Source organism: Hemibagrus wyckioides, linkage group LG09 (genome assembly GCF_019097595.1).
Source record: "Hemibagrus wyckioides isolate EC202008001 linkage group LG09, SWU_Hwy_1.0, whole genome shotgun sequence".
Classification (NCBI taxonomy): Eukaryota; Metazoa; Chordata; class Actinopteri; order Siluriformes; family Bagridae; genus Hemibagrus; species Hemibagrus wyckioides.
The window spans coordinates 14,246,175-14,449,806 of record NC_080718.1 but is presented as its reverse complement, the minus strand read 5'-3'; the positions used below and the strand labels follow the sequence as shown (position 1 = coordinate 14,449,806).

Below are 203,632 nucleotides of genomic sequence, written 5' to 3'. Positions count from 1 at the left end.
ATATGTAATGACAACAAAAAACAGTCAGTTGTTATTTTAAGACACGAAGGTCAGGTGTTCTGGAATAGTTCTTGCAAGAACAGTATTGTCAAGTGCATTTACAAAACCCATCAAGCACCATGATGAAACTGGCTCACATGAAGACCATCCCAGTAAAGCAAGACCAAAACTTACCTCTGCTGCAGAGGAGAAGTTCATTTAGAGTTACCAGCCTCAGAAATCACCAATTAACAGCACCTCAGATTAGAGCCGTTATGAAGGCTTTACAGAGCATCAGTAGCAGACATATCTCAATATCAACTGTTCAAAGGACATTATTGTGTATTTCGGCCGCCTTCAGCATTGTTTTACAATGTAGAAAGAAATAAACATCAGGAAAGACCATGGAATTAGGAGATGTGTCCAAACTTTTGACTGGTAGTGTATATTTACTTCACAACTAGTGATGGGCATGTATTAAGGATTTGGGGATCATCCTGATGGTGGACCTTATTAAGGATGAGAAGCATAGAATGATTACATTTTCCTGCTGTGGATGAGAATTACCCATGGTGGCAAGTTGGATCAAGGATGGAAAAAAAAATTAGCATATCAATCAATAAAGATTCAAGATTTTATTTATTTATTTATTTATTTATTTATTTATTCATTCATTCATTTATTTATTTATGGTCACGTGAATAGTGCATGACTTTCAGTGAAATGAAAACCTGGCCACTCAGAATGAATAGAAATGATATGAAAATGAAAAATGAAAAGAAATAATATGTTACATGTAGTAGCAGTGTAACATGATGTGCAATTATATTACATGTGGTAACAGTACAGAATGGGAAATTATATTAAACATAAACATACATAGATACATGGTGTAACAATCAACATTCAGATACTCCTGTCTATTTGGACTACCAATTACTCTGAGTCTTAATACTATGTGAGATGAGGATTGCTTAAACTCACATAGCACATTCAGTAATACAACTTTCAGGTTACATTCAGCCAATACTGAAATAATCTTTGGTGTAGCATTCCTAGTTTAACCGCTGGGTTGCTAATGTCAACAGATGTCTCACAGATGAGATTAATTTAAGTCAGCCTGGATAAAGGTGTCTGCCAAATGCCATAATTGTAAACACAAACTTGGGAACATGGTAGCTTAGAGGTTAAGGTGTTGGACTGGAGTTTGGACAAATTGCAGGTCCACTAAGCTTCCTTCTGGGGGGCCCTTGAGTAAGGCCCCTAACCCTCAATTGTATAAAAATTCAATTAAAAAAAATATAAGTCGCTCTGGATAAGGGTGCCCGTCAAACGCTGTAAGATGACGAAATTCTTTTTATGGGCAGTGTGTGATCACTCAAATTTTCAGATGGCATTTTTGATCAAGACATTTGTGATGTTCCCTCAGAAAAGCTTCTTTTAAAGCCCACTAGTGGAGATTCATGCCACAGATTGTGCTGGACTCTTCTGATAACTGACTCTCAATCATAAAAGCTTCACCTGGCTTGTCACTTGTTGTTTGGACTGTTCATACAGCAATCAGTGCATAGACCCTACCACTGTAGTGGCTCTCAGGCAACTCACGCATTTTCGGAACCCCCGTGGGTGCTAAAGTTGACCTAAAGGGAAGGAATCGATATTTCAATTGATATAACTCCATTTATGTGGAAGCGAAGGGAATTATCTGTGCTCCACAGTGGATTTGTGTATGTAATGTTTGTTCACCATTTGCATTACATATCGTAAGCATACCATATGGATTAGGAGTCATTTTAAGAAGATTGCTTGTCATTGGTACACTGAGGAGGAGCTATGAGCACTCCATTGATTTGGGCCTCAAGTTCAGAGAAAGAAATGCAGCCCTTGATAGCACTTCAGGAAAAGTCTTCCTCGAACTCCGTACATCATTGTTGCATTCCGACTGACAGCTTCTGCATTTGACTCATGCAATCTGCAAGCTCCTCTAGTAATGGCACTCCCTCTATCTCCTCTATATGACTAACCAGCCTAGCCTTTTACCTGTTTTTTACCACTGCTGAAGGAGCTTGCCTTTTATTTCCCAGCAGACACTAAAGCCATATCTGCTTCTTGCTTGACTCTTTGCTCCTCCAGCACAGAGCCAGAGGTGATGAAGAGATGTCAGACATCACTGACAGCATTGTGCTGCAAATAGGACAAGGCTCTCCAAGTGCCTGTCTCGGATGTTTAGGTCCCAGACAATTTGATCATGTCAATCATCCAAATCCTTCAGAGAGCAAGGCACGCATGCCTGAAGGCAGGGAAGGTTTACAAGGTATAAGAATTCATAGAAGTCATATGTTTATTGACTTAAAAATTCAGTTGTGATGAGATTAGTAATTATGGAGCAGAATTTAACAAAAGCACTAAAGAGATTACCAATTATTATACTACTATACGTCTGCAACTTCTCTGAATCCACTTCTAAAACAAATAATAAAACAAAAATAGAAAAGAGTCATGAGCATGGTGTTGGAAACCCATGTGGGGTCATGTGAACCAGGAAAGTAGCAAACAGAATCCACTGATTCCAAAGTAAAGCTTCCTTTTACAAGGGGAAAAAAAATAGTTAACTGACAGTCTGGACCAAAAGCAAGTAGAACTTTTAGGGTTTTTTTTCTGGTAAATTTCTGACAAATCCTTCTGACAAATACCCAGCATAACCACAGAGGGGAGACAAAGCTGTGAGGTTAATTTGCACAAATTCTGTACGCAAATGATGTAATCAGTGAAATGAAATCAGGATTTTAAAAATGGTTAAATAAGACGTACATTCTATATAAAAAGTCTGTTAAAATGACAGGTAAAATAAATCAAATCTTGTAAGATCTTTTTCCCACCTTTAATATGATATAGCAAACAAATAAATTCCAGTAAAAACAGATTTTCAAAAGAGAAAGAGAAAGGATTAAACAACTTACTATATTTTTTTATAATGGGGCATGTGACATGCTTTTTATGACTGTCCTTGATATGAAAATAGAGTCAGATAGAAATATTCTGAAAACAGAATTAACACACACAAAACATCCATCCATCCACCCATCCATCCATCCATCCATTGTCTATACCGGCTTATTCCTAATTAGGGTCACGGAGGTCTTCTGGAGCCTATCCCAGCACACATAGGGCGAAAGGCAGGGACAGGACCCTGGACAGGTCACCAGTCCATCGCAGGGCCACACAAAACATATCGGACAATATGGTGAAGAACTGCAAAAAAAATTAATAAAATATAAACTAATAGAAATGGCAGTATCTGAATACATTGATTAAATTTGTATATAGTACATATGTGGTATGAATGGAATGAATATGAATATAGAATGTTATATATTGTTAAAGTGCAAAAAATGTGCATGTAGTGCAATTGTACTCTTTGTGCATTTGTTCAAAAAATCTGATTTTCACACCGCTATGTTGTTTTCCCCCCAAACTCTTGCCACAAAGTTGGAAGCAGCACAGAGATGTCTGGAATGTCTTTGTATGCTGTTGCAATACAATTTCTCTTTGGTGTAGCTAAAAGACCTAGCTTAAACCTGTTCCAGCATGATAATACCCCTGCACATATTAAGGTCTTCAAAAACATGGTTTGCCAAGAGTGGCATGGAAGAAATTGAGTGTCCTGCACAAAGCCCTGACCTCAGCTCCACTGAACACATTTAGGATGAACTGGAAGACTGACTACACCCCAGACCTCCTCACTAATATTAGTGCCTGATCTCAGTAATGCTGTTGTAGCTGAATGAACTAAAATCTCCACAGCAATGCTCTAACATCTAGTAAAAAGCCTTCCCCAAAGAATGAAGCATATTATAACAAATCTGGAATGGCATGTCTAACAAGTGCACATGAATGTGATGTCCATAAACCTTTGGTTTATATACAGTGTATATAAATAATAACTCCTGAACATCTATGACCTTTCACACTTGCATCATTTATTACTCTATTTACTTTCAGCACAAAGAAAAGAATGTAGGTGGCTATTTTTTAAGTATTTAATATTTAAAACTTATGTGATGCATATATGGCTTATCCATATTATTAACAACACAGTTGATTTAATTTAATACCACATTCATCAGTGTGCCTATCCATAGACAGGTCCATTGCCTTGTAACTGAGATGGACAGTTGTGATAGACAAGGTCTTTTATAGGGATAGTTGATCAGTGACCGTACAGATGTGCCGTGTTCTGCTGTCTCTGTGTGCAGGTGTTTCAGGGTTGGTTAGATTTGTTTTCTCGCTCCATTTCTTCTTGTCAAACAGCACTACCTTTGAAAAATAGGCCGCTGTAAACAAAATAAGGGGCCAAAATAATAGAATCACAGAGAGGATGCAGTCTCTGATTTATATGTTGCAGTGCACCATCCTGACCATTCCAATATATGGTGTTGAAATCATTTTAAATATTCTTAATTTTCCAGGAGAAATGCAACTTTCATGGACAGGGGGAATGTCTAGCTGCAAATTAAGTGCTTAATGATGTGGATAGATGCACAAATCAATGGGATAAAAATCTCTTTTCTATTTTGTGAGTCATTCTCAGAGGAAAGTGTAACTCTGAGCAACAAAATGTCCATGAAATCTACAGGATCAAATAAAAGCTCTTACTACAATATTTCTGCCCATCCTTGATTTACTCCTGTGGTGTATTACACTAACCCTGTGTGTGTGTGTGTGTGAGTGTGTGTGTACATGTTAAACAAGAGTACAAGGATCCTGGCTTTAACTCTTTAACCATTTTCAATTCCCTAATTGACAAAGGATGCCAGAAATGTCCATCATCTTAATCCTGTTACTTACTCCTTAATGCCAGCTCTAACATGGACCTTTCTTACCTATATAATGAGTAGTGAGCTAAATAAACGGTCCATACTTCCTGCCTGTAGAAGCAGACTTTTTCCACCACATTAAATTACATCTGGTTCACTTATCCAGCCTTTAAATCTTTAATCGGAACATTTTACTATTAATAATTACTAGCATGCAAGGTTGGTTTTTGATGTATAGTATCTAGAGCTAGAGTAGACACTGTGGCACTGAATCATTTGTCTTTGGTGCTATTGTAGATGCTCACAGGAAAGAAAATTGAGCTGGAATTGTGCTGGAATGAATTTGCTTTAATTAGTCACACATACACATAATGTGCATACACATAAACAAGTGATCTCTCTTCACTTCTCAGCGCTGTTGGTTCCTCAGCTGACCATCTTGCCCAGTGCCTCATACTCCAAATCCCTGTCAGCTGACCCTTCCCTCTGAGAATGACTCAGAGTGTTTTCCACCACACTTCTTAATCACACCTACTCTTACATGCTCCAGGAGAATTCAGACTATTCACATGATCACAGGCAGCCGGTCAGCAGGCTTCGAAGAGCTGCTACGTTCTGGACTCACACACACACACTTTTCCCATAGTAACACAGCAGCACTAGAGCTCATTGTCCAGATCCTAGCTGTAATGAAAAGCTCCTGAAAGGACTTCATCTCTCACTTCTTCACAACAATACAAGTATTGAGGCGATTCAAGTGGAAAGAGTGAAATCACTGCAATTTACACCACTCAGAAAGGCAATTAATGTCTGATCCTAGCTATAGAGGTTCATCGTGGAACTACAAAATGACATAGAGGCAGTGTTAGGCTTGTTTGCTCATAAGTCCTTAAGTGCACATCAACAACTGATACGTCCAATAGGTTTCAGTGTAGTGAAGATTTGAGAGTGTGAAGTGTTCCATCAGACTCCAGCCTTGTCAGACTGAGATACAATGACTGTTATACTATATATACACAGCAGTAATATGGTTTAGACTGCAGCAGTAAGCACTTTGAGAACCAGCACTGGAGTGTTGTCTAGAGGGATTCATCATTACTGCCCTCTTCACTATCGTCAACAATTAGAGGCATCTTAAAATGGACTCCTATAAGTCTTGTATATTTTTTAGACTCTATAGAGCATGCCCAAAGTGAATTGAAAAGGCTAATTTGACATTTTAAAGAAAAGGGGGAAATCTTTTTCATTCATTTTTCCATTCCACACAGAACCCTTAAGACTTTAGAAAAGCCAAAGTTTGGGGTCTAAACCTTTTCAAAAATTGCATAAATATGATTTGTTTATTGTAAATATGCCACCATAGGTCATAATTTACTTTAATCCCTTAAACCACCAGGTTTATTCTCCTCACTCTTGAAATTGCATTATTTAATTTAACGATCATCAATTACAATTAATCAATAAATATCAGATTATAGTCTGAAGGACCTCTAGAGATTATAAAACCCAGATATAGCAAAATCTATATTTACATGGCAATAAGCTGAGCTGTATAGCCAGTGTTTTAGATTTAACAAGTGAATATGTCTGTATGTTTATTCTAATGCAAGTACTTCTATATACAACAACTAAAGACAAAAAGTGCTACTTTGATTACATTTACAGCATTTGGCAGGCATCTTTATCAAGAGCAACTTACATTTACACAACATTTGAGGGATAAGAGTAGTCCAACACCTTAACCACCAATCTACTGCTTCCCTTTAGTGTTTGCTACCACTTCCCTAGATTACTTTCAAGGCTGTGAGTACCCATGTTCACTTGTTCACTTATGTGTAGACAATAAAGGAACTTGTAGATAAAAAGACTACCCCAAACTGACTAATAGGAATGTCTTGTTTTGGGGTGTTTTTTCTTTTTATGTAGTCCCCAATTAGTGTTTGCGAATTGCACTCAAACTTCTAGACTTTTGTCTAGGATTGGTCAATATTGGAATATTTGAATAAGATTGTGATGGGAGACAAGTCATCTGAGCATTGGTCTTGAGTTTGGCGATCTCCTATGGCTGATGAACACATGATTGCTTGTCTGAGAGAGTGAGAAAAGGAGGGATTTCCACTGAAGTCAGCTGAATATATGAATGAACACAATAAGTGGCCTTGTAGTTAACCTAAATTGATCACAAAGAAAACAGTATTGATCCTTTAAGCAAGGATATTGTATAATCTATACATGAACTCAGTAGACATAAGTGGTCTAGAGGTCATATATATATATATATATCATATATATATATATATATAAACCAAATGAGCATTCTATACATCGATGCAAATAAGGATAAGACATAGGTTTTTACACAGAATTTGCCTGATAACTAGGGACTCTTCTTTATTTGTTTCATTTGTCAAGTTATTTTTTTGATTATTGTTTGGACTGCAACCCTCTTCAAAGAGCAGGGTTTTTTGTACACAAAATCATTAAGATGACAAGCACTTTCCACTGCCATGATTTACTGGAATCAGAGCTCCAAAATGCTGACTGGGCATGCCTTGTTTCCTAAACGGATACTGATGCTTTAACATCATTCAGAGGCAACAGCAAAAGTGCGTAAGAGTAAATGTGAATGTATACCTTGATTCAGATCCAACAACATTAAACGACTGTAATAAGTGGAAAAGGAAAAAGAAAACTCAAAGGATAATAATAATAATAATAATAATAATAATAATAATAATAATAATAATAATAATAATAATAATACACAGTATTTTTTTTACATTAAAAAGATCAGTTTAGGGTTGCACAATATAGTTGTGTCTTAAATAAACATGCAGGCAGAACATCCTTGTGTTCAGGAAAAGGAGGAGAGTGCAAACTGCAAAAGCAACAATACCAACTGAACAGTGGCTCTTCCATAGGTGCAGGTAGGGAATTTAGCATTTATGTATTATTTCTGTGGGTTGTGGTGGCTCAAGTGGTTAAGGCTCTGGGTTGAGGATCAGGGTTCAAGCCCCAGCACCACCAATCTCCACTGTTGGGTAACTGAGCAAGGCCCTTAACCCTCCCTGCTCCAGGGGTGCTGTATTATAGCTGCTCCCACACTCTGACCTCAACTTCCTCAGCTGGGATATGTGAAGAAAAGAATTCCACTGTGAATTAATGTATGTGTGGCGATAATAAAGACTTCATGCCCTCAGCTCATGCCTTCAGTTCATATCAGCTGTTCAAATATTAATCATCATTCATGACCACATTCACAACATTTTAAATTCTTCTGCAATACTAATTACCACTTTTCAGTAATCAGTGATGTTTTTTTAATGCCATTTGTTAGATATAATCCAGTTTTCTATTAAATGGCTCACCTGTCATGTCACCGTTCTATGCCAAACTTATTGGTCAAAATGGAAACTGCAACTAATAGAGGTCTTCTGGGGCAAATACTTTCAAGCCGCCAAGTTCTTGTTTTATAGAAAATCATCTGAATTCAATCTAATAAACAGTAATATGTAAGTGTCTGTGATGTACAGAATCATTTTAATGTAATAAAGTATATTGGAAAGATTGGGAGAGGGAAAGGGGAATTGTGGAATGGACAATGTCTGTACATCAGAACTAGTGCATGTAATATACTTGTTTCCTCATGCAGAGGCTGTTAAATGTCACCATTTTCCATTTCCCAAATCTTGGCTAGTTTCAGTTCTTCTGTTTGGTTTCTGATATGAAGTTGGACTGGAAACCTGCTAACCCTGATTAATAAAATTTCCTGCTTCTTTTGGGATCAATCTTTTAGCTGTTTTATTATTATTATTATTATTATTATTATTATTATTATTATTATTATTATTATTATTTTATCAGACCAGGGCATCTCAACATTTATGAATGATGAATTCTGCTAAGCACCAGGATACTTTAGCTCAGACTCTGCTGCCAAGATTTGATCATATATTGAACTTTCATGCAAGACTTACATCCACATAAACACAAATAATCAATGTTTTGATGTTTTGCAAAGCCAAGCACAAATTATACAAAGAATATGAAGGAGCTTGAAGTGTCCTGCATGGAGGAGTGCTTGAAAATTCCCTTAAGCGTCTCAAACCTTGGACCAAAAATGGGGGTTTAATGAAACCTTTTTTTTTTTTATCAGATGTAAGAAAAGTGTGTGTTTGAAATAAAACTATATAGCAGCCTCACATGCTTAAGTGTAAATATCACACAGTGTACTTAATGCTGTGGCTGAATTATATTTTGGAATTACAAGAAATGGCCTAGGATTTTTTTTTTATCATACTGTTTAATACGTTAGTACGGGTTAAAGCACTCAGAGGGGGAAAGAGCTTGTGCCCCAGTCACGTGTTCTATTGGAACAGCCAGTCACGTGGAGGATCGGAGCGCGAGAGCGGAGAGTAAAAGGCTTCCTGTCAGAGATGCATGCATGTTTATCTGTGACCGCTGTATTAATGTTGACGGGCAACATTTATAGGGATGCATGGAAGTATATTTGTAGGCATTACTGAATTTATTTTGTCATTCCACAAAATCTCTCAGCCAGGGCTCGGGTTTTACTCAGATTGCTGTTTAACATTTTAACTGGTTGTATCACCTTGGGGCTTTGCTCTCACAGATTATTTATTTAATGATCCGACATCTGAACCATAACTCTGCGTTATAGCAGCGTCTGGGACAAAACGATCTCTCTCTCTCTCTCTCACACACACACACACACACACACCGGTTAGACTGGACGCGAAATGAGGCGCACACACCGCTTCTGCACGGCGTGACACCTCGTATCAGCCGTTATCCCACTGATCACGGCCATCTGCGGCTGTGTTTTTGGAGCTAAAGGCACACGGACGACAGCCACCATGTCGGACCTGGAGCGGAGTTGCTCCATATCCAAAAAGACTATGATCACCGAGCATTTTCGAGTGCGCAAGCGGAGGGAGATGCTCCTGGCGCAAGTGTGTGTGGTGTGCGGAGTGCTGCTGGCGGCCTGGTGCATGTCAGCGCTCCTCACCAAAACAGGTGAGTGCATGGGGATGGGGATGGGGTAGTGGATGGCCGACATCCTCCGCTCTCACAGTAATTGAGAGGGGAGTGTGTTTTCATTCGTAGATCACTCGTGCAGCAGATTCACAGTTTAGGCAGAAATGTATGAGCTCGTTTCGGGACAGTGTAGTGTTAATAATACTGATGTGGAACCGTGTCTGTGTGGGACGCTTACACCATTTCGGAGGATTTCGTCTTGAAAGGAATTAGATGCAAATCTCGGGTTATGACCAACGACCATTTATTTAGTACTGCTTTGTAGAGATGTGCTCCAGCTGTCTTGCATAATTCAGCTCCATCGGATGTGTTCGTCAGATCGCATGTTGGCTGCGTGCGCGTGTCTGTCTGACCGGTGCCGCAGTGTGTACACAGCGTTAATGGCAGATCTGCTGTGTCCCCTATAGGACATATTACAGTATTCTGCCCAGTCTACATGTATACATGCATACTGTCTGTGCATTTATCTAAAATTCTGTTTATGGGTCCATTTGCAATTCGCTGGCCTGAACGGAGTTATATAGAGACCGAGAGAGCTGTGAGCAAGTCCTCAAATTTGCAAAAAATAAATCTAAATAAATAAAAAAAATTGCATAAGGGATTTTGTTCTGTATGTAATTGATAAATGCTCATCAGTGCAGTCATGCAAACAGCCTTATGTATTTATATACAACATAAAACACATAAAGGCTATTAAAGGTACAGTATGCAGTGACGTAGTACAGGGGAACAAATGGGGGTTCCTTTGCACTTTCATTGAAACAAACAGCATAAAGTGTCTTGGTAAGTGGTTATGCCAAAACAGACCACCAGAACATAGATTTTTGTGAGTCTCGGGAACTGTACTGGAGATATGAGCTTCCAAAAGTCCCTCAGTTGGTGTTTTGATGATGGAGAGAGCTGTCGAACACAACAGGACAACATCTCTGGTACTTGGTGAATGGATGGGGCATTGTTATCCTGGAAGAAACTACTCCTGACAGGATTAAAAAACTGTTTCATCATAAGATAAAGAAGATCAGTCAGGATAACTTTATATTGACTTTTATCACCCTTACAATTTGTAGGGAGCAGTAGGATAGATAAGGATGTTAAAATAAGGGCAAGAAATCTGAAAGGCAGTAATCAGACCTTGTCAGTTATGGTGCTACACATTTTACCGATTAGATTTGTTGTTTAAACAAATTTTCTACTTTTTGGGTTTTTTAAAAAAAGAATTGAAATATGAACTGAAAAAAAAAACATTTTCAGTTCCTGGTCAATACTGTCAAGACATTTTCAGCAGGGGATGGTTGTTGGTTTTAGTTTGTTTGTTTGTTTTGGTATGCTTCTAACAGCCAATTAAACTTGGTATCATATCACGCTGACTGGGTTGATGAGCAGTGCTGCTGCTGAGTTAGAAGCAGTGTAGATGTTTCTGCCTGTGTTCCTGGTCTGAAGGTGGACAAGACTTAAATGTGTACAGGTTTTTTCGATTTCCTGAAACCGCTGACAAAGGCTAAAAAAACTGCCCATGCTCACTGTGCCAGTGAGGTTCTTCTGGGCTAATTTAAAAAGTATGCCTGTAAGCAGATCCCCTACTATGGAAGGATTTTCCCAGCAAGTTGATTAAAGCAGTGGAATGCAGCTTGCATTTTAGGTACATGATCACTTACAACACATTTACTAAGTATAACTTATTTATTCAATATAAAAAAGATCAGTGCGTAATGGAAATAAATAAACCAGGGTCATTAACAATATGTGTTATAACTTCATTTAGCACAAATAGAATATACCTTATGGATCGGAAAAAATAAAGAGAACCTCATAGATTTATAGACCAATATTGCTGAATGTAAATTTTCTGAAATCTTTTCTGTAAAGACCCCCACATTTTACTAACCTACATGAAAAGTAGCAGGTTTATTTATAAGATTTACACCATAGCCTTTTATTACTGGTGCAACACTGGCATATTTACAAAGAATTGCTCTTGTATACTGTACATTTAGATTTTACTGAGTTTTACAAAAGCCAGGTACTTTCTTAGAGCTTACAATTTTCAGAAATCCCCATTCCATCCTCCATACCTTCTGTATTAGCCCTTTCTGTTTATGCTCTTCAGCTATGAAATAGATTCCTGGATTATTAAAGCTTTTTTTTTATTTCATGTTGGTTGGTGAAGCCAAACCTCTCAGTGGATTTTGGATTATAAATTAAGGAATTCATATTTTCACTACTCTGATTTTCAGTAATCAGGTTATCAGGCGGGGACCTTACTGAGTCTCTAAACTGATATTAGTTAATATAACGTTAAATTTATGCTACTTAATCTAAAATCACATTTATAGTGACACCACAAAAGTCAATATTTCCAAGTGTGGTGCAGTAAACAAGAAGATTAATGATTAAAATGCTGTTTGTTTAGTGAAAGAAATGAGAGACAGTGGTGTTTATCTTTTACTGATAAACTACTGATGAATAAATCAATTCTCTTAATAAAATAATCAGAATGATCAAAGTTCAATCATTCACTCATTCATTCATTTTTAAAATAACTACTTAATCCTGGTAAGGGTCATGGTGGATCTTGAGTGTATTCTAGTAAACACTGGATGCAATGCGCATTCAATTACACACACACACACACACACACACACACACCAAGGGTCAATGCAGTGTAGCCAATCCACCTTGCATGCTTATGGAAGGTTGGGAGGAAACTGGAGAACCGAGAGCAAATGCATTTAAACACAGAGAGAACGTACACAGAAACTCTACACTCACAGTAACCTCAGGAGATCAGGGCTGAACCCAGTACCCTAGAGCTGTGAGACGGCAATGTCTACAAATAGTCCTACAAATTAATTTCAAATTGGACCTAATGTGTTCTGTCAGTGGCAAGTTCAGGGACAGAAAGCTCTATGGCTCTAAATATACACCTATATATATATATATATATATATATATATATATATATATATATATATATATATACTAGCACTGGGTAGGGCCTCACTTGCTCAATTCTTCAAGGCATGGATACCACTAGATGCTGGAAATGTTTCTTTGAGATTCAGGTCCATGGTGTTATGACTGGACCAACAATTACTGACTTTCATGCTGTGATTCTCCAGTTCCACCATATCTTAAAGGTCTTCTACTAGATACAGATCCGGTGACTGAAGGCCACTGAAGAACATTGAGATTATTGTCATGTTCATGAAAGAAGTTTGGATGACTTTTGCCTTGGGCCGTGGTGTATAATCATGCTGGAGGTAGCCATTAGCCATTAGCCACATGTTAAATTGTAGTCATGAAGAGATGCACATGGTCAGATCCAGTACTTAAACAATCTGTGGCATTCAAGCAATGATTGATTAGAATGAACAGCTCAAAGAGTACAAGAAAACATTCTCCACACCACACCATGATGAAAACTGTAATTTTGAGTTGGATGTCTCCTGTGTGTGTGTGTGTGTGTGGCAGGTCATGGAATCATGTTGCAGGAGCACTATGCTGGACCGACAGACCATCTGGGCCGTAGACTAATGGCCACTGAGGAAAACAACGAGACTCTGGAAAAGAACTGCTCTGCCCCAGGTATAGTTGGACATGCATTCATCTTTTCTTTAGCTCTAATAAAACATGATTTGTTTAATTAATTGTGCCACAGCATGGTAATTGTGCTCAAATGGCAAATTAAGCTATTGCTTGATGAATCCTGCTCCTGGGGTTATTCCCCACTCTTAAAGAGCCAGTGTGCTGAATGAATGCGATTATAAAAGATTTGCAGTCATGAGGCAAAGAAATAGTCTGCAGCTGCCTTGTGCATAGTATAATTGGAGGTATTGGAAACTATTTTTAGTTGTGTTTTCCATCTCACCCTCACTGTATCGAATGATTGTTTCTCACTTACTCATCAAAAAGAAAGTAAAAGAAAAGCCTGGAGGTATATGAGGAGGAGTCATTACACAGTTTACTGGGGATGGGCTTGTGATGTGCTTTGGGATATTTTGCAGTGTGTAGTGGAGTCAGAAATTGCTGATGCTCACTTGTAAAGAGCCCACATCATCTAAGTGCTGTAAGTGTTTCAATATGTGCTGCAGAACTACCCAGTGTTTGTGAATGGGATCTGCCAGAGTCAGGCCATTTGTCTGTGTGGCTTAACAGAGGCTGACCATCCTCAAAGTGTGTGTGTGACATGTTAGGAGTCTGTCCACTGTCCAGATATCAGTAATGCACAGCTGTCTGGCTTTGGCTATAGAGAGCTATTAGACTTGCTGCTTTTAGTGTGTGTGTGTGTGTGTGTATGTGTGTGTGTGTGTGCTTGCAGATACTAGCCACTGTATTTGGAAGAGAGAGATAGAAAGATGAGATCTTCTAAAACAAAGAGTTTATTCTATGTACAGTTTAGACCATTAGTCCACTGGACCTTCACCAGACAGCAGCATTTTTCACACCATGCAGTTATTATAGGTGGATTGTTTGTAGACGTTTGGTTTTCGAGAGACCCATTTAGAGATTTCCACTAATGTTTCTGTAGGTTGTGCTGATTTGTGGCATGGCTCATAGCAATGGGACTGTGGTGCTGATAATTAATCAAAGTAATGATAATCACATGATATTGGGATTAGTGCAGTGTTAGATATACTCTAGGATAATCTGCACTGTGGAAAATGCTTTGCTGTTGAAATGTTGGCTTTGGCTTTAACAAAAGCAGAATTCAATAAACTGGCATGAGAGGATCATACACATGTCAAATGGGTAGTTTATATCAGTGTACACTTATTCATAATAATATCATTTGATTCTTAGTGAGAAATAGTTCCTAAAACAGAAACATTTGCTAGCAATTCTGTAAATATCATTCAGTCTACAGTCGGCACAGCTAACTATGTACAACAAACAGGCAGAGATAAGAAGTGTTGAAGCAAAAGTCATTGGCCTTTAATTAAACATTGGTTTAATTAAAGCATTACTTCGATATCTGGTTGAAGGCTTCTCCTATTATTTCTGGGTGAAAGCATAAAAAATGTATCTATATTTTAACTGTTTACTGTATTTTACCATTGTTGTTTTTTTGTAAGTTCATTTAATGGTGCTCTACTATTTAACATTTATCTCAAGCTTTTCAAACTGATACAAACCTAGAATTTAGCTTGTCGATAAATGTTTTACCCAATAGTGTAAGAGTAGAATGAAGGAGATTCTATGTTTTGGTAACAATATTTTGTATTTATGAATGGACTTTTATTTCTACTGGGAAGATTCTATGGGACTTTTATTTTTGCTGATAATTGAGCAGAACTGAGGGAGCAGCAGTGACTTCTTGGAGGGGTCGGTGTAATTAAGGAGAGAAAAGAAATAAAGGAAGAAAAAGGCTATGAATAAAGAGCTCGTCATGGTCTCCATATTGTATTATTGTTATTAAGCCCCATTAACACCCACAACATCGCAACTATTACGATAGCAACAAAACAAAACTAGCCAGCAAATCTAAACTTCAAGCCTGTTAGCTTTAATATGTTCCTTAGAATTGCTGGCAAATTTTTAATGGCTGATCTTTCATTTATATGTAGGAGGGAAAGTAGATGTGTCATTATGTATGAATCATGAGGTAGATATAGCAAAAAGAATATCGTAATAAGTTATGGACATTTTCCTCTGGCTGATTGTTGATTCAGCTCAAGCTTGACTCTTGCTTGTCCATTTATGCATCAGTTGTAATAAAAAAGTAATCTCTCCCAGGTGGTGCATGCTGCGCTGATTAATGGGCAGTGTCGGCCTTTGCTCAAAGACCAATTAACACAGTTGTGCACAGTTTCCTTTGGGAATTGGTTGGATGTCTTAAAATGAATAACAAAACACGACTAAAAATAAAAAATGGAGTACTACAAATGGAGTAATGAAAATGGAGAAAAAAGTATGTTTTTTCTTGTGTGCAGATAATAATAGTGCAAAATAGTTTTAGGTTCAGTAGACTCACAAGTGTCAGGTAAAAGGTTTATGCCCTGTGTTTCACAAAATATTGAGAAAGCATTCCACTTGCTTGCATGTGGACAGAACACATGAACTAGTAAGAGTGTGTTAGACTCCTGCCAAACATGACATGTACTGAAGTCATTTCCATCAGCTTCACCCATAATTCCAAGATGTATGTTCTGCAGTGCCAGAGTGACCTGTTCATCTGAGAAAGCAGGTCTGGTCTGAAGTAGTGACATTCACATCTAGACCAACTCTCTGATCTGCCAGCGTTGGAACTATTGTAATAGTTGTGTTGTTGTGGGTGTTAAGGGGGTTTAATAACAATATTAAAACTCAGAGACCATGATGAGCTATTCATTCATAGCCTTTTTGTTTTCTTTATTTTTCTCCTCTCTTTAATTACACCGATCCCCCCAAGTAGTCACCGCTGCTCCCCCCAGTTCCACTTAATCAAGTCATCCCAAGATGTCATCGCAGTAGAACATATCAAGCTGTACATTCAGCCATTCATGCACCAGCAGATCATGGTCCAGAGCGTTTGGCTTCTGTGTGTCCTGCTTGAACCAGACTGGGCATTGAGTTTTCTGTCTGCTTGCATACAGATCAATCCTTGTAGCTTTAAACGTTAGCTATTAAAAAAAGGACATCTGCCTATTTCCAAAGCTTGCTTGTGCATATCATTTGTAATTTTTTGCTTCCTTGGTGCTTGATACAAAGCATCACCTTGTCGTTCATAGCATACATATATATATATAAAATAAATTTGTTTGATTGTTTAGTTATATTATGATTTAAAAAAAGAAAAAGAAAAAGAAATGACAGTAGACATGATTTTGACTGTGCTAAAAAAAAAACAGCTTGGCTAAAGCTTGAATTTACTGTTAAAACTGAGAGAGTAGGCCTGAGATATGCAGTGCAAAAAAATGGCATAAGTGAGCCTGTGCAGTCGAACCAGGTGCAGGGATATTTATTCACCGTGTCTGAATATCTACTGGTATACAGACCTATAGGCCTAAGCAATGGTCCTGACATTTACTATGGGGACAAAAAGCTAATGGACCCAGTCACTGGTTCACTGGGAGAAATACATAGTACAGTTTCACAAAGAGGACTAAAAAAAGCCATGCAGACATTTGGAAGATGTAATGGTCCTTGTATTAATTATTAAACTTGCATGCCAGAGCTTGTGAACACTTTTAATGGTTCACCAGCTGGAGACTAATGAGTAATTTCATCAGTGTAGAGGGAAGAAATTCTAACAGTCAAAAAATAGGAGGCTGAAACCTGGGGCTCAGTAGCAAGGTTCCTCATGTCAGATCCTGTGATGGTCTACTCGACATGACTTAACATCAGCCACCTGCTCACCCATGGCTCTATAGGGAATGATGTATACAGAGATTTTTATACAGGATCTTTGACTGGTCAGGTGATTAATTATGTGTACTACAAACTGTTTGGTGATGTAAATGCAGTTCATATTCATGCAAGGTCAAATTATGTTAATTGCTAAACACAGTTTTGTGCTCCAAACATCCTTTTCTCATAGAACATTACTTATCAACAGGAATATAAGATGCTATGTATGACATCCGTTTACCAGCAGCAGAATGGCTCTAGAATTCATGAACTATGAATATGCAAATGTTTATAAGCTTGCATTTGTGAGCAAATATAAAGTATATTTGTGGATGTACAAGATCTTCTTTCCCAGACGTGACCTTCAGGCTGTCCGTCAAGCCATATCCTCTTCTCTTCTCTCAGTATGATAGGGTGGGGGCTGTCTGTAAATAGAGAAATGTGATCAGAGCATGTGATCGATGTTCTGTTGTACTTCTCCCTGTTGCTCATGGCAGTCAGGAAGAGGCAGATGAAAACAGTGAAGGAACATCCAGAAAGTACCACTAAGTATTTTAGGACTCATGATTTATCAACACTATGAAAGGTCATCTAGTATTGATGTACATATAGAAAATTGTTGCCTTTGTGTAGAACTAGAGTACACATATCATTCCACGCTCCAGCAGATGGCAGTGTGGATAGTGTTGCTTGTAGCTAGACCTGGACATACAGGACCTTTGTCTTCCAAGATTTGGATGTGGATTGTGCACTGCAGAGCTACTTTGTCAGAATGGGATGATGTAGATAGTCACGGTGTCACATGGGGTACCAGGGCTCAGAGGGCCAGAGCCATGGGTGACAGATGGACAGTGGAGGCGTCCAAATTCGCTTCAGTGCAATTCAGTCTGTCAGTGGCCAACAGGGACAACCTCAGGCTGGAGTTCCTCCTAAAAAGCATCCTCCTGAGACTGCATTATTTTTGCACCACTTAGTTTGTGTTATTAGCTCAGAAATCTCAGCTGTATGTGTGCTCTTGCTATATTAGTTTGTTATATTAACTCTTTATTTTATTTAAATGTGCTACTAAACATTATCTGAAAAACTGTATTGTCTTGAAACTGAACATGATTTAGTCATGTTGATCCTTAAAGCCAAAGTATGATGCTCTGTGATACATCTTTCTGTGTGTAAAACTGTATTCCTGGTTAGCTTGCATTAGGTTTGATGGCACAACTTTGAGCATAGCAGCCTCACAGCTGTGCTGTTTTGCATGATCTCACCATGTTCATGTGGGTTTCCACTCTCCTCCCAGGAGATTGATTGGCTATTTTAAATATTGCCGCTCTATTGGTGACCTTATAGTGACCTCATGGTATACTGTGATGGACTAGCATCCCAGTGGATGAAAGTGAAATGCTGTGTTCAGTTTTTCACTCACACATGAATCGTTCCTTTATTTCTGCTACAGCATATGAGTTTTTTTTAGATTAGAGATCTTTTTAGATAATTGGGCTTTTTAAAAATTTTAGTAAGACATCCGTTAACTGGATGATGGAATAATGACAAAAATGTGTTGGCTATTTTTCAGCCTAGATATATATTAAAGAATATAATATCTGTTTTTCTAAGTACGTCTAAGTAAGGTAAACGGTATATAATTCGTTTTTCCTGTTTTGTTTTGTTTTGTTTTTTACAACGTCCTCATTTCAGGAGACCAAAAGTAATTGCTCTGATATATGCTCAGGTGGTTCCTAGCCAGCTGTGTCTTTGTCTTTGTGCATCACTGCATGAGAGTGCTAAGAAACTGTCAAGTGTTGATTCTAGATGTGCACATGTGCTGCTATTTCTCTTGGTCAATTCTTTATTTATTATAAGGGACTTATTGGGAGGAAATGATTAGGATTTTTAGGGGTCAAAAGTTAAATAAAACATGGAAATATCAGTTATACAATCTCATCCTAAGCAAGCAATTTACTTAACCAACACAAAACCTAAAGCAAATAAATTGCTAAAACAAGAAGGAACTGAAAATTTCTGCATTGTATGCCTGACTAATCACCAACAGGGCTGGGTCTGAAGTTCTGAGGTTTTAGGAAGTCAGTCACCAGATTTGGGCATGACAATATGTGTGCCTGCCAATACACCCACAACTATTAATAATACATACAAGGCATATGTTTCAGTGGAACATTATTTTTCAAATGGTGTCAAACATTGTTGTTTACAACATTTTGCTGTCAGGTTTTTCTTCCTTTACAAAAACTGAATTCACAATATTCCTTATGAATAATTCACATTCTTTTTTCACATTATAGTTGCTTATGTGTATGCATACCAACATCATCATTTATAACTATCAGCTTTAACATTATTGAGAAATCAAAAAGTGTTGGCTCTCGGATATGTCAGACTTCTAGATTATGATTGATTTTCTGACAAAATTCTTACACTTTGGATTTGAACTCTTGAGGTCTGGAATGAAGAAATCATTCACACAAACCTAAGAATATAAACGTTTGAAATGTTATTCATGAAAGAGTGATCCAACTCCAGCAGGGGTGTCTAACTCAGTTTCCATCATCACTCAGTTTATCATTATGGATGCAGCGTCCAATGGTCCAGACCAAACAAAATCAGCTTAATGACCACAAGCACAGCAACTCCTTTATAATGTGTTCATTTATCAGTATTTATCTGAAAGGTGAACAAACAGATATATCACCTTTAATACAGATGAACAGACTGCATTTTATTACAAAAAGTAAATCCACAACATGGTTCCAAATTATACAGGGCATTGCATAAAGTTCACTTCCTTGAACGTTTGTAGTGGTACAACTAATAAATGAACTTAATTATATGTTATATTTTTCCCCCTAGTGCACAGGTTTATAACCCTAGTCCTGAATCCTGACCTGCACATTTTAGAGTTTTCCCTGATTCCAGCTAATCAAGCATAACTAATCCGCTAATTAACACTCCTTCCTAATTGGGGTGTGTTAGAGTAGGAAAAACATAACACAGCTGTGTGTGTGGAGTTTGTATGTTCTCTGCTTTGGGGGTTTCCTTCAGGCACATATGCCCCCAAGTTCAAAGTTATGTGTTGTAGCCTGATTGGCATCTCTAAATTGTCTGCTGTGTGTGTGTGTGATTGTGGCCTATGATATACTGCCATCCTGTACTGGGTCTACCCTGGCCTGTGTCTTCTTGGAGTGACTCCCTGCAACCCTGCAGGATAAGTGGTGTAAAGAATGGATGGATGGATATGATTTTATATAGATTATAAATTGAGGTGGTGGTTCAGGTTAGAGCCTTTATGATGCACTGTAAGTTTGATACCCCTGCTCTATAGCCGTGTGAGACATTAAAGGATATCAGTCATGTTAGACATCAGTGTAGTTATTCCCCCATGAAAATATAAATAGTTGAATACAAACTTATATATATATATATATATATATATATATATATATATATATATATATATATATATATATATATATATATATATATATATGTGGGGTTTTTTACTTATATTTCTTAGGTCAAACTTTGTTATTCATTTTATTTATTCAGTTTTCTTTTCCTAATAAAATTGTGGCATTAATTTTGTGTATAACCCCTTGAAAATCATAAATACTGCCTCTAACATGTATTCTCTTTTCAGCCATCCATGAGTTCCCTGAGGATGTGTTCACAAACCGAGAGCGAACACGAGGCGCTGTACTGCTGCACATATTTGCTGTAGGTAAACTCAGTGTCTGTGACTGTACTGTCAAAGCCTGGCTTTCTCCACAATTGACCCAGTCATTTAAGATACATGGAGCAGCTCTGACAACTTCATGATCGTTATAAATTGTTAGCCAGCTGTTCATTGTGTCATGTGACTGGCTGTCCTGAAAACCCCATGTGACTAGAGTGCCCAAAGCTACTAATGAATAACACAAAAAAAAGCCTTCAGTGACTCTAGAGGTCCCTTGAGCAGATTGTATTCATAATAGGTAATAAATCTAAAATAGAAATGATATAAAATATTGAATTGAAATGACCTCTATAACATTTTTGATAGTATGACATGATATATATATTCTTGCTATCTACGTTATTAGGAACATCTGCACATTTATGCAGTTATCTAGTTGGCTCAAGTTACCAGGTAGACAGTAGTAACTCAGATAGTCACTCTTTACAACCGTATTGAGCAGAAAAGCATCTCAGAGCACACAACACATCAAACCTTGAGGTGGATGAGCAACAGCAGAAGATCACATCGGGTTCCACTCATGTCAGCCATGAGCAAGAATCAGAGGCTCTCATAAGCACAGACTCACCAAAACTGGACAGTTGAAGATTAGAAAAAAAAATCACCTGGTCATTTTCCAGTCTTCAATTGCCCAGTAAACAGTCCACTAGGGATCTATTCTACAAATGCATTATACACAATATTATTCGCAATTTCTTCATTTGTGTTCATTTTTTAATAATTTCATTTTTTTTTTTTTTTACTTTTTATTTATTTATTTTTATGTATTTTCTTTAGGCTGTGTACATGTTCCTGGCTCTGGCCATCGTGTGTGATGACTACTTTGTTACATCGCTGGAAAAGATCTGTGAAGTAAGTAGGATTATAAAAGCTTTAATTCTAAACTCCACAAGCTCTGAACCCAGTGTCACTCCATCAAACTCACTCCATCACCTCGGCCCTGCTCTGAGGTTGCATGCTGTCAGGCTTTTCACTCTTAGCTGCACTGTGATCATTTGTATGCGACTCTTGTCATCTGTCAGAAACTGCATATGAGTGAGGATGTAGCTGGTGCAACATTTATGGCTGCTGGAAGCTCAGCTCCTGAGCTTTTTGCCTCCATCATTGGTGAGATAGACACACACACACACACACACAATTTCCATGGAAGCTATTGAGAATTGCTATAGTGGCTGAACATTGTGTTTTCTGCAGGTGTGTTCATCACACATGGAGATGTGGGTGTGGGCACGATTGTGGGCTCAGCTGTCTTCAACATTCTCTGCATCATTGGTGTGTGTGGAATTTTCGCTGGACAGGTGTGTGTGTGTGTGTGTGTGTGTTTGTATGTGTTTGTGAAATTCAAACTGTCTTATTTGTCATTTCATAAAGTAGAAATATTGTGCTGTGCTTTTACTTATACAGTTTTGAAGATGAGTTTAAAATACAATCTAAAGTACTTCACTTCCAACTAAATAAATTAAACAATTTTAAGCCCTGAAATTCTCACTATTTTAAACACTAGTCTTTTGGTCATGCCCCTTCTACTAACTACTAATGCTGGATACAGATCAGGTCTCAGACCCCGACCCGTCCAATAGGAGAGTAATAATATTATGCTGTGTTTTTACTTTTTAAAACTGGTTTTAAAAGAAAAGAAAAGAAAAGAAAGAAAAGGAAAGGAAAGGACAGGAAAGGAAAGATTGCTCTCTGAGGCGGGATGTTATTCATCTGTTAGCTCATGTATGGAGAACAGGGCAGATAAATCATTCCTCTGAGTGTCTTACACATGAGCAACAAATGGAGATGATGCCATTGGCTGGATTCATGTTTTTCAGAGGAAGCATGTGTTAGCCTTCATCCTGTCCAGCTGGTAGCTGTTGTATGATATGTTAGTCCAGGCTAGTGAGTGGAAATAGGCAGGTGACCAGATGTATATGTTAAAACCAAAACATACAGTGAATTAAATGCAGTGTTAACTGTAACAATTATATTAACAATTATAAAGCTCTTTTCTCTCTTCCAAAGGTTGTCTATCTCACCAAGTTTGCTGTGTTTCGGGACTCCATTTACTACACACTGTCTGTTGTAGCACTTATAGTAGTAAGTATGATATTACAATAAATAGTGTTTTTTTATTATTATTATTTTTTTGTGTTTGAAATGAATGTTTTCTGTATGTTGCAAATCCCAAATCAGCTTTAAAAGCAAATGCATTTTTATATAACAAATCTTCAGATTAGCAATAAAAAAGTAATTTAGGCTGGATATGTAATATTGTGAGCAAACAGGTAATATTTTATTTCTTATATGTATAAAAGCATATTTGTCAGGTTCAGCTTCACAACATCTCATAACTGCAAAAAGGACTTATTTAATGATTGTTCACTTCAGTGTGTCTCCTTTTATAGTTCATCTATGATGGGCAGATTATGTGGTAAGTGCCTCAGTGCTATAAAAGCATCTTCGAGAAGAATCAAAAGAATCATAACTTACTGTCCACTGCTTTCTCCTCAACAGGTGGGAGAGTCTGGTGCTCATGGTCATGTACATTGGCTACATAGTCATTATGAAGTGAGTTCTTCCATACAGTAGGCATTGTTTGGTAATTCTCTGGTTATTGTGGTTTTCAAGCAGTTAAGGTGCATTTATTGTATTTTTGTTGGATGAATAGTATATACTGTACTGTACATGTTATGCAATCTTATCAGTAAATGGAATTTTCCCAGAATTTAGTGATCTGACCATCAGATATTTTTAAATAATATAATTTATACTCATGCTAAACGGTAGCTAGAAGCTTCTTTTACTTGTTAGTTACATTCACCCCGTAGTTACAAAACGAAATAAAAAAAAAAAAGCGAAGACACCGTATACACTCACTGAGCACTTTATTAGGAACGGCTGTACACCTGCTCATTCATGTAATTTTCTAATTAGCCAATCATGTGGCAGCAGTGCAATGCATTAAATCATGCAGATACAGCCAGCAGCTACAGGTAATATTCATATCAACCAGTAGAATGGGGGAAATGTGATCTCAGTGGAAAAACATAGCCTGATCTGATGAATCTGGATTTCTGCTGAGGCACACAGATGGTAAAATCAGAATGTGGCACCAACAGCATGAATCCATGAACCCAACCTGCCTTGTGTCAAGAGTCCAGGCTTGTGGAGGTGGTGTAATGGTGTGGGGAATGTTTTCTGGCCACAGTTCGGGCTGTTAAAGCCAAGCTTCATGACCGCAATTTATCATCTTCTAATGGCTACTTCCGGCATGCTAATGCACAATGTCACCTCAAACTGTCGTCTCAAACTGGTTTCAGGAACATGACAATGATCTTAGTGTTCTTTAGTGTCCTTCAGCCACAGGATCTGAATCTAGTAGAACACCTTTGGGATCAGAATTAGAATCATCTTTATTTCTAGGTGCTGTGGGTTTTTAAAAGGAATTTGTGTTGCTGTACTGGTGCATAGGAATATGAAGCAAAGGGGCATAAATATAAAGAACTCCTGAGAATAAACATAAAAAAAACAATAATAAAATAATAAAATAAAAACATTAACTGTATAATCGTGCTGGATGTGTAAAAATGGACTAGTTGTGTGTTGATGTAACATAAAAATCATCAAAGTATTGTTATACATTACTCTCCAAGAAGGCAGATAAGAGACCATGGGGGGGTTCTGGATGATGTTGATGAAGCCAGTTGCGGATGGAAAGAAGCTGTTTATGTGGCATGAAGATGTGATAGAACAGAAGATTCACAGCATGAAAATGTATCATAGTCATATCAGCATGAACCAGAATCTCAAAGGAACGTTTCAACATCTTGTGAAATTCATGGCATGAAGAATTTAGATTTAGTTTGGAGCAGAAAAGGAGCAACTACCCAGTATTAGTACAGTGTTCCTAATAGAGTGTCCATGAGTGTATATCTTCATATCGTCATGTATATAATATATTTTAGTTTTAACCATTTTATTACTTTAAAGAATGACAAACTAGTGTAAAGCATGTGAATATATCATGTATCATGTACATTAAAACAAACAGATCAGACACAACAGAAGATAAATAACGGATAAATGACTCATTTGGAGATTTCTCTTTGCTTCAGGTTTAACACCAGCATGCAGAACTACTTTTCTGGGAAAGAAGATTTGAGTGTTGCTAATGGTAATGCAGTAACCAGCGAGCTGGAGGATGGTAATGCATATTATGAGCAGTATTGGGATGATCCTTCATGGCCATTACTCAGCTCAGGTAAGGGTAACTAGACAGGCTTCTTCTCTCTGCACCAGCTCAGCTTCCTCTCTTCTGCGCTGCCTCTACTCAAAATCAACACATACTCACAGTGATTACAGCTGAGACTAACAACATGTTCTTACCTCTTTCCTGTCAGTTTGAAGCTTTTCTGCATCAGTAGATGTGCACACTAGCTGCCAATGGCAGTAGTGTGTAAGGTAGAGAAGGAGTCACTGCCTGCCTTCTGGGGTTGATTCTGTGTGCTCTGTATTTCAGATTGTGTCTCTAGAAACCTTCTAACATTTACTCTGAAGCCTGTCTGCTTAGCCTTACTAAATACTTCTCCCTTCCACTCCTATTATACATTATACAGTGTGTGTGTATTATACAGTTTGTGTGTGTTTGTGCATGTGCATTGAACACTTGTGTGATGTGTTTGTTGCAATAATAAGGCCTCTAATAGTGATGTTCAAGACCTACTGTGCTGACCTGGTTTGCTGTGTGGGTCACATGATGTCATGGGGTATGTTCTAGGAGTGTTTGTTACTCTAAGTAGGCCACGTTTATGTCACAGTGGCTGTAGCATGTGCCCCGAGTGCCTCAAGCAGGTAAAAAAGGGTCTTCTTTATTTATTTATTTATTTACTTACTCATTTATATATTTTTCATCTACTCTGTTTCCTTACGAATTAATTCTTTACCATCACACAGCTACTAATCTAAAAACATGCGTCCTCTGAGACAAGCTTACAGCATTAAACTTTATGAACTGCTCTGCAACTTTATAAACTCCTTCTCATGTAATGTCAAGGGGAAGCTGAAAGCACTTGGAGAGGAAAGTGCTATCTGCCCTTTTCCCTCTATTTAAGCTTACAGTTGTCTAGCCGGTCTCTGAGAGACAGAGGAAAGAGGAATGATATCCTTCCCATCCGGAGCAGGATCGGTTATACGCTTCTGGATTTCCTGACCGTAAATGGCTACGATATTAAAAATTTTCCCCACAACAGCTCAAATGCTTATCTGAGATAATATGTTCTATAATATATCATATATCAAAATGTACATGTTCCTATGGCTGATTCTTTTATTCAAAGTGATGTACATTTGATACAGGATACAGCTAAGCAGCTGAGGATTAAGCGCCTTGCTCAAGGTTTTGCTCACTGTGGCAGCTTGGTGTTGGGATTTGAACTCACAATCTTCTGATAAGTGACCAAATCTATAACCACTTAGTATTTCTGTTCTTGTGTTTAAGAGTGTGTGTATAACTCTTCACAGAAAAAAAGAAATATGTGGTCAGTCAGGTAAAAAACACATATACATATAGATTACATAAAAATATTACTTTTCTCAACAAAACATGATTTCATTGCTTATACTTATCTTAATGGAATAATGCTGAGTGAATATGATCAGTTTATGTAGTTTTAATCTAAACCAATGATATTTTGAGCTCTCACCAGGATGTTAGAAGAGAATTATAACTGTATTATTACATTTAGGCAATTAAAGCATTCATGGTAGAATAGCGAAGCCATAATGTTTTGCAAAACACCAGTGTTGTTAGTTTGAGTCTCAGCCCAAGTGAAAGCTCAGTCAGATTTTATTCAGGGCCTTGAAAATAATTGCTCACGCATACACATCGAATGAAATAAATTCAACAAATCTTTCATGTCATTGTGTATGTTCCCAGGGTGCTCTGAATGAAAATTTTCTGATTTTGATTTCACATTTGTAGGCCGCATTGCATCACCTCTTTGAACTTAAGACATGTGCTGCAGAGAAGTCAGTCAATCAGTCGAGATGGTGGGACAGTGTGGCCCTGTGGGGGTTTGCATGAAATGACCACATGCTTTCTGCATGATTGATGCTGTTGAGCGTGTAGTGTAACACAAAAAGTATGACCAATTTCATTTAGTTTATCACTAAGGAGAGAAAGGAAAGCAGAGTTGAGAGAGTTGTGAGATATGTATAAGTAAGTAGGTCTCGAACATCACTGATTAGGGTGTGTGTGTGTGTGTGTGTGTGTGTGTGTGTGTGTGTGGGCGTTGTTTTTATCCTTTTCTTATGTTTAATACAAACACCCTGAATGGTGAGAGCGGTGAGTTTACTGGCAAAAAAAAAAACCTCCAGAATTTCTCCTGTTTGTCCAGAATTCTGGGTTTTGATCACAACTTGGGTGTATTTACAGATTTGATGCATATTGCTATCTCTGTTTGTAGTAAAACCCAATAAGATGTACACACGTGGCTCAGTCGTGATGGTTGATGAGATGATGAACTCCAGTCCTCCAAACTACCGCTTCCCAGAGGCTGGCCTCAGAGTCATGATCACCAACCGCTTTGGGCCTAAAACTCGCCTGCGCATGGCAAGCCGACTCATCATTAACGAGGTGAGCAGCCTTCAAATCTACTAAAGGGCATGTCAGTGTTAAGAAGTGGAGTTGCCAAACATTTCCAGCTGGAGTCCTAAGCATGAGATAAAAAGGGATTTAACTGGCTGCTGTGATTTTCCATTGACTGGCAGTAAAAGAATGGAATTTAAAGGTGACGCAGAAACAACAGAAGTAGAGTGCAATAAAAGAGGGGTTTTTTTCCATTCACTGGGGATTTTCCACCGGGATTTAGAAATCACCTGTTAAGGCTTCTGCAGTCCAGTGACCTGATCTCTTTCGGTATTTTCCATGATTTCACTGAGGAAAACACCACGTACATGTAAGATGCTGAAATGAAACTGACATAATAATTCTTCAGTATTTAATAATAAATGTGTACAGACATGCACTATATGGCTTAAAGTTTGTGGACGTTTGACTATCACAACTATGTAGTTAAACTGGTGCGACAAAGTTGATAGCACACAACGTCTGAGCTCCATAGAATCATGGTTTGTCAAGGCTGGAGTTGAAGAACTCAAGTGTCCTGCACAGAGCCCTGACCTCAGCCCCACTGATCACCTCTGGGATGAACTGGAACACTAGCTACACCTGACCTCAGTTCAAATTATGGTCCATGAAGACACGATTTGCCAAGAGTGACAAGGAAGAACTGGAGTGTCCTGCACAGAGCCCTGTCCTCAGTTCCATTGAACACCTCTGGGATGATCGGGGCAGTGGTAGCTCAAGTGGTTAAGGCTCTGGGTCGCTGACCAGGAGATCGGGGATCAACCCCCAGCAGTGTCAAGCTGCCAACCCACCCTGCTCCAGGGGAGCTGCATCATGGCTGACCCTGTGCTCTGACCCAAACCCCCAAAGATGGGATATGTGAAGAAAGAATTTCACTGTACAGTAATGTATATGTGACAAATAAACTTAACACTGACTGCCCCTGACCTCAGTGCATAATCCCACTAATGCCCTTGTGACTGAATGAGCACAATTTGATGAGTGTGATGGTCAGGTTTCCAAAAACCTTTGGCCCTATAGCATATGTATAAAAATAAGGATATTAAGCAAACATACACTTCTAAATGCGAATCCGAATCAGCTACTTCTAAAAGGATACAAACCACATTATTAAGAAAAATTTGACTTTAATATTTAAAGGAAATTGTTTTTTTTTGCTTTTAAAAGCAACAGCGGCTAATGCAGGCAACCAATGGAGTGGACGGCACGGTAGTGGCTGATGGGAAAGCAGACACCATGGAGAACGGCAACGTACCTGAGGACAAACTAACAGAAGAGGATGATAACGAGCTGTCCTCACCCTTCACTATGCCTGGTTAGAGAGTCACACACCCACATTATCCCTTACTCACTAGTAACTCAAACTGTCTCTACCTAATTCAGTTTCTACTATGAGCAGCATTTTTGACGATCTCAGTCACCTGCTTGAAAAATCTTTCTTAATAATGTCACATAGAGAGAGTCAGAAGCTCTACAGTGTACTTATTGCACACTTGTCTTTTAACAAGCTTCAGAATCTCAAAAGCTGCACTCTTATTGGCTATCTACCAGCAAAAGCAGCAACTCAAATGATAATGAATACGTAAATGTTAATGTTCAATAAATAGGAAATCCTATTTTCAGACAAATCTACTGTAATCCACCTCATCAGACACAGATTTATCAGGAACATCTGACTGGGGCTCACACATAAACAATATGAGTTTTTATATTTCTGTGGATTTTCTGACCAACATGTCATCACTAAAAGTTCACCACATTGTGTATTTAAAAGTTAAACGTTTCAAGACTTTGGTGGTAAAAAGAAAAGAAAAGAACAGAAAAGAAAAGAAAAGAAAAGAAAAAGTAGGTCAACTGGTTCTGAAAAAGCTGCTGGTTGGTTGGCTGCAATATCAGACAAGCAGCATATTTTTTCTGTGAAAGGAAGCATTTCCTGTCTACTTTCAGTTATATATAAAGCTAAATAAAGACTACGACTTAGCAAACCTTTAGAATTACTCTCAAAGGTATGGCTGGATAGTAAAGGAGCTTCTTCCACACATTCAATCATCTGACAATAAATAAATTAATATTTGTATGTAATTTAGTATTAAAGCTCTTTGTCTAAGCCAGATAAGAAGCAGTCACACGATGAAATCTCTCTCAGTTGAATTTTCCCTTGAATAAACTTGTAGAAAAAATCCTTTTGGAAGAGGAATCCAGGACTTATTGTTGTAAGATTATCAGCTTAACATTCATGGACCTTTTCAGGAGTTTCCAGTCACGTTTAATATGGTTATTGCATGTGGTTTTTCTTATGAGCTGGGCATTCATTACAGCTATTGCACAGTCCCCAGGACAATTGTGAAAGTTTATGATGAGCTATATTTCTGTGGGAAACAAATCTTGGGAGCCAAGTGCCATCATGGCTCAGCGAATAAGCTGCTGTGTTATCTCCTTCTACCTGCAGGAGGCACTATGAACAGAGTGAAGTTGATCATTTCGTGGCCTATCCTGGTGCTGCTGTACTTCACTGTGCCAAACTGTGGAAAGCCACGCTGGGAGAATTTCTTCATGCTTTCCTTTTTTCTCTCCACTCTGTGGATAGCTGTCTTCTCATACTTCATGGTGTGGATGGTGAGTGTGTTTGAGTTTGAGGTTTAGCATCACCGGTTTATTTACTACACCATTTGAGCTGTATACAGTGTGATTGTGATATGTTTTATTATTATGTGCAGGTGACGATTATCGGATACACACTGGGAATACCTGATGTTATAATGGGCATTACTTTTCTTGCAGCCGGCACCAGTGTTCCTGACTGTATAGCTAGCCTTATAGTCGCTCGACAAGGTATCATTTTTCTGCATTTATACTCATTCCTTTCTCCTCTTTACAGGTTTTTGTATCTGTTCATCTATGATGTATTATGTGTGCACATCCACAGGCCTGGGAGATATGGCTGTCTCCAATACAATCGGCAGTAATGTTTTTGATATCCTGGTTGGGCTCGGTGTTCCCTGGGGCCTCCAGACGATGGCTGTCAACTACGGATCAGTGGTATCTGTCACGTTGTCATCCCTGACGAATACACTCACATCCACACACATTCACAGAGGAGAACTGGGTGAAGGAGAGCAATGCTGGCATGGGAATGTAAATGTGAAACACTGTGATTGTAAATTCAATTTCTTTACTTTTGTCACAGGTGAAAATCAACAGTAGAGGATTGGTGTATTCTGTGGTGCTGCTCCTGGGATCAGTGGCTTTGACTGTAAGTTGATGTGAGGAATGTATGATTCAGTATGCAGCAATAACCAACTGGGCCTTGAAGCACTGGCATGAAAGCCAGAGACACACTACATGCATGCATTTGGACCAGACCTCCCCAATAATTTATGCATATTTTTTTTTTACTTTTTGTACCCCAGTAGTGATCAAACTGTAAAAAACGACCCAGATTTAACCACAAAATGCATCAAAAATGCAGAAGACCACACTTTAACAAAACGTATCATTGTACATATCATTCAAGCCCCAGAGGTTCCCTGGTTCCCTGGTCTTTTCCAGTGTGGTATGAACATGTGATCTTGAGGATGCTTTGCCACTCATTAAGGAAACTGCAAAGCATATGATGAACTGATGTAGCCCTTGATTGAGTCACAAAATATCTTTCTCTGACCTGAATGACCTTTATAAACACATCTGAGTCATGTTTTTCGTACATTATACCCTGTCTTTCTGCACAGGTTCTGGGGATCCATGTGAACAGGTGGAAGCTGGACTTAAAGCTGGGTGTGTACGTGCTCCTGCTGTATGCCGTCTTCCTGTGCTTCTCCATTTTGATCGAGTACAACATTTTTACCTTTGTCAATCTGCCCATGTGTCAGGAAGTCTGAAACCTTTGGTTTCTGAATCACTTCCAGACTGGACCTACCACCATAATCTATTTTTTTTTTTGGTCCTGAAATCCACCATGTCCGACATCATGCATTCACTGCAGTCAGAGACATTACATTATGCTGTATCTGCCCATGGAGATCCAGAGGTCCAGTTCTCAATTCAACTTCTGTCTATGGCAGGACTCGCTCTGACTGGACCTTCTCACCTTAGCAGCATAGCATGTCTATTTGAATTGGATCTACATGGGCCTGAATATCTACTCTATATACACAGGAAAAAGAAGAATGCTGCTCAGTGGAAACATCCGAATGCATCCCATTTACATCTGGTCTTCCCAGGAGAAAATCAAATCAAAACAAAAATGAACAATGCACTTTAGACATATAGGCCACACTATGATCGCAGTAAGGAAAGACCTCAGCTCTTTTCTGCTGTAATGCAATAAGGAGCAATAAAGACAGAAGCAGTGTTTCATGACAATAAAGTCATGAAATAGAGGGTTTTTTTTTTTTTAACTGTGAAGGATGATGAGATTTTAGTGAAGTCAGCAGTTTGGTACAGTAGGACTGTGTGAGAAGTGATATCATCAGTGAGTCCTGCTGTGGAAGATCCATCCTGTAATGAGTAAGATTTGCCGCCTGCTCCTGGCCTCTGCACAACGATATAGACAGACAAGGACCAATCAAAAACTTAAAACTGGGTTCGAGCTCCTTGATGGTATTAAAGACAAATTTCAGAGTTGTATTCACTGACGAGACAAGACCAGAACCACAGATCTTGATGTTGTACTTGTTGTTTATATGTAAATATGACATTAAAAGTCCTCTTGTTTGAACCAGTGCTTCCTTCCAGGTGTGGGGAGGAGGAGTGGACGCACATCCATGACTGGAACGGTCAAATTTTCTTTCTTTTTGCGCCGTTCACTTCATCTCCCCTTTCTGGATCTCTGTACTTTTTGTCTGTGCTGCATAATTTGATGCAGCAAATCATGTCAAACTCCCTATATGGCAGCTACCACTCCATCCTGCACCAAACCCAACAGGCTCAGGAGATTATAACCCCGAGTACAGGGCAGATGTTTTTGTGTCTGTGAGTGTCAGTGGTGGAAATGTCAGGTGTCGTCGTACAGTGCTAAAAAAAAAAGAGATGCCGTCACTGCAATCCATGTGGAAAGGCAGGTGTCTGTGTGTGCAGTGTTTCAGTGTGTGCAGTATATAAGGATATATGCAAGTGAAAATTGTAACCAGTAGGCTGTAACCAGAAGGGCTGGTTATATTTAAATACCCTCGTTGCTCAAGCATGCAAATATTCATACTACCCTACATTATTAGTGCTATGAAGAATGGCACATTCTTTGTACATGGCTGTGTGCTGTGCAGTATGGTGGTGTGAGGTAAAATTTTATTTCGTTTTATTTTATTTCTATTTTTTTAAGGTAGTTCAGACAGGATATGACCTATAAATGGTTTAGGTTGTTTCACAATAAGTTAATGAATGTCGCTGGAGGTTAGGATCCGTCAGTTCACGTGCTTTTAACACATTGTGTGTTTCAGGAAAGAGAAGGAATTACACAATTTACTTCCTTATTTGTATGGTTTAAAATTTCTATAACGGTTCACATATATGCAACTATTTTCCTATTTGGTTACTGAGCCAAGATTTTGTTCTTGTTATCGTAACAGCAAGTAGTCTACTATAGTACATATAAATAAATAAATAATTAATAGCAAAAATCATACCAAATCACTGTAGATAAGCCATTTCTATGATCTACTTTGAAGTCAGTTGTTCTGTGGCATGTCTGTTATTATAATGGTTATTATTCCTACATTTGAACAGAAAGATCAGTATTTTTGACTCTAGCTGTATTTTATAAACTGCACTTCCACACAACTGAGTGACCAGATTATTGTTTTCTTCCTTTCGGGGATAAGGATCACTCAGGAGGTGGTATCTTTGTTACCAGGGCTGGCATTCTGACATGAAGCAAAGTCTTTGTATGCACAGATAAACCCAACAGATACCTCTTCAGGAGAAACCTTTTAAGTTGATTGAAGATGTTTTAAAACCTACAGTACATTTATGTTCATGCATGAAAGTGCACACCTACAGGACACACGCACTCACTTTTGTTCACACATACACGTGCAGTCTTATTTCAGACTAGACTGTGACCTGCTGCACTGTGGGCTGGGGGTTATAGGTGAGCTTGAGCTGGATGGGTTTCCAAGCCACTGATTGACAAAGATAGAAATTTAATAGGTACTGTATGACAAGAGTGTTTAACTTGAATGTATTGTCTTGCTATAAATGGATGTATCCAACCAATGCATTTTATTGTGAAGCAATAAACTATTCAAAATATTATCATTCATATTTGAATCATAAGAAAATTGTATGAACACAAATTAAACTTCTACACTTTATAAAGATTTGATGGTGTGCAGCGTGCTCTTCTAGTGCCCCTGAGAGCTTAATAACTGTAATGCACTGTGTTGTGCTGTCTTGTGTTTGTTGCCTTATGTCACCTTTTTACTGTTATCAATTTTACTTTATTTTGTTATACATAATACAGAATTTGTTTGAGAAAATACAACAAATAACAGAAACCCATTTGAAGACTGTGTATAAAGCTTATTTAAAGGAAATTTGAAAAATACTAAGAGAAGTACTAGTTATAAGGTATCAGGATCAATCATTTTTGTTGATCATTATAATTTTAGTTGCTAACTAAGACTGGGGATGTGATAGCTTAGTGATTAAGGTGTTGGACTACTGATCAGAAGGTTCAGAAGGTTAGCTTAAATTCCAGGTCCACCAAGGTGCCACTGTTGAGCACCTGAGCAAAGCTCTTTACCCTCAGTTGTTCAAAAATGACATAAAAAAGTCACTCTGGATAAGGGTGTCTGCCAAATACCAGAAATGTAAATGATTAGGTGTCCTGCAGTTACACACTGGTGCTTTGCTCATAACCAGTGATGTTTTTATTTGTACAGTATTACTCTACCAGGAATGTTAATCTGCTGTAATATATATATATATATATATATATATATGTAATTAATAAACAAACAAACAAATAAATAAATTAATTTCAAGACCAGCAACAAAGGGGTAACAAATGAAGGGAAGCATTTTGTATGCATCATTTGAGTTCACTTATCCCCTTAGAGCACACGTTCCCAACTGTCCTGCATGTTTTAGTGTTTTCCCTGCTCTAATACCCCCACTTCATCTACTGAATGGCTGAATATCTGATAAGTTGAATCATGTGTGTTTGGAGCAGGAAAAACACTGGACATGTGTAGGACAGGAGGTTCTCCAGAAGTTGTGCCTTAGAAAGAGAAGGTCATGGAAAATCAATAGGAAAAATTCCAGAGCAGAAGGTATTCATGGGATGTTTTCCAGATCCTCTGCAACCCTGACCAGGATTAAACAGTTATTGAAGGTGAATAAATTATTGAATGTTATTCTACTCCAATCCAAAGAGCATGGGAGTCACTGAACAAGTACGAAAATGTTATGCTGTGGCCTTCACCAGATCTCAACACAACAGAACACATACGTGAGATTTTGGACTGTTGTGTTATATATTGCTCTTTACTATCACCATCATCCAAACATTACTTCTATTGCTAGGCTAAGAATTAATATCACTGGAACATTTTAGGGTCTGCTTTATCAAAGACATAGAAAGTTGCCCTATCAATAAATCTCTAAGATACACCTAAAAACAACATATTCATCCATTCATTCTTTCTAGCTAAAGGAAATGTGACAGACATCATATCAGCCTCAGCTAAATTTAAAATTAAATACATTAAAATTAACTACAATTAAATAAATTCTTATTCTTATTGGTGATATTCTTAATAATAATAATAATAATAATAATTATTATTATTATTATTATTATTATTGTTGTTGTTGTTGTTGTTGTTGTTGTTATTATTATTATTATTATTATTATTATTATTATTATTATTATTATTATCTTTATTTATTTTTTATGGATGGAGTCAACTCAGTGGAGTGAATCTAGAAAATTCCCCCTTATCCTGGTTTAAACATCTAGTCACAAGTCACAATTTTTTTCCAACACTTTTCCATATTCTCCCTGAGGCATTCAGACAACCTAGCTATAAGGTGCTGTAGGTCATATCTATCTGTACATGAGGTCAGTTAGATTGTACACACTGAAGTCATTTTTTATAATAAATACAGAAATGGCTCTGTATCTGAAGTCTCTCACTGGTTAAAAGAAGTAAAATGTATTAATGAGGTATTTGTGTCAAGATTCAAGAATAAACACTTAGAGCAAATATAATTATGGACTGACAGCTGAATAAACTTTGCAAGGAAAATACAGCCTTGGCTTTTTGCTTGATATGATATGATATGCAATTCGGGGTGATATGTTTAATCATTTATAACATGGATTCTTCCTTCACATACTCATGTCACCAGTAAATCAGATTTAAATAACAGGACTTACATAAGGGCTAAAATAGAGTAAAATATTCTGATATTGTAAAAAAAATACACTTAGTTTTGGCCTAAGCATCCTAACAGAGTTCAAAAAATCTTTTCTAAAATTTACTAAAAAAATCTCTACACTATGTATTTCCCAGACTACCTTGTTACCCTGCTTATTACAGTTTTTCTCAGTTGCTTTGGAGCATTTCTCAGATCAGAAATGAAATTCTCAAAACTACCTGTTCAACCGCCACATCATTTAGTCACTTGTGCACATCATATGAACATTTCTCGTTGCTTTGATCAAATTGCAAATGATTTTGTACAATTGTCTGCTGTTTATCACTTGTTTATGTCATGTTGATCAAAATATATTTATATTAGTTTCATCTAAATAATCTTAACCCCCAAAACATTTCAGCATCAGTTCATTGCACAAGTCACTGAATGCAAAATAGTTAAACCAGTTGTCAAAATCTCAACAACAAAAAAAATAAATAAAAAAAAAAACCCTGTTTTTTGTAAATGTGTCTTGAATTGACGGATTGTGCAGATGAAATTTGAATGTCACTAATGAAGGGGCGTGAAGAACCAATGATCAACTAGTATTCTAAAACAGGTCAATCTCTCGAGGTGAATCTCGTGAACCTATAATTGGCATGCCTATATAAAGAGCAAAACACAGATTTACAATTGTTGCCAGGCCAGCAGGGAGGAAATATCACTATGTGTGCTGCTATTTCAGAGCAGGGTGTGCTAACTCATATTCCCCTTAAAGGCCCATACAACATACAGCATCTCCTCACCTTCCTAGAGACCCTCTAATCCCTGATGATGAGAGGGGTCCATTTCAAGATGATTTGCCAAAATATGTAATACTTTGGGATAATGTGAGTTTTCCACGCTGTATTGCAAGGGATGATATCTATTGTGATGTGGATGAAAATCTGTGGCCTGACAGACTGGGATGTGAGGGGGTATAGACAGACAACGGCATGCACAGTTTTGCCTAAGAGGTGTTTCCTATGTTTACCTTTTGTAATTTTATATTTTCCCCATTGTGCTTTTGTGTCCTTTTCTTTTCTATCACAATGACATTATATGATGTTATATTGTAATTCTTTTTTTTCAGTCCACTAGTAAAAGTACAATAAAAGTGTGAATCCTGTTCGGTCTCTTACAATCAATATCCCACATACAGTAATGTGTAAATTATCTTCCCATACAGAAGAAATTCAGCCTTTTTCATTGTCAATCACTGTAATCCAAACCATAGTTTATATCAGGAAATCCTGAAACCGTGCACTGTCATTCTGACAACATGACTAAACATTTTGACTATACCGTATATAAACAATGACAAAAGGACTGGTCATTCCGATGGTGATGACATTTTCATTGACACAGAAACTTACTTTTGAGAGAATACCTAAGGATTTTGAGTAAAGTACATGCTTTTGCAAGAAATCCAATGTGTTGTGCTGTTTGTACAAATTGTTTTGAGAATGCACTTACTGGTTTGCAAATATTAAGGATGATTTGAGAAATGATCCAAAGCAACTGAGAAAAACTGTAAGATACTTCCGGAAAAACAACATTTAATGCACATAGAGTACATAAGAGCAACAGTTTTCTATAGCAGTGAGAGATTTCTATATTTCTCCTATTTCTACCTTTTGTATTCTATTATAAACCCAAATTACCTGAACCACACTGTCTTAAATAATCAGAGCATGTGTAAAGAAGAATAGATAGATAGATAGATAGATAGATAGATAGATAGATAGATAGATAGATAGATAGATAGATAGATAGATGGATGGATGGATGGATGGATGGATGGATGGATGGATGGAAGGATGGATGGATGGAAGGACAGATGGGCGGGCGGGCGGGCAGGCAGACAGACAGACAGATACTGTAGATAGATAGATAGATAGATAGATAGATAGATAGATAGATAGATAGATAGATAGATAGATAGATAGATAGATAGATGGATGGATGGGCGGGCGGACGAGTGGGCAGACAGACAGACAGATAGCTCTTGATCAACTTAAACCTTTGTAGAATGTACCAACATTTATTTTCAGTTTCACTTAAATGCTGCTGAGTTAAGCTCTACCTCTTCACCCTTGTATATTTTATATTATATCTACACATGCATAAAATCTACACACGTATATTTTATTCAGTATTTTGCATGAGCACTATTTGACCACTTGATGGCAGAATAGGGCAACTTGAGGCAATTATAGGGCAACTTGAGGCAATTATAGTAAATTGAGAGAAAGGAATAAAGCCATTCTTTTAATTGGTTTACCTGTTTTCTTAGTTTTATTTTTCTTTTTTAAATAAGTAGAAATACATAATTCAGAAGTCTAATTTTGTTTTTTCTTGTTTAATTTTAGCTATATTGTCTGACATACTATAATGCATCCTACAGCAGCATTAGAAGAACCTGCACTGATGAATGTTCACATATCATACAGTACATTTTTGCCTTGTTTGGAAGTTGGGCCTTTAATTCACAACCCTCTGATCAGAAGTCACTGTGTTTATAGTACACCACATATGCAATGTGCTAAATATTCATTTTTACCCTGATCTAGCTCACCAGACGCTTTGACAAGAGAATGATCTAAGATCAATAATTATTTTGGGTTCTACTGAATGAAGTCATTGTCATGTGTGTGTGTGTGTGTGTGTGTGTGTGTGTATGAGAGAGAGAGAGAGAGAGAGAGAATAAATGTAATTGTTTCACAGTGTAGATTCAGTTCCAACTTTCAAGAATTACTATGGAAATGCTTTTATATGAAAATGTGTTTTGTGTGATCATAAACTATGCAACAAGATGTGACTCTCTACCTCACTGACTCACAGAGAAAAGGGTAAATTTCAGAGGGTAAACCAGAAATGACATACAGGCCATCTTTATTTTGGTGGTTTCCTACTTCAAACTCTGCTCTAAGCAAAGATATAATCAACGCAACCACTAGAACTCGGCCTTGAAGCAATGTTAACCCAACATTCACTGTCCTTTTTTATTTTTTCACTGCTTTATTCCTGTTATTTTTACTGCTTGTTCTGTCTTTCTTTACGCATGTGGGGAGAAATGCCTTGGTGATAAGTAAGGGCAGAGGAAAACGGCCAGATTGGTTGAACTGCCAGGAACTAAATAGTAACTTATAACTCTTTATACCCATGGTGAGCAGAAAAGCATCACGGTACGCAAGAACATCAGGAATCTGTTGAACTGTTTGTGTTCTACTGTAGATTTTGTACCTCATGGTGTGATGTGTTGATGTTTCTGAGGTGCGTTTCTGCTGACCACAGTTGATTATAGACTCAGAGTGATTACATGAATACATACAGACTTCCTGTCAGCTCTCTCATCAACAAGTTGTCTCAGCATGCAGACCCTCCACACACTGGATGTTTTTTTTTTGCTTTTCACACCAGATTGTTGTATAGGGCGCTGGTGGCTCAGTGGTAGGTTACTCGCCTACCCTGTGGAAGGCCTGGGTTTGATGCAGTGCTGGTCCCAAGCCCAGATAAAAAAAAAATGGTAGGGCTGTGTCAGGAAGGGCATCTGGCGTAAAAAAAACTGTGCCAAATTGTTGTGCAAACCAGTTGATCTGCTGTGGCGGCCCCTCACACGTGGGCACAGCCGAAAGAACAACAACGCCAGATTGTTGTATGTAAAAATCCTAGGACATCAGCATTTCCTGAAACAGAGATCAGACTTTTTTTTGTCATTCTGATGTTTTTCAATTTTATTTGTTTAGCACTTTTCTCAAAGCAGCTTTACAGAAGTATAGAAACATAGGTGATGTCGCAAGGAAAAACTCCCTGAGATGATATGATGAAGAAACCTTAAGAGGAACCAGTCTTTGAAGGGAATTCATCCTCATTTGGGGGACACTGGACAGTAAATGATGTAAATGTTGATAATGTTCTTTCTTCAACATCGTACATTCACATGGATTTGTGCAACCAAGAGCTAATGAGGAACTAATAGGTCAGTGTAGCTTCTGAGATCATTATTGACTTAGGACTAATCCCTTCCTGGTGAAAGCTGACTGATGCAACGACAGTTCAAAAACAGCGGGGTAATCTCCAAGTGGTTCTGTCCACAGCGGTCGCCTGGGTCACAGGCTGTCCATGCAGAACTAACCCTCAGAAGCAGTGAGCACCATCAAGCAACAAGACTCCAACCAGGGGTAGAGCGTCTGGATGGATCAGGCAGGTCTGGAAAGAAGAAGTGGTCACACTGGAAACTCAGAACACTGGGAAGTGATGTTTGATGTGAACATTAGCAGAAGCTCTTTTCTGCATTGTGCTGCTGCCACGTTTGGCACTAAACTATCTAAACTATGACCTGATCATTTTTAAGAGTCCTAGGTACAGTCATTAGCTTTCTCATGCTCCAGTTCAGAAAACCTTTTCAACTTCCTCACACCCTTAGAAAAACAGGAAATGATGCAATACACTTTCTTCAACTTGGATGTGTGAATTACATTACAACACACACGTTCTTTCTCAGTAAGTCTTATTCTCCCATCAAAGTTTCAACATTGAATCTTAGCCATCTTTGCTTTTAACAGTGACTAATAAGTTGAAATATTACTTGTGAGATATGTTTCCAGGGGAGATATTATAAACCAAATTGCTTTTGTACCATCTTAAACAACAGTAATAATCCGTAGAGACAAATCTCACTGCTAATAAGAAAGACCACGCTCTAGCCAAATATCTGCTTTAACATTAAGTAATTGCAAAGCTAATGTCTCAAGTGCAAGATATTTCAAAATTCAGTAATTGCCTAAAGCTACTGAAACTATGTGGGAGAAACGTGGACATTCATAGCCATATAAAATTTTCCAGATGTTACGTTATACTCTTTAAAATGTGTAAAGGATTATTACAAGTATTTCATGGGATTTCTTTTTTTACCCAACAGATACATTTGATGTATTCAATTCAATTCCGTGACTTATTTTTCCCACTAATCATGTTTTGCAGTGAAAGTACTGAAATTGAGTAAATATGAAGTAAGTATAACATGAAACGTTTTCCTGAGCATCTGTATGAATTCTTTCAAGCAGAGCAAGCAGAGAAGAGTTTAGGTAACTGGAATATTTGAGTATATACAGGTAGGACATTAATGAAAAACAGCTTTTTGTAATTCCCTATTCCTGTGTCCAATAGTGTCTGATACAGAAGGTCATTTTATTCAGAATATGGCATGTAACTTCAGGGAACTGTAGCCTGTAGACATGGCTGGGGCATTAAGTAACTCCATGTAATTGCCTAACCTTCAGAAACCCTCTTGCACAATTTCTGAGCAACCTTACAAACTATTGATTCATTTACTCCACCTGAATCGCCATTCATGATAAATAGCGCCACATGCCAAGGTCGTATGGGTCACAAAGAAATGCTTGTGTTTCAAAAGCAAAATAAGCTTCACTGCATGCATGCTATGAGTTTAAATCCATAGAGGTATCCTTTTCCAAATCATGTAGTGGGTGTTTCCCTCCTTGCACTGAGTCTGTGTGCTGGTGTCTGTTGCTCTTCTTCTGTTTTGTTCACACACAATGCAAATAATCCTTGTCGTTAATATGACACATTAAATTTAACTTTTTTATTAAATGTGTCTTCTCTAAAGTTTCATTCCAGTTCGCATTTATTTCTGGTCTAACTTTAATCTTTGACTTGGAAGACAGATGATTTGAATTTAGGATTATTTTATGCCTGACTCAGACAGTGATGTAGATTTCAATTACCAAAAAACACTTCAAAAGAGCTGAATAAGCCTGTATTTAAATAAATATATAACCAAATAAACTCAGGATTTACCATTTAACCATGTCCACTGTACAATTCAGCTTTCAGACTTTGTCTTACATGATACTCAGCTTCATCATACATGAGTCTGGTTCCTCTCAAGGTTTCTTCCTAATCAAATGGAGTCTATTTTGCTCATTATGGCAAAATAGAAATCACTGAAGATATAAATCTATTATTAATCTTGAACTTTTTGTTCTATATTTCATATGTTCTGTAAAGCTGCATTGAGACAATAGCCATTGTTAAAAGCGCTATACGAATAAAAAATGAAGTACTCATGCAGAGTAAGATTTAATCTTAATATCTTAACAAGTGGGTCTACGATTCCAAAAAAATCGCTCCCATCTTCCTCCATCACTCCACCCATCTTTCTGTCCTTCTACAATAACATCTGAAATAACATTGTAAGGTATTTAAATTCCTCCACCAGACTCAACTGAAGAGAGCATGCCACTCTTTCATGGCTGAGAACATTATCATCTGCAAGTAAGTGATTTTCTTGCCCTTCATGCTGGTCTTTAAAACCACAAATCTCAACACACAAAAGATTATGTTTAAGAAAATAAAATCAACAGTCCAGGTACAGTTAAGACAAGAAATGATTCCCTCCTTTTAGGGGATCTGACATAAAACTTAGGAAATTTGTGTGGAATGTCTGACCACACACAGGGATATTCTGTGAATCATGTGCTGCTAAAATATTTGGCACACCTGCAGTAATATGGAAACCCTTTATTCTGTCACTTTACTCATTATTAAGTGTTAACATTACGTTAAGACAAGATGAATCATTTTTCTCTCCTAACTAAAAAGTCAGAACTATGTGAGTATGTCAGATTGTGCAATGATTGAAGGCAGTGTCTACCTGGCAACACACCACACCACTAACATTAGAAAGCATGTATCAGGGTGGAGTAAATTTTAGAGAAGTCTCAAATCACACAGATTGCATATTCCCTGCAGCAATGCAGAAAGATTGCAATGACGTATGTGACACTCTGTAGTGCACATGACTGCTGTGTTCACACGTTGTGAGCATTGTAGACTATAGAGTGTTGGAAGTGTGCAGCAGGGATGTTCGATGACTAAAAGAGCTTTAATATTCTCTCATGTAACTGCCTACTAACATTATTAACCACGTATAGTGAGTTTTTTCACAATGAACCCCTTTGTATTATCATGTTGTATATAAGATCCTGAGATTTTTATCATACAAACGTTAGAAACTGTTGTGTTGACTTCAGTGCGACAAATTTTAACTATTGTAAGTGAGTAAAAAACGCTAATTAGACAATAATAAAATCACGTAAGGAATATAATTCCTAATTTAAAAGCAGAGCATAAACTCTTCAGGTGAAGATGAAATGACGGGACATAAATTTTTCACTTTTTTGTAGCATCTTTATCAGGAAAGTACAAATCAATATGATTGCCTCAGCTAGCCAGCATGCTATAAAGTGAGTATGGCTTCTTTGGGTCTATTTCCACTGGTAGGGCAAAATGTTTCACTAACCCTATATTCATTTCTGTATTAATTATAGAACTGTTGTATAAGAGCAATATTGCACCTTTAATCAATGTGTTTATAATGAATATTAGCATGGCTGTGAATACCTACAATATTGAGCTTAAACTCTTGCTAGTCTAGTATTACTTAATTCAACAAATATTCATTTTTATAAAACCAGATCAATTTTAAAATTCTGTATAAATAATAATGACAGCAGATTTCAAGTTGCTTTTTGACAGATTTCAGATTCATTCCTTAAAGAAGAGCAATGACGTCACATCCCCCACTTAGCTTTTATAGAGTTATTACTGCACCTAATGGTTAATGGTCGAAAACAGGAAATTACCACAAGTGCTAACAGAGTCGGTTTTGTAGCTGCTCTCGTGTTTGGAGCAGCAGCAGACAACGTGGGCACAAGCCTCTGCAGCTTGTTGAATGCTGTTCTGGACACGTTCGCTGGCAAAGCAATAAAGTGCCGGGTCAGCTATGACCAACTGAAGCTAGTAAGCAAGAGCGAGAAGTGGTAATAATCAAAAATCTTCTCAACGGACAGGCAATCTTTCTCCAGCAGCGTCCACACCATGCTTGGTTGAACGTTTTGTTTCTGTTACCTGTTTAAAAAAATCTTTTACAAATTTCAGTCCTTTCCCTGATTCCCTGAAGGGTCTGAAAGCAGCTGGCAAAATCTTCTTATCTTATTAGCAAGTCAAGAAGAATTTATTGTCAATTCCACCGGGTACAGCTGGTACAATGGACATTACAATTAAACAACATTCATCCAGAACCATGATGCTATACATAAAACACAGAATTACAAGAAACAACACACTACAGATACACTACATCACTTTATAAAGTGCATGAGTGCAAACAGTGCAAGACAGTACAATATAATAATTAAAAAAGGGATAGGGCAAAGCCAACCAGTACATAGGTTTGCACTTTATTCATTACAAAGCAGTGTACTGGTTGTCTCTACACTGCCCCTGTATGATATTGTACTGGCTAGAACTGTTCACAGACATGCACTTTATGTAGTACGGTGTCGTGTATTTGGTTCTGCGTTTCATGTAGCACACTGGTCCTGTAGGAACGTTGTTTCATTTTTCTGTGTATTGCAACCGACTGCATGTGGTTGTGTGAGGTAAGTTTAATCTAAACTGATCTCTCATCTCGCTATCTGTGCAACTATCTTGGTGTCTAAAGCATCTTTGTGTCTAAAGCAGAAGTGAAGCTGAGATTTTTTTTACAAATGAGGCGAATTAAACATTTAGTTAACACTGTTATGTCAGTTTACAGTTAATAGGCTAAAAAGAAGCTAAATATTAAAATAAAGTGACAGACGATACTGTTGATATGCAAACTCTTAAATCTGGGAGATCTTTCTGTACCAGTCACTGCTGGTTTCGATGATCCTATCAAACTTGGCGATCTTTGAAGGGTAGGAGTTCTCGTGGAGAATATATCAAACATTTCCATAACATGTTTGCGATTTCAATAAAGTTAGAGAAGCACAAAGGTTATTGAGACACACACTTTAATGCACATACTGTACGTGACTGCATCTACTGATCAGGTTGTAAATATTGTAGATTAACACACTGAAAGTATACTTACTGATGCCTCAGCACCACAGTAAACACATTAAATATTCAAAACCAATCCATTTTCTGTAAATCTTATCCTACACTTAAGTCTTGAGTCTATCCTAGAAGACTCGGGGCATGGGCCACTATGGATGTGGTGGCAACCTATCCAATGCACAATCACACACTCATTCAGACACTATAGTTAGAGATGCAAATCAGCCTACAATGCATATCTTGTACCAGAGGAGACCCCTGAAACACAGGGAGAACTTATAAACTCTTTGCACACAGGGTGGAGGCAGGAATCAAACCCCTAATGCTGGAGGTGTGAGGCAAACATGCGAACCACTACAGCCAGCATATCCCCCTGATACTAGAAAATGCAACATAAAAATGAAATAGTATCTCTAAACATCTAGAAATTTTTTGGATAAAAAGAATTTCTCATGTACACAGAATACAATGCATATATTTCAAAACATGCATTAACAGGTAGTATGTACTAGAGTGTAAACATATTGCAAATGAGAAACCAGCTCGTCTATTGTCTTTCTGCTGAGTACTTCATGTTACTTACACTGAAGGAACTCTATAAACTTTATCAACTGGCTTAGTCTCACCCTTTATAATCTAATCCCTTTCTCAAAACTTGAATATCAACCATTAGTCCCTGAGAATTACACATCATTAAACCTGGTATAAAAATATTTAAAAAAAAAAAAACAAACAAAGACAAAATCAAGCATATAGTGTAGATAAGGCATTAGCAAAGTATACTGCAATACACAAAAATAACACGCTTTGGCAAATTATATAATTTAATTTTTAAAAAACTCAGAGTCTTCACAGTTCTATCTTGGTTTGCTGCAGCAGTTTGACCACAGAGATGCCTGTGCCATTGTCAGTAGGTGCTGCTGCATCTTGTGTTGAATCGGTTTTGTAGCTGCTCTCGTGTTTGGAGCAGCAGCAGACAATGTGGGTACAAGCCTCTGCAGCTTGTTGGATGCTGTTCTGGACACTTTCGCTGACAAAGCAATAAAGTGCAGGGTCAGCTATGCAATTGAAGCTAGTAAGCAAGAGCGAGAAGTGGTAATAATCAAAAATCTTCACGACGAACTGGCAATCTTTCTCCAGCAGCGTCCGCACCAGCAACAAAATGTGGTATGGTGAAAAGCACACCAGGAAGATGATGATGGTGATGGTGACCAGGCTTTTGATGCGTTTTTTCTGGGCCGTCTGCGTCCCTGCACTCTTGCCAACAGCCCGTAAGACCCGAAAGTACGAGATGGACAAGATTCCTAACGGAAACAAAAAGCCCACGTAGAAACGATAGTAGTTTATGGGAATCTCCCATTTCTGCATGGGATAGTGCTCGAAGCACACCGACTGGTTAGTCTCGTCTTGGCTCAGCTCCTTGTGTTGGAAAAAGACGATGCCTACGGCAAGTTCCTTAAGCCACACTATGACACTGACTAGTGCTGCTGCTTTCATAGTGCGGAGTGAGGAGAAGCGGAGAGGGTAGACTACAGCCAGATAACGATCTATTGAAATACAGCACAGAAACCCTATGCTGATGTAGATGTTGTCATACAGCAGAAAGCCACACACTTTGCAGGCCCACTCACTATATATCCAGTCATCTCCGTAAAAGAAGTACTGCAGCCAGACAGGTAGAGAGGCTAGGTACAGGAGATCAGACACGGTCAGGTTAAGCAGATAGACCCCCAGCTCATTGCGAGCCCTCAGCTGAAGCCAGGCATGGTAGAGAGAGTAGGCATTGGTAGGAAATCCCACCAGTAAGACCAGGATGTAGGTGCTGGAAAAGAGGTATTGGTGAATTTGGTGGTTGATGGTGCAGTTGATCTGATCTTCTGACATGTTCGTTATGACAGACGCTTTCAAGTAGACCATACTCCCAAAAGCAGGAGTCCACTTTCAGGCACTGAGGTTCATTCTCACAGATATCCTTCCATGGGATCTAGAGGAAGCAAAAAAACATTAATCTTTTGCTTCTTTCAGTTTTGAGCATTTAAAAGACTCAATATATTTGCATTAATTGCATAGAATACATTTTTAGTTGATTTAAGATGTAGAAGTAAGGTGAAAGCTGCTTTCCACACAGAACACCCTCATCACTAGATCAGAGGCTAAGAGTACCATCAGTCTAAAACCCAGCTAAGGTTAGTCCAGTACTAAAAATAGAAAAAACAATAATTTATACTGCACAGCATGTTGTGAAATTCAGATGATTAATTATGTATCACATCAGTGCTTGTTTGATGCCATTGGGCCTTTTATATCTTCCAGCAGATTCTTAGTATAGATGAGCTATCTCTAAGGGTTGATGTAATTCTATGCTCAGGTTTATATTAAATTAAATTTTCATTTTTCTATTGGGTATGTTAATACACAAGCTTTCCACTAGATTTAGAAGAATAGCTGTGTTGATTTGTGTTCATTGAGTCTCCAGAGCATTAGAGAGATCGGACACTGATATCTAATGAGCAGGTCTGTTGTGCAGTCAGTGTTCCAGTTCATCCTACAAGTGTTAGTGTGGCTGAGGTCAAGGACTGAGATAATGAACATTTTCTGACTGAAAAGTTGGCAAATTTGATGTATTCTTTGTGGGTAATATTTTATCTAACAGCCCATACCAAGGACATGATCTTCTATTTCATCAGCAGTCTATGAAGTTTTCACTGAATTGCATAAAAAGATTCAGAAGCATTACACAAGCAGGTAAAAAGACTCAGACGAGTTGTATGAATCATCTTTGCTTATTCGGTATGTACTAAAAGTTGTTCCAACCTCAGAGGCAGATAAAATATCAGTATTGTCTTATGGATGGAAAAAAAATGGATGGGAAGTAAAGTATAAAACAGGTAAACTGCATCAATGAAACAAAATGTTATGATCCACTGAAGACAAAAAATGTATTCAAGAAACACAGAAAACTAAGTATTATTCAAAGCATGAAGAGACAAACACATTCCTTATCTCAGGTGACATACTAATGGTTGAAGCTCACTATAGAAATCTTTCTTCTACTGGGAATCATCCTTCACTGATCCTCACTGATGCTTGTTTGTATCCCATTCACATGGCTAACACTGAAACCGGAAAAGTATACTATCTGTTGTTTATTTGTTTTTAGCAAATATTGTCTATTTGCCTATTTGATTTTTTTTAAATGATTTCATGCAGATTGTTTTTATTTTATACTTAAGCCATTGTGTCACTACTCCTTCTACCACAACAGCACATCCTTCCTTCCTTCCAACCCATTCAAAGCTCCTAGCAACCATGCTGTTTTTGTGGCTTTCCTCCTTTAAATAAACAACAGAAACAGAGCCCAAGCAGGATCTTTTGACAGCAACGTGAAGAATGATTTTAAATAGAGGCATATCTGTGATGCACTTTGCTCACATATGACCTCCCTAACAAAAACATGGCAATTTCACACATGTTGAATGATGTAGAAATTGTCATTGATATATCCATCACTGCTCAGGATAGTATATTTAAATGTTATAGTGGATGTGTAAATAGGGTGAAACAAGGCATGTGTTCATTTTGTGGTGCGATGTCATCTATCCGTAACTGCGGACTTGGGAGTCTGGCACGGCTCGGGAGAATGTAGGTGGCAGTATTGGCCGTGCAGCGTAAGGGCATGGTCTGGACAGTGCAAAAACCAACATTCCAGACAAGAAAACATGTGCATGCTGTGAGATTTGTCTAAAGAAATTCTGAAGCAACATTTACACTTCCAAAAATTTATTACAACAGACCTATCTCAGGCAGAGAAAAAGGACTGTCCAAATTACATAAGAAGTGATTTAATATGTCAGAGTGGGGATCGGTTATTTGATTTCAATTGACTTAAATTGATCCTTTATTGAAATTAGTGATGTGCAGGATTAAAAAAAATAATAATTAAAATCATATTGCCCATTCTAGTGTAGTCTGCATGGTAATCCTCATAGTCTGTACACACATCCTTTTTTAAAAGATGACACTCATCTGATATTGATCTCACTGATAAAAGAGCAGACACATTTTATCCTGCTGCGCAATTATTTCATTATAATGTGTATTTAAAAAAAAAAAAAAAAAAAATTATATTATATATATATATATATATATATATATATATATATATATATATATATATATATATATATATGAGAGAGAGAGATTTTTTTTTTTTACATATATACCATTCGCTTATTATTTATTAAAAGCCTATCAATAAATGAAACTTTATGTGAGATTATTTTGGTTAAGAAGGAAAGAAAAATCGTTCATTCTTGTCCACCACAACGTGCTTCATTTACAAAAACAGCGCACTTGCCTTCGTATTAGAGCAAACCCAAGGCTCGTGTAATATTGTTCACACTATTACAACACATGCAATTAAAGCCAAAATAAACCCCAACAAAATGACAAGTACATATAAGCATCTTTACTTACTTAATTCTCCTTAATGTGATCGTGTATCTTCTCCTCCGATGCTTGTTGTAGCGTTAAAGAGATTAGTAATGAGCGCGCTGCAGAGCCGCTCACTTCAAGCAGTTCAGTGAAAGAGCGCTTTAAGAGTGCACACATCCACTCACACTCGCATTACTGAAATGATCAGGACAGGCGACAATAAACCTCGTACTCGTTCCCGGAAACTAAAAGGGAAAGTGGTGAATATTCACTTGCGTCACTAATTCCGATGGTGCGAGCAGAAAGCCGCAGGCGACAGCCGCCTCTACTCGTCCCGCCTATGCGGGGTTACAGCAGAGTCTCCTCAGCAGCACTGAACACCGGAGAACCGAGCACGCCTCTCAAAGTTACCAAAGCAGCGCGTGCTTTCAACATAATATACTACTCAGGCGTACCTCATCACTGAATTTCTTCATATATAAGCCTTAAAAGCTTTTCCCTTGACAACACAAGTGCCTCAAACCCTTAAACCAGCTTGTTAAGAGCTCTGACACATGTATGAGTGTGCATGTGTATATGTGTGTGTGTGTATGAGTGTGTGTGTGTCTGAAAAGAGAAGATAAGATTTCCGGTTTCATTCTACCAGAAAAAGAGGCAGCTCTCACTTAGAAAAGCTTTATTACAAAAAAAAAATTAACAAAATAAAATAAAAATAAGGTTTTGGACATTAGCTTTCTTTAATACAAACCGACAGATACCTTAATTACATCGTCAAAGAGCCAAATAAACAATTCTTCCTGTCTTCCTGTAGTAGTGTGTGAAAATACACTAACACTACAGCCAAAAGTTTGAGCTCTTAAGCATCAGAGACTAATGTCTAGTAGCTTGTGCTACAAATGATGAAGTACAGTTAAGTGAAAACTACCAGCGTTACAATGCAATCACTGCTCAGAAATGACTGAGTAATTATATACTTTACAGTTTGAGAATGCAGATGATGGCCAAAAAAACAAACTTGAATGCACTGAAAAACCACCAAGCGACACCAAATCTCTCTCACACAAACAAAACAAACCACAACTACTCTCTTACACTTACTGATTATGCCTACTGTCTACTAACAAATGATCAACTCTAGAAAGTAAATCTAAAATAAAAAATTTGGTGTTGTTCAGCCTTATCAGTCATTAAATGATGTTAAGCCCTTTCCACATTCAGAATTTTAGACTTTCACTGCAAATATAAATACATACATATCAGTAACTAATGTGAAAAGTGCTCAGATATACTTCACTTAATGCCAAGTAGCAGCATATTGAAACATCCTAAATAAACTACTCGAGGAAAGAGATGTTTTATATCTAATTCAAAAGTGCAAACGTTGAAAAACCATAATATGTGAATAATACATAATTAACATTCACCTGAAGGTAAGCGATAATTGAGAAAAAAATGTACACATCACAAGTGCTGAGAAACCTGATCGTTTTTCACATTAGTTACTGTAATATTACTTATAAGATCACTAGTGGATATGAAAAGTCTACACTCCCCTGTTCAAATTGTAGGTTTCTATGATGTAAAAACCTTAAAGATAAATCAGATCTTTTCCTGCATTTAATGTGAAAATACAAGCAAAAGAACCTGGTCATCGCCTGATTATTAGCTGGTTATTAACTGGTTGCATACATTCTACAGATTTTTGGCAAGATCTATGATTTATCTTCGTTTCTTTCTCTTTTTTTACATCACAAAAAGCTTTGTAAAGGTGTGTATACTTGATATCCACTCTACACTTCAACCATTATAAGGTATGAGAAGTTATTGCATTGTAGCATCATGTACCATCATGCATACCTAGTAGTCTTCATGGTATTCTGGATTTGAATATTGACATGCAGTTTATTTAAAACAAAAAGAGCCACGAACACTTAAACACTTTAAACAGTTAAAACAGAATCCACACTCCATCCTTTAAATGCTTTATCCATGCACCCAAGTCCTGATGTGCTTCAGAACCTTGCTGTTTGGGTGCGATCACCACCATCGTGTCATTTAAAAAAAAAAAAAAAAGTTTATTATATGCTATAATAATTTGCAAAATGCCTGCTATTGTATTAAACAGTTTATAGAAAAATGGTATTATTATGCCAGTGCTGTTCGAGGCATGTTTTTGTATAATATAATGTTAACTGATGGTCATGAGTTTTCCATACTTTTTGGCTAAGGTCCAGTGCAAAACTAAACAAAAAATGGGGAAAATGCAGACTAAATATATCTCAGCTGCATTTCACTAAGCAGCAAATGTTAAATTAAATGTCAATGTTAATTTAAACTATTCATTTGACTCAACTTTATCCAAACACTACATCAGGGCCAGCTTGTAAGAATAAATTTATAGCCTCGAGACTCTTAGAGTAAGGATTACCATGATGTCAGATATGAAGTCATGCTTAATCATATGGAGTACTAATGACAAGAGTATTATTAATCATATGCACACACCACGTCTAGCAATCCTTGCTCCATTACGTCCCCATTTTAATGAAATTGTTCTGTTTGAACAGTCACAGGTCACTTACACACAGTCCTAGTAACTACACAGCAAAACTGAACTTGGAGGGAAAAACAGTCGCAGCATCATTTCACTGGGGAGTCAATAAATACCATTTCAGAACATGGAAACTGAAAAACTAACTGAATACTAAATCTCATACCCAAGCAAAAGACTGCTTATTGTAAGTATTTCTCATGATTAATCTTCTGCAGTAAACTGGGAAATGTGTCCAGTGTTAAGACTCCAGTTAAGGCTCCATTGGTCTTGCTTACATAGTGCTCTTACAATGTATATTATATTATATTATATATATATATATATATATATATATATATATATATATATATATATATATATATATATATATATATATATATATATATATATATATATATAAAAAAGCCAGTGTTTCAAAGGTCTGTTACACTAAAGTCAGCATGACACACAATTTTTAGAAATGCACTGAAGATATTGAGGTCAATGCCTCAAATGTAAATGAAAAACCACAGGAGTTTGACACTCTGTGTCAAAATGTGTCACTTCAGTGTAGAAAGTCCTGCTCTCTGCATTAATCTTCACTTCATCTCCACCACTCTGTTTTTCTTTTTCTTTCACTCTTCCCAGTTTCTTCTGTGGTTCATGATCTTTTGTTTCTGTATCCCATGTATGACCAAAACCCAGTCCTATAGCAGAGATGTGGTGACTGCAGCAGAAAAGGTTCAGGCACTGGTTTGTCAATATGGTGTCAGAGAGACGAGCTGTTTTCAGTAACCTTTCCCGTTGAGGCTGTCTGAATGGTGGACTCGCTGCTTTCACCCCACCTCCTAAAGATGTATACTGTAATTACTCTATGATTATCCAGGGAGCGGTCCTTCAAGTGAAGGCCAATGTTTGAGCGTTGCATTCAGAATAGAACTTGGACCTGCCAGGCATGCCGTCCACAGAAAGCTGGAGGAAAACTCTGGTGTGCGATAACGGAAGAGTAAACGTTCTCAAGCCAGATTAAACCCCGAACACATTCCTTTGTCTTCCAAGAGTCTTCCACAGTGGGCTTGTGAACAATGAGGCACAGACAGAGTTAATGCCGTGCTCTTTGTTGGTTTAGCAGGTTTTTAAATCCATTTAATTGCAATGTTATCAGTCTAAATTTGACGTCACTGCTGTCCTGAAGTGTTGTGAATGAAAAACACTGTGGACATGGTTAAACAGAGCTACCACAGGGTTGGACTTTGGGTTACACACAGCCGTATTCATACCAAACGGTCTGTTGGTCGTTGTTGGGGTCTGGGGAGGCTGGTGTGCTCATGGGCCTTTCCTCTACATAACAGCCAGAACTGTCTGATTTCTTCAGTGAGGATGAAGATGGTTCAGTCTGCCTGGTCTCCTTGTGTTCCTCCACCTCCTTTTGCCTCAGGGCAGAGACGGCACGCACTGGTGTCACCAGTGCCACCTCACCCCGAGGATGGTGCGAAGTGTTCAAGTGCATGGTTCCTGAGCGACCACCGCTTCCTGTGTAGCCTCGATCTGACTGCAATACAGTGGAGGAGGAAGAGAGGGGTTGGTCATCCCTGGGAGTAGCTACAGAGAGACGCCGGGGGTCTAGTGAAAGATACCCAGAGCTTCCAGTGAGCCTGGCTGAAAGTGGACGCTCCCTCCTCGTTGCCCCCTCGGCCTGCATGGTGCCGCCCCCCTCGGATCGGTAACAGTCAGGGCCGTTTGATTGGAGGAGGTCAGCCGAGGCCAGGCTGAAAGTGCGGCTCAGGCTGCTGCTGCCTGCGGTTCCTCCACGAGGCCCTGAGTGTTGCAGGTGTGAGGATCGCCCCCCACTCCCACTACTGCCTCGGTTAGGAAGCGTCTGGGATTGAGAAAGGGTCATGGAAGCTTCTGAGAGGCGTATGCTTGGTTTAACACTGTGCCCGGGTTTGGAGGTTCGCCCATCTGGTATGGACGCTGTTGTTTTGATGGTTGGCGTGACATAACTAGTGGGCGTTTTGGTGCCATCTCTCACTGGTGGCATTGGCCTGCCCACTCTGGTGAAATAGTCTGTCATTAGATCCTCCCGACTTCCTGTGTGCACCTAGGAGAAAAATATACAAATATTTAAACAAAAGTAATCACACAGCTCATTTACAGCTCCGGGCAAATACCGTGCTTGATTACAATAAAACAAGCGGCACACATTCATTGTCCGTAACACGCTTCAGTGCACCAACATAAATAACCTGCCAAGACGTAGGCAGCTTGTTAAATATTTCATAACGGCTGACACACTGAGGGAGAGAAGGAAAACGAGCAAAAGAAAGGAGCTGCAGTGAGGGACATGCAGAATGACGTGGTTGAGACAGATGAAAAGTTTGCTCTAAGCCACATAATAACAACTGTTGATACTGTTTGCTAGTCTGTCACAGCTACTGGGACACACTTCCCCAGTTAAACCACTGGACAGGGTGGGTATTTATAAACAACTGTTTGCACTTGTTGTTCATATAATCATACGTTGCTATGAATAGACAATTGAACAGCTATTTGAAGCTCTATTTCCTCAATGTTGTATAATACTTCTGCCTGTTGCCTCAATTTTGACTTACAAAGCAGTTTAAGATTAGTATCTTGTTGAAGGATGAATAAAATGCTAAAATGGTTATTAAACCAACAGATACTGCCACAATGGCGCAAGCTGTTGACAATATAAAAGATAATTTAGCGCGTTTAATGATGTGTGATTAACTGGTGGATGGATAGATGGAGGGATGATCTTTTACCCAAAAATATCTCCACTGCCTTGAGCCAGAACTTAAAGCAGCACTAATCTGGGTTAATTTTTGTTTACAGTTGGTTGGAGAGACATTACTAGGAAGTGTAAAAAAGATGTAAAAAGATTTTTTTGAGCTTAAACAGTTTATGAGTATTTTTATCATACTTCAACCAATGTATTAATAAAATATAAGGAACTTTTGTGGATCCCCCTTAAGATGTATAACTCAAGCCTTAATTGGGTGGGTGGATGGATGGATAGATTTTTACCCTGATGTTTTTTACCCTGATGTTTTCCATTGCCCTGAGGCAGTGCTAATCTGGGTAAATTAATATTTATAGATTGTCAGAGAAACAGCATTATTTGCATGAGATTAATTGATAGACAGACAGACAGACAGACAGACAGCCCTGAGGCAGTGCTAATCTGGTTTACTTTTGTTTATAGATGGCTGCAAAGACAGCATTATTTATGACTAAACCATCTCGAGTCTGGTCCCTGAAGCATCTCTAATGCACATTAGCTGTGTAATTTAACTTTAACATTAAAGGAGCCATAAAATGCACACATTTCATTCTATAGGCAACAAACACCTGGCAACAACAGCTGTCTGTCTGGCAACCAACTTTTATATATGTAACCTTTTTACATTTAATTTGTAGAGAAAATCTCTAATGTCACCTTAACGTATGGGTAAATAAGCCAGACATTACATTTAATGTCACATGGATTCTTTAGCGTTCTTCTATGTAAATGAATAGTATGTAAAAATCATTGATGTAGATACACACAAAATGAGAAAAAGACAGCAGGGTAATAAGTGAAGTGAAAAAAAAAAAAGAAGAAGAAATCTCAGAAAGATAAACGTTTGTTCTTACAGTAGGAGGTGACAGGGTGTTGCTCTCCTGCAGAAACTCCTCCAGGGTGACCATCTCACTGCCAGGGGACCTGGGACGTGGACAGGTGGCATATGGGGTAGACCGGGACTGCGGCGTGGCTTCGTAGGGAAGTGTGGAGCTACGAGGTAGCACAGAAGACTGGCTAAGTGTGGAGCTCTCATGGCTCAGTCCAACCACGTCATCACTGGAGAGACTGGCAGAATGTCTTTGCAGGCGCTCCAGGGAACCTAAATGAATAAAAACAATTAGATTCATCAAAAAGGAATTTGAAAAAGAGAGGGAAGTAGAGCATGACTGAAAGGGGCTGATCATTCTGGCTTTAATGAATTTAAATAAAACAATTTTTCAATGTATGTAGTTCATTATTATTAATAATAATATTATTATTATTATAGTTCTGTAAAAAGCTTAGCAGTAATTTTGCTTATTTACTATATTAATCTGTAATTTGATTTCTTCCTGCAATTGCTGCAATTACTTTAATCTGTGAAACAAATCAACAACGAATGCTTGCACATCTTCCTGCTAGAGGAAATGTAGTGCAGGTTGGTTAATATGCGAGTGTGTGTGTGTGTGCGTGTGAACATGCTTACACCAGCTTTCTCAGAAGGCCCACTTGGCCACTTAAAAAAAAAAGACGTTGGTAACTGTTTTTTCCATTTAGTAAATGTGTGGTAGTGGTTATGCTATTACTAAAAATGGATCTTTTTTTCCCGACAAACATCATTTGTTCAGTGTCGTTTGTGGTCTCTCTTATTTGGCTTGTGTAACCTCAGTGACTGTATAGTGAAAATAATCAGAACAGTTGGTAGAACAGATTACTAAAATATCATCAACAGAATAAACAAAGAACAGAATACTACAGAGATTCAGACTAACAAAACTAGATTTAAAATAATGTGAAGGGGTGTCAAGCTATCTATCCATCCATCTATCTGACTGTCTGTCTCTGTCTATCTGTATATCTATTTCTGTCTGTCTGTCATAACTGCTACCCAATTTAGGCTCGAGTTTTACATCTAAAGGGGGATCCAAGAAAGTTCCTTAATATGATTAATAATTTGGAAGTGTGATAAAAATAATCATAATCTGTTTAAGATTTAAAAAAAGAAAATCCAGAAAGATTATGATATATGAATGCTGTTTACCTCAAATAGATAAATTAATATTTACAATGCATGCAATAAACAAAAGAAAAGATAAACTGAAAATGAGAATAACCAGAAAAAGTGCTAGTGCTAGTTCTCATTAACTGGGGTGGGGGTTTACCTCCCCTCCATCCCACCTGGAAACTATGACTCAAGTCTAAGCTTTCACCCGGTCATCGCGTTTGAGTCAATCTATGAAGATGCTGCACACATCCATATCCTGGAGTCCAAGAGAGCAAACCTGGCTTGTGCTGTCTGAGGATGAGGAAGGGCAATTGCTCTCTTCTGCCACTCATTTAAATAATGAGGCTAACATGATATTAACCTTCTTGCCCTAATCCCAGAATTCCTTCATCTATAGACCTTCAAATATATTTGTACAGTGAAATGATCTCCAGGTTCATCTTAAGCCAGTAATTAAACCTCAAGAGTATTTTTTTATTTTGCATTTTTGCAGCTTCTAAAGGTCAAAGTCATATGGGTTTAGCGGATTTGAAATATTACAGCTTGGCAAGTGGACATTACATGTTTGATTTACTCCTGCAATCCGGATGATTGGGTAAAGCGGAAATCTATAGGAATCTTCCTAATGAGAAATCAGTAAATTACAAGCTAATCAATTAGTAAAGTGTAGATGCATCAAAGAGAATATGGACTGAGGTCAGACAGACAGACAGACATATATAAACATAGAATAAAAATGTTTTTGAATCCCCATCTGTTTTATTTTTAATGTGATATTTAGAGTTCAGACTCGATAGAGTGAATAGAGGAGTAAATTTGGAGAGTGACTATTCACTTCGGCTTTACAGTAGTGTAATTAGTGCATTTCTCATCCTTAATAGTGTCTTTGTTGAGCTATTGTCAGAAATTTGGTTTCACCCATTACATCAAGTCCAGTCACGAATGCTCAGTGTGATTCCTATTTATTTTTCCCCCAGTACCTGCTCCACAAGCCCTTGTTTTTTATCCATCTTTTCCTTTTTCCCCCTGAGACCATACATCTTCCTTTGCTTGCACTGCATAAACACTGAGCATGAATACAGATTTATTCAATCAGCTGCTAGGTTTTGGCTCACTAAATCACAACCCAGCATGTAAGTGGGTTCTGACATTCACACACCTTTCGAGTTGACGGGAGAGCTGCTGCTGGAGGTGTTGCGACTGTAATCAGCAGAATTGGGCCTGAGTCCTATGAAAAGGAAAGAAGAGGAATTAACAGAAGGCAGGAGAGACGGGGGGGGGGACCTATTTGTCCACACACACATATAAACAAATGCCAGAGAAGTGCAGCAGATTGAGCATCAGGCTCAGAACTATTGATCTGAGCTCTTCTTGTACCTGCGTTTCCATGGCCACCGCTCCCAAAGCCGGCATCAAGGGAGTGCATACGCAGGTCCTCTTCAGAGATTAATCCTGAATTACACAGGAAAATGTGCGAGTGTGTATGACAGGAAATGAGTCAAGCAGCCTAGACACACACACGTTTCCTCTCAGAAACTTTAATGTACTTCTCCCTTCAGACATAACGTTCAGAAATAATTTCTGAAAGAGTCTTAAACCTGATCTGACGTCAAGCTTAGTTTCAGTTCTTCACAATCACCCACAATCTCATTTTTTTCTTCGTCATACAAATCTGCATTCTCAGTTACGTACTTGAGCCCATTTTTCTGAGCAATGACTTCAAAAATGTCACATCTAACATACCATAATAATCTTACAAACGTATATAAACATATTCCTGTGTAAAGAGATGATTTGGCGAGGGTTTGGAATGTGGATGCAAAAACGTTAAGCAATAAGAGGAAAAACAGAACCACAGCTAAAGGCTTCAGGCAGCAGTGTACTCTGTGTTTTGTCTCTGGTTGCTTATCTAAACCAAACATTTAAAGAAACATATTGTAAAGTGTTGTATTCATCAGGATGAACAATTCAGATATAGGCTTAATACACCAACACAAAAATTCCAAATTCTTTTCTTACTTCTGAGTAGCAAGAGCTGAGTAATACATGTGCTGGTCTTTGCTATTAATCCATAAAGTATTCCCTTTTAGACAAATTAGTCTGCCTTGTGAACAGATGTGCAATTTCAGCTGTTGACATAAGTACCTTTGGGCCTGCGCCCTGGCCGCGAGCTGGAAGGGGTGAAGCCTGGTGTATTGTGGGAGCTGTGGTTTAGCGGAGTGGAGCAGGATGGCTCTAAGCCTCTCTGTCTAATCACCAGCTCCTCGTAGCCGTTCATGTCCTCTGTGCTTCCCCCTCCTGGACGGTATGCCACTGAGCTTCTGGAACCACTGCTGTAACCCAGACCTGAGCAAGCAGCAAAGTTATAAATTTAATGAGAAATATAGAAAGCAGAAATGCACAGGAGACACAAACACAGCTGCTGTGTAAAGCATGTTAGTGCATAGGCTTGAGTGTTGGTTAGTGCAGAGGACATTTCACACTCAGCATGCAGAATCTTTCGCAGGTTTTAGTTCATTAAGCAAAATTTTTTAGAGCACTGGCAAATACTGGTCCAATTCTAAAAGAGTCAACACACAATCAACAAAAACAGGGATATTGCAGCTAATTTGGGCAAACAATACAAGTTTCTTTTCCCCCTTTTAGCTGGCAAAACCTGGCAACCTCACAACTCCACTGTAATGGCAACAGCTGGACAAAATACATGCACTTTCAGTTTCCTGTAGGACATGCAGATATTACAGCACAGTGATAATAAAATAAAATGCAATGCACTCACTGCACATTAAACACATCACAAACCCTTATCGTGAAAATAAAATTTTCTTCACCTATACTGGCTGGAAAAATGATATTCTTTTTCATGTAATCTATCTAGGTAACAAGGTTACTGTCCTTGTGCTGGAGCTATCTGATGAAGAAATTTGATCTGAAAATGACCCACACTCATGAGTGTTTAATGAAATTATTTACTCTAAACTAAGAGAGCAAAAAAGAAAGAAAAAAAGAAAGAAAGCAAGAAAGAAAGGAAGGACACCTTTCTTAAATCAATCACAGGTGATTCTGTCCTCACGAGATCCTCAGATTCCTGTTCCTTGCTGACATAAGTGCAAAACGATGCGGTCAGCTCATCCACCTCAGGGTTTGATGTACTGTGTATTCGGACATGTTTTTCTGTTCACCACGATTGTAAAGAGTGACTACCTGAGATACAGTAGACATCTAGTCAGCTCAGACCTGTCAGGTCATTCTCCTCTGATCTCTCTCATCACCAGAGTGTTTCAGTCCACAGATCCTCTGCTCACAGGATGCTTACTTCATTTCTACAGCATTCTGTGTAAACTCTAGCCTGCTACGTGTGAAAATCCCAGATTAGCAGCTTCTGAAATACACAAACCAGCCCATCTGGCACCATGTCACAGTTAAAAGTCACTGAAATCAGACTTTTTTTCTTCATTCTGATGCTCACATTAACTGATGCTCTTTATCAGAAGGAGTTCACACTCTGTGCTGCTGCCACATGACTGGCTGAGTAAATAACTGCATAAATAAGCAGGTGTTCCTATTAAAGTGTACAGTAAGTGTATACTATTGAAATAAATAAAGCGGAGCATTTATTTCCAGCTTGAGTTATGGTAAAATCAGGTAATTTGCAGAAACATTTCAATAAACTGCTAATAATGATAATGAACTACAGTAACAATTTCCACTGAATTAAAGTGTCAGTATAATGTGCTTAGGCACTTAGATGGTTGGAACAATATGTCTGGCTTATACCAATTCCTTCCCTGCTACAGTAAAGTGCTCATCAATGAGCAGTAGACAGATGGGTGGTCTGTGGACAGATGGGAAATGCAGTAAATGCCAGAGTTACTTGTGCAAACAGAGGGAGGAGACTGAGTTAGTGGCTCCTGCAGGATGGGCAGATCTTGGAGTTTTCCTGAGCTTCTTTGCTACTCTCAGTCACACTCTGTAATTTTCCTCTAACATACATCTCTCAACCCCAGACAGAACAGAGAACAACAAAGCAGTAAAACCCCAGCTTCACTCTCATTTAACCTATCTAAAACAAGCACTTCCTTAAACAAGCCTGTCAAATATCCGTAAAGATGACCTCAAAGAGTTTCTAGAATCGGACATCTGCATCAATATTTATTTCTGAAATATATATTATGCAAAGATGTGAATAAAGAGATCGGAAAAGTAAATGCAGAGCATAAACCAAGCAGGCTGTGAGACAAGATGCTACAAGTGATGTGTAGCAGCATGGGTGAGTGAGTGCATGGTATTTACAAAAAAGTGTGTGTGAGAGAGAGAGAGAGAGATTTTATATCTTGGCATGTATTAAATATCCTCAACATGGACAGGAATGTGAGTGTTTGGGGATTGGCTAGTCCCCATGAGGCAAACTAAGGAACATTAGGAAAACCTTGTTTTGTTATTTTTACTATAAAAGATAGTTAGATTTAGGTGCATTAGCATGAATTAGATTATTAATGATTAATATCAATGGAAGCTGGACACAATGAGAGTAAGACAAACGATGAATATGGAGAGGCAGGGCGAGGCACAGGTTACAGGACAACAGGTATACAGACTAAACATGAGCTCAAACTGAGCGAACCTGACACCTCTAAACGAAGACCCTTCCCCTGATTAACTTATCCCCTTTCACTCAACACGCACAATCACATTTATATCGACTAGACTCATTAACATTGAGGCCACAGATTTCAGTGATGGCTGTCATGCAGTGTGTCATTCATCTTCCTCACCCTTGACTAGTATTGATCCATACAATTACACACGCACGGTGACACACACATTATTAATGGAGCAGGAGCAGGAGCAAGAGCAAGAGCCAAATGCACTCGGGGGCTTCGTTTCAACACGGTGCTACTTACTGCTACTCAGAGTGTCGTAGCCCTGGCACCAGCAGTCCCAATAAGAGCCATCATGCAGAGTTCAGCCTCTGTGTGTGTGTGTGTGTGTGTGTGTGTTTTTCATTAGAATATGGACTGATTTTCAGAATGTAAGTAGTGTTCTACAGTTAACTGTTTCGTTGATGTTTGAAATATGGTTATGGGTGTTCATTAACATTTATTAATTAGTGTGTGGATATAGCTGTGATGCCAAACATTTAAATACTGAATCATATAAATGACTGATTTTAACTTAAAAAAAAAACAAACAAAAAAAAACTGTGTGTGAGACAAAAAATTGTATTATTATTTTATATAAAATCACATAAAAAATGATAAAGGTTCTAAAAATGGAGTGTCTCGCAGGGGGACGGAGGAATGAGGACATCAGTGGAGGCCCAGAATCTGAGACGTTTGGATAGAGAGGGCCGGGAAGGTGCTGTATGTGGAAGACGCATTTTTTCCTGGCTTTTACTGCGTATGAAGGGGAATTTCTTAGCTGCTGTGTGTGTGTGTGTGTGTGTGTGTGTGTGTGTTAGGGTTTAATGTATACACATGAACACAGAGAGGGAGAAGGAGATCAGTGGAAGAGAAGAAATGAGTCAGTAAGTTGTAACTATGATTGATGTCCAACACCCTTAGAAGAAATAAGATTAGATGAATGGCATGCAAGATTATTAACAGGTGTGTTAATTTGGAGAGAATTTTAAAGATGAATGTTTCAAGTCAAAGTTTAAAAGACTAAAGGCTGAAGGAGGAGTAGAGGTCTGGAGTAATACATGGGTATGCAGACTAAATACACAACACCCCCTTGTGGATTAAGATGGTTACAACAATGGTGAACGTTTCACTTTTAAAACAAGCAGGCAGATCTGTAAACAGTCTTCTGAACTCCCTCGAGGAACTGAAAAGAATTTACTCACCTCCGTTTTTTGAAGCTGTGGAGAAGCTTGGGGAGGCGTGAATGTGGTTTTCATCCACTGAGATGCTGCTTGGCGAGTCCGGGTTGGTGCGAGGGGGCAGTGGAAGTGGAGGAAGCGTGGGGCTTTCTGCAGAACAGTCCAGAGGGTGAGGGATGTCAGGCAGAGGGATGTCTGGGGCACTTCGGATCCGCTCGCGAGAGCCGTCCTGCCTCTCCCGTGCCCCTTCCTTCTTAGGTTTCATGAATTTGGCTATCGCTTTCGCTCCTATCCAGTGGGTCTTCCTGTGATGGACACATTCACAAAGCAGCAGAGATTAAAATGCAGTTCTTTGTTATCAAGCAAATTCTTTGTTTTGTAGCATATATAGCTCACTTTTTAGGAGTCGGTTCATAAAACTTGTACTGATCCATAATCTTTTCTTCCAGCTTTTCCTTCTGCCTCCGTAATGCATTCAGCTTATCACTGCAGGGAAGGCATTAGAGACGGGCTAAAATGCATACACTGTATAATGTAGGGAAACTAATCACCAACATAAAACTCTCGTCAACTCTTACATGTACTGTTTCTGCTCCTCGTGGTACAGCTCCTTGCTCTCCATGGACCTTTCCAGCAGTGTCTGGTTCTGCTGGCTCAGCATCTGGATCTGGCTCAGCAGGTGGTGGTTCTCCTCCTCCAGATTCCCCTTCAGCCGAGTCAACAGCTGCACAAACAGACAAGACTTTCACACTCACCCGCTGCTTGCTATCCGCGTTCACAACCTCGTGCGAATAAGCCAAGCAAAAGCACTTAACACTAATCTCTTGATCAGTCCTAAAAAAAAAATTAGTTCATGACTAAAATTTAATTTACAAAACTAAGTTAGCTGTATTGTCAGCAGAGGCTTTGGTAAGTGGGCTGTGAATTTTCTTGGGGTAGGCACCCTCTCTCACCTCACAGTGGTTGTCCAGTTTGGTCATGGAAATGTCCAGGCCCTGGTGCTTCTCTTTGAGTTGGTCGTAGAGCGCCTGCCAGCGGTTCAGCTCCAGCTGGGACTCGTTCAGGGACGTCTTTAGCTCCTTGCTCTGAAGCTGCAGCCCGTCGTACTCCTGACGTAAATGTGCGTGTTTTTGTGACAGTCTGCAAACACAGATGCAGATCTGAGACCTCATGTGACAGAATTATGTTCAACATGTGCAACAAGGTAAAAGTGTCAATTTAATGTACAAAAGCAACAAAGCATGGGGTAAAAATAAATTTTTCAGTGTATGGGACTCCATAATTTCAAGCATAATATGAATTACACTCTTCATCTGGTTCAGTTCATTCCTCAGACTAATCCTATGGTGTGTGTGGGCCAACATTTCAGTTTCCCTCTTACAACTGTATTTCCTACTGGCAACCAGTTCCCACTTACAGAAGCGCAACAATGGACGAAAGATTTACAATTAAGAAGCAGCAGCCTTTATTTTTGTCACATTTACATTGCAGCAAAAGTGAAATTCTTTCTTCACATATCCCAGCTCTGGAGGTTGGGGTCAGAGAGCAGGGTCAGCCATGATGCAGCGCTCCTGGAGCAGAGAGAGAGTTAAGGGCCCAAAAGTGGCAGCTTGGTGGTGCTGTGGCCTGAACCCTGAACCTCCGATCAACAAACCACTGCCTTAACCACTTGATCTACCGCTGTCCCCTATTCCCTACTATTCTGTTTTATAAGAAAAAACTAGCTTAAAAGGAAACAGAAGACATTTGGTGTCCATGGTGAGTGTACAAGCTAAATGTTGTTGTTGTTGTTCTTTAGTCTGCTCCCTATTTTTGAGGTCGCCACAGCGGATCATTTGGTCCACATGTTTTGATTTGGTACAGGTTTTATGCTGGATGCCCTTCCTGATGCAACCCTCCCATTTAATCCGGAATTGGGACCGGCACTGAGAATCAACACTTAAGTGGCTGGGTAAGCTCCCTGCCCGGGAATTGAGCCCGGGCCGCCGGTTTAAAAGCGAGGATCTACCAGGGCCAATCTCCTCAGTGTTTTACTTTCAACCCTCAACAGTGTCAGCGTGGTGAAAAAGCACCGACATAACATGAAACGTATCTGTGATACTCAGAATATCTATCCATATCACTTTATGTGATCTCAGACATGTCGTCTGTGGTTTGGTTGTTGCTGCTTGACTCGCTGGTTTGAAAATCTGCTAATCTCCAAGAATTTCACACATTATCTTTAGATTTTACACAGAATGGTTTAAAAAAATAAATAAATAAAGTGTGCAGCCTTTCTGTGAGCAGAGGAGCCTTGCTGAGAAAAGAGGTAAGGCAACTTGTCAGAATGTGTTAACTAAGATGAAGGCCATCTCAAATAATCACTCTTTACACCTCTGGGGAGCAGAAAAGCATCTCAGAAAGGCAACATGAATGTTTATGCAGGTTTGCTACAAAGCAAAAGCACTGGGTTCAGAGTACACTCTGAGATTTGTTGCGTACATTAATTGAAGTTCTTGATCTGTATCAGGCGCCATATCACCAGCATGAACATCCAGATATACAAGTGTTTCTTAAAATGTAGCTGGTGATTGTGTAATAAACTGACCACTACATGTCCACTAGAGCAGGGGTCCCGAACCATTTTTTGGAGCATTGACTGGTTGGATAACAGACAATTTTTCCGCGGCCTGAGGGGAAGGGGGGGTTGATTGGTAGGGGGAACTCTAAAATGACAGTTGTTTTTGGGTAATTTTAGTGTGGGTTAGCCTGTGGACTTACTGATGTCTGGAAAAACCCAAAACTGAATCAAATGCTGGAGTGAGGCGCAGATAAATCAATTACATATACATATATACATTTATATATATATATAAGTTTAATTTAAATGATTCACAGCCCGGTGGTTGGGGACCCTTGCACTAGAGAATCTACAAGCGACACAAGCAATGGTTGTGATGTAAACAGTGAGTAACACTACAGGATTGTTCACAACTAGTGCAGTAATAGAGTTTCACCAGCAGAGGGCAGCATCAGATGTCTAGTAAAGCACAAGCAGAATGCTGTGGCTTGTTCAGTCGCCATGAGATCAGCCTGCATGTGTGTGTGTGTGTATATAGATATGTGATTGTGTGTTAGTATTTGTTAAGGCTGACCTGTCCACCTCCTCTCTCAGACCACGATTCTCTTCCATAATCTGAGTGTTTTTACGAATCTCCTCCCCCAGACTTTCCCGCTCTTTCTGCAGAGACACTTCCAGCCCCTCCACAGCATCCTTCTGTTTCAGAAGCAGCCCATACCTCCACAAAAACAAATTATAAGCAGTTTAATATAGACAGCACATGATCACTGGCTACATAACACAAAAACACATTTACATTAGCCAAACATTTCCACTGCAAGTTAATGGGGAGTGAACAATCCATGCAATGAAATATTGAGTGTGTGACATGTGGTGTATAGAATAAGGAATGGCATCCCATCAAGCTTTAAAAGCTCCTAGACGGCTGGTATTACAGCTGATTGGCCATGTGACAGCCGTCTGCTTTAACTTCAAGCCCCAGAGACCTGCTACTGCATTATTCATGAGAGTGTGTGTGTATGAGAGCGTGTGTGTGTGTCTCTCTTTCTAAGTCTGACTAAACACTGGTCTGCCTTTCACAGTAAGTCTAAACATTAGGGACAATTTTCCATTTAGAACGGAAAAAGGAACATGACAGGCACGTGTGCGTCTGCACATGCTCATTAATGTGTAGTGCAGGTGATGCTTTAAAAATAAAGATTACATGAAAAAGAGTTTCCACAATGCCTCACTTTCAGCCACAACACAGTCAGCTGTTTAACACGCACCTACAGAACATGAGGATTAGAACTGTTCTACTGTTACTCTAACGCTTGGACACACCATTTCTCTTATACAGCATTTTAACTGTGGCTTGAGGGCTGGTTCCAGATGGGCTGGTTTGAGTATTTTAGAAAGTGCTGATCTCCTGGGATTTACACAGACAGACAGACAGACAGGCACACAGACAGACAGATAGATGCACACGTGCACACACACACACGGATTGACAAACAGAAATACACACAAAGACAGACAGACTGATAGATGAGACAGACACACACACAGACAGACAGACAGACACAGATACAGACACACCCACACACAGACAGACAGAAACACACAGACAGACAGAAACACACAGACAGACACACACTGAATGGCTTTTTGATACTTGGTGCACTTGAGCTTTGCCTGATGGTTGCTATTGCTTTACTTTTGTTCTCTCAGCAGTCCTCCTGGCTCAGTCACAGTGGCGTCTCCGTTCACACAACACACACATTCTTACTCTCATGTTACACACTGGCAACACAAATATACAGCCATGTTCACCTGGTACCCAAGAACAGCAAAGCTTATTCTTCATAGACTGCTTATCTAAGTTCTAGTTATGTAATGAAATAATTCTACAGTTAAATGATCCATGCTGCAGTTATGGGTCACACACGTCTGGTGATATAAGCACTAAGACACTACTATGGCACTGACTTGCTCTCCAGACTGCGGTGCTCCTGCTCCAGCGCTCTCTGGCTGCTTTTCAAGGCAGTGTGCTGGGTGATGAGCTGCTCGTATTCAGCTGCCTGCCTCTCGTGGACGCCGAGCAGACGCTCGTGGTCCTGAGCGACACCGTCACGTCTGGCTTGAGCCTCCTCACGCTGCCTCTGCAGAACCTCAGCCTCTGCCTCCAGAGTCTGCAGCTGGGTCTGCAGGGCCGTGTACTGAGCGGTCAGAGACGAGTTTTGAGATTTCAGGGTGGAGTTCTCTACCTAAACACACACACAAATAAATTCCATTAATACCTCAAGGACAATTTTTTAAACAATAAACACAATATTTAAGCATACAGAAAAGTCCAAACACATTTTGTAGATCAATGCAAAATAATCCACTGCTAAACATTTCTGTTGTGCCACTCAGGAGCCGATAATGAAAAGCCCTTGCCCTATCATATGCACATTTCATCTGTCTGTCTCTCTCTCTCTCTCTGTGTCTGTCTGTCTCTCACTCACTCTCTGTCTGTCTTTCACTCTGTCTGTGTCTCTCTTGTTCACTGTTTGTCTCTCACTCACTGTCTGTCTGTCTCTCTTTCACTCTCAGTCTGTCTGTCTGTCATTGTCTGTGTGTCTCTCATGCTGTTTGTCTCTCTTTCACTCGTTGCCTGTGTGTCTCTCACTCACACTGTCTCTCTCACTCTCTGATTATTGGTCAGTCTCTGTTTCACTCTTTGCCTGTCTGTCCGACTGTCTCTCACTCACTCTGTCTGCTTCTTTCACTCTTTTTGTCTGTCTCTGTTTCACTCTCTGCCTGTCTCTCTCTCACTCTCTGTTTGTCTCTCTCTCTCACTCTCTGATTGTTGGTCGGTCTCTGTTTCACTCTTTGAGTGTCTGTCTCTCTCTCACTCACTCTGTCTCTTTCACTCTTTTTGTCTGTCTGTCTCTCACTCTGTCTGTCTGTCTTTTTCTCGCATCTGCGAGTTCATGCATGCTACAGACGATAAGCGCACACACACACAGTACAGCAGCTTTAGATCACACACTCATGCTCTTTGCTCTCGTGCTGCCTGTAGTACCTGCAGTTTGGCGGTGTCTTTGTGAAGTGCAGTGTTCTGCTCCTGCAGTGTTGTGGCTTGTTTTTGCAGAGCCAGAGTCTGAGCATTCAGCTGTGTGTTCTGGGAGTCCAGCTGCTTCAGATGCTCTTTCAGTAGATGCTTCTCCGTCTGTAAGGATGCATTCTGGGAAACAGACAAACAGCAGATGAGGTCACCACCAGGACTCGAGTGGAGAACAACTAGAGAGAGAGAGAGACTCTAACGTTAATGAAAAGAAATGATGACATACATTCTTTTCCACGTCGATCAGATGATCTTTGAGTTTAAGCAGCTCAGCTGTGATTTCTCTCTGTTCCGTCTCCCATTTCTCTTGGTTGCTTCCAGACCTGCCCTGCTCCACAGCCTTCTGGGATATTTCAGAGTGGGCAGCCTCCTCCTCCTGCCTCTGCCTCAATGCCTCCAGCGTCTTCTTCACCTGGAGAGGATGAGCAAACGTAACACGAGAGGAGATGAAGAAAGAGTACGACAGAGTAAAGCTGCATCCCAAATGATGTTCTACACTATACAATACACACTCTACCGTCTAGTGTATGAATTGTAGAGCTGCAGCATCATTTATATTGAGCGCTAGCATTTCATTGGAAGCCAGCATTAGCGCCTGGTAGCCCCACCCCTCTTCCACAATGTAAGCGAACTGTTAAGTGTCCAACATTCCACATTTTTTAGTTGAATAAGTGCATCATCCAAGCACATGAAGTGCACTTCTTGTTGTAATTTTCAATAAGAACACTATAAACACTATTTACAGGACCTGATTTGAAACTGCATTAACATGTTGCGCGAGTGTGTACTGCGGTCTTACTGATGTGAGCTCAGTACGTAGCTGCTGGTTCAAGCTGCTGCTCTCCTCAAGGCGTGACTCCAGGCTCTGAATCTTTTCCTCCTTCAGCTCCAGGGAATTCTTCAAAGCTGACTCGATCTTTGTCTCCAGGATCCTGTACTTACTAAAGGGTCAGTGAAGGATTTCAATGAGATGATCAAGTTCCACTGCTGACGGAGCAACAGACTGAAAAGGGTATTTTTCCCCCTATTATCTATGATATATAACCAAATCTGCTCAAGTGTCTACTGCAACTATATAGAACTCATGCAAGAGTAATCTAAGAGCACTCAAAGACACACACACACACACATTACGGAAAGCTAATGGAATGTGAATGGTAGTAGTAAATATCCATAGCAGATTAAATTTCAGTGAGCACTAGGGAAATGTTGAGAAATGTCAGTGTCCAGGCTTGTTAAGCCTTTCAGATCACACTCTCCAAAACAGCAACAAGGAAAAAAAAAACAAAAAACGCAGAAGTAAAGTGAGATACAGAGAGAGAGAGAGAGAGAGAGAGAGAGAGAGAGAGCAAGAGGGAGAAATCTAATCTAGTGTACAGAGGGAACTCCTCCCCCGAGACAACTCTCCAGGATACATTCCAAACAAAATGAATAAAAGGCTAGCGTGGTTTCCAGTGTGCAGTGTTAGTCTCAACTACTTTCACATGAGAAATGTTATATCCACACTTTTGGATGCAGCCATGATCTCCACTCCAGCTATAAGGCTAGAGAGGACATGCATAGAAGTAGATTACACAACGGAAGATAAGGAGGAATGAAACTAAATTGGATCCTAAAAGCACATGAGAGAAAAAGAGAGCTTTCGATTCGGCTAAGTTCGTGCAGCTAGTTCCACTTTACTACTTCAACTCACCCTCTCCAGCTGGTAGAAGCATTCAAAAAAAGAAACGAAGACATGCCATGATGCATCTCATCCGCATACACTAGTTGGAAACTTGCATTTCTTATAAGTTTGAGGTAACATCATAAATTTGGTTCAACCCTTTCAGCAAGATGAAATGAGATAAGCTAATTGCACAGTGTGTGAAAACAGATCTCTGCAGTGCTTTTAACACATTATTCTAAGAAATGGAGAGGAAAGGGAGAATTGAAGTTGATGTAAACATTTGACAAGCAATTTGATCTTATTGCATCAAAATAAATAAATAAAGATACATCAGCAGATCCAGCTCCAAGACACAGGATCTGGAGGTAAAGTGGGGTAAAGTCCCCATAAACTGCAACGTGTAATCATTTATAATTGTGTGCAGCATAGCATGCATTTGAAAGAAGATTTGTGTGACATATAGGGCATTTTCACACTTGGTCTAAATTCTCGATACCAAGACTAAGTCTGAGCTCTATTTCCTGCATGGCTCCTGCAAAAAAAGTTTGGCACACCCCCTGTATCGTATTTATGCTTATTTAAATGATTGTGTGCTAATTAGTATGTTTGCAAGGCTGTTTTTTGGAATGTGGATGAAGCCTTTCATTGTATTATCATTTATAACTATTTCTGTCACTTGAGGTTTTTGATTCTTTCCTGGTTTGATTTGCTTAGCAGGCCCATGTACCTTTATGTGCAGCGCACACCATGCAAGTCTCTGAGTCACTGTGAAACAGAAAATGCACTGTGAAAGTTCACTCTTGACAGTTATTGAAGGCCAGCCTTTCACACATTCTGTGCTCTGCACCAGAGTTCATTTACATTTATGGCATTTGGCTATTCATCACCAACTGAAGAGGGGAGGTTTTAGGGGTTTTTCCTCAAGAACCCAGCAATGGTGGCTGGGAATTTAAACTCAATCAACCTTTCGATCAGTGAGCCAACATCTTAACCACTGAGCTACCAGCTCCCTCATCTGACAACAAGATTTCAGTTTCTTTGTACATGTTTGTCGAGACTGTACAATGGTTCCATATAACTATTTGTGCCAATAAAACTCTTGAACAGTGCAAGTGTAAATATGCAGGAATAAATTACTGAGGCACTGTAGTTGTGTGCACACTCACTTGTCCTCACAGCTGTGCTCCTCCTGCAGCAGTCTCTCTCGGTTCAGGCCGATCTTCTCCAGCTCATGATTGAGCTTCTCCAGCTGATTACACTGCTGCTGCACCCTCAGCTTCTCATTCACCAGCTCCTACAGCAGTCACACAGCACTAGGTTAATACGGTTTACTACAGAATTCAGGATCAAAAAGTCGTCAACGCTACTACATGCAGTACCTCTCGGAGCGTAGCCAAGGTCTTCTTGTCAATGGTGACCTGTTTCTGCAGTTCCTTGTTCTCTTTCTCCATATCCTTGACTCTGCTGGCAACCTCCTGGAGCCGTGCAAGCTCCCTGTTCATGGCCGTTCCCTCTTTTTCCATGTTACTCAGTTTAAGCAAGCTCTCCTCAAGTGCAGATTCTCTTACGTCTACTTGCTGCCTCAGTCTACGTGCCTCCCTTTCCAGTTGCTTCCTCTCTTTCTCAGCTTGGCCAAGCTCCTGCTCCACTCTCCGTCGCTCCTTCTCTGCCTCCTCAGCACGTTTCGCCACTTTCCTCAGCTCCTCCAGTTCATGACGCAGTTCCTCACTCTGGACTTCGGCCTCGTGCAGCTCATTCTTGAGCCCATGGATTTTGGTGCTGCTGCTTTCCAAGCTCTGCTGGAGCCGCTGGTTCTCCTTGTCAAGGCTGCTGCACTTGATCTCCAGTCTTTCGGTACGCTTGGCTTGGGAACGGAGCTCAGCCACAGTGCTCTGAAGCTCCATGTTCTCACTTTCCAGCTTCCTGTGCTCCTTCTCCAGCAGAGTCAGACGCATGTTGTCACTTTGTAACTCTTCTGCATCCTTCTTCAGCCCGCCGTTTTCCTGCTCAAGGATGTTGTTCTTGCACTGCAAGGCTTCAAGCTGCTCTTCAGCCACTTTGAGTGAAGTCAGCTCATCCTGGAGTTGATTCTGAGCACACTCCATACTCTTTACAGTCCTCTGCAGCTCCTTGGTGCATTTACGCTCACCCTCCAACTGCTTGGTGATCATCTGCTTCTCGTTCTCAAGCTGCACTAGCTGACTTCCAGTGTCTGAGATCTTCTGGTGAAGGATGCGATTCTCCATTTCCACCTCCCGTACACGTGCCTCGGTGTCCTCCTGGGCACGTTTCCGCAGGGAGTTCACAGTCTGGCTCAGATGCTCCTTTTCTCGCTCCAGCTCTGAGATCTGACACATACATTATTCAGTATTAGTGCACAGAATAGCTGAGGTTCATTCTGCCACCTTCATTACAATAAGTACTAATAGGCTTTACCTGTTTTCCCTTTTCTACACTGAGCTTTTCTAGATCATTCTCCAGTTTCTGCTTTTCCTTGATGAGCTCATCTCCAAGATTCTCCAAGTCCTTTATAGTCTGCTTTTCCTGGTCCAATTGAGTCTGCAGTCTCTCAAGCTAAGAACAGACCATAAATCTCTATATCAGGAAAACAAACCATAAAGAGTAAAGCACTAGTGAGATTCAGGAGAGATGAAATGTACCTTCTTGCTGAGGCCCTGGTTCTCCCTCTCCAGCTCCATGGTGTGGAGTTGACCCTCTTCGATGCCAAGTGTGGCTTCCCGCAGGTTCTGGATAGTGCTCTGGAGGCTCTGGTTCTCCTTCTCCAGCTTCAGAAGTCGACTGGATGCTGACTCGTTCATCTCAACCACAAAGGACTTACGTACTGCATGTGGACAACAAGAGAGGACAAGACATTCAGGACTAAGAAATTAGAGATCCCATTAGAGACCTTGTTGAGAGTTATTAATTACTAATACAATTTTAATAATATTTTTTTTATATGTGCAGCCTGGACAGCATATTCTGAACAGTGTAGTGTATTTTTTTTTAAATATCTCAGACTGACCGTCATTGACATCATTGTTCTTAGTCAGCTGCTCCAACTCCCAACCCAAGTGAGCAGATTCATTCATACTCTGCTTCTGTGAAATCTCCAGCATCATATTCTCCTCCAGCAGCTCCTCTAGACGCTTCTTATCACTGTCCCGATCCTTAAAATAAATAAATAAATAAATAAATAAATAAATAAATAAAAAAAACGGGGACATCAGCACATTTTCAATCCTATTCTCTCCATCTGTGTCAGAATCCTAATTTCCGAGCTGTGCTTACAATCTCCATATCATGCAGTTTGGAGCGTAGATGTAGGTTCTCCTTCTCCAGCTCATGCAGTTTGTCACAGCGCCCCCTAGCTGTACCCAGCTGCTCCTCCAGCATGGCCTTTGTCTCTAGCAGAGTCATATTGTCCTCTCTCAGCTCCTACAGATGGTTCAGAAATGATTAAACAAAACAGTGAACAACAAAATGAACTGCGAAGGATGAGAAAATACAGATAAACAGAAAATGCCTGCCACTGACAGCTGTGGAGCCCAGGCGAGCCAGCGGGAATCTGGCAGTTCAATGGCACGAAAGCCAAAGCCCACCAGCAAACTATGAGCACAGTGTATCTGTATATGTGAGGATTATTTCAAAAGCACAAGAGTTACCTCCATGCGGGCCTTGTAGAAGTGGACATCATGAAGTTTCTCTTTAAAGCGAGCAAGTTCTGTTTCGAGTCGATCCACTTTGCCGGCACGTTCCCTCAGAGCATCCACCTCATCACGATACGCACGTACTGAGCGAGCCTCTGCTAAAAGCTGCATGTTCTGCACATAAAGCAGCTCAATGTGAGCAAATGTGCACACAGACACACACACTCTATACAGAACTACAAACTTGTGGCTGAACATATGCCAAAACCTAAAATGTGGATATACTGATTATAATTAAAACAGCAGTTTGTAATTTCTACACCATATGGGTAGCTCTTTAGAGACAGGACTGATGGTCTGAATCCACTGCAGTATATGGCAGTATTGTTTTTCTAAGGTAGCTTTGAAACTCAGATTACTCTAGGTCTACAAATGTGCTTAAAATAAACTTTCACACAACCTGCAGAACAGTGAAATCTTATGATTGTGCAGATGGAGAATATACAGAGTTACTGTGATAACAGGGAGTTTGCAAAAGGTAGAACACACTGACCTCCTGTTTCAGCTTTTGCATCTCTGCATCCAGACGTTCCAGTTCATTCTTAGCATCGATCAGCTGCTCCGTCTTCTCTTCTCTGTGAGGACCACAATTCCAATATATTAACTGATTCTATCTGTCCACATGCCCAATTACACATCATACCATTATACAGTCATACAATTATACATTCATATAATCATACATTCGTACACCACACACTCAGACGTCAGTCATACATTCACACACCCATACGTCATACAATCATGCACGCATACACCAATCAGCCATAACATTATGAACACCTGCCGAATATTGTGTTGGTCCCCCTTTTGCTGCCAAAACAGCCCTGATCTTTCTGATGTACTCCACTAGATCCCTGAAGGTGTGCTGTGGTATCTGGCCTCCATGGGCCCCACCTTGCAACTTACACAACTTAAAGGATCCTTACAGGACTTAAAGGGTACTTTTGATAGATACTGACCACTGCAGACCGGGAACACCCCACAAGAGCTGCAGTTTTGGAGATGCTCTGATCCAGTCGTCTAGCCATCACAATCACACTGTGGATGGCTGCTGCATCTGCATCCCAACCAATCAGATGCGTTTCTTGTTTAACACATTAAAAGATCCTCTTATTTCTTATTTTTTTGAGTCTATGCAGTGACTGCACTTCAGTCGTTCCTACAGTCTGAAATCCCAGGAAAATGCAGGAAAATTAATAGCATTAATGCATTAGTCTAAATCAGTGGTGATGGAGTATTTAAATAGTAAATGTTTTACAGTAACCAGGCAACAGATGACATCTTTCTCTACTACTGCTAGGGATTTTCTCCATATCAGCAGTTTTAGTCTCTGAAGAGATCATGAAGACGCCTGCATCCTTGTCCCTACTGCTTAGTATTCAAGACGTGATCTTAATTATGCATTTCATCCATTGTAAAGTCTACAGTGTATTGCTTAAGAGACATGTAAGAACAAGGACCTTTAGTCCAGTGCAAAGCAGACAGGAATACAGAAAGACTGAAACTCATCATTACGTACAGTTCTTGGCGGAAGCGGCGCAGTTTGGCCTTGGTGTCTGCGAGCTCCACTGCCAGGTGCTGCCGTTCTTCTTTGGTTAGTATAGTGGGTTGAGAGGACTGGTCACTGGAGCAGTTTATGGAGTTAGGGAGTTGCTGCGACTGCAAGTAATCTCTCTCTTGAGTCAGCTCCAAGATCAGCTACCGAAAATAAATACATAAAATCAGTTTCATGCAGGAATTTATTGTGATCTTTTACCCTACTTGCTTTTCCTACATAAAGCAAATAAAATATAGTGCTGAGTTTGACAGAGAAAGTGAGCTTGCTTACTTCTGAGCTCTCGTCACGCTCTTCAACGAGTTTGCGGAGGTGAAAGGCCATGGTACGAGACACTGTGTCCAGGTCCTCGGCTGGCAGCTCCCCCACCTCCAGCCACTGCATGTCCAGAACATTCTCCTGGTTGTGAGTTACCTACATGGACAGAGGATGATACTCTCACACACTCATGAATACAAATGCTCCGTAACCGCATAATGAAATAAAAAAATTCAAATAAAATAGTTTGCACTCACTTCCTGGATATGAGAGACGATGGCTGCCTGGGTTTCGATGTCTAGCAGCTTAATCTTCTCAATGATTTCCTCTTTACGCTCACACTTCAGAAAGAGAAAGATAGGAGTGTTTAGAAACATCAGGTTCTGCTAAGCATTTTCAATGTTTTATAGTTAAAAAATAGCCAAACTTTTCCAGCAGGGATTGCAATGATTATGATCAACAAGAAATTAATCAATCTTATGTTATTCAGTGACAGCGAAGCAGGTGAGTGGGATAAAGCATGGGACAGACGCACTGATATAGTGTTAAATGTGCAGGCACAGCACAAGATAAAAGATAAGTTATAAAATGAGCTCTGAAGTGATACACTGCACACGTGCATGCTGTTTACCCTCCATCCAGCAAACAGGAAAAACCTGTGGAATCAGAACGGGAGCGAGAGAGGAGTGGGGGGAACAAAAGTGTTTGTGTTTGGAAGAAGATATAAAAAGACAGAAGTATAGTAAGCAGGAAGTCGTAGGATGTACCGCATGCATGTGACAAAAGAGGGTTTCAGACAAATATCAGCTGAGATATGGAGGATTTTAACTGGATTTATGAAACACTCTGATAACAATTCGCTTCCTTGGAAGTGAAAAGAAGAGGCATGTTCAGACACGACGATTTTACTGCTACGTACTGGAGGTATGAAAGCTAAAGGCAAAGGCATGGCTTACCTGAACGGCACAACCCAGGAGCAGCAGCAAAAGCCTCTTCATCTCCTCCATGCTCTTGCCTGTGACATAACATGTTATCATCACTCATCAGTATAATTGAGGTTTTAAAATGGAATTAACACTAATTACAACCCAAAATACCAAAACTAAGTACTAGTCAGCTAGACTTCTACCCAAGACTGCCTTTAGAATTTTATTATGGTGTAAAAGCATCTATTATCCTGCAGTCACATACAGTATGCCATAACTATTAATCAACTCTGAGCCATTATTAGTGGTCAAGCTGACACAGTGTTTTTTGGAGGCATGTGTTCATTCTGCAGCTTGTTTTTTTTCCCCTCAAAAAATTCTGTCATTCATTTTAATATGAAAAACAGTTTTGTTGATGCTTCTGCCACCTGAGAGAAGTATGGGCTCCTAGTTGGAACAATAGCTTAGTTTCAAAGGAAAACATGTGACTGATTTAGCCAGTAATATAAGGTGTGGGTGCATGTGTATCTAAACCCACACAAAAGTGTCCTTTGCTAACACTCTGGGGAGAACAGGAGGGAGTTGTCATGGAGTCATGTCATGTGTGCCCTTCCCAGCAGTGTACCCCATCCTCAGAGAGGAAAGGAAGACAAAGCCAAAGCACTTTCACTACATCTGCCTACTGGAACCTCCTTCATGGACTGGTTTTCACAGGGATGTTCATTTCTATAACATGACTAAAACTTTTCCATCAGGTTAAATACTTGACCACCAGGCTGTCTGGGAGATTCGCTTTTTTTTTTTAACATTATCCGGTTTGGACTGTGCCAACGTGCTGAAGGCAAAGGAAACTGCTGGAGGGGAGGCGAGGGTTGGGAGGAAGGTTATTTTGATAGCCTGCAGGAACCTACATGCAAAACTAGTGTACATCAGATCAGCTTGCCAAAACACAGCCTATCAGGAAGCAGCAAAGAGACAACAAAGTGTAAACACAACCCAAGAGACAAGCCTCTCTGTGTTATTCTGCAGGCTGTGCTCACAGGACCCCATGCCTGATCTTTCCATAAGGCTTTTCACACTTAAAATAGTTATCGTAAACCCCAAGTAAACAGAATCGATGCTTGTGTTATTTCATGTTTCACACAATTTTCCCCTGGGGTTAGCAATAAACCCTGGCTATTCATAATCCGAACTTTCACAATGTACATTCCTAAACCCATGGTTTTTGTTTTCTTCTTATTTGCATATTTGTGTTATTTACAACTATGACTAATTAAAAAAAACACACTGGACGGCCGCTATAATAAAAATGCCTCATCTCAGCTTTCGTGTCGGTGAGCCGCCAAAATTAAAATAAATAAATAAATAAATAAAATTCAAATAAAAATTTTATTTGTCTCACACACACAATTATAGACAATATGGCATGTAAGGAAATGCTTTTAATGGCTGTTACTGATTTAAAAACAAAAAACAAAAAGGCCCAGTTAATACTAAGGATAAAAGAATAAAAATAAGACAAGAGAAGAAAAGTAAGATGCAATAAAATAAAATGGAACAAAACAAAAAGTGCAAAAATCTGCAACTGTGCTATTGTACTCTTTCATTGCTTTGAAAAGTTTTTTTTTTTTTGTCTTTTTTCAGTTTGTTGTGTCCCCACTAAAGCATGTACTTCAGTGATGTTCATTGTTTTGCCATCTGATGCTACAGAGTCATTTTACTTAGTGTTCCTTTGTCATGGTTTTCATGGTTTTTCTGGCTGTCTGTTGCTACGTATCTAACGTTCATCTACCACCACATAACTTCACACTGTACATGTTTGACACAGCAATGCAGGGTTAACAATGTAAAGGTGTTAAATCTGCTTTAGAGCAGAGCTTGCAACCCTGGGTAAAAAGCTAGTTCTAAAACACCACTTCTAATACACCAGTGTGAAATGTTCCTCTATCTGGGGTTAAATGCAGGGTTTAGAACTTAAGCTCAGTGTAAAGTCTCTCACGTTTTAAAGTGTTTATAACAACAAAAAAAATGCCTGAATAATGCTGACTGATAAAATAAACAGAACAGAATCTGTAAGGACCATTAAGGCTGTCATCAGCTGATAAACTCAGTGTCACTCAGTAAACTCCCTGTCGCTGTCTGAGGTGTGTCCTGCTCCAGCAAAGTTTTCTGTCAGCACTCAGCACTCAGGCCAAGGCACAATAGCCTGCTTCCTCTAATCTTTTCCTCTTCCTCTAGACAATATAGGTCTAAAACATGTGCCAGTGATGTGAAGGTGAGGGCAGGACAGTCAGTCAGGGGATGTGTGGAGGAGTGAGGATATTGAACAAGACTACCAGAGATGAATAATGGAGTATTTGAACGTTCTAGTTCCCTCTCTTTCTCCGACCATCTTTCTCCATCTGTCAGTCTTTAACCATCTCTCTGTGCTTTTCTCTCTCTCTGTTCCTCTGTCACTCTCTCCATCTAGCTCCATCACTCTCTAGCTCTCTGTCTGCTGATCTTGCTCACATATATATATTTATTTAAACACTGCTGACTTTTTATACACCATTCATGCATATATATTCCCTAATCAGTTTCACGAACCTCCATCATGTTATTTCAAACAAGACAGCAAAGATAAGCCACTACTACTGAAAATCACATTTCACTACCTGACAATGGGTCCTTGGCGATGGTCAGAACGTTGGGTAACGTCATCAGAACGAGCTGCTGGAGATTTTCCTGTGTGATAGAGAGAGAGAGAGAGAGAGAGAGAGAGACATGAGAACTCAAATCCAGAACATGCTGCTTAACATAAAGGAGTCTTAATATGTACAAGCTTGACTAACAACTAAAGGTGATGTAACTAATCTGCAACTACAACTTTATCACCCTTCAGTGACGAGGTCATTTTAGGGCAGTGAGATAGCAGACACCCCCCAGTAACAAAAAGCTCCAACCGGCAGGGCAGATGGCTGAACCAGGCTGAAAACACAGACCGGGGTCGTAAACCAGGATGAACAGTAAGGTGGGAATGGAAAAAGTCAGCTTCACAGACTAACAGGAAAGCGTGTTGGAAATGGTAGACATTAACTCGGCATGCGGGGCATTTTTGGGGAAAGGAACTCAACCCTGGGGTGATGGAGACAGGATAGGCAGGGCTGGATTTTTACACAACACAATCCTGGAATAATTGGTGCCCTTTACCTGAACATATCTGAATATTTGCACTATTCTATGCGAGTAGTGTGTTCACTAGACTGAAAATTCCAGTAAGAAGAAGTGCACTTACTGAACCAGGGGGAAAAAAATGCAGTGTGAACTGTTGGACACTTCATGAACTCAACGCTAGCAGCTTCGCTTACAGGGCTGGAAAGGGGATGGGGCTACCAGCCACTGACTCTTAAGGTGAACAAAATTTCAAGCGGGCCAACGACACTCCACTGGACAAGATGACAAGACAAATGTGTGTTCAATGTGAAGTATTTTTCAACATTTTAAAAATTCACAGTATTTTGCTAAAACTCATTCGCCATCGGTTTGGAAACTGCTTATTCTTCTGGTTAGCAAAAAACCATTAGTGCTCTATTTGAGATAAGTGCGTGGTGTCCAGTATGTCATTCGAGACGCAGCTTTATATTCCTCAAGTAAGTGAGAGTACTCTTGCAGGTGTGCGTGCCCACATTTACGCCATGTGATCTAACCTGAAGGACAATAGCGTCCGTAGCAACTGAACTCAACACTATGGGTACACAATAGACAAGACCTGACTGGTTCATAAGACCTAACCCCTCATTTTAACACACACACAGAAAAGGAGTTATACAGGTGCTGGAAATATCAGAGACGGCAAACTAAACTGAAATGTACATAATGAAATGTCGTGATTATTTTTCCCATATAATAAACATTTTATTCAGTATAAAAGATAACAGTGGGTCAATCTACATTGATTTACACTTTAAGCTCTCCCCTGGTCATAAAACCCCTCTGAGCATTTCTTTTACAATGCAGTTAATCTGCATTAATAAACTCTCACAGGTACCTGGGTGTGGTGCGAGTGTGTGCCTCTGATCTAGCAGCGCAAAGATGCTTAATGAGCTCTACTAAGGAAACTGCTAGGTCATACTAAAGGGCTATGACTATCAAACTGCTGTGTTCTGGGTGAGAAACACATTTCCGCACAAAGCCAGAGAGGACACAATCGCTATAAACACCCAGCTATAAAACACCAGCAAAGCTTCCATTAAAAAAAGGGAAACAGCCTCAGACCAGAACGAAAGCTAAATTATATGAGCAGCTGGGAGCATGTAGGACCACATGGTGTGCTGTGGTCAGAGCAGGGTTATTACGGTGTCACGCTTTCACAGTTAGCCCCCAGTGTAGGATTACCTCAATTTTGACTTTTTTTTTTAAAAACACCAATTAAGATGTATTTCTATCATCAATTACTAAATACTTTCTTTTTAACCTAATTAAGTTTCTCATTTCATCCCTTTCTTAGAAAGAAAAACATTTAGTGGTTTTGTTCCTTTTAACATATGGTACAAGGATATGCTTTGATACTTTTGTCATAGAGTTCAAAAGACCTCTAGGGTTCAACTGCACTGACATAGGAATATAATACACACACACACAGATCATACCTGAAAATACTGCATCTCAATAGTGATACAGAATTTTGGGCAAAATATTAGGTCAAAAGCAATTCTGTGTAGTGTATTGGTGCATCCTCATAGCCTATGACATCATTGTAAATCTCTGGCATCCCGGCCTACCCCCAGCTGACAGCTTAATCTGGTCCTGAGATGAACGAGTCCCTCAGGAGGGCTTTGTGTACAGGGGGCTGATGGAAACACCACTCTCTCTGATCACAATGCAAGTTCCTGAGCTGAGGCCCAGGCCTGGCTTTGTCACTGTGCCTATTTATTACTGCGGTCATACATTAAACCTTCCCTACTCCTCTTATACCACACACATGTCAAGCTTTTCACAACCTTCTATTCTTAGTAACCAGAAGCAGAGACAAGCCACAGCTTTTGAACACAGTAACCTGTTCTGTCTGTGTCACAGTGGTGCATTTAGTACTGGTTTGTGTGCTTGTTTATTATTCATATTTTGAACCGATTGCAATTCCACTGTTCATTTGAAATTATTACTGATATCAGTTCATGTTTACTATAATAGAAAACTGTGCATGTATGTAGTTAGTATAGGTTTACAGTCCTTGCAAATACATTCAGCTGCAATTCCTTTACTGACATGATGAATACTCATTTTATCTAAGACAAACAAGCAGAGCTGCAATCAGATCTAATTTTGAGAGCTTAGACACTTACTGCCATGACCAATCACTTAAGAAGGTTTCCTATTCAATAGAAGAGATGCATCATAGCTTTTAATTGATAAATTGCAGGAGCTTAGTGGATAATAGGTTTGCCTCGCACCTCCATGGTTGGGGGTTTGATTCCTGCCTACACCATATGAGCACAGAGTTTGTGCTTCAAGGGTTACTCCAGTTTCCTCCCCCAATCCAAAGATTGTAGGCTGATTAGCATGTCGAAAATGTCCATAGTGTGTGTGTGTGTTTGTACTGTGATGAGTTAGCAAACCGACCAGGGTGTGCCCCACCTTGTGATGGAGTCCACTGGGATAGACTCCAGATTGTATAGGATAAGACGTACCGAAAATGGACGAACGAATATTTCAGATAATGTTGGGATTATTTTGAGTGGACAATTTCACTGAACCACTCTGATCCATAATGCTCTTTTATTCAGAGCCTCCAGTCTAAGACGATCATGCACTACAAAACTCGCATATGGCTTTATCAGACACAAACATCTGCTTTAATCAGACTGAGAGCAAACAATTAGCTAAAAGACCATGTTTCATCATAAAAGGAGAGACAGTATAGTGTTGCATGTCAAGTATCTTAGACAATACGCAAACCCTAAGCTTCTAATTTGCCGGTTTCACTGTTCCAAAAAGGCATCAACAGACTAGTAGGAATGTGCAGCACACAATCCTGAAAAGGTTTCCATTGAGAAACACACAAACATTATGAGCAATTATTTTACTACATCGTAGGGCAATTGTGGGCTATAATTAATCAGTAATTACTTTATTGGCCTATTTGGAAATTGGATGCTCATAAAGGCAGAGCTTTAATTTACTAATATCTAATAATTTACTAGTTAAGTTTCAAGTATTTTCAAGTTAAGTAGCCTTTATCTGTCACATATACATTGCTGCACAGTGAAATTCTTTCTTCGCATATCCCATCCTAGGAGGGTTTGGGGTCAGAGTGCAAGGTCAGCAACGATGCAGCACCCCTGGGGGGGGGGTTTGGGGGCCTTGCTCAAGGGCCCAACATTGGCAGCTTGGTGGTGCTGGGGCTTGAGCCCTGATCTTCTGACCAACAACCCAGAGCCTTAACCACTTGAGCTACCACCACCTATCAGTTTTCTACCGTAAATCTTCAGGATTGGGTGAAAACACAGAAATCCATTATTTCTAAATCAGACCCAAAGCACTTTCGCGTGTGGTCATTAATCAAACAGATCGTTTATCAGTATGTGATAGGTGGCCATGCGACAAGAATGAAAACAGTCAAAGAGGAAATCATGTAGCTTTTCCCCATGTGCTTATCACAGTCATCACCACCATGCGGTGTCGACAGACTGGAAAAAGAATAATGAATGAACAGATCATCAGCGATAATATTTAGCATTAAAGTTTGGAAAGGAGTTATTTAATAAATTCATGTAAAGGACTGGAAGGAACTTATCAAAACTGAGTACTGGAGCATTGCTGGAGAACCAAACCAGCTGCTTAGGGATTAACACTTAGTGCTTGTAAGGTCAGCGTGGCCTTATAGAAACTCTGTCTTAATTTAGTCAATATTCAGCTAAGTCTAATGATCCTGGTATACAATAATATTTTAAGGAAAACAGAAGATTCTGCATATTACACAATACAGCTGTAAAGCTATAGGCAGAAGTGTATAGTTGTATATTATTTTTATCTCCATTATAGATGATGCAGGATTAGGGGAAACACTAACCTCTTATAGTTTGGATCAGAGAATAAGTTTTAGACAGGAAAGTGAAATCATCAGACCCTGAACTGAACAGTTTTTTAGTCATTTTCTTAAGAGCTTGTGCTTTAACCAGACATTCCTGCCAGTTGAGCGCATGAATATATGTGATACTGAACCCTAAACCCTAAGCAAGCTAATTATTGGCACTTGATATGCAAGACCACGAGCAGATTGTGTTTTAGATGGTATCAACTTTCAACTAACAGCTAAGCTTTTTAAAAAAAAAAAAAAAAAAGAAAAAAAAAAAGAAAAAAAAAAAAAAAAAGGAGGCTCAGGTCTCCATCCATCTTTTAAGAAGTATAATCCTTCTAAAAGGTAAAATGTTTAAAGCTACTTAAAAGGTCTCCTGCTTGTTTAGCACAACACTGAGCTGGATTCATGAACTCTGCTATATCACAATGAACGTAAATTAAATATTAGCAGAGAGACAGATGGCAGGCTTTATCCGAGAACATACTGACAGCAAGAAAACAGCCTGACTCGGCAGTTCTACTAGTCAAACCTCTGCACACACGTCCGCACATGCACACGCACACACACGTTAATTATTAACAAGCAAAGATTCATTTCCCAATTCGATAGAGGTGTAAGTGGAACTTAAGGAGTCTACTGGGTTGCGTCATTATTAAAAGCACCGGTTAGGGAAAGGCAGGAACATTAGCGCTCAGGCCTGACATGTAGGATGTTGTGTTTGGCCGAGTTGTTGCACCTGTGTGGCAAAAATCTGTAACCTTTCACCTTCACACAGCATTGTCCACATTTTCTAACTGGTATTTTCAGGAAATCCCTGGCAATTGAGGTAGACGCTATCACATATCACTAATCGGTGCTCACACAGCAAGTACACTAATGGAAAAATGATGTGCTGAGGGAGTTATTTGTGCTTGTGGTACGACTGTCCAATTTCATGAGACTGATGGAAATTTTCGTCAACCACCAGCCACTTTACTGTGAGTTTTTCCTGCCAACTGCTTCAGCACAGAGCTGTGCCATTCCACACGTATGAGTACTGGACTCTGAATAGTCAGATTGATCAGATTCAGATTGCCTTAAGAGGCATTTGATGCGTTGGACAGACAGTATCAATAGTGTCTTCTAGTTAAGCTGTGATCAGTGAACAATGTAGGAAAAGATGCACCATGTTATCTGTTTTAGATGACACTTTTTTTTGTATAAAAACAGCTGACATTAGACAATAGAACCGAGTTACAGGGCATGAAGATCAGATTCCTCTCCACTGAACATTTGACTATATCCAATTTGCAATTCAAATGGAGGCTCGTTCATTCGACTGCACTATTTAACAAACTGATGCAGCTCCTGAGACCCTGAAAATCAATTATTCATGCCTGGAGGTCAGCTGGGAAGATGTCTGATGGTTTTCTAAGCAAGAAGAGGGGGAAAAAAAAAAAGCCTTGATTGTTTTTTTTTTAGAAACGTCAGTCACACAGTTATATCCAGATTGATGATGTTTACACGTCTACATGTTTATATCCAGATAAATGACCCTGTAGCTTCTGTGTGCATATTTTGTGCAAAGAGAGGACAAAAAAAAGGTTAAAAGTTAAACTGTAATGTTGGGTTTAATAAAAATTTGTCGTATTTCAAAGATGTCAAGCACATGCTAACTTTTAAAGTGTAATATAATAAAAATGTATAATCAGCAAAGTCAGTATAGACAAAGCTACCAAAATTTCAGTGGAACCTCGGCATAGGAATTTGATTTGTTCTGGAGGTGAGCTCTTAAGGCAAAATATTTGTATCGCAAAACAAATTTTCCCATTGCAAATAATGTAAATGCAGATAATCTATCCCAGCCACCCAAAAATATGATCAATATTGGCAATACGAAGCGTATGTAAACTGTATAGCTGCTTACAAAGAACTGACCCAAGCCAAGCATTCCATGTCAAGGGTTCTCACAGGAAGTCATGCCACCAATCTTGGGTTAAAAATAGAACAGACCATCCATGGCACCAATCTGTCAACAAAAAAAATGTGCAAAAAACAAACAAAAAAACCAACACACATAGCTTTTGAACGCATGCTGAAGGCAACATTGGTATTGTGGGTTGACTCTTTCAAAACAGCTTTCACTGACTGAAGAAAAATTTGTAAACTCGCTTCGATTGGCTTTCCACTGATGCATACAAGTTTTGAAAGTCTTCTAGATGTACGTGCAACTTAGCCAGCGTTCAGTTTGGTTCGTTCGTATGCCAAACATGCTTCATATTCCGATTTCTTGCAAAATTTCAATTCTTAAGGTGGAAATTCGCAAGGGAGGGCATTCATATGCCGAGTTCCCACTGTATCTACACTAATGGGACAAAAACTCTAACTTTTTTCATTTTCTTACATCTAGTCTTGCATAATCTATCTTGTATCTGTAAATCTTGAATAGTTCAGAAGATATTCACCAAAAATGTATCTGAGGACAGATACATGGTAATTACACACTGGTAATCTGACACAACTGTCATTAAATCAAAGTCTGTTGTGTAACATATGATTATAGCGCTAGCTGCATTCTCCCCAGGCCTTCAGTCGACACACTGCACACTTGAAAATTAATATTAAACTTAGACCCCTGCTGTCCCCCAGAAAATTACTCTAGCGGATTAAACCAAGCAAATCATCACAGCCTCTGTATTTTAGGCATTCAAGTAATTATATAGCTGAAGACAACTCCTTGAGAAAGAGGAAATTTTCACACTTTGGGAGATTTGCCATTTTGTTTGCCCTGTGTGGTTTGATTTGTTAAGTAACATGGAAAAATAAAACAAAACAAAACAAAGCAGACAGTAAAGATTTCTAGACAGACATATGCATTTATTCTCCAGTAAAAACAAACTTCTTATCTGTTCAGAATAAACAACGCTAGTCAGAACTGGTAACGTGAAGCGAGAAAGTGGAGTAAAACAAAATAAGTTTGTTGTGTCTAATCTGCAGCCATGAATGAATCATGAATGTAGAAGTTTTAAGCAGCTGTTGCCTCTGTTCAGTCGTCATGTTAGTCGCCTTCCAGAGTTTTGTAAGAAATAAATTTTCAGGAGTCGCACTTTCAATAAAAAATTGTTGGATGTTGACCATTATGCTGATTAATGTCATAACTCTTTTAAAAAAAAAAATAAAAAAAAAAAAGCAATAGCTAAGCGACTTCAAGCTTTATATCCATCACCTTCTGAAAATTCAGTCAACAAGTTAGAAAGGAAGTACAATTCATTCAGAGCTGATAATTTTGGGGGGTTTTCTTAAACTTTGAACCTATGATTAAAATGACTATTCAATTATTTTAATGTATCTATATCTTTGCATCTTTTGCACCATCCTGCGAAATGTTTTCAGCATTTAGCATCTAGTATCTAATGACCCGAGGCACGCCCTCATGTCTGTCTTACAATGTAAATAATGGTGTCGTCAGCCAGGCAACTTGTTTCATCTCAGTTATACAAAATAATCGTTACTATGCTAAATAGTAAAGTAAGCCAACCCGTGTTGTAGCTCATCAGTGCATCAGTGACAGAACAGTGCGACACCATACAGACCACCACACGTCAAGGTCAAACAAAAACTGATACAAACCTGTTATAGGTCCCTTCAGGGACCTCCAGGTCTAAAAACTAAAATACAGAAAGCCTAGTTGCTGGTTTTAAAAGATTCACACACAATGCTCATACAGTCTAGAGCAAGATGTGCCCCATACAAATAGTGAAAGTGTATAAAGGGCTGATACTGTTGACAATATACCTAATTTCTAAAAATAAGTGAGCAAATTGGGGAGAAAATGAAGATTATACCTGCATAAACCTCTAACAGATGGCAAGGCCCTGTGTTACCCAAACCAGAAGAGTTCTAGTACCATGGTTCAACACCCTTAAGGTGAAAAATGTGTCTACAGTTTCTGGGGTTATCAGAGTCGGGCATTTTGAAAACTAGACTGAATGCAGTTGAAAAGAAAAGAGACGGACATGAGTAGAAAATGAAAGCTAAAACGTAGAAAATAGATGACTGTTGCTTTGGTGATGTATGCTCCATAATTTCAGTATATGTCTGACCACCAAAGTTATACATGTGCTTTTTGAAAACCCCAGTCCAGATTTAGTCCTGCCTTAACTTATAATAACCTCCACTCTCCTGGGAAAGTTTTCCACTAGATTTTAAAGCGTGACTTTTGGGATTTGTGTTTATTCTGCTAAAAAAAAGAGCATTAGTGCGATCAGGCGCTGATGTTAGGCGAGGAGGTCTGGGTCAGTCAGTGTTTCAGTTCATCCCAAAGGTGTTCAGTGGGGCTGAGACTGAGTCAAGGCTCCATGCAGGACACATGAATTCTTCTGCTCCAACTTGGGCACAGCATGTCTTCATGGTGCTCAGTGTGCATGGAGTCATGCTGGAACATGTCTGGCCTCCTTAATTCCAGGGAAGGGAAACTAAAATGCATCGAACAATGGCATTCTATATAAATATAAATGAGTCCCATTCATGGCAACATTTTAAGGAAGACCCACATGTGGGTGTCCCACAAACATTTGGCCATATAGTGTGTGTATAATTAAGGGTTAGCTGTAAAGACAGAGGTTTAGGCATCTGTCCAACACCGATGGCATTTTATGGATCACAGCACTCAGAAGATTCAGAAGGGATATTGTGTGGATGGTATGTTGTGTCTAGTGATACAGAATACATCTTTTTAATCCTCTGCATGTCTTACTGCTTTCAAAATGTTGGCTAAATACCTGTTGCCTTTGTGCTCATGTGCCATCTGACACTGCCATATGTGGAATTTTAAATTCTAACCCCATTAAACCACTGGCCTATTACATGCAGTGTTATTTATCCACTTCAAGGCCACATATGGAAAGAACAAAGAAGTCAAAGCTTGTAAAAAAAAAAAGGAGAATAAAAAAAAAAAAAAAAAAAAGGTGTAAAGTGACAGCGAATGTCTTCACAAAAAGGTGGTCACTGGAGCACAGGCTAATTAGGGCTTTCATGCTACCATGACCCACATCACAGCAGAGCCTGAGGCGGTTTCACTGGCCATTGAAACATTCCAGTCCAATCAATATTCACACCACCAGGCTCACGCTATAAAGTTGGTTATGGAGGTTGATGAAATACTGTCTGTGTATGTGAGTGTCAGTTTCATAATAATTGTGACCTCGTTCTCTCACAGACACTGTTCTATATTTCCATCAGCTTGCTGAGGTGGCAGCGTGCAGGTCATTACAGCTCATTAGAGTAACGATCCTTTACACGCTGACACCAGACAGGAAGGCAGATCCTGCTGTCAATATCGGAACCACTAGACACCACAATTAAAAGGTTTCAGGTACTGGAAAAGTTTAACAGCTACAAAAATGTTCTGAGAGAAAGGGAAAAGACAATTCAAAGGAAGACAAATGCAGAAACAGCTGCTTTGGGTTCTGTTCGCAACTTCATTTGAAGCAGTTGATACTGTACAATCTCAGTCCAGGTGACTCACTGTCTTTCTGAAAAACTTGCAACACAAAAACCATGGAGCTAATTCAAGGTAAAGCAATGCACCACCACTAACCAACATAAAGACCATAAACGTCATGTTGAAGCAACGTGAACAAACAAGGACACAAAGAGGCCAGGTGACACTGAACATGGAGTAGGCTACTACTTCCTGTCACATGGGCTTCTCTGGAGACGATACTGCTTTTCGGCACTCCCTTTTAAAAGCACCGTAAAGAGAAAAGGCAATAAACTGAGTTGAATTGTTTAAGGTCGTGTTGAGGTTCTAAACATCATTTTCACATGGGAAGAATTTCTGCGGGCCTCTTCCTGCACAAATGGACAGGTCTTAGAAATGTTTAAACCATGAAGGATTTCAAAACAACGCAAGAAGGAGGGGTTATGTGACACCATTTGGATGTGGGCCATTGGAGTTTTGTGGCTACTATAGTAGCATGAAGTAAACACACAGGACGTACACGTTAAGCTCAGGCAGACCAAACAAATCCCACACACCCTTAAACTCTGAGTGAGTGTGTGCTGTGGGTGGATCCACACTAACTTTCGCTGCCCAGAGAAGAGGAGAAAAAGAAAGCAAAAAAAGAGAAGGAGACATTCCAGAGTCCATGGCAACCCTTTTACCCAAAGAGCTGACACTCTCGCACTTCCCTCTCTCCCCCAAATGTAGTCTATTATACTCCACCTCCATAACGGAGGCACGAAGACAAGCTCAAACGATTCTATGGCAGACTGCTAGGCTGTATGTGCACGCCCACATCGAGGTCTCTGAGGTTTACCGTATCAGCATACAATACAACAGAGAGTGGTGCTGAGTCACCTGAGCTCTTTGGAGCCTCTCTAAGCTTTAGGGTTTGACATGCTGCTTTAATCATTTACTTTTAAAAGATCCATTGATCTTCAGCCAGGGCTTCAAACATGACGGATCGGCTGTACACATCCTGCTAGGAAACAAACGTCAGTGAAACCACACTAAAGCCTGCAAATGCTCCATTCTCCCTCAGTAACAAGTGCTGGCCCATGCACCAAAGGAAGAGCAGTTCGGTCCTGTCTTGTAGACTTGATTGCGTGATTTTCATTTTTAAATATTCTACAAAACAACTTAATCATAGATTTATACAGTAAAAAAGGCAAAAAAAACCCAAAACATTATTTTTTATGTATTATTATTAATATCTTAGATCAACAATGAACCAATTATTGATAAACTGACGTTAAAAAAAATAAATTCAAGAAGAATGATAGTATTTTCCTTCATTACCAAGCCTGATTTGAGTAAATCAGTGTCTAAACTAACACAGACACACTGCCAGAATGCCAGAGTGTTGAACAAACAGGGTGCTCTTAGTGAGAGACTGTTAACCATGCTGCAATTACAAGACGTGTTACGATGCTCAAACATCTGAAGAAACAGTTGAAGGCCCAAAGAACTGCCATAAAGCAAACTAAGCTAAGTACTACATGCATTAAGCAGATGTACACCAAACCAGTGACATCATCTTGTTATAAGGGATGAGGGATTATATATTTATAATATAAATATATAAACACACATTCACTGAGCACTTTATTAGGAACACCTGTTCAGCTGCTTATTTGTGCAGTTATCTAAAATCTGCCAGTCATGTGGCAGAAGCACAATACATCAAATCATGCAGGTGATGAGGCATGTACTTCAGGAGCTTCAGGTAATGTTCAACCATGTGTTCAACCATCAGAATGGTGAAAATATGTGATCTCAGTGAATTCACCCATGGCTTGTTGGTGCCAGATGGGCTGGTTTGAGTATTTCTACAACGGCTGATTTTCACTTACAACAGTCTCTAGAGATTAACGAATGGTGCAATAAAGAAAAAAAATCCAGTAAGCAGCAGTTCTGTTGATGGAAACGCCATTCAGATTAGAGCGGTCAATAGAAAATGGCCAGACTGGTTGGCACTACAGTAACTCTGACAAATCACACTGTAAAACTGTGGTGAACAGAAAAGCATCTCAGAATGCAAAAAACACATCAAACCATGACACAGATAGGCTACAACTGCAGAAAACCACATTGGGTTCCACTTCTGCTTCCACTCCAACAGACATCTATGGCTGCAGTGAGTACAGACTCAGGACAGGTGAAGACTAGATAAACGTAGCCTGGTCTGATGAATGGATTTATGCCGAGTTTCACAAATGATAGGGTCAGAATTTGGCAGCAACAGCATGTATCCGTGAACCCAGCTTGCCTTGAGTCAACATTCTAGGCTGTTGAAGGTGGTGTGATGGTGTATGGAATGTTTTCCTGGCACACTTTGGACCAAACAATGATCACTAGAATACCACATACTGAATATTGTTGCTGTTCATGTGCATCCCTTCATGACCACTATCTTCTAATATTCTTCCCAGTCACCGGATCTGAATCCAGTAGAAGATCTTTGGGATGTGGTAAACCGGGAGAGTCACGGTATGTAAGTACACGTGCAGGAACTGTGATGCAGTCATGTGAATTTTCTAACATCTTGTGGAATCAATGCCATGAAGAATTGAAGCTGTTTTGACAGGAAAGTGACCTTATCCAGTATTAGTTTAATGTTCGTAATAAAGTGTCCAGTGAGTATGTGTCAATTTACACAGGAAATAATCAGCAAAGCACTAAGCTTTCAGCTGTGGCCTGGTTTCATTCAGACGCTCAGCATGGGGCCCCTGGAGGCTGGCATCTCTCATATAGCAGTGTTGAGTGGAGTCGGTTTACAGTGCACACCGGCTCACACGCAGACTGTAGACAATAGGCAGGGAGGATCCAGCGTGACACCCCTCCCCCCTCCGAGACTTACTGTCCTTACTGCCTGCTACTCCGTCTCTCAGGGGCATACTTTCTGCTAGCTGAGCAGGGGGTCATGTGGGAGCTAATCTCATTTTTGAGGGTGGAGAATTAAATGGCAGAAAGCAAATAGATCGTCACTCTGTATGAACAGCAGTGTATGAAGTGGGCCTCTGTCCTAGAGAAAAGGTCTTAAAAAGATTAAATTAAAAAAGAAACTTGGTAAAATTACGCTGGACAGAAAGCCAGACTAAATAAACATACGATATTTGAAGAAATCTAAAAATTTCATAATCTTTAGTAGAAAAAATGCGACTTACAGAAATGGTTGTGAGCTGTACCAGTAAACAATTCTCAAACCGCATTAAGAGTTTTAAATAGATTCATCCTAAACAAATGCCAGTGATACTATTAATGTGTCACAGAGTACACAAGGTGAAAGAGGAAACGTGTGTTTGCTAACATGCTAAAAACACATTGCTTAGTCAGTACACTAACACTGGCTGTTTTGTGCTTTATCCTGAAAGCATTCATATCTCTAACCTGAACACTTGCTGTTGCAGTCTCACTACAGGCTAACCAGTTCTGTGAGATTATATATACATATATATGTATAATATAATATACATATATATGTATATTATATATATATATATATATAAAAAACAAACAAAAAAAACAACCCACTAAGCTACGTTAGCTGGCTAATCAACACCGAAGGAGCAAAGAACTGTCAGTTAGGATCAGTTAGGGCTGAGTCAGACTGTGATGCCCATTATCTGAATCTACTGAAATAAAGACGATGATCAAGATCATGAAGAAGATGAAAATAATCATGAAGACGACAATGATATAGCAGAAAAAGAAAATGAATATGATGATGATGAAGACAAAGAAGATAGACAAAGAATATGAAGCAGAAAAAGAAGATGAAGATGGTAGGTGGCTCAAAGACAGGTTATAAGGGAAAGTCTTCTATTACAATACAAAAGTGTTAGGTCATACAGTAAACCCGGGGTCAGTCTCAGACCTATACTTCTTTCAGATATGCAGGTTTGAAATTTCACACCATTTCAGACCTGACCCTTCTGACTGTAAATTACAATAACAGGATTCCCAGGATGACTCCTCTGGATGTAATGCTTTTTTATTTTCAAAACACTTAACTGAAGGTGTAAGAAGCCCTGCATTTCTAATATTCCTGCTAGCCTTGTGAGAAATGCAGAGTAGGGTATTTCTCATGTAACTGAACAGGACACAGAAATGGGTTGTTTGACATTACAAAGGACCAAAGTTTACTTGTCACAAACTATTCAAACAAAACACTTGCATAACTTATTTCTATTAAAAAAAATCTACACCGTAACAGAGATTATGGCTACGCTAACTTCGGCGGAGCTCTTTGCAGGTCTTATATAGACCATGATCCTGGAGGAATGCTGTTTCATTTCACTATGTAATGTGTCAGCTATATACACACACACCAATCAGGCATAACATTATGACCACCTGCCTGACATATCATGCACTGTGTATCCTGACCCCTTTCTCTCAGATCCAGCATTAACGTCTTCAGCAATTTGAGCAACTTGAGAATTGTTGGATCGGATCACACGGGCCAGCCTTCGCAGCCCCACGTGCATCAAAGAGCCTTGGCTGCCCATGACCCTGTTGCCGGTTCACCACTGTTCCTTCCTTGGACCACTTTTGATAGATAGTGACCACTGCAGACCGGGAACACCCCACAAGAGCTGCAGTTTTGGAGATGCTCTGATCCAGTCATCTAGCCATCTCAATTTGGCCCTTGTCAAACTCGCTTAAATCCTTAAACTTGCCCATTTTTCCAGCTTCTAACACATCAACTTTGCAGAATATTAGGACCTTGCTTCTTAATATATCCCACCCAATAACAGGTGCCATGATGTGGAGATAATCAGTGTGATTCACTTCACCACTCACTGCTCATAATGTTATGGCTGATGGGTGTATGTTTGAAATGACAATTATAGCTACTTGACTTTCTCCTAAGAATGAGAATGTGTAGTTTTTCCCCAGCCACATCTTTAAAGCTGCAATAAAACAAATATCTAGGAACAAATGAGATTATCCAGCTTATGCTATGACTCCTAACTAATTACATACAAGCTCATTTCCTCTCAGCTAACCTCCGGGGTGCAGGACTAACACTGCTTTCTAAGACTACTGGTTCATACACCTCCTTTATGTAATGACCTGAAATATATTTCCACAGATTGGCTCTCAATGCAGCAAGGCTTGTTTTTAAGTGAACTTATTAAGAGAAGACAACAGAAAGAGTGGAACAAGCTGAACGCTTTATTGTGCTGGACGGATCTTATGTTTTGAGTGTACATAAGTCTTCTTCTTCAAAAAAAAGACTTTTGGGCTTGTTTTTATTCCTTCTTTTCAAATGACTGAAAAAAAAATACTGCAATTTTACAAAGCTCTGGCATAATGCAACACTTCCCAAATTAAAAAAAAAAAATCCATATACTGATGCATAACAATTTGACAGGCGCTTGCAGCAGATGACATATCGAGCAGAAGTTGCTTGTTTTTTACTTAACTGGATTAAGGATAAATCTCCATCAATATGCATGTTGGTTTCAGAAGAATTCAAAACACATCCATTTGAAAGAATTAGTGCTGCACTAAAAAGGGGAAAAGGTAGATCCTTTTAAAACATTATTACTTATTGGTCTCCTTTTTATGCAACATTATAAAATTCAACTAAAAAAAAAAAATTTACAGCTTGGTCAAACGGATATTATTTAGAAATTTGTGGTTCCGTCTCATGCGCTATTCCACTGCATTTTTTTAATAAAAATTAATTTTTCTATTTGATTTTTTTTCCATAATGAATTTCATTTAAACTGGTCTATTCTAAATGTTTTTATTTGTGTTCCATTGCAGGTACTGTCAGAAACCGATAAACATTTCACTTTTAAAAAAAGAAAATAAATCTCACTAAGACTCAACATGAATTTTCTGCTAAAGTTATTAGTACTTGATCAGATCGACTTCCTGTTTGACTGGCACGTACATGTAGGTGCTGATGCTCAGCCGTCTCAATACTTCACTGAGCTGAAGAGCTGGAGCAGAATGTAGTACAGATGAAGGAGATTGTTTAATTCATTGTGTAACTGATTAGAAGATGGTATAGTGTGCAGACAAAAGAGAAGTGTTCACGCTCTCCTCATATCACTAAGCTCGTGGACTTGCTTGAGTCATGAATGAGTAATGCGTGTCATTCATGTCTGAGGAGAAACTCATGCTTCACTGGATATTTGTGAGTTAACTTCACACTAATCATTTCAAGATCACTGAAAATAAACTGCTCACAAGTGCACTGGTGACATGGATTGTACAGTCCTATTTGTGATGGCTTGTATTGATATTCAGAAGCCATTACAATGTAAACAATATACAATATTCATGATACACATACGTATTGTTATTTTTGCTCCACAGTATACTACACTTCTTATACAGAAGTGAAAAAAACTGTCAATTCTTTTCTATTTACTTAAATAAAAAAACAGACCTTTTTTTTCCTTTTCTAAACAATTCTTCATTTAAAAAAACAAGGAGAAAAAAAGAAAAGAAAAAAATATTGATTAGCCATAACATTTACTCACATCAGTGCTAAATTAAAAAAAAAGAATAAAGAAATCTACAGAATAATCATCTTGAAGCAATATTTATTGAAGATCTCTTAATATTGTATAAATGTCAGATATATAGAACAGTATTTATGAATTTATTTAAAAAAATAATAATAATAATAATAATAATAATAATAATAATAATAATAATAAACCCCCCCCCAAGTGCTTAGTTTCCTATTACAGTCTAAAAAAAGGTTTTCTAGAGTGCTTAATTGCCTCCTTTAGTTTAATGTAACCTCTTTTCCCAAACAAGCCCAGAAAACTTTGTTCTGAGCAAATAATAACCACTATTTTCTTTAATCGCATCTTTTACATTTAAACTGAACACTCAAAAAGCTGGAACAGAATATATCTGCTGAGAGTGGAGCGCTAAAACACAACCAGAGAAACTGACTCTAATCTAAAATGATAGCTAATATATTACTATAGAAGTTAAGCATTTCCGCTGACAACTTTCTGGATTTCCTTAAAACAACAAGGAGACCTAGGAGCAATTTCTCAAACTACACCAACCATTCCCTGTCCATGGAGGAGCAATTAACACAAGCTAAAAACAACACATCTGTTCCTGATCAGGAGAGTGCTGACCCGGAGATGTTGCTGCTTTGAAGCTGCTCCTCACCCACATTTCAAGAACCACACTGGACGTGTTTCATGCTCTGTAGGCCGCTGTTTAGACTGCTGTCATGACAGTGGGGTCTGATCGTGGGGTTTTTACAGACATGGTGTCTTTCTATTTCATGTTCAGTGAAATAGTAATGAGGGTTATTTTTTGCTCATAGCCACACTGATTGCTTCAGGCATACAGGCTACATAGAGAAGTGCTGTGTTTGGACAGGTTTAAGTGATTGCTAGAGGGTGTATTTACCACAGGTTAAGCATGCCTCCAAATTACCATACACACACGCGCACACAGAGCTCTGTTACTTATTATGAAGGCCCACACAGCAGGCCCAAGACAGAACATCAGCCTGCATTTCTTTTCTACTAGTTTACCTCCTTATTCTCTGTTTACACCTATAACTACAAAGAACTCTTATTTTCAATCAGAGCTGCCAATATCTGGGGAGACACGACCGTTGGCAACCAGATGTGGGCGTGTCCAACGTCAGGAGATAGTTAAGAAAAGTTTAACTTTATGTAAATATGGAGCTACTTGGTGCAGGAGTGAGATGGGGGTGGTGGTAGCTCAAGTGGTTAAGGTTCTGGGTTGTTGACCAGGGTTCAAGCCCCAGCACTGCCAAGCTGCCACTGTTGGGCCCTTCAGCAAGGCCCTCAACCCCTCCTGCACCAGGGGTGCTGTATCATGGCTGACCCTGCGGTCTCACCCAACCCTCCAAGGATGGGATATGTGAAGAAAGAATTTCATTGTGCTGTAATGTATATGTGACAAAGTCTACTTTAGTAGAGCACACATGCACAGTGGCAAAGAGCACACACTGCTTCTCTTTCATCGCTTATGATATGATGCAGATAAACACCGATTAGTTTTATACATAAACGTCAAATCTACGTCCAGAATGTTTCATTTCAGCGGCAAGGAAACTGACATGGAATGCTAGTCGCACCACCCACTGATAACGCTCATCACTATGGCAACCAGTAGCAGGAATGCCTAGTGACCACTTCAGAGCACAGCGACTGGTGACTTGCGGAGGAAAAAGATAAAATCATTGTATATGTGAATGCAGCATCACTTTACCTGCGAGTCCCTCTCATAGATAATGTTTCATATTGAATAAGAGGAAGCAAAAGCTTGCTTTAGCAACAGAAAGGAAATTCAGACCATTTGCAATGTGTTATCTGAATAACGTGTACAGTCATCATTAGCAATATCATCTGTTATTTGGTTTCTGATCAGTGTTGGTCTAGTTTTGACTTTCACCGCTACAGCTTTTGGCAGAAGTGCTTTGCATTTTCCATTAAAAACATATCTTCATGGCTACTGTATATAGGTCAGGACTTAGCACGCTAAAACCCTGTAGAGAGGAGGATTTTTTTTTTAAAAGCAGAATTGTGTCAGGCTACAGTTGAGCTTCAAAACCTGTGCTTTGGCTAAGGTTAGGACAGGCTTCTAAAACCCTGACTAAAGGTGTAGAACAGACATCTAACCTTATATATGCTTCTGAGGAGGCCTGGTTTAGGAGGAGAGAACAGTGTGTGTTACTGATTCTCTTTAACACCACAGTCAGCACTATCTTATAAGAAAAATTGTGAGATGAAATCTAAGGCAGTGAGACAGAATGAGTGTCTTTATTAAACTACATTTTTAATGTAATTAAATAACTGCAAGATTTGAATAAAGTGTCATGCTTTTTATTCGATATTGTTACGTCTATCAGCAGGTGTGTAGGTAACTGTAGAAAAGAGAAAGAAAAGAAAACCTTCGGATTTAGGAAACACCCATTTAAACACTCCCTAGAATCAAGCAAAACACTGCATGGACATCATATCCACCCATATAACCACAAAATTATAGATACGTCCTGCAAAAGTGTTGTGTAAAGCCACACACCAGGATGCAGGATGAAAGTGGAGGATTTGTGCTAACGATAGTCTTTCTTCTGAACCCTCTCCCTTTCCCCTCACTCTAATTCCTATCATTAAAGATCATTAGAAGCCTAGTGAAATTTTCAGAGACCACCCTAACTGCCCTCTACCTTCCAGAGATCAGCCAGTAAACAAATCAGACAGATGGAGTAATGTTGTACTTGCATACTATTAAGACATATACAGGGTAAAAACAATTAGATTTTTTTTCTGCACACCAGCTGCCACATGACAACCTTGAACCAAGTAGTAATCTGAACATCTGAGATGCACTTTAAATAAGTCTATAGATAGTAAGCAGGAAATCCTCTGCTGCCATGCATGAGCCTCACACCTCTGTCTTACCTGGTAGTAGTTTCTGATGTGTCTGATCACAGTGCTGAGGTTCTGGATTCTGAGGTTAACGTCACTGTTTACTTGTTTATTCACCCGGTGGTTTGTAGGATTTGGGTCTCTGTTGGAAAAATAGAGTGGACCAAACAACATCTTAGAACAATTCAGAAAAAAACTATTGTGTAACTAAAACATGCTAACAGATAAGCAAAGATGCAAATACTGGAACTTCCCCATCCCCCCAAAACACACACACACACACACACACAGCTTCAATGTTTCATTTAACCTCAAGCTTTGTGTTAAAAAGTAAAACAATAAACTACACATATGCACAATTAAAATAAACAGAGATGTTGAGTGACTTTCACAACACAACATGACTCACTAACAGAAGAATGGGAAACAAAGCACTGCATGCTTCTGACATGACTCCCTCATTGAGAGTGAAGGGTTGTGCTTTTAACTAGCCAAATTGGGCTAGAAGAGAGGGAAGGACAAAAAAAAAAAAAAAAAGGCACTCACTTTTCCAATTCCTGAAGTTTCAGGTATACACTTACCACTCACTGGACACTTTATTAGGAACACTACACTAATACGGAGTATTACTCTTAAAAAAAAAAAAAAAAAAAGCTTCAAATCTTCATGGCATGGAGTCCTTTAAGATTCTGGACCAAGCTGACATGACTGCAACCTGCAATTCCTGCAGATATGTCTGCTGCACTTTCATGTTATGCATCTGCTGTTCTACCACATCCCACAGGTCTACTAAAATCAAACGCAGAAATTGAAAGCTACTGAAGAACTCTAAACTGTAAATATAAACACTTATATAAATATAAACCGAGATCACAATTTCCCCCATTCTGATGGACAATGTGAAGCTGAATCTGCTTGATTTTATGCACTGCACTGATGCTGTCACATGACTGGCTGATTAGATACGCCAGTACGTGAATGAGTAGATGCACTGGTATTCCTAATAAAATGCTCAGTGAGTGTATCTGTGCAGTTGTTCAGTTCAGTTAGAGTGAAAATTACGCAGAGACCTGGCAACCCTGCAAACTAACTAACTAACTACATGCTTGTCCAAAGAGCTAAATCTTTAACTAAGTGTGTTAAATTTTGTTACTAATGAACAGCTTTTGTTTCATTAGATGCTGCTAGTAGTCTGAATAGATCACACACAGTCAGCTGTTTTACTTTTTGTAATGTTTGTCTAAACTAAAAATGGAAATCTATTGCGCATTTTCATGCAATGACGAAAAGTTTGAATCCGTACCGCAGAGACACTACCATATCATTCAGTGAATCATCACACGCCTTTAAACACAGTCTGTATTCGGGTGTGTGAGTGAGAGTGAACAAAGTTGGAGTTATCTGACCAGCACTCCGGCTCTGGCACACACGAGTGGCACTCCCACACAAACCTTATTTGTCCCAGCCTCATTTACATTGGCTTTGTGAGAAGAGCACGCAAATTCTGCCAGTCTGGCTCACCAGTTCTGCTTGCTTGTTTGTGGGGTGGGTTAGTTTAAAGCTATGACCGTTTTTCAACCTTGCTCTTCCTTTAAATGCTTTGTCCAGTGTTTAGGTCAGGACAACTGCTGAGAGACAGACCTTAAGAGACAGTTAAAGGAAATGAATTAAGAATAACAAAAGCTTGTTATAAACACATCAAGACATAATGACACAAAGGTTTCTAGGGATAGAGAGAGAGAGAGAGAGAGACAGAGAGAGACACAGAGAAAGACAGACAGAAAGAGACAGAGAAACAGATATAGATATATTATATATATATATATTTATATATATATATATATATACATATATATATATATATATATATATATATATATATATATATATATATAAAAATATAAATATAAAAGAGAGAGAGAGAGAGAGAGAGAGACACCAAGAGAAAGAAAAAAAAGAGAGAGAGAGACAGATGTAAATACAAACTAATAAGCAGTGTTTTAATACACACAGAATAAGAAGGAAAATCTCTTGGCAAAGAACAAGAGAGAAAGAGAGGCTAATGTAACGCTGCACTGCTAATGTGTTCACATTTCACTGGCAATGACTAAGCCTGGAATGAAAACATTCAAATAAAACAGAAATAAGCATCTACAAACACTAAATCTGCCATCAATTAGAACCAACAACATGGTGAACAATCAGAAAAACTAGATGAGAAAATAAATTGGTTTCATTATTTGAACCGTTTTTCAGACAAAACAACTGAAACTTTCATTGTGGTTGGTTTCCAAACACACAAGGATTCAACCGGTCTGTCTAGTGCATCTCATTAATACAGCAAGAAGCAAGACTCGTGCATGATTTATACAACACATGGCACAATATCTTGAATGGGGCAGTCAGCGTGGAGACCCAAGCACACGTCATGCCCTGATCTGAACTGCCCCAGTGACAACAAACCCCCTATTATGAGCAAAATATTTTCTTTGTCTGAGGAGCAATGGTCATATTCATTAATAACCGAAAGGACTGGGCAAGCTTAATGGACAGAGGGTAAAAGGAGATGGGAGGGAGGGGGCAGGGTCATGCAGGGACGCTTCAGTTAGCACAGCTGGGAAAAGCACAAAGACACAAACACTGAGTGAGGGCAGAGCAACACTGAAGAGAGAGCAGCAAACTCACAACATGCAGAACGAATACCAGCTACACGACTGAAACCATGTTCCTTATGTACATTAATTTGGATGACTATAAAGAGGTGTTTGACATGAAAATCCTTGAGTGTACTTTGAACTGTGTTCAGTTTAAGAGGTGCTTCAATTTACTGAAATTATTCTTAGCTGTCTACAGAATTGCACCACGTTGTCCTTGTGCCAAAAACTCCCTTTCTGGAATACCAGACATTCAAGAGACAGGAGTGTGAAGTGTGGTTTTACATTTCAACACCACTGCAGTATAATACAGGAGGCATCATAACCTAGCAAAGCCTCAGAGGCTCTTCTGCAGCAGGAATTCATCATCATCAAAAATGTAATGCTCTCCGAACAGGAAGCAAGAAAGTCACCTGCAATCCTCTGAGGTTACAGCAGAACAGACTGAAACTACCAACGTGTCATTTTCAGTTAAAAAGGCGGCAAACATCCTTCAGCATCATTCCTTAACCGATTTTATTAAAGCAGCTCACTGTCACTAGACGGTGTTGTAATTACACACTGATTGTGAGTAATGAAGCATAGAGGCAGAAATCGTGTCAGTACCCAGTCTGATCAGACAGCAGAGATAGGATGTGGTTTCAAGCCGCATGACAGCTGCAAGATTCAACTACACAAACACGAACACATTTATATGTACTGCAGTTAGGGCTCACTCACATGTGGGTCATGATCTTATGAAGGAAGACCCCGTCCACTAACTCCATGAACATAGAGAGCTTGTCTTCGGCGTTGGAAGCCAGCGGCCCAAAGGTCTTCACCTGTAGAGAGAACAGAACTTAACTACAGCTACAGCAGCAGAGTGAAAGCATAAGAGCAAATATGATATGCTCTACTGCTGTCGATCAACTCCACCAAACAGAGCAGCACTTTCATTCTTTATTTATTTACTTATTTTTGACTGAGGCCTTGTGTAAACTAGTTTGCTGTTATGTGAGACATAATGGCGGGAGACTGAAAAGAGAAAGCAGTAGGAGAGGCAGCCAAACAGGATGCAGTGCCACGATGTAAGGGTCGTGGGAAGTTCCGGCAGGTTATAGCAGATGCTTTCATCAAGTGTGACCACCTCCCATTAACACACAGACACCATGCTCTACATGCAACAGCTCAGTTTTGCGTAACATTAGGACTGGGGTTTTCTTCAGGGTAGCAAAGACTTTCACTTTCAGTACTCTTAGGTACTAAAAGTACCTTTTCTCATCACTTGGGTGGTACTTCTTATATTTTGTCCATTTAATGTGCACATTTCACCTTGAAATCTGGGTATGGTGTAATTTAAAAAAAAAACAAAAAAAAATTCAATTTTCTTTTTAGAGTTAAACCTTTCGAGGTAAAAGAAACATACCAAACGTGCACTACAGACAGTACATGCATCTTTCGAGCAGAAATATACATACTAAATATAACAACTAAAGACCAGTAACAAGAAATGGTCCAGTTTAGTATGCTTCCCCTCCTCCCCCCACCCCCCAAGAGTGTGTTACAAGACCAGGCTGCTGTAGGATTCAACATAGAAGCTTTAAGCCTCCTCCATAGGCACAAACAAAATACCCAGCACTGTTGTTAACAAAAAGTTTTTTTTTTTTTTTTAGGTGAATTATACACATTGTAAAAGAATCCAAAAGCAGTGTACCTGTAACAATTAAAGATAAAATAAAATCACACACGTGATATTTCATTAATACTGTATGGGATCACAAGGAAAGAAAACCTGTGAAGGTGAATTTTCTGCGCTCGCGCACAGATCACAAATAACCTGTGATCACGTGTGAAAATAAAATAATCCTTGTTTGAAAATCTCCTGTAATGTTACAAATAACTAACGGTGTTAGGGGGGGAAAAACACAAAAACTTGCAGCACAATTCGTGAAAAATAACATGGGTCTACAAAGCATGTGCAAATTTGATGTTCAACTGATTTTTCTGGATGGGTAACAGTGTAAAAAAATTGCAAGAATGCAAAAAGAAAAGGTTTTATATGAAAATATAAATAAGAGCTAAAATGAGCCATTTAGTTCATCAGGCAGAGGTTTATTGGTCATGGTGTCTGTTGTTGCATTACCTACCTGCAGTAACACTAAAACGCAGTGCAATACAAAGGTCTATATTCAAAATAACACACCCAGCAGCAGGTGCCGTGTCTTCCTTCATCATCCACCCTCTTTCTTTACTTACCCAAACCACCAGCGGGGACTCCATAAAGTTGGCCATCAGCTCAGACACAGTTACATCCATTTTGAGAAACAGCAATAACTTCCAAAAACAAACAAACAAAAAAACGTTTGTACAAGTCAGTTCACTCCAACATGTCCTAAACACCACGCCGATCCCCAGTGCACGATATTACCGTGATGCGCAAAGTGAAACCGAACTTAAACACGAGAACCATTTTTCTCCTTCACGTGCCAAGATGCTTCCTCCACCCCCCCCCAAAAAATCGTGTAGAAATAAAACACCACGGTACTTTCCAGGAACTGTTGGATGCGGCTTGATAAACATTCACGGCACCATTTCCTCCTGAGACATGATCAATAAGCGAGGGTCCCGAACAAAGTGAAGCGTACTATAGTACACAGCCGAGCAGATCATAAAAACTTCTTTAAAAAAGCCAGAAAGAAAAGAAATCGTATGCCTATACGTCCTGATACACAATCCAAACGCGGAAACTAACATTAAAGGGGGAGAAAAAAAGTTGTGGCCTGCAATGCTGTAAACGAATAAAGTTCACCTCCTGCCCACACGCTTCACTTGCGTTACTTTGTTGCCGAGCATTCAACCTGTGCTAAGCATGAATAGTGAGGCACAATGACACCCCAAAGAGCCAATCATAAATAAGTCACCGCCTCCGAATTGAGAGACATAACCAATGAATGGCAAAGGAAGGCGGGATTAATTCCAAAATGACGTAACTAACAGGCTAAATGGTGTGGCAGGTTACTCAATTGCCTTTAGCTCAATAGCACCCTCTGCTAGCCTCTGCTATGTCTCACAGCTGAATAAAATGAATTAAACCATGAAGTAAACTTTACCTGCATGGAGCAATCCATACACCTTGTGAAATGAAACCTACACTCTCAGAGAAAAGAGAGTAATAAGTGGTACCATTTGTACAGTTGATTAGTGTCATACATTTAGCATCAGGAAATTGTTTGGAAAAGTTAAGTTGTCTTTATTTGTCACATATACATTACTGTACAGTGAAATTCTTTCTTCACATATTCCATCCTTGAGGGTTGGGGTCAGAGCACAGGGTCAGCCATGATGTAGCACCCCTGGAGCAGAGTGGGTTCGGGGCCTTGCGGGTTACGGTGGCAGCTTGGCAGTGCTTGAACCCTGATCTTCCAGTCAGCAACCCAGAACCTTAACCACTTGAGCTACCACTGTCCCCAAGTAGTAGTGCCTTCATACCTTTATCCTGTATCTTTCCCTAGAAATGTGCATTTAGTGTACATTTTAATTACATATTTTATGTCAAAAGGTCATTACAGTATATTTATGTACTTTAAATCTTTTTGTCCATGTTTCCACACAATGGATAAATGTTAAAGTTATGCAAGATAAGCCAGCAACAATTACATTTATAGTCTAGTACTTTTTCTGAGTGTAATTTAAAGGAAAGTATCCATGAATTAAACCATTATTGAGATTCCGTACTGCATGTTCACATTTACTGTGTCTAAGAATCCATCAATTACGTAGCTTTTGCCAGTTTTCATAGCTCTTTTCATAGCCAGCCTTACATTTATTGTACCTACAGTTGCCATATAACAGGAACGAAGTAAAAGCACAAAAGGTACATCATTGAATGACAATGATATGGTTTAAACAATATATCTTCTTGTACTCTAATGTTTGAAAAGTTTATTTTGAACGACAAGGTTTGCTGTTCAGTTTCCCCAGAATTAAAAACAACAATCAAGAATATGCAGAAACTAAACTAGCCAGATGAGGTATGAGATACTGTATTGAAGGTTCACATTACACTAAGGTATTATTTACTACCACAGTGATACCTTTGCCCTTACACACCCTCATCAGCTCAGAAAAGATCTTCTGATTAGTTGGATCAGGTGTGTTAGAGCAAAGAAAACAACAAAGTAATACTGCATTCAGAGGTACATGTAAAAAGAGACATTTAAAACCAATCAGATGTGATTATGTATTATTTATGCATAAACATATAACTTTATACCTTTTCCCCCAACAAATTACTAAATACCAGTCTTTACTGTCTCCTTGTCCTCTCCTATGGTTTGAGCTTCACCTCCTATTGTATGTTACATTCAAATTGGTGTCGCACATTCTTTCCATATACATTCTGAAATTGAATGATTGCTTTAAACATCACTGACCCAACATCATATTCTCAAGTCTTTAGAAAACATGGTATTAATGTGATAATGATTAAAACAAGAGACATGATGCATGCTTCTGATAGCCACTATAAATTTTGATTAGTCAGTAAAGAGCCAGTGATCGCTGTGTCATGTAGCACCATATTAAATAAACACAAACATTCATGCATTAGAAAAAAAAATAACATTATGCATATTAGAGGTTTTGGACAATTCTTAGTACACTTGCTATCATGTATTGTCTAGGAAGGTACCATCTTAGGATACTGCAGAAAGTTAATCCTAATTCCATGGGGGGAAAATAACTAAAGATGAACATTAAAAAAGTTTGTTGACCACTGTGCTTACTGCACTTGTATTAATTCTATACAGTAGTGTACAGTGTATAAACTAAAGCTCCTGAGTAAACCTCTGTATGGCTAATTGGCAATTACAACAAACTCTGTAAAATCCAATTGTAAATTGTAAATTGTACATTGTACAAGCTCCAACACAAAGAGCACAGTATCACATTTTGCAACCATTTTGAGAAGTATGGCAAATTGAGAAAATGCTTTAACATGTGATTATAAATCTACGATATAATATTAAGAAAGCATGCCCAAAAGAAGAACAAGTAATGAAAAAAAGTATCTTTGGTTGAGTGTGAAAACAGCATTCCTGTGCTTTTGTCTGAATGTGAATCTGGTAGGTTTAAGGGGGGAAAAGTAAAACAACAAAGCAAACAAGTGGACCATAGCAACATTTCACTGGCATACATACAGGCACGAGTGTAATTTTTAATACTAAAAATTAACATAATGTAAAAAAAAAAAGAAAAAAAAAGGAAGAAACAAATGCATGTAGCATGTTAATATAAATCAGTTCATTTCTTCACCAACCCACTGTGTCCTCTTTGCTTGCTCTCTTTGAGGTCCTGACATGTAAGGGTCCCTCTCACTTCTTTTTGGTAAATAAAGTAAACCTCTTCTCTTTTTCCTTCTTGGCAGAGGGAACTTCCGAGGAAGTGGAAAATGAAGGAAGGGGTAAACTCTGGGCTCGAGGTTCTGAAGGCCCTGCTACTGGCTCCTCTGTCTCATACTCTGTTGCTCTCTCTATGGCCGTAGTCCAGATCTTCAGTTCTTCCTGTGGAAGTAATATGTGAACAAGAAAATCACAAATGACTCTAATATTTCAGACAAGAGCAGCTTTTAAACTGACAGCACTACACTTGCACTGAACACATGCCAAGCACATTTTTTGTCACATACTTAACACAATATTTTTTGTTTATTTTGGAGTGTATAGCCATTTAAACAATCCATAATTGGTGCCAAATTGAAGGAAAAACCAACATAAAAAGTTTTAGTAAGCGATAGGGCCGCAACAAGCCTATAAAACACGTTCCGTTTTGCTTTGACACACATTCTACATGTTTCTGGTACTGGATATTCCCTCAGTTGATGCTTTGATTATGGTGATGGTGATGGTAGTGGAGAACACCTCAGCAACCACAGAACATTTCCCTCATGTTAGTGTAAGGTTCTCCTTTTGTTATTATTTGGGAACCACTGTATAATGTTCTAGGAATCTTCTATTTTGACTAACAAATATGTTCCCAAAACAATCTGCAAACGTCAAAACACAACATTCTCTTATGGTTATATGATAATTGACAAGGAACATTCAGCAATGCTAATAATACAGGCATAACATTATGACATTATGATTGTGTTGGTCCCCCCTTTTGCTGCCAAAACAGCCCTGATCTGCTGTTTATTGCACTGTGTATGCATGCACTGTGTATTCTGACACCATTCTATCAGAACCAGCATTAACTTCTTCAGCAATTTCAGCAACAGTATGTTGGATCGTCTGCTGGATCAGATCACACGGGCCAGCTTTCACTCCCCATGTGCATCAGTGAGTCTGGGCCACCCATGACCCTGTCACTGGCTCAACATTGTTCCTTCTTTGGACCACTTTTGATAGATACTGACCACTGCAGACCAGGAACACCCCACAAGAGCTGCAGTCCTGGAGATGCTCTGATCCAGTCATCTAGCCATCACAATTTGGTCCTTCGTCAAACTCCTTATGCTTGCCCATTTTCCCTGCTTCTAACACATTAACTGACAAAATGTTCACTTGGTACCTAATATATCCCACCCACTAACAGGTGCCATGATGAGGAGATAATCAGTGTTATTCACTTCACCTGGCAGTGCTCATAATGTTATGCCTGATCGGTGTATAATACATAAGATTATTCTATGTACCAATTGGACACTGTTTATTGTTGTTTTTTAGTACATGTTATTATTTGCAGTGAGAAAACAAACCAAACCAAATACCACATGAAGCCAAGGTGTAAATTTCACTCTGATTCTGATGCACCAAATGGATTAACATCCTAAATGTTTGGAGAATGTTTTCTGCACCAACATATGTTACCACAAGCTTACTTTAACATTATGTGGATATTTGCGGAATGTTTGCATGGTATATCAACTATAAAATAAAAAGCATTGTGGAGACGTTGTGCCATGCGGTGTAAAAATTGACTTTAGTATTAAATATGCATTCTGGGAAAGAACTGACCTCATCTTTACACTGGAACAGGTATTCACTTCCATCTCCAAGCCTACAATATGCAGAAAACAACAGAGGATTGGTTCATGTTTCATTCCAGATGGCTAAACAAAGAATCTGTTTGGTTAGGTCTCAAAGAATACATCTCAAGACACTGAAGTCATTCAACTATAGTAACTGATGCACAAAGCTGGAAACAACTGAGTTCAAAAGGTTGAGTGTTTTTTGGTTTTTGGTTGTTGTTTTTTTTACCTCACGCTAAATTCCAAAATACTAAAAAAAAAGAAAAAAGGGAGTGTATCCTGAAACATAATAGAACCCCTGAACTCTTGGGCAAAAATAATAAAAACTCTGCCGTTAACATTTCAATTTCTTGGTATGTAGACTTCAGTTCATTGTGTGACTTCTTTGGCAGAACTGTAATAGATATATGAGGAAAGTTTTGCCAAGCAATCTGGCAGAGGACAGAAATGTGCAGATGGTTGGCCCGAATGTTACAACTAGAATGATCCAAAATGTAATATAGAAGTTAGATACAGTTAAAAAGACAAGGCATGGGCTTACTGTGTGAGTATATTACTATCAATGAAAGTAAATATATACACTAATAGCACTCTTTCAATATTAGTAACTAATCACTGTTTCAGCCTGGCTTCTTAACTATGCCATAAAACACTCTGACAGAGCTACTAATTTTTCCTTCACTTGGGTTTGATAATAAACAATGCATTTTGCCATGCTTACCGCAGTTTAAACACATGCTTCTTCTTCTTGTAATTGGTCAGAACCTCACAAACAGCATTGATGAGTGACAGCGGGTCTTCTCCATGGTATGTAACACTGTGGCTAAAACTCTTTGCATCCTTGTAGGCTGAAAGCTGGCCCGGTTTTAAAACAAAGTAGATGCTATTCCAGGACCTGAGACAAGAAAATAGAAATAAAAGGTACGTTATGTAGTAGGACTTTGACATGAAGACAACATCAACTGAGGACAGTGTGCTATAATTTTGTTACCTGTTGGATGCTTTTTTATTAGGTCCCTCCATCTCATGTTTACGTGTGAGTGTTCCCTCCAGCAGGTGATGATGAGGCATGATGGGAAGAGTGGCAGCCTGCTCTGGCTCCTTGGTAAACTGGGTAGATGTTGAAGGCTCCAGTTCCATAGAGCCACTCTCCTGAATATCTGAAAAGATGGGCATGGCAGAATCCACTGCAGTGCTATCTCCATGCTCTGAGCTGGGCTCTACTGCTGCCATGCCAGACTACACACAAACACAGACGTGTAAAAAGAAAGGTTTGTTAAATGGCCAATAAAATGTACAGAGGTCTAGAATAAAAATAGAGCTCAAATGGCAAACTTCACTAACAATAGACTGCTCTTCAATTGTGTCCAAATGTGAGGACTCTTCAGCAAAGCCTGTGTCATCTCTCCTAAGAGCCAAAGGTACAAAGTTAATGATATTAACAACTGTTCACAAAGTGTCTGATGTGTTGTGAACTTCATATTACCTGCTGTCCTTTTCCTCTTCTTGTCTGTACTTCAGCATTTCCTGCTGCTGTTTTCTGATTTCAAGCAGCTCAAGCTAGAATAAAAAAAAGCAAACAAACAAGTTACTGTACGCACACATTCTCTTATACATGCATACTGAAAGCTGTAATGTTCTTACTGTTGTAAGGCGCTCCAGTGCAGAAAATCGCTCCTCCCAGGTCGCAGTGGATTTCTCAAAGGCCTCATGCCTCTTGAGCAGTTTCTCTACCTCATCCACAGATTGACCCAAGTCCCTACTGGCCACGTACGGCTCCTGAGCTATCAGCCAGGCTTCTGCTACAGATGCATCCCGGGCAAACTGGCACACTTCTAACACTAGGGGGAGACATTAGCAATAGTTTGCAGGCTTATATACAGTATACATGAAGGATAACTAGTGGAATGTGCAAGGAGTGTTAAAGGTAAGTGATGAGGCATGTTTGAATAATTCAAGAGCACATACACAGTCTAAGCCAGTCCCATCTGTCATCCCATTTAAGCATCATTTCCTTCCTCTTCTCAATTAGCTGCATCAACTTCTCTTTGATCTATAGAAGAAAATGAGAAATATAGCAAATCAATCTTACTACAGACCCTAATATGACAGCTCAATTGCTGATGTATCTAAGTACCTCATCTGAATCCTTGTGCTTCTGTTCTAGCAGAGTCCGCCCTAACTTCACACAGTCATTAAACTTTGGTCCACGCGTCTCAATCTCTGCACGGATATCTTGGTGATACTTCATTAGCAACTCCACTGATGACACATCTCTAGAGTTGAGCAAAAAACACACATTTAGGCACATTTTCACAATCCTTAAATTGGCTTGAATTCTCTGTGGTGCAAATCTCAACTCACCTAGGTTTCTCCTGAGTTTCAATTTGCTGGATGATGCTTTCCATCCAGGCCATGAGATCCCTAACCATGGTGAAGAAGCGGAACTTGTTGGCTGTCTCCTCCAGCTGTTTCTGCCTGCCAGCGCAGGCAGCCTTAAGACCCTTCCAGGCATCTACAACCTCTTTCTCTGTTGCTTTGATAGCATCTGCCTGAACTCCAGCATACTGGGCATGCAAGCGAACTGCAGTGTCCTGAAACTGCTGTACCTATATAGGTAAGGTAAGGTAAGGTATTTTATTGTCAGTGTATACAATACAACAAAATAATGTAAAAAGGGACAGCAAAAAGGGCATTTAAACATATAACAATAAAGGAATTTAAATAAAGAAGTTACAAAAATACACGTTAATAAATAAATATACAAGATTGGACATAGTGAAATGCCTTGATTATTGTCTACTGAGATGTATATATTAAACATAGTTTAAAAGAGATATATTGCAACCTCTACAATCAAGATGGCAGCGCAAGCAGATGCAGTGTCTAGGTGCTCCCAGAAAATATATTTAAATGTGTGCCAAATAAAGTGAAATTAAGATGGCTGAAAGATTAGTATTTCTTAAATGATTCCAAAAGTACATTAAATAAACATTCAGTGATGATAAGGTATGCAAGTCTTGTTTAACATCTGCATTGTGATTTACCTGCTTTCCGAGGGAGCTGATATCTCTCTCAAATGCAGCATGCATACGATGGAAAGACTCCGCCTTGCTGAAATCCTCTCCTAAATCTTCCGGAAGCTCATTCTGTTTCTCATGGATCTGGACTACTAACTCCTTGCCATCATAAAAGTACCTGTACAGAAGGACGAGTTATAACCCTTTTTTTATTTCTACCGCTTTGCAAAATTACATTTATTTACACAGGAATGCACATAAAAGGATACTAATTGTTTGTTGAAGAGTCAACATATGTTAAAAAAACAAAAAAGGACATATTGAGAAATGCTTTAAATAAACTGATTTGATTTTATCCAGAACAACTTACTTAAACAGATCATAAGAAGAAGTCAGGAGCTGTGTGCGAGTGTCAATGAGTTCCAAGAGATCTGCCCAGCTCTCATTAATGCCGTCCTTCCATTCAGCCAGTGTGGATGATTCACTATGACCGGCCTCGATCAGCTCATCAATGGTATGATTCACAGTGTCCACCCGCTCTTGTCCTACAGTCCCCGTCTCCCTGGCAAACTCCCTGAACTTATCCCTCAGCGTCTAAGTGTCATTTAAGCAGTAACATGCAATAATTATTATAACACCAAATGAGGCATTATAAATCCATACCTTATTACATGGTGACCATTTAGCTTGTGACCCAATTACAGTCCAGAAACAAGAGCTCATTCAATATTTCTACCATCAAGTGTGTATTTCATTACTATGTGTGTGAAGATGTGGATGTTCTGTAGTACCGTAACATGGTCCAGGTCCTGTCCCATCTCCTGTGATGAAGCCACTACATCACGCTCAGCAATCCACTGCTCTAGATCTTCCACCTCCCGGCTCAAGAGAAAGTGATGGTAAGTGTGATCAAGATTCCTCCTGCGATCCTCAGCCAGCTCCTTCAACCCTGCATACTGTTTGTCCACCTGACCCTGCCTCCGGATGATAGCCTCCCTGCACAGGAAAATATAAATTTCTATGACACTCCTCTTGTTAGAGAGTTTTAAATCTACAGTGTTAACCCAGCATACCCTTCAGGATGCTCCTCAGCAAACATCTTCTGTGCATGGTCAGCAAGCTTCTGGATAGAATCTGCATAGTCATCAACAACCTGCTTCAGAACCAAGTGCCTCTTTAGCAGAATCATAGCGCTCTGTTCATCCTGGGAAGAATGGAGATTAGAAGTTACAAGAGGAGACAAAGTCGATGTCGATTTTTGAAAAAATGCACAAAATAGCAAACAGAACATTGAGTGAAAAGATTTTGACAAAGTTCTCCAAACTATTTGCCAATTCTTCCTCAACAACTCTACCTTTGCTTTATCATCAGCAATCATGTAGAGTTCCTGTTCACCAATCCAAGCTTCTGCTTCATCTGCATCATTATAGTATTGCTGGGCATCGTTAGAGGTATTGAGTCGAGCTCTGCGTTTTGCCATTTCATCCTGTAGCCGTGCCCACATTTCCTCCAACCTCTTCATTTCCTCAGACATATGCTCTGCCTCTGGACTCCCTTCTGCAGCTGCCGTCATACGTCGACCCCGCTGCAACACCTCATCCACACGTGGCTGGTGACCGTCAATCTCCTTCTGGAGGGACTGTGTTTGGATAAAATTTGATTAATACAAATAATGCTGAGAAGTTAAAAAACTTTTTAGTGATGTTGCCTCAGGTCAGGATAAGACATGCCCTGATTACCTGATTCTTTTTCAGGAGAAGCTGGACTGTCTGCAGATTGTTCCCATGATCCTGCGACATCGCCATAGGCAACCTCTCTTCAAGCCAAAGCTAAAACATCAATGAAACAAAAGATTAAATGGCCGTTTATTAGATCTCTGTGAATCATTCCTTGTGGAATTGCCACTCACCATCTCATCTGCCACATCTCTGTAGAACTGGTACACGGATTTAGCTGCCTCAAGTTTTCCCTTGCGCTGAGCCAGAGGTGTAAGGAGCTGCTGAAAGTCCCTCTGGAGGGCCTGCTGCTCAACTTCCAGTTCGGGCTGCTCTTCGGTTAATGGAGCATGCTGCTGCACAGCTTCCTGTAGCTCTTCCAACTCACGCGCTCGGTCTCGCACCTGATTCTCAGTCATCTGCAGGAGCACAGGTAAGACTGTTTATAGAGCTGTCTATAAAAGATCTATAGTAAAAACCCAAGCATTTTACAGCACTGTCTATGAAGTTAACCAGACAATTTCTAGTGTAAACAGAATCAACATTTGAGCTAATTATACAGATAATGGCATGTCTATGGTTTGATCCTGAGCTCAGGTTACTGTTTCTGTGAAGTTTTTGAACAAGTTCTCCCAGTGTTCCTCTGGTTTCCTTCTACCTCTCAAAAACACACCAGTGGATGGATTGGCTATGGTAAAATTGGGTGTAAATCAGTGTGTGTATAGTCACTAAGTTGGACTGAATTCCATTTCAGTGTGTGACATTTCATGGTGGCCAGTGAACCACTGAACCAGATCCACTGTGCCCATGACCAGGATAATAAGGTTACTAAAGATGAATTACTGAATAAATAATTAAATAAATAGACATAAATATTTATTGGCTTTACCATCTTTTAACGTATGTGAGAATTGTCACCTGATCTCAAAAATCTCTATCACAGACCCAAATTAAATTCATATCTATCGACTGTTTTACAAAGTTATAAAGTTGAGCATCTGGACAAATGTAATTTGTCATAAAAATCGATCTTTTATTAGCTAGGCTATGAGATTGCCTTTTTTGCAGACCACAACACTAACACGCCCACATTCCAGGATGACAGCTGTCGGGTGCAAATGCTGGCTCCACAGGGCCAAATCTGTGTGTAAGTTGCTCGACAAGCATAATGGAACACTCCAACACTTTGACCAGTCTGCGATATCATCAGACTTTGGTCCATTAGAAAGCTTTGGGGATGTTTTTTAGAACAGCAGGTGAAACACCAAAACAGGCACATGTGTTATTTCTTTTGCTTGGTTACACACACCCTCTGGCCTTAACAGTGCAAATGCAGTTAAATAATAATGCCTGTCAATGTTGCCCACTTTTCCACACAGTGCATATACAATTCAGCTAGAGTGCACAGGGCCTATTTTAGTGTTTCAGCTGCTGTTCCATATGATGAAAAAAGATTTGCAATTTTATTCTCATGTTTAAAAGAGTAATCAAGTCTTTGTTGGTTATTTGGCAGAGATTCTAAATATTAAGAAATGGTCCTCAGCATGTGTGTTCAGCCCTTATAATACATAATTTTAATCACAAGCTTTCATTTTCTAGTGTATTTATAATAAACTGGTGGCCCTGCATGATGAGAAGAAGTCATGATATAATGTAAAGAATGTCACTTTACATTGCCATTTTTTATACAGTGGTGGAAACCACAACCCATCACTACCAGTGATATTTCTTATTCATTTTAAAATACACTTACAGCATTTAACAGACAATCCAGAGGAGTATTACTCAAATTGAATGGGTTTAAATAAAACCACAAATTGGCTTCATGGGGGACATTCAGCAAAAAAAAAAAAAAAAATCAATGGCTCCAAAGTGCATTTTTTACACTTTTAAGCAAGTGTATGATTCCCAGAAACAAGACTTATCAGTCAACTGTTGAATTATTAGAAACTCCCAGACCATCTGGAATGCTTTTAGTTTTCAATTCATTTCAATTTAATTCAATGTTATTTTTAAAGCGGCTTTACAGGGAAATTATCTATATAAATACAGAATATTAATAATAAAATTTGAAAGTTAAACGTATATTTATCCCTAATGAGTGGTGAGGAAAAAGATGATGAAAAAAACTTCTAATTTCTGAATTCATTTTCTGTTACAGGTACCAAATGGTTTCAAGAGAAGTGTTTGCTATTGTATTTACCTGATGCTTCTTAAGAAGGATATTGGCACTAGTAAGATCTTTCACCTCTTCATCAACATCACCCTGGAGCTGCTGCTCTAGATTTCCCAACCACTTCTTCAAATCATCCAAACTCTGTTCAAACAGTTCAGATCGGTGTGCATCAAACAGAAGCCGGGCCTTTTCCTGCGTGGTGTTTTCCAGCTTGTTCCACAGTTCATGAAGTTTCTCCAGACGTTCTGTCACAATGGGTTCAAACTCAGGTTTGGAGGCCATCAACTCTTTTCCTTCCTACATTGGCGTAAAAGGAAGTTACATTTGGAATTTTTGTTGAATTGATTTAAAAAGATTTTGCTGTGTGTCTGATATGTAAGTGATGTGTATTTTATAGTGAGCTCAGACATTCATAAACCTGGTCAATTTTGGTGAGCCAATCCTTATTTGATGCCAGTTCTGCCATGAAAGCCTGGTGCTTCTGCCACTTGGTGTGAAGGTTGCGAGCTTCATCATATGACGTGTCCTGAGCAGTTAGCATTTTCTCATTTATCCACAGAGTAAGCTGAGGAATGAGGCAGACATAAGAAAGAATGAGGACTTAAAGTAAAGTGATTGACAAATGATTGAAGGTTTGAAAAAACTATGTAGATTCATTCAGCTCAAATAGAAAATTCATTTACATCCTGAGTATTCTGAAGAAAGTGTTGCAGGTCTTTGTTGTCACTGAGTTTCTCAGACACCTCTTTGGCCTTCTCTTGGTTCTTTGCATATCTGCAGGAACATACAAACACACATTAGGTGCACAGTGCATTAACATCTCAATGTGAGAAAGTCTCACTATGTCCAGAACAAAGCTCTGCTGTTCCAGATGAGCACTTTTACTATGAGATCAATACCCATCAGGACAGGCGCCCAGCTCTCACTACAGCAGACGACCTCCACTTATGGGAAAAATATAGACTTCCTCTCCATTGTCTAATGCTCTTGCCTCAATGCTGACCCAAGAATGGTGAGATTACACAGCAGGTTTTAGTAATGTGCTAGAAAAAGAACCCATGGACTCTTTCAAAGCAGTTTAGTTTTCTTATCCTGCTCATACTCACTACATCTGAACAAGCCCATACAAAGTTTAACACCTGAGCTGTTAAATTAAGTGTGATAGAATAGGGGGAAAAAACAAAAAAACAAAAAGGGGGTGTATCCCAAACTAGAACAGAAAACCAGTGGGATTGTTTTTTATGCTGTATATTCAGCTTGCATGCTAGAACCTTAATATAATAACAGACAAATTTTGGATATTAATGGTCAAATAAAAACCACAATCGGCTTGTACACACATTTTAATGTCAGTGAATTTGAAACAGTAAATATAGTGTGAGTATTTATCACACACAGTATTGAATTTTTCTGACCTGTCTTGGATCGAGTTTATTTTGTCCTTTACTTTCGGTGCATGAAGGTTTCCACTGTCTACCAGCCTTTGACCTCCATCTATTGTATTTAATATTTTGTCCTCATTAGCATCCATAGTGGTGGCAAAGTCCTCATGCTTCTTCAAAGCCTTCTCTGCTCCATCAAGTGTGTCAGGCAGTTCCAGGTGGGCCAGAACGTACTCCTAGTAAAAGTAAATACAAATGTACACAAGTTTTGGTATTTGGAGTAAAAATGGTGTATAACTGGGCAAACGTCTGGAAGAAGATTGGCAATATACTTACCTGGTTGTTCAAGATGGTTTCCGCTTGCTTTGCATCTCTTGCAAACTGTTGGAAACCCATGTTTTGGTCCAAGAAGTTCTTTCGGCTGTCCCACATTTTCTGCAGCTCATCCCAACCCTTATCTAAGCCCTTCAGCCTCTGATCCAATTGTTGGTACTGGGCATCGTCCTCTTGTTCATGAGTAACGGCTGCCCCAGTGTTTCTTATGCTGTGATAGTCCTCCTCATGGCTATCCATATCTTCTTTTAGTGCATCGTGAAGACTTAGGAGTTCCTCTGCCTCTGGCAGGCTTGTAGGCATCTCATCAGATGCGATGGTCTTCTGTGTTTTAAAAAGCCAGGACTGAAAGTCATCCAGGTTCTGCAGGAAGTTTTGCAGCTTGCTGACTTCACCAAGAGAATCCTCTCTATCCTTTAGCGTTTGTTTCAATGTCTCCCAAGCTTTGTTTAGCTCTTCTTGTCTGGCCAGGATGTCAGTGGCATTCTCAGGATGATCCTTGACAAGTTGTTGGGCTTCACCATGCAGGAAGTCCAGCTTATCCTGAATAGCAGCCAGGTCTCTTTCAATGCCATAAAGTTTCCTTTGGATAGTCATAACAGCAGCTAGGTCATTTCCAAGCTCCTGCGTAGACTCAATGACTCGTGTCTTGTCTTTGATCCATGATCCAGTTTCATCACACTCAAGCCCATAGTTGTGAAGACTGAGTGCTGAATCCACCTTATGCTTCTTATATTCTACCATAGCTTTAAAATCTTCCCACCTGTGAAGGTAATGGGAGAGTGATTAAAGTTATGTGATATCCATCGATTTTAAACTAAACAACTAAATTGAGCGTGCATGGCTTGAAATTCAATACTTAGGAAACAGTCCTTACCTCTTATTGAGATGAGTCTGACAATCCTTCACCTCTTTGAATCGTGGGTGCCTGCTATCCTCTAGCTGCTTGGCTGCTTTGTTGATGTCATCTACCCGTGTCTGCATGTTGCCCATTTCTTGAGCAAGGATCCTCAACCTGGCAACACAAGAAATTCTTCATTAAGAACACTGCACTATTGAAAATGTTTACCAAAGTGTCACTATGTAGTTCCTGGAATGTGGAATTTGCAGTGGAATGGCATGCGTGTCAGTAATGCCCATATGTTCTTAAAATAAGAAGTAATAAATACCAATCCACCATGACATACTTGACACATACCAACCAGGGTGCATACACATACCTATTTTGTACGACCTCCAGATCTTCCAACTTCTCTGGTGTTTCTAACCCAACAAGCCAGGTCTCTTTCTGACCCATCCAGAGCTCACAGGCATCTGTCTCACTGAAAATGGTGTACAGTGCCATCGTGTCCTCGAGCTTCTTCTGTCGCAGGTCTGAGAGAGTCAAGAGTTCCATGTAAAGATCCTTAATGTCCTTTAGACGTCTCTGAATGTCGGGTGTGTTTTTTAGCTCATTGGGCAGTGAATTAGCCTGTTTGGTCAGAGCATCAATGGTGGCTCCGTTCTTAACTGCCTCGTCACTCAGGGCACGATGCCTCTTCAGCAATCTCTGTGTGGTGTACTCCTCATGCCCGATATCTTCTGTGCTCATCTGCCTTATGGCATCCAACAGCCAGGCCTTAAGGTCATCAGCGTCACCCTGAAACTGGAAGAAACGTTGGGTGTCCTCAAGGTTTTGTTTGCGGAATGCAGCCAGCTCCTCCAGTTGCTGCCATTGCCTCTGTACTTCATCCATTCTCTGCTGTACCTTAGGGGCATCAATATGCTTGCCTTTCACCATCTTCTCACCTTCTTCCATCACCTGCTTCAGGTGATCACGCCGAGCGTCTAGCTCATCTTCAAAAGCACTGTGCTTACTCTGCAGTACCAGCACACTGGTGAGGTCCTTGCCATAGTCAAGAGAGGAGAATATGTGCTCCTTCTCACGGATCCAGCTCTCCAGTTCAGCTGTCTCCCAGACAAAGTTCCAGAAACGGCGAGACTGCACCAAACGGGCCTTGCGATGTGCTGCAAGGCCACATAGCTCCTTGTAACATAGGTCTAAGTGCTGTACCCTGTCTCGAATCACTTGGGGGTCACATGGTTTGTAGCCTGGTTGGGGAGGCAGAGAGCAGAAATAAGTAAACTTCAGAGCTGAAACTATACTGTATAATATACATAGATACTATATACTTATTTTACTTTATTTAAGAGCTGTACTAAAATGTACCTTTAGTTATAAGTTTACAATTTTGGTGCTAATTGTACTTGATAATACCATAATAGCATAAGCGTAAGAAAAAACTCTACTAACTGTCTCCATTTGCAAACTTGAGAGCAGCTGCATTAGCTGAGTTCACTCTCTCTGCTTGCACAGCGATATCTGCCTCAATTAAAGCATGCTTCTGCAGAAGATCCTCCACCTCCAGCAAGTGCTTCCCAAAATCACGTGACCCGAGACGAGTCTGATAAAAAAAAAGTAAATCACAATCAAAACATACACAAATAACAAATAACTTGAAATCAAGAACAAAATTATGCTTTGTCAGATTTTAGCTAGACACAAAATTCCACAAAATTCTACACTCAACACTAATCAAAACCCTCTTCTACCTTCATCTCATCCATCCAGTTAATGATGTAAAGCATTTCTTGGAAGATTCTTTGCAAGGTGAGGTTTTTCTCCAGTCGGCCCCTACGAGCACTCAGAAGTTCCTGGAGGTAGTCCCAGAGCCTCAGGATATTGTCTTTCCTCACGTCAATTCGTTTAGCATCATGGTACCTCTCCACCTCCAGCTCTTTAGACAAAGCCACCAGGGCTTGCACACGTTCCGCATATGCAGCAATATCTGTCTCAATGGCATCATGCTTCTTCTTTGCTGCCTCCACTGCTGGTAGATCATATCCAAAATTGTCCTGCAATGTAAAGGTACATTGAAGTATATTGCTTGAATGTGGATTACTGCATTATCTAAAATGATCTCATATCCTAATTTGTTTCAAAGCCTGTAGACAATATGAAGTACCTGTGCCACCAGTTTCTGGTTCTCCACCAGCCAGGTTTCTCTCATGGCAGCTTTTCTGTCAAAGCGGCGAGCCATTTGTTCAAGCTTTTCCTGCCTGATGAGCTCATCTCTAAGCACCCGCTCTCGATCATGTTCAGCCCGCTCCAATCGTTCCCATGCCTGGATTAGGTGATAATAGTTTAAGCATTTGTTTGATATTAATAATTGTATCATAGTATTATTACCTGTAAACTATAAAATGATAAAAATGAAAAGCTGAGCAGTGGTGGATCTAAAAATTCAACCTCACCCTGTTAATGTCTGCCACCAGTGCGCCCTCTTTAGGGGTGTAAACCTTCTGATTGTTGGCCCTCATCCTGCTTTGGATAGTGAAGAGCAGTACCTCCAGGTTCCCCTTCTCCTGAAATCTTTATGGACATTGAGATGAAATGTGAGATAACATCATTCTCTGTCAAATTAAATGCATAAAAAGTCTAATTAAACGTAAAAAAAAAAAAAAGTAAATAAATAAAAATCAGGTCTGTTTTTGCTTTTACTTTGGAGGCTTTTCCACAGTACGGTATGAGTTGAAGGCTTGTAATTGTTGCTGGACTCCATTCAGAGAGTTTGCAAGTTTACGATTGTTCAGAATAATGATGGTCTGTTCAATCCACGTTAAGAGATCTGAGGAAAGTGTCTCATACATCTTAATCATCTTCTCTGTCTCAATGGCATGATCCAGCACCTGAAGAACGACATGTCTTTTCAGCACAGGTTTGACTTGTATAAATCACACACAGATAAGCAAAGACACTCTCACCTTCCCAACTCGCTTGCCTTCAACTGCCAGAGCTTTCATCTTTGAGAAGTAGTGGTAGAAAGCAACAACATATGTGATGATGGACTTCTCATCTGGGTTCTCGGTAAACACATCTGCAAATAACAGAACACACAGAGATGTGAGGTCTCTTTCAAACATGATAAGCTTGTTTCTGTTTGAAGATTTTTTTTACCTTCAGGATCCAGTAGTTTGGTGACTCCAAGGTTTCTCTCAGCCACGTTGAAAGCTTGCTGAAGATTATGAGTTGGATTGGATCTCTGCAGGTTGCCATAGTCAACCAGATCTGGCCTAGAGGAATGAATTTGCAAAATTTCAGAAATTGAAATAAATTACAGGTATGTCTTTCATTTTTTGCCAATGTTTGTTTAATTTGCTTTTGATTTTCCTGCACCTGTGTTTGTGTATAAGGGCATTAAAAGCTAAGCCATCCTTCCAGCTTGTGGTGAAGTTGGTGATATTTACATTTGGATACCTAAAAATACAAAAGAGTACCAGATTAAATCCTGTATACATGATATGATATATGATATGCAGGTAGCATTGATAACATTTACCCTGCGGTCTTCATTTGACACCAAAGCAGCAAGGCATCTTTAGCAGAGCGAGTCTCCTGCTTACCCGTCTGGTCTGCCTTTCCTACCTCTACAACAATGTCCTGAATCTGTAACACAGAAGGAAGAAGGGAAGAAGGCAGAAAGCAGATGGGTGTAAGCTTGTAACTGAAATAATATTTTGCAAAAATTCCATGTTATTTCATACCATTTACTGTATATTAATTGTCATTGGGTCAGTTGTTAAACACCTGACAAATGGTTTACTCCAGAACAAAATGTTTCTGTCCCACATAACTTCGCTTAATTAGATCTTATTAAGGCTTCAGATCTGAGAGCTGTCTAAAGATTGAAAGCTAAAAATAGACATGCTCTCTTTTTTCCAGTTTTCTTTAATGAAAAATCCAGACCAAAGAAAAAGTAGTCAGCTACTTCTGTTCCTCTGCTCTTCCATGTAGAGGGATTAAGTTATGCAGCAGATCATATTGTTTGAGCTAAAAATACACCAGCTGTCAAATGTAGTGATTAAAAAATAAATACAAACCCTTTTATTTATCAGTATAAATACAAACGTTATGTTGCTGTGAAAAATTAAAAAGCATGGATGAATATAAACATGGTGTCTTGGCAAACTATATAAGTGGTGGGACATTTGAATAGGTTGTTTCTCGTTATTATTTACGTAACGTTACTGATTCTCAGCATTTTAATCTTATACCTAGGGAATTCAGCTCACCTGGAAGCGAAGAATGATTGTCCAAATGAGCCCCAGGATTAGACGGTGGTTCCCGTCTACAATATCATGTGAGCCCATGTTCTCCAAATGAACCCTTTGCTCCCTGAGAAACTGCAGAGCCTTGTCTACATTCTCCAGACAGTGAATCCTCATGCGACCTTTAGTGGGTCTGGGCTACAAAATATATTACCAGGTTACAGGATGTGGAAAGATAACTGTGTATTTGTGCAGTCTGAACATTAACATCTTCTTAACGCCAGTCTGCTTTGATCAGCAGATCAGCAGATACTCACCAGCCTTTCTCCTGACAGAACCTCCAGCAGTTTGATGAGCATCCTCCCATCCCGCAGGTCTAGATAGAGGTCTGAGATACGGCAGCTGACTCGAGCCAGGATGGAGTTCACCCATTTTGTGAAGGTCTTCTTTTGTACAGCTTCTCGCTCATCTGGTGAGCAGAGTGAGAAGAAAACAATTAAGCTAACCAAGCTAGACTAAAAGTGCTTACATGTTTTTTTTCTCCCTGTCCATATGTTCATTTTTCAAATAAATTTATGACTTTGGGGCCTTAACAGTACACACTGATACTATGTGCTGAGGAATGCACATCTGAGATAAACAGAAATGTGCATATAGGTGTAGGTTTGACTTTTGTTGTGACATATATATTTTTTTGGATTGCTGCTTTTATGAAATAACAGGACCACAGGGGCTTCCCAAACAATACAACAGATAAAATGCTAACCAAAACAAAATACCCAAAGATGATGACACCTCATATCTTATCAGTAACAAATACTTTTTCAGTATTTCAACTGATGTTCTTATTTATATCTATGTTGCATGTTTCTCCTTCAAATAAGATCTAAAAAATTATCCTGCATCATTAATGAGAGAGAGAGTGAGAGAGAGAGTGAGAGAGAGACAGAGAGGGGGGGGGAGAGAATGCACCTAATGGTACTGCAGAAAAATAGCATTTGGATGGAAAACATTAGAACATAAGAACCCATGCTTTTAAGTGCATACTCCCTGAGCCCCATGAGACACCAGCCTACCCACTTTTACTCCTTAACTACAGAGAAACAGAGCAGAAGCGATGCCGAACCATATTCGGCACATGTCACGCTTCCACCAAAAAAAAAAACAAACAAACAAAAAACCCAGATTTTTCCATAAGAAAATAAGAAATTAGCATTTTGATTAAATCTTATTAGAGAGGCAGGAAGGGAACCTAGAGCACTATAAGCCACTACAAAACAAAACTCTGATCACTAAAGCCAGGAAAAGTTCTGACAATTAGAAAAATCTATCATAATGCCACTATACTATACAGATTATGTACTATACAGATCCACATCTGAATAAATAAACATTTTTTGCTTCTACATCCTGGGATTTCAGACCTCTAGCTGCTAAATTTCCTCCAGGATAGAGAGACAATATCATCAGTGCTAGAACACAGTTTCACTGTGCATTCTCCAGGCAAACATGCCTTCTGTATCTTTTTTTATCCTCCCACATCTGCTGCCAAGGGCATTGATCTGGCTGTTGTCACCTGGCTGAATTCTGGAGGAACCGAAACTCTAAACATTCCTGTCTCTCAGGTGGCCTCAGGTCAGCATCAGAGGGAGGTTAAATGTTACTCAGCTTCTCATGGCTTGGGCTCAAATCTCCTCTAGAGCTCCAGCGACAGGCCAATGAATTATTTATACTGATGGATTTTCCTTGTAGCGAGCAAGCCTGTGTTTTGCACTACAGTCAGCGTTTGCTGTAAAGCCATTCAGAAAATTTACTGGTGCCCATCACTAAATGCTAACTTGTAGTTAACTGAGTGAAATGGTAATATGTCCAACAGGGTGATTGCAGGTCACAGTATAGTTGACATTTCACAATAATAATCTGTGGAAGGAGAGAGGTGGAATAGAGAAGTAGAAAGAAAAAAAAACGGAAGATTGAAACATAATCTGCTTTTATGGCAAGCCCAAAAAGGAAATAGTTCATCATTATGTGCAGAATGAAGTACATGTTTACAAATAAACAAATTCATTTAGTGATAAAAAAAACTAGTTAGCTAGATATAGTTAGCTAAAAGTCAGGATAACTGGAATTAGTCCTTTTAGAGATTTTTTTTATAATGCTGGTCTGGAATGCACTGGAACACCCTTCTCTAACACATAGAATAATGCTAAGAAATATGCTTCATGTGCTCTTCAGCAGCAAGGGTACAAGGATATGTTTATAATCAGTACACAGAGGGGGGAAGTAACAAATGGCTATTTAGCATCAGACAACTTCCTGGAGTTCATAACGAATTTAAACTGCAACAGATTTGACAGCAAGAATTAGTCCCATTAACCATCACTGTAATCTGCTGTTATGTAAACTTTGTATTTTATCAAGTCAAATTGTATCATGACAGCTAGCTATTAGCACTCTGTACATTAGAGTTATCATATTAGCTAACATTTGATAGATACTTAGGAGTCAAACTGTTGTTAGTGAGCTGATATTTTCACTTGGTCCTCGGGGTCCTTGAGAAACTGAGGTAAAGAATATAAATAGGTAAAATAACACAGTAACTAAAACAAGTGTCTGATTTGAAGCTTCTTTTATGTACTCCTACTTTCATACTTTAATTACATTGAAAAGTTCATACTTTTGTACTTTAACATGAGTCACAAACTGTAGAACAGTCAAGCGCTGTACTTCAACTTTCATGAGACGGAATATATTTATTCAGATGAGTATTTGCATTCATACTTCAGTAAATAATCTGTCAGTGCATTTGATGATGTTAAATGTCACTGACTATTATTTCACTAAATTCATTGCAAACATGAACCATATAAAATACATATAAATCAGTCGTCAATATAATTCCACATGCTGTGGTAAGCTCACAACATTAGAATAACAAAAAAAAAAACCAGCAGTGGTTGTGTGAGTATTAAATTATCTGGTCAGGGAAAGTTTGGAGTTTATATGGACTTTCTGTATTTTATTAAAACAATGTATTAATTCATTGTTTGCTATAAATGTATAAAAACAAAATCTTGTAGTGATTAAAAATCAGAATTTACAACCAATATAGCATAGTGTACTATTTTTTCCAAATCAGCATCACCACACCAGGAAACTGTTCTACTTCCACACCATTAAATATTTAATGTAAACGCAGTACTGTAAACAAGCACTTACCAAGCACAATACTTTCTGCCCTCCACAAAAACCACCACAATCAAACTCACCTAACCAACGATTGTAAAAGGAACAGAGAGAGGCTGGACATGGCAGAGGATGTCTCAGGGAGGTAGAGAGGGGCAGAGGATGCAGCCAAAGGAGAACTTTACCTTGAAGCTGTCTGAACCTCCCGTCTAAGATGGAGTTGAAACAGATGTTGGAGGTGCTGTGGCTTAGCCAGCGGGTACGTTTCATACTCTGCGAAGAGGATGATGAGGACGAAGAAGGTTTTTGCGGGGGAGAGGGTCTGGATAGTCTCGAAGTATACGAGGATGAGGAAGAAGAAGAGGACGAGGAGGAGGAGGCAGAGACCGTTAAGGGGGCTTGGGTTGGTGGAATGCCCCGTACACTGCTGTTCTTCTCAGGCAAATTCTTGGGTTCATGCTTGGTGTGTCCGTTAGTCTTGGGCGCTGCCTTTTTCTCGCTACACTGAACTCTGGACACAGGCGGAGTGCTCCTGCTTCTGGTGATTTGAGTGCTGACTCGGATAGGGAGTTCTTTTCCTGAGGAGTAGGCACTGGAGCGGATTGAAGTGACCTCTCTGCTGGTCTTTAGGCTGAGCTTCACCTCTGGCAGCTGGCTCTGGCTCACAGGCATGGTGCGACACAGACAAGGGCTGCTCATCATCAGCCAGCGCTGCACACACCTCTGCGGGTCAGCCTTTCAGATGCAAAGTCTATCGTTTCCTGTCTTCTGTCTTCGAATCCTCCTCCTCCTCCTCTCCCATTCTCCCTCCCTCCCTCCCTGTTTTTTACTCTCAGCTAGTGCAAGGAGCTGCTTCTCCAGCACCCAACTCATGCATATAGTATATCCTTGCTCACTTCCTCCTTTGCACAAACACATGATGTCATCATATGGGAAGTATGTGGTGACAAAATATTTATTGATACTGGTTTCTCCAAACACAGACATAGACAGGAAGTGTATATTTGCAGGAACTATGTCTGAGATTAAAACAGAACTGAAGCATTCAGAAAGCTCAATGTACGCATCAGAATGCTATAACTAATGTCAAACTTATATATATATATTTACACCTGTAATGTGAAATGACATATATAATATGCAACAGTCTTTTTTGTTAGCTTGTTTTGAAAGCTGTTGGATCACAAGCACTAAATAACAAACCCCTCACTCTCAGTCTGTCTGCTTGCTCTTTGACAGGAAACTCTAATTGCATTAAATAAAGATCAGTGCACATGCTGAGCACATTACACCAGATACTGCAGCAGCATGTCTGCACCTTAAAGACACAGGCTAGCGAACCATCACAACAACACAAAACAGCCAAGTTACACTATTCTGCATGCACTTCCAAAACAAAGCCAGTCACAGGATCTGAGAATAAAGATGTTTAAAAAAAATCAATATTTCACTATAATGTTTTAGAACATGGAAAGACATAGTTCTTGAGTCAGTGGAGGTGTGGGGGTGTGTGTGTGTGTGGGGGGGAGGTCTGAGGGTGCAGTTGGGGCAATCCAATCCCTTTCCTACTTTACCTAGATCTCCTCTCAAAGTAAGAAAAAAAATCAGAAAAAAATGCTCAGACACGGAATATACACAGAAACCCAGGGGGAAAAAGAAAAAAATAATTGTTATTAGAAAAAACAGCATTTAATGAACAATTTGAATAATTATAATATTTAAAATAATTCAAATTGTTAATTAAATAATTTAAATTAAATAATTAAAATAATGAGTCACATTCAGGCTTCAGCTCCACCAAGACCAGAACCGAATAAATCAGTTAGTTAAGATGAATGAATGAATGAATGAATGAATGAATGAATGAATGAATGAATGAATGAATAAATAAATAAATAAATAAATAAATTTTTAAGCTACATATTAAATATGGACATTTTGGAAATGTAAAGAGTATAAGACCTAAAAGTTGTGACAACCTAAAATAATTGTATGATCTAATAACAAATTAAATATGATGAATAATTGCTTCCTGTCCTGAATCCTGTGTGTGTGTGTGTGAGTGTGTGTGTGTGTGTGTGTGTCTAGAACTCCTGCAAGGACTAGAGCTCTGGCCTTGCACAGAGCTATTTTAAGGCTACAGTTTCAGAGCGGCAATGCCACAGGTGTAGCAGCAATGACATGTTCTCATTGCTTCGAGCCTTGGACATGGACAGGCAGGGCAGCTGTCCAGCTCCATCACACTGAAGAACGCTGGGCATGTAACAGCGATCTGAGATAGCTGGCTGGGGAAGTGAAGGGGGAGGAAACAAGAATTTGGGGAATGGGTCTGGTTGCTGGGGTTCAGGCTGGTCTTAGACTTAGCCTTTCTAGTCTAAGAGACTTTAGAAGTGAAAAAATAACGTTCAAATTGTGTTATGCCTTTAGGTCATATCATACAAACGTCACCTGCGAGAGCTTTGATGCGTGAACGCTCGAAAAGCCGAGCCGTGCTGTGGTCATTGTCCAGCTCCTCGTCAGACAGCTCGAAGCGTGTGTTGATGCGGCTGTACTGCTGTGTGATATCAGCATTGTCAAAGTCCGTGGTGGAGGTCATGGCTGCTAGAGGCGGAGCAGGAGAGCCAGAAGACCTCAGAGCAATGTGGAATGGGGCTAATGGATGATCTGAAAAGACAGAAGAGACCTGCATCAACTTTAGGGTTAAATTCCAGAAACATGTTCTTGTTCATGCTGAAGATTATTGTACATGGTCTAAAAGCTTCCATTAAACTCATGATTGTTTTACATTTTATTGGGACATATAAGCAGCAAAACCACTGCAGAATTAACAAACTATTTATGATTTAAGATGCCACCAAAGATAAAGGCACTCAAGCTCTTTAAACATTTACATTAGAAAACGCCAGCATTTTCAGACTATGTGCATGTACCTCTGTGGTGTGATGGCTGAAGGTATGTGGCTAAGATAGCTCTATCTGCCAGAGGCATGCTGCTTTTTCCTACCCTTATCACCCAACACAGGGGCTGGGCAACCCCTTCAAGTAAAATAACACAGAATTCTACCAACATCTTCATCACATACTATGTTTTTTGAGTTAATGTACATGAATTATTTCATGATTCAGCCATGTGTAAAAGCTTTGATTCAGTTTTTTGTTTTCGTTTTTTGTTTTTTAATTACAGACTTATTCTTTAAGCCTCATACAAAGACAGGACTATTTATACAATGGGCTCAAAACTTATTTGGACACTTGGATGAATTTCACCATATTAGAAAACACCATGAAAAATCACACTTTTTAACCAAACCCTTTCCCAAAAATACTGCTCTGCTTAAAAATCTACAACTAACAGATAAAAGTACACAAAAGTGTTTGGACACCGAAGCCTATTCAGTTAATTCATGGTTAATGTAATGTTAATGTATTGTGAGCATCATCTGTTTAAACAACAAAGACTGGGTCAGCTAAAAAAAATCTTCCTCACTCCACAGTTTATGAATTTATTGATATAATAATATCACAGTTGGTTATGGGGGGAAAAAATTTTAATATTAAAACAGAAGACACCTTACAGGCTGACCAAGAAAGACCTCCAGATACTGGTGAGCAAAGGGTCAAGAAACAGAAGCAAAGATTGCTACAGATATCAGTGAGATTTATCATTTATCAGATACAGCTAGAGCTACAAAATATTCAAAATGGGATCAGCCAGCATGGATACAGAGGAAGAATCAAGGGGGAGGAAGCATTTGTCAGACTCAAGAAAAAGAAAACAATTCACAAAAGGTCATGCAGAGGAAGGCAGCAGCTTCTGGAGAATTGTCTTATTTTTAGATTTTTTGGAGATGGACATGCCTACTGATTTTGCACAACAAATTTTACCTAGTGTCACTGCACATTCTTACACACACACTGCCACTTTATTTATGACTTTCATATTTTTCTGCCCATCACACATGATACGACACAAGGTAAGGTTTCAAACCTGACAACCTGGATTATATTTCCATACAGAAATCTCATTCTGTAAATAACTTGGAAAGTTGTGTATATGTATATTTCACTCTTTCTGACTTGTGATATTTTGGGTAGTCTTGGACTGTTCTTATGTTAAGTCCTAGTCCTCCCTGTTGCTCTTGTGTTGTGGCTGTTATGACACCAAATTTCCCCTTGGGGATTAATAAAGCACTTTACTCTCTACTCTAATCCAACTTCAACTTGATGGTAGAGTGCTTACTTTATGTTACTCTAAAGCGAACAGGTGCAAATGTCAAAGTCTGGGGCTGTTTTTCATACAGTGATGTTGGTGAGATTGTGTTCACTGGTGGCATCATGAACTCAAAGTATACAGAGGAAATCTGGATGCAAACTTCCAGAAACCAGCAAAGAAATTATTTAGAATAATGATCTAAGCCATCTTTTAAAGGAATACTGTAAAGAGAAAATGTAAGTCATACAGTGGCCTCCTAGAGCACTATTAGCAGAGTATCTATTAGCAAAATTGTTGATGCTCACAGGTTTGTTGGTTGAAACTTCCTCCATATGTGTTACAGAAACTGGTTGATTTAATACCCAGACATTATCAAGATGTTATGAGGAACGAAGGACAGGAGACTAAACATTAAAACACTGTGATCATTAATGAAACCATGATTCAGTGTCATATACTTTGAACAGAATAACTATTAGTTATATATATTTTTTAAACATAACTATCTATTTTTGCAGACATATTTTGCACAAGTGTGCTTGATCAAGCTTTCTTTAAAATATATAGCACTTTGGTTGTATTCCAATTTAGTGAAATTCATACATTTGTATGTGATTTGCAAGTGCAGCTGAAAATGATTACTTGTCTCTGAATAGTACCATGTCTATCTCATGGCTAAATATATATCTGTGTTGCTTAACTAGAAAGAAAACTACAGGGTCTGCTTACATTGGGGGAAATTAACACTTTTCTACAAAATGGCTTCCAAAATTCACTTGGATTAAAGGACATATTTTTTTTAGACAGCCTTTAAGAATGACATTTGCTCATATTGAAATTATATAGTGGATATTTTCTAAATAATGTTTAACATTTTGCTAAAAGTGTTCTATACTTTTGGGATATCCTGCACTTTAAAAATCCATTCTTTTATAAATCATTATCATATGAGTATTAAACACAGCAGGGTAATCTCTTCCACTGATATCTGCGCTGTATCATGGCATAATTATCATGTAGCTATCGTGTAATAGATGAAGGGAAGAAGAAGAGGAATAACAGGTTCAGAAAAGAGGCCCTGATGGAGGAGGAGTGCTTCTTACGCTCTGTCCTCTGTATCAGGAGGGTGCAGAGAGGATGTTATCAGAGAATGATGCTCCCTCCCTCAGCGGGAATCCCCTTATCACAGCCTACAGGGTCTACTCCTGCTCCATCAGCCTGCTCTCGTCAACTGTACTTACGTTTATGCTCTAACACACGGCATGTGACATAGCTCCTGCTATCAGGATACGAAATGGTCTAATGAGCTCAAATGATAATGTCAAAGTATTGAAAAATTATTTAGTAGAAGTGAAATGGATACTGATTTAGATACTCTGTATATGAAACATGTTTGACGAGCAGGCTGATATTTCTGTTTTGCCAAGTGAACTGTTGTACAGTAGCTATGAGACACGGGAGTGTAGTGGAATATTTCTGACGTGCATGATGATGAAGTAGCGAAACTAGAGACAGGCGTGGTTTGGATGCCCTCGTGCGCTACGGTATGAAGAACTACAAACTGCCAATGAGTGCTCTGTTTCTGCTGTCACACACATATTGTTGGTCAAAGTTATTGCCATGGAGTAAGAAAAAAAAAATCATCCAGGGAGCTTGTTTAGCAAACCGTGCTGTAACAGCCGCCAAGTCAAAATCAGGAATTATATCATATACATGGCAAATCAAACAAATCAAATGCCTGATGTAACTGCAATTTAACCCCTAATATTTCCATGACCTGTCACTAGGTCAGGAGCTACATGCGTTTTTATTCATTTCACCATACTTAAAGAATAATATGTAGTAGTTATTGAGTTTTGCTATGAATACATGAGTGATGTTGAGATGTCAAGGGGGTTAACAGGACACAGTCTGTGTTCGGAAAACGACTGCAAGCTACTGTAGTAGAACTGAAATGGAACAAATCGATGTTGGACTATTTCTGGAAGATCACAAACAGCAGTCACCAGGTTGTTAATGTAATTCGGTGTAGATTTAAGCTCTTACCACAACACTACCTTATAAGGACAGGAATAGACAGCTCACCTAATATTTCTTTGTTATTTCAAAGTTTAGTGATAAAACAGGGCTGTTTTTACTTCAGCTGATATTGTGAAGCCACACTGTTTATTTAAGAGAGAGAGAGAGAGAGAGAGAGAGAGAGAGCTTTGGAGCTAAAAGCATGTTATTTCTGCCCTGATGCTGTTACACTTTGCACTTTCATACTAGAGTATATGCGTTTAAGTGCAGATAAAAGAAAAAGAAAATAATAAAGTGAGATATGTATAATATTAAATGGACAAATGAAACTTTTACCAGGCCACAAGTAACAACTGTAAGCGTAGTAGGGGGAAAGTTTTTACACCTTTGCCCTTTAAGAGTCTTAGTGCACATTTTACAGCTTTCAGCTTCTCCAACATCAAATAACAAATACCGTACAGTCAAGAAGGTGCAGCAGTCAATGTCATTAAAGCATAATAAAGTTGTTATAAACAATCAATAGTGTGTGAATATCATATATAAAAAAATAGCAGAAAATAACTGGAGCCCATTACAATGCAATAATACATTTGTAGTATTTTTTTTTAATTTTTATTTTAATAAAAATATCATCATTAACCTTCCTCGTTCTTTTAATAAATGGATGTTTTATAATTCACAATTTAGAAATAATAATAATAATAATTAAAGAAAAGACTTACCAATAGAGAGTTTGAAATATTATTGTGAGTTTCCTCTTGAGTGTATAGTTAAAGGGAATCTGTTAGTTGTGTGTTATAATCCGAGGTGAGGCGCTGAGGCCGGGGACAGCGGCATGGGGACTGAGTGCAGCTCCGCGCGCGCGACCCGCCCTAACGGTTAAAAATAAAGCGCGTCTCGCAGCGCACAGCGCAGGACGCACATTCCTGCTCAACACCACTGCCTTTAAATGGCACATGCAACTGAGAATGGAGCTGCTCACTCCCACCCCAGTGACTGTTCCGCCTTTACACAGATACTGGACGCACAAAAGAGTCACCTCTGCACGAACCGGGAATGTCACTCCCTAACAACACCACGGGGAGCGCGAGGCCTGTGCTACATTTTTAAACTTGTGCTGCATGTTGATGGGACATATAATATCCAAGGAAATTATGTGAGTAATCTGCAATTACATGGGAAAAACATCCAAACAAATGTGTTGCACGTGCACTCAAGTAAACACGTGACATAATATGCAGAGAATGTTAAACTATATCATGTGAAAAACGTGCACGTGTGAAGAAATCACATGCGACAAAAAAATAATAACCAATGTATACATTGAATACCAGTGAATAAATGAAACTATACTGTAGGGTCTACTTACATTCTGGGGAAATTATGACTTTTTCACAAAGTGGCTTCCAAAATTGACTTGGTTTAAAGTACTTTTTTTTTTTTTTTCAGACAGTCTATAAGAATGACATTTGGTCATATTGAAATCATATAGAGGATGTTTTCTAAATAATGTTTAACATTTTGCTAAATATATAATTCTATAGAGAGAGACTGTTGGGATATCCTGCACTTTAAAAATCTATTATTTTATAAATCGTAATCATATGAGCATTAAACACAGCAAGGTTATCTCCTCCACTGATGATATCTGCGCTGTATCATGGCATAATTATCCTGTAGCTATCGTATAATAGATGAAGGAGGAAGAAGAAAGAGGAATAACAGGTTCAGAAAAGAGGCCCTGATGAATAAGGAGTGCTCTGTCCTCTGTATTAATAAGTATGAATTGAAAAAAATAATAACTATGAATAAATTAAACTAAACTGTGTGTGAATGCATACAAAGTTTTTCTCTCATATGTGTGCTGCACTTAATAAAGTTGAGAAGAGTTCGAACAATTCAAACATCATTTATTATTTTCTTACTGCGACTGCATGAAAAATGAAAGCACATGAAAATGTTTGTACAAATCAATAAGATATGAAAATCAGATGTATTCCCTCAAAACAAATATATAAATTCTGCCAGGAAATGTTTGTGCACTATTTGCTTGGGTCAGAATGAACAAAGCAATGTTGCTCTTACTGACTATATCTGTGAAAAAACCCCACAGCACCATGGAAAATATGAACAAATATCTTTTTGAAAAAATTGCATAATATTTAATAGTCTCTGACAGTCCCTCAAATCGCATAACAAAAATCTTGCAGTTTCTTTTAGAACTTATATTATATAAAGATTATATTATTGTATATTAGAATACTTTTGGCACAACCTTTTCAGTGTAGACTGCATCAATTATTTTAATGTATTAAAAATTATTTTCAGATTTTCTCTTTTGAAATATTGTGGCAGCATAAATCATCAAAACAATCAATTTTTTTTTAAATAAATGTAATTGCTATACATGTATTTTTTAAATCAAATTTTAAAATGATCTCTTTATGAATGCAATAACATATTTCTACCAAAGAGGTGTCCACTTCCCCAAATCCTCCCAGGAGTTTTTAACCACAGCAGTATCAGATAGTATCAGATACATTAAAGATGAAAAGCATCACTCCTTGAGCATCACTCTGTAGCTCATCTCTGTGTATGACAGAAAATGTGTGCTATGTTCATTCAATATGAACAACAACTCCAGACTTGAATGTTTTAATAACATTTGAAGAACTTTTATTGCAGAGATCAATTCTGGAGGTGATTCAATGTAGCTCAAATTCCAGGCACATTTTATATATTGTGTTATGACTTTTATTTTTTGTATGATGGAGTCTGTTAAGAAGGTTAAAACAAATCACCATAATGTGGAGTTGAATAATATTCATTTATTAACACTATTTTAATAGCTATAAAAAAAATTGAATGTTAGGATGCACACTATGTGCTTTTATCAGTCTTATAATCAGATATTGTCCTCATCACTGCTACTGGAGATCAATCAAAACATTTCTACAGGTAAATAGTATAAATTTCTTTGCACAACTTAGCTGTTCAGTCTAAAAGTGCTAGCATGCTTAAAGGTTATTTTAACTCAAAATGGTGCCACAGCCTTCCAAGATATAGCAAAACTCTCTAGGTGAGAGGGATGAAATACTCTCTCTCCCCTGTTAATCACAGACAATAGCCAATCACAACCATCGGTGAGCCTGTCTATGAGGCTACGTGCTTCACATGTTTTGGAGGAAGAATATGTTAGCCTCCACCATCCCCAGTTGGTAGCTGACATATAACAGAGGATATATATAGAAAATGTGAAGGAAAAACAACAACAGGCAAGTCATTTGGAAAATGAACCTTTATATTTAGCAAAAGTATAAAAACATAAATATGCAATAAAAAAATTAGTTAACAAAATAGTTTTACATTTAAATAGGAGTGATTGCATATGGAAATATTTGTTCTGTCAGGTTATCTGGTATATACAATAAAAATGTTAAAGAGAACTTCCTTCATATATCTGCTATTTCTCTCTTTGTCCTTCACCTGGGGTTTTTTAAAAAGAAATTCCATATAAATCTACAGTGCTTTAGAAAAATTCTGATCTCAATACAATACATTATCAATAATTAAAGTAACTTTGACCATAAAAGTGTATATGTGTCATTTCTCTCAGTGTTACTCTCACAGCTATAGTCTCCAGGTGTCAGTACCACTCAGTGTCCTTTTCAAGACCTTTATATTTTAATGATTTGAATAAAGACAGGGGTGAGTGTGTGGTGAGTGGTGATGGGTGTATTTTATGCTACTCATACTGTACAATTAGAGTGAAATAACATGCCCAGTATGTCCATGCCACAATAGACCAGTCAGATACGGTATTTTTTTTTTTTTTTTTTTACATCATACACAGTTAGAAAAAAAAAAATATATATATATATATATATATATATATATATATATATATAGATATAGATTTGATTTCCTCCAGGCTAAAGGATGATTTTAATTCAGTGACACTTCACTGTAGTGGCCACTTGCATGACTCAATTCATAAACAGTCCTATTGGTGCAAACCTCTGAATCAAGGGTTACTGTGAGTAGATCTATAATAGTATTAAACAGTTGTGTTTGCTATAACAGCAAATGTGATGATGAAGTTTGTTCATGCTAGAAAATCATTTAAGAAAGCTTACGACAAAAAAAATTGCATATTTCTTTGCAAAAATAAAAAATACTGCAAATGCCACCAAGTGGCAATAGTCAGTAAAAGTGGCAAAAACATGACTTCTGCTCAGCATTATATGATTTTAGTCTAGTGTAGTGCAGAAATGTAACTGTGTGCTCTACCTATTAGTAGAAGTGTAGATATATATTGTGCATGTCCATGCAGGAGCAGTGTGTTGCATATTATACATTCTGACATGCTCAATCAAGATGTCTTTGCAAATTCAAGTTTCAAATATATCAGCTTAGATTTGGGCATTCACAAAAATTAGCTTTGCTACACACCTTAAAAATACTGAATTGATTTGCATTATCCTATGTAGCGATATAGCAATTTAATGTCAAGTACTTTTAGCTTATAAGTGATTGGGATGAATCTTAAATATTCCTATATCAATTCATTGTACACTCTTTGGCAAAAAGCACCATATAGGAAGAAAAATGCACAATGTAGAAAAGAATCAATATTAAATTCACAAACTGTGTCGTTCTATAAATAAACTAACTATCAGTGCTCAAAGGAGAACCAAAATAGAACAGGAAAAAGGAATGAGGTGCAAATGTTAGAAGCAAATAAGTGTTAAATAAGTGCTTATTAGTAACCGGGCCTGTCACAAGGACAGAAAGGAGTCAAGGTCTGCGATTACAGCTGCTTGCTTCCTGGCCACTTCATTCACCAGTCTTTGAGGCAGGGTTGGAGTTCCCAAATCAACCTGTAGAGTGAGACGCAACATTTACTATACAAGCTAGTAGTTTTACATTTTATTGTAGAGAATGAGGATAGAAAGGTTACCTGTAGTAGATAGATAACTGTGACAATCTCTTGACCCTGCCGCTGGCTGCGCTGAAGAATCCACGCACTAGGGAACATCTCTCCACGTACAGTGTCGGCACTTGGGCGAGGGAGAGACTCTTCAAAGACAGACTGCATGGCCAACACCCACATGTCATCCTGATGGACAGCAAGCAAACCGAGAGAAAGACAAAGAGGCAGGGAGAGATAAAAAGATTTTTATAAACATTCAATAATAATTTTTCTCTCATTACACCTTGATGTAATGAACTTTGCTGTAGAATAAAGCACATAAAAGGCATATTTATAGTTGTGTTCCTATTATTAAAAAAAACAAAAAATTCACAGTCCTAAAGTATTTTCTATGTCAAAAAAAGAAAGCTTTACCTCTAATTAATTACTTTATTATTACAAAGCACTGACACTGGAGACTCCTACCAAAAATGCTAAATTAACATCTTACACAAAAAAATCATCTCATCAAATCAAACACCAGCACACACTGTTAAATTGTGCATTAGAATAAGCACATTAATATAATGCTGTGCTTTGCTTTGAAGTGGACATTGCTATCTGAATCTATAATAAATCTGTATAATTCAGAGTATTATTTAGAAAATTAAGTGGATAACAAAACTGAAAGACAAACCTGTTTGGACTCAGCACTCAGGCAACAGAAATCCCGCGATTGCTTCATGTGACAGTTGGATGGATCAGTCAGCAGGTAGACTAGTGAAAATAACAAATTGAGCTGTAATCATCTTACATTCTTGTAAATAAATAACCAAATTATAATTTTGTATAATGCTGCACATAATATCAAAAGTCTGTCACCTAGTTGTATAGTGTCATCTAGCGATCGTGTCCATGTGGACTTTAGAGATTTGTTATAGAGATGAGTCTTGGAGTGATCTCGGATTAAACTCCACAGACTAGCCAAGGGTCTCTCCAGCTCCATGGCACCCAAAAACCCATAAGAAGAGGGTCTGGAGGAGGGCCGATAGAAGGTCTGAACTCCGTTCTCCAAACCCTGGTGTCTGTAAGAAAGTGAGTTGTGTGGATTTGATCTAATATCTATATAAAAAATACTACATTCTTTTTTTCACTTCACAACACCAACCTCCATCCAGCTTCTGCATTCCCTGCCAGCAGATTCCTTACATCTCCTCCAGAGGCTAAATGAACCTGTTATCACAAACTCTAGTCAAACATCAGTTTCACAAAATTCATAGGCATACATGGTGAAACATATGCACCTTACCTCTGATATTGCACTTGTGAGTGTACAGTCTGCAATGTCCTGGTATGGAATAGAAATAGATGAGGGAGAGCTAAAGGAACAGGTGCGCTGTCGTCCAGAAGGAGTTGATGGAGAGGAGGAGGAGTGAAGTTCATATCCAGAGGAGGAGCTCTCCAGACGAATATCTAATGAGGATCATTATGGTATGAGGTTTTATAAATTTTGTTTGCGTTATTAGGACGAATCCTCCTTAAAAAAATGTCACTACTTACCCTGAGCTGATAGCCACGCACGAGGAGCCTGTACACTTTGTAAAGGGATCATGGGAGGCCGTAACCTGACTCTTAACTCCCTATCTGAGACTCCAGTGACCTGTGTAATACAAATATCCTTTAACCCTTAAAATGCATACGGTAGAGTGCAAACAACCGATGATCTTATTTTCTTCCTATAGCTAAATAATGTATAAGGTAAACACCCATTCCTGAATTATAACTGCTTGTTTATAATAAATGTATAGCAATTGTTTAGAACAACAATAAATTGGAAATCTAATTATAATTTTTATTCATTTTGGACAGCATGTCACACACTGTATCTCAGTATTATAGTATTAGTATTTAGTATTGTATGTTTATTGATAAAGCCAGGTTTATTTAGGCCTTTCTTCTATTATCTGTAAATATGTAATATAACACATATTTTGTATATTTTCTCCTGACCTGTACAGATGGTGATGTACCATCCTTCAGTAGAGCTGTATTACTGCTGTTGTAGCCAGAAGTAGGTCCTGAAGAGAGACTCAGGTTGGAACCAGTGCACAAGGTACTGTTACTGACACGTGTACATAGCCTCAGATGATCCTACACAAGCAATGAGGAGAAATATAAAATATTTCCATATTGTGGTATTTGTATATATTTGTACATCTGTCCCAAATCTTATGGATTTCATCAAAACTGACATTAGTTTGTCTGCGTGTTGTATTTTAACCTCACCTTTACAGACTGTGACAGAGCTTGCTGCTCTAATCTCCGTTTCTCCTGCTCCGTCCTCTCACGCAGCCGCACTCGTGCTCTGGCAATCTCTGTCTTCGCTTCCTCACGTGCACGACTGTAGTCACGTAGAAGGAGTTCAATATCAGTAGGATACTGACCCTCTCTTCTTGGTGGATCGGGAACCCTACAAAAGGTCATTTGGATTCATTTTAATTATTTAGGAAATCATAGAGTAGATATGTAATAAAAATGTAATTAGATAGATTTAGTCAATCACCTGCTCATCTCCACTACTTCCTTGCGGAGCTGCTGCAGATATTCCCGTTGCCGGCTGGGTAGAGCCGCAGCTCTTTGTGACTGTTCTGTCATGTTAGTTGCTGAGTTTGGATGCTTGCTGGGGCTGAGACTTCGAGCTCGGCGGGACATCTGAAGACGATCTTCTCTCTCCTTCCTTAAACCATCTATACTCCTTCTGTGCCTGAGAAAATAATAAAGGCAGTATTCTGATTATACCTTAGCCCTGCTGAATTATCGTTTATGACTGGTGTTGACAACAGCACAGCTCAGACAGTAGATTAGCTCCAAGGTAAATCACAGACTTTAATGCGCTTGCTCTCTTAAAGAGTTTAAGACAAATGTGTATAATTGTTGTAATTGTTTATGAGGTTTGTTTTTAAGAAATGTTTATTTTCTTAAGAAACTTTTAACATTTTTGGAAGAAGCTTCTAATCTTTGCTTTGTAAAGGTTTGTAAAGCTTTCTTAGTAACATGATATGCTTCAATTTTGTCTAATTTACCTTAAAAGAAATAGAGGGAATGTCTGTTTATAGCTGTTATAAGGAATAACCGTAAGGAACTTGTTTCTAAAACATTTAACATTAAAGATTACTATACACTGATAAAACATACAGCATTATGTTCTTTAAAACATCTAGAATAGGTCCGAGTTACAAATTGGTGTGGTATAAGAGAAATAAAACACTTTGGGAGATGCTGTTATTAGAAAACTCAACACATCCCTACATATCATTCTGGCCATATTTCCTAATTCATAGGCCATTTCAACTGAGGAAAACTGAGCAAGCACAAACGCAAAATAACACTATATGCAGGTATTGAATATAGCATAGCGTATTATATCTCTTTACATTTAGAAATCAACAAGGTTTGCAAGCATGCAACGTTCACCTGTCATACAGCTGCTGTTTAGTAGAGATGGTAGACTCTATCCTGGAACTGGACTTCAGTATCTTCAGCAAAGTGTCTGTCTTCCCCAAGCCATAGTGCAACTTGGCCTCTGTGAGCTCTACACTGAGTGGATGAGGACTCAAATCTAATTGCATCGAAGCGAGAACCTGCTCCCGTTCCTTCCGTAGTCTCTCGATTTCTCTGGCCCGTCTATCTGCCGATTCCGAGAGACCTGTTTTGTATCTATACCTGAGGCTCTCTGACTCTGCTGAATGTAGCTGGAGATTATGTGTGTTAATATCTGGGGATTTCTTCTCAGCTGGATTGTTTTGATTAGCGAGCCTGGCTGGTGGCTGCTGACTGATGCCTGACCAGTTGGTGAACTTGTTGTGCATTGGCAGGTTTTCAGGAATCCGATAGTCCTCTTGGGGTGGGCTGGTTTCAGCTAGTGGGTTGACGCTGACCAGGACGTCTGTATTGCAGTCACTCGGAGCCAAAGACACGCTGTCTTCCTCTTGGTATTGGAAAATGTCTTTGCTCAGATCACTCCAGCAGCTCATTTCTTTATAGACTCTGTGTTTATATTCCTGTATGCTGCTTCTGTGGCTATGATTAATAGGTGTTGAAGATGGTAATGTGTTTTGGCTCAAGTCTACAGGTTGCCTGTGTTTAACAGAGGAAGAGTGACTGTGGGATAGGGGACTGGACAAAATGGCTTGGCTTGTTACTTTGCTTTGCACTCCATGAGAGGGTTTCTTTCTTCCAATTTGTGAATACCTGCTGGATGAGGCGTCTGTGGAGTATTCATCTGCATTTACACAACTGTGGTTACTTAGGTTCTCAAGAGACATGGAAGACACTGATTTGTTTTCAGTTTGATATGTGTAAAAATAATCTCTTTGATACTGTGTCGCAGGTTTATTGGTGGACACTGGTTTGTTTTCAGGTGGATTTCTGGTAGTTTTTGAGAGCATCTCAGTGGGGGTGTGGATTGTACCAGATTTGATTTTCCTTTTTTGTAATCGTGACACATCCACAGTGAGAATAGGTGAAGAGGCACGGTCTATAAGCAGCACCTTTTTATCAGGGTAATTCTTTGGCTTCATTTGCTGATGTGTTTGATTGTACTGTGCTAACATTTGAGAACTGCATTTTTTCTGAGCAGAAACTGCAAAAGTTTTGGAAGCTTTAGGATCTACGGTGACAGGATTGTAACGGTGCTGATTTGGTGTGACAGTTTCTAAGGAGAGAATTTTTACAGTGTCCAACTTTCCACCAAACTGCTCAGATGGATGTGTGCCTGAAGGTCGCAAGTCAGGCATACTTTTAATAGTTTCAAAGGTCTGCCTGCTTTCATCTTGATCTCTAATAGATTTGATGACACATTCTGGCTTTGGTACATTGCAAACTTCAGAGCCGATAACTTTGACGATCACATTGACCTCATGAGATTTGGGGTTTTGTATGGGTGAGGTACTCTGGAGAACTTTGTCCTGTTTCATTAGTAGTGCACTGTCCTCAGTCTGAATCCCAACATCTGTGGCAGTTTGGGTGGAGCCATCACTCTTGCCATATTTGTCAGATCGTATCTTTGAAACTTTACTACAAGGTTTTAATGGAGACCCTTTTTTCACAGAACTTTCCCCTGTTCTCATACACTGAATGTTTCCCAGAAGATCAGACGTGCTGACAATCAACTCAGAAAGATGTTCAGACATATTCTGTAGACTTGTCCATGTGGTTGATGTTCCTTGTGCCTGTCTAGACACAGGGACTTGGGTACTGCTCCTCTTGTGTCTGCATTTCTTCTCCAATTCCTCATAAAACTTAACTGTCTGGGTTCCATGGTCACATTTTCTTGAATCTTGCTTACTGTCCTGACTTTCATGTTCAGAAGAGTAGACCAGCACTATTTCATCTACCTGGCCTGAGCTACTGGCTAAGTCTAAGGTATCATTGCAAGAGTCACTGCCTGAAGCTGTTAAGATCTTCTTGTTACAAACAACTGGGGTATGAAAGGCTTCCCTCAGCTTGGATTCTGTAGAAATTTGTTCTTTGGAACCTTCAGCACTACTTAGTGTGCTAGAAAGCCCCTTTTGGACTGCATAAGTGCTTAGATGAGAACTGAAAGGAGAATTCTGGACATTTAACCCATTGTCCATACTGCAGCATCTTGCTATACCATTGCTAGAACTTTCAAGTGAGGTATGTTGGCTGGATATATTGACTGCACTTCCAAATGCCTGATTTTTGGATGCAGCTTTAAGTAACTGATCCTTTTTTCTGGTATGAACAAAGGGGTTGATGTCACTTGAACCAAAATGAAGAATAGGTTCTCTATTTTGGATTGAATCATTCTCCAATGAATTTGCTTTTTCGTGGTTATTTTCATGTGTTATGTGTTGAGCAGAATTACTTCTGGTTAAATGAACTGTTTCATCATCCTTTGATTGACTTAACCTTTTAAATAGCTTTGGAGTAAGATGATATTTTTTCTGCCTCACTTCCTCTGCTTCAACAGTGGTAACATCTCTGATGTAAGTGTATGGATTATTTGAGCCAGGCCCATAAGACTGATTATGACTGGAATTTGATTCTAGTGATCCTGTATTCATTTGTAAAGACAGAGATGTACTTAAGTCATCAGATGAGCTATTTCTATTTTCTGTCTTTGTTCTTACAAGAGCAGGTGTGCCAGGTATGACTGGAGTGGCAATACCACATTTATGTACTCTGCATTTAATTATCTCATCTAAGGATGAATCAGGTGTTGAGTCAGTCGATGAACTTAGAGGGGCTGTAAAATGAGCTTTCCTGTATCTCTTCGGCTTTACTTTCTGTCGCTCTTCATTAGTCCTAGAAAATACAAGTCTTGAACCATTTATTGTTGCATGTTGTTTCCCTCCATTAGTTTTATCAGTAGATTCAATATTAACTTGATGATGTTCCTTTGCATTTAATGACCTTGATGCTGAAAATGTAAGCTCCGGTTTATCCACCTCTGTCATGTCTCTCTGCTCTGGTCTTTGTACAGACTTAGAAATGATATGTAAGTCATGACATTGCAGTTGGTCTGAATCTTTCCTTTCTTTTTGAATATTCACACACTGTTCCTGAATTTTGCTTCTGTGCCGCATTTGGTTCTCTTTACACAGTGATTGGTCTTCTTCTTGAAAACAGTTAGATGGCTTTTCACTCATAATGGCACTCTGGATGATTTGTGTTTGATTGTCTCTCTGTAGCTCTGAAGTACTAAGCACCAGAGCTTTGAAACATTTAGAAACTGTGGTCTCTTTATGTAGATTCCCCAAGCAATTATGGTTTTTGAGGTCCATGATTTTATCTTTTGCTTCATTTAAACTATTTGTGTTCTGTCCAACATGAAGCTGTTCTTGTGTGCTAAAATCCTGTTTTGCTCCAGCACATTCTTGGTTGGCTGGTTTTCTAAGCGGTCTAGAATCAATGCCATCAACATTTTCAGCTCCATCTGAATAAAACGAGTCTTCATTCTTCATCTGAATTTGAATTGTGGCCTCAGTGTCAAGATCTGCAACAGTGTTTACCTCCACCACCTGCTGAAATTTAGCTGCCACATATACTTTACTTGCTTCCTCAGTCTTCACTGTCTCTTTAAGCATGTCTAAGGCAACATTGTCCACCACTGCATCTGAGCAACAAGTGGAGACTCTAGCATCACAACTATCTTTTGAGACTCCTGAAATGCTGTTTACTTCAGGATAGATACCTGGCTTGCGTTGTGTTTGTGATGGAAGATTAAATCTGTTGTCTTCAGCCCTTACAGTTGGTCCTGTAGCAGATTTATTGATTGGTATAGTCTCTGTTTTCATCACAATGTTCTGGTCATGTTCCTCAGAGACAGTGACATATTCAGAAGATGAAATTACTTCAGGGTTTTGTTTACACGTAGATATCAAGGTCAGTGGAATAGTCGTGTTACTTTCGCTGATCACTTCATCGATTAAATCATTTGAATGGCTGCTAATTAATGATTCTGGATGATTATCAGTTGGTCCCTCAAATAGGACTGTGTTTGCTTCTGGTAAGCTTATTTTCAAATCTTGTGGCACAGGTCCACATGTAGTATAATTTTCTGAATTTTCTATTTCTGTACTGACGTTCTTTACCAACAAAGATGGACACTTGCAAAGGAATCCAACTCCTTGCTGGTCTAATACGATTTCTTTCTCAGAAGGATTTTTTACTAAATATTTGTCTCTCACACAGTCGTCTATGTTATCCACATCCACTCTGTCATCAACAGAATATTCAGTCACACATGGAGATGTCTGAGAACTGCCGTGTGAACCCTCAGCTGTCATTTCATTCTTGTTCTGACTCTCCTTAACAGCACCAATATTGGTTTCACTGTTTGTCTCTGGTTCTTCATCAATATCTTCACCACCATGCACTTGCAGTGACATCTTCAGATGTTCTTTCACCACTTCTGATATCTTGTCATTTATTACAAGGCCAATCCTTTGCAATGCATCGCTATGGAACAGTCCATTGTCCAGAAGCTTAACATAAGGAAATTTTACATTGTGTATACCCATTGGACACCCAGTGGACACTTCTATCCCAGTAGATACAGGTCTGTCTTCAGATGTAAAGCTGGCAGCAGGATTATTGTTGTTGTTTTGGTAAATGTTGATATAAGTGTCCATAGATGCAGTTATAGAATCTTGCTGAAACGTTTGAGACAAACTGTCCATTATCTCCTTTTCTACTTGTAACAGTTTGCCTGTTGAGTTTTCTCTGGTGAGGTTAGAACTGTCATTAAACTTGAATGGTACATCATTTACAGCAGAATCATCTGGAACAAGGGACTCAACACAGCTTCTCTTTGGGGTTTTCAAATGACCTGTTAAATCATCTTGAGAATCTTTGCTTCTTTTTCTTGAGTGTAGGTTAGAGGATTCATGCTCTAGCATCACAGCATCACAAGAATCAGACACTTTGTTGGCACTGACTGACTTGTCTGACATGTTCATTTCAAAAGAGTCATCTTTCATATTTTTTGCAGGATAGCTCTCTGAATATTTCTCTGTGCACTGAATCTGATGCTGCACCAACGACTTTTCATCACTCACCTTCCTTTCATCATGGTTAAGCAGTATGCTTTGTGGCTCACACTGAAAATCATTTTCAATTTTCAAACTATGTAATGCTGATTGATGGAGTTCCTGGAACTGGAACTGGAAGTTACTGGAACATATTGAATTTTGCTTATTACTGCTTTTCAAAGTTTCTTCTGATTGACATGAACTATGAGAATGCTGGAGTTCTAGATGTGTTTGTCTATCACATTCTGAGGGTGTTTCTGCAATGCATCTGTATTCAGAATGTGTTTTTGATTCTAAGTTATTTTGTGCTACAAAGCTTTTGGTGAGATCACTCTTATAACTTATTAGGATAAGTTCTGTTTGTTTTGTAGAATTGCTTTTTAAGTCCTTATTAGGGGATTTAACTGGGAAGCATCCATTCAGAACAGCACTGTCTTGGAAAGGTGCACTGACTGCCAACATATCAACGTCATTCACTGCATCATTTAATGGTGCTAATTCTGATGGCGGTGGTGGTTTACTTGCACATAATGTGTCATTGTTCATTGTGTCCTGTGTGATGGAAGCCTTTCCAGAAATGCTCAGTGTCTCTACGTTACTCAACTGCCCATTACTTTCTTGCAATAATGTGCATTCAGGTGTAGAACAGGAGGTAGAGGAACGATCACTCAAAAAATAGTCCAAAACCGTTTCCCCTTCAGAGGATATGTGACTTCTTTCCTTAATTGTCGCATCTTTACCCTGGGTAGAATCAAAACAGGGTGAAATTTGGCATTTGGAGCCAGTTGTTACACCAGACAGATCTAGACTAGCCTGGCTTTGGCTGCTAATCGTCTCTGAGAGTATGCATCGTTTCAACGAGGTCTCTGAGGCCCCAAGGATCCTAGGACTATCTGCTGCATCGGTGGATGACCATGCATCTGTAAGTGTGAGGAAAGCTTCTGTTTCTCTGACACTGACATCACTGGGGTACCAGGAATCAGATGTTATATGTAATAAGTGTGAAGATTCATTTAGTACTTGTCTTGTTACCTTTTGACTCCTGAAAAGCTCCTCAGGCATTTCTTTGGATTCTGTTCTCTCTCTACCTGTTGTTGATTGTGGATTAGGTAATGAAAGGAAAGTATGACAAATAGAGTGGCTGAGCTTCAGTGCTGGCTTTGGATCAGTGCTCCCACTACTTTCCTTGACAAGTGAGTCCTTGGACATTTGACTGTCCTCACTCTCTGCCTCAGAGTCCTCTTGCTGAAGCTGCTCTGCCAAGGCAATGGCATAAGCTGATGAAAGGGAGTCCACTGAGAAAAGACTGTCACAGTCTGAAGAGTCATCAGGAACTTCATTACCAGTATTTTCTACCCAGTCAGTCAGATCCTGTCGTATCTTGACCCATCTTCTGGTCTTTTTAGTAAGGGTCTCTGCACTATGCCAGCGTCCCTGCTTCTTCTCTTTTGATGAAATGAGCTGGTCTAAACCATTACAAGACACTGTTGATTTAATAGGAGAATGTGGCTGCTTTGTCACCATGTCTCCTACATTTTTGTCTTTCTTTCCATCCACAGCAAACTGAGTTTTTACTCTGCTCGTAGACTTAGCACTTCTGCCACCTCGTGACCCTAAAGGAGGTTTGCGGAAAACCCGTGACAAAGCCATCTTTATTCCGAAGCCAACTGATCGAGATAGAGCTTTGCGGATTGACTCCAAGCCCTTGTTTCCTTCATGGGGTGAACTCTTTCCTCCCTTAGGGGAGTTTTTTTGTTTACTTGATTGCTTTATTATCGGAAGCACATTCTTACTATCTCTAGTATCTGAATCCACTGTAGTTTTTACAGATATGTTATGATTCCAGATGGATGATTGAAGTGGAGATGAAAGAGCTTTTCTGTCAGTCATTCCTTCAGATGGTAAGTTTTCCTTCACTGACATTTTGATGTTCTCAGAGGAGCCTGTCCTACTTGAAGTCCCTTGACTACATCTTGAGGGCATAGTATTAGAGCGGCCTCTAGTTTTGCCTGGTAGACATTCATCAGACACCCATTTTCTAGGAAAGCTAGCCCTAGAGAGAGACGACGTTGATTCAGATAATCGGTTCCTCCTAAGAAACTGGCTGTTAAAAGAAAAAATTGATTTATGTTTAGAAGTTTGCTTTCTGAATGATTTATTTATCAAATGTTGTATTATACTGATTTTGATAGAACATCTCTTAACAGAACCAAATAAAGTGACTCTTACTGACCTGAAAATGGGCGTATGTTGAGGGTAAAGTCGAGACAAAAGGTCAACAGAAAAAGAATGCCTTCTCAAGACCATTGGACGTTCTCTTCGCTTTGAAGGAGACCCAAGATCAGGGGACTGGGGTGAATCAACCCCGAGTGAAAGAGCAGTCTCCAGTCTTTGAAGCTCTTGCTTTGCTTCTAGCAGGTGTCGCTTGCGAGCGATTCTTTCCAGCTGGTAGCGCAGTCTTTTGCGGCGAATGCGATTCTCATTTCTTCTGAGCGCATGGTGCTTAAGGAGCTCTTCTTGCACCACCCGTTTCCTATCACCCACAATTAGTGATGGACGAACTGTTTCCCTGCTGCTCTCATTCTCATTAACGTCAGCCAGCACAGGCAGTGGAATGATATCCGTCTGGACCCCTGAGTCAAGTGTTCCCTTCTCCCTGATGGCAGCAAGACGCTGCTTTTCCTGCAATATCCACTGCTGGACTGTAAAACACACAAGAGGCACAGTTACAATATTAATGTAGTCATTAAGCATGACTACAAAGCACTTCTGTATCGCTCTGGATAAAGCTCTGCTAAACACAGTAAATATAAATGAAATCTAATATGCACTTTGGAGCAATAAAATCATTTAGCTTCATTTCTTTCTGTAAAATAGCTGCACTAATGACAAGATCTCTCTTAATAAAAAGCTGGAGATGCGTTTGTAATTTATAAAGAATATATAAAGAAAAAATAAGAGATTTTTTTAGAAATGGAAAAAAGTGGGTGGATTCTACACAGTGAGCTCTGAGAGCACACTGAAACCAGGAATTTTTCCATTTAAAACTGATCTAGAACTGATCTTGAACATCTGCACTGTTTCTCGGTCACTTTTTTTAATGCAAGCAAATTTGTTTTGACCATTTTAATTCCTTTGAACCAAATCAGAATTTTCTTGAGTCTTATATCTTCCACTGAAGCATGTGCTCCAGAGGGCTGACCTATGAAGGATCCACAAGGTCTCAAATACAAAAAAAAATACTAGGAAAAACAATTATTTTAAAATCAAAGATTATACTTCTTTTACTCACAGTATTCACAGTATTACTGATAATATCATTTGTACTTAAAATCATGCATTAAGTTAGTAAAGAAAGTTAAACAGTAGCATTTTCACTAATACTTTCAGACTTTCCTACCCCACTGTACACTAAGTTTAAATATGTAAATTAACGTACATATATTGCAGCAATTTGCCTTGCCTTCAAGCTTTTGTACACAAATAATTAAGCAAATAACTCACTCTCAGAGCGTTGCTTTCGAAGATGGGCCTGCTCTCTCTCCAAATCTTTCTCAGCTCTTCTCTGTTCCACCAGGATCTCCTCACGCAGACATTCCACGTAGTGCTGATGCTCCTCCAGCCTCTGCCAGGGAGCTAACCTGTCACTGGCTTCCTGACTGCCTACTTCCTCTGGCCTGTACACACACAGATATAAAGAGATGCAAATGCTTCCGCATCAGAACACTGAAATCTAGAACAAGTAGTCGAGTGGTTTGGTAAATGAGCTTCGTCTACATTTAGCGTCTTTCAGTAACCAAGTAACCTGAAGTCAATCCAGCAAAAACAAGATAATAATGCTCTAGAGATCTCATTATCAGTTCAACATTTCCAGGTACTGGCACAACAAATATAAACCACAGGACAAAAGTTTTCACCTTGAGATTGGCGTCAGAGTGTTAAGCTCAGATGAGCTGAAAAGTGAACCGCCTTCAATGATCTGTAAAAAAAAACATGATTTGAGAATATATAATTATCAATTTTGAATGTTCTACAAGTTTTATGTAATGATAGAAAGCACATGAAGTGATCTGAAATGACATGCAGATAGAGCTCTGATCTTAAACGCACTTTATATTAAATCTCATGTAGACAGAATGTATGTAGTATGCAAACTTACACGTCTCCTCTCCCTCAGGGCTGCTGCCTCTGCAGGGTGGTTAAAGCGGAACTTGTGACGTCCTGCTAAAGTTATCACTGTACCTAAAACAAGCAGATGGCCAAAATCAATTATTCAATTCAATTTATTGGTGGAACGATTTTAACAATGGACATTGTCTCAAAGCAGCTTTACAGAAGTATAGAAACATAGAATAAAAAAAATATATAGTTAAGTTACTGTTTATCTCTAACATTTATCCCTAATGAGCGAGCCTGAGGCAAAGGTGGCAAGGAAAAATCTTCCCAAGATAATATGACAAAGAAACCTTGAGAGGAACCAGGCTCAAAAGGGAACCCATCCTCATTTGGTTGACACTGGGCAGTAAATGATGTAAATGTTGATAATGTCCTTTCTTCAACAGTTTATATTCACATGCAATCGTACAACCAAGAGCTCCTGAGGAACTAACAGGTCAGAGTTCATTATAGACTCAGCACTAATACTTATGCATTCATATACTCCATTGTGGAATATTGCCACACCCAGATGTCAGTCATTTTATAACACTTCTATTCCAACAGGCCCGAAATGTGTGTGTGTAAACAAGTACTCATGTTTTGCGTTTACCTTGTGCAAGTCGACAGGGTTCAGTGACCTCTCTGTTGTTGACCATGCAGGCAGTGTGTGCTTGGGGTTTGAGGATTACAACTCCATTCTGATTCTCAATTTCACAAACAGAACCCTCTGGCATGACTAAGACATATTACAAAGCAACCGATTATACACAAAGTGGTCCTCTTTTCATAATTAGATGCTATTACAGTAAAAATCATTTAGTCACATATTTGTCTGTAGGGATATGAAAATAGTTACCAATATGGGGTTCTTCCTCATTTGGATCCTGAGGTCCAATTCTAGTGATTCCTTCCTGCAGCACACAGAGGGAGGAGAGTTAACAAGCACAACATTAAATATTATATCAAAGAAGAATGTTGGCTGTGCCTATTACTAATACATGTCTTAACACACACCCTGGTATTGGCATGCAGGAGGATTTTTATGGTTTCCTTTTCAAAAAGGAACTGCTTAGGAGGCTAAGGATCCTTAATTAGCTAGCGAAATGTTCAGTAATGCTTCAAGAACATTTTAAGAGTGCACCACATCCCAAGATAGTTTAGGTTCATTTTAAATAGCTAGGTATTAATAAGAAAATAATTACAAATATCTTGGAGTTTATAAGTTTAATCCACACACTTTGTTAAGAGTTCCTTGGATAATTAAGGGTACTTAAATCCCCAAAAGGGCTTTGCTGCTGGATTGCACATAGAGGCTCTAAGGATTCCCCAGAGGTATTTTGGCTTTACACACACTGACCACTGCAGAACTTTTACAGTGACCCTGAGCTTGATAAAATCTACAAAATGGTCCCCAAGCCTCTGAAATAAACACTAAACTTTACCTCATCTCATCCATACACTTAACAGCAGAAAGGAAATTTGAAGAAGGAAATAAGCTGGTGCAGACAAGCAGAGCTGCTTTACCTGACTGTGGCAGGCATCTCAAAGAATTTTGTAGAGAGAGCAAGAGTAAGAAAAAAAGATGAGAAAAGGAGAATATGAACAAAAGAAAGAGTCATTAGTTAGAAAGAAGAATATTTAAATATAGCAAAGATGATTAAAAAAATATGCGAATGTTAGACAGGTCCAATCTCATGAGCCTGAAATGAAGAGAAAATGAGCAGCAGGAAGGTCCGTACCCGAAGGTGGTATATTGTGACTCCTGTGCTTAGGACGTCCGGCTCCAGCGAGATGAGGTGCGGTCGGAGAGAATGGATCTGAACTCCTGCTTTGTCCTGGTTAATGTCTACACTGTACTGCTCCAGAAGAGCTCGCTTATCCCGCCAACTCTCAGACCAGTCTTTAGTAAGCTGTTCTACCTGGAGGTGAGAGAGGGTTTCAGAGATTATTATAATGTTGGGCCTAAAAGTACAAGCAGATGTTTTTAATATTGTCTTTTAATATGTCATATAATATTTAATCATATTAAAAACCTTGAGTTCATTCTGCAGGACTATGTCTGAAAGGCTGCTGTCTCTCTCATCACTCAGAGATGGGCTGGGGTTTCTCTGCTGCAAGCAATCAGCAAAAACAATGTCTGTATGAGTTATTACTTTTCTTATCTATTCCAGGGAGCATTTGCAAAGGGAAGTTAATTACCATAGAGTAGCTCAGCAGCATGCTCTTCAGTCGATCGATCTCTTCACGAAGTTCCCTGATCAGCCTCACACTGGCATCCTGAGAATAAAACAGAACAGTGAATAAAGATCATTTTTAATCAGCATCCATGAATGGTAGTAGTCATACAATGGTAGAAACACTCATTTGTAAGCACACCTCGTTGACTCTTGGCTTGTTGACAATGTTCTTGGCGTGAGCCGCATAGCGGAGAGTGCTGAGAGTCTCATTGTAGCTGCTGCAAGATGGTGAGATTGCTGTAGGAATGAGAAAGAAAGACAAATAGGCAAAATCTGAAAATTACTTGCTGTTGTAATAAAATATCCTGTGATGAGTTGATTATTTACCACAAGTCCTAAAATATTGTATTTGCCAATTATCAATCAATCCATTTTCTCTAGCGCTTATCCTATGAAGGATCTGGAGTCTATCTCAGGGGACTCAGGGCACAAGGCAGGGGACACCCAGGATGAATCTCACACACACCCTCACACCCATTCCCACACTACGGAGGATTTAGAAATGCCCATCAGCCTACAGCGCATGTCTTTGGACTGGGGGAGGAAACCAGAGTAACTGGAGGAAGAACAGGAAGAACAAGCAAACCCTGGCCACACAGGGGAGAAGCAAGAACTGAACCCCCAACCATGAAGGTGTCAGGTAAACTAGCTAACCTCTAAGACAACCATTTATTAATTATTTATTTATAAATGAACAACCTGCATTTTCAACACTTTAGAGTTACATTTATTGTTGTAGAATGTCCTTGAGACAAATAACCTCCTGTTATCACTTCTAAAGTAGCAGATATAAACGTTTCCTAATCAGCCTCTCTATTTTTCTTCTTTTTTTCTTAAAAGACAAAAAAAGCAGCTTTTCATGTTATTAACAAACCAAAAAGTCCTCTGCTCAAAGACTCAACCATGGCAGAAATCTTGCTGAATCTTACAGAAGTATTAATAAAGCAATACAATATCACCTGTACAATACTCTTGCCTTATACAGATCACATACATACATATAAGATCTTATATATCATCAGCAATTCAAGCTCCTGTGCATGACCTGTTACTATAGAAATGGTAATGTTTTAGAATTAATATAAACCTGTGCTTGAAATTACAACTGCAACGAAAAGAAACACTAATAAGATTCAAGCATGCAACAATGCTGTGGTATAATAATGTGTAATAAATGATTATTACCCATAAACGGACTTACTTGCAATCATTATGGTCTTGGAGTTGCCACCCAGGCTATCTTTGAGAAGCCAGGTGAGGACGGAATCTCTGTAGGGGATGTAGCAGTGTCTGCGGCTGCTGCTGGACATGGAGCTGGACTGACTGCCGACCGTGCTGACCTCACCTTCACTCAACATGCTGTTAATGCTCTGACTGCTGCTGCACATCTGAGAGTTCTGAGCTAGGAGACGTCAGAGAAAAGACATCAAACGATAACAGACAGAAGAGTACTGAAAAGAAAACTGCTCGAATTTCCCATACCGAGGGCAGATATGACGATTCCCAGAGTAACTAGAGACTTGTTGATGTTGGCTCCTTCGGTAATCCGGTCTCGGCAGTAATTAGGGTCTGCTCTTTCACTGATGGACAACAAGCACAAAAAAGTAGGAGTGTGAAATAACCAAGCAGCTCCACTAGAGGGCACCCTGATCGTAGTCAGAGTTGTGTAAAGAATGTCAGAAAATAGCTGGTAGATTAAAATAAATAAATAAATAAATCACCAACCTGCCAGCCAGGTCCACTAGGTTGATCTTGCTCACTATTTCAGATGGAAGATTATTCTCTAGTATTGCCTAGAAAAGAACAAAACATTAGGTAAGTGCAATTCATATTTCAAAGTGTGAGTTTGAAAGCCAAATACAAATATTAAGACCATTTACTTATAGTTTATTCACATATCAGTTAAATCAATAATATTAATAATTTACTCCCCCCCCAACTGTGATCCCATTTACATGGTTGTTGTATTTATTGATATTGACCCATAGAGTGTTCTCATAGTTTTGGTGATTTATTTGCTTATTTTTTTCTTTTGACATTCAATACTGACAAAGCACCAGTCATGACAAATAGCAGTTTTTTTGCAGCAAACAAAGCAAAACAAAAAGTCCAGCATTGTTTTCAGCAATCAGCAATTTCCATTTCCAGTGGAACAGCAGCATAAGACTATTGGCATCATTTTTACTGTGACAGAAAGTCTAACTAGTCTCAAAACCAACCATAACTTGCTAAAATGGAAACTAGTTTAACTGAAGTTAAACAGATTATGGGATTAAGACCTGTGTGTACTGGATGCTGAAAATGGCATGTGATCGGCTGCTAGCATCATGAACATGTGTGGCTGCTGTGATGCGGTTAGCGATGCCCACTTCCAGCAGATCTGCTGCCTGCTTGTAGTCCTCTACCACATGCTGAGTAAGACCTGGAACACACACATGGTATTTAAACATCTTAATCTTCCTGTTTATACAAAAGACAACTTTAATCTACTTTGAAATACAGTCCTCGGTTAATGAGAAGCACTTCATTTAGGAATCTGTGCAGTCATTTAATTAAAGAGTGAGTAATAGCAGCTAAAGCCCTATTTGGATTGGATTACTTTTACATGAAGAGGTGACGTAATATAATTATATATTATATCTACAATAACAGAATGTGAAGAAATAACAACACACACAAACACACACACACACACCATCTACTTTATGAGGAACACCAGAACATTTATGCAGTTATCTAATCAGTTGATCAGTCAATCTTGAAGATACTGATCAAGAGCTTTTCAGTAGAAAGAACTATTTCACAACTATGTAGTATATTGTGTACTCACAAGCCCTACCACTGGCAGTTATAATCAATTGCATTGTAAAGACTGGGATTAGGATCTTTAAACATAGAAAGCAGAACTTGTGTAAATCTGATCATAATAATCTTTCTGCAACATTTTTTCCCAGAAATCCCCAGAAAGAGAGAGAGAGAGAGAGAGAGAGAGAGAGACAGACAAAGAGAGAGAGAGAGAGAGAGATTGCTGCAGACTGTATGTGTATTCCTCTGGGATTTTTACAGCCACAGGAAAGTGAGGTCATTTCCTTTGCTGTTCGAGGCTTTCTGTGATATACACAATGACTGGATGTTGGACACGGGGCAAAAAAGGCTTGAGGAAATTGAAGCTGAGCCAAAGCACTGCTCTTTAATTATACCAGTAGTAAACAGAACGTGGTGGTTTGTAGTCTGTTGTTCAGTTTAAGTTCTGTTAACAAAATGAATCTAATTCCTATTCAACTTTAAATCTAAATATCTGTTTTTTTAGAGAACTCTCACCCTGCACATACGGTCCTTTTTCTGGGTGCTCCCTCACACGCAGGGCCACTGGCTTTTTCTGGTCTGCCCCTCTCAGCAGATCACGTACTCGCTCGTTGTAGATCTCTAAGAAACTGGAGAAGGAGAGGGAGGGAAAACTAATTACAACATTAACAAAGAGTGCTTAGCCCAAGTCTGGGTCATACATAGGTGACAAATACCCAAACTTATACTACATGTGTGCAGTGCTTTCTTACCTAACTTCAACCCTGCAGGTCTGTCCATCAGGAGAGTCTATACCAGATCGAAACAGCCCCTGAAATAATGGGAAGACATGGTGAATATCCTCTGAAAGTGATGATTGTAAAATATTACATATCAAATTTAACCCCGAAACTTACTTGACAAATCCTTGGTGTCAATCCAAGAGAATCCTGCATTAGAAAGAAGAGCTGAAGTGATTACATTCATGCAAGTACACAGAGTTGTGTACTAAGCAAAGCCTGCACTTGTGTTACTCACTGGATTGCCCATCATGGTGTAGGTTTTCCCTGAGCCCGTCTGTCCATACGCAAACAGGCAGACGTTGTAGCCTTCAGCTGCTCCAGCCAACACACACATACCCAGATCCTGGAACACCTACAAAAAAAGGACACGTACACTCAATTTACGCTCTATTAATAAATTATGACCAACCTCTTAAGAATGGCATGATATATAGGGCAGTATAGCAGACTACATTTTCAACACTTCATTTGCAGAATATCTTTGTTGACATGACTGTATTAGCATCAGATATTCTGTAAATAATAGATGGAAAAGTCAATTCATAATCATCAGCTCAACACCGATGATTACGGACAAGATGCATTTTGTTCTGCATAGAATGTATTTGTATAAATCAGATATAGGCTGTTAACAGCAGTAGCAAGCCACATTTCTAGCCACTCCTGCACACTAATTGTTTCAGTCTCATATGCTAAAATAAAATTTAGGCCAGAAGCACTGAAGTCTTCTGACAGACCACTTGAACAGGTCATAAAATGCTGTGGAAAATCACCAGCACCTGGAACATGGTAAGAAGTAAAAGTAGACGAAGAAGAGAGAGAGTGGAAAAGAAATAGATCTGAGGGGGTTGGTATGAGCATGTAGAGGTCTTGAACTCAAGCTGGTCCACATGTTTTCTTTTTCACTCTCCTTACTGAGAAGGAGGCAACAGTGTCGAGGACGTGCCCTTCATACACACACTGGCAGGCTAGCACAAATACAGACAGCACATTCTCTGCACACACAGCATTTGGCCTTCATCAGATACATAGTGAGAAAAGTAGGAATCTTACTAGCTTTCCAGGTCAGATTTCAGAAAAACCCATCAAATCCATATGGATATTCTCTAGAGAACATGCAGGTATGAAGTAATCAACCTAAAATGAGACATTTTTTAAACATTCTTTGATTTCAAGACTGAATAGACCTTTTGTGTGTAATGGGAGAAAGTTAAATAGTTCAAAGCAAGAGAGCATTGCTTTTTTTAGGCCATTTCATAGATCAAATATTGACAGTGGCGCAATTCTACAACAGTGAGACTACAAGTGACCTTGTCTATGTGCCAGTCAAGCTCCAGCTATGGTATGATACATGTGAGCAGACTCTTTACTGTACGGTGGAGAAAGTGAAGAGAGCTCACATCCGGCACAATCCACAATCTGGCTCCTCCTCTGCTCTGCTGTGTGTATGAAAGGTGTGTGAGGGTTTAAGTAAATCAGACCTCTGCCCTACAGTACACTGTGACTCAGCAAATTAAAAGTCCCTCTAAAGCTATTGGAAGGCAGATGTGTTGACTAACAATTCTCCGCTGGATTCATGCGGTCTAGCAGTTTCCACCCTCCTAGTGGGCATTCTGAATAGGGGCTAATTGGCAAGCAGTCAACAATAAGAGTGGATCAGGAGCAGCTTTGTAAAGAGTGCTGGCACTCCTGTCCTCGTTTCATTTAATTAGCCTGAGCTTGACTCCTCTGCCTTAAGAAATCAATGTGAAGCTTGTATATAAAAAAACAAAGCACTTCACTGAACTAGGGTCACTTACAGGTTTTACTGTCACAGCATGAAAATAATTAATCCCTTTATAAATCTAACACTCTCTACTGCAATACATAATAGCCAAGAGCCCAAGTTCTCAAAGTGGGGTCTGGGAAACCCCAGGGGTCTGTGAAGGGAGGCCAGTGATGAGAAACATTAATTAAAAAATTAATCATTTATTTATTTAAATAATGAGCCTAATTTTAAGTAGAAGTCAATCAAAGTGTTTTGTGAATTTCTTTAACAGTTAATGGGGTGCCTAACTGTTAAAAGATTAAGCCTAGACCCATACAGATGAACACACGCACACACAATTATGTACATAATGCAGTTTACAACAACAGAGCCAAGGCTCCATTTGGGGTGTAACACAATACAACTATTTGTATCTGTCCTCAGATTTAAACCAAAGCCAAAACAGGAAGTTATTTTTTTCTTGGCGAGAAAAATAATGCAGTACTGTCTTAATAGTCTGGTCAATCTACATCATAATTGGTCTAAAGTGTTTGAGGAATTGTTATTAGTCTTATTTGTCTATTCTATATCATTTTAAACTAGCTTTTTAATTAAAAAATGTTTTTGTTTCCTGTAGAATCCCAATCTACAGGATGATGCTCTCCTATAGTCATATCTGGACATGTGGTTTAGTGGTTAAGGTGGACTACTGATCGGAAAGCTGTGAGTTTGAATCCCAGGTCCACAAAGCTGCCACTGCTGAGCTCCTGAGCAAGGCCCTGAACCCTCAAATGCCAGAAAAATAAATGTTCTTGGTGGGAAAAACAGAATAGTACACTTATTCTTGTTTGTATTTGTATCTGTTCCGAACACATAATATGTATTCATATTACTTACATGCCTTTACCCCTTGTGCTTTACTCCCACCACTTCCCATCATTTTAATGCCATTAGTATAGCATGTCCTGCATAGGAACATCAGCCTCCAATGTGTATACAACTGAGATTAATTTAAAAGCAGTCGCTGAGATTCACTAAGGAGTCGAACAAGCAGGCAGCAGTGTATCTAAAAACAAGACTAAACGCTGCCAACAGGAAGCTCGTGGCTCTCGGAGCCTGTGTTTCTGTGTATGCTTGTTTTCCTGAAGGAAATCCATATGAAAACAACAACACACATACACAAGCCTTAGCTGGCCCCCTTTTTCTTGCCACAGCCTTAAAAAAGCAAACATGCTCCAACCAATTGGCAGCAAGTGCAAATCAGTATACAGCAGATGTTTTAGAAGGGAAGTAAAGAATCAAGGTTTTGTCCAGTCACAAAGGAAAAGACCCACCTGTCAATCTGAGGATTCATTCGGAAAGTCAAGTGAAATTATATGATATACTATAAACAAACGAGAAAACGTGTGTATAAGACATGTGTTATAAATCTACTTTAGCCAAAGCTCTTTAATCAGTGTTTGTGGTGGACTGCACAGAGGAGACTGGTTCATGTGGCCGACCCAAAAGCCAGCCTTAGGAAACTCCTTATTAGTGATTTCTTGGGGAAAAGCAACTGATGTCAATTGAACCACAGCTTAATATGTCAGTGGCACATTTTCTAAACGTAACATATGCTGCATAAGTTTGGATGAGGTTACGGTGTCAGGAGAACATATGCCCTTACACATATTACTGCTTGCCTGAGAGATGTATGGAGACGCTCATTAAATGACATCATTCCGAAACCGCAATCACAGATCCAGCTCCATAACGTTCACAGTGTGTGTCAGATTTATTTCGAACCGCATATTATAATTAAATATAGTGTGCCAATTTTTCCAAATAGTATTCCAGATCGAGGATGTGGAATTAGATGATTATAACTGACAGTTTGGTTTTAAGATACCGAACTACCTTCAGTAAGGTCAAAGCAGTTATAAATTCCTCAGGAAGTTATTAATAATGTGAGTTACAAAACATCGTATTGGCTCAGCTAACACATTAGATTCAAGCGTCTTCACATGACTGAAAAATTTCAGGAGCTCTTAATCATAGGACTGGATTATAAAATACACTACATGGCTAAAAAAATGTGGACCATCACACCTATATGTGGTTCTTCCCCAAACTTTTGCCACAAAGTTGGAAGCCCTTCACTGGAACTAAGAGGCACAGACATGCTCCAGCATTTGAATGCCCTTGTGCATTGTGCATGAAAACATGGTACTTGAGTGTTCTGCACAGATCTCTGATCTTAACCCCACTGAACACCTTCGGGATAAACTGAAACGCAGACTGCACCTTAGGGCTCCCCACTGAATATCAGTGCCAAAGTTATTGTGGCTGAATTAAAAATCCCCACAGCCACAATCCAAAATTTAATGGGAAGCCTTCCTAGAAGAGTGGAGGTTATTATAACAGCAAAGGGAGGGATGAATCTGGAATGAGATATTAAAAAAGCATGGGTGTGATGGTCAGCAGTCCTTTTGGCCCCATAGTGTAACAATACAAGCTGCACCAATTTCTGAAAAAATTCATTTCTGACAAGTAAAATCCTTTTGTGATCGAACACTATTACCTCCTGTATTGCTAATAATCTCTCTCTTAGTCTATTAGATTAATAATGATTTAGTGCAAAAGATGGATGAAAATTGTATAATAGTGTTCAGGATACAGGATACAGGATATTTGTTCAGGGTTTCTAAGTGTTTCAAAGTGACTTCAGCCAAGCAGGTCAACACTGGAAGGCTGCACTGGACAGCTGGCAAATAACTTAAACCCCAGTGAAACAAAAGGACCAAGTGGTGACAAATGTGAAGTCACTGGGAAATGATGTGTTACTAAAAATTGTAGTCATTTTCTATATATTATCTCTGTTTTAGTGTTAGGGTTGAACATTATGGTTTCATTTTATGGATATGCCAAGTTCAATATCCTGTTTATATCCTCATGTGAACCAGTGACAAAGGAGCCAAAGGGTGAATATGTGCGTGTGTGTGTGTGTGTGTGATAGAGAGAGAGAGAGAGAGAGAGAGAGAGAGAGAGAGAGGAAGACTGGGAGGGAATTCACTGGCAATGACTCAACTTGCCTCATCAGGCATACTTTCACAGACTTTTGTAGGTCAAGTTTGCACGGTGGGAGAGGAAAGACAGGAATGGCATTTATCAACCACCTGTTGCTGCACTTGGCCATCTAAATCAAATCAAGGCCAAATTAAGATGCAGAAAAGTTTCAGAAGAGTATGCGGAAAAAGTCATTCATGTACAGAGACTCTTATGAGAGTTAAATATCTTCCATGGGCTGAGCGATGATTTAAAACTCCACACTGGAGCCATGGATAGTACAGCCAGAGTGTGCTCTGTTGCTGCTTAGTAAACAATCATAGTTTCTGGAGCAAGGCGCTTCTAAATGCTTTTTTTTCTTGCATTATTGCCTTTGTTAGTGTGTTTACTGGGTAACACACAAGATCTTGTTTCCTCTCCACTGCTGTTAATTTTTTTTTTTTTATGCTCATCAACTGATCCAAAATTCAAATGTCAGTCTGTGAATACGTTAACCAGAGTGTGTGCAGTGACGAAGAGACAGCCGCTGGCATGCGATATCCAGACAGTGTGTCTATTATTTTTCAAGACCAGCAGTGCATACAAATACACTGAATGACAAATACAGAGGACATAATCAAACCTCACACTGAATCCAGAAACGGAGAGGGAGATGTGTGTGTGTGAGAGAGAGAGAGAGAGAGAGAGAGAGAGAGAGAGAGAGAGAGAGAGGGAGGGAAGAAAAGAGAAGAAAATAAGAGAAACAGAAAACACAAGAGCTGACTTCACTTGGAAAAGAAAACCAGCTTTGTTTCCCGGCTTTTCACCAGTGACGTCCACGCAGTGCAATCTTCCATTTAAGCAGCTGTGCTGTTGGCTGCAGACAGGTCTGGAATTCCCTCTTCCCTCCACCCTACTAAGATCTCCGCTTTCTGCTTTGTTTCTCAGCCTAGCTCATGCACTGCACAATTGCATCGGTGCATTTGTTCAAACTCTCTCTCCTGCTTAACACACAAACTAGATGAGATTTCAGAAACTGCCTAAAGCTGTAAGCTCTGAGCACATCAGCACAACAGCTGGCTTCCATTACCCCTCTTTATCTGCTCTGCTTCATGGCCTAGACAACCTCCCCCTCCTCTCTGATTCCGTCTTCCTGCTCACTCACAACTCGAATCCAAGCAGAACCTTCTCCATGATCTACAAGCTCTCACTATATTAATCGCTTACACTTCCATATACAGCCATCTCAAGGTCAGGAAGAGGACATGAAGAAGACAAAGACAAAGCATGAAAGTGGAGCTGGTTTCTCCTCCAGCTGCAGTTTTATGGAGAACTTGTGTTTCAGGAGCGACTCCAGAGCAACGCTACCGCGGGTAAAGCCTCAGTTTATAGCTGCATGCTCAAAAGCAATTAAATAGCAACTTCCTGCTTCACAAGAGCCTGCTGATAAAAGCCAGTTCAAGAAAACTGGACTGAAAGATCTAGACCAGGAAAGGCGAAAATATTGCTATGGAAGCTGAACACAGTTAGTTCAGGAAGACACTAAAACTTCAAAACAAAACCGTATAACCTTCAGGGCTATGTAGGACCGCAAGCTGATTGTTTAGTGAAGATTTTTTGATTTTAGTGGCAATGTTAAAACACCATTTGCAGTTTTGACATAAAATACTTACAAAAAAACGCTCACAATTGTGTATTTCTGCATATACTGCAGCCAAGTATGCCTAGTATGTTATAAAAAAAAAAACTTTATGGCATAATCTGCATATACAGAGTAACTGTGGGCTGCTTCCCCATATAGATGTGACACTGAGCTAGCTCAACTGTTAAAGTTGGTTTCAGTTTAACATGTGCTCCTGCCTCGTGAGGATGGGAAACCCCGATTCTTCTGGTTTTTATGACAGAATTGAATTTATGATTCAATTTCATTACACAAATGAGATGATTAAGATTAGTAACAAAGCTTATATTCTACTGAACATAAATGCCAATTACTAGCAATTTCTTACATATTAAAGCTTCGAGAATTTGTATTAATCCCATGTAGGTAATAAGTTCCAGACTAATTCTGAGCTATGTTTGTCGCAGTGTAATGAGGTCTTCACATTTGTGATCATTTTGGAGGTTCAATCATCACTGACTATGCAAATTAATCAGGTGACTACTAGCAACCTCTTAACATGCATTAATTACTTCCCCTGCACAGGACTGGCAACACTCGTGACTATCATATCTGGTCACAGCTTGAAAGATAAACTCCAGCTGTTCCCATTTCCAGCTTATATGTGATATTAAAATACATCATGCTAACTAGCAAATAAAAAACTATCTATAACTATTAAAATACACTCATTTTCATTTTCCCCATTAAAAAGCACATACCATAAAGTGTCACATAAGATTTGTGGAATGATAGCTTGTATAAACTCAACATAAACAGAACAATTGTATAACATTAGCATTTGGTTCACATTTTATTATTTGGGAACTATTTCCACTTATTAGAGGAAGTCTGTGGAATATCTTTTTTTTTTGGAATAAAAAACAATATTCTTAAAACATTCCCAATAATAGTCTCTTATATAGTCTCAGAAGGTTAGACAAAGGCTGCTTTCAGGTATTAATTATGTAACTATAAGATAACATTCTCAGGGGAATATTTCCACAACCTGGAGGCATGTTCCTTTAAAAGTTTTGAAGGTATGTCCCCATAACATCTCTAATGCTTAGCTTAGCAGTTTGGAACTAACTATCTGAACTCTATTTCCCTTTTCTTCCCCTGTTTACATGCACACTGAGTGAAGATTAACTGCTAATGCTGCATCGTATGGTAATATAACATAAACGGAAGAAAGTGCAAACTGTAATTGGCAAGTATCACTTTGATTGGCAGCACTGAAAGAGCAATGCTATTCCTCCAACCCTGGGAGCTCCACTGGATGACTAGCAAATTCTTTTCCACTCTGCCACTTATAGGGAGACTATAAGAAGTACCTTTCAGGCACACACTTCCTCCTTAAAAAGTATTGTCCACTGAAAGTGCATAAAAAGTACATGCAGCTCCTATGTTCTCCAAGAGGACTAACTATGCTATATGTGACAATCAGAAATGAAAAAATGAGCAAGAGAGAGAGAGAGAGAGACAGACAGACAGACAGACAGACAGACAGATAGTGACCCAGAGAGAGAGAGAGAGACAGACAGACAGACAGATAGTGACCCAGAGAGAGAGAGAGAGAGAGACAGACAGACAGACAGATAGTGACCCAGAGAGAGAGAGAGAGAGAGAGAGAGAGACAGACAGACAGACAGATAGTGACCCAGAGAGAGAGAGAGAGACAGACAGACAGACAGACAGATAGTGACCCAGAGAGAGAGGGAAGAGGGAAGGAGACAGAGACAGGAAGAGAGGCATGACGCTTGTGCATTGAATTTGTGCATGTGTGTGGGTGTGTGTGTTAAGTTTCGCAGACGTAGTACTCAAAGACAGTACACAAGCAGTTTGGAGAGGAACACTGAGGAAAAGAAAGCCTTATGCTCACACAGGGATCCTCGTGAATCTAATTCTCCCATTATTCAATGCAGACTTAAAAAAAAATGCAATTTTTTTTTTTTTTTCAGTTTTGACTGTCCTCTAGTTCCAGAGTTAAAACACAGCTCTTTAGCACTACAGCAACATAACAGTGCTGTGGGTAAACATGCATGAGATGGCGCTCACCTCCTCCTGTGATGCATAGTTGGATGCCTCTGGGTTCACGGACCAGTAGCAGTAATCAAAGGCAAACTCTAACAGCCTCTCTCTGGAGTCACCTGGAGCCTCGGGTCGTCCATCCGTACGCCCATCCAGCTGTAAAAAAGAAAAAGAGAGAGAAAGAGAGAGAGAGAGACAAAAACAAGAGAAGGAGAATTCAAAACCCAGAGAAGAGAGTGTGAAAAATGTAATATCTCCACTGCCAAAGCTCTAGCAGGCTCCAATGAGGTCATATCCTATGAGGGAGTACTTAAAGCATCAATTACTGATACCAAACACATGTGCAGCCAGCATCCCTTCATTATTCTCTTATGAAATAATGACAGATGATAACTCATAGCATACACATTTCTGCTAAAGTTTCATTTGTAATGTAAGATTTTGAAAGCAGAAGCTGGACTCATTAACAAATGATGTAAAACACCTAAAGTTGCACAGCCTGTACATGGGTGGTCGAAAAGCAGATCCTAGGGCAATAATGTTCCACTCTTTTCTAAAGCTCAACAGAAGAAATAAATGATTTGACTACACATGAATGACTCTCTGCTGACATTTAGAAAACCGCTGTTCCATTTAGCATCAGCATAAAGCAGTAAACACATGGCTGCAAATGTGAAATGCAAACACACACACATACAGTCTTCAGCAGTTTATCAGCTCTAATAAACAGACCTGACCTGCATCATTGGCCATTCAGCTGTGTCATTTACTGACAGTGTGCCATGTCTTGTCAGGGTAAGACAACAGGGAAAGGAGCGTGCAGAAACATGCCACTCGTCGCCAACGGCAACGGTGTGTTTGCCACAGTGGTTTAGCACTTTCCTGGCTTCGTTCAGCATGAGTTACCTCACAACTCTACACGGCTTTACTACAGCCATTAAAGCTCTGCTGTTCAATTTAGATCCAGGCTTTTATACGAACTGGGCTTAAGCAACGTGCCTCATTACTGAAATCCTTGTGCTATTCAAATTTTACAAGATTTCTAAGGCAGGATATGTACTAATACTGTTAAGTTATTCTGCACAGTAAAGGTCTCACTAAGAGAACCTTGGTATAGGATCAGCCACATGTTCTACATCCTAAATCAATCAGGCTGGACAAGTGAAAAAACATATCCAAGATACTGGAAGCTTTATACAATTTATTCCATGATTCTGTACATGCTGCCTAATAATGTGTCAAACTCTGACTGACCACTCTATCAGAATATAAAAGGTCTTTTATACACATCAATTAGAATGGAAAATTGATTGCTAATCTGAATAAAATTTAATTCCAGGCTGAATGAGGTGGCTAATCGTTTCATCAAACAAGATATTGCCTTTTTTTTAATTGTATCTGAATACTTTATCAGAATCTAAATGTGCATTTTATATGTAGAAAATAATTGTGAGGTTGGCCAGTGCAATGGACATCTTTTAAGGCAGACATGTTAAGCATTTAATTTATCAGCAAGGATGCAGAACAGTGTACTGAATGCGCTTTTCAACAATCAGTGCATCCTTCCTGAATGCTGGGCAAAATTTAAGTACTAATTCTTGTTCTTGTTGTTTGTGGTTTCTGTATAGAGGCAGCTCAGTGGTAAAGCTGTTGGATTACTAATCAGAAAGCCATGAGTTTACATTTTCAATTTCCAGCACTGCCCTTGACTATTAATTGCTCAGTTGTATAAATGAGATGAACATATAGCAATGCAGTTCATTTGGAATCTTTAATGTGTATGAGTGTGTGTCTTACTCCAGCTGTGTATATATCCTCCTGTCCTTTATGTGTACTAGCCAATCAGTTCTCTATGTCCATTGCCCTACAATCTCTAAATAACTCCTCTCGGGACAAGAAGCCAAATACTTTGTTTTTGTTTCCTCCCACTTTCTCTTTCCACATAACAACAGTTAACCCCAACACAGCCTGACTTCTCTTTAATTTTCACATATCACTAAATGCTGTGCTTCCTCGTCTGGATCCATGTAGCTGTCTACATACGATTTAAAATCCTGATACATGACTACTTGCTATCAAATGTCAAACAGTAGCTTGGGCCATAGATCTACAAGTATAGCTTAACTAAACCCTCTCCAGTTTAAGACTGAAGAAAAACAAGTCATCTTCTACACTGGCACCCAGGTGATGGAGTGAAATTTCACTGTCCCCATCCCAGTATAATGCAGAGCCACATCTTCAATAAGCACTGGAAACTTTGTGTGATCTCTTATGCTGGAGCTTTATGACTTCTATAACTGTTAATATCTTTATACTGAGGGATGATCTGCTTTAGAGCAAGCAGGAATAGTAAATGTAAACCAGATGTAAGACTTCAGGACCCAAACTGTATATATTTAAAAACTGACCACAAATACATTACTACACTATAAACAATGTATTATTACACAGGGCTGTGAACCAAACAAAACCAAGAAGTTGGGACTATGGGCTGCTCCTATATTTAGGAACTGTCATTATTATAATTACTGTTATTATTATTACAACTATTACTATTACTGTTATTAGAATTATTGGCCTTACTGTTTTCTTATTGCCACACATTTAGGGGCAAAAAACAGCCTTTTTTCCACTGATATATGCTAGTTTTTTTTCTTTTTTTCCTGTTTTCTCTGACTTCATACTCCTCCTCAGGCTTATTATATTTACACTCATCATTTATTTATTGGCTGATCTTTAATTGTCATGAAGATAATTAACAGTTGAATTGTCTGTTGACTTACAGGCACAGCAAGAATGCAATAACTCAACAACAACCTAGGTGTCTCTAAAACAAACACTGACCACACTGACCACACACACACACACACACACACATTCACACACACACACATACACACGCACCATTTTCCACTGCTAATTGGTAATATCTAAAAAAAAAATGAAAAATTAATAAAAGGGATCATAATAAAACACCCCAAATAATTTCACATAAAATATGCAAAAGATACAATAACAATATATACGCCACAAGACACAATAAAAACTGAATTTAAACAAATTCACAAAACATAATCTTCCGAGTATCAACACACAGAATTAGGAATCAAGGGTATGTAAACTTTTGACATGGTTCATTTGTGTAAATTGAGTTAGAATTGTGAAATAGCTTATTCAGGGCAGTACAAAATGCCATTTTTATGATCCCTCTTATTATTATTTTTTGTAATTATTAACATTTCACAGATTCTGCAAGGTATATGTAAACCTAGGACCCCAACTATATACGGTGCCTATAGAAAATCATCATACCCCTTTGAAATAGTTTATTTGTCGTACAGCCTGAAAACAAACCCCATTCCAAATAACATTTCCAGCTTTATTTGAAATTTTGGACTTAGAACATCAAACCAATAAAAGAAAAAACACAACAGTTCTTCAAATTAATAAAAAAACAAAAAAAAACCTATAATAACAGGGTTTGAAAAGTCATCAGCCCCTTGATTTAATACTAAAGAGCCACCTTTTGCTTTTTATATATGTATATATTCTATATACACCTTTTGCAGTCTATATATATATATATATATATATATATATATATATATATATATATATATATATATATATATATATGTATATATTTAAAAACTGAAAAACACAAATACATTACTACGTCTGTAAACAACATACTGCACTGTTCTGTACTGATGCTGTGAATCTTAAACTTATTCAGAATAAGTATTGTCTATACTTATATTTATATAGCATATATTTATAAAGTAGTTACAATCAGTGCAAAATAGCTGTGATTAAGTGAATATGTAATAACTGTGAGTAAATGTAATATAATGCTGCTGAATAAAACTGTGTGGTTCTGAGGTCAGTCAGAAAGAACAGACACAACTTTGTGACCTCGCTTTCTGTCACACACAATAATCCCACAAATCAGGTTATGTAGCGCTGGTTTCAGTCAGCACACAGAGGTATGGAATTCAGGGTTGAAGTAAGTGCATTTCTACACTGTTTACTCATGTTTAACTTCATGGTTGTTAAGTGAGTAAGTCCGTGTGGAAGCTTTGATGAAGTGACTACAAACCAAATGTTTGTTTGTTCAGTAGGTGCTTTCAATAAACACCAGTGTAATCGTGCAGGAAGTGGACGCTCTCCACTATCAGCTTCCTGTTAACGTGATCAAGTCTGAGCTCAACGCTGCATTTGCATCTTTTTTCCTTTAAAATCCTGCATGTGTGTAAACAGTAGCACTGCTTCATTGTATTTCATGAAATGTATGACTGCTACATTCCAACAACACCAAACTTACCTTCACATTTCTCACTCTCACCACCTTGTCCTCGACCTGTACAGCTATTCTCCCCGCATCCACACTTTCCCTGTAGGACAAAACAGACAAAAATGATAACAATCTGGCATCAAAAGTAACAATCTGCCTCTCGAAAAGTACGTTTTTAAATCAAGAACATGATGTTTTGTTCTTTCCAGAGCAAACTGTACAAGACTTTTGGGCTACTAGACAAGTTAAGATTTAGATTAATGCACCTTGTAATTCCAATATGTTGCTGTTTCCAGAGAAGGGATAGAAACCTATTTTTAAAAGGGTTCGGTTCAAATTAATCCATTTTATAGTTTTTGAAGGGTTTACAATTGTTGTAAATTAGTCCTATTTTCATATGCATTATTGAGAGCTGTATTTCATAACCAGTGACCACAATAATATTTAGTTTCTCATTTTTGTTGTTCATCACGTGTATTTCATAAATCAGGTTAATATGATAATAAACATTAATTGAAACATTGTACCATTTCAATTTTATTCCAGATTTATGAATTTCTGTAGTGCTTTTAAAACCCCAATAATGTCTTTTTGTCTTATTATTTTCAAAAAAAAAAAGAAAGAAAAGAAAATAGGAGAGAATAACAGTTCATAGTTGTTTTTGAATAATTACAAGAATTACAAGAACTAGAAGAAAATTCTTTCACAGACATTCCATCAAACTTAACTATAAAGGAAATGTCATTCTTAAATGAAAACACTGAGAGTTGGTACATTTCGGGGGTACAACAGGAATAAAACACCGCAGAATAAGCTATCATCCTAAAACAAACCTAACATTGTTGATTTGTAATTACAGCATGCCAAGTGGAGTTTTATTACTTTTATTACTTACGATTAGAGAATACTTGTTAACCCACTAAACCCATCGTCAGATCCAAACATAAATTCCTGGTGTTCATAACTATAAACATTTTCTACTTGTTCAGAGTAGTTGCTAAATACTAGGCTTTAAAATGAAACTTTAAGCCAAAATAAAATACTTTTACTTAAAAAGGCAATAGCCTTGAAATTCCTCCCTAGTGATCCAAAATCGAGATCGACTCCATACAGGCGAGTAAAAACAGCGTGAAGTGGATCGTCTCTGAGACTCTACTCTCTACTCCTTTGCTGTTTTGCACAGCAAACTGCAGAGTGTGTCAAACAGACATGAAAACACATTAATGACCAACTCCTCCATGAGCTGCACAGCTGAGGGAAAGCAGACTTGCTGTGTGTGTGTGTGAGAGTGAGAGAGTGAGAGAGAGAGAAGGAGAGAGAAGAGCAAGGACAGCTGTGTGTGCATTCCAGCTGTTCCAGACTGATGCAAGAGAGTGAAATCTGAAGTCGATCCCAGAATTGTGTCAGTGTGTCTTCTGAAATGCTGATTTTTAATTTGTCTAAAAAGTTGTTCAGGTCTGCAGTGTGTATCAGAGCAAGGATTTGTTTTATACCCAACAATCAGTACCAAGCAGATTTCCCTTTCGCTGCCAGCCCTAAAGGCGGCCCTGCCCAAAACCTCAGCAGCCTGCCTTCTCATCTCCTTGCCATGAGAAAGATTTATGACAAGAGTCTTGCTCCAAAATTTGTAACACACAACATAATATAAACCAACATATTTGTGTGTGATTTCCATACAGTGTTACTTCTCAGTGTTTGTTTCTGACAGAACTGTGTGCTTCTTGTAATTGAGTTTGCGTGTAATGAGTTTTGGTTCCCTCTCTGATCTTCCTATAACTGTATTTCCCTTGTTTCTGGTGAGCTCGTGGAACCTATTTATGTTGTTGTTCCTTTAACAGCTGTATGCGCTTCTGTTCAGCCACACTTATAAGCTAATTTAGAAAATGAGTAATTGCAAATGTCAGTGTACCACAACAGAAACCACTACATCTAAAGCTACATCGATGTTTTAGCTTGACAAAGATGGGAAGTACTGAAAAGAGGAAAAGAGGAAGCAGCACCGGACCTTATTGTCACTGAACTCAATATAAAACCAAGCTTATTATAAAGACATGTCTATTTGCATAACAGGAACAGTAAGACATGAGATCATCCTTTGCCATGGATGGACAGTTTGTGGGGAAATTTAAATGTCAACGCCGCTGAAACTTACAGCTCGGTCTGACACAGGTTGAACTGGTCATGCGGGTAGACCAACTTCAGTTTTCAGTGATCCATAAATATTTAATGTCAAATTTTTTAACTGATTTACTGTCATGTTTACTTCATGAAAACCTGTCTATGATGCATTAGCAGCAGCAATTCGGAAACTCTTTCCTTTCAGAGGCTTGCAAAGATCTACCAGTTTGACTGGATGGTCAGATCAAGCATGACTTTTCAGCAGGGAAAACCAAAAATGCAGAAAGCCTGGACGTTATTTGAAACCTCATTTTCGTGACCACTGTTAACACTGTTTTTAGTCTTCACCGATTGAAACCTTTGGGAACTAGCTGTATATTTTGTTCGGTTCCAATTCCAGGCATGTGGTGAAAAACATATCTGCTGGTACATTAGCATGAGAGGTTAGGACAAAGCGAAATGTGAGTTTCCTTTAGTCTGGGTTGGAAAGAAAATAAGTATTCACCCCTAGAGTCAGTCTGATCCTGCAGTAATTTAGCTCATGCTGGTGGGTGGAGCAATGCTACCCCATGTCTGGTTTTAATAGTGCTGTTAAAGAGCTGAAGGGAGGAAAAATAAAGTACATTTTCCACAAGATAATAAAGCAGCATGCAATTGCGTCTATAACGTGAACAAGAACTACTTTTAGATGTAAACACTATGCACTGGACCTTGAATTTAATGACCTGTAATATAATAAAGAACTAATGACATAAAAAAAGTAAAGCCTTAAGTCCCAGTGACAAAAACTGCATTCTATTTATTCCATAAATGAAGACTTAGAGCTTTAACTGCTTGGCATTATAACAGGCATGAAGAGGAACAGTAGTGTCAGCTCCAATTCCCACACATAGCAACACCACCAACAAAAGCTCTCAGTTGGCGCTTTCTATAATAATAATAATAATAATGATAATAATAACGAATAAAATCCAGCAACATTGGCGTTAACGGAATCGGATCGAGCTTTCTTTCTGATTTACCTTGAGTTTAGAGGACGGACTCGGATCGCGACTTTCACGTTTGCCATCGAGGTTTTGTTTAAGCAGGACGGAGGATTACAATGTTGAGTCAGAGTCCAGATGTGGTTAAATGCCAGCTGATAAACTGTTCATCCCGATCAAATGGAGAGCGTCGACAGTAAGAGTTAAAATCCATGATGTTTATGGCAGTGCAGAGGAAAAAAGCACAAGAGCTGAAAGAGAAACTGCACTGAAGCTGAAACTTCCTGCCGCCTGCAGGACACGCAGCAGGAGGAGGAGGAGGAAGGAGGAGATCACAGCACAAGCACTCAGGATAACCATGTGCTCACTTCATACATTATTAATAAATAACGTACATCTAAATCTCTCATTGAAAAGTATAAACTGGCCAAGTATGTGAATAGTAGTAAAATAGGGGCAATAGTGATAAAAAGCGGATGCAAATATGCTTCATTTATTAATCAACGTCTGGGTCTTTAATATTGCATTAAATGATTTTTTTTTTTTTTTAAACAAACTCAAAGTTCACTTTAGGTTATTTGCCAAACTCCATTATGATGTACCTAAAAAAAAAAAAAAAAAACCATCTTCAGTGACCTTGTTATATTGGTCAGGGTCAAGGTGCCTCTAAAGCACATTCCTAGAAAAACTGGAAACGAGGCAGGTGTACCTCCGGCATAAACGGGCGCGCGCGTGCACACAAACACACACACACTTCACCCTCCCTGTTTTTGTTTGTGAGCTGGTGAACCATCAACGATGTACATCATTTAAATAAAAACACATTCACAAACTCTACCAATTACTAAATATTTATTATATTTTTGATATTAAACATAGTTTAAAACCAACTCATAACATTAAGTCCAACATGAACCAAGTGTTCAGTAAAATGCATTCCAAAGCATTCTAAGCAACAAACATTTACGCATACAAAGAAATACATTTAGAGTATGGATAAGAGAATGATCACAGTCACAAAATCAGGGAGCTAAACATGATGTAAGTGTCTATCAATGCAATTTTCTGTACTCTGGTGCATATCCTATTAGGCCTAGACATATTTTCACAGACAGGTGCATAAACAAAACCTGTCCCCTCCACCACTAACCTGGACATGGGTATCTTTTAGATATGTGCATTCATAATCATAACACACACATAAGTGTTATACACTATATGGTCAAAAGTGTGTGTACACCTGACAATCAAACCCATATGTAGTTTTTCATTAAACTAGAAATTACAAGTGTAAAGAGCTCTGACCTCAAACACTGAACACCTGTGGAATGAGGGCCTCCTCAACTGACCTCAGAGTCCGACTTCACTAATGCTCTTGTAGATGAGTGGGCAAATCACCCTATCCACGCTCCAAAATCTAGTGGAAAGCCTTTCCAAGATGAGCAAAGATAATGTTAACCTCTAAAAGCGCACTAAATCTGGAATAGGAGGTTCAAAAGCTCAAGCAGATTGTGTGATGAGGTGTGCACAAAATTTTGCCCATATAGTTTACTCAAATACCTATGCAACAGTACTGCTTGGATCTATTGCACCACTCCCTCTTCACCATTTGGAAAGAATTATATAAACTTATCCAGTCTCAGTCAAAACTGACAAATGCATATTTTAAACAGCTTTCATAGCCATGTTTGTATCCTCATTTGCATAAAAAACACCGATACTAAAACAGGAATATCAGGCCAAGGTGCAAAGTAGCAACTGAGGTGCAATTGCTGCTTTGAAGTTCAAAAGCTATACTATTTCTCCTCCAACAAATGAGGATTCAGTACACTGTAACTGGCTCAAGGGAATGTACAAGATGCGAAATAGAGAAATTAAGACTCAACACCCGTGAGAACGTTCAAACAAAATTTGCTGTCCAAAATGCTTTTGGAGAATCAAATGCTCACCATATAGTAAAGTGTTTAAAATCATTTTAAAATCAAACACCACATGATGTGATCTGTTGTTTTCCTTTGTATATTTTTGTAAATGTTGGTGTTGCCCTCTTTTGATCACTGGGAGATCTGCAGGATGTCACTAGATTTCAGTAAAGGCACTGGTAAAGGAGAGGCCAAAGATAGCTTCTGGAAATAGTCAATGGATTCCTACAATAAAGCAAAGAGAAATTATGATATTGTTTATGTGACTAAACAATGTTGATGAACTGAAGTCTTTTGTGATATGTATGTATGTATGTATGTATGAGACCATTACCACTGGAAAAGAGAACTCTGATAGTTTTGCCCTGTGAGATCCCACTTCTTCCTCTGTCAAAAGGCCTTTCTCCATAAGCGTTTTAACAAAGAGCACGTAGTTATATCTCTGTAAAGACAGATAAAAGAGAGTGTACTCAAACAGCTGTAACCACACATGAAATGAAAAATATCAGCAGTGTCAAGTCTACTTTTACTGGTAGTCACCTGCAGGTCACTGGCATTGATGATGGCAGTAAGTGTAGGCTCACTGAAGAGAAGGTGCAAAGTCACATGGGTAGAGGGATTATGAGTCCACAAAACAACCAACTCATTCAATACAGATCCAACATGAACAGCTTCATTCCCGTTACCCCCAGCTGAGATCACCAGGGGTAGTTCTCCAGACACTGTGCAAGACATGCAAAACACACAAAATATTAGGAAAATATATGTATATGTATATATATATATATATATATATATATATATATATATATATATATATATATATATATACATATATACATATATACATATATACACACATATATATACACATATACACACACACACACTTTTTTTTATATATTATATATATATATATATATATATATATATATATATGCATACAGTCCATAAATAATTACCTAGCTTGCAGGCCAACAAGACAGTACAACGCAATAGCATCTGCTCAGCAACTGTAGATATGAACTGCAAAGAGAACAGAAAGAAGGGGTAAAAAAGTAAAAAATAATAGCTACAGAATACCAAGATGGTAAACGAGGGAAAACAGTTTTACCCTTCTACATCTTAGTGTTTGTCCCACTTTGTCAAGCAGACAGCTAATCTGCTGCACTGTAAGAACTTCCTCTTCAGATCTGGGTCCTACTGCGATGCTCAGCACTTCCTGAAATGAGCATTTTCTTTGTATAAATTAAGCAAGCTAAACAAATTCTGACAACAAAACATTTCATATAAAAAACCTCAATTCCTCAATTCATAATTAGGGATGTTTTTAATACCCACTAATGTACTAGTAGTTATTTTTAATCACAGCATATAATAATTATTTAAAACAGTCAGTACCTTTAACTCGATAATAACATCTGATGCCAGTGGACCTTTGTGGGAGCAGTCTTGTGGGCATGAGGACCCAGCGTCCTGTCCTGAGGAACTCTTCCGTGTCTGCACATTTTTGCCAGGTCCTCCTCCGTCCATAGAATCATTGCTTGTAGGACAAGGCACATTCTTCATCACCCGTTCAAAAGTACTTTTCCACTCCCTCTTTATAAGAGCTATAGAGACACATATGCATATATAATTCTATAGATGTACTACACAGAGATTTTGTCATATTGACCAGTAATGCATTAAATTCACTGTTAGTGCTCCAGTACAGTACCTGTGATATTGGAGGACAGCCAGCTGCAGGCTTTGTCAGTTGCCAAACGTGTGGTGATGCTCTCAGATGTTGTCAGAACCTGCAAGAAGCTCTGTTTAGGGATTTTGGAGTGTTGTCAATGGAAAGATCAGATCCTACATGAGGCTACTTACAGCTCGAGATGTCTCATCAGGCAAAAGAACTCTTACAGCTCTTGGTGCATTCTCACTGCAAAACCTAGTCCAGAAGGCACAAGCAATCAGATGTCAAGAGAGGAAAAATAATACACAACACAGTCTTTTTGACGCATAAATATATGAGTACTAAAGCTGACCTGGTGGCTCTCTCCAGGGCCTGCATGCCTGTGTCACAGAGCATAGCACAGATCAAGTCGTTCAGCTTGGCTGCATTAACATTATCTGAACCCAAACCATCCCTGAGAGTCTTCTTTCCATCCTGAACTAGCTCAGACACCAGTGTGGCCCTGATTTACACACATGTACACACAATTAAAGTACGCAAATATAAGAGGAAGGCTATACACTATATAATCACACAGAATATAAATAAGAGCACTGAGAATTGAGACTGACTTGATGTGTTTAACACAGTTAGATCCAACGCGTTCAGCCACAAACTCCACAGTACGTTTAAGTGAAGGAGGCTGATTATGAAAAAAGGCCTGTTCCAGGTCCAGCTACAATAAATGAAAGAAAATGTTACTTTTATACAGTTAGCTATAAATAAGAGTTGCAGATTTATTTTTTTGCCTAGATGTACATAAGCAGGATATTTTAAACTGGATAGACATTTGTTCAGACTTGTTCATTTTAAATACTAAATCCAAAACACAGCAATAATAATAAAAAAAAAACCTGTGTTACCTGTAGTTTCTGCTGAGAGAGGGTAGTGGAGGGACCTCTGGGCTCAGCAGATGTAGGTGTGATCTTGCGGATCAAGCCTCCAGTCTTGGACGCACTCCCTGACACAAAAGCTGCCAACAGCTTGCGAAATTCCCCTGGTTAAACCATTTCCAATTACACTCAATATATAATTGTCAACATAATATGACTGTTACAATCTCTCATTTGTAGACAATACCAAGTTCCCCTCACCTAAATATGGGCAGCAGGTATAGAGAAGCTGCTGATCCACTAAGGGCAGATTGTCCTGAGAAGAAAATATATTGGTAATTATTACTTGGTCAGTATTAAGACTGTATTTAAAAACAGAAATGTAACAGAAATTTGGCTACTAAAGAAATAATAACAAGCCAGTCCAATCGGCCTCTGCGCTATAATCGTTAAGGCATTTACAGTGAAAAAGAAATGTTCAACTAACAACAGACTGTGGTTACTGAAATGCTGGCATTTACTCACCAACCCTTGACTGCTAGTTTGATTCTCCAGGTCCTCTAGTTCCTGCACACTTATGCTAAAGAAGAGATCCTCTGGAAAGACTGGAATCTAGAGTCAGACAGTATGAATATTAGTCGAGTCACGTGACAAACGCTGTTTGTGTGTGTTTTAAGTCATTTTAGTGCAATTTGTCTCACCTGGAAAAGCCAACCCAGCACTGCCACCAACAGCATCTGATTCAAGTAATACTGCTCTCCAACTTTACCCAACCTCATCCTCCTAACACAAACAAATGTACAGTTAGTACACTTACAAATACAAAACTCATCATGTGTGTTCCATTGAGACAAACCTGTAGATTTGAAGCAGGAGACCCAGAGCAGTCCTGTAGCAGGGCAGAAACGGGCCGGTGTAGTCCAGCATGGAGAGGAACTCAACCAGCCAGGGAATAGTAAGCACAGTGCGCTTCCTACGCACACAACTCCTCAACATTGCAGAGACATCCAGCGCTGGGGCACTCTGGAAAATACACAGAAAAAATACATTAAAGTATGCATTTCAAACAACTCTATTGTGAGACCTCTAAATAACTCATGTCCCTGTCATGCTTTGTAAGATGCATCTACCTTACTGCGCAGAGCAATGGCAGCCTCCCGGATCTCTTTGGATGGTGCCTCAGAGGTCTGGTAGGGCATAAAGGAGATGAAGCCCAGGAACTTGGCAAGAAGTCGAGCCACAAGGAGTACTGAAGCGAATCGCTGCTTTTCATCCTACCAAGAGAAAGGCATTAAAAGAGAGATTCAGCACTCAAACATTTGTTGTTTAACTGTGCAATTAGACAACTGCTACATAATTCTTTCAGCCACACTGAGCACTGATAATATTCTATTTTAAGCTAGAACATGGTCTGAACCTGCTGTTCCATGTCTCCATCTCCCTCTACTTCTCCTGTGGTTGAGGAGCCATCAGGGCCCAGGATAGACACCTCATTCAATTGAAGCAGCTGCTGACACAAACCATCCTTCAGGTGTTGGTTCAACTGGCAGCTAGGTCAGAGAGGAGGAGATACAAATACAAGTTAGCTAATGTCAGATTCAGGCAATTCATATTAAACACAGAATCTGTACTTGAACCTTGCAAATGTGCACAAGAATATTTTAAGCAATAGAGTAAAACTTGAGCCTCTAGAACGAAAATGTTACACATACACAATTCTCATGAGATGAAGTCCAAGAAGAAAAAAAAAAAACCCAGCATGACAGTGTAACTTTACCAGCTAGCTGTCTGTAGGAAATCTCTGAAGAACTCCTGGTGTCCAGGAAAAGAGGGTGGAGGGCAAGGGCCACTTAGAGCCTGCGGCTGGATGAGACGCTCTTGCAGTCTCTTCAGCCTCCCCAGGCTGTCTGCCCCCACCATGCCCAGCAGATCTGCATCTGGAGCATCACCAGGAGAGCTGAGCTCCCTGTGGCCCTTACACATCTACAGCAAGAAATTCGGTGAATGCCTGGCAAGTCAACTGTGCAATCTACATGTAAGAAAAACCCATAAGGGCTTACCTGAACAAGCTGCTTCTGGAAAAGCCTGGCAAAGTGACAATGGTTTCCTGCTCCGGTCAACTGACCGACCATTCCCCTGTAGAAAATAAATGTGAGCAGGATCATGTAATAGAAAGCATTATCATGGAGTTTCCTAAAATAATTATTTACACAAACAGATCAGCCACCTCACCTGATTCGACTGCCTAGTGCTGCCTCAAACACCCATCCGGGCTCCTTATGATAATCTTCCCATTCTCTTAGCAGCTCATAAAAAATATCTCTATAACAGCAGATGATACATGGATTCATATGGATAACATGATTCTTTTGTAACAACACACACTGAGTATCTACTATACAGTACCTTTGTTTCTTAAAGATGTGGAAGGCCTTGTCACTGCTGAAGTTATTTCGGTTGTCAGTGGCCGGCTGGAACGGCACCGTATGAATGAAGGCGGTGTGGCTGGGCATTGCCTAGGGTACCAGTAAAGACGATGTGCTAAGTTTGTGTTAAAAAACGTTTTTACAGGTTTTAAAATAGGGAAGATTTGAAAGTTCTATAGTTACATGTGAGTCACACCAGTTTGAAGTAAGGAAGACTTAAGCATAGCTACATATCAAACGAAAGAATTTATTAGAAACGGGATCAAAACAATGTCACTTCTGGACTGTAAACCTTAGCTGTGCAGGTATCTTGAGCTTGTGCTAGGCGATCACGCAGGGCTGGAGAGAATGTGCCAACTCTTTCATTCTCTGCCAGTAGACGCAGCGTGCAGCGGTCCAGGTGTGAAAGCAAACTAAAGACAAAAGCAGTCAAAAACAGGACCAATCAGCACCAAAGCAAGGCAGACTATGAAAAGGCAAAAAGAAGATAAACACACTCACGCAAACTGCTTCTCCAAAACTCGCACTGCAAAATACACACAGCTGTGGACATTTCCCAGATAAGTTCTCTCAAGGAAATCTGCAAAATGACAAAATTCTTTATATGAATAACAAAGTAAACAACGAGTTAAGAAATGGCTGAGAAACATGAGCACAGCAATAACCTGTCTTTCTCTCACACACACTGGGACACATTTCTGTAGGCTCTGAGGTAGACAAACTCCGTGAAGTCAGCAGCTGCAGCACAACGAACAGCTCCAGGAACACACATGGCACCAAGTTCTCTACAATAAAGGTACCAACAAAAAAAACAAAACATGAAAATCAGCAAATTCATGCATTTGTTACCCCAGAATTAAAGTAATAGTTTTCTATTTTTAAACAGATATGTTATCAGTAAGTTAGTCTGTGATCTCATGAAATATGTTTATAGCTGGTCATATCTGACTACTGACTCAATACCTTGTCATAAAACTGATGTCAAATTGCTGTATATTTGGGTTAGGATAAGAATAGGAATAGAAGTGAAACTCAAAAACTAAATATAATTCATTTAATGCTAAGTCATTTAACTACTTGCTATCCTGTGTGCTCCATTGATTTTTAAAACGTTTTAAAAATAACGTTTTAACTAGTATTTAATCTACAGCACCATCTGGTGGTACCTCACCTGAAATGCATGCGCAGTACAGATCAGCTAGAATATCAAGCTCTGGTGCATGAGTCACTTTAGTGGGGTCAGGGCAGGGTGCCTGGGGATCCGGAGTCACCTTTGAGCTTGACCTCTGTATTGATTTTGTGGGAGTACAAACAGTTGCACTGGGCTTCAGTGGGGAGCTGCTCTGCTGTGCAAGTTTAGACCTGAAAAAAAGGGGGACAAAACAGAACAGTGTCACTTTGGACATTAAACAAATAGAGAAAAAATAGTTGGGAGATTCTCATTTGGTTGAAAGAATACCTTTCTTTCTTTAGTAGCTCCCTCTCCTCTTGCAGACAAAGTGGACTCCCTGTAGTCTGCCCCGTTCCTGTGGCCTCCGGGATGGAAGGAGGACTGCACGGCTTGCTGAGGGGTGTGGAGGTAAAGCAGCTTTTGGGTTTAGAGTTTGGTCGCTCCGCACTTACTGGAGTTGGATTGATGCGCCGCGACGGTCTTGTTGCTCTAAACACAATCAGACACACAACACAATTTAATTATGGAAAAAAAAAGCTGAGTTGGTGAATGCTTTTTTTTTTTAGGTGAAAACATTCATGGCATCCTCTGTAATGTTACACTGCTACAATAAAACACGAGCCATCAATATGGCATTTCATTAAAAACATTCACATTGCACAAACTTTAGAGAAAGAATTAGCTCACTAATAAGTTAGCTCAATAAGTCACTCACATAGGCATGGCCTGAGATGCACTCATTGGGGGAAATTCCTCCAGATTGTTAAAGTTAAGCTCTACTTGTGTAGGTGGTGACACTGGATCATTAGTCCTCCCTCCACCTCTTTCCTTTCTTCCTGCAACATCACAGCTGCCAGCCTCCACGGAATACCCATTGCGTGCCCCAGTCTGACGGTTTGATGCCGCTCCAAGCCCGCTACTTCTCCTGCGCCCTCGATGTGGCTGAAATGTAGGGCTGGCCTGAAAGTCTGGTGGCGAGGTCATAAAGTCAGCAAGACAGTGGCGCTGAGCAGATCGACGTTCAGAGGTCACGTGTCTCGGGGCAGGACTCCATCCTGAGCTAAAAGACGGGCTGCTGAAAGCACTTATTCCGGTAAGACTTTGAGAGGTTGTCAGTGGACTGTCCTGTTCGCTAAGATTGTCCGGTTGCGATGTGGAGGGAGCAGGCGAGAAGAGCTGGACACGGCTGGCACTGCGGGAACCTTGGCTTGCAGATGCTCTGTTTGATGCTCTCCGATCACTAGAGGATCCCTGGGCTCTGAGGGACCTGGTGCTGCTGGGTGTCTTGGCTGGGGTGCTGGGGCCATGAGTCAGAGTATTACTGCTCTGATCCCTCAGGAAATTCAGGAGGAATGGCACAAACTCGTGCTTCCTGACAGTTAATAGCAGATCTTGGTCTCCGCTACAGTCCTGCCATGACACAAAAGTGAGCTTTGCATCATCATCATCATCATCATCATCAATAATAATAATAATAATAATAATAATAATAATAATACATCAAACAACATTTAACTTTGGAAAGACCTGAAGAGAAAAACAATACAAACTGTAGTACATTTATATACTTATATACTGAAACAACAAAAATACGAACAAAGCTGATTATATAAAGATTTGATTATTATATTAAACATATAATGTTATATATATTTTGTCGTAGAGTTAGTTTTCATGCATTTTCGAATAAAATGCCTAATTAGATATAGCAACTAACAAAGTAAAGTAACTGTGGCTTCTGTGTGTTAGCTTTAAAAACTGTCTTATTTTATACATTGAAATGTAATACAATTCTTTCTTTCTTTCTTTCTCTTTCTGTGTGTGTGCGTGTGTGTGCGTGTGTGTGTGTGTGTGTGTGTAAAATAACTAACTGGCTATGTTTCTCTTGCTGTGAGGAAATGGCGTGTCAAACACAGCCAGCTATCGAGCTAGTGCTTGTTGCTAACTGAAGTTGTGAACTATCTTGAGTCGTGTTTCTTTTCTGCTATGCGATGACAATGTCATTTTTATCTCAGGAAGAATATAAAAATGTATCCCTTGTAAATACGCAATGAATTCCTTACAGTTTTTCCTCGCAGCCAGTTCAAAGCTCTGCACAAGTCCACGTCTCCCCGGAGCAACGATTCCAAAAGAGCCGCCATTCTCTCCCGAGCAAAGTAATGAGAGCAACGAGAACAAACTTAATTTTCAAAATAAAAGTCCACGCTTCTTCAGTAGCGCTTTCAGACGTCCGTGAAACACAAGGGTTAATTTGTTGGTTTGATTGTTTACGTGTAAATATCTTACTAGTTCCAGGCAACCACAGTGCACCATTATTATAATATATTTGTTATACAGATTTGACATTTATTATCCTTTATGAAATAGAATTATGTTGCCAAACGTTTTGGGACACCTGCCTTTACATCCACATGAATGTAATATGGAGTTAGCCCACCCTTTACAGCTATAACAGCTTCAGCTCTTCTGGGATGGCTTTCCACAAGGTTTAGGAGTGTGTTTATGGGAATTTTTGACCAATTTGTGAATTTGTGAGGTCAGGCACTGATGCTAGACGTGAAGGTCTGGCTCGCAGTCTCCACTCTAATTCATCCCAAAGGTGGATCCATCAGGTTGAGGTCAGGACTCTGTGATGTTCCTCCACACCAAACTCACGCATCCATGTCTTTATGGACCTTGCTTTGTGCACTGGTGTCCAGTCATGTTGGAACAGGAAGGGGTCATCCCCAAACTGTTCCCACAAAGTTGGGAGCATGAACTGTCTAAAATGTCCTTAAGAGTTCCTTTCACTGGAACTAAAGTCCCCTCAAAAACAACAACTGAATTCAATGATTTGGAGGGGTGTCCTAAAACCTTTGCCAACATAGGGTATCTTATTATTGCACAGTACACTCAAACTGCATCTGTAACTTTCTTACAAGTCATTATAATAGTATATATCCTAGGCGTGCAACTGTAGCAGCAAAGTAACATTATAGGCAATATAAAAAGCGCAAACAGTGCTTGGCAGTAATAGTGTAACACCTCGGAGGTACAAGGAGCAATAAAACCAGTACAGAATGGAAATGTGGCTATAGAGTCAACACAGTTGTATTTAGGAATTCTTAAAGCTCACAATTTTCTTTCTTGTTTTCAAAAAAAAAAAAAAATTTAACTCAAAGTTATATTTAGCTCTTACAGTCATTATCCTGACTAAATAAAATTAACTTAAATTTAATAACTGTTATCTAAACCAAAGTAATGTAAATGATAATAATAATAATAAAAAAGCTTAGGCTTATAAGTAATGTTGAATCTAATGCCTACTTCAATCTAATGACAATAATTTTTTTTTTTTTTGTAGATATCTGTGTCTTAACCTGTGTAATATAAATATGAGGTTGTTTTATCGCATAATATCAGCAAGAAAAGCCTGGCACATACAGTAGCATAACTTACATGTTGATCATTTTTGTATGGCTCTACTTCAAGTAAAATGTTGAAGTCATTTATACTTGAACAGAATGCAAAGCTTAATCCAGCAGCCAAGTATGAAATTATTCTTTTATACTGTTATGGTTACTACACCTAAAACAACTGCACATTTTGTACTTTTCTTATTGCACATGGGACAACATTTTGAATCTGGGACACTCCTCCATCCAGAACATTTCAATCTGCTGTATATTTTGGGGGATGTACTGGTATCTCTGTCTGAACTCCAACAGGTTTTCAAAGGAGATGAAGTTCAGAGACTGAAAGGGAAAAAAATCAAATCATTTTCATGTTGATTTGGATGATTTGCATTCATACAATTCAATTCAATTCAATTATGTTTGTATAGCACTTTTAACAATGGATAGTGTCTCAAAGCAGCTTTACAGAACATAAGAAACATAGTACAAACGTCCTAGATTCATGTTAGACAAAATCATCCCTAGTGAGCAAGCCTACTGTGGCAAGGAAAAACTCCCTTAGATGGTAAGAGGAAGAAACTTTGAGAGGAACCAGACTCAAATGGAACCCATCCTCATTTGGATGACACCGGAGAGTGTGATTATAAATTATTATAAACACCAGAGAGTGTGATTATGAACAATGTCCTTTCTACAGTCATATACAGTCACTTGGAGTTGTGTGTAGAATGTTATTGTGTATATTAATTAGGAGGTTGTTGTCATCCTCAGAGTCCACATAGGATACATAGCATTCCACAGTCCACATAGCATTCATGTTGTCATAAATCCTATCCTCAGGCAAGTTTTACCCTCCTGGCAGAGACAACCAGGTTATGTTGGAAAAATTCAGAATTCATGATGATCATTAATTTATTAATGCACATTTTGTACATTATTATTTGCAAATTCCTGCACAAATATTCTATCATTTTACCTTGTTGTTTATAAGCACAGTCTAAGGAGAAGAAGGCCAGGATTTCATTCCACTGCAAGTTGTATACTGTACACCGATCAGGCATAACATTATGAGCACTGATAGGTGAAGTGAATATTAAGCACTGATTATCTCCTCATCATGGCACCTGTCAGTTGGCGGGATATATTCGGCAGCAAGTGAACATTCTGTCCTCAAAGTTGATGTGTTAGAAGCAGGAAAAATGGGCAAGCGTAAGGATTTGAGTGAGTCTGACAAAGGGCCAAATTGTGATGGCTAGACGACTGGATCAGTGCATCTCCAGTGTTCCCGGTCTGCAGTGGTCAGTATTTTACAGTCAAAAGTGGTCCAAGGAAGGTACAGTGGTGAACTGGCCATGTGGGGAGCAAAGGTTGGTCCGTGTGGTCCGATCTAACATACGAACTACTGTTGCTCAAACTGCAGTTATTGCTGGTTCTTATAGAAAGGTGTCAGAATACACAGTGCATGATGGGAAGGAGGTCAAACACAACATTAGACAGGTGGTCATAAGGTTATGCCTGGTCGGTGCATAGTACTGCGTATGAGACAAGTTAAAATCTTGAATCTGTTGAATCTTCTGTGGACAGGAATTCAGAAAGTGAGCTCTAAATGCAGAAGTTGAAATCCAAAAGCTCAGGCTACAGTCAGCTATGGCACCGGAGCACCGCAGGCGGCGTGCTGTGGCCACACGGTACTGGGGTTTCTGAGGGTTTCAGACGGGAAACGAGCTCAGAGATCGGGCTCTCAGGGAAAACTGGCGATGTTGGATGTAATCGATCGAGCTTGTAGCTGATCACGGCGGCTTGACGTGAGCTGCTTCAGATCAGGAAGGTGTTATTTAGGAGGATTTCGCTGATCTAGTTGAATGGGCGTTTCTTTAACGTAGAGGGGAAGGGGGTTTGGTCTATGCCTGTAGACTGTGTTTATTATTTATATGACCAGCTATTCTACTGCAGTAGTAAACCCTGCACTTGTAGTCTGCTTGTCTGCTACCTGTAAGTATGTAGTACTCGACGTTTCCGCTTTGTGTCCTAATTATTTTAGCGTGGTTTAAACGCTGCTTATGGATTAGTGTTAACTCGGGGACTGATTTAGCAGCTGCGCTTTGCCACTAGCAGGCAACAACCTGGCACTCTGAAAAAAAATAAATAAATAAAAATGCCGTCTTCGGAGGAAGGTTTATCCGGAGGTGACGTGGTTACTGTCAAACACGAGCTCAGAAACGGTAAGTCGGTGTTTGTGAGACGTCTGATGTTTATGTTCTCACTTTTCCGTGGCAGTTTTTAGCAGCGTTGGGAGCTAACAGCTTGCCCGCCATCTGACCTGTCACAAGCCGCGCGGACTGCGTGCACGCGCGTGCATGCTGTTAATAACAATGTAATACACACTCACATTACACTCCGGCTTTTCTTTATTTAATTATTATTTTTTTTAAATCAGAGTTTACATTCATGCTGAATGAGCTTTGTGCCTCTCGTAGAAGAACTGCCAGTGCTGCTGGTGATGTCGCAATATTCGGGCCTCTTAAAGAAGAGTGAATAAAGTAAAACCGCTCAGAGACAGTTTGCGGTGTTAACCATATGTACCCTGAGCTGCGAGGAAATGAGCAGCTATAGTTAGCTAAGCTAACCGGTCCTCTGTAGTGTGTAGCTAATGTAGGTCACCATGTCAGGCGTCCACAAATTATTCAAATATCTGTTTAAAAGACTAAAATATTTAAATAAAATTAAAATTATTTATAATTTTTATAGTTATATATAATGTATAATTATAATAACATGTCCCTGCTTTATTGCAGCTGTTTCTGTCAAAGTGTCTAAAATGATTGATTCTGAGTAAAACCTATGGGGATGCTGTGTAGAGTGATTTATTTATATATATATATATATATGTTTAAAAAGTTTTGTCAACTAGTGCTTAATTCTTCTAGACACCCTATAAGTAATATACATCTTAACTGAAAGCACTGATCATCTTCCTGTAATGTCTAACAAGCTTGGAGAGTTTGCTGAGGGATCTGGGACACTCCTCCATCCTGAACTCTTCAATTCAATCATCTTTATACTCAAGGGTTTATACTGGTATTTCTGTCTGCAATTCAGACAGGGTTTTTTTTTTTTTTAGAAGAATTCAAATTCAGAGAAAAATGGCGAAAAACAAATCGTTTCCATGTTAATTTGGATGCATGTCGTCATACAAACTATCCTCGGCCAAGCTCCACAGCACCAAAGCCTGTCATGTTTTACGCCTTCTATAAGATCAGTAGTTTTCTTGTATTTAAAAAACAAAACACAGTGAAAAACCTGAAATATAACAATGCGTTTCTTGGTTTTCAAGTTTTACTTCTTACAAGTCTTTGTGAAGTCTGGGTGCTGCATTTTTCAGGTTGCTCTTGTGGCTTCTTTTGTACATCTCTTCTAAACGGCTCGCCCGTGAAGGTGTCATCTAATACTTGCTTTTGAAAGTAATACTTTCTGCAGGTTGTGCACTTTGTTCGTCTTTGTGTTCTCAGTGTCATTACGGCACGGTATGACCGAAATTGCACTGAATTTTTCTTTTGTTTTCATAGCACTGGTTTTAAACACAGATAAGTGACAATTTTGCTGCCTGTTGTTTGAGTCAACAATTTATTCCATTGTGTGTTTCATTTTGTTTTGGTCCAGTAATCTGATTAGACTTGAGTAATGATATTTATTATCACCACAGTACTGTACATTTCACTGTTTCTACACTCCTCATGTTTGTATTGGCTAAGATAAATTCAATGATAGCAGTAGTTTGTTACTACACTTCACTAGGTCAGTCAGTTTTTTTACATTGCTTCGCAACAGGCAGAGCTCTGTACAGCTGTGGTTTCTTTGGGATCTATTTTTGTTGAAACCTAAAGTAAATGCAAGGTATTTGTTGTTCTGTTTTGTGGTATTGTTGTATAAACAAACAGTATCTCTCTTGTGCTGTTGCACTGAAAATCAACCCGGCTGTAAATACCAGCTACACTCGGCCTGTGTCCTCATTCCTACAGCCGAATCACAGCCGCACTGATATTCAGCACTCTAGCTCAGGCCATATTGCTTAATTGTACAGTCCTTAGTTCCAGTCCACTAATTTGATTAGTCAGACCGAGTTCAAAGAATGCTTATATGTAGTGTTGGCCAAGTAAAATGACACTTTCTTGTTTGAAACAGCTACTACAGTAGTGTTAGTGGCATCATCAGCAGACATGGCAAGCCATAAATATTTTCAGGTATATAAAGTTTGACTTCAAATACGAAAGATCATCAGTCGAAGATAAAAAGGAGAAAATGGACGGCAATTTTGCTAGTAACACTTTTAACAGGAATGCACAAATGAACATGAGCCAACTAGCCAGAGTGTTCGCAGATTCTTTGGAATCTATGTCTGCTAGTGGAGCAAAAATAAACAGAAGATTTAGCTATAGTGCGTCTGAAAAAGTGAGGCCGGTGAATGAAAGACTGTTTATGGCTTGATATCTGGAAAATCTTGTTTTGTGGAAGTTCCATGATATTAAATATCATTTTAAATTGATAAAAATATATTGAAGAGAAATAATCAATATGACTGTTGTATCATAGAAATGAAAAACTTTTTCACGTCATATCAACCCTCCACCCCTGATTCTTTTCATATAACAATCCACTCTCATATCTTTTATTCCTTATTTAGTCAAGACTGGTACTTTGGAAGGATTAAACTGAAGCCTTATACTACAAAGCAACCAGAGATCATTTATCAGTTGGAATGCTAGTCGTCCCACACACTGATAAACGTTATCACTATGGCAACCAGTAGTAAGGAACGCCTACTGACGACTTCATTGCAGAGCGACTGGAGACTTGCAGTGATAAAATCACTGCATGTGTAAAACACAGCACTATTAATCAAGAAAAAATATCTGCAAGCCTCGGAGTTCTGTTATCACTCATATTTTTGCCCAAGTACAATACTTCAAACTGTATTTGGCTGTTTGCTGCTTCCATTTAGAAATCTAGTCAAGAACTTTATATACTAGCATTCTTTATGCACAATCAGGCATTTATAGAGTCCTTCCTGTCATGCTAACATCCAGGAACATTTAGTGTGTTGTTAAAGGCACATCCTGCTTTCCTGCTGTTAACACAGTGACACTGAGCATTATGACAATTCACTTATACATAGAGTGAAAGCCATGAGACATTAAGTGTCTTATGTGGTTAATGCAGTATGCAGCATTCGAGTCTGTGTGCAATCTGTGTGTGTGTGCGCACGTGTGTGTGCATGTGTGACAGCAGGAATGTGTTTACCTCAGTGGGCTCATCACAACCACCTAAAGAAATATGTAACCTCGCTATTTGTACGCTTTAGATAGCACACTGGTGTGCAGACCTGCTCTTCTCAAACTCTGTTACACATGTACAGCCCTCACCTCTACAGCAAGATTCAGACGTCTATAAACAATACTGCTGCTAACAGGTGAAGCCATTGCATCGAATGTTTACACTGAATGTAACGTGCGTGGACCTTAGGCTCAAAACCCAGTAGAACTGTACAGCAGCTTCACTTACTCTACAGCAGTTCTACTGATACGTCTCAATTTCCTCTCAAGCTCAGTGACGTCATTACATCAACATCTTAGTCATGTTAGTTTTATCAGCTGTCATTCACTTATAGTACATGGGGGATGATTGACATAAAACTGTCTGTGAGAAGACATCTTTTAATATTTAATGAAGGAGACTCATAACAGTTTTCCATCACAGGAGATTCTTTAGGACTTTTTTCACTCTTGAGAATATAAGCTGCATTTATTTCTGTAAAAGAGAGGAAAAATAAGAGGCTGGTAAGAAAAAGGTAAAAGGTTTATAGCTACTATAACATCAGCGATTAGAGGATGTTCCACGCTATTACATGTAACTATAAATGGTTAAAAATTCTCCTTTATTGTCATTTAATTGTTTGCAAATTTCCGTGGTATAATTAGACAAAGCAACTGGTGACCATTCATTTTAAAGGAGTGCTGGCGACTTCCAGCGACACGAGCAACCGCAAACAGATGTGGACGTGTCTAGTGAATGTCAAGAAAAGTTGAACTTTATGTAAATATGGAGTGACTTGGTGCAGCAACTAGCAATGGGAGTGAGACAGTAAGAGTGCATGTGATCAGTGACAAAGAGCACACACTGCTTCTCTTTTATCTCTTATGATGTGATGCAGATAAACACTGCTGAATTTTTATACACAGACACCAAATCTACCTCCAGAATGTTTCATTTTTGCTGCAAGAAAACTGATTTGGAATGCTAGTCACACCACACACTGATAAACATTATCACTATGGCAACAAGTAGTAGGAACGCCTACTGACCACTTCATAGTACAGGGACTGGAGACTTGCAGAGATAAAGAATCACTGCATGTGTGAACGCAGCATCAGAGGCACTTTGGGATGAGCTTTTATAAGAAAATGATCCACTAAATTTACTTCAACCACCTGTCCTTAAGATGAAACTAGGTTGTAATACTTCAGTTTGTTTTAAGTCTATACCAGTGGTATGTGTGCACTGGTGTAAGAGGAGTAAACACATCAGATATGCTGTTATAGGAAAAGGATCAGTTTCAGGTTGAATTGTTTTCCTATAACAGAAGTATCTGGGCTACTTATTTTGCTCTTTGATTAGCGTACGCTGCGTTATAATGCTCAGCCTGTCCAAACATCACCAGATGAAAGCTTTGTGTTGTCAAATTGTAAGATGCTGTCAAATCAAGCTCTTGTTTGTTCCTCTCTCCAGCTAACCTGACGGGTCATGTGGAACGTGTAGGCATTGAGAATTTCGAGCTGCTGAAGGTTCTAGGTACAGGAGGTGAGTCCCAGCAGACCTGCTTCTACTTCTATGCTTCTGTTTTATTTTGTTATCCACTTCAGTCCACTCAGACCTCATTCTTTGTGAACAGCGTATGGAAAAGTGTTCTTGGTGCGAAAAGTCAGCGGACATGACTCGGGCAAGCTGTACGCCATGAAGGTGCTGAAAAAAGCCACCATCGTGCAGAAGGCGAAAACAGCAGAGCACACGCGTACAGAGAGGCAGGTGCTGGAACATATCAGACAGTCACCATTTCTCGTCACCCTGCACTATGCCTTCCAGACAGACACCAAGCTTCACCTTATTTTAGGTGTGCCTCTTCTTTTCTTTTTCTCAGTCTGTCCTCCATGCTTAACTGCAAAAATAGGTGTGAAGTTCATTCTGTTATTATCTGTAGAGCCTGTATTTATTTATACTGATGTTGTGAATCGTATCAGAGTGATCATTTCTCAGGAAATACACCAGACCTAACTTAGGTGAGACTGATACCAGGCTCTGATTGCAGATTATGTGAATGGGGGAGAGCTCTTCACCCACTTGGTGCAAAGGGTCCATTTCAAAGAGCAGGAGGTCGCTTTGTACAGCGGAGAGATCGTCTTGGCACTGGAACACTTGCATCAGGTAAGGCACGTGGCATGTTGAGGTTTTGGATCTGTATCAGTCAGGTTTTCCATTAAAATACTCTTTTAATGCACTCCCTGCTGAAAGAAATACACCATATAATATATTTTATCTCCCTCTCCCCCCCCCCCCCCCAACACTTAGCTCTAATCAGTTCAACATCAAGCCTGTTTCACTCAAATCTATATAAAAATGCAGGAAAGATTTTGTTAGATGCCGTCTATAAACGGGAATCCTGTGATAATTTCTCATAAGGGTTTCACTTCACATCGGACCTTCCTCTTTCCCTAGTCATTATACATCACATCTGCTCCATTTTTTGCTGTTGCAGAGAATCCAGGGCAGCCAATTAAATGGACACAAATATAGCCCAAATGTTCTCAAAGGCATTGTTTACAGAAAGCGGAAAACGCTATTTTTTGCTTCATGTTGATTCCCTGCACAGCTGCAATTTCTGATGGAGAAAAATATCGCTCAGGGCACTTTCAGGCCCGAGCCTACTAAACAACGCACTCAGTATCACAGCACACATACTGACAGCTTGTCACCCAAGTGAACATTAAAACCCCTAAAGCTTAGATCTCGTTTATCTCGTGAATTCAAAACAAAGATAAATCTTGCTAATTATTGTTAGCTGTGTCTTTCTGTCCACAAAAATTAGCATGTCTGTTTCTTTTTTTTTTTTAGCTCGGGATCGTCTACAGAGACTTAAAACTGGAGAATATTCTTCTGGACTCAATAGGTCACATTGTCCTGACAGACTTTGGACTTAGCAAAGAATTTGATGAGGTGAGGCCAGTCATATAATGTACACTTCAGTACAGACATAAAGAAGACTTGGCTGTAGATTGTGGGTTGGAAACACTTCCAGGCTCCAGAGCAGTATATTGCTTTAAGCAAAAAAAAACAAAACAAACCACTGAGTCTGATTTAAATATTCCCAAGAGGGTGAACTTGAATGTAGATGTTTAGAGACAGATTATAAAATGTTAGATTTATGTTGATAGCAGTATATAAAGCATAGGAAATCCTCCATTCTGTGTAGTCAAGTATGAGCCAGATGTCTTAACAGAGACTTACAAGAAAACAGCATTTTCCTCTGTTAATAAATCATTACTTTCCAGAGACCACCCAGCTCTGCACACACAGGCTCTTATGCTTTGCTCCTGTCAAATATGTTTAGTTAACCCATAGTTGACCCATGCATACTAGTTACACTATATGGTGTTTAGCTTCAGTGTTTTTATATATATATATAGTAAAGTCCTGTGAAGTGCCTAGAAACACACATCGTTATTTGACGTGTTTACATAATTTCCACTAAAACAGGAAGCCAAGGCAGGATATGACGTGTGGCTCCTCCAGGTAGGCTTTAGCTTAGCCATATGTGATAGTCAGTATCATGGACACAAGCCTGAGCAATAATGATGCATTACAGTTGGAGAACTGAAAAAAATTGCAATTAAAATGATCCTAAAAATGGTTCAAAACACAATTATTAAAATCAAAATGATTAAAATTAGTTTACAGTTAGAAAACACATGCACTTGTACATACAGAGACACATTTATGAGCCATTGTTGTTAATCCGATTCCTCTCGCTCAGCAACAGCTATTCTGGCAAGGTGATTTTATTTATAATGTTAGGGGTGGGACACTTCAGATTCTAGAGAGCATTTGATTGGACAGACAATCTAATGCGAAGCTGAAGTGCTTAATGATGTCATCAAAAGATCCTTATTGGTGCTAGAGAGAAGAGAGACAGTAAATTTTGATTGCATATATATTCTAAATGCAATTTTTTTGGCCATTGTTTTGAAACACGCATGTATTTAAAATATAAATTTTGTATGTAGTTTTGTGCCAGTGAAAGCTGCGCTGTAGATTAACTGAGAGGCATGTGCGTAATAAAGCTCTTTCCCTTCCTTATTGTTGCTCCACTCCTTGCCTTGTAGCTAGAGAGGGCTTACTCCGTGTGTGGCACAATTGAATACATGGCCCCTGAGATTGTAGAAGGTGGAGAATCAGGACATGACAAGGTAATGTTCTTCTTACTTTATATCAGTCATTAATACATTTCTGCTTGTCTGTTAATAGTGTCAATGTATTACTTAGCTACTTGTGTGTAATAAATACATACGTTAGATACGTTTTTTTTGCAGGCAGTGGACTGGTGGAGTCTGGGGGTGCTGATGTATGAGCTCCTGACTGGTGGCTCTCCTTTCACTGTGGATGGAGATGAGAACTCCCACTCTGATATAGCTAAGTAAGTACACATTACCTTGTGCTTTTTTTTCTAATCTAGGCCATTAATGTCTAAGTGCTGTTGTGTTACATATAACTGCTTAGAGCTGATTATTAGTTAAAATGGAATGTGACTTCATGTTGCTTTCAGAGCATCACTTTGTTTTTGAGTGAAAGAGAGTAAGTCTCTTGACATTTGTAGATAAATAGGAAGCCTCAGTTTGATAATGTGGTTTGATCATTTCCTTACATCCTGACAAAATCTGTAGGGGGGAGGGTTTTTTTGTACACTCTACAGTTTTGTACATAGATAGGATTTATTTCGCTGTCACATGGTTTAGAATCGTTTGGCTCTGATATCCTGCACCTCTGTTGATTTTATCTCTAACTCTTTGATTGTATGAGATATCTCAATTGATGATATGGTGAATAAATGGAAAAAATCTCAATTACCAGACAAAACTAAATGCACCAATAGAAGCCTTTTATTTATTTTAATGAAGGGTTGAAAGCATTAAGGAGCTTTTTTTTTTCATCATAGCTGTTGATTTTGTACCTGACAATATTTTGGGATTAGAGAGTAGAGCTTTACTTGAGAACGCAAATGTTTCTAGACTTTGGAAGACTGAGAACTGAAAAAGAGTATGGCTCCTTACATCTTTTTTTCTCTCCTTCTCACATCACAGGAGAATTTTGAAGAAGGATCCTCCATACCCCAAAGACATGGGGCCCCTTGCCAAAGACATCATTCAACGGCTCCTCATTAAGGACCCAAAGAAAAGGCTAGGTTCTGGGCCTTCCGGGGCTCAGAATGTAAAGAGCCACGCATTTTACCAGGCAGGAGAATCAATCCTACTAGAAATATAAATTTAGAAATTCTTGACTCAAGGTAATGCATCATCACAGGTCCCTTTGTGTTACAAGTACACAGTAACTTAATAGAAATACTTTGTGTCTCGTTCAGAAAATGAACTGGGAGGATCTGGCTGCCAAGAAGGTCCCAGCTCCCTTTAAGCCAGTCATCCGAGATGAACTAGACGTGAGTAACTTTGCGGAAGAGTTCACAGAGATGGATCCTACTTACTCTCCTGCTGCACTGCCTCAGAACTGCGACCGCATTTTCCAGGTGAGGGTCAGAAAACCTGACGACTTAGAAACTTCTCAGGAGCACAGAAATGTACAGTTTTATTTAGGTGAAAGTAGATATATGCCTTCTATGCTTAATATTTTATAATCAGGATTTAATTCAGAATGCTAAACACATTTATAGAGACAAACCTCTACTGATTTTTTTTTTGACAAGAAAGGACATAAGGTTAGTTCGTGGTGAAGTTGACCCTCTACATGCCTTTGGGTGAAAGTAAAGAGCGATATTTGACATTCTATAATGATTGTGTAAATAATGTAAGCCTGGCTGGCTGTGTTGGTATTGAAACGAGCAGAAGGGCTGTTTAGAGACATGTAATTATGCTGATGTGGAGATGGATTTAAGTATCAGATGTGAATGACTATTTTTGATGCGACTTGAACCATAATGTTGCCTATAACATGATGCCAGCTGATGTCGGCGCCATTGAATGAAATCGTATCTATGATTGCCTTCTGGATGCTCCACTCTGCAGGATCAATAGCTCCATTAACGACACTGTCATGCAATGAAAGGTTGGCGTCTGCTAGAATAACCATGCCTGCCTCAATTACTCCTTCAACCTTTGATTACTAACTTCAGTTCGGCTTTTTTTTAAAAAACGCTCCTCTTTCATGTACTGTGGAATTCTGGTCCTTCGTAATTTGCTGGCGTTGCTACGATTGCGTCTGCAGTGATAACTTTAAACTCGTGTGTCTCGTCTCAGCCCTCAGCCCGCTCCCTCTCCCCCCCACCCCGCCTCTCAAACCCTTCACAAAACCAAATTAAGTTGCATTAGAGGGCCGTGATGCGATTTGAAAAGCAGAGCAATCAAACAGCTCGGCTTGGCAATTAAGAGCATTTCGTCTATTCATCCCTCCATCCTTCCGTCCATCCATCCACTCCTCCACCCAGTGTCGCACCCACAGCTGCACGCTCAGTTTCTGAGGGGGCCACTGCTGACTGCTGAGTCTTTTATGCAGGCTAAACACCATACATGATGCACTTACCGCAGATGGACAACAAATGTGACTTTCTAACTCAAGCTGCTCGACACTGGGGAAGAGAAAAGCAAGAGGGCTGTTTTTTTCCCTGGGACATGTTATTCAAAGCTTGTAGTTATTTGGCATCTGGATTGAATCTGTTAGTTACAGTCCTGACAGGTAACTTTTTAAAAAAGAGCCGGTCTTGCTGTATGTTGTCCCGCGATTCTCACTGTTGTTTCTATGCATGTTTGTATGTTTCCATGCTGTAATAATAGTGTGCATACAATTGTTGACAAGTTAAACACTTGTACGAAAACTTTAATGGCCCCTAGGTATTTGCAGACATGGTAATTATGGTTAAAGCAATGCTTCTTGGAATGCTACATATGCCTCAGTCTGTTGAAGATGTTTGCTCACTCTTGGCTTTGTGTTTGTGTAAATGTGTGCTGCCTGGCGCAGGGATACTCCTTCATAGCTCCCTCTATCCTGTTCAAGAGGAATGTGGTGATGGATGATCCAGTTCAGCTGTGTGGTGAAGTGGAGAGGCCAGGACCTGCTGCAGTTGAACGTAGTGCCATGATGAAGGTAATAGAGCACCAGCTCTTTTTGTTGGTGTCATATTAGGGGCTATGAAATATTAAGAGTTTGGAAATGTCATGTGGTATGTGTGAATAGGCCTATTATATTTTGTGTTGTGAATCATACAGGACTCCCCTTTCTACATGAATTATGAGATGGACCTGAAGGAGACAGCACTCGGAGAAGGAAGCTTCTCTATCTGCAGGCAGTGCACACACAAGAAGAGTGAACAAAAATATGCAGTAAAGATTGTCAGTAAAAGGTATTTACATACAGAGGTTATGACATTCGCAGTGTAATAGATCATAGGGTGTGTAATAGATCATAGGGCCCGATCAGCTCTCTTGCTCCCTAGATTCCTGCACTTGTAAGGAACCTGGTTCACTACACACTGGGGCATTGATGATGCATTTTCTATTGAAAACATAAAACCTAAATATACAAAATATTTGAGAGTCATATAAATATGTTAGCTTAATCACACACGGTTCTGTGATGGTATTTCAAGTAGAACCGTAGACTAGCTAGTGGATTTGTTAAAAATCATTAAACACTCAAAAGTCTTTAGACTTAAACAATCCTCAGAGAGGACTTAAAATAAAGTTCAGAATTGCTAAGTAATCATATGAGAGCTACAACATTGATAAGCAGATAATATTAAATTTTTAGACAAGGTTCCTCCAACATTTCATTTAAGCTGAGAGGCATCATTTCCAATAAGGGGAAAGAGTGAGCTTTGATGCTCCCTGGTATTTGTTAAAAAATGGTAATATTACAGTGTGTGTGTTTGTCTAATTTATATAGTAACAATTTATATAGTAAAGAATAAAAAAGTCAGTGTGTGCTGTTATGCTATTATAAGAACAGCAACGACAATGTGGTGTGATATCCAGTGACCACCGCAATTGTTAGCGCATGTCTCAAACAGTTTATTCCTCTTACACCACAGGTATTTATCAGTGAACAGTGATGACATTTTTATTAATTACAAATTACATATCATTTCTTACTGTACAAAACTAGTTATTTTTTTGCATCACTTACATTATAATAGATATAAATATTCTCATTATTTCTGTCATTTTAACACATTAAAAAAATGCAGCTGTTCATGTTACTAAAAAGACAACAAGCGCAAACAAGTCCTCTGTCATTAGCTGTTACTATAGAAACGATAGCACATTAGATCGAGCACATTAATATAAAGCCGTGGCTTGCAGCTGCACTATTGTCAGAGCCATGCTGTTAGAGAAAATTAAAGGACACATTCTGACCAATCAGATTAGAGATTTCAACACATTTGTGATTTAAATATGTTTAATCGATGTGTGTGTGTGTATATATCATGCCACAGATTAAATAATGAATTTTTTTTAAGTGCTTCAAGGCACGTTTATTATTACAGTATACATATTTTTTAGTTTTCCAGTATTGTAGGATTTATGAACGTCAAACGTCATTATATGTCCAGTCTCTGTGGTTTCTGTTTGTTAAAAGTCTAAGTTTAATTGCAGTAATAATTAAGTATTTATGTTCTAAATGTATCTAATCCCTCTTTGTAAAGAATGGAGGCACAGACACAGAAAGAGATAGCCGCTCTCAAGCTATGTGATGGACACCCCAACATAATCAAGCTTCATGAGATTTACCATGATCAGGTGAGCCACCATATATATATATATATAATATAATATAATACAGGCAGAGAGAGGCTAAAGTGAAGCTGCTCTAGGCATGTTACAGCCTTATTCAGTCAGGGGAAGTGGAGCACAGCAAATGTATTTGAATTCCCAGTGCCCTACATTCAATGCAAAACCTCCTAGCTATGTTGGTTTCCTATGTCTGTTTCTCTTGCCTTTTTAAAATGTATTACACTCTCTTTACCTACTACATATGTATTTTTATACTATTCTTTACATTAGCCAGGAAAATCTTAAAGAGTATTAAATATACCCCTTTAAGTGTTTTTTTTTATTTTCCAAAAATGAAAAAAAAAACGGTTCTGGTGTACACTTACTCCAATTTGTAATGACCACCTCATGTATATTTGTCTTAAGCCTCTTATTCCTTTCATGTCCAATACGATTCTCAAGTTGAGAAACAAAATATGGCGCTAATCTGCCCTGCCCGTGTGCCTTTTTTGCCTGGGCTTAAGAATATTTGCCTGCTGCTTTTCATCTCCTCTCACACATACTCACATCTGTGTGCAGCTGCATACGTATCTGGTTCTGGAGCTGCTGCGTGGTGGAGAGCTCCTGGAGCGGATCCGGAGGAAGCAACACTTCAGTGAGACAGAAGCAAGCCGCATCATGCGGAGGCTGGTGTCCGCTGTGAGCCACATGCACGACGTAGGTGTGGTGCATCGAGACCTTAAACCAGAGGTATAGCTGACCTTTTACTGCCATGCTACTTAACACTCAGCTCCACCAGTTGCCCTGGCACGTCTTTCGGGATTGAGAGAACGTGTTTGACAACTCCCCACATAATGGGCCTGCTTTAGATGAACCGAGTGTAGATCTCTTAGCATTAGGCTCTCTATGAGACTTTATTGGCCCATTGTATCTTTAAGCTTTTGCTAAATGCTTTTGTGGGATTAGTGAAAAAAGGGTGTGTATCCAAAGGGTGAGGTATACAAAGCGGAGCACAGTGCTCTCCAGTATATACTGTGTTGTTAGACTACTTTAAACAGAACACCATAGGCCAATTTTCCAATGTTCAGATCAATTTTCTGTGTACTCTCCTTTATGAGTATTGTTAATGAATATTGTACTTCATTTTAATCGCCCTTATTTCTTTTTAGAATCTGCTATTCACTGATGAAACCGAGAACTCAGAAATAAAAATAATCGATTTTGGCTTCGCTCGGCTCAAGCCTCCTGACAACCAGCTTCTGAAGACGCCCTGCTTCACCCTACAGTACGCCGCCCCTGAGATCCTCAAATACAACGGTTATGATGAGTCATGTGACCTCTGGAGTCTTGGAGTCATACTGGTAAGAGCATGCCATTGGTTTTACAATGGAAACAGCACTGCATATGATATTATTACCCAATTTTTGTTGCCAAAAAGGCAAAATTTAAATAAATAAAGACCTTAAATTTTTTTTTTTAAATTAACCTTTCAGTGCCATGACAAGCCCATACATCCAAACACTGTAATTCAGACCTAAAGTACATTTGTACAGGCATTTTGCAAGGAATAAAATAAAAGACAGTACTATTGTATGAAAATAAAAAGTGTAACTAAGAGTGCTTAACTGAGACTCCTTCCATAAAGATAAAATGAATGTCTCCTAATAATAAAATAAAAAGTCCACCACATCTGCAACAGGTTTTTAAATCTGTTTATTATTCTTCTATTAGATTATTACAGATCGGCATACACATCCCTGTGTCAGGGTTAGTACTGAACAGTACTGTATTCTACATTAATATGAGTCTATCGTTCAATGCAGCCAGAATACTTCAACTGCAATGTGGTATAAAAGCATATGAATCACATATAATAATTACAATCATTATTTAAACCACATTAAAAAACAGCCAGACTCTTGCAATTGTTTAGCCAACTGCTAGCATGAATACATGCAGTTGACTTACTTTATATAAATTATAAAGAAAATAATTCAAAGTAGCTGTGAATCCAGTGTATACAGTGAATTTTTATGAAATTGCACGAGACATGATGGAGTTGCATGTTCCACTTACAGCAAAACATTTGCAATACATTCCACAGATTCGCATAATACTGATTTATTTTATAAAATATTGGAGTATATCAGGCTTATTATTCAAATCATTTTCCAATAATATTCTAGATAGAGCTTTACATAAATTTGGTCCTGCTTCACTGACAGCTTTGAGAAGAAGCGGCGAGGTAGAGCATCAACATTTATCAGTTCTTTAAGTGAGAAAGATGTTTGTCTGTGTAGGAAGTCTCAGTTTGCCAATGTTTCCTTCCGTCATCACACTACTGCATAAATTTGTTGAAAAAATTCTGGTTTGTCTTACTTCCTGGTTTACTGCTGCCTGTATGTTTTTGTGGCTTGGCTTTTATTCACTCAATCTTTGATCAGGCTGTATTTATGTTCAGTTTATGCATGATTTTGTATGAGTGTATTAAAGGCCATATTACACTAGCTGAAGGTTGTTTTGAATGTTGGTATTAGCTATATGTAAAATACTTCATGTTATTGTTAGAAAAGCAGAACCCAAAGGCATGTAAAAGCAGAAGGTAGGATTCTATGTTTGGAGAAAACAGATACTGAAAATGGCCTCAGATTTGATGGAAGCCACAGAAGCTCTCCATGAACTGAAATATTCGACTGCCTTTCACCAAGCACAATCTAGAAAGGATGCTAAAAGTGAGATAGAGCTCTCTCGCTCTCGCTCTCGCTCTCTCTCTCTTCCCCATCTCCATTTTCTTTTGTTTCTCTGTGTGCATGTTTGTGTGAGAGTTAGCCCTTACTCTAGCCACCTGAGGGGGGGTGAGCAGGGTAGTGCAGTGGGTAGCACTTGATGACATGCTCTCAGACAGGCTGTAAGAGGCCCTGCAGCGCTGAGTGTTCAAGTGAGAGATAAAGTGCACACACAGTTGTGTATCTGAGTCTTTTTCTCTTTGAGCAGTAGCATGACAAAAGGAGACCAAAATAAAGAGGAAGTGAAACCTTTTTTTAAAGCTGCTGTATATAAGATCTTGAAATTTTGCTCTCTCTGATAGAAAACTATTGCAAGCTACTCATGGAAGAACATTTTGTAATGCGAGTTGCGCTGCATCATTCTCCATCATGTGGATGAATCACATGGGTACAAATGCCAAGTAATGCATGTTCACTGAGGCTGTATTCCAAACAACATATGGCGAAACACGTAGTAGGCCTAAAGAGTGAGGACAACAAAATCTGTACCGACATGCCACAATCTGGTTGAAGAAGTAAGGGTTGCTCTGCAGCACAAATGTTGCATATGGTATTTACAGTTAGGCCGCTGAGTGTAAATAGCTAACTAAGAAAACCAAACACACATACTTGGACATATAATTATTTTCCTCTCACTGAAAAGACTGGAGTTATACACTTTCACCCCCTCTCATTCTCTCTTTCTCCTGATTACATACCGGTTCTCGTCCCTCAATATGTATCATGTATCATCTGTTTTTTTTTTTTGCACCTAAATATAGTATATGATGTGTACAAATTGCGAAATACTTCCAACTTGACACCTCTGACTGTTTTCCTATGCATTGTACATTTAGTAATGTTGGCTTGTAAAAGGTCACTGCACTCTTTAATCTGAATCATACTCATTGTCCTAAAGCTCTGTTTCTGCATCATGATTATTTGCACTTGATATAATAACATCTAAACAGTTAGGCTTTAATTTGGATCCAAATCTAGATCTGTAATAGTGTTGGAACAGTGGACTTTTCTGAATGTATGTCTAAATCCCTGGCTTCATGTTGCATTGTTTTGCAGTACACCATGCTGTCTGGGCAGGTGCCCTTTCAGTGTCAGGAGAAGAGCCTAACGCACACGAGTGCAGAGGAGATCATGAAGAAGATCAAACAAGGAGACTTCTCTTTCCAGGGAGAGGCATGGAGGAATGTGTCCCAGCAGGCCAAGGATCTCATTCAGGGTGAGACTGATGCTCTGCTGAAGAGCTAACAGTACTAGAGATAAACAAAGATGATGTATGTTTCTAATAAGTAAAGGGTATGTGCATGTGTCTTTGTGTGTGTTTGTGTGTCCGTGGGATGCAAACAGAGCTCCTGACAGTAGACCCAAACAAGAGGATAAAGATGTGTGAGCTGCGCTATAACACATGGCTGCAGGATGACAGCCAGCTCTCATCCAACCCCCTCATGACTCCCGACATTCTGGGCCTGTCTACCGCCTCTGTAAACACCTGTGTTAAAGCCACCTTCAATGTGAGTAAAACAGATGAAGGGAAGAAAGTCACATGGAGGCCATTATACACGTTTGCCATAACTTTGATGTTTCAGGTTCATTTCTGTTTACTCAAATTAGTTTTTATTCATTTATCGTTTTAATTGTCGGCAAGGTATAATATTTGTAGGACTAATCACCACTGACTTCCTTTTTACTATATCTGCTCACTAAATATGTTATAATATGCTGGCATGGTAGAATGTACTTAGTGCACCATATATCAATTTGTTCTAAAAGTCTATTATAGTCTCTGAAGCTGAATTGCATTAAACTTGAAGTATTACAGCACTTGGCTTTGAGTGGATGCGCTCACTGCAATCCTGCAAAATAAACTCTATTATTCTCAGCAGCACAATATAAACTATCCACACATTATTTTCAGACTGCAATAAGAAATAAGCAACAAAGCAAATTCTTGTGTCTGCATCAGCCCCAAAAAATCAGTTCGGAGGTTTGATAATGTCAGCTAGTTTTCCCCATCACTGTATGAAATGTACACTATATGCTATGTTTTCTCCTAGGCCTTCAACAAGTGTAAGCGAGAGGGTTTTCGACTGCAGACTGTGGATAAGGCACCTCTAGCCAAGCGCAGGAAAATGAAAAAGACCAGCACGAGCACAGAGACGCGCAGCAGCTCCAGTGAGAGCACACACTCATCTTCGTCTTCCTCCCAGTCTCAGGAGAAGACTCCTCTTCAGCTGTCTATCAGCACACCCCTCACACTGGGCCCTGATGATGATGAGCCCTCCCAGAGTGAGCCGCAGCCTGCTTTTAGCTTCTCCGAGTGAGCTGTTTCATCCTCTGTCTCTCTCTCTCTGTGTACCTCTACGTTAGTCGGGTCTCCCTTTAGCACAGATGCAGAGCATGCAAGCAGGAGCGCCAGAGCCGAAATCACCCGAGCCCTTCACTAGCAATAGATGTGTGGAGCAGGGTGGTACAGTATGGGGTGTTTGAGGAAAAAGACCTGATCCCTTTATCATCCAATGATTTCTAGACTGTACCAAACTTAACCACACTCCTGATCCAAGTGACCAGGCATCTGCATCTGCTGTATGTCACATACACATGCAAGCTGAGTGTCACTCAGAGAAGCATGACATCATGCACTAACTGGATCGATTGCTCCAGTAACCGTGCCGTCTCACCGCTTTAGGCCAAACAAAAAAAACGGAAGAAAGGGATATTTTCTTTATTAAAAAAAAATAGTTTATATGATAAGCTTTATTGTTTATATGTTAAATTATTCTTATGGCCCTATGGTCAAGTGTGTTCTCTTTGGTGGATGTCCTTGTATCTTTTGTTGTGAAGTGTGTTGTCGCTGACTACTTTCGGTCAGAAGTCTGCGATCCGGGACTTGTGTTTGATTTTTGTGCAGGCTTCTTCCGAACTGAGATTCATGGTGAAGTAGCATAGATTTGTTTTGAGTGTATTCAGACAAATCTCATATAACAGAGTGTTCCATGATTATTATTTTATGCAGAAAATATGTTATATTGGGAGTAAAAAGGACTATTTTATATGTGAACATTAGAGTTAAATCTGTATCAAAAATTCTATCACACAGTGCTAGGAAAATGCGGTCAAACAAACAGATTCCCTAATTCCAGTAGTGATTAGATTTATTCTGAGAGAGTTGTATTTTAGTGATAGATTTTATTTTGAGAGAGTTTAACTGATAGCCAGGATGAAGCAGGCATTTATACAAAAAGCTAGATGCTCCACATATTTAATTAAAGAACAGAAAGGTGGCCCTGCATGTTTATAAAGATGTTGTTCATGTCCTAATTTCTACATAATAAAAGATTAGCAGAGTAGATTTCTAAGTAGTAAGCAGAACAAAAGGTAGCAGCAGGACTGTAGGTGTCAAGGTTAGGTGCAATTGCCACATAATATTATGTCTTTGTATGAATGGTTAAACATTTTCTGTACTTTCTGTGCTAGACGCTCAGTGGTAAATTGAGCAACTATGGCGTTTCCTATTAAAATAGACTTCATTGTTGAAGGCACATCTGCATGCCATGAGCTTATAGTACTGTCCTTGTTAAAGCCTTGATATAATAGCATTCTCTGCTCTACTATTGGAAGCACTACAAAGGCTTTCAACTGATAAGGCACTAGACTCAACGTTGCAGTTGACCTGCTATGCAAAAATAGCCTACGCATTTATTTCTTTAGCATGACTTGTGTGTTTAGCCCTTGTCTGATAGGGACCATTATGCATTATAAACAAATGAGCAAAAAAAAAAAGAACATCATGCCTCATAAGACCTCTTTAAGGCCAACTAGGCTGTGTCGGAGCTTCTGTAGGAGCTCACATATCCTTTACCTCTTTACCTTTACATTGATAGAAGTGGTGACATCCACAAGCTGAAATACTGAGGGCTTGTACAGAGTGTACAGTAGACACACACGCACACGCATGCAGATACACTGGTGCTCCTGCTTCTGCCCACGTGACAGAGCAACAGATGAGCAATAAGAGCATCCTGAGCTCAGCTCACTTTCCAGTATCAAAGGCCTGCACGTGGCTTTTTCCATCTCCACCTTGTGCCAAACCCCCGCAGCTTCCTCATTCCTGCTCTGCTCTTTTTTGTTTTGGTATATTAATAGAACAGGAAAGAGAGTGTGTCCTACACTGAACTCCACTCGGGGGTGGGGGGGTGGATTGGGGTGGAGGCCTTATTAGTTGCTTTACTGTGGTGCTGTTTGTCCTCTGAGAGATTAAGCAGCCCAGCTCCAGTCCCAGTCCAAGGGCAGTCAGACAGGTGCATGGGAACACGCATAGAGGAAAAACGGGGTCAGCGCTTTACAGCATTAGGAAGAGGCTGAGAATTTGGCTTTGATGAATATGCGCCAGAGCTATTCAGACTCCGAGGCAAGACCTATGCTTCTGATTCTGGCAGATAGGTCAGCACTCTGTTCTATCGTTTCATTGATCTCTAAAGCACTTGTGTTTTGCGTCAGCCAATGCCAGCAGCAGATTTTCTGAGTTCTAAAGAGCTCTCTGGTCTGGCTGGCTGTGTGAGGGTTTTATGTATATTCTAGAGAGTATCTTTTACCATTTTCTGAGGTAGAGAGAACACATATCGTAACAGCATGCTCTTGAAAAGAGCCCATTCCTTTGATCTGAGCACTCCTTCATCACAAGTTATTGTTGGCCTACTTTAATGCTCTCAGGAGCTGGTTAATTGTGTGGCCCTTTTTTCCTGCTATTGTAGCAGAGGGTCCAGTGTGAGTACATATTTCTCTGTGCTGCCGGTCAGACTGTCGGCTCATGCTTTCATCTGCTCATGGAGGTGGAGCAGTTCTCCATGATGATTTGAGCTTCGACATATCCCTTATGAACGTTATCTCGCACAACATAGGCTATGAAACCTGATTTTGTAAGGAAGGTGGCTAAAAACCACCTAGTTTGTGTTTCTAATGTTTAATAATTGGGGACTGTTTTGTAACATTGTGTTAGGTAGAAGAATGTTCTTGTGGTTTAAAAAGAAGTTGGCTTTATGGTAATTTTGTACGAATGGTCCTTTTCAGAACTGGCTAGGGAGCAGGTACTTACCTCT

General features: G+C 39.1%; 7 protein-coding genes across 15 annotated transcripts; 2 read left to right on the top strand and 5 right to left on the bottom strand.

The window, feature by feature from the left end:
• The first annotated feature begins 9,191 nt into the window (after positions 1-9,191).
• slc24a4a (solute carrier family 24 member 4a) lies at positions 9,192-33,870 on the top strand. Of its 3 annotated transcripts, none has more exons than XM_058400083.1 (17): positions 9,192-9,833; positions 13,326-13,439; positions 20,830-20,906; positions 21,703-21,777; positions 21,948-22,032; positions 22,120-22,223; positions 22,933-23,007; positions 23,316-23,341; positions 23,425-23,478; positions 25,026-25,114; positions 27,375-27,544; positions 28,724-28,871; positions 30,006-30,172; positions 30,274-30,388; positions 30,483-30,595; positions 30,744-30,809; positions 31,285-33,870. In XM_058400083.1, exons 1-17 carry the CDS (start codon positions 9,674-9,676, stop codon positions 31,432-31,434), a joined length of 1,788 nt encoding a protein of 595 aa, XP_058256066.1. In that variant the 5' UTR covers positions 9,192-9,673; the 3' UTR covers positions 31,435-33,870. The 3 variants fall into 3 exon arrangements, with proteins under 3 accessions (XP_058256066.1, XP_058256065.1, XP_058256064.1); XM_058400082.1 differs by having other exon boundaries at positions 25,026-25,171; positions 28,730-28,871; XM_058400081.1 differs by having other exon boundaries at positions 25,026-25,171.
• A 7,843-nt stretch (positions 33,871-41,713) lies between these two features.
• Positions 41,714-49,840, bottom strand: LOC131359707 (ovarian cancer G-protein coupled receptor 1). The gene is made up of 2 exons (XM_058399760.1): positions 49,337-49,840; positions 41,714-46,844 (listed from the first exon to the last, which is right to left on the bottom strand). The coding sequence occupies exon 2, from the start codon at positions 46,775-46,777 to the stop codon at positions 45,710-45,712; it is 1,068 nt and encodes a 355-aa protein (XP_058255743.1). The 5' UTR covers positions 46,778-46,844; positions 49,337-49,840; the 3' UTR covers positions 41,714-45,709.
• Positions 49,841-52,425: 2,585 nt separating this feature from the next.
• Positions 52,426-103,634, bottom strand: ccdc88c (coiled-coil domain containing 88C). 4 transcript variants are annotated; one of them, XM_058399195.1, is made up of 30 exons: positions 103,034-103,633; positions 101,519-101,619; positions 98,178-98,286; positions 78,865-78,934; positions 76,238-76,296; positions 75,539-75,622; positions 75,297-75,437; positions 74,988-75,166; positions 73,959-74,040; positions 73,421-73,579; positions 73,047-73,193; positions 72,781-72,925; positions 72,416-72,597; positions 72,192-72,329; positions 71,135-72,103; positions 70,922-71,049; positions 68,889-69,030; positions 68,316-68,501; positions 68,048-68,209; positions 66,967-67,244; positions 65,573-65,716; positions 63,392-63,578; positions 63,017-63,162; positions 62,835-62,924; positions 62,463-62,743; positions 58,763-58,963; positions 57,995-58,069; positions 57,777-57,845; positions 55,485-55,732; positions 52,426-53,928 (listed from the first exon to the last, which is right to left on the bottom strand). In XM_058399195.1, exons 1-30 carry the CDS (start codon positions 103,091-103,093, stop codon positions 53,086-53,088), a joined length of 5,805 nt encoding a protein of 1,934 aa, XP_058255178.1. In that variant the 5' UTR covers positions 103,094-103,633; the 3' UTR covers positions 52,426-53,085. The 4 variants fall into 4 exon arrangements, with proteins under 4 accessions (XP_058255178.1, XP_058255179.1, XP_058255180.1 ...); XM_058399196.1 differs by lacking the exon at positions 57,995-58,069; XM_058399197.1 differs by lacking the exons at positions 98,178-98,286; positions 101,519-101,619; positions 103,034-103,633 and adding an exon at positions 85,185-85,241.
• A 1,369-nt stretch (positions 103,635-105,003) lies between these two features.
• Positions 105,004-131,901, bottom strand: sptb (spectrin, beta, erythrocytic). Of its 2 annotated transcripts, XM_058399461.1 has the most exons (37): positions 131,661-131,901; positions 127,156-127,371; positions 121,839-121,990; positions 121,546-121,719; positions 120,813-120,919; positions 120,650-120,730; positions 120,431-120,546; positions 120,238-120,350; positions 119,975-120,162; positions 119,728-119,845; positions 119,439-119,597; positions 119,026-119,328; positions 118,727-118,877; positions 117,654-118,524; positions 117,311-117,448; positions 116,437-117,196; positions 116,134-116,336; positions 115,402-115,492; positions 115,137-115,283; positions 114,746-115,015; positions 112,737-112,961; positions 112,567-112,656; positions 112,182-112,466; positions 111,901-112,031; positions 111,619-111,823; positions 111,198-111,421; positions 110,855-111,005; positions 110,172-110,416; positions 109,945-110,083; positions 109,776-109,860; positions 109,452-109,648; positions 109,294-109,367; positions 109,152-109,215; positions 108,799-109,046; positions 108,529-108,702; positions 107,794-107,836; positions 105,004-106,338 (listed from the first exon to the last, which is right to left on the bottom strand). In XM_058399461.1, the coding sequence occupies exons 2-37, from the start codon at positions 127,301-127,303 to the stop codon at positions 106,150-106,152; spliced, it is 7,059 nt and encodes a 2,352-aa protein (XP_058255444.1). In that variant the 5' UTR covers positions 127,304-127,371; positions 131,661-131,901; the 3' UTR covers positions 105,004-106,149. The 2 variants fall into 2 exon arrangements, with proteins under 2 accessions (XP_058255444.1, XP_058255443.1); XM_058399460.1 differs by lacking the exons at positions 127,156-127,371; positions 131,661-131,901 and adding an exon at positions 124,893-125,487.
• Positions 131,902-134,221: 2,320 nt separating this feature from the next.
• stard9 (StAR-related lipid transfer (START) domain containing 9) lies at positions 134,222-170,549 on the bottom strand. Of its 2 annotated transcripts, none has more exons than XM_058399015.1 (32): positions 170,287-170,549; positions 167,177-167,246; positions 162,880-163,008; positions 154,626-154,742; positions 154,505-154,537; positions 154,361-154,419; positions 154,125-154,237; positions 153,083-153,225; positions 152,529-152,596; positions 152,286-152,383; positions 152,005-152,205; positions 150,943-151,040; positions 150,766-150,843; positions 150,600-150,677; positions 150,306-150,485; positions 149,423-149,477; positions 149,177-149,302; positions 148,568-148,650; positions 148,326-148,387; positions 147,913-148,085; positions 146,642-147,110; positions 139,325-146,512; positions 138,414-138,614; positions 138,137-138,320; positions 137,861-138,001; positions 137,411-137,510; positions 137,160-137,323; positions 137,019-137,083; positions 136,733-136,935; positions 136,548-136,627; positions 135,899-136,057; positions 134,222-135,818 (listed from the first exon to the last, which is right to left on the bottom strand). In XM_058399015.1, exons 1-32 carry the CDS (start codon positions 170,331-170,333, stop codon positions 135,717-135,719), a joined length of 11,067 nt encoding a protein of 3,688 aa, XP_058254998.1. In that variant the 5' UTR covers positions 170,334-170,549; the 3' UTR covers positions 134,222-135,716. The 2 variants fall into 2 exon arrangements, with proteins under 2 accessions (XP_058254998.1, XP_058254999.1); XM_058399016.1 differs by lacking the exon at positions 170,287-170,549 and adding an exon at positions 168,042-168,255.
• A 533-nt stretch (positions 170,550-171,082) lies between these two features.
• On the bottom strand, positions 171,083-180,470 carry cdan1 (codanin 1). The gene is made up of 28 exons (XM_058399918.1): positions 180,380-180,470; positions 179,032-179,726; positions 178,605-178,805; positions 178,317-178,507; positions 177,811-177,930; positions 177,647-177,725; positions 177,438-177,558; positions 177,126-177,235; positions 176,952-177,041; positions 176,780-176,855; positions 176,497-176,702; positions 176,137-176,269; positions 175,850-175,993; positions 175,576-175,742; positions 175,421-175,502; positions 175,245-175,331; positions 174,981-175,035; positions 174,750-174,883; positions 174,459-174,562; positions 174,200-174,349; positions 174,039-174,102; positions 173,887-173,965; positions 173,571-173,779; positions 173,284-173,391; positions 173,132-173,195; positions 172,710-172,891; positions 172,504-172,611; positions 171,083-172,394 (listed from the first exon to the last, which is right to left on the bottom strand). Exons 1-28 carry the CDS (start codon positions 180,455-180,457, stop codon positions 172,302-172,304), a joined length of 3,930 nt encoding a protein of 1,309 aa, XP_058255901.1. The 5' UTR covers positions 180,458-180,470; the 3' UTR covers positions 171,083-172,301.
• A 2,907-nt stretch (positions 180,471-183,377) lies between these two features.
• Positions 183,378-202,319, top strand: rps6ka5 (ribosomal protein S6 kinase, polypeptide 5). 2 transcript variants are annotated; one of them, XM_058399376.1, is made up of 17 exons: positions 183,378-183,703; positions 188,495-188,566; positions 188,658-188,876; positions 189,072-189,187; positions 189,875-189,976; positions 191,143-191,226; positions 191,350-191,453; positions 192,118-192,268; positions 192,396-192,557; positions 194,003-194,128; positions 194,251-194,384; positions 195,687-195,780; positions 196,333-196,503; positions 196,923-197,114; positions 199,596-199,755; positions 199,884-200,047; positions 200,591-202,319. In XM_058399376.1, exons 1-17 carry the CDS (start codon positions 183,643-183,645, stop codon positions 200,855-200,857), a joined length of 2,379 nt encoding a protein of 792 aa, XP_058255359.1. In that variant the 5' UTR covers positions 183,378-183,642; the 3' UTR covers positions 200,858-202,319. The 2 variants fall into 2 exon arrangements, with proteins under 2 accessions (XP_058255359.1, XP_058255358.1); XM_058399375.1 differs by having other exon boundaries at positions 183,378-183,933.
• Positions 202,320-203,632: the final 1,313 nt, after the last annotated feature.

Coding starts and splice junctions, on each gene's coding strand:
- slc24a4a (XM_058400081.1), top strand. CDS start 9,674: ATGTCGGACCTGGAGCGGAGTTGCTCCATATCCAAAAAGACTATGATC. Junction 23,342..23,424: donor TATGATGGGCAGATTATGTG/GTAAGTGCCTCA, acceptor TCTCCTCAACAG/GTGGGAGAGTCTGGTGCTCA. Junction 30,596..30,743: donor CTGTCAACTACGGATCAGTG/GTATCTGTCACG, acceptor CTTTTGTCACAG/GTGAAAATCAACAGTAGAGG.
- LOC131359707 (XM_058399760.1), bottom strand. CDS start 46,777: ATGGTCTACTTGAAAGCGTCTGTCATAACGAACATGTCAGAAGATCAG.
- ccdc88c (XM_058399195.1), bottom strand. CDS start 103,093: ATGGATGTAACTGTGTCTGAGCTGATGGCCAACTTTATGGAGTCCCCG. Junction 73,580..73,958: donor TGCAAAAGCTGAAACAGGAG/GTCAGTGTGTTC, acceptor CTTTATGTGCAG/AACATGCAGCTTTTAGCAGA. Junction 62,925..63,016: donor GAGGAGCAGAAACAGTACAT/GTAAGAGTTGAC, acceptor CCTTCCCTGCAG/TGATAAGCTGAATGCATTAC.
- sptb (XM_058399460.1), bottom strand. CDS start 125,409: ATGATGAGCAGCCCTTGTCTGTGTCGCACCATGCCTGTGAGCCAGAGC. Junction 115,016..115,136: donor GGCTCACCAAAATTGACCAG/GTTTATGAATGT, acceptor ACGCCAATGTAG/GAAGGAAAAGAGTTGATGGC. Junction 110,417..110,854: donor TCAGCTCCCTCGGAAAGCAG/GTAAATCACAAT, acceptor TTACCTATATAG/GTACAGCAGTTTCAGGACAC.
- stard9 (XM_058399015.1), bottom strand. CDS start 170,333: ATGGCAAACGTGAAAGTCGCGATCCGAGTCCGTCCTCTAAACTCAAG. Junction 148,388..148,567: donor CCCTGAGGGAGAGGAGACGT/GTAAGTTTGCAT, acceptor TTTTTTTTACAG/ATCATTGAAGGCGGTTCACT. Junction 137,324..137,410: donor TGCGTGGCTATCAGCTCAGG/GTAAGTAGTGAC, acceptor GATCCTCATTAG/ATATTCGTCTGGAGAGCTCC.
- cdan1 (XM_058399918.1), bottom strand. CDS start 180,457: ATGGCGGCTCTTTTGGAATCGTTGCTCCGGGGAGACGTGGACTTGTGC. Junction 176,270..176,496: donor TTCCTACAGACAGCTAGCTG/GTAAAGTTACAC, acceptor TCTCTGACCTAG/CTGCCAGTTGAACCAACACC. Junction 172,395..172,503: donor CAGAGTTCTCTTTTCCAGTG/GTAATGGTCTCA, acceptor GCTTTATTGTAG/GAATCCATTGACTATTTCCA.
- rps6ka5 (XM_058399375.1), top strand. CDS start 183,867: ATGCCGTCTTCGGAGGAAGGTTTATCCGGAGGTGACGTGGTTACTGTC. Junction 194,129..194,250: donor AACGTAGTGCCATGATGAAG/GTAATAGAGCAC, acceptor TGAATCATACAG/GACTCCCCTTTCTACATGAA. Junction 196,504..196,922: donor ATCGAGACCTTAAACCAGAG/GTATAGCTGACC, acceptor ATTTCTTTTTAG/AATCTGCTATTCACTGATGA.